This window comes from Sebastes umbrosus, chromosome 1, assembly GCF_015220745.1.
Source record: "Sebastes umbrosus isolate fSebUmb1 chromosome 1, fSebUmb1.pri, whole genome shotgun sequence".
Lineage (NCBI taxonomy): Eukaryota > Metazoa > Chordata > Actinopteri > Perciformes > Sebastidae > Sebastes > Sebastes umbrosus.
This window is the reverse complement of record NC_051269.1, coordinates 11,245,853-11,534,210: the sequence shown is the minus strand read 5'-3', so window position 1 is coordinate 11,534,210 and position 288,358 is coordinate 11,245,853. Positions and strand designations below refer to the sequence as shown.

Here is a 288,358-nt window from a genome sequence, read left to right as displayed (position 1 = left end):
CTCGAAGAGAAAAGTCAAATAGGGTCAGGTTTAATTAAGTCCACCATCCTAAGCCTGCTTACTAGGGTTAAATAGTGGCGTCTTGAGGACGTGGACTTACTCCCACATCACTCAAGTTCATCCCCTGCTGACAGTAAACTGGTGGGAGACTGATCATTTATCATGAAATCACAAGACAGGGCGCATTTCAACAGGCTTGTGTCGGTTGATCAGACCTGAAGGCTGTGTGTAGCTTCTCCATTTGTTTTGTGATTTCAGACAATGTTAATGTGGGCCGGTCCAGAAATAGCTTCATGTAGAAGTTGGAGACTGTGTGTGATGTGGTGTGTGTGTGAGGCTCATGATCTGTAGGGGCTAGTGCCAAGTTTTGCAGATGTGGTGTTGGTTGGGAAGGAGCTGCTGCGGTGGATCTGTTTTGACCCGATGATTTAACACTTATTCAAGTTCATACATCTTCCTTATGCCTCGTCGTCCTCTGCATGCTCAGCAGAATTGCACATCAAAACCTCTCTGTTGTCGTCATTTGTCGCTTTTTTTTCTGCACGAAACCTGATGGATTAGCCTTAGATGTAGTACTTGGAGTCTCCATCTGTGATTCAGAAAAACCCTAGCAGAAGCCAAGGATTCTCTCGGTGGAGTTGGAGGAAATGTTGATCTGCGTGGACCAGGAAACCCACACAAATGATGACTCGCTCTTGCCCCATCATTCCCACCCCGTCCCTCTTTCTTCCTTTCACACGTAGTCTTGATTATTGTTTGATTTTGTGTCCTCGCTTCTTTTTCTTCATGTCTCTCTGCGCCACACTATCCTGTGCTCTTCACTTAGCAAACAACACGTCTGTAGAGAATTCAGAAGAATGCATCTTGTTACTCAGATGAGTCATACTTCCTCTGGCCTGCATGCCTCTCCCTCGGGTGGATGAATGAGAGGGCGGAGAGGTTAGCTGGAGGAGGGGCTCAATGGCTGAGGCGACGTGGTTTGTGCCGGTTGCCCAATGTAATTAAGAAAGTATCGGTGTGTTGGTCACAGGGCCTGAGACGTGCTCATCACTGCCTGCTCGGATTGTGGCCGTCCCTAGGTGGCTGTGTGACTGACGGCTTTGACCAGGCTGAGTCACCGACTTCAAAAAGGAACTGTTTGGAAATCTCGTGCCCAGATCTGACCCCGCCAGCCAGCCGCTCTGCTAAGGTGCCCTGGCCCTGGGAGGAAAGCCCGGGGCCTCGGCTCTGGAGAGAAACAACGCTGCACCTGCAATCTAAGAAATCTACTTCATTGAAGTGAATTTATATGGTGGGATGTAAAGACTGTGGAGGAGTTTGCATGCAGTTACTACACTTAAATGTTCCTCAAGAGGCCTGACTACAATATAAATTTGTGTGTGTAAATTTATGATGACGCTAAGTGTGCAACATTCCAGTTTTCTGCTTTTAATTCCCTAAACCTCTGCATCCAATTTTGCGTGATATTACCTTGTACCACAAAATGCACCGAGTAGTAAGTAAACTTGATTATCTTTTTATAATCCTAATGAAATGGTATCAGTATACCATTAGGCCCCTCTCCGCTCTAGCTCCGTCTCTCCCATACCTGCTCTGCTTGGTCCCCTGCCAACATCTATGACTCACAGGAGACTGAGTGACCTACTTTTTAAGTCTTCTAGGAGTGCCAGAAGATCTTTTTTATTTGCAAGACAATACAGTGGGTAAATATAAGTCAATTAAAATGCACTTAATAGACCCATTTTTGGATTTAAGCACCTAAAGGCTGTGTCAGCATGGCAGCGACCTCAGAGGAATCCCTTCATTATCACAAGGAAAGAAGATATGTAGTAAACAGTTGATATCTCATTAGAAGCAAACTGAGTTTAAGGCCACACTGGCTCTCATCAAGCTAATTTAAAAATATAACTCATTTAAGTTCTCTCATAATCCTGCAATGTCTGCGCACTTTTTTTATTGCACATTCCCAGTTTATCCAGGTTGTCAGAGATTATGGTCTCTACATGTAGACAAAGCATTTATCTACATGAATCAGTGAAAGTCGCCTCAAGGCCTAGTCAGTTTGTTTTAGTAATGATAGAGGTTTGCCTGTACTGGGAAGGTAAAGTTTGAACAGTTGCTCTTAAATATTATATGGATTAAGATGGGAGATAAACATGTTTGGGTACAGATAGTCTCCCAGATGCATGGTTTATAGTTTGCGTACCTCTGAAAAGAAAACAAGGACGGGATCAGAGGCCATAGGATCACTCAGATGGTTGGATGGTTTGAGCTGGTTTTTGATTGGAAAAAGATGCAGCTTTGCAGCAGATGGAATTTCCACTTTAATCGCTAATTGCCGTTTTTTGGTCGTGTTGTCTCTCATTGAAGCAGAAACAAGCTGTGCAGCTGAATGCGGTGTCTTGGCTGCTCTTTTCCCTTCTACAAGGCTTGGCTGCTTTGATATGTCAGTTTTGTTTTAGTCTGCCGCCTTCGTCTTGACACGATTGGCCCCGCTCGCTCCGACCTCCTGGAAACCCCCCGGCATGCCCGCCCCAGGGTGTGTGTTCAGTCATTTATTCGGCTTCCTCTAAAAGACTGCCATGCCTTCACTTCCCTCTAGTTTCCCTCCTCTTATTAAGATGCAGAAGGCAGAGCAGCGTTTGGTCTGAAAGGCTTACTGCGGGGGAGGGGGGGTTGGGGGTACTGGTTGTGTACAGTGGGGGGTTAGGGAGGGACTGTGAGCACAGGGACTTTAATGACTTAATGTGCACTGTACAGCCCGGCCACACTCCAGCTAAGTTGTACAGGCAGCTCACAGTGCTCTGATATCTGCCTTTTTGTGTGAGTCCAGTCAAGGAAATTCAAAATGATGCTCTGACAAAAGTGACTATAATTGGAGACGAACAAATTATCAAGTCTTTGGTTAATGCTGATTGCTGCTTAGGTTTATGCCTGATAATCCCTATTTAGTCATCCGAAATGACTGCTTTTTTGAAACCTCTTTTTTTTTTTAAATCTCGTCTGTGCTCAAATGAATTTTGTCATGTTTTTGCCCAGTGGTGAACCACTTTGACCGCCACTCTTGCATTTCCCTTTTTTGTTTTATCAAACATTTTGCTTTCAGTGAAATCCTCCTGGTGGCTTTAGAAAGCCCAAGCATGAAATTTCTCACTCCAATATCATACCTACATTGTCGCCTATATACTATATGTACACTGTTACACAGGCATGTCCTTGTATTTGCTGGTTGTGTGTTTTTTTATAATATTTCTCCTGTAACCAGAAGCAGGGCTGCAGATCAACGCTGGTGAAACTGGTGCCAGTTTAGTTTTTCTGTTATTGGCTTCAGCTCAAAATCTGGTCACACCCAAAAATTTGCTACGGCACCACACATTATTCCCCACAGAACCACACATATGCTTTTCAGTCACAGGACATGCAAATCAATTTTAGAGCTGGAACGAGCTGCATCGATGAATTTTAAAAATGCATTTATAAATGCATCTCAAGTAGAGGTCACACACACACACACACAAACACACACACAGTGACATTAAGCGTCCTGTTGTATTTCACAAACAAAACCAGTAATTGAATGTGACTTATATATACAACTTGATATGATATAGTTGCAAATGGCAGTGGCTACGTTTGTGCCTCTTGACGAGAATCATCTCTGTTGCTAAAAGGGATGCACCGATACTGATACTGATACTGACTGAAATAGCTGGATTGGATATCGGTGACAATGGGGCCGAGCTATTAAATTCAGTTCTATGTTTATATACTATGTATTAATTAATTAATTAATTAATTAATAATTCCTGTTGAAGTTTTGACCAATTTGTTGCTGCATTAGAACAGTTTACACTGTAATTTCTGTTAATTTTGAAGATTTTTTTGCCAAGTTGTTGCTGTATGATTTATTATTGTAGTAATAAATAAACATTCACTAAATTTATGTTATGTTATCTATGTATTTATTTGTTACATTTTGTTTAACAAAGTTAGGAAAGCCATGTTTAAGTCAAGCCTGACGACCACACAGTGAGGCATAGAGCTTATTGATTAAACACTGGTTTTGGATCAGAACTCCGTATTGGCCGATACCCAAAGCCCAGGTATCAATATTGAGACTGAAAAAGTTGTATCAGTGCATCCCTTGTTGCTAACACATGGCAGCAGGTACACCTAGCTAGAACTAACACAGTTTAATGTTAAAGTCCTGCAATAAATCCTCCCTTCATGAAGGTGGTAATGTTCAGTTTTTGTTGAAACTGTTTAGGAGGTGTTAATTCAACTTAATGATCGTTTTGGAGAGTTTCGTTGGTGGTGCTGTTGAACTGTATTGCATTATACAGACAGAGTGGTGTATAAGTGAAAAGTTTGGTGGCACTGAGCCTATTGTCATATCAGCCTAAAGTAGAGATTAAAATGTTTTGATGTTTCTCACCTTTCCCCTCATCTATTGAGTTATAATAAACACTGTGGCCTTGGTTCATAAATCACAGAAGTTTCCAATTTGCCAGATTGCTTTAATGCATAATGTGTATTAATAAAGACAGTCTCAACAACAAATACAGCCCAAAACAGTCAACAGATTTGCACAGAAATGCCAACAAAAACACCGAAAATTGCTTCAAAAGAGTTCAATGGGTTAATCACCGTAGCAATTTACTGCAGCTATCAAATTGATTTAAGAAACTTCTAGGAAATACATCTGACAATAAAGAACTACAGTCCTATAGTCATACAGCAGACTATCTTGTGATATTCAATAGAAAAAATGGTCTAGGTAAATATTTGTTAATAAGAAAATTCAACTTTTTAATCTCCAACATTTCAGAAGTAAACAAAAAAGTATTAACACATAAAGTTTCATTTGTGTTTGGGGGATTTACCTGTTTGATTGTAGGCTTTGTGTTGCTGTGCAAACCTACGGCATTAGGTTTCTTATGACGTCGTCAACACGACCTCAAACCACCGCCGTCACCACCTTTACATATAGGGACAGTGCAACCCCTTCAGAAAAACTTTCAGGGAGAACCACCGAATTGTCATTTCTGAATGGACATTTTGAGGTCAACAGATCGTGGTTTCACAGTCGTCTCTCGCTGCAGTCAATGAGTTAGTTAATTTGTATTAAAATGAATTTGTGATACAGTGTGTTTCTAAAAAGAGACCCTACCTTTTGATGATATTCCTTTTTAGTCAGATTGCATTGAAAATAATTTGATATAAAGGAGCCAGCTTTGTGTTTAAATCTACCCTGCAGGGCCTTATTTTGCAAGAATCACTTATTCCTTATTTATTGTATCTTATATGTTCAAATAGAGTATGCTAGTAGTAATCAAGTTGTTTTCTATATATATAAATGTATGTCATCCTAATATTGCAACTTTCTGAGAATATAGATCTGAAAGTCTTGAATCATGTCCAAGTTCTCATTTTTAATTTCTCTTTATTTAATATATCTGCAGCTGAGTATGAGTCACAGTGAACTGAGTAGGATTTTCCTTGCTGATATGATGCAATAAGTGCACTGCAAAAATAGACTGTCCATAGCAGCAGAGTGTGTTTGTTGATTTATATTTCAATAAGATATGGACGGTATAAATAAGTTAAATGTTTCAAACTCCATTTTTTCCTGAATGACCTTTATAATTTGCAGGTCATTGAGGGCTTAGAGCTATTTTGCTAAAGTGAGGTCGGTGGTCAGTGGTCAGCGGGGAACAGTGCAGGTCAGGTCAGGAGCTTGTACGTTACCATCGGTCTGTCTGCCCTCCTCTCTCACTGTGACTCATGATCACCACTTTCACCAGGGGAGTCATCCTGAATAAAAGCACCTCATTTGAAAACGAAACATGCACTTTTTTCCCCTTTTTTGAGGTTTTGCTATTTTTTTTTAGTTAAGTACGTGACAATTAGTCATTACTGACCAAGAAGCGGGCATACTATTTCTGCTCATGCTCTGTCGCAGTTGTGACGGAGCATGCGGTAGTATCAGAATACCAAGTTATATAAAAATGAAGATAATGTGTCATTCCAACTGATCAAATAAAGGAAACAGAGTTCTTCAGAAATGTTGCAGTTTCCTGTTTTCACTTCACTTATAGTTCATGTGCTGGTCAACAATTTTCTACATTGTTGTAGTTCATAAAAGTTGACATATTGAGAAATAGAAATCTTTTGGACTGTAGAGCTGTTCTCAAGATCCAGGACAGCAACAGAGAGATGTATTGCTCATCGTCTATGCTCCTTTTAAGGTGATTATGGACAGAATTAATATCACAATATTTATTAGATTAGAGCATCATTCCTAATGATGCCACACTATTTATTAAATATTCAAAATATGAAGTTAAACAAATGTTTATCCCTTTTGGGTTAAACTATTTGTTTTATTGCTCTACTCAAACATTATCCTGCAGGGTGGCAAATAAATAGATTAGCTGTTTTAAAAGGTCCAAAAATAATGAAGCATGCCCATAGCATTTATCCTGTGGCCAAGGTAATGTCTTCAACCTGCATATTTTGGCCGACTGGCCAAAACCCAGAGATATTAAAAATCCTCAAATTTGAAAAGCTGGAACCAACAAAAAGAAAAATCTTGATAAGTAAGGGATAATGCACAGCAAGTCGGTTATTGTTGTGAAATAAACCCAACAAGGCAATGCCGTGGACCCCGACACGAAGCTCTGAAGGCGTTTATTTCAGAACAATGACCCGTTAGCTGTTCATTATCCTGCTTATTACACGGCTACTTACTTAAAAAATCAATAATTTGACACAAAAACGGTCCGCCAGAGTCCCGACTTCAGAGCTGCGCCCATAGCAACGGTCTGTTATACATAGCAACGGTCTGCTTTAAAGAAATTCAACAAAGTCATGTAATAAATTACTTCAATCATTAATTAAAATTTGTTGTCAATTAATTTTCCGTCAGTCGACTAAATCAGTTGGACAACAAATCATTACAGCACTAATGTACAAGAAACAATATCCTGGAACAAAAAAAGTTCTCAAGTATTTAAGATCTGGGACAGATTTGTTTAAAACTGAAGATATCTCTCCATCTATGAGAATGTAGTCATAATATGAAGAAAGATGGTAGTTGTTATTTCTGAATTATCACCCAGCTGTAGCTGTCTCACAAATCGACTGTAATAAAATCAAAAGGACCGGTTGAGAAACCATGACATGCACATAAAAAAAGATGGTCATCGGTCTAGGTGTGTGATATCGCAGTGGGAATGGGGACAGATGGCGCAGCAGCATATAACTCGTGGTCTCATCCTTCTCAGCTGAGCAGCCTTGATTGGTAATGTGCAGGGAGGGGAGCAATGTGCTGGAAGGTAGACTTCTGTTTTTCAATTTATTTCCTGAATATAGATATATTTAAACTGAATACGGTGCAGTATAAATTCTTTCTGGGGGAGTATCTTTGTGTTTGTTTGTGTATATGTGTGTGTGTGTGTGTGCGTGCGTATGGCCTGTTTAAGAAGCCTGCATTTGTTTGCTGGCTGTGTCTGGGGCCCAAGGTGGAGCTCTTTCTGTCAGATGAGTGAAGCTCTGCAGAGGCAGCCACTGGGAGTTCTGTTTCATCTCCTCTCATACTGCTCTGGAGCAGACATGCAAATCTGCTGTAATGAGCGCAGCCTGTGTGGTGGGGCTGGTGGTATCCGGGGGGGTGGGGCGAGGAGAGGAGGGGGGGATGAACTCTGGAATTTAAGGTGGGGGGGGGGAAGGTGAGACGCCGACAGCCGAGCCAGATAGCAGAGCAGGGAAATTTAAGGGGTTTAGGAGAGGGTTATGTCAGGAGCGCTGAAAGTGACAGGAAGTCTTCCCTCTCAAATCAAACATTCATTAGCCCGCTGTGGCTGCTCTCTTCCCTTCGCTGTTGAAACATCGAGGTAAAGATGCAAATGGTGCCACGTTAATTAGCCTTATCTTTTACACCAGCAAGACGTGGTGTGAAAAAAACACTGCGCAGCATCATCATCACTGTTAGCAAATGTAATGAGGCTTTTGTGTGAATTCTGCTGGAAGTTTAGCATCCTGAAATGCTTGTTGTTGATGTAATTCTCAGGTTTGTGAATGTTTCACAGCTTTCTACAAAGAGGTAACATATTAACTTACATGGTAATTAAACATTGTGAGTGACAGTATCTCTTAAGAAGAATCAAGATACAATCGCATGACTGAAAGAACAAGTTGATTCAGTTTTCCCGTCCATAAACGGGTACTACATCTAATGATTCATGCAGATAAATACATTTGCTGTGGGTGCTTTGACTGACGTGCAGCAGGAATATTTCACCTGCCATCCACGCTGCAGTCTGTGAAGTGTGTCATAAACCCCATTAGTCTGTGCTGGGCTGTCCAATAGCTGTGCCAATGTGATTTTATTCACTCATAAAGAATTAAATCCCCAGTCAATGTTGGGATGCTTTGGCCTCCGTCTCCATCCAATAATGTAAAGCACTCAAGACTTTTGATGAGCTCTGCAGATCGATCGGAGGTTAACAGCCACTTCACATAAGCTGAGACCTACAATATGTCATGGGGTCTTTAAATCTTGATAACTATTCAGGGGGCATAGCAGTTTTCTTTGCCCAAAAAGACACAATCTATACACTCCAGGATCTAAAAGTCAGGAAATAAAGCATTTTCCACCATAAGAACCATGAAGATTAAGCAAGTTCACTGATAATGGATTAACAATCAGAGTGGTTGTGTTTTTTTGTAATGCACGTTTTTGTGACATATATTGGAAGGAGATGCACAGAGGTGGAAAAAGAAAATACCAGAAAGGGAAGGCATCCATCTCCAAAATAGAGAGGATTTACTGAGTTCTGGGGATTTTTCCCACACAACTCCATTGAAACAATTACAGTTAAGTTTCAGTTTAATTTCTCTGACTTTCTGTCCATCTTTAATCCTAATATTGAGGACTTCCTCCCATTCATTTAAATGTGGGTGGTGCGTTTAGGCTGCGGTAGTGGGGACTGCAGGAAATGCTAGAAAAAAAAAAGCAGCAGCAAAAAGTTGAAACAGAATCAACTTTTGGAGAAACGCAACCCGACGTCACACTGTGGTGGCCAATCGTGTAACCGCCGATCAGACAGGAAATACGCCCACGGGAAGAAGAGCAGCATGAATGACCAAAACACAATGAAGTGTAATATTATGCTTCACGTGTAGTCACTCAATTTGGCCTGTGCACCAGTTTAAAACCCAACGTTTGGATAGGCCTCGCATCCTGGTTAGTTATCGGAAGTAAATGTGTTCTTTTTAATCTGTCGATGCAGACAGACAATCCCCGGCGGGCATACTAGCAGCATGGCGTCACATAAATGGGCCATTTAAGTGACACTCCCACACCGACACACAACCCTGCGCTAATTGCTGCAACGCCTGATTTGGTGTGAATGCAGTCTAAGTGACAACCAGTGCTTTAACGCTGTCTGAATGAATGCTGTACACAGTTGTATTCTGAGGCTTGTGCTAGACTGGAAAAGCATATCCAGAACTGCAAACTGACTCCATGCTTAACCACTAGAGAGTAGTACCTTGGGAGCAGAGACTTGGGGGAACTCAGGAAGAGAAGTTGGACCAGGAATTTGACATTAACTGACATGACCAGTGTTAAAAGCAAGCTATTTCACAAGTTGGGAGTGAGCTGTTGACCCATCAATATGATGCTAGAGAGCAGAATAAAATGTCAACAGCCCACACAGCTTCTTCACCTTCCTCCTTTGAAAGTTCCTCATCGGAAACACCACAGCCAATTTCACAACAGCACTACAGTATCTCCCTCTGCTCTGGCTGACAACACGCTCAGATTGCTGCATGACTGCTTCTTCACATTGAGGGAGTTCCTGTGTGTCTGACGTGCCAGGCTATCAGAGGGTGCACTGGGTGGGGACGTCATCGGGAGTTCCTCAGGGTGTCTGAGGCCTTTATTTGTCACTGACTGACTAACAGGTTAACTATTAATCACCCTCAGCGGAAATCAGTGCCAAGAGGTTATCTGACATTAAGGTTTAATCTTGTTGTTTAAAAATAAATTGACCAATAGTAATCGTATAATTTGGGCTGAACTTGCTGTGTGACATTTGTAGTTTCAAATGCTAGATTTAGTGCAGTTCAGTGTTAAGGGTGAGCCAGTTATTCATTTATTCATTTTCTTCACTATTTTTTTTTGTTTAGTGTTTAGCATGTTGTATCCCAATGCATGTCATTTGAGACGATGCGGTGCATTTATGTGCCGGTAGGAAAGTTGGCTGCTGAACAACCATCTTTTTTTTGTAACACAAGAAGCTACTAAATTCACATGATCTTTTTCATGATGTCCATGTTTTACAATGAATGCAATTTCATTTTATTTAAGCGTCATGCCATCTCATAGCGCATCCCTGATGGGATTATGATACACCTTTACAAAGCAACAATAATGCACCCCTTTCCTTTGTACAAAGATAAGTTGTATTTAATAAATGTCCGACTGTTTTGCTTTTTGACAAGTGCAAAATAAGTGTTAAAATCTGTTGGAGCTGCAATAATTAGTTGATTAATCAATTGGTTGACAGAAAAATTAATCAGGAACTACTTATATAATAATTTAGCAAAAATGTCAAACATCTCCTCTCTAGTACACTTCCCGAGCCTCCGGCTACGACTACTTCACTCAGAGTAGCTGTCAATCATGACGTCTCACCCCCTTTTTATAGCATCAAATAACTACTTAAAACCAAATTTAAAACCAACACTTGGACAAACATTAGCATGATAAGAACTACCTAAAATGACAGAAACCATCTTTGGGAAAAATGTATTTGGCGTGCACTTTGACTTTTTAGTTTGGTCCATGTCCCATCCGCTAACATGGAGGAGGCAGGCTTTATGACCTATACTGCAGCCAATCACCAGGGGGCGATCCAGATGTTTTGGCTTCACTTTTGGGGAGCTGTCGTGTCTTCTAGCTTTATAATACAGTTAATGGTTTGGACCATTGGTTAAATTGAACAAGATTTTGGATGACACTGCCTTTTGGCAGGAAATTATAAGAGGGGTTTATCACTTTTCTTATGTGATGTTCTTATTTCCCATCAAACCTCTATTCCATAGCATTGTTGTCATTGCCTGTGAACATAAAAATCTAATTTTTCTCAGTTTTCAAAGTTATTTTTGAAAATGTAACCAAACTTCAGAAAGGATGTTTATTTCAAGGCTATATATTGTTGTAATGGACATTAGTCATATTTTTGCCTTGTCTTGGCCTCTCCACTAAATCACACTGCCTGTTGTTAGCTAATTTGTGATTTGTGCCCAAATAATGCCAGTAGCAAATCCATAATTTGCCTAAAAGCCTGTCTTCAGAGGCTGAGTGCCACTATGTTTGAGTAACCATTAAACCTCGTCTTGTCAGTTAAGTAGTGGAAGCCAAAACCTCTCGACTCTAGGCCTAACTCACGTGTCTGCTGTTTATTACGCTAAATCCTCAGGTTTTGTGATGACCTGCAGTAGCCTCACAGTGATGAATCCATTTTTTTTGCCAGGAGGTATTTTGACTGCAGAGCTTAAACCAACAATGGCTGCTGCTACCTTCACCCTCCCACCCTCCATCCACACCCAGATAAATAGCAACATTGTCTCCAGGAGACCAAATTAATTGAAATTATCTGGAACGGAGCAGGGTGAAGAGAACAGGTATAGACACCGACAGATGTCAGTCTCACGTGGAAACAAATTCCTGGTCTGTCATATGGCGCTGCAGACGGCCTCAGTCTCATGTTTTACTCCACTGCTCTCTTCTAATCAGCAGTAGACGAAAACCAAGCTGCCCCCAAATTACCAAGGAAGTCATCTGGAGAATGCCCAAGGAATTTATTAGCTTGTATAAACACAGACAATTCCTGGTGTGACGTAAGACGGCGCTGGTTGAATTCAACAGCTGATTGGAGTGCGTTCATACTGTATTCTGCAACACTGCTGCTTACACTGTTTCTATAGTTACCTGCACGTCTCTTGATGTATTTTGATCAAGCAGATGATTGATCATTTCATTTGGGCTACATCCAACTTGGCTTTGTGTTAGTATCTACACATGGGCTGTAGATACAGTATGTGTGTGACCTGCGCATTGTGCTTTATAGAGTGTGTTTGGCTATAAGTGGTTATAATGTTGTAGTAAAGCAGACGATGGAGCACCAAGAAAATATGAAACTATTGACCTGTGACTTCTAATCCCTCTAATAGCACGTGGTGTTGTGCAACTTCCAATGCAGGCTACATTATCACTCAAGGGGAAAGGGCATGTATTTATGGCAGGTGGCCGCCCCTCAGCAATATGCCACCTTTATCATAAATTGCTATTTCCTGTGAAGCATTTGCATTCAGTAGACTTGTTGAAGCCTTACATTTCACGTACAGGTTCACTCATGTAGCTAAGTGTTTGTGTTACATGTTAAAAGCCATGTCTCGGTGAGAGTGGGAGAGTATACACGGCGCTGCATGTTATCAGCGGGCTGTATTATTATCTGCAGGTACAGTGCGACTCCAGGAGCATTTTAAAGAGCCTGTACGGCGGCGCAGTAAACCAGGGAAATGGGACACGAGGAGTCAAAGAGCAGCGCTTCAACAGCTTAATGATGTAGAGGCATCCAGCTCCGTCAGGCAGTAAACTCTTTAATATGCTGTTAATTATTTCTGAGAGATTGAATATTGATTAAAAAGCAAAATGGTTTTAATTATAACTCCAGTGCCATTCTCAACGAAGACGATTTTCGGCTTTACGTGAGACAAACATCTGACAAATCTACCGAACCTCAAGCTATTTCAACTCCGTTTGAATTTTGTTTTTTACTTTGTACTTCTCTGGGTTTGAAAGTGAGCGTTCTGTCTCGATGTAACCTGTGTTACAGCTCCGTCTCTCAACTCCAGCTTCAGAGCTTGCTGATGCTGATCCACTGTCTAAATTTGAAATTCATGACCTGATTCCTGCTCCGTGTAGCACTCAGAACACGCATTGCCCACCCAGGTAATTCCTTTAAATCACGCTCGGGTAATTCTGGCATGGTTTCTTTTGTAACACGTCTATGTTGCACTTGAAAATGAGGCTCATACACGGTTGTTTCTGAGAGGGATGACATGGACACATTTAACAATGCTACATTATGTCTGAGTCACGCTGTATTGTATTAAATATGAGCTATTCAATAGATCTAACAACCTTTTGTAATTCTCATCACATTAGAAATATTTGAACATGCCTGTCACTCAGGGTTCAGATCAAGGCTGTAACTATTATTTCCATTAACGATGAATCTGCCAATTCTCAATTAATCAGTTCATTGTTTACAATGGCATAAAATAATTTAGTTAAACAAGACTCGATCAAAACTGAGTATTTGGCTGGACTGTGTATGGTCAGTCTGTGTATTTGAGGCTAAATTGTTTACAAATAGTCAGTAGTCATGTCTATAATGTGAAATCCAGCGGTACATGTCCACCAGGTTCGACGAGGACACTGGGGGCCGCTGCTCCACCAAAGAACGTATATTGTTGTCAAAAAAACACCGGAGTTTCGTCTCTGTGCTCCTATACTCTTTGGCTCCACTCAACTAGCCGATCACGCGGTGGCATACGCTTTCGTGGAATGCACGTGATTGGTCCCTGGTTTTCTGATTGCCTTTTCAAACAGGAAACAACATGGCGGCCTGCTCGTTATCTTTCCGTCTAAACAGTCCACCAAAATACTACTTCTGAAAACTTTTTTAGCAAGATATAGGCTATGCCACTGCTGAATCACGTTTCATTTTATAACTAGATCGGCCAGCTTGACAGCTTGGTTTCATGAGCGGGACGCGTTGCGCTGGACATTTTGAAAGATCAACGGCCAATGAGGAAACTCTAACACTCGGCCAACACTCGGCCGACCAATCATGTAACTTCATCACTCACTCAGTGACTAACTTTTGCATTTTTGTTTGGTCCAGCCAAAGATGCCTGTCACAATTTCTTAAAAATCAAAGATATTCAGTTTGCTAAAGCAGCATGTCCTCATAAGCCAAAACCAATGAATGTTTGGTGTTTTTGCTAGAATTGATTATCAAAATAGTTGCCAATTAATCTTCTGTCGATTTACTAGATTCTGACTAAATATCTACTAAAGAGATAAATTGTACTCCCAGGTAGACCAATGCTTTCCTGGCTATGAGTTTTCTATGGACAATGGACAGTTTTCTTATCCCAGACAAACAAACCCAAGCTCCCATTACCTCACTGCTCGCCTCAGAGACTGGCTCAATATTTAACATTGACGTTGAAATGGATCTAGAGAATGCAGATGAGGATAGACCCTCAAGATTGACACCAAAACGCTCGGCCTGCCAGTGCCTTAAGTGGTCTATTTGTGATTCAGCAGCAGGATCTCGCTGGCTGCCAGGCTGGCATGGAGTCAACCTCCCAGGGGGAGAGTGTTAATGCGGGCCCCCAGGCCGTGGGACCGGGGTAATTGGGTTCGCATGGTCGGTGTCAGGGCGCCCCTGCCACCTCCAAAACAAAGGCCGCCTCCCAGGCAAGCTGTTAGGGACAGAGAGACCGACCCCTCCTGATCACTGCTCTGATTCACTGCAAGCTTATTCAATTACTGGGATGTTGTATGTGTTTTTTTTGTATTGACCTGCAGATTACACAATGAGGCTGAGGGCCTTTTGCTTGTGTGTGCTGCCTTCATCTGCCTAGATCTCTCCCTGTACCTTTTTATATATACATCCAGCCCACCAAACCAACATTAACATGGAAAGTGGCTGACTGCTGAGAGCATCTCTGTAATATCTAACGCCGCTGCATCTATTCACATTTCTCTCTTGGATCGACTGTGTCAGCATTCAAGGGTCACAAACCCTGTTGCTCGCTTAGTGGCCTCTCCAGACAGCCTGAAGCGGCTCAGTTGATCCACAGCCAACTCCCAGATCTTCCACTTCTCTGATGCTCCGTCCCTCTGCATGCATGGTCTACCTGCCTTTCTTTCTGTATGTCTGCTGCAGCTGGATGCTTTTTTTCTTTTTCTTTACCACATACTTAGAAGACCTCTGTTTGTTTGGCACCGACTAATAAGACAAAGGTGTCTCTATTGCCTTTTTAAGGTTCAGTGGGTTTAAAAGAACTCACGCTTTAGCTTTGCTTTGTTGACAACTCTCTCTCCTCAACGTTTAACTGCCCCACAGCCACAGTTGCGCTCCCGATTGATTGGCAGAATAATTATGGACTTGATTTGTTCAACCATAGGCGAAGTGGGATTGAGGGAGTAGGGGAGCAGAAAGAGCATTTTTCTTTTTTTTTTAGAGTGCAGCAGAGAGGTCTGCTTGCCTGCATCTTTAAAAGCCAACTTTAGCCCACTAATAACACTGGCACATAGATTGCACTGTAAAGCACAGACACTCTTGCATATTCTGTTAGCAGCGAGGAGGCCCCGGTTGGCACCCGGCTCTGCTGTAGGCTGCAATAAGCTGAACAATGTGCTCAGCCGCGTGAGCGGTGAAGCGATAATTGACACATCCTAAAAATGCAAGTAAGGACTGGGTTATTAATGCTTTCTTCCTGGGGGTGGTTTCAGCTGAACCATTAAGCCTTTAATTGAGAAGGAAGACTGACATTAAAAGCTGTTGCCTTGGTATTGCCGTTACCTACTTTTTGTTTTTTAATGAAGATGAGGCTTAGGATAGTTCGCTGCATGATTACAGAGCTCACGTGCACTCACAATACTCAGATGCACTGCTATTTTAGTTCGAGAGATATCAAAAATAACTCCTTAAGTCCTTTGCCTCCAGGGCTGGAAAAAGTGAGGAGTCTCCCTTTGACTGAAGGGCAGGTGAGCAGAGTTCCCACCCCTCCCTGTTTATCCCCCTTGCAATCGCTAGGAAAACAAGGGCTTCTCCCACGCTGGATATAAAGCCGTTGATATGGAAGGTATGACCCGGGTTTCGGTCGAGAGTGAAGATGCCAAAGGCTTGTTACCAGGTTACATCACTGTTGTTGTTGTGAGTGCATGTGCCAAATCTTCAGGCATAACAGAGGGAGCACGCTTAGCGATTCCCCTCCCATTTGCCAAGTTACCATCACACTACAGGAAGATTCTTGTCATAATAAGCTCTCTCTCTGTGTCTCTCTCTCTCCACACACACCAAAGTCTTGCCAGCATTTAACAATCAGTGGTGTAAATATTTATTGTGGTCTGTTTGAATTCTAGTGACATTGTTTTTAATGCAGCATTCATCACGTCTACTGTTCTGAGGTAGCATATACTATATGGCCGTACAGCCAGCCATAGCAGGCCTTAATGGTTGTGTCTGTGTAGCTGAGCAGGCACATGCTGTTGGAGTGTTACCCGTGATGGATGCATGACTGCTGTAAAAGGGGATTAATCGCGGAAATTGCAGATAAGTGCAGGAGAGCACTGGTCTGGTACCTATCAACAGTCTTGTGTCTGCAAGTGGGAGCGAGAATGTGAGCTGAATAGCCTACTCTTTTCTCAGAGAGGAAATGATGACAGTAATGCACAGGTATTTGAAGGGAAGTTGTTCTATGTAAGCGGCTAGGGGTTCTAGGTAGAGAATAAAATAGGCTAGCTGTGGTTGAGTGTTATATAATAGTTTAAATGCATTTTTGTCTATTTGTGTGTAAGTCTGGGAAATGGCAAATCACAACCTACATAGGAAATTAGGATAAAAAGTACTAATGCTTTTATTAAATGTTGAATCTTTGGAAGGAATAGAAATATACAATTTGGGTCATTGCACCAACCAACCACAGAGAAATTGCTACAGAACGTTACTCCCACTACAACCAACCACAAATTGTCTTTTTTACATTTCTGTTCGGATTAAACAGGCTTGAAGTGGTTAGTAGGCAGACTTTTTTTTTTTTTTTTACTTTTGAGAGAGCCAGGCTTGCTGTTTCTAATAGAGTGCTGTAGGAATGAGTCCTAAACCCCAGAAATGAGTTAACATTTTTGCATTTCCGGTTCCCTCATCTGGAACATCAATGGTTGTTTGAATGGGTTTTTAGTTAGTTGCCTGAAATAAGGGCCGTTGTTAACACAAGCTGAAGAGATGGTAGTGTTTTGTTCTATAATATAAAATACGTTAGAGTACCCCACTTGTGAATTTTGAAGCTGTTACATGTCATAAAAAGGCGATTGCTAACAAGTGGCTAAATAAGACTACGGAGGTTGTTGGGGACGTTAAACGTCATCACGCCGAACACATCAAGCTTAGTGCTTCATGTGTGAAGATTATCTTGCTGAACAAAACTTATCGATCTTCTCATTACTCGGAAAGAAAGCCAATTACTGTATTTCCCGAAATATTGAACTATACCTTTAATTTTACAGGATTTCTGTAATCTGTTTATCTCAAAGAGAGTTAAACTTGCAGTTTTAGTCATGTATTAGCATACTTCCACTGAAGAGGAGGGGGGAATTATGGTTGAGAGTACAGGTAACCACTAATATCTGTTGAGGAGAAAAGCTTTTGTGTTGTCCTCAGTGATTGCTGTAGTGATCACAGGCACAGCAACTAATGTCTCATTTCACAGGTCGAACAGGGTCAGACCTGCGTAAAACACTTGTCATGCGCAGGGTCATGGACTCAAATCATATAAGTCATGTTGAGTCATCCACACCAGTGAAAAACATAGATTTTTTTTCCCCCCAAATATCCATTTTCACACCTGAGTTTGTTCCTTCCTGTGTTTGCTAGCAGTTGGTTTCATCTCTCCATATTCTGATCCTAAACACACTCGTCTTACAGGTAAACTGATTTGTGTTTGGTTAGTCAAACACAGTACAAATTAATTTCGTCAGGTTTATTGACCTTACATTACTAAACAGAAATGGCTGATGGATGAAAACATTAAGTGTGCATGCTGTCTGTTTGGGTTAGGCTTCTTATCCTTGACTAACATTTCCTGTGGGGTGTCTTGTCATGTCTTTAAATACTGCTCCCTACTGGGAATGCATTGCAACCTGATTTTTTTTCTATTCTTCTTATTCACCTTTTAGTTTGACATACTTCCCTTTAGTGTGCCTCCTACTTCTGCTTCAGTCAGTAGTTCCCTCTGTTTTGTAGGATGTTGTGAACTAGAGAAAGGGTGTTAGTTAGTTTCATTCATTAGAGTGGAGATTGTGTGTGACAAGTGTCGTCTTACTATAGTATATTGTATATTTTGCGGGTAGTTTATCTCAAATCTTGAAACCAGTGGTTTGAAATTGTTGCTGGGTTTCTAATATTTCTAGTCATTTTAGCTCACCAGAGGTGTGAAGTGGTAACTGTTTCACATTGATTTTGACATCCTGGATCTCAGAGCTTCACAACAGAGAAATAATATGCACTATAACATAATTTTGATGAAAGCAAAATTATTTACGAAGATGGATTACCTACCTTAGCAGGTGTCAGGTATTTGCAAGGTGATTTTCATACCGTACTATAGAATGCAGAAAAAACACATTCAGCAATTTAGACCCACCGAGGTTACGCTTTGGAAAATGCTCCGCAGTATTATAAAAGGTAATGTTACATAATTCTGTTGGGACAGGCCTTATAAATTTGTTTAGGGCATAAATGCTGTGGTATCTTTGTGACATTGGTCAATGGTGTTTACACGTCTATTAGGGGTGTGAATCACCAGAGGCCCCACGATACAATATTATCACGATAGTTAAGTCACAATACGATTTTATTGCGCTTTTAAACATTTTGCGATATGCTGATCATGTATTGTGATAAGATATATTGTGATATATTACGATTTATTACCTTTTTTTCAACTGCGAAACTGTGTTTTATCTAATAAGATACAGTTTTCATTTTGTTAATCTCAGAGTTTTCATTCACATATCTTGACGTCAGCGGTCAAGGGACCCCTTTGAAAATGGTCATGCTAGCTTTTCCTCGCCAAAATTTAGCATAACTTTGGAGCATTATTTTGCGTTCATCCTGACAAGCTAACATGACATGGCTGGTACCAATCCTTAGGTTTTCTAATTTCATGTGATACCATTATCTTCACGACTGAGCTGAGCTAGCTACAAACTATGAAAGACGGATTATAAAAAAGTTAATAGTTTAAATAATAAAAGATTGTTACTCTGATTAAGACATCTGTGTATTGATATATATTGCCACACAAAATATTGCAATACTATGCTGTATACATTTTTTTCCCCCACCCCTAATGGCTATACAAATAAACACAAGAACAAACAAACACAGAGAGAGTATTTGCAGCACAAATACTGCTAATAGCGCATACATATCCTGAGTCCACTCAGAGAACACTTTTGCAGCAGGAAACAGAAAATTTCTGTAATATGGGAACATAAAATCCATTTAAACATAAATCAGTGGAAGTCAGTAAAAAGTGAAAACACTACACCGTAAATCTGTTGCAATAACCGTGTTGTATTTACCATAAAGCACCAGACTGTAATCATGCAGATGACACATTAGGTGCTCATCTTTGATTAAATTACCTTAATTAAACCAGCTCTTCAGACTGGTCCTAGAAGGATGAGAAGGCTTCAGATCACTCCTTTTTCCCACAGTCTGATTGAAGCAGCCTAATATAGTCAGTGGCCTACAAATAGCATGCCACACCTGCGTACTATGTTTAGCAAAACCACAGATCTATATTTGGTTGCTGCTGGACAATAATATACAATGAAATGATCATTAAAATGTGCAACAGTATAATTACCATCAGTTTCAGGTTGCAAGTTGTAAAACTGGTAACGTCCCATTCCTAGCTGTAGGGAAAGATACTGATATGTGATCCTTGAAAATAACGTAGCATTTACCTAGAAGTGGACACAGCTGACAACAACATCTAGTGTCACTGTTATTGCTAAGAAAAAGGGGCTCACCTCACAAAATAATACAACATCCCATGTGGGTTAAGGCTGTGTATTGGCAGGAATCTGGCGATATGATACGTATCATGATTCAGGAGTAATGATTCAATATACTGCGATACTGTAAGCAAGGCGATGTATTGCAATTTTTTCAAATCTAATTTAAGGAAAACTGTCATAGTATAAAGACACACCAGTATGTATAAAATCTGTGTAAAAAAAGTAACTATGTGAAATGGCTACTATGGGGACTAACATCCTTACACATAAATACAATTGGACTCATTGGATCCACAAGACTCTCAGCTTTCCAGTCGTACCCAATTTATGTAATTCCAAGACTGCTGAAGGACCCCAGTATGCAGAAATATTCAAATATGCCATTTTTAGAAAAGGTGTGGAACTGCATGCAAAAAAATCTGTATGGTTTTTGTCTAAAACTGCATGTGATTATCATAAAGTGGGCATGTCTGTAAAGGGGAGACTCGTGGGTACCCATAGAACCCATTTTCATTCACATATCTTGAGGTCAGAGGTCAAGGGACCCCTTTGAAAATGGCGATGCCAGTTTTTCCTCGCCAAAATTTAGTGTAACTTTGGAGCGTTATTTATCCTCCTTCTTGACAAGCTAGAATGACGCCTATGGATTCTTTAGCTTTAAAATGTGTATCAAGAGTATCGATATTTTCTTACACTCTTAATGTGGATGCTTCACGCTGCTGTATTTATTTACAATATTTATGTGTAAAAATATGTGTAAAAAATATAGATTAAGTTCAAGTAATTAAGATGTTACAATGGGATGATTTCAGTAAAACTACCCACATTCATGAAACATCTACACTTTATGCATTAGATTTAAATTAAAGTAGATGGTTATTGTCATGATATCAAATGTTGAAGACAGCTAAGTGCCATTCATTGTAGTAATATCACACTTGAAATATTAATTTCATCCTGGGCCATGCATTGTTAAGGGTACTAAAACTTTTAAGTGGTTGCTAAGTACAGACATGAATTTTGCAACAGTGGAGATGGGGAACAGTACTGATTTTTATGACGCAGATGCTGACTTATCATCTCAGTACGTACTTGCCATGATGAAGTTGACGTAATCTGCTGTGTTGTGTTGAGTAATCCCTGGTTGTTACTCAGCTTGTTGCCTCATTGGAGATCCTTGAATAAAAGAGGGCCTGGCACATGTATAATAACCATGCTGTCAGTTTGATTGAGCCACTCCAGACTTAGTAGCTGAGACACAAAACACAATCGCTGATTTGCTGTCAGTGCTCTGTTGGCAGCAGCAACGTTGATAAGTCCTGTCAAGAACTTGGTAAATTAAGATGTTTCAAAAACGCTTTCAGTTTCTCATTCAGAACTAAATCTGCCATTAATCCCTGGAGGATAAAGAAACTTTGAGTGTTGAATAGAGAATGAATTTGGCCATATATTTCTCTCTCTCTCTCAGCCCTCAAATACTCTCAGTGCTCCATTCTAAAAACAAATTAAAGTCGAGAGACAGAAAGAAGTGTTCTTTTTTTGGCGGTGACAGTGACGGAGCCCCATTTTCCTAGAGCCAGATCAAAGTGGCTCTGTGTGTGTGTGTGTGTGGGAGATCGCAGTCTGTTCCCTTGGGCTCGTAATCATAGCGCCTGAACTCTCGGACCTCGTCGATGCGGACTCTGTTGCCACTTTCTGCTCTCTGCCAGACCTGATGCCAGCATCGTCGTGCCCTTCACACCCTCCCCTACTGCTTCATCTCCCCTGGCTTTTCTTCTCATCCTTCCCGCCTCCCCAGTCAGTACTCCTCTGCTTACCCCCAGACCCGTGGGTGAACATACTCAGACAGTCATCCCTGACGTGGCAGCAGGCTGGGGCTTGTCCCTGCTCTGACTGTCCCGCTGCCTGGCAGGGTAATGAAGGCAGCAGGGGGGCCGCCTTACTGCCTGCCTGTGATGCGCTTCATCATCCCTGCCTCAGCCCAAGGTTCTCTAATTAAGACACCGACTTGGCCCTGCAGATTATGTAGCAGCTGGATCATTAGCGTAGAGGGTCAAATGGCATACGTCTCTGTGTAGCAGGCGGAGCGCCTTTCATCAACCCCTGTCTGTGTCAGCTCACCTCTTGTGGCCACCAGAAGGCCCTGCCTTCTCCTTCTCCTTCTCCTTCTCCTTCTCCTTCTCCTTCTCCTTCTTCTTCTTCTTCTTCTTCTTCTTCTTCTTCTTCTTCTCCTTCTTCTTCTTCTTCTTCTTCTTCTTCTTCTTCTTCTTCTTCTTCTTCTTCTTCTTCTTCTTCTTCTTCTTCTTCTTCTTCTTCTTCTTCTTCTTCTTCTTCTTCTTCTTCTTCTTCTTCTTCTTCTTCTTCTTCTTCTTCTTCTTCTTCTTCTTCTTCTTCTTCTCCTCCTCCTCCTCCTCCTCCTCCTCCTCCTCCTCCTCCTCCTCCTCCTCCTATACCCCCGTTCATACTGAGCGTTGAACGTTTACATCAAGAGCACCAAGAATTAACTTATACAGATCCTCATACTGAGCTGCCGGTTCATCAGGTACACCTAGCTAAATGTAATCGGATGAGTGATGATTTAAATCAAATTTGCAGTGCGGTTAAATTGAATTGTATTATAGGGCTACAACTAATTATCATTTTCAGTATTGATTAAACTGCCATTTTTTTCTGAACTAATTATCATTTAGTCTAAGTTTAGGTTATGTCTTCAAATGTCTTGTGTAGGACTGTCAACAAATATTTTTGCTTGAAGCAATTCTTCAAGTATCAAAGTGGTTATGAATTAATTTTGTCTTGGTCAATTAAAGGAGAAGTGTGTAGGATTTGGCGGCATCTAGTGGTGAGGTTGCAGATTGCAACCAACTGAAACTTCTCCCGTGTGTCAACTAGGTGTTGTGTTTTCGTGTGTCAACGAAAACACAACAATTCTTATTTTTAGGTTATTATATACTAAAGAAAACGTACTTATAAATATTATATTCTATTTCTGCCAATAGATCCCCCTAAATGCTGCACACTGTGCCTTTTAATCGTATTAAACGTATTGATTGTTTAGCATTATATTAAAGCTGTTGGGAGCTCAACAGGTTGTTGTTGTTGTGATGGTATGACATTGACTTAAGGTCTGTACTGGAGGCCCAATGAGATGGATGCAGCTTGATTTTATAGGTATACCCTCTCTAATAATGTAGGTCAGACCTTTGGGTGGTGCTGCAGATATTCAAATGGATGATAATATAAAAATACATTTGAAATTTGTGTAACATTTCAATAGGCCGGCATTCAAAGAGGAAAATTACAGCCTGTGAGTCACCTTTATTTCAGTTACAGGGTGGAGATATTTGGTGTATGATCTGTTTGTCTTTTCAGTGATGAGGAACTGTTCTAAACCATTAGGTTGACTCACCTGTCAGTAGTCAGTCAGTTAGTTTGCTCATCTATCAGTCTGCTCAGGACTGCAGAGGTTGGGGGAGTTACCTCAAAGCCTTTGGAGTTTTCATCCAGGCCTCCAACCTGTGAGCAAACATGATGCAACTGTTAATGAAGGAGCAATAAAAAAAGCACTGTAAATCACCAGCTCTTTTCAAAGTCAAACCCAAAATCTGTCTTTGAGTATCAAAAGGATTTGATAGGTGGCCATTAAACATTTGTTGTGTTCTTCTCATTGAATTAGATCAGTTGTGGGCAGCTTGATTTCAGTCAGTTACAACACATTTTAAAGGGGACAAGTTTTCATGGTGGAAATAGACAATAAAAACATCCATAAAAATGTGTCAAACTAAATATGGCTAAATACGCTGCTTTCATGTTGTGCTATCTCAAAGCTTTGAAGTAGGGCTGGGAGATATGAGCAAAATCTTCTATCCCGATAAAGATGATTTCATATTTTGATAACAATATATGTCGCGATAAAGCATGTTTTTTAGTAGCTCAATAAATAAATAGTCTATATGAAATAACCACATGGTAAAGCCTGTTTTTGTATATTCCTGTGTGCATTTAAAATTATTGACAAATGAAAAGTACTGAGTATTTTCAAATTTTCTCAAGAACTTTAGTGCAAAATGAACATTATCAATTGAAGTGAAATTACAGAGATTAAATAAATACATATTTCTAGCTATACACTGACTATGTTTACATGCATTCACCCAAATACAGAGTAATCAGATTAAGACAATAGTTTAATTAAACTGAGTTTAATCAGAATTTCAGTAAAATATTAGTTAGTATGTTCTTGTTATTATCAATTTAGACAACATAATTGTGTATCACAATATCTCCATGTATGATTTCACCACGATACGATTCCATTGAGAGACGATTTAATTATGATATTGAATCATCGCCCAGCCCTACTACGAAGCTCAGCCAGAAGTATCATGTTTGGCCATAGTTTGGTGAAAATAAGACCGTTTTAAACATGCTGATCACACAGATGGACAGCACAGGATTGGATTATGCTCGAGCATTGGTTTAAGAAGCTTATTCAGACCTTCGGTAATGCTTCTTTTTCAATAAAATCATAATTACTGACACGAGTTCAAGGTGACCACGGCTGCTTTTCTTCCATCACAGCCACCTTTCAATGTTGATTCTCAAAGGATACATTTCATGGAGGAGCATAACTTCAAAAAATAAAGACAGGAAATCAAATAAATAAAAACGTAAAAGAATTTTGCTCAGAAAAACTTACATTAGAAACTTTACAGTGCCTGATGAAACCCAACACTGATTATAAGGGAAGATTAAGACTTCACTTCAGTAATGATCTCCCCCAACTGGATTTGGCTTTTTACTTCTCCGAGTTCTGTTTGGATGTATGAAAACGCCTTCATCATCTGGCTCTGGCTGTATACACTGATAGCGGATATTGAATTGGCTGCTGAGCACCAGCTAACCCCCCGCTGTGATAGATCAATTGAAAGGGACAACCACAAACCGCTCGTGACCAACTACCGCCGAAGCAGTTTGCCCAATTTAGGAATTTCTTACTATTCCTGCTGCATTTCATATCGACGGCAGATGCCCATGAAATATATATATTTTTTTAATTCCTCACCACCTTTTCGACTCGCTAATGAAGTAAGATAGATATGAAACACATTTTAGGTGTAAATATATTAAAATATGTTCAAACCTTTTTGAAAAAGCAACTTATTTTGATTATAATCATGAAAAGAACAACACCATTTGGAGTCAATGTCTTTTTAAACAATTATATTTAGCAAAAATGTTTAAGTTCGCAAAGCATTTGAACAACAGTTTGAAAGATTGGATTGAATGGTAATAATTGGGTATGATTCCTTGTTGCGCACAAATACTATTTTTGAAAGATACGGTATTTGACCTATTGAGTGCCGTCAGGACTATTTATTCCCAGCCTGACAGCCTGAGTACACACTCAAACACACACACTTGTGCGAGCATGCTTAGTCAAGAGAAAAATCCCACAACTCGGTGAGGATTTCTCATTCTCCCGCCTGTTCTCTTTTTCCCCCCTCAGCCAGATTGCAGTGTCATCCTGGTTTTTTTTCTTTCCCACAGATCCCCGCGTTCACCTACGTTTGTAACTTTAGGCCTTTCTACTCTGACCCTCTATTTTAAGACAGGGAGGGCAGTGTGCCGAGAGGGACAGAGAGAGGCAGACTGTTGTGGGCTGCGCTCTGCACAGCACGGTCGCCCGGCACGCACAGGGCCGAGGACGGTTTGCAAGACGACACTGGCTGGCTTGTTTACGGCAGAGGCTCCGTTTGGGGGAGGAAGAGGAGGAGGCAGGCGAGCTGGCAGGCAGGGAAGAAAGGAGAGGGGGTTTACTACCCTCAAGAGAGTCGGAATTCCTCCTGAGCCATTCCCCCATTTGGCTGGCAGTTGTGAAAACAATTGCCTGGCATTTACTCTCTCTCTGTGCAGATGGAGTCCCAGCTATGAGTCAGCTTTGAGAGCAGCAAGTGGTGGAGAAAGTGGTGGGCTTGTGATCTGCTGCACAGCGAATATAAGCATACTTTACAGAAACGCTTGGTTTTTGATGTTGGCCAAACTGTTCAGAGTTGCTTCCTCGCTTGCATTTCTTTTTTGTTCTCGGCAGATAAGCATATCTTTATTTCCAATGTACTCCTTGTATCAAAGAATAGCTGACTAATAAAGGCTTCTCTGTTTCCCGTTTCTCCAGAGTCGACCTACAGAAGACGTCATGCTGATTTCTTGAGCTGAGGGAGACTTCATCCTCAACCTGCCACTCGTCTCCGTTTGTTATTCCACACCTGGTCCGCTCTCCATCAGTCACCGAGCACCAACAGCAACCACCTCCACCACCACCTTTTCCCCACCCCCCCTCCTGCCCAGCCTGCCGTCACCATGACGTCGGAGCTGGAGAGCAGCCTGACCTCCATGGATTGGCTCCCTCAGCTGACCATGCAGGCGGCCATCCGCAAGGCGGACGCCCAGAATGCCCACGGGCCAGGCATGGGCAAGAAGAGTGCCCTACTGGATCCTAACACCACGCTGGACCAGGAGGAGGTGCAGCAGCACAAGGACGGCAAGCCGCCCTACAGCTACGCCAGCCTCATCACGTTTGCCATCAACAGCTCGCCAAAGAAGAAGATGACACTGAGCGAGATCTACCAGTGGATCTGTGATAACTTTCCCTACTACAGGGAAGCGGGCAGCGGCTGGAAGGTGAGAAAAAGAGGCATCTGGCCTTTATTGTAAGCCCATATAGCAGACGTAAAAGTCTATTGCCATCATGATGATGATGATAGAGTTGCATTCTGGTTATAGTGGAGTTTATGTCTAGCCAAATATGACACATTATTTGTGTTTACAGTGGCAGATATACAGTAACACATATCCGTTTATTGACTCATGGAAATGTTTCTTTGACCTTACATTTTGTAGTAAGCTGTGGACAGCCATTGTAGAAGATTTGAGATTGATATTCCTCGACTTAAATCATTGTTTTGTGGTCGCCTGGGCGTCTTAAACAAAGTGAGATGCCATTGGTAATCACCATTGTCACTTCTGAGAAAGCCTAGAGAGAAACTACGAGTGCGCCAAATCACACTAAGTGCCTTACTCTCTCCGAATGAAAAATGGTGCAGCCCTGAGAGAACCGTATGAAGTGTAAAACCCTGGATTAATATTCAGAGAAGTGGCCCCTATCTGTGCGAACACAGACTAAATAGCCCATTCATGGGTGGTATTATTCATTGCAGATGCCTTGATAGGAGAAGGCCATTATGCAGAAGAGAGAGCCAGTGCTGTGTCATCATCTCAAGGAGCCCATGATATACCGAGATGAAGCTATGCTGATTGCCTTTTAAAGGGCCCAGATGGAAATTGATATTAGAATGAGTTTTCCAATCAGTCGACGTTTATTGGAAATAGAATCTTAGGCACTGCTTTATTGCAGTCAGACAAGATGTATGAAGCCCATTTCCTCGGGCGACAAGATCTGGCATGTGTACAGGCTGCATGGAGGTGTATTATGTGTGTTTGTGTGTGTGTGTGTGTGTGTGTGTGTGTAGGTGAGGGGGAGATGAGAAAGCATGTGTTATTATAAATGGATTGATTTTAGCTTTCGTGGCAAGGCCTTTTTGTAAGGAAATGAATTGTTTCACTTTGCAACCTTTGTTTCCTCTCTTTACCTTCATCATCCCTTATTTAGTTGTCAGTGGCGTAGCAGCGTACGCGGTGCCAGTCTGCATGTATTCCTGCATCGAATGAGTTACAGGCATTTTTACTCAACACTGACGGAGGTCAGCTCTGTATTTTGTAATACCGCCCACCTTCTTTAGCTTCAAATTTAACCATTCACTGCACACTAACAATTCTCTCTAGACATTGTACACAAGGTTGCAGCAGTATTTTTGTTGCTGCGTTAAGGTCGGTTGCTCAGTCTGCATCTATTAAGATACTTTACACTGTTAATATTTCTTCTATCCAGCAAGCAGCGATGAGTTAATCATCATTTACGTGGGTTGAAGTGGACTTGGTGAAGTCCTACGTACATCCACGGGTATTATAGCTCGGAAATATGAGGGTGTGACTGACTAGCCCAACTAAAATAGCTGTAGAAAAGAAGACGCAACATTTATTTGACACCCAAATGCATACACTTTTTATACATTTCAGAGTGGGTGTCCTCAGTGGGAATCAAACTGGTGCTGCTGGCAGGGCTAAAGATTTGCTCTACCTACCGAGTTACAGTCCCACTGTAGATGCAGCAGAAAGGACTACTGTACATGGTGTTAATTCATCAAAGCTTGGCTAATGTGTGCGGCTGTTGATGTGTTTTTTTTGTTGTCAAGTGTGGCTTTATCATGAAATTAGGTGCTGATTTCAGGAAACCCGTGGTCAGGAACACTATATTAAAGATTAAAGGTTAGGTTATTAAAACCTTGTTTTGAATGTCTAAAAATAATAAATAGCACTCAAGATTTGGAAATGTCATGCAATCCTATTTCAAAACAGGTTTTTAGAATATCACAGGAACTGTTTTGACATTTTAGATGTGGCTAAAATGCAGCTGCTCGGCTATACTAGATTTTTTTCTGTGCAAGTGTCTGTCGACAACCTATTTGGTAGCTAACCAGCGAATGGGTTCAATCCTCTTTGGGATTAACTGACCAGGGCAGATTTCCAATACTGGAAGAAAGCATGCAGTTTCAAGCAGTGTTAGTTCATGGAAGATGTTTGCTTTAAATTCACAACATTACTCCAAAGAGCAAAAGAGATTTTTATGCAGGGTTGTAAGTTTTAGTTTGCAGCATTTGTAACGGTTGCATCATATGTAATATTACAGTAGTACAGTTGTGAATATGAATTGGTTGCAGAATGGTTTGAGTGTGATGATTCAGAGTTACTGTTAAGTATTACTTGCATTAAATTCATTGCACTTTATTTCACTAGGAAAATCCACTCTGAATCAATATTGCTTTCCAGTGAGTCCTGAGTACATAATGCATAGTATTTATTAATAAGTTTAACCATTAATACTTCTGCCAAGGCTTTTATGTTTTTTTGGGGGGGGATTACATGAAAGTTAGTGGACCGACCGGCCACGAATCAAGCAATAATTGATTTTGATTTTAAGGGATTTCTACCTTGCATTGTTGTCTTTTTGTATCCATGGAGATGAAACTAACAGAAATATATGATGTAGAAATGGAAAGCGTTTCTTTTCAGTGTAGGGTGTAATGTAGATTTGACGTAACTGGAATAATACCTTGGGTATAAAGAGCAAGTTCTAGAATTAGTCAGCGTTGGTTGAGATTGACGCTGTGTGCTTTCTAGTTTAGTAAGGACTTGCATAGATCAACAGATTCTGGTTTTAATGTGGGCTGCAACTTTAGAAATACCTCTCATTTAAAAGTGTGAAAAACCACATCACTCTAACCAGGATGCTGTACAACACAGGAAACACTGAAAAAGCGGTTTGAAGATGTGCTCATACGCTAGAGCCTGCGTCACTATTTTCTCTCGATTCTTGTTAAGGGGGTGTTTTCCGTGCCGTAGTTTTTTTCTGAGAATCTAAACAACTGAAATAATGTGTATAGAGTAGTTATAAAACCTTTTCATTGCATAAGACGTTTGAATGAAATCCAATATGCTGTTTCCATGCCCGGGGCACTTGAGTGAGCTCCAGTAGCCTTAGGTTTGTTCCTAATGTTTTTTGTGCTTGGAGAATTTTCACAACCCATCACACAAATTATATTTTCATCTAAGCCTGCATGCGCAAAAGCCAAAGAAAAGTTTCTCTCCCGATCATCCGGAGGTCACTAGGAGCTTGTACAGTCATGAGTTGTTTTTGGCTTTAAAACCCTCAGAGATGCGTCTTTGGAAAAGCAGCACGTACGCCTGATTGAAATAGTATAATTCTGTAATATGCATACACGGTAGTAACATTTCCCTGCACTGTAACATTACTATGGTATGAATACGCCTATAGTGTGACTGAGTATGCATGTTTCTGTGTGTAAGTAGTTGGAAGCCAGCATGCCTGGGTGGGGTGAATGTAGGTCGGATGTAGTCATCGCTCCTCTGTTCCCCTGGAGATGTCATTCGCAGGAATTTGGGACTCGACGCACGCATGCGTCTGTTCTGTATGATAATGCAAGCTGTGCCGGCGAGATGAGACCGGGCTAATCCGGGCACCAGCAACTCATTTAATAATCTCAATAGAACTCCATTAGCCCGCGCTTTTAAGAAATATCAATAAGTGCTGTCAATAAAAACAGATAATTCATCAAGGTCAAAAAAAATGTGAACGCCGCCTTCGAGAGTGCCGAATATGTGCTCGGCATCTATGAGCAAGCAATTAGATGGTGCTTTTCTTAACACCCTCTCTCCAGCTCTCTGAGGTGCTTTTGATTCATATTTTGCAGGTCAGTCTAAGCAGTCTTTTGTGTGATTCAGCTTGTATACTGTAGCTTCCTCGTCCTTCTGTTCCTTGTATCGTCTAGTATGGCAAGCATGGTTTATTGAACGTCTGCCTTAAGGATTCTTCATATACTAAGATTCCTAAATACATTACCAGTAGAGTATAGGGTTTGGTTTCTATGTGTTCCTGATTATAATTTATATCTGTTGCTCAGTCCCTCCCTTCCATTACGGACGATGTAAGCTGGCCCAGATGACTCCTCTGAGATTAAAGGGTAAATGGGAACAGTCCTCTCCCACTTCAAGGTCAGAAGAACGTGTCTTTCTTCCCATCACTCACAAAGATGAGACTTTTAATACTTTGAAGACTTTTAACTTTGGCTCAGCTTCAGTATTTAAGAGTCCATTAGAGCATACATGCTTGAATTTGGTATTGAACATTTTTTTTAATATATATATTCAAAGAAAAGATTAAAAAATGTGGATTCTTTGTATGATTAGTAATTGAATGAATGGAATAAGTTACAGAATTTCTGTCGTCATAACTACCTCAAATCTGCTCGCTCTCCTCACGGATGCTTGCGTGTCATGAATGGCGAATCAGCGTTCTCTCACTTTCGCTACAACTGTTTGTGGGGCTTTTGTTGCATAAATGATTTGCAAACGTGTGGCTTCAAGACGCTTCAAGAAGAAGGCTGTAGGGGAGGGGGTATTCCCCTAGTTAACCTTTTAAGTGCTGCATCAGGATGGATAAACCATAGAGGTTAAGAGTGTATTGGAAGTTGCAAATGTTGCTTTATTAGTAATTAGTATCGACCATTTTTTTTAGATGCCTAAGTCTCTGGTGGATCCAAAAGTGAACCAGTATCAAGTAATGACCTGTGTCTGTATTAGGACCGGAGAAAAAAATTATATTATATCGATTTTGTGATATGAGACTAGATATTGTCTTAGATTTTGGATATTTAAAATATGGCACAAGTGTTGTCTTTTCCTGGTTTCACAGTAAAGTGATGTGATTTCTGAACTTACCAGACTGTTCCAGCTCTATTATTTGCCTTTACCGTCAGTCATTACATCCACATTACTGAATAGTATTTATCAAAAATACCATTATGACATTTTTTTGTAGAAGCACCAAAGGGCAGTCCTACAATATTGTTCCAATATCGATATCAAGGTATTTGGTCAAAAATATTGTGATATTTGATTTGCTCCATATTGCCTAGCCCTAGTCTGTATTATTTGTTGAAAAAACATTAAATTACATGATGTTTTTGCCAACCTTTAACTGACCAAATCAATAATGGCATCTTAAGATAACCGCTTAAAGATTAAAGTACTTCTTCTCATGAGAAGGTGGCATTTTTCACTTTTTACATAATGATTATGTGATTTAAACTCAAATTGTAAATTGCCAGAAAATGTGTGAAACCTGTGTGTGATATATTAAATAACTCTGAAGATAGAGCATGCAGTCACTGTTAACAGAGTATTTGTTGCCAAACCGTATATACTACAAGGAAAACACGTGAGCAAATATTTAATGACAAGTTGAACTTCTCTTTCATACATTTAATTATTGACTTTATTGGTATCTGCAGATTCACTGTATTCAAATTTACAACATTTAAGCTGTCAGGTGTTGCGACAATAATACCTTCATACTGGATGGGCTAATTTAAGCAAACAGACCCCCCTAATAGATCTGCATCAGTGTGTGCAGTCCTTCTCCCAGCTCCACCTCTGATCAGGCCGTCAGAAAATATGAGACTCTGCTCACCTCAGCCAGTGAAGGAGTGACAGTGTGTGCGGTTTCTTTTCTGGTATATTTTCTTTTAAAAAACTGGTCAGGAACAGTATTGAGTAGAGACTCCACATATACTCTCAAATGTTGACCTCCATGCTCATCTCAAACCTTCTCCCCGGCTCCTCGCAGGCTCACTTCAGGCAACGTGTGTAAATTCCCCTCTGCATTTCTTCCAGGTGAACAATGCCAAAGAAAATCTGGAGCAATTCTCAACCAGTTTAAAAATGCTTGAAATGTTTGCTCTTGAACTTTAACTGTTGAGGAGATTGTTGCTACTGGCATGATTTTATTTACTTTTTCTCTTCCACACCTGTGTACAGGAACGGAAATTAGCTGGAAGAGAATGTAGCTAAGGCTACTGTTGATTGCCTAACAAACATTGAGTCTCCCACTGCATTTTCACTGAGGCCCATAGCTCTTACATGATCTTGTTAACAGGGAAATATAGCTTTGGTCTGTAAATCGTCCAGTGTGCAGAGATGGGGCGCAGAGCTGCCTTCTGCAGGGGCCCTGGACCTTGCTTTGATCTCATTATAAAATGCAAATACACAGTACCCTAAACAGATCAAAGGTTCAACTTCCCATTGGATCTGAGGCTTAATAATAGCAGCCTGGAGCAGTTTTCTGTTTTTTAAGAAGCGATTTGGGTAGCTACTGGTCCTCCAGGACATTATTTACTCTGGAGATAATGTTCCTGCTTCTGACTAGTGACTAGCCACAGCTCAGAAAATCCCTGCTCCTGTTGCTTATTTAAATAAGATTGGTCAGGTAGGAGAATTTGTGCTCCCTGCCCCTATCTCCCACCTCAAGCTTAGGTTTTCAGGGCCTGAAATCTGAAAGTGTAAAATTGCTTCGGTGCTACACTCTCCGATACCTTCATCTACTTTCTTAGCCTGTATCATCATTACACCGTAAAGCAAGCATTTAAATTTTAAGCACTCTGTTGATACTGAATTTTTCAGCAGCGCTGATGCATATTTAAAGCCACTCTGTTCCTTTTGTAACACACACACCAACGCCAAGTCCAAAATGATCCTTTTCATGAAGTTCAGAAATTTCTATTTTTCAGTCCAGTGTCATATGAACCTTGGCTGAGTGAGATGCAGTCTGGTGAGGTGATACAGCAGTATTTTTTGTCTCAACCTGGATTCCTTGTTAATTGTAGAGACAGTAGAAGTGGCTGCGTATTGGCCCGGCGCTGACTTTGTCAGGTGGTGGGAGGGGTAGTGATTCACTCGGCAGCCAGTTTGATCCTGCTGTGAGGCGGGTTCCCGTGTCAGGAAGCTCCAGCCTGGCCACCCGCCCACCAGCCTCACCTTGCACCCGCCTACCGGCGCCCCACCGCTCACGCTCTGGCCCTTAGAGTGGGCGGGGAGAGCAGGCTGGCAGGCCTTGGCACGGATACATTTTGGCAGGAGCTGCTGTCCCCACACTCCGCTGAGTGAAGTGCTGACTGCAGTGCAGAACATAAAAGGCCTGAGGCTTCTATCGCTTCCTCTTGTGGCCTGCAGGCCTGCGTAAAGAAGTTGGCTTCAATTTTACTTGAAATTCTAGCTGTCTTTTTGACAGTCGTGAGTATGGCCTCTCAGTTCATCCCCCTATATATATGGCTTCTGTTATCATTTTAAATAACCATTAACCCATAACAGCTCCCTCCCATCTGCTCTTTCTGCTCAGTGAGATGAGATGCAGCAGCGGGTTGTAAACGCTGTTGACCATGGTCATCAATTGATTCAGTGAACTTCCTCCTCTGTGATAATGAGATCCGTTGAAGTCGATACCTGACTCACAGGCTGGGACACACCACACACAAGAATCAAGAATCATTTATAATGCAGATAATGCTGGACAATGATCGGCTGTTGATCCCTGCACACATTCTTAGCCACAGCGTCAGGCCTTTGAAAAATCACTTAAAGGTGCTAAATGTGAGATTAGGAGCATTTCTATTGCCTCCGAACGGCTCTCAACATGGCTACAGCTGAGCTGGCGGCTCCAAGCCATCAGGAAGTGTGCCGGGCTTTGATGCAAATTTTCGTAGTGGACAAACGGTGATACTACAACTTTCGTATCAGTTACGTGATGCCATTGGGCCCAAAAATACTTTTTCCCATAGATTTACATTGGAAAAACAGACGTCTGTAACTCTTAGTAGCCCGTATTTAAATCATTAGATCTTAAAAGTCGTAAAATGCACTAATAGCCAAATCCAGAGTTATTTTCCTTCCTCCGTTCATGTGAATGAGACCCAGACTGAGGCTGGACCGAGGGCTGGGAGGCGGAGTTAAAGGGAACGCTACTGCGCCTGCTCTATTGGCCCAATGCGGAAGACCGCCGGATGATCCGGGTAGTTTATCACTCGGCAGTCAAGCCATTTTGGCTTCATGCGCCACTGGGCAACTCTCATAGGAATGAACGGGACCCCGCCTCCAACACTGTATCCAGTTCTTTTTATACATCCATGGGCGGCTCACAACTAACAGTGCTAACAGCGGAAACAACGGCAAAACTGCTAACAGAGCTAACAGACTTAACCTGAGGGTGGGTGCTACACTTCCGTGACGACGCAGTCGTCGAGATGTCGTTATCAGCTGTAACCGACATATGAGAGCAGTGAAGTGAAGCGGCCGTGAGCTAGCCAGTGGGGCACGCTCACATGCACAAACATGCGCTAAACGGCATGCACGGCCGGCCCGGCTACAGTATGTCAACAAAGCACAGAGAAGCTCAGATTACAACACACACACACACACACACACACACACACACACACACAGAGGGAGAGCGACTTCATTCTCTGCTCAGGTAGACATTACTCCTCCATATCTTTACATAGACAATAGTTGTTTGCTGCTATATTAATGCTCTGGATATCGTATAGAGCACCAGTCAGTTTGTATTGTTGACAGTGGTGGAAGTACGGAGACTTTTTACGTAAGTAAAAGTACAAATACCACAGTCTAAAAATACTCCATTGCAAGTAAAAGTCATGAATTCAGGATGCTTCTTAAGTAAAAGGATGCAGTATTATCAGCAAAATGTACTGGAAGTATCAAAAGTAAAAGTATTCATTATGCAGAACGGCTCTTTTCAAAGTGTTATTATGTTAGAATATTATATTATTCTGTTTTTATTTCTAACATAAACATTTTAGTGTTGCAGTTCTTCATCAATTTAGATACTTTATATACTAGATTAGTAGTACAATACTGCGTCATATCATAAAAGCATATCATATGGTTTTTATGTAAAATGTACTCGTAGCTAAAGTCATTAAATAAATGTAGTGCAGTAAAATGTACAGTATTTCCCTCTGAGATTTAGTGGAGTAGAAATATTCAGTACAGTACTGGAGTAAATGTACTTCCACCACTGGTTGTTGAGGAATGCTCTTCAGTTGTTACTTATGGAGAAATACGAGAGTTCAAGGCAGTGTAGTCATATCTAGTTTTGCTCTTGTCCCCTAGTTAGTTCAGGCTTGGCATTTGTCTCAGTTGGAGAGGAGTTTGGATATCAGAACTATAGACTGAAGTATTTAGCTGACTGGCATTCAGGAGACCCATAAGACTCTTTAATAACTGGAGAAGGGGTCAGGATCTGTGTTTCTATGTCTTTTCCAGAGCTGTCCATTTATGTGGTGACTGAGATCATCACCTCCAGTAGGCCGTGCCCTTTCTTTGTCACAGATATGTAGCCTGAAGCAGCAGTTGGGCAAGAAAATCAACCCCGGTGTCACCGTTAAAGTTATGAACTGCAAGGAATTTGAAGCACATTTCAAAACAACTCCTAACTGGAAAAATCATTAGCTAGTTTTTCAGAGGGGAAGATGAAGGGCCATGGGGAGCAGCTCAGAAACTCTTTAGTCATCGTTCCGTGGCTAGAAAGATTTAGACAAAAATAGCTCTTTGCTTTCCCTGTATTTTAACTTAGTTTTCCCAGCGAGTGGCCTTTTACCCTCTTTCATTTTTCTACTTGGTTTGCTGTCGCCTTTGCGTAATGTACAGTTAGAGCTTAATATTGCTGAGACTGTCTGTGAATTCTACCACCCCCTCGAAAGAAATCAGGAAAGTTTTTGCCCCTTACAAAAAAAAAATTCTTTCCGTTTTACAATATGAGTTTGTCTGGATGGAGATTAAAAGACCAAACAGTATTTTTAACCAAATGACCACCTAAATCACAGCTACATTCACATGTAGAAATGAAGTTTGATTTTTAGATGGCATTTCTGTTTTTTTTGCATTTTTCTTCCTCAACTTATTTATAATTGTAAAGTAAAATCTGTCTTACTCATGTTCTTACATAGTTTAATATTAAAGTGCAAGTAACCACACAGTGGATACAAATGTTCCTAATCACAAGTTGGCTGACTTAGCTAACTAGTTTGCATCCTCAGGCTACTAAAAAGGTGCAGTACACACAAGCTAGGTTGAGCAGACACAGTCTTCAATAAATCTTAAGTTAATTGCCTCCACTATTTGACTTAAGATAATGAACACTTTGTTTATTTGATACAGGGGTGGAAAATAACTACATCTACAGTACATTTACTCAAGTACTGTGCTTATTACCTCTAACTTATCTGATTTTGGGTACTTGTACTTTAGTTGAGTATTTCCATTTTCTGCTACTTTATACATTACATGTTGTACTTTTTACTCCACTATATTTATGTGATACCTTTAGTTACTAGTTACATTGCAGATTTAGATTAATAATACTAAATATAATCAACAAATAAATGATGATATATTATTGGGGATAAAGATAGCCTATTTATTTATCCATCGGTGAAATTCACAAGCTACCCAGCAGTATATAGACTAAAAAATAACACCCTCCTTTACCAGCTGGAACACTAAAATGATGATTCTGTAAACAAAGTACTTTTACTTTTTGTACTTTAAGTATATTTTGATGCTAATTCTTTTTATACCTTATTTACTAGAGTAACATTTTGAATGAGGTCTTTTACTTGTAACAGAGTATTCATAAAATGTGGTATTGCTACTTTTACTTCAGTAAAATATCCGTGTACCTCTTTCACCACTGCTTTGATATCTGTCCATGTTATATCAGCAACAATAGCCCTTTGTTGTGCTAAAAGAAGAGAACGTTGGCAGTCAGTGAACTCTTATCTTGTGGAAATATTAAACTCTGTCTTGTCTGTAATTTTCCTGTACCTGGAAACATCACCATGTGTGATATTTTAGAAGAAAATTATCTTGTATCTCAATATCATCTGCTGTTCTCTGTAAATATAGATATTAAGTTGCACTAATCGTACACAGCCTAACGCAGTCAGAGCCTCCGGATGTATTAGTTCAGTGATTGGTTAGGGGTAAAATCAAATCCTCCCCTCCAGGAAACTGCTAATAAGAAGACTGAATAATGGAGTTGTACCATAATGACCATTCAGTCTGAATATCAGGCTACCTTTGTTGACATTGGGATCACAGATGGTGCCTTTTAACATAGCCTCTTGTGTGTGTGCACTGATTTTTTGCCCTGACAAGGAGGCAGAGAAAGGAGACGCTGATGAATTCTGCATGCTATAAATAGATCTCAGTCCTTGGAATCTGCCTTTAACACTGAATCTGCCCCGTTAGATTAATCTAAGCTGGGTTAGACTGGCTACCGCTGCCAGCTCCGTCTGTATATAAAATGTAATTTTAGAAGAGTAAACAAGGTGTGATTTAATTTTAACAAATATATTTTAGTCTGAGTCTGGCTGATTGATTTTTTTTTTTTTATTATTATTTCTCCTGGTCTTTTTAAAATGTAATTAATAATATTCATAATTAAGGTAGCCTGCTCTCCCTGAAGAACGGTTGCCTCCTGTGAAGCATGCAGCTAATTTATCTGCCAGCACTGTAGCGTGCACGCAGTGTTTCCTTTTTGGAAATGAAAGGAAAAGAGGCTGCAGGACTAATTAGCAGGAGGCTGGAGGAGGATCTTTTAAAAAGTATACAGCAACCTGAGGCTGCTGATGGGGTCAAAGGTCTGTGGCTTCACTGAGGTTAGCCCTCCACTGAATATCCACTTAAAGCGACTGGGAGCTCAGCCATGCTGCCGTACATCCACACTGTAGGTCACTCACATCTGATAGGAATTTTAAAAGGAGCACACTGGCCCTGACGGCTGCCATGTTGATCAAAATCTGCATGGCAAGTAATTATCTTGGAAATACGTCTGGCTGATGTTGTTCCATTTCATCTTTGTTTTAATCCACCTTCTCTCTTCTCTGGCAATTATTTAACCCGCGTCACCTCCTGTGTCAGCCTCCCGCAGCTAATGGCTTCACTCTGCTCTTCACAATCCCTGCTTTTTCTTTTTTTTTTTTTGGAGTGAAAGGCGAGCAGCCATGTGTCTACACGACTCTGCTGCTGCCTGCCATTAAATGCTGCTTATTGATAAAGATGTCACCATGGCAGAGGATATGTAGGGAAGGGTTTTTTTTGTCCTCTGCCTTGTCAGTGAAGCGGGATGGCTGTCTCTTATCCCAGCGAGATATTTGATCATCGTGCTGCTGCGTCCTCAGTGGGGTCAGCGGTCTGTGAGAGAGGGGGACAGTGACACAGCTGTGGCAGCCGAGTGGAACCAGTGATGGATGACATGCCAGAATGGGCCGCGCTGCCTTCCCAGGCGCCTGTGTTGACAGGCACAACTCTCGCATCTCACATTCAGCATCAGTAGGGCTAATCGCGGGTCATGCCGGCCACAGATGTGACGCGTGAATATCACTCCTGTAATTGCTCATTTGTCAACGTCACATTCTCAAAGAGCAGATTTCTGCAGCCACATTATTGGATAAAACTTGCTGTAATGGACAAACATCAAAAAAAAAGGAACTGATGAAATTAAATCGCAATGCAGGGCAGCGTAAGCATTTCACACTTTGTCGTCTCGTGCAGATTTGTCACAAGGAAGGTCCTTAAGGAGGATAAAGGAATTGCTGTTGTTTAAGGTGGCTATAATCAATATTTTTATATTAGCAATTGATCACATGACTACTTGTATGTGAAAGGGGTTTATCAGAAATGTAAAATTATTATTTTCATCTCATTGAATTGGTTTCATCTCGCAACTTTACTTCTTTGGTTCACTCTCACCACTCTCATTACGCCGTTTTCGGCCGCAGCAGGCAGCCGTTGTCAGCAAAAAAGCTCTAAAAACAGACTGTATATTACCTGCCCAGCACCAAGCGGCTGACAGACGCAGTTAGCAACCAGCTGGTGAACATAGCATTTAGCATTTAGCTGCTAAGGAGACTAAAGACACTTAAGGAGTTATTTTTCTCAGGAGTTGGTGGAAACCAAAATGGAGCTAAAAGAAGAGTGGATGTTGGACTTGCATTCATCGGATGGACACAAACACAACTCTACATGAATACTAATAGAGTGGTGCAGGAATGAGCCGGAGCCCAGCCAATAAGAAAGTTCTCTCTCTGAAATGACCTGTGATTGGCCAAAGTCTCCCGTCACGAGCTAGGTTTTTTAAAGCCTGAAAACAGAGCCATGATGAGGTGCAGAAGTCTAGTTTTCTCTCAGAACTCTTGAATTACAATATGCTGAAAGGTTATTTTGTAATTTTTGCCCAATGACGGCAAAAACATACTGCCTACTGAAGCTTTAAGGTTAGCTTTTTATTTCTGGCGATTGCATTCACACTTCAAAAATCATAATAGTGGTGTTCAGTTGTGAAGATTATCTTGCTGAACAAAACGTGTTAGTATCATAATCGTGTGATTGTCACAGAGTTTATTTTCTGCAATAATCCAATGGAAAAATCCCATTGGCTTTTTGTCGAGGGAACCAGTTCGTTGCTAACTTCCTGTTTGGCCTACAAAAATACGTCATCCCTGCAGCAGTCTTTGTTGTCAATGTGTTAACCGGTAACTGTTTGCCAACATGTTTGGCATATCAACTTCAAAGATAATGATACGTCTTGTTTGCAGCTTGTTTCCACTGCCTCCAAGTAGCCACAAAAAATCAGTTAATGCAGGTTTATTATGGTGGACAGTATTTTAGCAAAACATTGGCTGAAACAGATTATGTAGCCAAGGACCACTTATAAACAGTGTTTCTACAGATAAATATGATGATTTAGTGTAAATGCCATTCATTAATTTCCTTTTGCTTCTGGTATCCGATAGTTTTGTATTGGCTCCTTTCTTGTAGTATGTAAATTGTTTTGTGTGTGTGTTCATGTGTGTGCTCACAGTGATTATAATCCAAGCCCTGGCTGTAAGCCCTTCAGCCTCTGCTCCACCAGCCGCAAGGCCACAGCCTCTCCCCACCAGTTAATTGCATCTGAATTAGTCCATTAATGTGGCCGTGTAGAGGGATGAAGGGGTGCACGGAGGTGTCTGGCCTCTTTTGACCACTGCAATGTATTATTAATGGGTCAGCAAGTCTGGCAGCTCTGCATTAACTTGGCTAATGGACTGTTGGGTGGGTCTGTGATTTCCTTTCAGAAGGAAATCAAATCTAATACATATTACAAAAAAAACAGCTTCTCTTAGGCTTTTTTGTTGTGAGTTTGTTAGTGAGAGCAGAGCCGTGATTTTAAAATGAGACATTGCTTTTTGCCGTTTCCTTTGTGGATTTGCTCCCTGCTGACAGGTTACTGTGGAGAGTCCAAGGTTGCACTGAGTCATCTCCCTGTGTCTGTTATGGACATGTACCGTAATGTACTTGGCTAATGAAAAGCTAAGTATCAGATCAGATTAATACGGATGAAGGATGATGGTAAATGGCTTACTTTTCTGTCTGCCTGTGTCGTAGCCGAGTGAATTCAAGAGCCCGGGGATGACTGTAGTAAAAGTAAGAGTTGAATGACAAGAACACAACTGAATAAGAAAATAAAGCCCTTCCTCTAGCTGATTTTGCTTCTGACAGCCCAGACTTTTTGAGGGGCACATACCCTAATTTTTTTGGACACTACGGGTGGGGGGAAAAATCGATACAGCATAGTATTGCGATATTTTGCGTGTCAATATTGTATCGATACACGCATTATATAAACTATTAATCTCTTAACAATCCGCTGGCGGGCCTGGCTGCTATTCTGTGTTTCAGTTGTTGTTTCAGGTTGTAGCAGGCTCAATCTTAGAGCTATATATAAGCTGTATCTTATTAGATAAAACAGATGTTGACAAACTGCATAATTTGCAGTTGAAAAAAGGTAATAAATCTCAAAATATCTTATCGCAATGCTCCGCATATTGCAAAATGTTTAAAATTGCTAATGGATTTTTGGACGGGTCTGTGATTTCCTTTCAGAAGGAAATCAAATCTAATACATATTACAAAAAAATAATTTGTAGTTGAAAAAAGGTAATAAATCTCAAAATATCTTATCCTAATACTCAGCATATTGCAAAATGTTTAAAATTGCAATAAGATTGTATCGTGACTTAAGCATCGTGATAATATCGTATTAGATCCTGATGGACCAAACCCAATCAACAAGGTTGTTGTATGTGTAAGTCTATGGATGTGTGTGTTTGAGTGGTCGAAAGTGCTCATGCTGAACATTTCCCTCCGTATGATATTCAACTGTTATATTTGATTCTGATGCTAGAGTTTCTTTAACTATATCAACATTAATAGATTTTTTTTTTATCCATCTGCTCAGAAATAATAGTGGTATGTAGCTATGGTCACTATTTGCTTCTCAACAGTCAGCAGTCACAAGAATATGATTATTTAAAGATAGAAGGTTAAGGAATGCATGCGACTGTTTTATTTATTTGCAGTCTGTCGCTAACGTGCATATTGAGCAGCAGCGTAAGCTCTATAATGTTTGTGTAGACATGCAGGAAAAATAAAAGGTCAAAACGTCTCAGTTTCTCCTCCGCTTGATGTAATATGTTTTCAGTAGGACTTGTTCTGCTTTGCATTTTGTCTTCCAAACATCCCATTTTTACATTCTTGGTATAAAGATGTAAAATTTGCCTCCTTAAAGCCTACGGAGAAAAAGAATATACGTTGAAGAAGTGGCACACAAAAGGCTTTCTGTGCCGTTACTTAATTTGTCTAACTCTTAAGTGGACAGTTGGCACTACCCCGTCACCATTAGTAGCTGCAGTCAGTTCTTCATTGTTAGTGGGCACTGTAGTCAGCAGGCTGCTGTGAGCCATTGTCAGAGGATAGCATCAGAGGCTCTTCTTCTGGCTGATAATTAAGTGGCGTACTGACAAACGGCTTTCATCAGATCCCTCATGTGGAACTGAGAGCATGCGAAGGCTTTCAGGGAGGATAAACCGGAGGACGTCACTTTGCCTCCAATCTTTCATGGCCTTGTGCTGCCTCTGCAGTGGAGGAGGAAGGGAGAGAAAAAGCGCCCTGTGTACTGTAGCACAGGAGGAAAGTGTGAGCCTGCGTCGCTCAGAGAACCAGACTCAATTTGCAGCACTGTGTGCAAGCCGGCTCTCTGTGCTGATATTGTCAGTCTGTACTGTACCAGCTTCCCAGTTTGTCTCGAGTGACCAAGCACACAGTGTGTGCTACGTCTTTTTTCCCATTCGAGTATCTGTCAATTGCTTTTGTTTCCTCAAGGCTGATGTTACTTGTGATGACCTTAGGTGCTGAGTGCATGAGAATAGATAGACTGAGTTTGAACCAGAGTGCGTTATTGTGACTATAACCCCCTAAAATGTCCCATCACTACAACCCCCCTGTTCCCACTCGTCCCCATAAAATCAAGGGCAGGATCGGTGTGGAAGTTGTTTGTAGGCTCCTCGTTTTTAGATTTTTATAAGCTGTATCAACATCTATTGTGTGCGTTCGCCAAACTCTAACACAAAAATGCTGCCTGTTACCTAGAAATGTGCATTGCAAACTGCTGTCTGTCTGTATTGTCGGCCAGAGATGGTTTGTTCGTTACCGTTAGCTCATCAGCAGCTAAAGGGGAGGCTGAGGAGCTGTTAACTGGATCATTGAGATGATATCCGATGTCGTGACTTACCAGCAATTACCAGAAGTAGAGAACTACAAAGCAGTTACCATTAAATATAATTTCACATTTGAATGTATTTTATGATTAGAGTTGTGAAAAGGTCATTTTAAGATCTGCAGTAATGTAGCTGTTATCTCTAAGTGTGAGCTACAGTAAGTAGATACAGTTAATACCAAGCAAAATACTGATAAAATATTTGTTATTGGCAGAGTTAAAATTGGTGAAACAAAATTTGTGTTCTTCCTTGATCGGCCTATTTTTCATCCATAGATGAAATAAAAAAATTGCATTTGTTTAATTGAAAACAAAACAAATTTATCCGTCTAATATAATGTATCTATCAATTGTCATGTAATTTTCCAATCCAAATTAATTTGTAAAGCACATTTGAAAAATAACAACAGTTGACCAAAGTGCTGTATAATCATAATATAACAAAAACCATAAAATCAACACAGTGAAAACACAAAAAACATGTTTAAAGACAGAGGCTAATGATAAAGAAAGGCAACTCTCACAGTGAGTTAAAAGCCAGAGAATAAAATGTGTTGTTAAGAAGGGATTTTTGAAGGATTTTTAATATTAATTACCATCAGTGACCCCCTAGAAAGGTATTAATGGGCCCAATTAATCCCCTCCCAGACAATCCTGGCTCAAACTCTGTTGCACACTTTTATTTTGATCTCCCGACTTGATTTTAATCCTGCCGTGCCTCAACCTTTTTATCCCAGCCTAATCTACTGTGTGTTGTATTGACTGCTTTACTGTTATCTATCACTCAATCCTGCCAACCTCCATAGAGGTTTGTGCCCATCATCATTTCTCCTCAATTCTTCTCGGTTCATCACCAATGACAACCCTGTCGAAGGTCAGAGATGTTCTGAAATAATCCACTTAATGAAATAATGCTGCACTTCTGCACGCTGCGCCGTGCAATAGCGTAGCAACAAGCAGTTTGACTGTGCGGTTTGTCTCTGAGCGAGGGGAGTGAGACGGAGCGGGGAGAGGCACAAATATCAGCAAAAGAGAGCGAGAGACAAAGACGGATGGCTCTCTGAAGGACTGTGATCAAATAGGCCTCATGTGAGTGACTCAGGGCTTTTGTTGCAGTGTGACCTGCCATTCAGCGTTGCATTAAGTGAATTTTTCCCCCACAGCTTTTCAAATCTGCAGTGACCACCTCCCAATTTATGAGGGGAATGCTCGAATTTTCAACGTACCATTCAAGCCAGGGCTGTAACCTCAAGTGCACCTAGAAAATAATGCAGAAGTTGTTTTTTTCCTTGAATTTCTGCAGGTCCCTTCCAAGGTTGGCCTTACAGCAACAAAGCAGGTAGGGAGGGAAATGTGGGTGCATGTGCCTGAATGAGATTGAGTTCAGAACATTTATATTGGAGCGTTTGGTCTCTAACCCCCCCACGCTTCCGCTGAAAAGGGAACATCCTTGGTGCAGCACATAGACTTCTTTTATGCCACAGGAGAACGATGGGGTTTTTTGTTTTGGCTCGGTCTATTGTCTGAGTTCTATAGGAGTCAGTATCCCTGGATTACCCTCAGCAAAATTACTTGGCAGGTACAGTTGGATTGCTTTGCTTTCTTGGTATCAGAATTGGCAGGTAAGCTCTACTTTGACTTTATGTTTGCAGATTTCTTTGGTTAATGTGTATCTGACAGTGGTTAATGTGTAGACAGCTTGGTCTGCTACGACTGCTGTAGTTATCAGAGATAGTCTAGTGTTGCTGTAGACGTCTGTTAGCTTGTATTTATCTAGAATAAATATCTGAGGCGGCTTTTCTTTTTTTTCTCCACTTTTTGTACCTGCGGCCTCTCTGTCTATCCTCTTTGCCTTTCCTGCAGTTTGAATGTATGGAGCTGGTCTCTGGAAAACAATACACCTGTGGAGGCTGATGCAAACCAGTGACCTCAGCTGTCATCTCAATTGGCTCCCCTGCAGTGGCAGGCAAACCTTGGCAGCTTTTATTATTTTTTTGTCTTTGTTCCTGGTATTTATTTTCATTAATTACAGCTCTTTATAATAAAGTTCAAGCATTTCACTATTGTAAATGTTCTGAAAGGTCGGGGTTTTTTTGCTGCCGTCACTGTTCTCACTTCTCCTGATAACACGTTCTTTTTGAGTCCACACAACATGTAATCGCTTATCAAGCTAATTTCTTTGTATCGCCTTCATTATATGAGCCCGCCAGTGAAAAATGGGTTTAATTTAGCCAAATGCTCACTGTTGGGGTGGTGGGGTGGGGGGGAGAAAAATACAATTTCCCCATAGTGTCGTCTCCTTCTGCACAAGTGGCTGTTGAGTTCTAATTACTATAATACCTCAATGTGCTACACCAGATGACCTGGGTCTACATAGCAAAAGTTAGCGATCATTTAGATTCTTCTTGATTGCTCATTTTCTTTTGTCTTTGCGTTATGGACATAGACATAGAGCTCTCCTAGCGCGGGGTAGCAGGTTATTATATTGATGACAGATTTCACCTTGGCATGTATTTTTCTGCAGCAGGCAAGCAAAGTGTTTATGTTTTATTAAAACTACATACAAGTCAGTAAAGATCAGAGACTACGGGGTTTAAAACCTAGCATGCCAACACATAACTACCAGATGCCAAGGGAGGCAGATCAAATGCCTTTGAAGATGGTTGAAAAAAATCAAGTTGAAAATCGTTATAGTTGACTTCATTTGTATTTGAGTGTGGGCTCTGCGTCTCTCGGTAGCTCCGCTAGATGCGAGCGAGCTTGGCGGTGTGTGTTGGCAGACTTCTTGAGTCTGACAGTATGGTGTCGGTGGGGGAGGGGGTCACTGTAGTCAATAAGGCGTTAGTAGTGTTATAATATAATTATAAATGTCTTTAATAGATGCTTCATGTCATTATTGAAGCCCAAGAAAACCCACTTTACCTACTACTATCATGATTTTCATGCAGTAAAGCAGAAAGTGACAGTGGTTATAAGTGTTCATAAAGTGAAGCAAGCAGCATCCCGGCGCTCCTTTGTCATCACACAGCAGGTTTTCATCCAGTCAGTCAGAAGAGCCTCGTTCTAACGGCCTCAGGGTCGCAGCTCTTCTCACAGCTAACAGGATTAAATCATCTGGTGATTGCACCTGGACCAACTTACCTTTCTCTACCTGTGTGTATGTGTGTCCAATAAATCATTTTTTTTTTTCTTAAAGCGGTACCTTGCTGAGCGAATGCTGTGGCATCCCACATGTCTTCCCACACCCACTACAAATAGACAGCGAAGGTGCTACATTCCTTGGCCTCGGTGCAGATCCCCAAGGCTGAGAGGATGTTCTGTGTTGGTGGGCATGTCACAGGGGTCACATAAAATAACAAAGGCCTAAAAATACAGTAATCTACCTGTGAGTGTGTGTGAGAGAGAGAGAGAGAGAGAGAGAGAGAGAGAGAGTGTGGTACTGTATCTCTACTGATTCACTTCTTTAATGTGGGCTTGCTTGCTGCACTCACTTCTTACCGCTCCTCATTGTCACCCCTTTTTGATTTTCAGGTTTGACTTTTCATTGGGCTTGGCAGAAATGTAACTGTCAATGAAATTGTTAAGTGGAGAGATACGGAGATATTGTTGTTCTCAGTACTGAAATAAATGATAAACTTACTATTCTCAAAATCTGTTGCTGCAGATTAAATACTTGAGAATATTCTGTATTTGCTATTTTTTTTAAATCATACAATTTTGTCAAGGTTAAACACTAAAAGACCATTTGATTTGTTATTTTCAATGCTGAATGTGAAAATAGTGAAAAATGGCACTTATAGTTTCCTCCAACCTAATGTGACGTATTCAACTCGTTTTTCAGTCTTAATTAGGGCTGCACAATTAATGAAAATTCAATCAAAATCGCAATATGGCCTACTCCAATTTTCAAATCGCAGGAGGCGCAATACTTGTTAAAAGCAAAACGTGTGTCAAAATACCATTTTAAATTAAATATTGTGCTGCAGAGATGTCCTGACATACACATAATATTCTAAAGGCTTAAGAAAACATCTTTGTTTGCTACAGATCACCGCAAAAATCACACCATAATCATTTTAATGGTTTTCAATGAAAATGAGAATAATGATGTAAAGAGTATCATTCCCTCTAATATCGTTAATCATATCGCAATTGCAATATCAGTCAAAGTAATCACAATTAGATATTTTTTCAAAATCGTTCGGCCCTAGTCTGAGACCCAAAGATATACAGAGTACTATCGTACATATATACAAGTCTAGCAACAAATCCTCACATCTGAGAAGCTGAAACCAAAGAATGTTTGGAGTTTTTTGTTTGAAAGATTACTTCAATTATTAATAAAAATTAGCCTATCAGAATAGTTGACAATTTAAAAAAAAAAAAAACTAATTTTATTTAAAAAAAAAAGAAGAAGCAGCATTCTTCTATCATGCAGCAAGAAATGCTTCATCATTTTAGACGAACTTCCTGATGATGAAATTTCATTATTTCAGTACTGTCTACTCGCACCAGCCACTCTTTTCAGCGATACCTACACTCCATGTTCAGTAACTAGGGCTGTCAATATGCTGCTTTATGCAAATGTATGTATATATTTATTATTGGATATCAATTAACAAAACACAATGACAAATATTGTTTTAGCCTAAGTTTGGAATGTTATTCAACCTCCTTTGTGACAACCTATTATTTCTGGTTCCAGTATCTCCACTCTAGCTTTAAAACTGAGCCCGTTACAACCTCCGAAAGAACGATTGCGTTAATGCGTTAAGAAATTAGTGGCGTTAAAACGAATGTGCATTAACGCGTTATTATCGTGTTAACTTTGACAGCCCTATCAGTAACATGTACCCGGCACTCATGTCTTTCTCTTGGTCTGTCTTTCTTTCCATTAGTTTCATTCATTCATTCACTTGCTCAACTCACCCACTCAATGACCAGTTGTTCCTTCTCTCCGTCTCACCATTCATCCATCCAACAGATCTTATTTCTGTATTTTTCAAACCGATCTGAAGCATCTATCTCGGCAGTGGCTCAAGTCTTTTATATCCCTCCATCATTCAGACTTGCTGACAGGTCAATTAGAGGTTGAGGTCCTATCCTCCAAGCGATGGCTCCAGCAAGGTTTGTTTCTTCTGATTTGTCATTGTACAGACGCTCCACACACAATATTAGATGTGGCAACACAGACCTGTATAATATTTTTACATGGCTGTTTTTTCACTCTAAAAGCCCCGTGGTACATGCTGTCTTCTATTTCATTGTGATTGTGAAAAGACTGTTTGGGTACACACACTGTCACCTAAACTAACCTCGCCTCACCCTAAGCTTTGAAACTGTGCATCCTTTTGCTTTTCTCCCCAGACCTGCTCTTTATTGGAAATGTAAATTTAACTCGGGAATCATTTTTAGTTGGAGCATTTGCCTTTATGAGCCGCTCCTGCAGCGGAGGTCATTGTAATGTTTAACCGCTGGTCCCTGACACCGTCCGCCACTGCCTATTTTCCCACACACTGCAATGCTACAGCAGGGAGAACACTTTGATCACGAAGATGGCAAATCCAGCAGCATTTAAGTTCCCCTCCATTTGGAGTTTAATCTTAACACTTTAAGAGCACCTCTAGGTCATTGTACACTCACTCAGGAATGTTTCAAGTAAAACCACAACTGTTTTTTTGCAGTTGTGGGAAATACAAGAGTGGGCCGTGTGTTGGTTGGCTAGAGCCCCCACACACTTTATTTTTTTTAAAGCTTTGTCTAGAGGCATAAAGTTGCAGGAAGATGGTGTGAATGTGGGAAGGCCAGGAACCTACGGGGGCATTGATTTATTCACGTTGGACCACTCTTCCTCTCCCTCGGCTGCTGGTGTTCGTCCCTATGTCATAACCGGTATGTGTGCATACGTGTGTCTGTCCCAGCATGCCGAGTTCGCTCCCTTGGGTCCCTGGCCGTGTGCACAGGGTGCCTTCTCCTCCCCAGCTGTGAGGAGCAGGGCTCTGACACGGCCTGTCCCTTTAGCTCACTCTGAACGTTTGACACGCCGAGCGCAGAGGTCAGCCTGACCTACTTTCCCCTGGCGGCCCTTCTGCTGAGCTGCAGCGCTCCTCAGCAGGGGTGGGGGGCAGCGAGGGCGGAGCTGCTTACGCCTCCACTGCTGTCCTGGTGTGTTAAATCACCGCCATTTGTTAGGAGACACGTACCAGTGTGTGTGTGTGTGATTTTTTAGGTGTGTAGGAGGCATCCCACGTACACACACACACAGGCTTGTGCTGAGGTTGGGTATGAAGTGCTCTGTGGGGGTTGCAGGTAGATGCTGGGCAGCACTTGGGCAGGACCCCTGCAGTGAGCTCTGTCTGACTCACTTTGTGTATCGCTGTTCACACCCTCTGACCTCTTCCACCTACTTCACGTCTCTCTGTACTGTAGATCCACTCGTACCCTAATACACACCTTATAGCCCACTGTCGTAAAGCTTTGTACTCACACAGACTTAGATTGTAAATCTAAGGAGCTGCTGCTCAGATGCTGACATATTGTTTATATGCGCAGCGGTAATTGGCCTTAATTTTTCATCAGCCTATCGTTGTCTTGCTCTCCCCTTTCCTTCCTACTCAGCAAACACACTGCGATCTATCAAATGCAGCGACTGTCGCTGTCATCCTGTTTCTTCCCCCTGCTGCAGTTGTAATATCTTAAAGTCCCCTTTTGTTCTGGTTCATCTCTTCGCCTACAAATGACCCACAACCTGTTAGTTTCACACCACAAGCAGTGGAAAGAGTATGTCTGACACAATATGGGGACGTCGAGGCGGGCGCAGGGCCCTGTCAGGAGGAGAAGAGAGCAGGCAGAGTAAGAGTTCATTAAAAAGTAAACTTCTAATGTAGCGGCAGGCCTTGGCTGCTTGACTGTATCAATGATTTAGGCCCAGCAGAAGGTCCTTAATGGATAGAGCCACCTCGCTGCGCAAGTTCAGCTGCTCCTGTCCGCCTGGCATCAAGTGGCACACACACACACACACACACTCGAAGGCTGTGAGGGGAAAATGTTTTTTAAGTACTTAAGTGTGTATATGTCATTGTACAGCTTGCATCACACCGTCCCGCTCAGACACTCCCCTGTTGGACATGTTTTAAAGTAGCCTACAGTGGCTGGCTAACTTGAGAGCCTCATATCTGTTTGTCACCATCCACTATGCATGATCGCATTCTGCGTTCACTTTGTTTTATTCATCTGAGCTCAAGTCGAACTGTGACAAGGCAAGGGACAGAGCGAGGCTAAAAGGACAAGGCCTGTGTAATGGTGCCGTCACTGCAGTCGGTGTTAAGAAGTCGGGTTGGGACGAGGACGAGCATCTGTGAGCCTCAGAGTCACGTTTATGTGAACTCAACGTTGGGGTCAATCAGTCCCCTTACTCCTACACTAGAACAGCCAGATCACTTTGCCTGTCTTATTGCGTTTGGATTCATGTATCAAGTCTATGTGACTTTTCAGATCTGATTCTACAGATTAGCGTTTCCCTGCGTCAGGGAAGGTGGCTATCTTGTGGCTGGATTACGTTCAGACCACCACTTATCGCAGTGCAAGCTTGAGTGCTTCCGTATCTAGTTTTGAAGATCCGATAGCAGTGTGACCAAAATATATTGCGGTTTGAGACCTCTCCATGAATGTATTCTGGTGTGTAACGGAGGCTGTAATGGACCATAATGTTTGTGTGCTTGTGGTAATGCTTAAAATACGGTAAACTAGAGCCAATGCAATCAGTCAACAGAAAATTAATTCATTGATAGCTGATTAATCATTGCAGTTTCAAACAAATATGAAGATGAATGTGACGGTTTTCTACTTTTCTGTTTTATATTATTTAAAATAAATATGAATATCTTTGGGTTCAGATAACACAAGACATTTGAAGATGTGACTATGGGCTCTCACAACTTGTGATGGGGATTTCTTACTCTTTTTGACGTGCCGTAGACTAATTAATCAGTTAATCGAGAAAATACTTCACAGATTTATTGATATGAAAGTGTTTTAAATGTGGGCATCTTCTGTTTTGTGTCAACTTTATTTTGATTCCTGATAATCTCGTGTGTAGGCGTACTGTGCCTGCTTCTCACATGGCTTGTGAGAATCTGCGTCTCTTATTACCCTATTGTCTATTGTGCGCCGTGTTGATGTTGGTTTTAATTTCCTCAGTTCAGGTATTTGGGTGATACTCCGCCCAAAATCTTTTGAGTATCAAACACTCAGCCCTGCAGTCTTAACAGCCGGCTGTTAAAATTTAGTATTGAGCTCCTTTGGAAACAACAGGATGAGCTATGGTTATCTTGAATTTGTGTCAGTTATATTGGATTACAATGGTAGTGAGACAAAGAGTGTCAAAATGTCCTAAAGCATAATCCACTTCTCTTACGCTACTTCCAAGTAGAGTTTTGTAGTTTGAGGAAGGCGATATTGTAACACACGGAAGGAGCTTCTTCAGCCATTTTACTCGAGGTAGAGTAATGGATTATGATTCAAGTATGTTATGAGGTTCTATTGGATGTTTTTTTCTTCCACTCTGAAAACGTTTTTAACATCACATTCATTTTTTGCAGACATTTTTTTTCCAAAGCAACTTACAAAAAATGTCATACAATAAATTCAACCTTGATAAGAGAGCAAGAGTGAGATGTCATCAAACATTTTAAGTGCAAACCCTTATTAAACAACTGAAAGCATGTTCAGTGCTACAGTACAAGTGCTAAGGACAATAAGTAAGTGCTAAGCATGGTGTAGTCTGAAAAGTCTGGTTTCCAGCCTGCGGCAGAGTAAGGGCGGTGACTCTGCGGTCCTGACTTCGGGTATGCAGTTCATTCCACCACCGCAGGGAAGAGTAGAGCCTTGACCAGGAGGGCATTGTGCTCCTTTGTGCAACGGGCGTGTCAGAGTGCAGGTTTGGCCATGGTTCGGATGTTCGAAGGAGTAGTTCCCTTCGCTGCCCTGCAGGCTAGCACCACCAGAGTCCTGAACTCGATGCGAGCTGCAACAGAGAGCCAGTGTCGTCAACACGTTTTTTGGGGATCCATTGTAACATGGAATTCTTTGTGAAGGAGCAAACAGCAGACTTTTTACAACCCTCTTTCAAGCCTACGGGAATGATTGTTTGATACTCAAAAAGATAGATTTTGGGTTGAGTTTCACTTTCAGAAAATATTCCCTTCTGGCACAAGAACAGAATTGTTTTGACTGTGGCACCAGTTTCCCCCTCTCTCCTTTCTGTTGGAGAACAGTTTTGCATTGGCATTTCAGAGTGATTTAACCAGAAAGATTGACAGCATTACAACGAGGCTGTCATTATCATCCCTCCTGTGGTATAATTGCCTATAATACTGTTGAATAAGCAGCTCCCATCTTTTGCACTTGGGGGTCTCTCTGTCTCTCTCTCTCTCTCTCTCTCTCTCTCTCTCTCTCTCTCTCTCTCTCTCTCTCTCTCTCTCTCTCTCTCTCTCTCTCTCTCTCTGTCTCTCTGTGCCTCTCTCTACTTATCTTGTGCATCCGTTAAACTCATCAGAGAATCCTACAGCTTTTTAGTGTGGCCATCTGTCAATACCACTCCATAAAGTGGAGTGGAGAAACGTGTGCATCCATTGGCTCTTGTAAGCCCTCGGCTGGCCTGCCTCCAGCTGGTTCTGAGGGCCTTGCTGTGGCTGGTTAACCCAGGCCTGGAGCATCGCTCTCCAGCCCTTGTGGCTACTTCAGCCCACCTCGCCTCCCCAATCAGGCAGCTGGATGAACCTCCCTCTTCACCGCTGTGAAGGAGCTTGTAACACCGTAATGAGTTAACTTTCAGAATGATCTACATAATTTATTTCCTCCCCCCACAGGAGCTCGCTGAAGCATTAATTAATATCAGGCCCCGGTATCAGCAACCATCCCAGTGTGGGATTCCTTCTGGCTCCTATTTTTGGCACCCGAGGAATTCGATATGTTGTGCAACCAGAATGCAGTTTGTTGGACATTGATGAAAGATATTGCTTCCTGGTGGCGTTGTGCACAGATTGTATATGTGCGCAGAGTGAAATCTGGACACAGTCGCAGGCCAGATCTCACGCTACTGAAACGAGCTGACCTCGATGACAGGAGCTGTGACTAAACCTAAATGATACATGCCAACAAGTTGTACGCCCTTGTTGCTGCTGGCTGTGAATATCTCCAACCTCAAGTACTGCAGACTTGTTTGTGTAATCTGATTTTTGACATGTGTTCACTCACCTCGCCACCTTTCTCTCTCTCTGTTTTCCTTTCACAGAACTCAATACGGCACAATCTGTCATTGAACAAGTGTTTTCTCAAAGTGCCTCGCTCCAAAGATGACCCAGGAAAGGTGAGCCTGTTAAACACGAATTTGATTATAAACTGAAAAGAATGCATGCAATTTACAATATATAATATACAAATATGTTTAGTTTAGTTTCTCAGCTGTCAGAATTCACAACATCACGCTATCTCTCTTCTATCTCTGGTAGAAAAATGTTACCTTTGAATGGCTGCCAGGACTCTGAGTCTGGAAATGCATGGCATGCTCGTAATCTATTATGAACCTCCCACCCCCACAGAATTGCATTTCAAATGTAAGGAGAGACTAGTTTGTTGGACCAGCGCAGACAGCAGATGTGGGTGATGGAAAAAAAAGTGAAAGACTTGTAGAATGGGGCCATATCAGGGTAGAAGTCAGAGGTCTCATCTATAAAACAGTGTGTGGGATCCACACTAAAAGTGTACATGCACACTGGACATGGGACGATATGAAAATTTCACGTCACAAGTATCCTGGCCAAAATAATTGTGATTCATGATTAGGGCTGTCCGGAAATACACATTTTTTTTTTGGCTTCAAAGCTTCCGTGAGAAATATTTGAAGGTATTCGAAACTTCGCGGTGCAGCAGGATGACATGTTCTTCTGTCTGTCTCCATCTCCCCCGTTTCAGTGCCGCTGCCGCACTACTGTACACACACATACCTCTACACACAACAAACAGCAATATCCCTCTGAGAAAAACTAATAATAAGTAACGTTGAATATGAATAATGAATAATGTTTTGGGATTATTCCTCATCACATGGGCTACTTTGGAATTTCTAATTATTATTTCATACTTATATATATATATATATATATATATATTTAAAAAAAAAAAAATGATTAACGAAGCATTCGAATAGTGATTTGGATTACCGTGGCAATGGTTGAAGCTTCGAAGCATTTGGGTCAGCCCTATTCATGATATTAGCTGGATAATCGTCAAAATATGCTTAAAACTCTTAAAATGGCACTAAAATATACTGGAATCACTTTACTTTAAATTTTGTTAATAAACAAATAGTTCTATGGCATCACACATAGGACAAAACATCTTTTTTTTGTGTGAAAAACAAACAATCTTAAATGGTAATCATAACTCATAATGTCCCCCTGCATAAATATAGGATAATTTAATTTTAAAAAGTACTGTGTGGGTCTGTTCTTTTACATGATAATTTCTGTCTTTTTAAAATCAGGTCCTATTTATCACTTGCTAGTCCGCTTTTTCAAGTCATTCACGATTATCCCGATAATGGAAATTCACCACGATCAACTAATTGTGGATGTTTTTTATCGCGATCCACAATAAAATCCTATATCGTCCCATCCTTAGTGTGCACAAAAGCTGAAAATGGCATGCGCCAAAAAAAAAGAAAAAAGTATACAACCGTGCGTGCGCACACCTGCAGGCAATGTTCCCTTTATAAATCACAGTCCACCTGGAAATGTGCGCAGGTGAATCAGCCTCATATCACGCCCTCTACACGCCCACATTCAACCATAAATGGTCAATGCAAAACACCTCATGAATGTTTCTGCATATAAACGAGCCTGCTGATCAATAGTTCTTTACGGTGAATCACGCAGCATTATGCAAGAGTGTCAGTAATTTATATGTTTACAGCAATCAGACTGATCGCTTCACAACTTGCCAAAATGATTGGAACAATCAGTAATATCCCCCACCCTGGATATCGTTTGAAAATGGACGTTTGACAAGTGAACACAATTTTATTTATTTAAGTATTCTTATGATGAACTTGGCCTGCATTAGGACTGATAATGAGGATACGGAGTGTGAGGATTTTTTCGAGAGCTGTCACTTTATTTCCCAGACTTTGCTAATTTACACAATCCATATGTGCAGATGGTGATGGTGTGCTGGGTGAAGTGATGGAGAAAGCAGAGTGTGTGTGGTGCACTGCGGTGTCTCCAGTGCGCTCTGTGTGCCTGACAGCACAGTCGTGTTCACTTCACTTCAGCTGTTTTACACACAAAAACTATAGGAAAACTCAAATTGTACTTGGTGATGCATGCACAGTAGTAGAAAACTTTGATTTAAGATTTGAGTTGTCTTATATCTTTTCAAATTGCTTAAGGAATAGTTATAGTACAAACACAAATAACACTGCTGGTTTTAATGTTTAAGATAACATGTAATTAACGTTTGATATTAAGTGAAATTAAATTTGTGAGCGGCATCATTATACAATCTGGCTTCAATTCATCACCTCACCATCTGCATCGCCAATTTCCCCCCCGTCTCAAAAATGTTCAGATTTCCCGTACAGGTGCGCACATTCTCCTCTCAAGTTTGTTTTTACAGATCTCACAACTTTTGTGTTGGAAGTGGAGTACGCCTCGTTCAGGCCCCGTTTTGTTATAAATGAGATCCCAGAATCTTGCATCCCTGAAGTAGTTACTCAAGGTGAACCTGAACCTATTCAGGAAAAAAAGTCAGCCCTCATTTGCTCTCTACTCAGCTCCCATTTTTCTTCTCTGTAAAAGGATGTATAGTCCAACATGTTAATTTGACATTTGAATTTCAGTTGTACCACCTACAGTTCCTTTTTCAGCCCGATTTACTTCACAATCTGTAGCGACATCAACCCCGATAAGTAGCGTCCCCCTGGTCCACCGAGTACTTCATGAAGAAGGAGCCTATATTTACTCTAAAGGCATGCATAGGTCTAACCATATGTAGCCTAACCCAGATTTCATCCCGGCACTGTCGGAGCATACGCTACATATGCTTAGGGAACCGCACAAATAATTACACACACACACACACACGCGCACGCACGTACACACCGACACATGCATGAAGAGCTACGCCTAGCTGTGTAGAGGATGGGGACTGAATGCTAATTTCATGTTTTGCTGTAATCCTCTGATATTGACACTCCTGGGAGCTGCTCCACTAAATACAAAATAATCTATTGCTGTATGGATCCCATTCCAAATGCATGGCCAACATGCTCGCATCCTTAATGTTTAATTTGGAATTTTCCTCACTCCCTTCCCCCCCGAAGACAACTTCAAAGAGGCGCTAGCCGCTCTTGATATGTTGCATCAATATTGTAATGTGGCAGGAATATGAGAACTGCTGGTTGGATGAGATAGGAGAGTCATGTCGCTCTCCGTCTGACTCTCTCTCTCTCCGAGATGGTGTAAGAGATGACAGCCGGTATTGTACGTACACACACCCTGTCTACCTCGGAGGTAGAAATGCAAGCCTGTGAAGGTTACCGTTAATAATCTGTATTTTAATTGCTCTTATATCTCGGCCCGGAGTTGCCAGGATAACCGGTGTACTTGTTGTGTTTGTCCTTCCTATATTTACACACAAAAGGGGAACTAGATGACAAAATTCATGTTGATGTATGAAAATGAGCTGCGTCATTTACGGGAAGAGAGCAGGTAGAAGTACGCCTGTTATCAGGATTTGTTTAAAAAAAAAAAAAAAAAAAAAATCTTTACAGCAGCCTTTGTTTTATGGCTGCAGAGGATATTGTGGCTTTGCCCCAGACTCCACGGGCTCACTTCGCTTGGCATTGCTACAGTATGCTTCAGTATATTTGTGAATAATTTAATGACTCTTTATGTGTTTTTCTTTTTTCCTGCCAACTCTCTTGGGGTGGGTGTAGGGAAATGCAGAAACTCCCCTCCCATGAGGGTTAACTTAATGTTTTCTTCCCCCCCCTAATTAAAAGAAACACCACCAAGCGTGGCTTTGTCTCTCTGACCCCGTATTTTTAAAACATCTGGATCTGCACCCCTGCGTTTAACACCTGCATGCAACACAGGGATGAACAGACACCTTTTCTCACCTTTACATATATTCTTCGGTGAAGCTTCTTGTAAAAACACAGGGTGGGTAATGAGCTTTCTGCTGCATTTTTACTGTAGCCTACATCAATATAAGATGTTTCCTCATCTCTGGTTGATTGTGCTGTGAATTATTCTTCCCTCTGAGGAAAATGTTAATTGACCCCAAAGCCTCGCACATATTAAAACTTATAATTTTAACCCCCTGACAAATATAGGCCAACGCTGGCTTTTCATTTTAACAATCGCAGCAGTGGTGTATGTGAGCTGCGTGAAAATAACAGATTCGCTGGCTTTTACAAGAGCAGGGCCATTATGCAGCGGTTATTGTATAGATACTTGAGATACAGCCTGTTCTATGGCCTCTGCTGTTGTTCAGAGTATTTCTCGTGGAAATAACAATTATTCTCTCTGCTAAGGAAGTAATTTTAAAGGTCCTGATCTCACTTTCTCTGGACAATTGAGATTTTATCAGGGGTCATATGAAATATTAAAAATAAATTCAGAACTTGCAGGGCCGTAGGGTAAAAATCTGTGCTGTGAGCGCGGCGTTCCTGTCGGCTTCGAGGAAGAAAACCATTGAAAAATAAATTAAATGGGGCCGAATGCAAAGATAAATAATGCAGCCTGGTTGTGGAATTGCTAGCTGCAGCCCCAGAGCCAGCCCAACTGTTCTCTCCTTGATTAGCCTTGCTCAGACCTTAACAAGAAAGCAACACGGCAGGGCTAGCGCTGCCTCGCTTCCTGGCCTGAGACTGTGGAGCCTTCATCCTTGGCAACAGCGGCTCTGATTCAGTACCTGAGGCTGAGGAAGTACAGCTTCAGGAAAGGCTTAGCATTTCACCACCACCAGCTGCCCTCACCAGCCTCTCATTGAGAAGCAGCCGCAGAGGAGGAAAAGCCAAGCCTTTTTTCTTACTAACAAAGCCCACCCACACGCCGCACAAACACACAGCTATCAACTCAAATAAAGGGCTCGGGCTGATAGGGCAGACTTTTAGCAGAGCAGACGAAGCCTCTGATATCTAAATAATGTTGTAGCAAAAGAAAGATTTGATGCTTGTGTGCTGTCACGTGAGAGAGGAAATGTCTCAGTCCAGTAGGAAAGTCACGAGAAATAGCAATATGTAATGAGGTCTTTTTCTTGCAGGGCTCTTACTGGGCCATCGACACCAACCCAAAGGAGGACGCCTTGCCCACACGGCCAAAGAAGAGGCCGCGGTCTGGAGAGCGGGTGAGTCTGATGACAGAAAGAAAACACATTTCTCTACATATGCTAAAGCTTCTGCCTCCCTCTCGACTCGGTTCAGTATTCGTCTGTGCCTCTGTGTCTCTGCTTCTGCCTCCTTTCCTTTTGCCCTCCTTTCTCTCCCACTCTTTCTCTATACCACATGCATAAACACACACACACAGCGACTCAGTAGGAGTTCATATCCAGACTTTATGTAACTGCCTCTCCATGCTGCTTCGCTAGCCCGTCATGAAGTGGGGTCCTTATTAATAAACTATGCCCGAGGCAGCCATTACATACATTATATTCTGCACTCACTTTTTTTTTTTAACAAACATCAATTAATGCAGAGCTGTGCGCCCCGGCTATTCTGAGCGGGAGGCTTTTGTCTTTAATTATGGATGAGTTTCGTCCAGCGTTAACGTACAGCTGTACGGGTTTTAGTGAGCCGCTCAGATTGACCTGGCCCTGGGGCATCCCGACACAACGAGCTCTTGTCTCCTCATTCCCCACAATGTGGCTGAGCAGGGCCTTCGAGGAAAGGAGGACCCTGTTAGGCTGGCGAGGCAGACTCACACGCGCACAACGCACAACATTTTCTCTACCACGCACCCACAAGCACAGAGACTACATAAAACTTAACATGCTGTTCATGTAGTCGCCCTACAGCATCGAAATACTATCACACTCATTCAATTCAGTCACTTTGCTGGCGTGAGATTTTATGTACAACAAATGTAAAGGTGCAGAAAAGGGCACATTGTTTTTAATATGCAGCTCTGCCAACAGTCTCCTGATGCATTTGAGCACGACACAAAAGAACGCACCAAGTGTGTTTTCTGTAGGACACATGCGCCGTGCTCCCCACCCCCCCCCCCCTCTCTAGACACTGTCTGCCTACAAGGCTTTCCATTAAGGGTCTCAGACATTGAAATTGAGAGTTTGTGAAATCTCATTTATGTTTATCATGAATTAAAAATGGTATTGTTGGCAGCCAATCCTCTTACAGTAAGCAGTTTTGTGAGACAGGCATGGCAGTTATCTCTCACAACAGTGCGCCTATACAGCAAGACGGGGATGGTTGTGTGTGTGTGTGTGTGTACTGTACGTGTGTTTGGGTGGGAGGTGAGGGATGGGATGGGGGGGCTGCTGTCTCCATCGTCTCAGAAGGCACAGTTCAAATGTGACCTAAATAAAGGTGTTGCTCTGCCAAATGACAATAGATATCCTGTTTATTTTTTATTAGGGCTGTCACAATCAAGATGAAATATTTTAATCGCATGATTGTCCATGATTAATCGGAAATTAATCACATTTTTTATCTGTTCAAAATGTACCTTAAAGGGAGATTTGTCAAATATTTAATACTTTTATCAACATAGGAGTGGGAAAATATGCTGCTTTATGCAAATGTATGTATATATTTATTGTTGGAAATGAATTAACAACAAAAAACAATGACAAATATTTTTCAGAAACCCTCACAGGTACTGCATTTAGCATAAAAAAAATGCTCAAGTTATAACATGGAAAACGCTCAAGTCCAACAGGCAACAACAGCTGTATGTAAAGGGGAGACTCGTGGGTACCCATAGAACCCATTTTCCTTCACATATCTTAAGGGCAGAGGTCAGGGGACCCCTTTGAAAATGGCCATGCCAGTTTTTCCTCACCAAAATTTAGCACAAGTTTGGAGCGTTATTTAACCTCCTTCCTGACAAGGTAGTGTGACATGGTTTCGTGGATTCCTTAGGTTTTTCTAGTTTCATATGATACCAGTATCTTCACTCTAGCTTTAAAACTGAGCCCGCTACAACTTTCGGAAGATCGATTAGTGGCGTTGAAGTGAATTTGCGTTATTATCACGTTAACCTTGACAGCCCTATTTTTTATATATATATTGTGCAGATGGATGTGTATCTGGTCTGAGCAGAAGATTTGTCACAAACATAATACAGCTCTTTCCTTGCGAGCTGCAGTGAGATCTCATGTGTTTTGATAATTAGATAGTGTTGAATTTTTATTGTTATTATTTTTTTTGTGTCTGCCTCCACACCCCGCCCCCAACCCCCACAGGCTTCTACGCCGTACAGCCTGGAGTCGGAGTCTTTGGGGATGGAGTGTATGATCTCTGGAAGTGCCTCTCCAACACTGGCAATCAACACTGTGACTAACAAGGTACTAGAGCCAGCCATCCAGCCTCCAGCTCCAACACACACCTGGCTACACTGCTGCACCCTGACCCCACCCACTTCTCCAACCACCTACAGCACTATTCCCCACAGAGAGAGGAGCACTCTAGTGGAGGGGAGATACACACACACACACACACACACAAGCACACGCTCATATGCCTAAAGCTTCTCTGCAATGCAACCCACACCAAAATACACAACTATCTGCACTGCAGCACCTTTTTTTCCTCTACAACAACAGGCAGCAGGCTCTTGTTATCTTCAGTACGGAAATGTGATGCCCACACTGATACTTAGCACTTTGCAACCTGATAGACCTTACACAGTCCCGTGCAGACTTGCAATAGGATACGCCGCACGCTGCATGGGGCTTTCTGTATTCGCACCTTTAGCTGAGGTTGACGCCCAGAGTCGTGTTTCTCATTCGGTGACCACATTACGCTGCCACACTACAGGTGACCACCCCTGCTGCTGGCTCCTTCTGCTCGCTCTCTTTTTTTTGTTTTTTTAATATGTGTAAAAGCTTGGAACCACTTGTACATCACAGAGCAAAGCTACAGGGACCGCTAGCTGTTAGCTGTGAGTGTGCCGCTCACTCTGAAATTTAAATAGGCTTTTTAACCTTAAGCTCTCATCCTCTGGGCCCAGTGGGGGCAGCTCTCAAGTGTACTTTTAAAAAGCCTACAAGAGTCGCTTATTCATTCGCTGCGAGCATTACAAAAAAAAAAACGGTTTAATGTGAACAGGAGTGCTCATAGGAAAGAGGTGTGTGACGGGGGGCTCGAAAGTCTGAGCATATGTCGGCGTGAGTTGAAACTTGTGTGTACATGTATGTAGAGTATGTTACAGAGCGCTTCGGCTTGTCATGACGAGTGTGTCGGCGACGATTAGCTCGGGGCTGTTTCTATAGAGAACATGCAGAGAACATGCAGTTTTTCTTGTCTCTGTAGCAGACCGACTCACGGGTCTATGTGCGGGGAAAGATGACCCCCTTTTTTCCCTCTGTGATTGCTCCGAACAAGCACTTGCCACAGCAGCACCAGTCTCCACCAGCGATGACTGCGTAATGAGGCCCTAATGTAGAGAGCTGACAGCTTAGAGTTTGGACTCCTGCCATCAAATACCTCCAGTCAAATAACTCAGAGGAGCAACAAGCAGAAAACATTAAAACAAGCACAAAACACGACTACTGTGCGATTTCCAAGAGCTGATGAAAAAGAGGTTTGTCTCTTTTTGTTCGCTTGATTGTGACAAAAACGGTTAACGGTGGTGAAGTGAGCAGCAGACAAAGTGGAAGAGCAACAGATCTGAGGCCCTGACTCCTCGGAGAGAGCTTGTTTCTCACTGTCTTACACTGTAAACACACGACAGGCCACGCCTCTTTCGGTGCGGTGTGCCAAGCCACAGGAATTCCCTCTCTGGTTTTCTCTCTCTCTCCCTTTCTATTCCAGTCTCTCTCCCTCATTCCCGCCTTCTCAGATAGACCAATGGGAGACGCTGGCAGGACGAATACTGAACCAGCAGGAATCTCTTTTTCTCTTTTCTCTTCTGTCGGACATTCCTCACATTTGCCCCCCTTCTCTTTTTCGTTTCCTCCCCCCAGCCAAAGGTTGTGTACTGAGGCGGCCCTAAACATTGGCGTGAATGTGATGAAACTCTGGCACTGAAGTGTGATGATGAAGGGAAAAGAGGGGATTGTTGGAAGTGTGTTTGCTGATGAATAGTCTGGCTTTTTTTCCCCCTCTCTCGTCTCTCTCCTCTCTCTCTCATATCCCTTCCTTCTCTCTTCCTCTGCCTGTCTGTTCAATCCTGCATGCAGGGATTGTGCTGAACACTAGCTGGCATTGTTGGAGACACCTGGGCCAATCTTGCTTTGATTTCATAATCCATGTCTCATGCTCCAGATTAGGCCCCCATGTAAAAGACACCTCTGGCTTTTTACTTAATTCACTGCTAAGAATAGAACTCTGACTCGCTCGCCTGCTAACTAACACCGTACACAGTATTTACTGTGGAGCCGCTCCTGCCTGTATGAGCATGCCTGCCTCTGTCTGTGTGTTTTTGTATGTCTGTGTGTTTTTGTATGTGTGTGTGTGTGTGTGTGTACCTTTGTGCGCATCTGTGGCTGTAGAAATGGGTGTGTGTGTGTGTGTGTGTCATATGTTTGCGCATGCTTCTACGTACGTGGGCGAGATGCGACTGGGTGTTCGTCTGTGACAGTGCGTACTCGAGTGGGTGTCTTCACTCGGGGGACTCTGGGGTCTGCGTGAACCACAGAGCAGTGAGGTTTTGAAATCATCGCACTTTATGGGTGAGTAGAGTAAAAATAGATTGCGGTGAGAGACTTAAGGCTAAAAGCCTGTTTTATGACTTCATTACACATAACATTTATATTTCTTTGGCGCGCTGCTTTTGATTAGCATTGTAGGGTTGATTCTGTAGACGTGCTTAAGCCTTCAGTCTTAGCTGCTCATTGAGTTCCCCTTCACGCTAATGAACACTGGAGCCAAGCCCACACTGAGTGGAGGAAGGCTAGAGTTGCCTAATGAGCTTCTCTTACTACCCTCCTATTCTCCTCTACTTCAGCCTCACCCCTCTTTCTCGTACACTAGATTCAGCATTCCCGCTCTTGTTCTTTTTTTTTTTTTTTTTTAAATTGCAGTATCTCATTCTAGCAGCTCAGGAGCCAAGCTCCATATTAAAAGCTTAATATGATCGGACGCTCTCACTCTGCATGTGTGCGTCCTGGAGTCGTACCAGCATGTTAGTCAGCGGGCCAATCAGTCAGAGCAGAGAAGGCAGTCAGGGTTTCCTTGCCTCCTTGTGGCCTCTGTGGTAGCTCGCTGCGCCTCAGCAGAAAGACAAGAGGCTTCAGTCCACTGCTGCTGCTGAGAGGCAGGCTGCTGCTGGGCTGGGCCGGGCCAGTCTGCCTGCCTGCCCGAAGGCTGCTGCCACTGCTGTCTCATTGTGCTGAGCACAGAGCCCACTCTGTTCCACTCACAGTGATGAGCAGAAGCCACCATGCTGCACTCAGTCATGGACGGACACACACAAACACACACACACACACACCAATCCCTCGAATGCCAGGCCCTCTTCCGCTGCGACACCATCACTGCATTACTGCCATTCCTTTCTCACAATGCAAAACTCAACACATGGACTATTCTCTGTGGGTATCATTATATTCATTATCCAGATCGTTCTTCTTACTATTGTCTGACGGCGCACTTTATTTGGGAAGGGTGGGAGGGCTAAACCTTGTTAGACGATAATTAAGATTGTCGTCCTGAAGTGCTTCGGCTAGTTTTCGCTGCTACATTGAAAGGTCAGTGTCTCGGCTGCACTGAAATCCTTTGTTAGTCGTCCCAAACGGATTTGCGCTCGGTGAGCAGATGTGGCTGACATCGGCAGTAGTGTGACCTTTAGTGATGGGAATGTCTCAGCCGTCTCCAGACCCCTTCTCACGTTCAGCTTGAACCCCTTAGTGACTGCGGTGGGTGTTCAGCAGAGCACCCTGTGTATTCAACACACACACACACACACACACTCTCAATAAAGTGAAGAGCAATTACTCTGCTATTATGACATGTCATTGCATGCAGCACACACACACACATGCTCAGGCTTTACATTTCCATAGTAAATTACATTGTTTAACTATAGACAGACATTATCTCAGAGGAATGCCGACGTGTTCTACCATCAGCCAGAGTGGAGATGACATTAGTAAATCACAAGTTTCATACTATATTCTGTCGATTCTTTGGACAATGATACGATATCTGTTGATATCAGTCTGCCACGGTATGAATTTAATTTGATTCACTTCAGCGGGCTGCGATCAATATGCCTATTTAACACAATCAGTTACATTTATATAGGGCTGGGCATTATGGCCAAATTCTTCTATCCCGATATAGGTAATTTCATATCTCGATAACAATATATATCACGTTATAGCCTGTGTTCTGGTAGTTCAATAAATAAATATGAAATAACCACATGGTAAAGCCTATTTTTGTATACTCCTGTGTGAATTAAATACTTGGCAAATGAAAAGTACTGAGTATTTACTCATTTTATTAAGAACTTTAGTGCAAAATGAACATTTTCAAGTGAAATTATAGATAATTTAAAATAATTAAATACAGGCCTAGCAAAGGGGACAGCAAATGTAATATGAATCAGAAACAGCTGATAAATGCATTTTACAGGACAGGTGGCAGACATTGAGGCCCATCAAAATTTATACCCACACACACATCTTGGTCTAAATCAAAAGCATGTAAAGCCTACATAACCTCGCTGATTATTATATCATCATGATGGAAACAATATAGAAAAATATGAACAATAGACATTTTTTATATCGTTTTGACGATATATGTCGTCGTATCGCCCAGCCCTACATTTATATACACTCACTAAAATATGATTTGACAATGTTACTACTGCTCTTGGACAGAAATGGTGACACAGATGTGCCATGGGAATTTCAAAATAAAGGCGTATCTAGAAGATGATGATATGTATCAGTAGAGAGAGTCTGTAATCATAACGGTATATGTAAAATTGATTTCGGAGGCGCTGGATTATTTACACAATATTATTATGTGTATTATTAACATGATATCAATATTTCATTTTTGAATTATATCATGATCATCGTCAATACCGGCATATCGCGACACCCGTACCCCTATTAGTAACATAAGTGTGTGTGTGTAAGAGAGAATAAGCTAATGTACATATATGTGTTTCAGGTGGCGTTGTACAACACAGACCAGGAAGGGAGCGATAGTCCAAGAAGCAGCCTTAACAACAGCCTGTCTGATCAGAGTCTGGCCTCCGTCAATCTCAACAGTGTGGGCAGTGTGCACAGCTACACACCGGTAAGACCAGGGAGCGCTCTTCATCAATCTACATTTTGCACCGGTACAAAGACGGAGCAAATGAGGTCCTGCTGCAGCAGCATCTCGGTTGCCTTGCTGTTCCTTAAAGGATGCTGGTAGTTCTGGATGTCGATGCTGCAGCTCATGAATGTCTCTTAGCTGGATATTTGTAACTAGATATTTATATAAATGTGCTGTAGTTGATGATTTGTTTAGCACTAAGCGCCAAGGCCAAATGATAAATTCTTATTTTATCCACATTTTTCAAGCTGTGGGGGAGCCACAGTCACTAAATGAATGAAAATGAAACACCGCCAGACTTAGAAAGTGTACTGTATCCCATATTTCATCTGATCAGAAAGCCCCAGGAGGCTTTCTTCAGAGGAGCCAGCCGTAGACAGCAATAGACCGAGGTTCAGGGTGGACATGCGCTGGAGTACAACATCAGGAAGGGGGTTAAGGGAAACAGAGAAAAATGTGCACGCTCCTGGAAGCCAGACAAAGGAAAGCGCTGCCTCTGATGTCCTCCCACCAGAGATGCCCCCTCTTTGGTGTGGTCCTCCTGCATCCTAGAGTGCTCCCTGCTCCAGGCGTTAGGCATCGATCGGCTCAGCCTGATGGATGTGCTCTCTCTCTCTCTCACACAGCCAAAGCAGCAGCTCACAGTAAACACTCTGGCTTTATTATCACCTCTTCACTCTTAGCCAAGCCAGACTGTGTGAGCCGTGCACTTGAGCAGCCTGCCCACATCTTGGAAGAGGAAGATGTTATGATCAGAAATTGGACGTGACCTCTCTTGTAATGCTAGCCCCACAGTTGACACGGGTCAGGTCCTGCTTTGTGAAATAGCGATGGTTTTTCATCGTTGCCCTCGCTGCGATGAATCCCGTAGACTAAGCCATTGCTGGAGGGGGAACGCAGCTTGCCGTCTCACACCTCGGGGCGGTGCATAACATTGACTGCCCACACAAATACATGGATAAAATGGCTGCTTATTTGTACAAGGTATTGCTATTGATTTTGTTTTAAATACATTTTGCTTGGCCACCAGAGTATCGGGTTTGTGTCCATTCGAGTTGGTCTCTTAATGTTACGCAAGCCAAGGCGGTAACTAAGCACTGACCTAGATTATTGTGGTCCGTGTGATTGTTCTTTACCTGCTGTCTGACTGACACCATAACATTATTACAGTAGCTCCTCCGAACACTCAAACCATCCTCATAGACTGTATATAAGAAGTTGACGTAGTCACCGTGACGTCACCCATTGGTTTGCGGACTGCTGTTTTGAAGCCTTGAGTTCGGCATTTTGGCTGTCGTCATCTTGGTTTAAGTACTACTGAACGCTGAATAAGACATTTTAAGGCGCCCAAAAAGGTTATATGGTGCCTTCAAATGAAACTTGTGAGCTTGTGTTTACAACATGGGAAGTTGTGTACACAATATGCTTGGCATTCAAGTGGTTAAGTCGTGAGAACACCGCTGCTAAGCAACGGCAATATCAACCTTACTGTCGGCGTCTAGAAGACACGGAGGCTAACAATTTAGCAATAATAATAATGCAAGAAATGCAAAAGGCATAATGACAGAGGAAAAAGATGAGGCCGTTGGGAATATCAACATTTTCCTCAAACCTATTATAAAATTATGATTATGAAAATATACAACTACAATTAAAATATATTAACTTATTGTACACCAAAAAATTAACTTCCATGACCTCCGCCATTTCTGACAACGTCAACAAACATCTCAGAGGAAACTCAGAGCTTTCAGAAACTTTCCACTTACTATGTCGTGAATACCACAAGAGGGGGGTGTTCATATGGACTCTTCTCGTGAACACGATAAACACGACCCCACTTGAAGGCACCAATATTTAACATTTCTGAACTGAAAACACACTGTGAAAGGGTTAAAGTTGTAAGACGAAAGCACGGACAACACAGTGGTAGCGACCTGTCAATCACAAGGTAGCCACGCCCTAAAGCATACCCTGCTTTATGGTCTATTTGACTCTAAATGGGACCATAATTTACTAAATGAACATCATGCTGTATTGAAGAAGACTTGAAACTAGCGATTGAGACCATAAACTCATGTTACAATGTTTACTGAGGTAATAAATCAAGGCTCATTTTCTCATAGACTTCTATACAATCAGACTTCTTTTAGCAACCAGAGGAGTCGCCCCCTGCTGGCTATTAGAGAGAATGCAGGTTTAAGGCACTTCTACATTGGCTTCACTTCTCAGACCCGGAGGTAGCCCCCTGGATTTGACTTGTGTGTTTACTGCGTACATTCACATAAACCACCAGCATTGAATATTCTAGAGGTTTTCTGTTTTCTGTTTCTGCGGCTCCGTGACCAGATGAGCATGGCGGGTATCTTTGAAAAGTATGTATATTATTGATGTGTTTGAACATTATAGTGCGCTCCTCTTACTGTAGTAGTCCCTGTAGTCTGTGGTGCAGATGTAGCAGCAGAACTGTAGCCGGTGTGCTTCCACAAAAATCAATCACAAATTAAACATTAAACATCTTATTTTGCACTCGATATTGCTGTTTGCGGTTTTTTAAACCTTCTTTATCTCCTCGTCTCTCCAGGTGACCACTCACCCAGAGCCCGTGTCCCAGTCCATGAGCCTCCAGCAGCCCCCCCAGTCCCAGTACAACATGCCCGACAGGGACAAGCAGCTCCTGTTCTCTGAATTTGAAGATCTCAGTGCCTCCTTCCGCAGCCTTTACAAGTCTGTTTTTGAGCAGTCCTTCAGCCAACAAGGTGAGTGGCCTCGCGGGAGCGTCAAGTGGAAATCTAATAAAGAGCCTAAGCTTTATTTATCAAGGAACGGGATGATTCTCAGAACGATTTTCCCTAATGTTGGTTTGTTCTTAACAGCTGGGGCTACAGAGAGTCTTTAGGCACTAATTAGGTTTACCGTGAAGCGAGCAGGTATTCAACAGGCTGACTAGCCTATAGTGTAAATCTATACTGAGTATTTTCATGGTCTTTTGCCGGAGCAATGTGGAAAAGGCCTCATTTCATATTCAGAAGTAGAGTCTGAGAGTTCATGTCTTAAATATTTCATTAGAGGATGTAAAAAGAGATGTTACTGCATTCATTTAATGGTTAATTCAGATTTGATACGCCATCCTTCTTGCTTTTATAGTTCTTCAAATTACATGAAAGTTTTCTGCGTCTTGTTGTCACGTTTGAAATGTTTTCTCATGTTTCATCAGAGGGAGTGAAGGAGGTTGCAGGCAGCCCAAGTCCTCAGTAAATCTGCTGGATTTGAGGTTCATTTGTCATAATGATGGGGAATTTGTATGATATAATACATAGTAGCGGATAGAGCACAGCTTTCCGAAAGCCTGTGAGTCCCCGCAGAACAAAATGCATTTCTGCTTGTAATCTGATTGACTGATAAACAAAGAGCACTTGACAAGCGGGTTATGAGCAAAGTAGACTGAGCTTTCTGTGTATAACCTACTTTCACAAATCAAATGCATTTCATGCTAATGTTTTCAAAGAGTTCCTCTCCTTTAATCTATCATCTATGTTTCATTAGTTCAAAGTTGTTACCTTTTTTTATGCGCATAAAAGTGAAATCTCTTAGTCAGACAAGCTCTAGCAATTAAAAAGCGTAAATAATCGAGCTAGAGGATTTCACACTCTGCCGCTGTAGACAGTGAGCTAATTCACTGGCTTTGATAATAGGTAATGAGCTCGCATTATTATTCTGGTGCCGCGTTAATTGCTTTCTGTATTTCCCTGGTTGGACAATGGGCTTTCTGTGCCGATAAGAGATGCACCTTTGTCACCCCTGCAGTGAGTGTTACGTGCCGATTGTGGAGGTGCAGGGCGAGAGTCAGCTCTAAAAGCACTCCAGTGAAATAGGTTTACTGTGCCAAAGCTGTGAAGGACAGGGCCTCTTAAGACCACTCCCTGCCACTCAGATGATTGCAGTTGGGTGTGCAGATGTTCATGTTCCAGTCATGTCTGTTAAAGAGCCGCACAGCAGCAGCAGCACAATGAATTTGTCAAAGACAGTCCAGAGCTGTGTGGCGGAAGAGGGGAGGCGACGGCAGCTCGCGAACCTCAGAGACACAACTGATGCTGAGTCATTCCCTGATACAACAAGGAGGCAGCTGGTTTGTCTCAAGTGTAGAACTACTTAAAAGGAATACTTCAGCCCCCAAAATGACCATTTGTATATCAAGTACTCACCGCGTGTTCATGAAGAAAACTGTTTACTCGCATGCCTCCACGTTGAATGGAAAATCCGAGAACGGAGAAAAGTCTTGATGAATTGAAGTAAATGGGGGTCATGTTTAACAACAAAAAAGCTGCTACTACAAACAAGGTTGGGCTGTCAATCCAAAATAAATAAAATTAAATATTGAATCGCAAATTAATCACACATTTTTTATCTGTTCAAAATATACCTTAAAAAGAGATTTGTCAAGTATTTAATACTTTTATCAACATGGGAGTGGGCAAATATGTTGCTTTATGCAAATGTATGTATATATTTATTATTAGAAATCAATTAACAACACAAAACAATGTAAAATATTGTCCAGAAACCCTCACAGGTACTGCATTTAGCATAAAAAATATGCTCAAATCATAACATGGCAAACTGCAGCCCAACAGGCAACAACAGCTGTCAGTGTGCTGACTTGACTATGACTTGCCCTAAAACTGCATGTGATTATCATAAAGTGGGCATGTCTGTAAAGGAGAAACTCGTGGGTACCCATAGAACCCATTTTCAGTCACATATCTGGAGGTCAGAGGTCAAGGAACCCCTTTGAAAATGGCCATGACAGTTTTTCTTCACAAAAAAATAGCGCAAGTTTGGGGCGTTATTCTGCCTCCTTCGCGACAAGCTAGTATGACATGGTTGGTGTCAATGGATTCATATGAGTAGTTTCATATGATACCAATATCTTCATTCTAGCTTTAACACTGAGCTCGCTACAACCTAAAAAATCACAAGTTGTGATAATGTGTTAAAGAAATGAATGGCGTTAAAACTAATTACTATCATGTTAACTTTGACAGCCCTAGTTATTGGCTATCAAAACATCCGTTTACAAACTCTCACACAACTCATGCAGTATAATCAAAGTCTCATTTATCCAGTTGTATGCTCACTACTTCCCAAACACATCGTCTTCGCTAAAACCTTACTATTTAAAACACTTCTGCATAAACAGTCTCACAGTTGCGCAGGCGCGCTACTCGTCCATATGAGTACTGTTAAGTGTTTTAAATAGTAAGGTTTTAGCGAAGATGAGGTATTTGGGAAGTAGTTTGCATACGACTGGATAAATGAGACTTGGATTATACTGCACAAATTGTGTGAGAGTTTGTAAACGGATGTTTGGATATAGTTTTGCTGTTGTTAACGCGGCCCCCATTTACCTCAATTTATCAAGACTTTTCTCCGTTTTTTTAATATTTGTTCACTGCGGAGGCATGCAAGAAAAACCAACTTTTCTTAATGAATTCAAGGTAACAGGGTGGGTAATTGATATACAAATGATAATTTTGGAGGTGAAGTATTCCTTTAAACCCGGGAGGTCCAGATCCCATTATTGTAAGATGTTCAGATATATGAAAGTAGCTGTTTTTACATGTGAGGACCCCGGCTCTCTTTGTGTTTGTGCTGAAGTGCATTATGCTAATACACCTCAGTCTGAAAGCCATGTGACTGACATCTGTGTTGGAATTAGTAGTCTCATTTCACCAGTTAGGGCTTCAACTAAAAAAGATATTTTCATTATCAATTAATTTGTCAATTACTTTTAGATTCAGTGATTCAGTGAGGAGCCCAAGGTGACGTCTGCAAATTGCTTTTTCTGTAGCAACGAACAGTCCAAAATATGTTCCATCTACAATGAGAAGAAACGGAGAAAAACAGAAAATCTTCACAACTGAGACGTTGCAGCCAGCAAGTGCTGGCATTTTATCAACAATCTACCGAAAATTAATCTGTAACAATTTTATTATTTATTAATAGTTTGAGTCATTTTTCAAGCAGAAGTGGCCGTTAACTCGTCCCAGCTTCTTCAGTGTGAGAATTTGCTGATTTTTTTCTGTTTTATTTAGAGCTGCCAAGATAAATCGATTTGTTGTCAACTATTAAATTAATCACCAATTATTTTAATAATCGATTAATCGGTTTGAGTAATTATTTAAGAAAAGAAATGTCCAAATTCTCTGATTCCAGCTTCTTAAATGTGAATATTTTCTGGTTTCTTTACTCCTCTGTGACAGTAAACTGAATATCTTTGAGTTGTGGACAAAACAAGACATTTCAGGACGTCATCTTGGGCTTTGGGAAACACCGGTCGACATTTTTCACCATTTTCAGACATTTTATAGACCAAACAACTAATTGATTAATCGAGAAAATAATCGACAATGAAAATAATCGTTAGTTGCAGCCTTAGTTTTGTATTACTGAATTTAATATTTTGGTGGTTTTGGTTGGTACGATAAAAGAAGATGTTTAAAGACGTAAGCTTTGGCTCTGCGAAAATCTGATTATTTTCTGACATTTTATAGACGAAGCAACTTATCGATTAATTGGGAAATTAATTACCAATTAATGGATAATGTAAGGTTTGTTGCAGCGCCATCAATTATCAAAATTGTTGATAATGCACATAATTGTCTGTCGTTGACTCTTTGTTTCAGCACTGTTATAAGCTTTGTGTCGGTGTGTTTTGTTTCCCAGGTCTGATGGGCATACCGTCGGATTCCTCCCAGCAGACCCACACCTCCTGCTCCTATCAGCACTCCCCCAGTGGCACCATTAGCACTCAGAACAGCCTGTCAAACAACCAACCCAACAGCCACCCCAACAGCCACTCCGCCAACAGTGGCCAGGTGCCCCTGTCCCATCCGGCCCAGGCCCACCCCGGCCACGGATCGCCCCACGCACAGCACCTCCCGCAGCAGCACGGCGGCCCCCACAACCAACACAACCAACACAGCCAACACGCCCAGCACAGCCAACACAGTCAGCTCCCACAGCACCCCCAGCACGCTGCGCACTCCCAGCACGGGCAGCACCCATCGCAGCACCCGTCCCACGGCCAGCACCCACAGCAACACACGCCGCACCCCGCCCAACACGCGCAGCACAGCCAGCACCCTTCTCAACACGGACAGCAGCATCCGAGCCTCTCCCACCAGCCCCATCCTACCCAGCAACAGATGGCCTGCAACACAGGTAAGACCCTTCTGTCTGTCATCGTCTTTCGCCGCGTTTCGCAGTCCTCATCATGTTCATCACACAGACACACGTCAACAAACGACGACAGCTGGATACGGCTTTGCATCATCGTCATTTAGAAATTGTTATGTGCTCTGGAAATGTAAAGGTGCTAAACAGTAAATCATCATCTGATTTATTATCTGTGCTGTTTGTGAGAACAAAGCAATGCTGCATCCAGCGACTCCAGCAGCTCTTACAGAGTCGACTGGCTCCTCCTAGTGGCCGCTGCGCAGAGCTGAACTGTTAAAAAGCCTGATAATCTGTTTTATTTGGTGCTACAACTGCCTGCACAGCTATAAAAAATGTGACTACAATGAAAATGCATCATCTGGCCTTATTACCTAACCCAACAGTATATAACAATTACAGCAGCAATTATTGTGCAGTTGTCCGTAAAATGATGCAATTAGGACTAAATCTGTATTTATCCCAGGAGTGAACCAAAATCACATGTATCCTTCAAGTCTCTTATCGTGTAATGTTACAGGTAGTGTGATGTGTGTGTGTGTTTCAGGTTTACTGTCTGACTGGTACCCAAATCTGGATGCACTGAAAGAAAGCTGTCGTATTGCTAGCAGCTATAACTGGGCTGATGTCGACCTTTCACCTTTCCAAGGTGCGGTTTGGACACTACAAATAGACCTTACTGCATTTTAGAAATATTAAACAAATAATAGTTATGTATTTAATTCATTTGTTAGACTTTTTTCTGAAGAAAGAGAACATTTAAAGGCAGGAGCTGATGGTACAGTACTGCCCCAGCTTTTGATTGAGTGCTGAAGTGTTGACACTGTGGAGTTGATTACGAGTTTAATTAAACTGAGCTCTTCAATTAAATAACACTGCCTTCAAGTTTAATTACCAAAACACCGAGCTCAGCAGGTCAGTTTATCCAATTACAGTCTAGGATTGCAAGGTAGGATGTTTTTTAAATATCACCCACTGAAGGTTACTGACATAATGAATATATATTGCATCCAAAGTTTCTCTTTGTGTTTGTAAATTAGTTTCTCATTTATACTAAATTTATATTCTTTGGACAGTCGGCTGGTGCAGTTTCATGCATTTCATTGTCACAAAGGCATTTTAGTGCAGACAGACACAGTCACATGGCTCTGATGGTAACTCTAATGTGTGTGCTAATGTGTGTTTTATGTCCGTAAGGATTGAGAGACAGCATGAGACAAGCGGAGTTGAACAACTGGTCCCTGGAACCCACCCAGATCGCCGACCTCTGCTCGTCCATCAACCAGTTTTTTGCCCGCACCGGCGTAATCCAGCCACAAGGGGCAGTGCAGTCTCCTGTTTGTCACGGCTCCATGCACCCCAGCAAACCCAGCCAGCACCTCAACGCAGGTTAAACACCCGCTCCTTAACTCCTACCGTCTCTTTTATAGCACGGTTTGATTGAATTTGTGTCACTGTGCTGAGCAGGTTTTGTTTTAAACTCAAGTGATATTTAAATCATATAGAGACAGCAGCTGATGGAAGGGGAATAATCTACATCATGTATCTTGAAAGACGTAGGCATTTAATCTGGTTTAGTTTCCTGGAAAAGATCATGTAATTGTACAGTATATAGAACTTCAAATGTCAGTATAGCTGTGAGGTCTTTCTGACTGTTTATCTGTAAGAAAGAAGAACTCTGTGAAAATGAATATAGAAGCCCATTGTCTGGTGATTTTATCTCAGTTCTCTCTATCTGAAATTGCAACAAGTCTTCAGTCTTTTTGCACATGATGAGCTCTGCTTGGCCTTTATGCCAGTGATTCCCAACATTTTTGGGTTGTGTGACAACTTAAAAAGAAACAATGTCTGCTTGCAACCCCTCGATACCGGCTGCACATATCTACCAGTTGAGACCAGATCAGATTTATTTGCATCTTTTTTTAGAGGTCTGAAGATATCAGATGATTCAGTAATTCACAGGGAAAAATAAAAGATAAGAGGAATGTCGGAAGAATTAAACACAATTTTGCTTTTTTTTCTGCTCTCCAAACCTTGTGAGTTGACACACAAACTCCAAAATGTTGAAGTTACAAAGATTATAGGGCTGCACAATTAATCAAAATTTTATCAAAATTGCAATATGACCTACTGCAATGTTCAGACCGTAGAAGGCGCAATATTTGTTCATTTTAAAATAATTATTGTCGTGCTACAGAAATGTCCTGGCCTACACATCATATTCTACACACTAAATAAAACATCTTTGTTTGCTACAAATCCTCACAAAAATCACACCATAATCAGTTTAATATGTTTTTCAGTGAAAATAAGAATAATGATGTAGAAATGATCATTCCCTCTAATATCACAAATAACATCGCAATTACAATATCAGTCAAAATAATCCCAATTAGATATTTTTTTTTAAATCGTTCAGTCCTAAAAGATGACCTGCTGTTTTAGGAGAGCCACAGGTAATATACTGCTGAAAGCAGTTCAAACATTGATTTCAGCAGAGAGACGTGTAAATAATAGTAGTAATGGTAAATTCAGAATCCCCCTGTAAACTAGACTGCAAGGCCTCCCTCTAGAAACTAGTTTGGTTCAGATACTTGAATTCAAGAGGTGCATTGCCTGGTTTAAATGATTGCTGAAAATCAAGTGTGGTTTTGATCCTCTCTACAGGAAATCTCTACATGGACACCAGACAGAGCATGTCCATGATGGGGCCTCCAGGATATCCCCACATGTCCCCCATGAGCGGCGCAGGACCCACAATGACAGGTGACATGAAGCCGTAGAGAAAAACAGGATTCAGATCATTACTTTCAGCGCATTATGAAACCTTATATTAATGTTTAATTTAATAAAGGAATACTCCACCCACAAAATTACTATTTATATATCAATTATTCACCCAATGTTACCTTGAATTCTTGAAGAAAACTTTTTCAAGAATCATCAACACGGAAAATTCTTTATGAATTGAAGTAAATGAGAGCCGTGTTTAACGACAGCAAAACTGTATCAAAACATCCGTTTATAAACTCTCACACGACTCATGCAGTATAGTCCAAGTCTCATTTATCCAGCCGTATGCTCACTACTTCTCAAACACATGCATCTTCACTAAAACCTTACTATTTAAAAGTTCAGTGAGCTTTCATAGTTTGCTGTTGTTTAATGCCCCAATTTACTTAATTTCATCAAGACTTTTGTCTTTCAATCAAACATTAAGATATAAGTGGAAAAAAACTGTTCTTGTAACTTCATTTACAACATTTCTTGACCTTTTTTTTAATGCGTAGCTTTACAATGTCGTCATATGCTACTGCCAGTGGTGTAGTGGAGGGTATGCGCGGCTATACGCAGTATACCCACCTCTCTCTTTCTGGCGGTTTACAGTATACACACCTATAAGCCAAAAAGCCATTGTATACCCACTTCCTTCTCATCTCTACCTTGTAGTTCACCCACCTTATCGACGACCATTACACCACTGTTTACTGCAGTACATTAAGAAAGACTTACTGGATTTAACATAATAGACATGACCACTGGCTATTTGTGTAACAATTTAGCCACAAATTCCCAGACTGACCGTACACGGTCCGGCCGTTTTGACCGAGTCTTGTTTGATTCTTCGTATACGTGGGGGCATGCGAGAAAAACAAGAATTCAAGGTAACACGCGGTGAGTAATTGATATACAAATGGTAATTTTGTGGATGAAGTATTCATTTAAACCCACTAAATCCATCTTTTTTTGCCTAAAGAAAATGTAACCGCTGGGTGGCTCTGACTCTCCCTGTTCCCTTCTCCAGGACACCATGCACAGATGAACCAGCAGCACATGATACCTACCAGAAACTTCCAGATGCATCGCATGCCAGCTGATGACATCCAGGATGACTTTGATTGGGACTCCATTGTCTAGCCGCTAGACCTCCTTTTTGCAAAACAAAAGGGAGCGAGGAGAGGAGGTGGAAGCCGGAGGAAGCCAGGCTGAGCTGAAAGGCCGCAAGATGAGGAGGAGGAGGAGGAGGAGGAGGAGGAGGAGGAGGCCACTGTGGGTGGGATGCAGAAGAACATTTGACAAAGCTTTGGAGAGAGACAGACTTCAGAGTCCTGACATTTTTACAAAAAGCAAAACATAACTAGAAAATGTTACTTTGAAGACAATCATATTTAGTGGGACATGTTAAAGTGATTGCTTATGTACTTGTCTAGAGACGAGTAGAACACATTCACGTCTAAACCACATGCTCCTCAGCTCCTCAGCCAGCCCTCTCTCTCCCCGTCCCTAGCCAGCAGCCTTCCAAAGCCCCGACCCCTCTCCCCCCCCCCCCCCGAACCCCCTGCTCCGTAACTGTTATGTGATTTGAGCGACGTGTTCAGCTTGTAATTCTTCTCGTGTTGACATTGGCCTCAGCTGCCTCTTGGATGAGTTTATCTCTCTTTTTTATTTTGTTTTTTTTGTTGTTTTTAAGAAACAAAAGGCCGTCTCTGTGAGTAATGTGATGGTGCTCGTTGGTCACTTTTGGGAGAAAAAAGTGGGCCCCACTGTGGCTGAATTGGTGGTAAAGTGAGGTTTACAATAACTTTGAACAGGGTGTTAAATGTTTAAGCAGGCTTGATATTAAACAAACCAAGAGAGAAAGTGAGAGAGAGAGATCACAGAACGTATCGTGATGTGTTTTCATAGCCAACCAATGTGATCAGGCTCGCTGCAAACAGACTAGTAATGGGAGTACAGCAACTTTTTCTTTTCTTAGTTCTCTGTCTCAAGCACTTCAAGAACGAGTGGATATGACGATGAGTGTGAGAGGAAGGTGAAAGCAGGGGATCAGTCAAACATTTCTTGTCTTTTTGAATTCATTCAACCCAAAGTAACTCGAGGTTTTTAGGTTCTCTGTGTGCATCATGTCGGTCAATAATTGCTTTACAATCAGAAGCTGTTATAATGTGGAATGCTAAACAAATTCACATCTAATGGTAAAGTGCATCAGTTTTAGGTGAGCAGCCTATTGATCATTAAACAAGCCACCGTCATTCAGATACAATGACGGTTATGTTCTCGATTAATCGATTAGTTTGGTCTATAAAATGTCAGAAAATGGTGATAAATGTCGGTCAGTGTTTCCCAAAGCCCAAGATGACGTCCTCAAATGTCTTGTTTTGTCCAAAACTCAAAGATCTTCAGTTTACTGTCATACAGGAGTAAAGAAACCAGAAAATATTCACATTTAAGAAGCTGGAATCAGAGAATTTTTACCTTTTTTCTTATAACTCAAACCGATTAATCGATTATCAAAATAGTAGATAATTTAATAGTTGACAACTAATCGATTAATGGTTGCAGCTCTATTATAGAGTCTGATATATTGGTAGGGCCAGCATTATCAGCTTATCAGCAATATATCTGCATTTGTCCGTTAATAAGTATCAATAAATCTCTGTCCAGAAATGTCAAAGATGTGTTTGAGATAATTCAGAAACTGTCAGAGAGCACTGACAAGTTAATTTTCAAACTGCTAATCGTCCCACCCATCATGGTCATTTTAGAGAAACTTAAATGTTAAAAAACAGATATCGGCGGCCGATAATATCACAATCTAATCTTTTTAAACTTTCAGATATGGGTATTGTTATTTGCCTCAACAATCCAGTGTTGGTTGGGCTTCAAGTTTGCAAGCAAGTTTTTTGTTTAAATGGAAAGGTCAGCGTGGTTTGGTTTTATTAAAGGTGTAGTCCAACATTTTGGGAGTTGAAAAGATTGAATGGTAAATATTAAGCTATACTGTAAACATCTGGCCTGGCTCTGACCGAAGGCCACAAAATCCACCTACGAGCTCCTGATTAACATGTTATATCTTATTTGTTTAAATCCGTACAAAAACAGAAGCATAAAAACAACAAATTGTGGTTTTACAGGGGAGTTACATTCCGGACTATTTCTTGACAGGTTACTGGAGATATAACGTGTTAACCAGTGAGCTTTAGAGGTGCTGGTAGGCTGACCAAAGAATATAAAAGAAGAACATTTTGGACTGAAAACGCTAATTCAATTTATAATATCTTATTTTTCAACACGGACCATTTCGGTAGAATACGACAATAGAATAGAAATAATTTTTGTTTTACTTTTGTACGGCACTTTTTAGGCGTCCGTTTTGGTCCAAAACGGCGGTAGCGTAGCTTTGCTGCTGGGCACTGATGTTGGAACAATCAATTGACCTTCACTTCTTAGCAATATACGACCTTTGGGCTGATTTTGTTCCTGTTGGACAGAGCCAGGTTAGCTGTTTCTCTGTGTCTCTCATAGAGTGGTGTTGATCTTCTCTTCTAACTCTACGCAACAAAGCGTATAAGTATATTTCCCAACATACCAAACTATTCCTTTAAACAATTTCACTTCAAATCGTATGCAAACCACGTTATAATAATTTAAACCAGTGACAGTAACCAGTAAAACGAGAACCTGTATGCAACTTTGAGAGTAATGGTTTCAAGCCGCACTGAAACATCGCTAGTAGACTAATAAAATGTATTACTATAAAAAAAATAGAAGGCTGTTAAAATGTCCTAAAGCTTTGATTAATGATCAATAGGATATGCATCAGATGTTGTTTCCATTTGAAGAGAAAAAAAGCTGAGTTTAACTGTACGTTTCTTTGATTTGTAAAATCAGTTACATCCTAAAGTGAGTTTTGGATGCTACACTCAGTGTTTATTGACGTTTCAATTAGGGAGATATGATATCTTAACTGCCCAATGTTTTGTTGTGATAGTTGGATAGCGTCAGATTTTGCTATTATACAATCATAACAGAATGAGAAATGTGACTCATACAATGTGTGTGTGTGTTGGTTGAACATATGGTGTGTGTGTGTGTGTGTGTGTGTGTGTGAGTGTGTGTGTTTTGGTTTTACTGTAATTTTAGGGCTATGATTGATTGCTGCAATCATCTCTATGATATATATGAGCACAAAAGCAGATGCACACAGTGATTAAAGACTAGATTTGAGACATGCTTTTTATTTTTGTTTTGTGGTGAAGGGTTTCCGAAGCACAGAACAGGGAGACGAGCGGTTCTGGAAACCTGAAACAAGTGGCTCCTCAATCAGACCGGTGCTGAACTTTAGAGACACTATGTTGAGAAAAGAAAAAAAAAGCCCTTTGCACACTCGTGTTGATCTTAACCGTTTTTAAGAAGCTAGTCGCTCACATGCTCATTCTTTCATTTATTTATTCATCAGTCACAGTCAATCTATCTGACCCCTAGAGGCAGTTACGAGGCGTTGTCCACAGTTGACAATGAATTTCTTCCTCTCTTCAATACTGCCAAACTGTGTGTGGTGCTTTGCATCTAAATCACTGTGTCCTTGTTTAAAGGAATAGTTCCACATTTTTGGGAAATGCCCTTATTTGCTTTCTTGCCAAGAGTTGGATGAGAAGATTGATACCACACATGTCTGTACGGTAAATATGAAGCTACAGCCGGGAGAGAGTTAGCATAAAGACTGGAAATGTGGAAAACAGCTGGCATGGCTCTAACAAAAGGCGACAAAATCTTCCTACAAGCCTCTAATCAACACGCTGGATCTTATTTGTTTATCCGTACAAAAACCTTAGTGTCAGGGTAATGTGTCTGACTCTTTCTTGGCCTTGATGGAGTCACTTCCTGGAGTTATAACGTGTTAATTACTGAGCTTTATTACACGGCTTTGTTAAATACTCAATTCTGATTGGTCAATCACGGCGTTCTACTGTCTGTTATTTCTTTATAGCAGACCGTTGCTATGCATAGCAGACCGTTGCTATGTATAACAGACTGTTGCTATGGCCTGAATCGCCCTGTCGGGGTTTATTTCACAACAATGACCTGCTCGCTGTACATTATCTCTTACATATACTGTAGATGCTTGGAGGTGGATTTTGTTACCGTTGGACAGAACCAAGCTAGCCGTTTCCCCCCGTTTCCAGTCTTTGTGCTAAACTAAGCTAAACGTCTACTGGCTGCAGCTTAAGGCTGCAACTAATGATTATTTTCATTATTGATTAATCTGTCGATTATTTTCTCGGTTAGTTGTTTGGTCTATAAAATGACAGAAAATGGTAAAAAAAAATGTCGATCAGTGTTTCCCAAAGCCCGAGATGATGTCCTCAAATGTCTTGTTTTGTCCACAACTCAAAGCTATTCAGTTTACTGTCATAGGAGTAAAGAAACCAGAAAATATTCATATTGTTTTCTTAAATAATTACTCAAATCGATTATCAAAATAGTTGTCAACTATTAAACTAATCGATTAATCGTTGCAGCTACCACTCACATCTGTATGATAAATATGAGGCTACAACAAGAACTGTTTCTTGGCCGGGTGGAGTCACTTCCTTGAGGTACAACATGTTAATTACTGAGAGCTTTATAGGTGCTAGTCGGACAGAGTCCTGTTTCCAGTCTTTATGCTAAGCTAAGCTAACTGTCTACTGGCTGCAGCTTCATGTTTATTGTACCGACATATCAATCGTCATATCTGACTCCCTGTGAGACAGTGAGTAAGTGTATTATCCAGAAAGTCAAACTATTCCTTTCAGATAATTTGGCAACTATGGGCTCCAGTGGTCACCGTAGTTTTTATTTCATATTTGTACGACAATCATGGATTCTTTTTTTTTTTTTTATGATATTACATAAAGTCTTTGTTATTGTGAGAAACGGCACGTGCAAGTCTCACATGGTTGTTTTATTGGATATGATAGAACCAGATGTTCGAGTACATAGAAGGTTGTTTGAAACTAGAAGCAGCCCAGTTTTATACTGTTAAACTGTCCACAGCTGCACTGTGCAGATGAAGTCTGATACTGCCATTCATTTTTATATTTTCCTGCCAATCATACCTGTCCACTCCTGCTTTTCTTTCTGCTCTGTCTTTGTCTGTCTTTGTATATCAAACGTCCGCTTGTATGTGGAGGATTTCCTCACCTGTGGATCTCAATTATGAGTTTTTAAAAGTTTTGTTCGACTGCCAGAATTTCTTAATTAGTGCTCAGACCGAATAGTTAAGTGACCCAAAATCATGACTCTTTTTAGGTGAGTGTGGGCCAAAGGACTGCAACTGAAGACAGCAGTGAAAAAAAGAGCACCAGTGTGTGTTCCATTAGGACTCTAATGGACCTTCGATAGAGAGCGTCCCTGTGAGTCCTCGGTCTGTGTGAAGGTTAAGTGTGTTTCACTTCTTCCAGGTGAAGATGTTGAACTCACATGTTACTATTTGAGCACAGCAGCAGCCCACTAAAAGATTTGAGCAAACGGATGTGGCTAAAAGGGAAAAAAAAAGGTGAAGACAATGACTGGATCACAATCACAATTTTACATTACGTCTGTATGCGTGTGTGTGCGTGTGTGTGTGTGTATTTGTGTGTTTGCTTGTGTGAGTTTTTTCAAAAGACGAGTTAAGTTTTTAAAATACCGCTGGACATGTATCTGCCAGAGAGATTACTATTATTGGGGAAAAAAAGAATGAAAAGATAAAAAAAAAAAAAAAAAGCCTTGTTACGATATGGGAGAGAACTGCCAACAAGTACTGCTGATTGGGGCCTATTTTATTCAGTGCTGGTGTGTTGTTGTGCTTGTACATATATGTCTTTTCAATCATCCCTTTTTTCCTCTCGGGGGTGGGGTATCAAGGCCGGGGGTGGGTCTTATTCACGAAAGACAGGAGCGGAAAGAATAGAGTATTTTGTTATTGTCCAATCAGAGGGTGACAGTATGTATATATCTATATTGTATATATGTGATGAAAATGCGTTGGCTTTTTGTGTGACACTACCTTTTACCTGTACTATGGTTCTACATTCAGTGTTTCAGTGTTGATAATATATATTTGGTTTGTGTTTTATTTTTCTGTTTTGTTTTGATTTCGTCTTTGTCATTTCTTGTATTTTTTTTTTTTCTCCTATTTGTCCTTTTTTTGTTTATTGCACGGTTTATTACTTTTGTTGTCCAATGAGGTGACACAGCTACTCTTTGTATTCGTTTAGTGCTGTAAAATAACTCAAGTGTTATTAGAATTGTCGATACCACCGCCCACCCCGCCCCCTTCCCCCAATATGCATGAATGGCACTTAAAGAAATAAAATATGGTAACTTCACTGTGGAATAATGTGCTGTTTGAGCTTTGTTCCTGAAGATTTCACGGCAATGTTACGTCAGAAGGATGACGTTTCAGTCTCACAACATCAGCAGATGCGGCGGTTGTCCAAAACCAGAACGTGCAGGTGGCTTATCTTTCATTTCACTTCATTCTCTGAATATTGTCTGAATATTATCTTTTAAAAACAAACAAGGAAACCTCAAACAGTAACCCTCATTAAGGTGGATAAAAGATCGCTCCCCAGGTTAATAAGGGCTAGTACACTGCTCAACATATATGCTTATACAGCTTTATAAACATGCAGAAACTTATAAATATGTACATAAATAAATACATATTCAGGCATTTCTTAAGTAAGTAAAACCCCCCAAATTGTCTGGCTCCTTTTTCTTCTGATAAAACAATATCCAACCATGAAAGTAATCCAAGTTTTGGAGATAAAGTATGAGAGCTTTTCTAGCAAACAGAAAGCAGCTTTTGTTGTTATTGTTTTCAGACATGTAAGATACAGTCTTCATAGTAACAATGATAGTCATCATTTAGAGGTAGAACAGTTGGTAAGCAGCTAATATTATTATCTGTAATATTAGATGTAACCATGGCTACCACTTTCAAAAACATAGAAAAATCTTAACATCCCCAAAACAGATGTTATTAACCTCCCAACATTGAAGTTGTGGGAGATGCCAACAACTTCATTTCTGGAGTAAAGTTTAATATTATTTCAAGCTTTATTCCAGTTAATATGAGTGATAAAAGATAGTAAATCCTTTCTTTAAACTGTACCAAATGTAAACTGTACAATTTATAAATATTTTATTTGTTTGAGATTGGGTAAATACTTAAATATACAAAATAGTAAAGACCTTAATTGTAAACAGAGAAACAAAAATGAACATTAAAAATCAAAGCTATTTTTAAATCAGACAGTGGTAATACTTCTTTAAGCAATATGCATCCTTATGTAATGTTTAGAAACAGTCAGTATACAGTGTGTAACTTCATATATGTGTTTTTATAGGCAACTATTTTAGGTGATTTATTCAAACAGTTGGAGCTTTGATCGAGGAGGATCGGGAACAGCTGGTGCAGTCTGGTAGAATAAGTCCATGTGATCATATCTCACAGTGGGTTTCTCTTTCTACCCACCAGCCCTCAATGCACCCTCCCAATACGTCCATATGGTGTGTCACTTCACAACGTGTGTCCATGCTGTGACATTTTACACGTGTGCTTCGCCCCCGTAGGATATTCCTTCACAGTGGGGGCGACGGTCTGACGGCTGTGTTGGAGTTACTGACTCTAATGAAAGGACTCTGACAAGACGGACATCATGCTCAAAGCTTCCTCTCTGTTACTGCTGACCCTGCTGCTAAATGTCCAGCTATGCTCAGCACCACCGATACGTAAGCCATGCATTTCCTCTAAACTCTTTTGACATGATAGAAAACCTCAAGTGTTTTATGGAGCCAAACCCAAATGTGAAAGGCACAATTTTGTTAAATGTACAAAGAGTGCATTTTCCTAAATTCTGCCTTCCCCGGGACAGTTGGGACACCTCGTTTTGGGCTAAAAACATATAATTTGTCTACATTTTAACACCTTATATTTAAAATATAGAGATTTTTATATATTGTGTTCTTAAAATGATGTGATATCAGGCTTTAGAAATGCAAAATACTGTTCAATAATATCATAATGTTACATATTATTGCAGTCTGAGTAAAGCCAACTTATCAATTGAACTCATATATTTTCTCAGTTGTAACTATTACAACTACTTGAACAGATTGCTTGAGTTACATTTCATGAATATGTGTTGATTTATATATTACATGAATGTCAGAATACACTGAATGTACAAACTTGATTCAGAAATATGTTACAGAAGTACGTACATATGTTGTTTAATGAGGTAAACCTGTGTTTGGTGTTATATAATAGGTAGACTATGAGTCAACAAAATCAGGGAAAGGCAAATGTTGCTTTAGGTATTTTCTAGCTATGAGTAATAAAAAAAATATTCATTCAGGAAAATGACCTCTGTGACCCCAATAAATCAAGAATAAAACACCCGTGCCTGACTGCAAACTCAAAATACTTTCATTGCCTGTTCAATGACACACCTGCTACCCTGTGAGACATTTGACCTAAACTTGGATCACACCCTCGACGGCTATAGTGTTCTATAGGGTTCACTTACAGCTACGCTTGTGCTTAACCTCAGACCCTTTCAGATCACAATTACTTTTTAAATCCAAACTACTACTGCATGGTATCAAACTGAGCTCAGTGGATTGTCATGTTTGGGCCTTTTAAGCAAAACAAAAGCTTTAATGAGTAACTTTATTTCATATTACTGAAAGATTTTAGGAATGATAAAATAATATAAAAAGCTAAGTAAAAAAATATCTATAAATTAACCCTTTCAACTAAACTACATGACATCAAATTCCCAATTTTATTGTTGAAGTGTATTTTAGATAAATGAGGGGCCATCTTAAGTCAAGTTCACACTACACGACTCTCAAAGTTGTCAGATCGCAGTATTGTTTACACTTCACAACTTGCTATCTTGTAATCATAAGACTTTAAGTGGTTGTGGTTTTCACACTACATGACTGACCGGAGACAGGAGGTCACACACTACAACATCTCTCACCGGGAGGAATCCCCGATGAGGTCTAATAACTATGTTTTGTCACAAAAACATGCAAGAAATACACAGTAATGACGTGATACCATACGCAAGACACATGCTGATGTTGTTGTTGTTGGCACCTGTGTTCACAAATTAGCCTGTTTTCACAGGTTCCCACACTCTTTTTTTTGCTATTTATTCCTCAATGTGCAACAACAACTTTGCTCTGTGTTGACACATGCAACACACACAGGTTTCCCCTCAACCCGTGTCTTGGGCTCTCATTGGCTGTAGCTCGTGGCCAGAGTCCCCAGCAGGCCAGATATTTAGCATGCTAGATATCTGAAATGTGTCTGCGAGGCATCGGCGAGCCTCTTGGCTCTCGTCTTTGAACAGTTCACTCATGACGCTGGAGCGCCGATGTGCAAGCGGCGAGCCAACGCCAATTTGCCTCTGATCTGGGGCTGTTGTCGGAGAGCTGAAAATCAGGGCTAAAGTCATGTAGTGTGAACTAAGCATCAGAGAACATACCAAATGACAATACTGTTGACAGTACCAGCTCAAGTTGTTGCTGAGTCTCTAATTTCTCTTGCAGCTGCCAAAGGTGTTCAGTGTTCTGGACCAGGACCAGAGGAACTTGCACCAGTAACTGAAGACCACATAGAGGAAAAAGAACCAGTTCAGGAGAAACTCATTCCAGTTGTTGCAGATGAAGCAGCTCCATCTCCGAAGGAATCACCTGCTGAAGAAGACATTCCAGTTATTGCAAAAGAACCAGAACCAAGTTTCCTCGAAGATCAGGTCCATGATGAAGCTGATGAAGCACAGGATCCAGCCCCTCAGGAGCCTTTGGCTGCAGCTCCACAAGAATCTACAGAGGAGGAACCTGTCCCTGAGGAAGCTGCCTTTGCAGAGGTATCTCCAGATGAAACCACTGAAGAAGCTGCCCCAGCTGTTGCTATAGACAGTGAACAGCATGACTCGGACCTGGTCATTCCTTTAGATGCTTCAGAGGATGAAGCTTTAGAGGAAAATACAGAAGAAGAAACTGCTGCTGCTGTAGAGAGTGAACTGCCTGACCCGGTCCTGGTCATTGCTTTAGATGCTTCAGAGGATGAAGCTCCAGAGGCAAATGCAGAAGAAGAAACTGTTGTTGCTGTAGAGAGTGAACAGCATGACTCAATCCTGGTCATTCCTTTAGATGCTTCAGAGGATGAAGCTCCAGAGGCAAATGCAGAAGAAGAAACTGTTGTTGCTGTAGAGAGTGAACAGCATGACTCAATCCTGGTCATTCCTTTAGATGCCTCAGAGGATGAAGCTCCAGAGGCAAATGCAGAAGAAGAAACTGCTGTTGCTGTAGAGAGTGAACAGCATGACCCGATCCTGGTCATTGCTTTAGATGTTTCAGAGGGTGAAGCTCCAGAGGCAAATGCAGAAGAAGAAACTGTTGTTGCTGTAGAGAGTGAACAGCATGACCCGATCCTGGTCATTCCTTTAGATGCCTCAGAGGATGAAGCTCCAGAGGCAAATGCAGAAGAAGAAACTGCTGTTGCTGTAGAGAGTGAACAGCATGACCCGATCCTGGTCATTGCTTTAGATGTTTCAGAGGATGAAGCTCCAGAGGAAAATGCAGAAGAAGAAACTGCTGCTGCTGTAGAGAGTGAACAGCATGACCCGATCCTGGTCATTCCTTTAGATGCTTCAGAGGATGAAGCTCCAGAGGAAAATGCAGAAGAAGAAACTGCTGTTGCTGAGAGCGATGTAGAAAACACATCACCAGAACAGCAGGATCTGGAAGATCCAGTCCCAGCTGCATCAATCCCCATTATTCCTGTCGGGGCTTCAGAAAATGAAGCTTCAAAGGGAAATGCAGCAGAAGAAGCTGCTCCAAAAGAACTTTTACTTACATGTACTTGTAAAATCCCTGGTGGCAGTACTAAGGCAGGACTTGCTGCTCCTCCTCTGACACCAGAAGAAGAGAAATTTGTTGTACTCGTCCCTGCAGAACTTGAGACAGAGGAGGCAGGTCAAGGGGAATCTGCTGTTATTGTTCCTGTAGAACCTGCTGAACCGGAGTCGGATCAAGAGGAACAAGAGGAAACAATCTCTATCATTTTTGCAGAAACAAAAGAGGAAGCTCCAGAGGAAGATGCAAGAGAGGAAGAAGTTGCCCCGGTAGTCCTGGAAGAAAATGCTGAAGTGGAAGAAGAAGAATCTGTTGCCGTCTTTCCTGTAGAGCTTGAGAACGAAGAGGAAGGTCAAGTGGAACCAGCTGCAGAACAAACGGCACCACAAGAGTCAGCCCCAGACGATCCTGCTGTCATTGTTCCTTTGGATCATGCTGAAAAGGAAGAACAAGTTATAGAAGAATCAATCCCAATAGTTTCCCCAGAAGCACCAGAAGAAGAAGAAGCTCCAGAGGAAGCTGTTGGGGTGCCCGTCCTAATAGTCCCAGAAGAAAATGCAGAAGAGGACCCTGTTACAAATGAAGAGCCTCTTCCTGGTGCACCAGAAGATCAAGAATCAGTTGTCCTTGACACAGAAGAGGAAGGTCAAGTGGAACAGGCTGCAGGGGAAACCCTGGAAACACCTGCTGTCATTGTTCTTGTGGAACCCACTTGTGAGGAACCAGCTCCAGAAGACCCAATCCTCATCATCCCCATGGAAGATCTAGAAGAGGGTGCTCAAGAAGAAGAAGTTCAATCAGATCCTCTCCCAAAGGAAACAGCACTGGAAGAGGACACAGTAGGTGACAGCGATGCAGAGATACTTGTCACATCCGTCAGTGAGACCCCATCTGAGAATGACACTATAGAGGGAGCACAGGATCCAGGTCAGGAAGTCCCAGTTGCTGCAACAGAGATCTTAATTGAAGCCCCAGCTGAACATCCTGCCCCAGCTGTCCCTGAAGCACGAATCGTTCCTGCTCCTCATGGCACCAGCATGAAGACACGCGGTGGAGATTTGAAAGCTGCTGCTATATTGATAGAAGATGAACCTGTAGGTAAGAATCCAGCACTGAGCTATTTGCAAAACGATGATGTGAACATGTGGTTTTGTTAAAAAATTCCAGGATGTAATTATTAACAATTACAGTGAAATAAAAAATAAATATGTGTGAAAAGCCTCAACTAATCCCCTGGGGCACAACCAGTGTTGTGAGCACATGGACATTTCTGCTCACGGTGAGAAAAGTTTAATATCACACCCGATTTGACTGTTATCAGGCCATTAAATGGGTGTTATCAGTCGCTATAAGCACCATAGATATGGGTCATTAGGGGCCTACTACGTCTACTACGTTGTGAAAAGTGAAAGTGAAACTTAAAGCAACACGTTCTAACATGTAAAACTGAATGAAACATCAAGTTTTTAACACAAACAAAAAGGCTTCTTTAGGATTAGGCAACAAAACTACAACTTCTTTAAGTTTAGATAATAAAACTACACCTTCTTTAAGTTTAGATAATAAAACTACAACTTCTTTAGGTTTAGATAATAAAACTACACCTTCTTTAGGTTTAGATAATAAAACTACACCTTCTTTAGGTTTAGGCAACAAAACTACAACTTCTTTAGGATTAGCTAAGAAAACAGGTTAAGGCAAAAAAAAATACAACTTCTTTAGGTTTAGGCAACAAAACTACAACTTCTTTAGGTTTAGGCAACAAAACTACAACTTTTTTAGGTTTATGCAACAAAACTACAACTTCTTTAGGTTTAGGCAACAAAACTACAATTTCTATAGGTTTAGGCAAAAAAAAAAAGCACTTAGTTAAGTTTAGGGGAAAACATTGTGTTTTGAATTAAAATAAGTACGAAAACAAAGACAACTACACGTTGTTGGTTTCACACGGGATGCAAACTCCGGTCTCCTGGTTGAAATCCCTGTGTTTTGTGTTTTGTCCATCGTTCCCAATCTCCACCCCATATGGAGTTTCAAACTGTCTATACTACAGCGCCTGACTTCCGCTTCAGCTCCTGTCATAATTACTACAGTCGCTGGAGGTTGCTGTCATCTTCTTTTATATCTTCTTTCTGTGATCTACCATGTGAATAGATGATAAAACCTACTAGTAGGTGTGGTAGGCCCCTAATGACCCACATCTATGGGGCTTATAGTGACTGATAACTCCTATTTAATAGCCTGAAAACATTCTAATCGGCAGAATATTGAGTGTTGATATCAATAATGACAGTTTTGGTCTCCCAGCTCAGGTGAAAAGGGGGGCAGTGCTCGGTGCAGCATTCTTCACGCTGCTGTCTCTTTTCATTATCGGGATTGTTGGGATGTTTGTATTAAAGAAATTGCGCTGAATGCAAGTGAGTACAACAATGGCAACGAATTGAATTAGCTTGAATCCATAACTAATAACTATTAAACGGCTTTGTATTCACTTCTTACAGCAAAGTCAAAAACACTGCACTCACAATTATTCCTCTTGTTTTAGGACACTGGAGTAAAGGCTGAATTGACAAATGGAATCGCAGTTTGTTATGTGGAGCAACTGAAGCACTGAGCTGAACAAGTTTCTCTGCGTTGGATCTTTGCTTAAGAAAGTTTCCAGTTCCTCCAAGGTTTGGACAGCCAGAAAGACACTATAAGAAAGGAAACCAGTGGTCGAAAGAGGTATTAAGATTTTCTGTTTCAGTTAAAGAAGTAATACAAAAATACTCTACTAGTAAAAATCCTATTTATACTTTACTTAAGTAGAAATATGACAGTATCATCAGCATAAAATAGCCTACTTAAAGGTAATAGTATTCATTAGATAGCAGAATGGCCCCTGATGCATTAATGTGTAAGCATAATTTTCCTGTTGGGTGAGGGGGAGCTAATTTTACCTACTTTATATACTTTTAGGTAGATTAAAGGCATCCTGTGGAGTTTTCTTGTAAACAAAACTTTTGTTATCATTCAGTGTGTCTCACCAAAATGCATTGTGTGTTCCCTGGAGGTCTAATATTTTATGAATATTTTCAATCTTTCATTGTTTAAATGCTAGCAGTTATCTTCATTACTGCCTTGCTGGTACTTCTCTACTCTTCTCTGCATCTTATTACCACTTACTGTTGAATAGCCAGAAAATAGCGACAGGAATGTGCATCATGTTGTTTGTGTTCTCGTGCACAAACTCAATACAAACAAAGCAGGGACCCACTTGTAAAAACATTGCTCCATAGCGCTACCAGTGGCCAAAAGCTCCCCAGGTTAACATTAATCTATGTAAATGCATCATATTTTATAGGCTGATCAGAGGTTTTGTATATAAAACTGTGACTACAGTACTAATGTCAAATAAATGCAGGGGAGTAAAACAAACAGCACTATCCTCAAGTATTTGTAGCATAATAGAACAGCCCAGTCGCAAGGAAAAAAGGTTGGCATTGTACGTTTCTGCAAACCACGGATACACTGAATGTCAGCGTTTTTGCATTCGGTCAGGGCAAATGACTTAGTATATCAAGCGACCGTTATTGAAAGTTACGTGGAATAATAACGAGTATAACAAGCGAGAAAGTACACTACGGGCAGCTGGGAGGGGTGGTGGACGGGTAAAACAAACACAGGACTTGGAGACCGCCGTTCATGTCCAAAAGTAAATGCTGACTTTACGCTAGAAAGTCCGCTAAGGGCGTTGAAATGGTTGTTACATTATGTTGCTACGTTATTATTTTAACACAAACCATGATGTTTTTTTAACCGTAACCAAGTAGTTCCGTTGTCTAAACCTAACTAATCGTTTAACAATGTTAACCGCATGGCATTGTGTGTTTCTGCAAGCGTGTTACGAGGCTGATATGAAACGTATTTATGAAAAGTATTTTTGGTTCAGAAACATAGATGTAACGTATCCCGTAGTTTGCAGAAACGTACAATGCCAACATTTTTTTCTGGCGACTGGGTTGAATAGAAATACTCAAGTGAAGTATAAGTACCTTCTACATGATCTTAAAACTGTGTCTTCAGCTAATGTAAACTGTTGAATGGCTGTTATAAGTAGAGTAGTAGCTACTTGGGACATGATAACATGTAGTGTGTAAGCATTTGTGAATGTTCTGATTCATCTGAATGATCATGTTTTGATTTTGAAATTCATAGATGATGAAAACTTTGATGCACCTATAACTTTACTTGTTGAGCTTTTTTTTTTTTTTATAGTGGATCATTAAGGATAAGGTCAGTGTGGGTATAGTGATTATTTTATTTATTGTGGTTGTTCAATCACATACTGTCTAGCCTTTAATCACAAAGGTACAATATGTACATTTCGACTGGCCCCATGGGTCACAAATACAGTTCATCACATGCATGAAAAAGCACACGTCCTATATGTGTCAAGAGCCATGTAGGCCTATCACTTTCCGTGTTCTGTCCTGCAGCATGAGACGGAGAGCTCCCCTATCAATCACACTTTGGCATGCTGCAGTACCAGCTATATGTCCACGGCTCATCCTGCACTGTAAATATTTTTAGGATGGTGAGGGGAACATGGTGTTCCAAGTGAAAGCTGTGTCCTGTATTAAAACTGCACCCAAGTACAGTAAACATGTCCCACTGTAATTGTTGCACTTGTTGTAAAGAGCCTGTATGAAATAAATATAGATTTACAAAACCTGGGAGTAAAGACTCAAACAGAATAATGTTTATAATGTTTACTATGGCCTTTACTTATTTATTTATTCATATATACAACATCACAACCAGACAAAGCAGTCATAAACAATGACAAATATCATTTAAGATATCAGCAAGTAAAACATTATATAAGAAGGACATTTTATATTTCACATCCAGTATATTTAGGATGTGTGGTACTAGATATTGACATTTTGTAACCAAGAATAGCCCTGTATATTTTAGAAAGGCTGACAGCTTCTTAGATGTTTGCCTACATGCGTCATTCTCTGTTAAAATCTAGATTAAAGGCCTTTGTCGTGAATGCCAGATCATCTCTTTGATTCTGTAGCACCCAAAAACCTAATTTATGTAGTAGTTTTTAATATTTATGTGAAATTTGATGTGCCTGTGATGCTCATGGTCTCTTTTTCATCATGTCCATAAACTGATACATACATAAGAAATCAAGTGTATCCACATTAATTCAGTCAGTTCTTTTTGTAATGATTATATCTCTCAGTGGTGCTGAATAAATGAGGACTTTTTCAATATTTATTTGTATGTATTAAAAATGTATTAAAGGTTTATCTGAAGCTAATACGAGGCCTCTACCATCAGAGTTAGTCAAATCAAGTGGATATCTTCCAAAGTTACAGCCTTTTTATATCCCTCTACTGCAGACCAGCAAGGAAACACAGAGGGATGTGCTTTCAATGTGAAATCCACAGCCATTGTTTTGTGCAAAACTATATTCCAAAGTTTACCTGAAGCTAATATGAAGCATGAGCAATCTGAATTAGACAGATCAAATGGATATCTTCCCCAAAGTTACAGTCTTTTAAGGGAATAAAACTCCCTCTTTCTGTTTCATTGGACAGTGTTTCTAAGTGCTTAAACTAAGACTTTAATTTAAAGTTTAACGTCCTCAATGGGGCATTTGTGTTACAGCACAGTAAAAAATAAACATAAAAAAGACACACTCAAAACACAAAACAACAGAGACAACAACAAAAGTCCATAATCACGGTCTATTGATAGATAAAACATATTTTGCACATCCTTATGCATTGCACGCCCCCCAGTCTGTGAGTTAACCTCTTGACCCTATGTTGCACATCACCCTACCACAGCTTGTTAAAATGGGTTATTGCTTGTTATGTTAGGCTATTGCCATGGGAATGAATGTTTTTTTAATTCAGTTGGTTCTGATCTTTGGATATATATCTGCAACTAGAAGGGAGTGTCTGAAAGTGAAACTGCTGGTCTGCAGTAGAGGAATAGTAAAAAGAGGGAGGTGGAGAGGAGGTTGTGTTGCTCTGGCTCTATCTATTTGAGGTGGAGAGGAAGTTGTGTTGCTCTGGCTCTATCTGTTTGATGTGGAGAGGAGGTTGTGTTGCTCTGGCTCTATCTGTTTGGCGTGGAGAGGAGGTCGTGTTGCTCTGGCTCTATCTGTTTGATGTGGAGAGGAGGTTGTGTTGCTCTGGCTCTATCTGTTTGGCGTGGAGAGGAGGTCGTGTTGCTCTGGCTCTATCTATTTGATGTGGAGAGGAGGTTGTGTTGCTCTGGCTCTATCTGTTTGATGTGGAGAGGAGGTCGTGTTGCTCTGGCTCTATCTATTTGATGTGGAGAGGAGGTTGTGTTGCTCTGGCTCTATCTGTTTGATGTGGAGAGGAGGTTGTGTTGCTCTGGCTCTATCTGTTTGGCGTGGAGAGGAGGTCGTGTTGCTCTGGCTCTATCTATTTGATGTGGAGAGGAGGTTGTGTTGCTCTGGCTCTATCTGTTTGATGTGGAGAGGAGGTCGTGTTGCTCTGGCTCTATCTACTTGGCGACGCCCAGAAAGCTGCTTGACATCCACCTGGATCCGCATTCTCACATATGATCACATATGTATTATTTTTTGTCATATGGATTGTCTATGTTGTATTTTCATTATGTTGCTACTCTGTACACACGACATCTATTGCACGTCTGTCCATCCTGGAAGAGGAATCCCTCCTCTGTTGCTCTTCCTGAGCTTTCTTCCATTTTTTCCTTTTTCTCCCTGTTAAAAGGTTTTTTATTTTGGGGTTGTTTTTCCTTCTCCGATGAGAGGGTCGCACTGTAAAGGACAGAGGGTGTCGTATCCTGTACAAATTGTAAAGCCCCCTGAGGCAAATTTGTGATTTGTGATTTTGGGCTATATAAATAAAATTGACTTAGTTTCAGATTAACTTTTGAATATAGTTTTGCACAAAATGAGGGCTGCTGTCCCCTACCATTAAGAATGGATCTTCTAACCACCAGTATGAACAGGAGGAATGATTAGATCATATAGGTACCTGACTGTTTTGAACCAGTCATGATGTGTTAAAGAACACTAGTAGTTGATGGACATCCTCATATGGGAGAAGAGGAGTTACAGCTGTCATTAAAGTAGGAGGGCCCGGGGCAGCTGTGAGCCTGATGGACATGGGAAGGTCATCAGGGTGAAGCAGGGGTGGAGGAATGTGGTGTTGCTTGAGCGGTAAGGGGGAAACTTGTGAAAAGGGGGTCATCTATCAGCACATTTAGTTGAGAGATGCTTTCAGCACTGAGGTTACAGACACTAAAGAAGCCGATGCTTCTAAGAGGTACGTGACAGGTCCGCAATGTGATTGTGTCTGATAATTACTGGGATATTTTGGAAGGAGTATATACTCTCCGGTGTGGTGATTGCCAGGCTTGCAGGGTACGAACTGCGTCCTAATGTGGCCTAATGAGGTCACGCTTTTAGAAGTTGTGACTCTTTCGACCTAACCTTTCTGAATCATTAAAGTGGCAGTAGGCAGTATATTTTTGGCATCATTGGGCAAAAATTCAACCTTTCAGCATATTGTAATTCAAGTGTTCTGAGAGAAAACTAGACTTCTGCTCCTCGGGAGACTTTGACCAATCACAGGTCATTTCAGAGAGAGAGCGTTCCTATTGGCTGTGCTCCGGTCATGCGACCGGTACTTGGCGTTCCTTCAGGCCATCTCGACCTGATCTCAACATGGCTACCGGGTCACAAACTTTCTCATTTTACAGCTAAACAGTACACTACAAGATGTTTCTGAAAACATTTGAGGAGAGAAATAGGCATTACAGTAACAGAACATTGATTCATATTTGATCAGCGCTGTCTAGTTTGACCGTTTGGTCGGAGTTTGCGAGTGATTGACAGCCGGCTCTAATAGACAGCAGATGGACAGCAGACCTCAGATCAGCTCTTACTGCTTGTTTTCCTCGGGTCTGCGAAATCTTGCAGATGCCATCAGGAGCACCGAGGGACACCGGAGGACTTCGGAGGACACAGAGGCACATGTTTTTTTTTCAGCTTACCTGTCTCATGCACTACTGTCAGGATACAGCGACCATTTTATAAAAATAACTTTTTTTAATCATAATTGATTTGCTCCAATCTCGCCTACTGCAGCTTTAACAGGAGGAATTGTATTGCATTTTATTCATGTAAGGTTTATGTAAGAAACAGGGACACGTTGTTGCATGATCGGTCCTGGTTACCGTGCAAGCAAGGTTTTAAGTTTTGCCACAGAAAGATTAACAATCATGAAGCAAACCACACATCCGCTCACATTGTTACGACTCAAACAATGCTTTCTTGTCAGCCGTTGCTCTGACAGAAACATTATTTGTGCGTCAGTCCTGTTCTAACTCGCTCACACACCTCCAGGCACAGACTCTAATCTGAGGAGGACACAACCTGTTTATGGTAGCACAGCAGCCTCTAGTGGCCACAGACGTTACCTGTAGATAGTAATAACAGCCATGATTACCTAGCATGCCCTCTGACTACAAATGTGGGAACTGAAGTAACACATTATACAAACAGGAAGTGAATGCTACTGAAGCTCATTCAGGTAGATTAAGCAGGGTGGCGCTGCTCTGCGGCTGACACGCACGAGAGCTCTTCAGAGTATAATCATTGACCTTTTGTATTCAGCATTGTTTGTACAAAACAAGAACAGTGTGTTAAACTGGGTTGCAAGATAACAGGGCAATCAATGTGCAGTACATGACAGACCAGTTCACCATGAAGATCATAGCAGATCCAAGGCCCCCTCTAAGGCCTGGATATGTACTGTTATCTTCAGGACGCAGGTATAATAGGCCCAGGATGTGGACTAAAAAAGGAATCACATCCTTTGTCCCACACAGCATTCAGCTGCTTACCAAACCTTGATCATGTGCTCTGCACTCTACACCTATAATGTCCGTCATTGATTTCCCAAATGATGCTTTTTTATGATGTTTTATGGTGCTCATGCTTTATGTTATATTGTGTAATGTCATATATGGTTGTTGATGTTCTCTTTATATTATTTTATGCTCTTTGTGCAAAGCAAATTCCTCCAGAAACAATAAAGGTTTCATTAATTTGGTATCAACACCTGCACACTGTCAGCACAGCGGTTCCCAACCTTTTTCCTTGTGGGACCCTTTTTCTATCATTGAGTAAACTGACGACCTCTGTCGGGTACTGAACTCATAAACTGGACACCAGTACACTTCCATCAACAAACTGTACCAACTGTTTGATGTGTTTTAATTAGGGATGCACCGATCCAAGTTTTTCAGTCCCGATACCGATAGTGATACCTGCAGCTTTGAGTATCGGCCGATACAGAGTACCGATCGTAAGCTAAATAACTAGTTAAATGAACAGTTAAATAACCGTGGAAGTGACTGGGATCATTCTTTTATGTGTCATGCAACATCAGGCCTGACTTAAACATTGCTTTCCTAACTTTGTAAAACAAAATGTAACAAATAATAAATACATAGATTTAAATTTACTGAAATTGTTATTTTACTGTTAAAATAATAAATCGTACACCAGCAACTTGGCAAAAAAATCTTCAAAATTAACAGGAATTACAATTCAGGTGTAAACACTTTTAGTGCAGCCCATAAATTGGTAAACTTAAACAGGAATTAAAATTCCAGTATGCAATGTATACAGTATGTAAACATAGGATTGAATTGAATAGATCTTCCCTGATCGTCACCGATATCTGATCCAGCTATTTGAGTCAGTATCGGCCACGATATCCGATCCGGTATCTGTATCGGTGCATCCATATAGTTTTAATTGTCCTTGCCTGGAAAGAAAAACCTAGTAAGATACTAATTAATTGAATTTCATCATACCAAAACAGTGTTTAGGCAGCATTTTTCAGACAATCCACTCATTTCTTTTTTAACTCACTTTTAGTTATCTGCTGGCAGGTGTTTTAGATTAAGAAAAATAACATGAGGGGGGTAAATAAATAAAACAATTCACCAATAAATAAAAACACAGCCAACCTTTAATAGCCTATAAAAAAAATAAGTAAAACACCTTTCAGCCTACATTTGCCTGCTTTTATTGAGTTGTTGTCAGCTATTCATGTCTGCACAGATGGCAGCAGCCTACAGGCCCATTATGCTCACAGATGAATCTAAGCAAGGTACTTAATTGGCATGGTTTCATGTGAGGCTGCATTGTGGACAGGAGGACAGGAGGACAGGAGGACTGGAGACACTAGCTGCCTGCAGCACAGAGAGGAGGACACCAGGGAGAGCCTCTACAGCCTCTACAGAGAAAACCCTCCTTTAGCTGAACATTATATCAGCCCATCCTCGGTGCTCATGTTCAGGTTGCCTCCCTCTCCACAACTCCACCACAACCAGCAGCCGACTCACTGAGGAGGAGGCTCTGATTCAAGCCTCCATCCGCCATTTTCAGCAGATTGAAAGCAGGTAGAGCATAAAAATCACACATCCCCGGTCACATAAAGCAGGTAAGTGCAGCCTAAACCCCCCAAAACACCCTCCGACAGGAGACCATGAGGGAGAAAAGCAGCTTATAGTGCGGCCAGCATCGGGAGGAACCAGGGCAGTGGACGGTGTGTTCCTACCAGACAGGAGAACTAACAATAAATCCTCCAGACGGTGCTCGGTGCTCATCCCCAGGTCATTTCTTTCTTTCTTTTTTTGTTTTTGACAACTTTTTTTCAATGAACGGAGGCGTAACGCTTTAAATCCGCATTTACGCACACCCACGTTGTTGAAATAGCTCTCCATTTGTTGCTTGAATTTGAGCTCGGAGGGATTTAAAATGTGAGTCCAGTGTGAGAAATGAACCTTTTAAATGAACTGACCTGTTAAAAGTTCATGCATTTTTATTTTTTATTTAAAGAGGATGTTATTGTTTTAGCTGACAAATCTGGTCAAATTGGTCATTTTAGAATATTTTCAAATGTAACAGTGTTTGGACATAATAATATATAATTAGTTTATTTCTTGACAAAATGAATGCAAAAAAAAAATGCACACCCACGTTGTTGAAATATCTCTCCATTTGTTGCTTGAACTTTAAGCTCAGTGGGATTTAAAACATGTGTGAGTCCAGTGTGAGAAATGAACCTAAATGAACTGACCTATAACAAGTTCATGCATTTTATCCTTTATTTAAAGAGGATGTTATTGTTTTAGCTGACAAATCTCGGACAATGAGGTTTATTGTTTGAGCTTTGTCAGCCTTATTTGCCTTAAAGACAATATAAAATATCTTCAATGTGCTGTCTGTCTACCTGTGAGTTCAAATTGCATGTCACAACTTTCATGAAGTCCCTATGCACAGTGCTCTCTTGCCATGAATGTTGGTAGGTCAGGACCACTATAAAAATAAGTACTAGTAAATTTAGTTGTTATCTGGTACAAGTGTTTCAGTGTTATGCAGAAAACCTCAACACTCGCTTCTCATTCCCAGGTCCCAGGTCCCAGGTATTTATTTAAAGAGGATGCTATTGTTTTATCTGACAAATCTAAGACGATACAGTTTATTGTTTGAGCTTTGTCAGCCTTATTTGCCTTAAAGACAATATAACTTCATTAGGAAGAAAAGTAAGAGTGTGTAATGTGTAATATTGTTTTTATGAATGAATTCATGTGTGATGTGTGAGTCCAGCCCCAAAAAAACATGGGCCAACACATGCTTATAGTGCTCCTGAGCAATTAGCTTTCCTGCCAGTTGGGACAAAAAGCTAATTTCTAAAGCAAGTGACTGTGATGGAAACACAACAACAAATCTGTGTTTCCATTAATGCAAGAAAGTTGTTAGTTGAGTTTCTGATACTTGATTAGTCGTCTGAGCCAACATTCAGCGGCTTCAGCTTCCCAAATGTCAAGATTTTCTCTTTAAGGCCAGTGAATATCTCATCTGTCACATACATTTAAAAAACTTGAATAAATGACTTTTTGTGTGCTGTAGAGATCTTCTGGCATTCATGAGGAAGACATTTCATCCAGAATTTAATTTCTAAAGTAAATTACACAACATGAATTTAGGCAGAAATCTAAAAGATCTGCATGGCCGTCTGTTATTTTCACTATCTGTTATCTTAGTGAAGATTTTAGGATCTTTAGCGCTTTGATCCTGATCCTGTGCTCATGTCAGGGCTTATCTTTGAGGTTTTCTGACAACAAGAAATTTGAAGACATCACATTCTAGATCTACTGACATTATAGGTCAAACTTTTATCGTAAAAGTACTTATTAGTTGCAGCCTACATTAATTCGTAGACTATGCTTCTTATCCGTTGCATTTCTGAAAGGGGCTTCGGCTAAACGGAGAGGAAATATCTTCAGTCTGCTGTCTGTCTACCTGTGAGTTCAAATTGCATGTCACAACTTTCATGAAGTCCCTATGCACAGCACTCTCTTGCCATGAATGTTGGTAGGTCAGGACCACTATAAAATCCGTACTAGTAAATGTTGTTTTTATCTGGTACAAGTGTTTCAGTGTTATGCAGAAAACCCCAACACTTTAAAGAAAGTTGTATTTGACAGTTCAACGCGTTCTCATCACAACTCGTCACATACTGACGCTTTGTCAGACCCCTCGGTGTCACTTTTCGGTCGCAGTAAACACGTGCTTAATATTATGAAGTAAACAAAAACACTTGCTTAGGTTCAGGCAATAAAACCACTTAGTTAGGTTTAGGAAAAAGCAACATGGTTGGGCTTAAAACTACGACGTTTTTATAGTGAAAATGACACTGAACTTTTTAAACGGGACACGAACAAACAGCTGATTGTAACGTAATGCACGGGACATGAACAGCAGTCTCCTGGATGAAAGACTTGTGTTTGTTGGACCCATCAACCTCCACTCCCGCCCGCCCTGTGTGTCTCTCGCTCTTTAAACTACATCACCACACACCCGGAGCACTTTCCCTGAGCTTTTGATATTGACATGGATGTGTTTACAATGTAGTTAATGGAACGCCTGGTGCCATTCATTATCCAACGCTTCGTCACGGTCGTCGCACAAGGCACCCTTGAGCGTCGGTATTTGACGCCCTGGGAATGAGATCGGCCGGACAGTTGGTGTGTTGCCCTCACTGATGAATCTTTGTAATTAATTAAATTTGAGAGCATCCATTCAAGTGTGTTTTTAACCACTTCCTCTACTCTATATTTGCAGTCCATGTGATAACGCTCCATTAAGACTTGGTTTCCACTGTCTTGTGGAAACACACCTTAACAGGTAAAAATATCTACTTCTTTCAATCTGTAAAATTAGGATATTATCTACAGATGTTGTGCATAATTATATTTGATATTTTTGCAGGGCGTTGATGCTTTTTTTCTTGTGTCGTAGATGATGGCTATCACTGGAGGGATGGTGGAAACTCTGGATGAAGTTCCAGCTCATGTGTGGACGGGTTTGCCTGACGGTTTGAGTCTCGGACCTTCTGCTATAAATCAAAGCCGCGTTGGTGAGTACAAAAGTGTGTCTGTTCTGTTTCTCCAACTCAAACAAACATCATTTAACATGTTGATTTGCATTTCACTGATGTACAACTTTTAATCTACAATTTTACTGATAGCATTATTGTTTAGATATCGCGATAATATCACTATCATGAATTCTTTTGGCCACGATAATCGTGTGGTGAAAATTTGATATTGTGACATCCCCAACTCACACTACGCATTATATTCATACATCATTATTATTTTAACAAACTTAGCGAGGTCATATAACATTTGGTCATTTTAGTATATTTTCAAATGTAACAGTGTTTGGACCTAATAATATATAATTAGTTTGTTTCTTGACAAAATGAATGCAAACATTTTTTTGGGGGAAAAACAAAATCAGTTTTAAATAACTTAATTACTGTAAACCTCATCATGCCAATCCTGAAGATCCACTTCCTTCTGACTTTTAGTGCTTAGAAATATATAAGTCTCAAATGTAACAGGTATAAGATGTATTTCCTTGTTCTTATTTCAGGTGTCTGGGCCACTCAGGTCATCCCTAAAGGCAAGAGGTTCGGCCCGTTTGTTGGAGAGAAGAAGAAAAGGTCGCAGGTGTCCAGTAATGTGTACATGTGGGAGGTAAGCTACAGGCTGCTCTCTTGGCTTCGTTCCCTAAAATACTCTCCAACGTCACTGAATAGCTAAAACGAGCCCAACTACATTCTGTATCAAGTGCAGCACCTACAGTTTCAGAGGATTATGTAGGTAGCCTACATAATCTTTTGCCACCTGTAAGAGTTGTATGATACATTAACTCAAACATTTCAAGGCACAACTGCTGTTTTGGAGAACATTATAACCCCTATGTTCTTACTTTGCTATGACAAATGCTGCTGATTATGTTTTAGCTCCCACTTGGATAAAGGTGACCCCATTCAGTGCTCATGTCCAGGTCTTCTAGAGCTACTGTATATATTATAACATGATCTTTGTTGTACATGTGTCCTGTAGGTTTATTTCCCAGCGCGGGGCTGGATGTGTGTCGACGCCACAGACCCCATGAAGGGGAACTGGCTGCGATACGTGAACTGGGCCGGCTCCGGTGACGAGCAGAATCTGTTCCCCCTGGAGATCAACAGAGCCATTTACTACAAAGTTTTAAGGGTAGGTCAAACACACACTCATACAACCTGTAGGTTCTACAACCAGGAGCACATGGGCTGAAATATAGTGAAGACGTGGATGAATGGAAACACCTCTCAATATAATGCTGTCCAGTTCAAACTACAACCCCAATAATAAACATATAGTTAAATTAATACCTCTCTAAAGTGTCAATCAAAACTGAACATAATTTTTTTTGTAAAGGTAGAATTGTTTGTAATAGATTGCATTAGATTTTATATGTGTACCTAATAATAAAGTGGCCAGGGAGTGTCACTGCATAAATTACATGTTACATTAGCTGCTTTTTAACAAATACAAATATTTATCGATATTTGTGATTCTGGCCCTGATATTAGCCTACTTAAAGGAACAGTGTGTAACATCCCGGGGGATCTATTAGCAGAAATGGAATATAATATTCATAACTATGAAGTGAGGTGAACGTCGTTACCACGGTTTTGCACTCCGTGGCTAATGGAGAGGAGTGAATGGAGGGGTACCACACCGCTAGATGCCGCCAAAACTCTACACACTGTACTTCTTCAATTTTGTGGTGTTGCCTCCCCATACTTGCCAACCCTCCCGATTTTCCCGGGAGACTCACGTTTTTCATTGCCCTCTCCCGGTTTCCTCCCCGGGTCACAATTCTCCTGCCTGTCTCACGATTTCTGACAAAAGTTCACACCTTTTTTTTCGTTTTCGTCATCTCAACCTGTTTCTGGCACTGTATAAAGTGTATAAGCCCTACTGTTTCCTCCCGAACAATACAGCTGCACCCATGTACGCTCTCTTCCTGGGAGAAGAGAGCGTACATTGTTGTTGGGCCTTGCTCGATTCAGCAAAAAGCCGTCATGGCGTGGCGCAAGCCATTGGAAATAAGGGGTTTCAGAGCGGAATGGTGTCTTTGTGGCGTTGTGTCCTAAAGGACTTTGAGTGAGTAAGAGAAGGAGAGGGAAATGGAGAGCAGGAGAAAGAAATAGGCCTACTGAAGCAGGGGCAGACAAAATTAATAAATAATGAATAAAAACTGATGATGCCAAACAGTCCAACAGTCCAGAGGAGCCAATTACTTTGTATCCGCTCCTGAGAATTAAAAGTCAAATTAAAAGTATTTAACAAACCCCCCCCCCCCCCCCCCCCCCCCTTATTTTGAATGCAGGACTTTTACTTAACATTAACTTAAGAAAGTATTTTCATATTGTTGTATTGGTACTTGAGTAAGTGATCTGAATACTTCTTCATCACTGGTTAAAACTGTCTAAAAATGAGGATACATGCATCTGTTTGAAATCCCCTGTGACTTTCTTGCTGTGAGGCGACAGTGCTAAACCACTGCACCATCATGCAGCCCTAATTATGAAATAATGTTTATCATAAAGTAATTTATGAGGTAAATATAGGGGTAAATTTGGCAGTTATTCCAAAGAAATTTCAAATAGCTTCTTTGCTAATTATCACCTAATTACCATGAAATTTGTTGACCTGTAAAATGTACCATTTATGCAAATAAAAAAAGGGTTAAATGCAGTTTACTACATCCCTATTGCAATAAACGTGCCATTCAACAGTGTGCACCATTAGATTATATATGTATGTAAAGACAACCATCCACTCTTACATTCACACCACCGGGCAATTTAGAGTCAACAGTTAACCTGCATGTCTTTGGACTGTGGGAGGAAACCGGAGAACCCGGAGAAAACCCATGCTAATACGGGGAGAACATGTAAACTCAACACAGAAGGGTCCAAAGCCGGGTTTGAACATGTGACCCTCTAGCTGTGAGATGACAGTGCTAACCACTGCACTAATGTTTATAATAAAGTCATTTTTGAGGTAAATATTGGGGTAATTTGGCAATAATTCCAAAGAAATTTCAAATAGGTTCCTTGCTAATTATCACCTAATTACCATGAAATTTGTTGACCTGTAAAATGTACCATTTATGCAAATCAAAAAAAAGTTTAAATGCAGTTTACTACATCCCTATTATACAATAAACGTTGCCATTCAACAGTTTGCACCATTAGATTATATACTGCAGACTATTGTGAAAACACTGTCAAATTCCAACACTATGCACTATATTCACCTTTTTTTAATATCCCTGTATCACAGCTGTTACCCTGCACTATATTCAGTTTTAACCGTTTTTCTTCATCTCCTTGTATTTTTATATCTGGTATATTTTGTTTTTTATTTTGTACTTTGCACTACTAACTTTTTCACTAACATGTTTTTGCACTATAGAACTGTGAAAACTTGAATTTCCCTTGGGATCAATAAAGATCAATAAAGTTACTATCTATCTATCTATCTGCTAATTATCACCTAATTACCATGAAATGTGTGGACCTGTAAAATGAAGTGTTACCATTTATGCAAATCTAAAAAAAATGGTTAAAAGCAGTTTACTACATCCCTATTCATCCCTAGGTGACAGTGCTAACCACTGCACTAATGTTTATAATAAAACTAATAGAAGACACTCCTGATCAGGCACAAGTCTCACCATTGTGTGACTTACTGTCTACACAAATGTAACCTGGTAGCTAATGTCATGATTCAGGGAGTTTTTTAAAGAAATTTCAAAGAAGTTATTTGCTAATTATTATCTATTTACCAGCAGACATGGAAATAAAGCATATCAATTAACTTTGTATTCATTAATTAAATATAAAATAATAATACAAGTATTACATAAATTACCAGTTATTTATTACTGCTTATTGGAAAATAGCAGAGTATAATTATTAAATCATATTTATAATAGATATAAAATAATAATTAAAAAAGTCCAGAGTGAAGTCCCAAGTCCTGCCAGCCACACAGTCATTTTCGATAATTTTTGAGGTAAATATTGGGGTAATTTATCAGTTATTCTAAAGAAATTTCAAATAGGTTCCTTGCTAATTATCACCTAATTACCATGACATGTGTGGACCTGTAAAATGTACCATTTATGCAAATCTAAAAAAAATGGTTAAAAGCAGTTTACTACATCCCTATTATACAATAAAGGTGCCATTCAACAGTGTGCACCATTAGATTATACATACTGCAGACTATGGTTGAAAACACTGTCAAATTCCAACACTATGCACTATACTCATTTTAACAGTCTCTTCTGCACTATATTCACTTTTTTAATATCCCTGTATCACAGCTGTTACCCTGCACTATATTCAGTTTTAACAGTTTTTCTTCATCTACTTGTATTTTTATATCTGGTATATTTTTTTGTACTTTGCACTACTAACTTTTTTACTAACATGTTTTGCACTATAGAACTGTGATGCTGGAAACTTGAATTTCCCTCAGGATTAATAAAGTTACTATCTATCTATCTATCTATCTATCTATCTGCTAATTATCACCTATTTACCATGACGTGTGGACCTGTAAAATGAAGTGTTATAAAATGTAAAATGCCAGTTATGCAAATCTAAAAAAAAAAAAAAAAAGGTTAAGTGCAGTTTACTACATCCCTATAATACAATAAAGGCGCCATTCAACAGTGTGCACCATTTAGATTATATATACTGCAGACTATGGTAAAAAAAAAACACTGTCAAATTCCAACACTATGCACTATACTCATTTTAACAGTCTCTTCTGCACTATATTCACTTTTTTAATAATCTAAAAAAATGGTTTAATGCAGTTTACCACATACCTATTACAATAATTCACCAGTGTGCACCATTAGATTATATATACTGCAGACTATGGTAAAAAAAAACACTGTCAAATTCCAACACTATGCACTATACTCACCTTTAACAGTCTCTTATGCACTATATTTACTTCTTTAATAATCTAAAAAAACAAATGTTTAAATGCAGTTTACCACATACCTATTACAATAATTCACCAGTGTGCACCTTTAGATTATATATACTGCAGACTATGGTAAAAAAAAACAGTCAAATTCCAACACTATGCACTATACTCATTTTAACAGTCTCTTCTGCACTATATTCACTTTTTTAATAATCTAAAACAAATGGTTTAATGCAGTTTACTACATCCCTATTACAATAATTCACCAGTGTGCACCATTAGATTATATATACTGCAGACTATGGTGAAAAACACTGTCAAATTCCTACCCCCCCCTACTACATAGCCAGATAAGATGCACACACAGTGGCCCAAATGTCTCCCCTGTGCCTCGCAGCAAGCCGGCCTGTGATTGGTGCTGCAGCTCATCTCTCCTCGTTGCAGCCTATCGGACCCGGAGAGGAGCTGCTGGTCTGGTACACGGTGGAAGACAACCCGGAGATAACAGCTGCACTGGAGGAAGAAAGAGCAGCCAGCAGCAGCAGTCTGAGCAGGAACCACTCACCCAGGGCGAAGAAGCGAGGTGAGGCCTTACACTTAGTAACTCTAACCTCAGATGTGTGCTCGGGTTTTAATTAAACACACAACATGAAACACAAACTTCACCAGCGCGGGTTCTGCGGGTCGAAGTTAAAGCTAACGCTAAAGAAGGAAGGCTAACGATGTGTGTGTGAGGGCTTTTCTCCACTTTCACAGCCGAAACTCGAGCACATTTAGCTCCAAATACGGACCTATAAACCACCTCTTTTATATAAAACACAACATGTCTCTGTTAAAGCAGCGAGAGGGTAACTTTTCCTCATCTGTTCCTCCTCCTCTGGCGGCGGACGGAGTCGAGGATGTGACCTTCCTTGAGTTGCCTCTGAAGCATGAGAGCACATCATCTACTAACCGAGATGATGGCCTAGCAGGTTGGCTAAGCCAGCCAGCTGCCTTTATCACCACCACAGGGCGAGTTCAGGAGCTTAGCTGTTAGATAACAAGCTGTAATGTGTAGTATAGATGTTGTCGGGAGTGTTTGAAGTGATCCTCCTCGTCGTTTTGGGTCCAGAAGAACCAGTTCATCGAGTTGTCAGACTCTGTGTTTGCATGCTAGCATTGATGCTAAACGGCTAACGGATGCATCTCGAGACTACAGGAGCAGATGGTGAAGTATTACTAGTGAAAACTTGATCATATCGATGGATCGATACAGAGGAGAGACGGTGACACGCTGTGGGATAGGTGGGTGTAGTGTTATAGGCTGGTTTGATGACTTTATACATCCAAACTAAACCTGGAAATAGCGACACAGACGCGTCATGTCGTCCACCAACACATCATCAACTAGTTGTAAGACTCAGTCAACATGGCTGCTGTGTGTCACATCCATGTGTTTTCAGTCTGAACTTTGGACATAGTGTTGTTAAGATAACAAAATATATACATATTTAGTGCTTATGTTGTATGTTTTTGATACATCTTGTATCTATCTTATATCTTTGGCATGGGGGATAGGGGGCATTGTGGAGTGTGTTGTAATTCCTGCAGAAATCTCATCATGTAATACCACTATAATACTATAATACTATAATACTATAATACTATAGATTAAGTACCAGTTAAATGCTTGCAAATGTCATTTAGAGACTCTTCATGTAGATGTAATTAATTCAACACTTAAATAACAGGTGACATATACAAAGTAAAAATCTGTTCCTATTAGGGATGTCATGGTACCTGAAATCTAGTAGTCGATACCAGGGTAAAAAAAACAACAAATCACATGTAATATAACAGGCACTCCTTTTATTAAAACATTTGAACATTACAAAAAAACAGAGGCATGTAGCCTTTAAGTAATAAATATAAATAAATGTCTATTAACATAATAGATGGCTAACTATTATTATTAAAAACTGATCATATCGATGGATCGATATAGTGGAGAGACGGTGACACGCTGTGGGATAGGTGGGTGTAGTGTTATAGACTGGTTTGATGACTTTATACATCCAAACTAAACCTGGAAATAGCGACACAGACGCGTCATGTCGTCCACCAACACATCATCAACTAGTTGTAAGACTCAGTCAACATGGCTGCTGTGTGTCACATCCATGTGTTTTCAGTCTGAACTTTGGACATAGTGTTGTTAAGATAACAAAATATATACATATTTAGTGCTTATGTTGTATGTTTTTGATACATCTTGTATCTATCTTATATCTTTGGCATGGGGGATAGGGGGCATTGTGGAGTGTGTTGTAATTCCTGCAGAAATCTCATCATGTAATACCACTATAATACTATAATACTATAATACTATAATACTATAGATTAAGTACCAGTTAAATGCTTGCAAATGTCATTTAGAGACTCTTCATGTAGATGTAATTAATTCAACACTTAAATAACAGGTGACATATACAAAGTAAAAATCTGTTCCTATTAGGGATGTCATGGTACCTGAAATCTAGTAGTCGATACCAGGGTAAAAAAAACAACAAATCACATGTAATATAACAGGCACTCCTTTTATTAAAACATTTGAACATTACAAAAAAACAGAGGCATGTAGCCTTTAAGTAATAAATATAAATAAATGTCTATTAACATAATAGATGGCTAACTATTATTATTAAAAACTGATCATATCGATGGATCGATATAGTGGAGAGACGGTGACACGCTGTGGGATAGGTGGGTGTAGTGTTATAGACTGGTTTGATGACTTTATACATCCAAACTAAACCTGGAAATAGCGACACAGACGCGTCATGTCGTCCACCAACACATCATCAACTAGTTGTAAGACTCAGTCAACATGGCTGCTGTGTGTCACATCCATGTGTTTTCAGTCTGAACTTTGGACATAGTGTTGTTAAGATAACAAAATATATACATATTTAGTGCTTATGTTGTATGTTTTTGATACATCTTGTATCTATCTTATATCTTTGGCATGGGGGATAGGGGGCATTGTGGAGTGTGTTGTAATTCCTGCAGAAATCTCATCATGTAATACCACTATAATACTATAATACTATAATACTATAATACTATAGATTAAGTACCAGTTAAATGCTTGCAAATGTCATTTAGAGACTCTTCATGTAGATGTAATTAATTCAACACTTAAATAACAGGTGACATATACAAAGTAAAAATCTGTTCCTATTAGGGATGTCATGGTACCTGAAATCTAGTAGTCGATACCAGGGTAAAAAAAACAACAAATCACATGTAATATAACAGGCACTCCTTTTATTAAAACATTTGAACATTACAAAAAAACAGAGGCATGTAGCCTTTAAGTAATAAATATAAATAAATGTCTATTAACATAATAGATGGCTAACTATTATTATTAAAAACTGATCATATCGATGGATCGATATAGTGGAGAGACGGTGACACGCTGTGGGATAGGTGGGTGTAGTGTTATAGACTGGTTTGATGACTTTATACATCCAAACTAAACCTGGAAATAGCGACACAGACGCGTCATGTCGTCCACCAACACATCATCAACTAGTTGTAAGACTCAGTCAACATGGCTGCTGTGTGTCACATCCATGTGTTTTCAGTCTGAACTTTGGACATAGTGTTGTTAAGACAAAAACATATACATATTTAGATTGTGTTTTTGATACATCTTGTATCTATCTTATATCTTTGGCATGGGGGATAGTGTGTTGTAATTCCTGCAGAAATATCATAGTATAATACCACCTTATAATTATTATAAAACCTATAATACTATAATACAATAGATAAAACTAATAAACGTACAACACATCATCAAGTAGTTATAAGACTCACTCAACATGGCTTCTAGATGTCACATTTATGTGTGTTTTCAGTGTGAACTTTGGACATAGTGTTGTTAAGATTCAAAAATATACATATTTAGATTGTGCTTATCTGTTATATGTTTTTGATACATCTTGTTTTTATATATCTATCTCATATCTTTGGCATGGGGGATAGGGGGCATTGTGTAGTGTGTTGTAATTCCTGCAGAAATATCATAGTGTAATACCACTATAATACAATAGATAAAGTACCAGTTAAATGCTTGCAAATGTCATTTAGAGGCTCTGGCTCTTTATGTAGATGTAATTAATTCAACACTGTGGAGTAAATTATTGTTAAAAACTGATCATATCGATGGATCGATACAGTGAAAAGACGGTGACACTCTGTGTAATAGGTGGGTGTAGTGTTATAGTATGGTTTGATGACTTTATACATCCAAACTAAACCATGTGGGTAATTCAATGTGGGACCATGAGGAAGATTAAAAAAAAATACATATTTTGATTGTGCTTATCTGTTGTAGGGATGTCAAGGTACCAGAAATCTAGTAGTCGATACCAATACCAGTGAATTTACACGATTCTCGATACCAATTCGATGCCAGGGTAAAAAAAACAACAAATCACATGTAATATAACAGGCACTCCTTTTATTAAAACATTTGAACATTACAAAAAAACAGAGGCATGTAGCCTTTAAGTAATAGATACAAATAAATGTCTATTAACATAACAGATGGCTTACTATTATTAAAACTCATCATATCGATGTATCGATACAGTGGATGGACGGTGACACTCTGTATGATAGGTGGGTGTAGTGTTATAGCCTGGTTTGAGAGCATTTGGTGACTTTATCCATCCAAACTAAACCTGGAAATAGCGACACAGGCGCGCTATGTCGTCAACCTATTTAGTTCAACACATCATCAACTAGTTGTAAGACTCACTCAACATGGCTGCTTATGTCACATTTATATGTTTTTTCAGTATGAACTTTGGACATAGTGTTTCCATGTTTTGGATCGTGTGGGTAATTCAATGTGGGACCATGAGGAAGATAAAAAATGGGGGATAGGGGGCATTGTGTAGTGTGTTGTAATTCCTGCAGAAATATCATAGTATAATACCACTATAATACAATAATACAATAGATAAAGTACCAGTTAAATGCTTGCAAATGTCATTTAGAGACTCTAACTCTTTATGTAGATGTAATTTAAATCAGCACTTAAATAACAGGTAACATATACAAAGTAAACAATTCGTCCCTGTAACCCCTGAAGTGTTTTGTGAAATAAAGTAGAAAACAAAATATAGAGGTGAAGTCCCTCCCCTTTTGGTGGACCATCAGGTGACCTTGTTTAGTAAAAAAATATGAACGGTAGTCAATGAAGAGAGACAAATATTTTTTCGATCTCGTTTGAATTCCACCATGAAACATACATGTTTGTCCATTTAAAACTTAATTTCGCAAATCAAGAAAGTCGCAGTTTGTCATAGTATCATTTAGTTGTGTGTGTAGTACAGGCCCTCAGGTGTGTTTTATCCAGCGACTCCTGGTCTTTTTATCAGCTGGGAAGCGAAAGAACAAGCGAGATTCGCTGCTGGTGTGAGTTCATCCCAGTATGAAACACACAGGCATCGTGGCTTCGGAGAGAGAGACGTCACTTGCGCGACTTTTGGGTGTGTAGTCTTCATAACTGCGTATTTTCACAGTCTTATAATTCAACACTTTTACAACAAACTGAGACTTTCTTGACTTGCAAAATTATCTTTTAAATGGACAAACATCATATGTGTGATTCATGGAGCAATTCAAACAGGATCAACAACATATTTGTCCCTCGCCGTTGATTACCGTTCATATTTTTTCCGAAATAAGGTCCCATGGTGGTCCACAGGAAGGGGAGGGACTTTCCCTCTCTATAAGGGCTGTGAGCTTCATGTCCTGAGTTTTTTCTTTTAATTGTACAGTCTTAGTAACCATACAGGAAATGGCCTTCAGCACATCATCTCTTTATACTGCAGTGTAGTAGCTTTTGGCAGCCCTGTACTGTACTGCAGAGTCAACCTTGATGAAGTTAGCCGACCTATCCTGCTAGCTTCATCTGAATATCAAACACAATGCATGTTTGCTAACCGATTTATGCCAGAGTTGGTGTGCTTGCGCAGTGACTGCTGGATTAAAAAAAAAAAAAATGACAGCGAAGGGTAGGGCTCTTAAATGTTTGTGTAGTTGTGTTGCGGTTGTAGATTTAGCTGAAAGCCTGTGACCATGCTGGTCAGATGACTGACCTGCAGCATGTGTTTCTCTGGTATGAATTAGGCTTTGTAGCCCAAGCCAGGTCAGGTGACCTTGTTGACACACTTTAATGATGAGGAGGTGCCAGGGAAGCCTTCTGAGTCAGATGGGTTAGGCATTTAAACTACTGATGCCTGCGAGCCCATAACTATGAATGCAATGCGAGGCTGTTTTATGCTTTTTATGATTTTGGTTTAGTAATTTGAGCTCATGAGGTGAAAAAGTAAAATAGATTTTCAAGTCTTATTGACATAGGTTTCATGGCTCTAATAATCAGTCTTTTCTTGCTTTCTTTTATTCTTATTTGACAGGGATGATGCAATTTAACACAGTTCCAATACAGGCCATGAAACTGATGTGCTACACAGAGACTTTATAGCTATTGCTAATTTTCAACTCTTGTCCCCAGTTGGGCTTTTACACTACAAATATGGAAATACTATAAAATACACAATACACATACCACAATACACCAATACACCTTGGTAATCTACAGAACAATTTACAAAAAATGGATACAGCTCTGTTTTGCTTTTAGCCAGCACTTAACCTTTGTTGTAAAGGACTTTATATCTGGAATTTGATTTCAGTTCGTAATGTGTTCCAGAGTTGACAGCTCTTTATGGAGAAAGCTGATTGTCCAAATGTAGTTCTACGATGTGGTATTTTACAGTTGCCATTCACCATGCTCCTAGTTTCTACTCATATCTCTTTTTAGGGCACCTTTAAAGACTTAGCATCCCTCCTAGCACTAGAATTTTGTTTGCAATAAATAACCAAAGCTTGCTATTTAGCCAGAAATGTATGTCATTATATAGAAATAATATTGCTCTAATAAACATTTACCATATTCTTAACATGTTACAATAATAGATCTTATAAAATTATATGTAATTTGTATTGGTTCGTTGTCGAGGAAGATTCAACTCATGAAATATTTGTGGGAAAAACCTAACATGGGTTAAAAACGTCAGGATATGCTAATATTAGTTTTCTACACTTTTCCTTTTAAACCTGTGTTTGCTTTTGATCAAGCCTGATACAGGTATTTTTGTGTGTACTTGCAGCCAGAAGAAAGCTGCTGGAGGGAGCCAGACAGGCTGGTTTGGGTGGATTCAAGAAGACGAGTGAAACCAAACACCCCGTCATGGAGATGTGGGATGAGGAAGAAGGTAAGTTGACCTATTGTAAACGATATTTACATTTCACCTACTCATTCATGAACATATCTTAGGTAGTTACTTATTTGTTACTTATTTTTGTAAAGAATTTTAACTGTTAATCCTGAAATGGTTTGAAAATAAAAGCTTAACTTGACACTCCTGATGAATTGTTTACAGGTCTGAAGGAGGAGGATGAGAGGCCATCAACGTTGGGGCCCTCACGGGAACTCCAGCAAACCCATCCCATGAGAAGCACTGACCACAGAAACACGGAGGATATGTCGGCAGTGATGATGGACAGGGGAAATGGGGAGGAGGAGGAAGAGATGGAGGATGCTGATGATCTAGTGAAACCGAGTGAAGTACAGCAGCAAACTGCTCAGCGTTTACCTGTGGCTGATTCCATGCTGAATAAGCAGCCGGGCGCATCGCTGACCCATGGTGAAGCAAGCCATAAGGAGTCGCAGGGGAAGTCGAAGTCTTCCTCGCTTGCAGGACAAGAACCTGAGGCTGATCCTGATCTTGACCTTGACCCCGACCCCGATGGTGACCTTGAGGGTGATCCCCACGGAGAGTCCTATCCCTGTCAGCACTGTGAGCGCCACTTCTCCACCAGGCAGGGTCTGGAACGTCACATACACATTCATGCCATCACTAACCAGCAAACACAACAGTTCAAGTGCCGGTACTGCAGCAAATCCTTTGGCTCGCAGGTGGGGCGGCGGCGGCATGAGAGAAGGCACGAGAGCGGGCTAAAGAAAAGGCCTGGCTCTCTGGCAGGGACTGCCACGCTACTCAGTCCTGTGATGCAGACTGATGGTTCAAGTCCTGACTGCACCAGCCCAACCAGTCACTACATAGCCATAGGGTCCCAGTTTACTGGAGGACCTCTGCCCGACTCTGAGATTCAGAGGAAGGAGTTGGGGCCTTTTGCTGACCGTCCCATTATGCAGGAAGAAAATGGGGAGTCAAAGGAGCTCCATCCCTGCAAGTACTGTAATAAAGCATTTGGCACACACACCAACATGCGCCGACACCAACGCAGAATACATGAACGACACTTGTTACCAAAGGGAGTTCGCAGGAAAGGCATGCTACTGCAGGAGGCGTCAGTGCCTAAACAGCAGCAGCAGCCCGACGAGTCCCCCAGTACCAGCCCTCCACCCGTCTACGTGCCCAGTGCGGACACAGAAGATGAGGTAGACCGGGATGATTACGCAGTCGACATATCCAAAAACATCTCTGAGAATTTGAGCTTTTACATTGACGGCAAGATTGTGTCCACCAGTTCGGTGAGCACCTGTGAGGTGATAGAGGTGGACTCCAGATCTGCAGCTCTGTTCGGTCTGGACACGGTCATCATCAGCCCAAATCAGATCAGTCAGGCGCTGAAGATGGAGGGTAGAATGAGTACTGTAAAGCAAGTCTCCAACATTGGCCAGCCAGCAGCAAAAAGACGAACATCTACACCCCCATTTGTTCCCAGCCTTAAAGTCGAGACAGAATCAGCACCTTTCACAGCCTCTTCATCGTCTTCATCATCCTCTACATCTTCCTCGTCCAACTTGTTAGTGGGCGGACTGTTCCAGCAAGCTGCTGATTCGTCAGCATTTCAACGAGAGAAGACGGTTTATCTCTCACCTAAGCTCAAACAGCTCCTTCAGACACAAGACATTCAGAAATCAACCATCGCCCTGATAACAGAAAGCCATAGACTGGCCTCGCCGCTGTCAGTCACGCCGCTGCCGGGGGCTTCAGGCAGGTTTAAAAGAAGAACATCATCCCCTCCGTCATCTCCACAACTCAGTCCTGCATGTAAAACAGAAAGCTGTAGAGCCGAGGTGGCGAGCTCATTCGCCCTCAAGGTGCCAAAGCTGGAAAGCCGCAGTGCGTCACCTCCTGGGAGCCTACTGGACAAGGAAGACGGAGACAGTCTGAACCTTTCTGACAATAATATGCATGGCCAAACCTCATCTGGTAGCGGTGGAAATTCCTGTAATCAGCAGCCCTTGGATCTGTCAAACTCCCTCGGCAGGAGGAGGGACAGCGTGAACAAGGTTGTCGGGGACTCGGCTCTTGATTTAAGCTTCCATCGGAAGAGCAACGTCGAGCCGGAGTTAAAGGGAGCTCCAGCACCACAGCCACTGATAAAAAAGAGAAAGCCGAACACCAGCATGCTTGAAAAGGTGCTGATGAATGAGTATTTAGGTCTGCCTTTGCCAGGAGATGAGGGCCCCTCGGCCAACTTAAGTTGTTTCCATCCTCGCTCTCCAAACGTTGCAACAGAGTCCGCCCACCCCTCTCCACCCTCTTTGACCCCCGTCACCATGAACCCCTCTTCCCCCGGTGACTCCAGCGGGACATCCCCAACACCGCCTCCCCCTCTACTACCTACCATACCTTCTCCACCGCATATGCCCGGCTCTCCTCTTTCTCAGCCTTCAGACTCCTCTGCACCGAGACCCCTTCCTGTCCTCTCGCCAAAAATGTCTCCACGATCAGTTGAACGCAATCCCCTCTCAGAATCGGAGGAAAATGTGTCTGGTGAAGAAAACGAAGACGATGAAGCGGACCATATCTCTGAGCCACTGGACTCCCCTAACACTCCACTTAAAGATCCCCTTAATTGTTCAGCGATATCAAGCCCTCCTGAGCCGACACCAGTAGATCTGCCCACTACAGAAGAAGATGTTTCTCTGCTTGCAACTTGCAACAGTTTGCTAAATGGCAAAATGAACCAAAACTCTGACACCGTAAAGGAGAAATCTCTTGCTGCTCTCTCACCCCAGCCAGAATCCTCATCTTCCTCATCATCTCCTCCTCCTGCATCACATGATCCTTCCCCATCACTGGTTTCACAATCCTTCCCTCAGATTAAGATAAAAGAAGAGCCTCAGCACTGGGAAGACGAGCTGACAGTTATGAATCATGCACCTCCGGATGGTGTTGACTCCTCATCTCAACCTGCTGCTCCCGATAAACCGCGTGATAAAACCTCTGAGTCAGAGGAAGTCGACTCGACATACTGCAAAACTTTTGTGTGTAATGTCTGCGAAGAGCCGTTCAACTCAATCAAAGAGCTCAGTGGACATATCGCAGAGCACGCTGCGGATTGGCCTTTCAAGTGTGAATTCTGCGTGCAGCTGTTTGGTGACGCTCCGGCACTGCTGGCTCACCGGACAACACTACACGGAGTGGGCAGGATATTTGTTTGCTCCGTTTGTTCCAAGGAATTTGCATTTCTCTGCAACCTCCAGCAGCACCAAAAGGATCTGCATCCAAACGAGACTTGCTCACACAACACTGTAGAGAGTGGCAAGCTAAGGCCGCAAAATTACACGGATCCATCCAGAGCCAAAGAGGAGAGCAGTCCGTCAACACCAGCGCCGGAGACGACTGATGAAGCTGCTCCACACAGTGACGCTGTTATAGCAAAAGAAGAGCCTGATGTTAATGGTAATCACACAGAGGACGGGGCAGAGGACCCCAATGAGGAGCTGTACACTACAATAAAGATCATGGCCTCAGAGGGAGGGAAGCCTAAAGGCCCGGATGTTCGACTTGGCATTAACCAACACTACCCCAGTTATAAGCCACCGCCTTTTCCTTATCACAGCCGTTCCCATGCTGGCTCGGTGGCCTCGGCTACTAACTTCACCACCCACAACATACCACAGACTTTCAGCACTGCCATACGCTGCACCAAGTGTGGCAACAGCTTTGACAACATGCCCGAACTGCACAAGCACATTTTGGCCTGTGCCAATGCTAGTGATAAGAAGCGCTACACTCCCAAGAAAAACCCCATCCCCCTCAAGCAAATAGTGAAGAGTCCGAACGGAGTCGCGTCCCCTTCAGCAGCCATCGCAGGCCAGAGTCCTTTCCGTAGAATGGGTCAGCCAAAGAGACTTAACTTTAATCAAGAGACCGGTAAAACAAAAATGAGTGCCCTCAGTAAGAAGAGAAACCAGTTGCTTCAGAAGGCAATTTCACAGAAAAATAAGGCTGCTACTTCTGCAAAGAAGGCTACCGTTAAAGTTGAAGAAGAGCTGCCCTCTAACGTTTGCCCCCACTGCGGCCGGGAGTATACTTATCCTGCAAGTCTCAATAAACATATGGCAGTCAGCTGTCCCAAGAAGCCTGTTGTTAAAAGGGGCAAAAAAGGTCTAGCAGAGGTGAAAAAAGAGGTGCCGTCTGTGGTAGATAAAACCACAAAAAAGAAAGCTCCAGACTGTGAAATAGCGCAGACAGAGCCTGAGCCTAAACCCCTGGGAAAGACCAGAGCTCGTAGCTCTGGTGCAGCAGACCCTGAACCCTCCCAGGCCAGCAAAGGAAAAAACACTGCTCCGCTGCGCAGACTAAAGAGGCCTGCCTCGTTCCCAGCACCAGTTTCTGCTCGCAAAAGAGCCAAGAAGGGCCAAGCTCAGTCTCTACCTCCCACCCCGTCAGCCCCGGACACTCCCAGTGACACTGCACAACCACGGCCAGCCATGAGAATGCAGCGTATGGGCAAAGAGGCAGCACCCAAGAGATTAGCAGAGGCCAAATCATCACCACCACAACAGCCGAAAAAAGAGGAGCGGTTCTCCCTTCGAACGAGGGAGCGAGTAGGTGGTCCAGTCACTAGGAGCTTACAGATGGTCAACGCAGCTCCTCCTGCTGAGGAAAAAAAGGAGGAACCACCTATTCAAGAGCCAAACGAGACTCAGGTGAGACATTGCACTGTTTGTTCCTTTGACTCTGTTGTTTTGTCTTTTCTATCTTTATTAGTGCGAGACAGTTGGCCAGGCCAATTTTAGCTTATTGCAGATATATCGGTGTCACTGTACATGCCAGCTGATAGGTGATGATAAATTGCCTCAAACATATCTTTGGCAATTCTGTGCTGCAAATTTGTAATTGTCTCCATTACATAGTTTGTCCACCAAAACAGTGCTGACAACTTTATTTTTTAACAACAAAATGTCCAGCTCAGTTTATATCTTTATCAAAGATCAATCAATTCTTTAATAACAACTAGAGACCTTATAAAAACCTTGATTATCGTTGCTGTTTTCAGATAAACTGGTGGATAAAGTATTTCAGCTCTGTGTTGGTCATAGGGCTACAACTAACTATTATTTTCATTACTGATTTGTTCTGTTGATTATATTCTTGATTAATCAATTAGATGTTGGTCTATAAAAATGTCAGAAAATGGTGAAAAATTTCGATCAGTGTTTTGTAAAGCTGGGCACACACCAACCCGACATCAGAGAACTAGCGGCGACGAAGGCCGCCTGTTGTGTCGCCTTTGTTTTGGCCGACAAGTTGCACCCGAACACACTGCAAAGGCTACAGCCGACAGCCAGTTAGCACGTACGTTCTGAAATAAGTCTCCACACCAGCAGGTCGCGGTAGTCTGTATTCGTCATTCAAAAAAGGAAAGCGGAAAAAAACAGAGGACGGCAGATAGACAAGCCCTTGTTATGATACGTACATGAAACAAAGCAGCGTTTGCCGACAATTTTCACACCACTCTCACTCACAGCTTAGTTTCCTTCATCAGACGGTGCGGGACACAGAAAAAACTAGGCAGATGGACGCTCACATTCAGTTTACTGTCATAGAGGAGTAAAGAAACCAGAAAATAGAGATAGAATCAGAGAATTTTTACCTTTCTCTTAAAAAATTACTCAAACCGTTTAATGGATAATCAAAATAGTTGGCAATTTAAGTTAATAGTTGACAACTAATCGTTGCAGATCTGTGTTGGTCAACTTTTTTTTTGTCTTGTGTGTTCCAGGAGGTGCTGACGAAGTGAGCCATGCAGACACTGTTCAGCTCCTCTGGGTGTACGGTGCTCACCTCTCAGGCAACGCTCTGGACTAATCAAGGCACTGACATCACTGAGGTCCACCTCCGTAGTCCACCTCTGTGGTGGGCTCATTCACTCAAAACAAGTGAAGTCTCTCAACTGCCTTTGCTGGATTTAAGGAGGGAACTCTCTTTATCTTCCATCCATCTTATGAACTGAACTGAACTGAGCCTCGATTTTAGCCAGCCTTGCAAAAAAAAAAAGGAAAACTGTAAATGACAATGAGTTAATATATAAACAATGCGAGTCATTACTTGACCCAAAACAGTAACATTAGGGCTCCGTTATGTTGGACAGCTGATATATTGCAAATGGCAATCACGTATCAGTTAGGGTTAGGGAAACTTGTTTATTCTTTCGTTCCGTATTTTCCCCATTTGGTTGTTTAGATTTTTGGATGTTTCCAGAGTCTCTTAATGCATGTGCAGAATAGAGTATGAACTAGATTAAGCCAATTACCATGTCTTCTCCCAATGGGCACCTACTTCAGTTTATACATGATTTGCAAAGTACGTATGTTTGATTTAAATTTCTGTAGTCATTATATTGTAGAATATATCTTATTGGCATATTTTTGTTTGGGAAACAAAAATGAAAATGGCAGTAGTTTACTGCACCAATTGGTCCTCAGGAACACTGTATATGTGTGTGTTAAGTATGTGTATGGTTCTAGTTGGATGTGTGGCCCGACAGCTATTCCTTTGGATAAATCTCAAGTATGTCTCATGTTTTTACTTGCCTTCTCATACTCTTTTGTTTATCCGACGTTGGCAGTTAATTCCAGCTGTAAAAATGATGGGAAATATGTCGTAGTTTCCTTAAAATAATGTCCATCTTGAAAAGATTTTTTTAATATCCCTCACTCAGCCCAGTGTTTCTTACAGCACTTTAAAACGAACTGCCAAAATTTCGAGCTGGATCAGTAAGATTGGCTTAATTAAACGGTGAATAATGGAATGTATTCAGGTCTGTTGCACTTTACAGACGCTGGTAATTTGCGCCAAATTGGTGCAAATCAATCTAATCTCAAATACTACTTTTACAGTCCACAAATCTCTACATTGGTGGTCTTCGTTAAGCAATTTGCCACGTGAAAATGACACATGAAGCAACTTTTATATGCCAAAATGCATGATAATAACTCAAATCCTCAAATAAGTTGAATGCAGCACTGCTCTTTTTTTCCGTTGTGACGTGTGAAAAGTAGTTTCATGTGCCGTTTTCCTTTAAAGAGCCACGCCACAGTAACAACTGATTTTTCTCCGAAGGACAAAGTCATGTGTTTTCTGTGAGTTGATATATTTGGTAAGTCTGTACCAATGAAAAGCTTCTTATTCTTTAGTTTATATTCTCCAGTGCTCACCCCACGTTCCCAGTCTTGACCATGTTGTACCACAGAGACACACGGGCAGTGCTTAAAACGCTTGTAGCATGTTACGGGAAAGAAAATTGAACAACTTGATTTGAAGCTAATTTATATTTCCACGAGAAATCTTCATGTCACAGCATCAAGATTATGTATTTAAGGATGAACAAAGACAAAATTCCGAATGACCTCAAGTAAAACATTGCTGTAATTGACATAATAAAAAAAAAAAGTTTTTCAATTTGTGTAAAGCTTTTATTGTTTTTGCTTGCAAGGTTTCCAGTTATATCCCTGTGAGATGTGAAACAGAAATTGAATGGGTGGAAACGGTCGTTCTAACATTGATCCAAGCCCATTTCCTCCCATTAAATGTCTATCCTTTATAGAAAGGGAGTTTTCAAGTTCATGGTTTAATGTATTTTATGTTTAATGTAATGTATTTCTACATTATTATTATAGTTTACTGGTTGTGTAAAAATCAATTACTCTGTGGAGGTTGAGAGAGAACATGATTAATTGCACTCATAAGTGGCTGTGACTCCTTTAAGGCTATTTTAGTCCCCGAGACCTTTTTTTCCATTTTATTTCTTTATTTTAATATAATAGATGTTCCTGCCATTGCGGCTGTAATAAAGTTTTCAATATTACATTTACTGATTGCCCTCTCCACTTATAGCCTGTCAGGGACATGCAGGATTATTAGTTTCTGTTATATTTGAGTTTGATAGAAGGTAGTGCTTCACATAAATCAGATTTTAAGTTGCTGCCTTTATTCCGCAGGTCAGCGAGCTGCTACCGGAGGGCCATGGCCACCGCCGGCTCGCTAGTTGCTGCGAGATTTGAATCTATTTTGGGAGCAGTGCACTTGTCAGGGAGGTTGATATGTGAGTCCTGCGGTACCTTAAATTCTTACCTCTGCTGTGTAGCTTCTCTCTCTGTGTAAAGCGAAGGAGCAAATTGAGTAGTTCCTTACACTCAGATATTTGCTGTCAGATATTTTTAAGGATATCCCATTCAAAGGGGCAGTTTTTATTGAATTATTGTCAATTATACTTTAAACAACTTAATCATGTAAAATGTTTTCTGTAAATACGAGCCTGGCTGTCTCCCATCTTGGTATTTATTGCTTAAGCACCTTATTGTAGCTTAAAGCTGCACTAGACAGAATATTTTTGGCATCATTGGGCAAAAACTCCATAATAACCTTTCAGCATATTGTAATCCAAGTGTTCTGAGAGAAAACTAGACTTCTGTACCTCCTCATGGCTCCGTTTTCAGGCTTCACAAAATATAATACGTGACGGGAGACTGGCCAATCACAGGTCATTTCAGAGAGAGAGCGTTCCTATTGGCTGTTCATTCAACGAAGGCAGCTGTCAATCACTCGCAAACTCCGATCAAATGGTCAAACTAGGCAGCGCTGATCAAATATGAATCAATATTCTGTTACCGTAATGCCTATTTCTCACCTCAAATGTTTTCAGAATCATCTTGTAGTGCACTGTTTAGCTGTAAAATGAGAAAGTTTGCTCTGGCTGGTGGGCGGTGTTTGGTATTTCCTCAATTGATCTCAACATGGCTGCCGTGTCACAAACTTTCTCATTTCGCATTTTTTCAGATTACCTGTCTCATGCACTACTGTCAGGATATAGTGACCGTTTTATAAAAATAACTTTTTTCAATCATATTTGCTCCAATTCTACCCACTGCTGCTTTAAGTGTCTTATAGCTTTATCTTTAGTTTGTTATTGTCCCATAAATCACAGTAATGTGCTGTATTGTGCACACGATCATGAATTATTACTATTATATCAGTGAGCCCCTTTTTTGATGCTCTACGGCGGCAGCACATTTAATGTTTTTCATTAAGAGAAAAGGCACAACAAACCCGTAATAACCACATAAAATATAATTAAATAACAATAAAATCAAAACCTATAAAGCCTCATATCAAAAAGCATATCTCATTTAAGTTTAAGAAATAAACTGGACATAAAAAAGTATACTAAACCCTAATTATCTTCTACAGACTAATGACATGATTATGTGGAGGACCGGAAAATAAACAGTCTCTTAGGATGAGTATTGAAAGCAAATGTATTAATAATTAAATGCACACTTCTCACCAGCTCTCAGCTACAGTAAACTTCTTCCAACTTTCAGGATGTTTATCCAAATAAAGTCACGTATGAGAATCCTTCTGAATTGATTAATATTCATGAGATGCACCTTAGCAGCTTTAAAAATAACCCTTTCCCCCGTACAAAATAATAAAGTTAATAATATAACTGTTTGTTTCTGGAACATCGCCCGGTATGAAAAAGTGTTTTTACATGGATAGAAGACCAAAGCGTCTCCGAATCACTAACGGCGCATCCGTTGCCATGAATACCTTTCAAGGTCTCATCTGGCATATGTGCATCTGCTGAGATTATTTTTGTCCGGACCCCATCCATCACACTCGCGCACATTAATGAGCTATCAAGCCCAGCGGACAGACGGTGTGTAACAGGAATGTGCCTCTGGCATTGGGAACAAAACTGGGATGTCTTGTGGACTGGATCTTCACATCCAGCTGATGGATGGGGTTATGAATTAAATGCAATCTGTATGTTGGATTTGATCCACAGGCCTGATTCTTCTTTATTCAGAGGGATGGGGAGACGTGTTTATTTGCCCCAGTGCCATGATGGTATAGTTTATGGCCAGATGTAGTTTATGACTGTTGAGCTGTGTGTGTGTGTTTGGAGGGGTGGGCACTAGGAAGAGTGCTGCACCATACTCATGCTGTCAGGGTGAAATATCACTGCACTCTCTCTTGATTGCTGTGTACGGTGCTTCAGCTCTATTCATAAAAATGCAATTCCATGCAGCTCTGTGCCTGGCTTGATGGAATAAACTACGATCCACCAGAGAGGCAGATTTAAGATGTAGAAGAGCACCGGGGCTGCTTTAGGGGCTTGGTGCTCTCAATTACCACATGCAGAAGGTTCAGGAGGACAAGCATCTATTTGAGAAAATAGACTCAAGGTATAGGGCTGGTGTGCACTAACGAAATCACAAAATAGTTCACTACATAACTGGATATCAGTAATGTAAATGTATTTTGGGGATGCCTTTTTTAGTTTTGCAAGATATTGCTGTCCAGTGAAAGCCGTATTTATCTCCACATTTTCAGATAAACAGGAATATATAACTGGAAACGACAAGTTGAAAAAACTCGTCAGCTTCTCAAAGAGTAACTTGACACCAGGTTGAGGAGCGGTTGTTTTGTTGTCCTCTCTAGTCGGTTACACCTCTGACCACACCCAGCGTCGTGTCTATAGAAGGTAACCCAAAATTTGGGAGACTCTAACCACACCCAACAGTGATGTCACCAGGGCTTGAAGTGCACCTACATGTTACTTCACTGCAGCAAGGTGAAAAGCAAAGAGTTAAGTTGTTCTTTAAAGGGACTTTTTGTAACTTTCAGAAATGCTTCTTAACAGCGACACCTGTGGTCGTGAAATCAACGAAAGTCAGCGTCGGGCTCGCGCTTGCTCGCTCTCAATATACCTGAACGAGCATCACTCAAAACAGTGAGGCGACACACGTCAGCTAAAACCACAATATCACTCTATATTTCAGCTGCTTGGCAGTAATGTTAGCTGACCAGACGAAGGTCTCTCCATGAACATGATTTAGATCTGATCCTAGTGTTGGCTTTTCCTGCCTAAGTGCAGGCTGAGGCAGCGGGGCTCTCCAGCGTGTCTCCCTGCTCTCTCCGCCCGCAGCCGGAGAGAGCAGAGGAGACACCGGCACCCGGTCGGTAACGAGAAGACAACGTAAATCTCTGTAGAGCTCCGTCACTTCACAAGACACGGAAAACCTCTGTTGGTCTGGAGGAGCTGCAGCATTTATTTCTGCACAAATGTCCCCTGAACATTCACTAGATATTCTCAGAGCTAAACTAACTCTTCTGCAGTGAGGAGTGAGCGCGCGTTCACGTCTAGAGGTGGAGCGAGCTGAGCTGTCTGAGTGAAGGCGAGCAGGCAGAGGAGGAGGGTACAGCGGCTACACGCGAACGCGCATATGAAAGCGCGCATGTGTGACGACCCGCTACATTTATGCGCGTACAAAATTACAAATAGTCCCTTTAAAGGTGCTAAATTCGATATCCAGAGCATTAATATGGCAGCAAACAACTATTTACTATGTAAAGATATAGAGGAGTAATGTCCACCTGAGCAGAGGATTAAGTCACTCTCATTCTGTGTGTGTTGCAGAGCTTCTCCTTGTGTTGTTGACATAGCTGTGCCGTATCCTGCCAATCACTACATGAAGAAATTTAAAAAAGACATTAAAGGGGAACACCACTTAAATTAAGGAAATATTTTTTCCATGGCCTAAGAAAGTTCAATTGATATTTATGAACATGAGCTACTCTCTCTCAAAGCCAGAAACCAGAGAACTAAGTCTCAAACTTGTGATGTCATAGGGTATAAAGTATGGAGCTGCTCCATAGACGATGACTGAATGATTTTGTGGACCCACATGAGCTTTATTCTACTGTAGTGTTGTCAGTTGTGAAACAGAAAATGTTCCCATATACTCAGATTACTCCCCTGGGTGCTCTCATTGTCGCCTATAACATCTCTCCCCATTCATTGTCTGTGGAGCAGTTACACACTTTATGCCCTATATGACATCACCAGTTTGAGTTTTAGCACCCTAGTTTTTGGATTTGGGAGAGAGTTGTTCATGTTTACTAATATTTTTTGGACTGTCTTAGAGCTTTTGGACTGTCTCGTTCCCCTTTAACACAAACTGTTTTTTTCTGTGATGACTACTCAGAAACAGTTCTACACATATTTCGGCATTATTCTCACACCAAGAAACTCTGGCAAGACCTTTGTAAATTTATCATTGACCATATCTTAAAAGACTTTAGTTTATTATGAGAAAATGCTGTTTTTGGTTTCTTCAACAAAAAAGAGGAAAAAATATTTTTTTTATATTAAATTTGATGATAATCCTATCAAAATATTTAATTCATAAATATAAATTTAGCAACAATAAACCTTGTGTTGGTGTTTTCATGAAGGATGTTAAACTATATTTAAAACTAATTTCTAATTCAACTAACAAAAAGGCTATTAAGACAATTAATTTCTGTTTGTGTCATAATATCTGTGTCTAGTGTTTTGTACTCCTGGCTGTAGGCATGGATGTATTATGAGAATGGCTATAGGGAATGGCAGAGCATTCTGTGGCGCCGCCATTTTTGGAGGGTATGGATCTACAGTAGACTCAATCATTCATCTTTAGAAATGTATAAAGTTGGTGCGAAAGACAAATACCCATATAAAGAGAATCTGACAGAGGCAAAGGGGCCATATATTAAAATTTAGAAGTTAGATAATGATATTGATCCTTATGAATTAGGAGGACTTCACAGTTTGCCATCCATTACGGTCACTGATGTGTTTTGGTGTTAGTGAACACCTGTCAGCAGTTCAAAATATGTAGGTTAAAGCTTTGGAGGCTAATGTCCAGTTTACAAACAGATAGGTATATAACATTAAGATCTACAAGCCCGGACAAAGATAAGCTAGCTAATGGTATGTGTCAAGTCAAACTGAAGTTTTCAGGAAATTAAGATTTATAAATATTAATAAATAGAAATTAAGAAAATAATATAAATAGAAAAATAGAAAATAAATAAATCAGAAAGTAATTTGTAAATTAATAAGTCCATTAGCAAAACTGAGTGCTCAGTGAGTAAACCAGAGGGAGGGAAGTAATTAATCTAATTACGCCCGGAGTTTATAAAAGCAACACTCCTCAGCGTCACAGTGAAAAGGGTCCTGAAAAGATAGCAGAGCGCTAACTAGCAGGGCTTTCATTCAAACCAGCGCTGTAATCTGCAGTAAAACTATGTGCAAAAAGGACATCTACAAAGTGTGAGAGGCAGCCGGTTTTTTCAACTAACGGCTAATGGCTCATGGCTAATGACTAATCACCAAATGAATTCCAAAGTAAAATGAACCTTCAACTCGACCTACAAAATAAAGGAGAGAAAAAGGAAAAGCTGTTTGTCATTGAGTGGATTCCAGTTAAAATCTTACAGTGGATGTTTCAATTTCTTTCAAGTTTGGATACTGCACATATTTAAACAATAACTTGACAGTATGCTAACGGAATACTAACAAAACGTCAGCTAATAAAGCATATTTAATGTACCGGTATTGTTACCGATATACCGGACTGTATGTTACAATCCGGCTTTTGAATTATTATTCACTGTGTAGTGTTTTGTGTTATCTTTTGACACTTGCCAGTAAACAGTCAGCGGATGGCACTCTTAAAGGTCCCATATTGTAAAAAGTAAGATTTTCATGTCTTTTATATTATAAAGCACGTTTAAGTGCTTTATAAATACTGTGAAAGTATCGAAGCGCTCAATATACAGAGAAATACACACAGCCTGTATTCAGAAATTGTGCGTTTAAAACAAGCCGTTAGGATTTCTGTCCGTTTGTGATGTCACAAATATACAATATTTAGACCATTACACGGTTTTAAACGTAAACATTATAAATGTGTCCCAGTTTATTTCCTGTTACAGTGTATGTTAATGACATCATCTGACAGGAAGTACACATGGACCCAAGCTGTTGCCTAGCAACGCGATTCTGTTGCAATTCCGTTGCAATGCACTAAAACGGAGCGTTTCAGACAGAGGGTAAATACAGGTATATTCAAGCAGACAGCATGAGGAAAATAAAGTTGTTTTTTTAACATTACAGCATGTTCTAGTAGAAACACAAAATACAAGTATGAAACTGAAAATGAGCACGATATGGGACCTTTAACCCTTTATCCTCCAAAAGGGCGGATTTGCAATAGGTCATGTCACATTCCCATTCCCTTTCGTTACTGTTTAATTGTGTACTGTCCACTGTATACTTATTTTGTATTTTGTACTTAAAATATAGACATCGCTGGGCCGGCCGCCGTGCTTTTAGTGCATGTGAGCGAGCCCCACTGGCTCGCTCACGACCAGTGGCCTTGTTGAGAACCGTTGAGAGGTAATAGAAATGCTCCCAATCGCGTATTTTTTAGCACATTTTAGCTAAACAAAGCATTAAAAACCTAATTGGTTTATCTAGACAATCCAGTCTGCAGTCATGCGAGCAGCTACTGTGTTTTGAGCTAAATGCTATCATCAGTATGCTAACATGCTGATGATAAGCAGGTGTGATGTTTACAGTATTAATTTGTCTGTAATCTGATTAAATTGAGACTGTTCTCACACATGCTATTTAGCCTTGTCACATTATTATGATTATTTAAATTATCTTTTAATCTGCATGATGTCTTCAGTTTGCTTGTTTTGTCTGACCAAAACTCAAAGATTAAGTCCTCAAGTTAGAGAAGCTGGATCCACCATTTTTTGGAGGGCAATTTCGCCTGAAAAAGTATCTACATGATCAACTGATTTATCAGAATTTCTGCCATTTAATTTTCTGTCTCTCAACTAATCGATTAATCAACTACTTGTTCCAGCTCAAGTGTAAACAGCGTTGTTCTAGCTTTACAATGTGACCTAGTGTTTTCCTTTTTCTTCCAACAAAAGATGCGGTTGGATATAAGGATAATCTGGATCAGACCGGATCGCCGGTTTTTAAACTATACGTTTATTTGTCTTCCAGAGAAAGATAACCCGCCAGAGTGGTAGAGGGATGACAGCTGCTCATACATGACAATAAACAGCCTCCAAAAAGCCTCTCTCTGCCTCTACTTCCTGTTCAAAGAGAATGGCATTAAAGCTGATGAAGAGGAGATTTATTCTGCTGGGCATTAGTCTCACACTTGAAAGTGAAGTTGCAAGTCGCAAGTCTTCTACTTGTTTGTGAAATGCTGGCATTCAGTTTGACCTCAGCGTTCTGCAGATTTTAGTCGTGATTATATGCAACCACATGCTGTTTGTTACTGCTTCTGACTTTGGGATTGTGATTGAATCACTGCTTAACCTTGCTTTTTAAGCAAACACACTAATGTCACAGTTGTTTTTATGCTTTCAATGCATGGGGGTATATGGTTTTCATGTCTTGACATTATCTTTTCACCTGCAGAACCACCTGCTTAAGTCAGCCCCACTACCCGAGCCCATCCTCCCAGCTCCCACTGTGGCCCATTGAGTGTCCTGCCATTTCCTTTCAAAACAGGAGGATGTGATGCGAGGATGTGAGTGCTTCGGTCAGGTCCCCGGTGTGCTCGCCTTGCAGAGCAGCGTGTGAGAGATGGCTCCGTGACAATGGGCATCCTGGAAAAGTTTTTTCTTTTTGTTGCTGTGGAGGAAATCGGCTGTTTAACGCAGGTTTACATGCTGCAGAGAGGTTAGGGATGGCTTCAGCAGTGATAATATGTTGGAACGTCAGAGTCTTGCCTGTGGTTGAGATCTCCATGCCAACAGCTGCATAATGGGTCCAATATCTGAGCCTCCAAGGCCTGATAGGGTATTTTAAGATCTTCTAACATGTGCTCATTTGATCTCGTGACTGTTAATTTTTTTATTACAACACCGTCACATACTTTTTAGCTGCAGTGTGTGGAGGGTGATGTCACCAGGTCCTGAAGTGCACCTACATGTTACTTCATTGCAGCAGGGTGAAAAGCAAAGAGTTAAGTTGCTCTTTAAAGGTGCTAAATTCAATATCCAGAACATTAATATGGCAGCAAACAACTATTTACTATGTAAAGATATAGAGGAGTAATGTCTACCTGAGCAGAGGATGAAGCCACTCTCACTCTGTGTGTGTTGTAGAGCTTCTCCTTGTTTTGTTGACATAGCTGGGCCGTATCCTGCAAATCACTACATGAAGAAATTTTAAAAGACATTAAAGGGGAACACCACTTAAATTAAGAAAATATTTTTTCCATGGCCTAAGAAAGTGCAATTGATATTTATGAACATGAGCTCCTCTCTCTCAAAGCCGGAAACCAGAGAACTAAGTCTCAAACTTGTGATGTCATAGGGTATAAAGTCTGGAGCTATCTCATTTTTCACTGCTACACCGTGGCTGCTGCACTACATAGTGAGGTCTATAAGAGTTATTTTGCAGTTGAGTGTGAGCTAATTTTTATTTTATACTCAGCAGTTTTCTACAATTCCTTTTCAAGATGAAGCCTCTGGAAACCACCAGCTGCACCAGCCCTACTTTTCACTTTTTTATTCAACCCCTCCGCTTTCTCATCCTCTTTTTTTTCTCTCCTCAGCACCGGGGGAAGATGAAGCACTCGAGTTTGCTAGAATCTGTTTCACAGCAGCGGCCCGAGCTTTAAGATGGATCGAGGGGGATTTGCATGTGGAGAGAGAGAGAGAGGGAGAGCGAGAGAGAGAGATGTTACTGCTGAGGCACAGCAAATGAGGGCTGTAGAGAGAGGGGAGGAGGAGGGAGGGAGAGGGAGGAGGAGAAAAGGGGGCATAGTCACACACAGATCAGAAAACAACAGTCCCGTCCTGTGCCCAGAGGACACGCTGCTCTCTACTCGCACACTGGGAGTGACGGGGGGAGGATTGACTTTCACCTGCCGTAGACGCCGCCACGCTCGCACCTCGCCTCCCCTCTTCTTTGCTCTCCTCCCTTCAACCCAGCCTGTCTGGAGCCGCAGAGGACTGTCAAGCCTGTACAGACGAAGCACAAGATCAGAGTGCTGGCAGAGCAACTGTGCCTACAGCTCTGCTACCTGCTCTACCACCTTGTATTACTCTCTCCCTCACAGGCACACGTTCAGAGAACTTTCTCTCGCGTGCACACACTTACATGCTGACAAGCAGGCAGGCAGGCAGGCACACCCCCTCCCATTATCTGTGCGGCGAGCAATTGTGCTCATACTGGTGTGAACAGCGAGGAGCTGTGTTTCGCTCCTCAGCAGCAGCAGCCGTAGCAGCAGGACGGGTCCAGAGGAGAGCAGTCATCACCAGAGATCACACAGCAGCTTCTACAACTGAAGGCAAGCCCCCCTCCCTATTCTCTCCCTCTTCTTCTCTTCTCCTCTCTCCTCTTTTTCCGTCTTGATGTGACGCAGTGTTGCTGACCTTCCCTCATCCCCCTCCTCTCTCTTTCTCTCTCTCCTTCTCATCCTCAGCGTGTGCCAGTGGGACAGCCATGGAGGACACCCTCACCTGCAGCCATGCCACCTTCTCCCAGGTGTTTGGACGCCAGGGACAGCTCATGCAAGCCAGTGAGTAGCCGCAATTACACCCCCACCTCCCCACTGCCTCCTGACAAATCATTAGCCAGCTGCATGTCCCGCATGTCAGCCTAAACGATCTCCACCCTCAGCATTTTCTTCCCCATCCCTTCCTCTGTCTTATTGCTGTTTTAATTTAGCTGATGCCAAAGAGGCACAACTAATTTCTTTTTAATGTACAAAAAGATGACAGGGTCATAGTTTAATTCCTCCTGGGCTGCTGTGATGTGACTAAGCAGGAGTTTTTTTTGGGGGGGGACAAAGAAAAATTAGGTTATTTTGGGAAAGATGTCAGAGTGTGTGCTTATGTAAAGGGCAAGAAGAAACAATAATTTATTTAGACTGTGATTGGGGTTGATGTTTCTGTTTGCTCGGCAAGTTGCTGAGGAGCAGGTTGGATGAACATTAACTTGTGTACTGTTTTATTTTAAGGAGGGAGTGCTTGAGGGAGCTACAAAAGCACATCTTTTGGGGCTGTGGTTCAGCTTTGTTGAGGGTTGTATTTTAACAAAAGGGTACACTTTAAGGGCACTTGAAGCGAGATAAATGAGAAATAGGCTGTTTTGTGGATTAGTTGTTGTTTTGTTAACAGAGCAGGTTGTTAGCAAAGAACGTTCCTGCATGTTTTCGGTAATTTGATTGAATACTAAAGCAGCAGATGTAGATATTAATCACTGTCAGGTGTAGAACCAATAAGAGATTCTTGCTGGAATATATTCATAATGCAGGTGCACAGTATTAGCGTGGTTGAGCCTGACAGGCTGAGACACTATCAGAGATGCTCTCAGAGCTCAGACTGATTGCTGAATTATTGAAAACTGAATCTATCAGGATTTTCAGGGGCACGGGAACATTGAACACAACCTTGGAGCGCTGCGAATGAAGCGCACTTCAAGTGATATCTTATTATGTAATTCACATGGTCAGAATACATATTTCCCTCGGGAGGAAAGAACGAGGGGAGATTGACTTGCTTCCAGAATGAAAGTGTCCGCTGCATCCTCCCTCATCTGGACTGGTATCTCTCCTCGCGGAGTCGTGCTGCGAGAACTTAGTCGATGCCTTTGATGCCTCCGATCGGCCATAAATGCAAAGTGATTCTTCCACACAGTGTTATGATGGATAATGAGGGGAGCCCAGGGCAGACATCAAAATAAAACTGCCTTTAGAGTTGCATCCCCATACATTGACTTTGCCACATCGGCTTTAAATTCCTGTGTTTCCCTTCATTACCACCTGGAGAGAGAAGTGTCTGAGTGGAGTTTCAAAGCGAGTGCCATTTACAACAACCCAGCTAAGACAGCACTTTGTGTAGCTAATAATGGAAACACGGCAGTCAATTTCCTGAGCTGGAAAATTCATGCTCCTTTACACGTGTTTCTTAATAAGCGGTGTTGCAGGATTTCATCTGTTGGGATTTATTTTTTGCCTGTGTGATGCGTGGAGGTATTGCAGAAGATAAACATTAAAATCCAGCCCAGTGGATTGTTGTTGTCTTTGCTGATGTTCTGCGCCCCCTCTTCGCACAAGAGCCCCCGTTTGATAAATAATGCACTTTGTTTGGATGTATCTGTGGGCTTAATACTGTGTTGATAAGGGCACATTACTGTTAAAGGGTTTGCAAGATGGTCCTGATTAATATTCTGCTTCATACAGGCAGAATGCTGGAAAACATCTTTGCTAACTGAGGAGGTTTTGGAGTGCTGCTGATCTGCTGTGTGTTTCTCTGGTTTGATGTTTTTATGGCAAGCAGAGAGGGCGACCCTCTCAGGGTTTATGTGCAAATGATATGTACACAAACACTGGAGAAGTCAAACATATAATGCACGCTGTAAGGACTTAAATGTATGCATCATTTCTCACATATACTGGCCTTGTGTTAGTCTGTGTGCATGCCTTTTTCCACCATACTGTGCGGCTGTATGTGCGACTGGGTCAGTTTATCTGGAGGGCATCACCGTATAAAAGGGAGGTAAAACAAGGAGAGGGTGTGGCAGTGCTGAAGATTCGTATCACATTGCATCACGGCTGACAGCTGAGCCAGTCTAGCCTTCAGAGAGAGAACGTTTTAGAAATCTGAAAATGTGTCAAAGTACACAGGGTGATAATTAGATTATGAACAGCCCAAAGAGAAGCTACAACTGCAACATACAATATACACTATTACAGTTGCTTTTTTATTAGGTATACCTAGCGAAAACTAATGCAGTACAACAGTTCTGCAATAAATCCTCCCTTCATGGAGGTTATAATGTTCAGTTTTTGGTTAAACATTTTAGAGTGGTGGTGATTCAACGGTCTCATTTTGAAGGCTTCAGTTTGTGGTGCTGTTGAACTGTATTGTATAATACTGTATAGACAGGTCTTTCTATTATTTTGTCCTAGGCTACAAAAACACCTGTCTGTATAATGCAGTCAGGCTGTTCTCATACATTGTTCGATGCTATATCTACAAAAAGTAATGCACTGCAATTCGTGTACATCCCACGAAATGAATATGTGTGTAATTCACATAATCTTGAACCAGGAAGTATAGAGAGTGGTGAACGCCGTGTAGGGAGGAGGTCGGGGTGGATAGGTGGCTCAAAAGAATCTGACATTCGCCCAGGAGACCAGTGTTCATGTCCCGTGTGAAACCAGAATTCAACATTGATTTCTTGGTCACATAACTTACGTACGGCACTTCCAAGGTTATTTTAAGCCAAACCACGATCTTTTCCTAAGCCTAACTAAGTAGTGTTATATTTCCTAAACCTAAGGAAGTTGTTTCCTGTGAAGGCTTAAGTTTTATTTTGAAAAACTGTATGTATGTAACGAGCGAAAATTGACACGTGTTGCTGGATATTCGTTGGAAAATGTACGAAAAAGGAGGAATAACTTTTTCGTAAGATATCATACGAACCATTGTATGAGAATACGTTGATGCAGTACAGTTTAACAGCACCAGCAACTCCATCATCCACGATACTTACTAGTATTCAGTTTTTCACAATAAAAGCTGTGCTTATTAATCCTCTCATGACCCCCTCAGATCTATCTTGCAACCCCCCAGGTTGGGTACCACTTGTAGTATATACTGGTGTAGTAAAACTCATAAATCAATTCCATTAAGTTTCAATGAAGTGCTGCACAGCCTCCCAGATTCTGCTATTCCTCTTAACACACCATGTTAACACACAACTATGCTAAAAATGCCCTTTTCACTCAGCCCTCTTTGTCTGTTGGTTTTATCATAGAAGGCCACATGAAAGTGTGATGTGATGTGTATACACCATCTGCCTCATGTCAATTCTGTTTGATTGGGCCACAATGAGAGGGTTAGTTGTCAGAATGGATGCACAAGCAAGAGGGGCAAAGCTAACGGATATGCAAATCACAGTTCCAGTTAGGCTGCTTGTTACGTTTTGATGTTTTGAGCTGAAAATTGGGTTTTATTCTAAGTGACTGACATTGTTTTTGGCAGAAAAAAAGCAATCTTTGTGAGAAGACAAGAGATGTTAGTACACAAACGCAGCAGCATCTTGAAATTATAGATGTGTTCCAGATTTTGCAGAGATAAAAACGTCCTCCTCTCTCAGTGCTGTATAAGTGCTTCGACTAATACTTGCATGGACAACATGTATTAAGCAAAACCATAGCGAGAGTGTCCTCTTGTCCAAACAGCTTCTTTTTTTTTTTCATTTGTGTATCTTTGCTTCAACTATAATTTTGCCCCGGGCAAATGGCAAGTGAAACCGCTGTTTCTGAGAAGGACATGCATTATTCACCACATCTTGACTTTCTTTGTGTTTCCTCCTCATCGCTGGCTGAATTCCCTCCTCTTTATCTTTGCTTTTAGTTTTACCAACATTTTGTCCTACTTCTTGCCCTTGTTCTCGCGGCAACAAAATGTTCATAATAGTTAACATCTACATGAAGAAAAGCCTCATGTGCACGATCCCTGCGTTTGCACAAATCCCTGCGCTCACGCTCATGCTCAGCTTCTTATCCCTTTTTTTGCCCAAATGACCGTGCCCTGACAGTGCAGCGGTTTCAGTCACCTTTCTGCTCCACTGAATCAAAGTGAGGTGAGGATCGGCACAGTGTAAGTTTGCACCGCAGTGTAGTCCAGGAGGTCCACAGAGGCCTATAACTCTGGTGTCGAGCCATCCCCACGTCTCTGCTCAGGGGAGGTCAAAGTGCTGGCTTATGGCCAGCGTTCTCGTCCCTATTAGGCTCCCGGGCTGCTGGTCATCGAACCTAATAGTAATATAATTCAGAGAGAGGAAGGCTCTTTAAAGGGCTTCTTTAATTGAGTCATTTTCAGTGCAGGTGTGTACTGAATCTAATCCCATAAGAGCTAACAAGATTTTTGCCAGACATAATAAACTTTCCTTCTCTTGGGAAAAGCCCAATCAGTATATCAAATACGCAAAAATAATATCTGTGACCACTGCTGAATTGGACTAATACGTCCCTCACAATGGTTTGTATATTATATTATTGATCCTCGTCCCTGGGTATCCCCAGCAGCACTGAGAATCACTCCATCAGAGTAGATACGGGCCTAATTTAGATCTCTCTTCTAATCCCTGTATTGGATTTAAGTACCCCAGTAGAGCTGAGAGTGGCGCACCTCGCCTATCTGTCAGTCAGCAAATCCCGACTCACTGCGACAGCCTCGGCCAGTCGGACACATCCCGTAATTCTACCTAAGATGCTGTAAATATCTGTTTTCAGTTAAAGGTAGATTATGTGCTGCTGAAGTAAATCTACAGCCGTGTACTACATTTTATTGAGTTATAATTACATGCATTTAGTTGCATCTAGTTCATCATGGCAGCGGCTCACATGTATCTTCATTAGCACACTTTCCCTCAGGGTGATCAATAAACCAATGGGAGTTCACCGACTGCATTAGTTCTGTGTTCTCTCTCTGATTCGACGTACTTGCTCCTTGACAGGAGATCAACGTCTTCTACTTGACTGACACTAGTCTCCTCGCTGACTGTAGATAATGATGGTGAGATGTTGAGCTTTATGGACTCCTGAGCAGTTACTCAGAGCATGACAAGACAGGTACTCGGCAAGAGTAGTAGTATGATACAGCATGTGCTGCATGATGGAGCTCCTACTGTAAACCATCACTGTGGGTTTTATAGGATGAAAAATCCAACACAGTGTGGAGGGAAGCGACTGCTTCCACATCCTTCCTTTCTGATACATGTTTGATATTCTTGCATTTTATAATTAGTTTTCCAGTTGTGCAAGCCCACGGTACGGTTTGTATTGTGGTTTTGTTTTGCACATCAGGGAGAAGAAAAACATAACTATTTCTAATGTGGTTGAACTCCAACGTATATAAATCAATAGATTGATTGATAGTAATGAATATTTCTGTATTATATGAAGCCATAACACAGATTTTATAAATGAAATGAGGCAGATTACTTAATGGTCAAGAAGGCCTATGCTCATATAATTATCTCTTCTATGTCTCTGGCAACTCTGGTTCGGTTTGTATCGTCATTGAACGGTTTGTTTTTTTTAACCGTTCAGTTTTTCAGCCCTAAAACAGAGGGAGGGTGGTCACTAGCTGGAATCAAACCTGGGACGTTTTGATTTCATGGTACACGTCTTAGACCAATAGGTCATGGGGATGCCACTATTTTATTATTTTGCACTAATATACTCCCGGCATAAAAACAGATGTGAAACAGGTGTGATAAGAGAGGTCAAGAGGCCATTGTTCTACAGTCATGCTAGCAGCTCTGTGAGGCTGTACTTAGACACAGTTGAGCTTTAGTTAAATGCTAACGTCAGCATGCTGACTAGCTTCCAATGACAATCCTAACATGCTGATGTGTAGCAGGTATAATGTTCACCTATTTTCACCCTCTTAGTTTAATGTGTTAGCATGCTAACATTTGGTAATTAGCATTAAACACAAAGTAGATCTGAGGCTAATGGGAATGTTTGGCAGGTATTTTGTATGCACCTAATTTTATGACAATCTGTCTTGTAGTTGCTGAGATATTTCAGTCTGGACCAAATTGGTGGACCGACCGACAGACTGATATTGGCATCTGACAAAAATTCATTAGACATTATGAATTAAATGCAATGACAACTTATTCTCTTTCTCTAATTATAAAAAATATAGTATAGAAATGATGAATGACAAAACAATCTCACTAAGGTCCATTTATTATCTGTGTTGAAGCTTTGTCGCATGATGTTTTCTGTCAACCACTGCTCCCAAGACGAAGAAGAATTAACTTTCAATCTCACTGTACTTATTTATGTTTTATATTTCTGAATGGGGGACAACATAACGCCGCACTTTCTTTTGCAAAACTAATTTGGACCTGACGGTTGCCTCATCCCTCCGTGCTCCACAAAAGGCAATTTGTTTGCTGCAGCACACCACCAAACTCTTTTATTGTATCTCCTGGATTTATTGAAGACGAAGTGCTTTGGCTGCTTCTAAGGCATTTCATACGTTGCGGCATTGTTTCAAAGGATTGTAGTAATTCCTCGCACATTGAACTGTTGTGCCTCCTCTTTCTCTTAATCCCCCTCTCCTTCTCTCTCTCTGACGCACACACACACACTCACAGAAAAGTGAGGTTATTGCAAAATTTGAAGTGGATGCACATAAGCTGAATACTGTGCGCTCAGCGAACACATCCCACGGATTTAATAGTCACTCATCTCCACCACTTTAAAGCTGCTAAATTTGTCACTGCTCGATCTGCTGCTGTGTACACTACCGAGCTGCCGGGAGAGTTTTAAAGGTATGAACAACAGCAGCTTTCACAGGGGGGCTAATCCTGCTCATCTTGGCGTCTGTATGCTTACGAGTGTGTATCTGTGGGGTTTGTGTGATTGTGTGAATGTGTGGTGTAAATGAAGTGAGTGTGGTGTAAGTTTGAATGAATATTCAATTTCTCTACTAGTGTTAAAAACACACTTTATTATCTCAATCAGATGCAGGACAGAAAAACAAAACAAACTCGAGCTGCACCGATGAAAGTCGTTCTTAATGAATTCATACACCTTGAGAGCAGCTTCCAGTGTGCCGTTCACGTCCCCGCCGTGTTTTCTGCGTCATTGAGCCCTCTACCTGAGTGTCTGCTGACTCTGCAGATCTGCCTCACCGTGCCCAGTACTGCTGGCATCTTTTCCCCTCTAAACCCCTTAGTTACACTGTTCAGCCCTCTGCAGACACATGCTGAGCTGTTTCCCAAAACACCAGTGTTCATCTTCTACAATACGCAAACAGAGCAGACATAGACAGAAAGAGGAAGAGGAGGAGGAGGAGGAGGAGGAGGAGGAGGAGGCTGGGACTAGATAACAGTCAACACGCAAACTGAAAACTTACAAAGAACTTACATTCATAGAAAATAAATTTCGAATCTGCAAAACTGTCACCTTACTGCAGCTAAGGTAAGGTACCTGAGCTGAAAAAAAAGCAAAATCTTTCGTTATACAGCTCAGCATAACTACATACTATCCTATTCCATCAGACGACATCCCGCTTCTCATCCCTCACTGCACTACAGCGCTGTGATGCAGGAAGCAGAAAGAAAGAATCTGCCGTGCTCTGTATAAATTTGCATCAGTAGTTAGTGCGGGCGCTCCTGTGGTGATGAAATATAGCCTTTTCTCCCGGGTGCTTCTCCTTAACATGCAGGGCACGCCGTGCACGGATGGGAGTGACGGTGCACACTGTGTGTACGTCAACGTTACAATAGGAGAACGAGACTTTCGGTAAGATTGACTGCCTGCGTGTGACCAGAAAATATGAACAACTATGGAGGCATTTTTTTTTATTTGCAATGGGGCCATTTGTTTCCATTAAAAAAGAAATATAGAAAAAGGTTCTTCCAGGTTATTTCAATGAATTATAGCTAAGAAAGAGCAGCACACATTTTGCTAAAAGTGCGTTAAGTTCAGGGATGTTTTGACAGTGGAAGCTAATGAGCGGAGCTACGTTTGAACCTACGCACTATGAATCAGATAGGCTCGCGAGTTGAGGAGCCCGACTGTGCGTGCTATCAATTTATACCACAAAGGGAGGCATGTGCACTTAATGCCAAGAGTTTCTTAAGATGTGCATGTCAGAGAAGAGTTGAAATTAATTGAAGTCGCTAGATCACAAGGGCATTGAATCAAGCCGAGCTCGTGATTAACGACTCTTCATGAGATAAGGCTCGTTGGGAAACACACTGAAGAGACTCCATCATTCTGTAGGGATGAGCGTGTACGTCTGCAGACGAGTGTCTTTATGTCCATGTGTGTCTGTGAACCAACCAGCCAACCACCACAGTGTTAATCAGGCTCAACGCCTGCTTTGTACTCATGTCCCTTGGTAATACGTCTTAATGCGGGTATAGTCACTAGTTTGTCATGTTGCATTACATTAGCTGCTAGTTTTGTTTGAGGATTTGTTGCTGACACCAGAGCCAACACCTCACTGAGGTCCAATGTCAAACACTTAATGCTCTTATAAACAGTCTCTGGTGAATTCTACATAAGTGTGCAACGCTGTGAGGATTCCTCTTTAAGCTTGTTGAATACCTCTCAGACTGATGCACAGCCATATCTATGTGCACAGCATTCAGAGTCACTGGTGTGAGTGACAGGCCGTTCTCATTATAACCTCTTAATGCACAGCAGCACTGCTCCTCAGTCTTCACCTTTGCTCTTTTAACCACCAGAAGACACTCGCAGGATAAAAATATCCTCCACTTACCAACTTAAACACACACTTTAGTGCAAAAACAGATGCCTCCCTCATTACCGGGAATATGAAATAGAGTAATGTCTCAGGGCTGGCTAATTTGACTTTAGTTTTTAAATATTATGCTAACAAAACCAGTCTACACAAGCCACGCTGAAAAAATAATGCAAAATATTGCCAGTGGAGTAAGGCTTTACATGTTGGGGTAGAAATAAATTAGGTAAACATTTCATGGAAATTTAATGGTTACGTAATTATCATGGCAATCTTGATAAGTGAGTTTTAAAAGCTACAACTAACCAAGCTCATAGGTCAAAAAATTAAGTTTAGCATAAGTTCATGCTAACTCCTACGATTAATCTATATTTTTCCTTTCCCACTTCCAGCTCTGTTAGCTGACTGAGGGCGTTCACGCTTTTCACTTCAGCATCAAGCTTTGAAATCTGTCATTTCAGTCTACAATTGACAAGACCCACCTCCACCTGCAATTTTCTTTTTTTATTAATGCAAACGTCAGTCAACATGACAACATACAACAATATGAAACAAGACAATATAACAAGAAACAGAAAACAACATGCAGTACCATGAAATTGTAACTATAGGTAAAACGACAGCTGTACGTTTGATGACACCTCATACGTATCTCTTCAACTTTTCCTGCACTCTATATCGAATACATTTATTAGAGCTGCAACTAATTATTGTTTTTATTGTTTTAACCCGCTAATTATTTCCTCAATTAAGGCGAGACATGTCGAACAAGTCTTTGGATCATGGTCATTGGATCATTTTATAATATAGTATACTCTTGCTAGTTTCTCAAGATCAACAACCCTGCCTTTAAAGTGTTTACTCTATTCACCGGTAGTATCTCTCCTTAATCGTTCTGAGTCGGTCTATAAAATGCCAGAAAATAGTGAAAAATGGGCAACATAGTCTTCAAATGTATTTTTTTTGCCAGACCAACAGTCCAAAACCCAAAAATATTCAGGTACAGAAAGATGAAGGGAACCTAACACAACTGACCTTTATAGCACAGCTTGCTCCGCAGATTTATAGTGCAAAGCTAAAGGCCTTTGTCATGAATTTTTCATGTTATTTTGTCTGACCTCTCGTGTGTGAGTTGTACATGTAGACAGAGCTGAGATCAGAGACCTTGAACACAGGCTATATATCAGAGGTAGAGGCTCCGTCCCGGTTCACAACCGCATCCGACCAGCAATTATGTCAAGTGGTTTTAACATCACAACTCTGATGTCATCTCGGTCTGAGCTGTCCTCCACAGTCGTGTACTTGGAGAGACACGCTGGGCATCATTAAACAGCGCTCAGCGTTCCCCTCTGTGGAGCGTTTGATGTGAGAGGGAAAGTGGAAAAAGCTCACGAAATATGGCGGCAACAGTTTTCTTTCCCCACAGTAATGTCTAACTTGCTAATATGTGGAGTTGATGTGCCTTTGAACTCGCAGAGTTGTTTACCTGCACAGAAACCTGTTAATGAATGATAGTGGTAAATACCTGCAGCCTGAACTCAGATTGGCTCACTTACTATTAGAAACATGCTCTGAAATTGAATTTCGAGCATCAAAGTGGCTGATAATGATAATGGATTCACAACCGTCACCCCATATTAGAGCAAATTTGAAGTTCAGCTATTTAATCCCCATCTGTCTCATTTGAAGTTGTGTGAGTTGCACGCTACCTGCCGTCGTACAAAGATACGCCGCGGCTCTGACCCACTTTCATCAGCCCTGAACGACAGGTACAGACACTCGCTCACAAACAGTCCTAATTGGCTGCGGCCTTGTCACCGGTGCCGCCTGCAGACCCCGGCTCTCGAAAGGCACTCCAGCGTGCAGCCTCTGGATTTTGAAATGTCATGTTTGAGCTCACACAGGTCTGTTCTAACAAGCTGTGTTTACCCCGGCTCTGTGAGAGGATCCGTATTTCCCCTCCTTATCTCAGCTGATGCAGAGAGATTTCTTCTCTGCCGTCTGTCAGTTGCATCTTCAAAGTTTCTCCTGAAGCTCATTTTGCACGCTTTGTGGTTTGCTGCTTAAAACAGCTATTAGTGATGCACCTTTACTTTCCCGGGTCCGGTTTGTGCCGTATATTTCATATGCCTGTGGATAAATGTCGACATTGTGACATATCGTTGAGATATTTTGCAGCACGGCTACAACAGATTTGTTTTCTGCCGGCGGTTCAGACTGAGTTGTTTAAGAGGAAAAGGTTTCTCTCCAACAATAGTCTTGAAGAACACAATGCAAATGCAGGCGTTTGTCTTTCCCCGCTGCCGTCGCTGACGCTGTCACTATCGCTATACTTCTCCACCTACACATATTACCTAGAGCTCAATGCGACGTGTTCAAGCGCCCGTTCGTATCAAAGTGATTTTGGAAAACATTAAAGTTGCTAACTGATGAAGGAGTAGATGAGGCAGTTCGCAGCAAAGTGGGTGAACCATTGAAATAAATTAGAACGCAGTGACTCCTAGAGTGCACCGAACAACAACAAAGCATTACATAAGAAGACCCGAGGGTGGATTTTATTCCTTTATCTTATATGCGGCTGTTCAAGGATCTCGCTCCTTTCTGCGCTGCGTTTACCCGCTCCTGCTCTGAAATTTAATTAAGCTCTTATAAAAGACTTATCATGGATGCTCACACTAATTAACCTTTAACCCAGAGTCAATTTAAATCGTTCAAACCGTCCGTCTCCTGACCCCGTGACCCCTTTTTGTAAAAGCAGACAGTTACTTGCCGTTTTTTGCCATTACACACACCATTACGTCCCGATATAGAGGAGAGCTTCTCCTTATCTGTAAATTAATTACCTGTGTGTGTGAGCGGAGGAATTTTAGCGAGAGCCACAATCCTCTGCGAGTGGTTTCATTAGGTGTTGAAGAGGAGGCCTCAGGCACATTATCAAAGGGCCATCGGAGGCTTTTATGTTCAGCCGATGGTTCAGCGCCCCCTCCCCCTGAGATTTGTTTCTCTAAAGTCTTTGACTCAAAGGAAGAAAGAGAAACCTGGATCACTCTGCGCTGATCTCTTGTACTTCTCACTAGGTGGCACACTGATCAAAGTTATGTGAAATCAGAGGAGGGCACTTAAACCCCGGCCCTCTCTGGACTGTTAAAGACCGTGTTTTAATTATACATCACAAACAGGTTTTTGGAGGGATCAGAATTGACCTTCTTCTTGTGATACATCTTGTTATTCTGTGGAGATAATCACATTTTGATGGTTAAAAGTGCAATTTGTGGTGTTGTTCTATAGATGAAAATTGTATATATAAAAGAAACATTGGCTATAATCAATTATTTAACACAGTTTGCATTATACATGTGTGATGTTTTGGATGCACTTCGTTGAGATTGAAACTGAGTGACCTCACTTACAGGAGGCAGTGGCAGATGTTTTGAAGGGTCTACGTATTTGTCACCGCTTCACTTGCAGCTGTTCAGGCCACAGTCAGTTGAGACAGCAAGAAAGGTGCATTTTCATTTCATGCGGTTGCAGCATGAATCAAAGCTACCAGGTGGTGGCAATGTTGCTGTGGGCAAAATGAAATCCCTCCTGCAGTTTCTGCCTCCTCATTGGAGCTTCATGCTCTGATGCAGAGCTGGCTGCCAGAGTGAGATGCAGCTCTCTCCATCCCAGTGTGCCTTAAAGGGCTTTACATCAGCTCACACATGAAAGGGAAACGTGTGTATTTGTATGTTAGATATGTGCGCAAAGATACCTTGAAAGATAATGTGGTGGCAGACTGTTGAGTGAAACCTTCAGGATTTAATGTCCAGAGTTTGATCTGTTAGCCAGTAGCTGATATTTTCAGATATGCAAATCACAAATTGCATCATCACGCTTTGAGATTCATGTGAGGAATAGTGTGTGCTGATCTCCATGGCCAAAAGTATGTGGACATCCATGTCTGCATGTTTACATACATACCCCCGTCAGGAATAATACCGCTCAGTCTGTGAAAACTGTTGTATTATGATGTCTTCTGTGGCTCTGGAGAAGCTTTCTAAAGGTTGAGAAAATAACCTCAACTATGCCATCTCAGTTTTGGCTTTAACAAAAAGCCATACTAGGGACTAAAAATCCGGATATCTCTCTGCCTCGGCTGCTTTGATTATGAAACATTTCTTTAATGCCTAGTTCACACTCAAAGTCGTCAGATCACAGTATTGTTCACACTGCACAACTTGCTGTCTCGTAATCGGGAGTCTTTAAGTCGTCGTGGTTTTCACACTACATGACTGACCGGCGACAGGGGGTCACACACTACAAGATCTCTCACCAGGAGGAATCCCGTATAAGGTCTTTGTCACGAAAACACGTGAGAAATACAGGAAATTACGTGATACCATACGCGAGACACATTGCTGATGTTGTTGTTACCTCCTTCAAGGCCAAAGGTTTTTTTGGGTTGGTTTGTTTGTTTGTTTGTCTGTTAGCAGGATTACTCCAAAGTCCGCGATGGATTTGAATGAAATTTGTTGGAGGGGTGAAGTGTAGCACATTGAACAACCCATTAGATTTTGGTGGCGATCCAAGAATTCCGATCAGCCTGAGCATTAAGACCACGGGGTATAACACATGCGCAGTGTAACTGATGACGCGTTGATGACGCATGACCCCGCCTTCTTCCTTCTTCGAGCAGAGAGATACGTGTGTGGATGTGTGGCGAGACTCCGAGGTGCGGCGGGAGCTGCTGGCCGTCCGGGGTGAGAAAGAAAAAAGCGGCAGATGACGGGATGAGAGATAACATAGTGTAACATTATACAGACATAATGAGGCTGCTGAATGAGAGAGGCATCCGCCGATACGTTACACGGAAACAGACCGTGTTAATAATAAGCCGACCACCTCACGGTACCGCCAGCTGTGAGCTGTGATCTGTTTTTAAAGTCAGGCACCTTGGCGGAGATCTGCCACACTCCACACTCTTTTTTACTATTTATTCCTCAGGGTGCAACAACAACTTTGCTCCGTGTTGCAAATCGCTGATGTGCGAGTGGCGAGCCAACGCCGATTTGCCTCTGATCTGGGACTTTTTTGTCGTGGCGCTCAAAAAGCTGTCGGAGAGCAGAAAATTAGGGCTAAAGTTGTGTAGTGTGAACTAGCTATAATCTGATCTATAATAAAGTCCCACAACCTTATGGAAGTGGAGGTTTTCACAGAAGAGTGGCAGCTGTTTTAGCAGCAGATTAATGAAGTTTTGAGACAAGATATTGAACGATCACAAACAGGTGTGATTTGACGTGTCCAAATACTTTTGACCATATAGTTCACCTTAACATTTTTATAGAGATTTGTCATCTGTTTTTGTTAGTTGCTAACAAGCTAGTGCCAGCAGTCTTAAGAAGCTGCAGATTACACAGCGTCCAGTGGTGGTTTAAAAAAACATTTTGTACTCGTTCCCTTGAGTTGTTTTAATTCACATGTAGGACTGTGTCTTGGAGTTAATTAGTATGCTCTTGCATTGTAAGCTCGAAATAAATTACTGTGTGTTTATATGTTAACAGACTTGAGACAGGAAGGTTAATTGAATCCTTGATTTGGGCTACAAAAACAGTTTTGGGATATATGAAAAAGGAGGGTTTTACTGCTCTCGTTCTGTTTTGAATTTTGATTTGGTGTTTCCTGGAGACACTGCGGTGCAGAGGATCTGCAGGAGACGTTTCCTGCCCTGTAGGCCTCATTGTGAAGATATGTTCCTCTCGGCAGCCCTCAAGGTCTTTACTTTCTTACCTTTAACAGCTTTCACTTAAGTAAACTGCATAGAAGATAAGAAAATAAACAACCGGTCTGACCTGAATCAAACACGTTCAGTATATGCAAAACATTTTAATAGGATTGGGGGAACCATGATAAGATATTATGTATTTAATATTTAAAGAACAGTGATTACGTTTTATGAATTGTTGACATCTTTTCTTATCTTAAAAAAACTAAATGTTTCCAGTATTTTCACTTTGCAGTTGCAGATAAGACGATGTGCTCCTTAATACTATTAACTAAACAATCAACTGAATTTCCATGTCTTAACTTTACCTCTAGCATCACCATGAAGTTTACATTTGTGGTTTAGAGCAGGGGTTCTCAGCCTTTTGTAATTTAAGGCCCACTTCAGATTGTTAAAAAGTTTCTGCGGACGACTTTCCCAAATAGATGAGAAAAAAACACAACTTGACAAAAAAGGAGAAAAAATAAATTGGGCTGTAAATATGTGTTATGCCACTGTCAGCTGTAATGACCAAAATAATTATTCTGCTTACCCTCACCCATCACTGCCTGCCATTATGAATCCAAATTTAAGGTATTGGGTCATATTTCCTCGACACCAGTTTGGAGCTTTTACTGATGCAGGATTGTCAACCACATCATTTTGAGAATAGCTGGTTCAGAGTGAAATATATAACCATTGGACAGATTAACATTCAATTTGGTGCAGACATTCATGTCCTCCTCAGGATGAATTGTTGTCACTTTGTTGATCCATTAACTTTTCATCTAGCGCCATCAGCCAGGTCAAAATGTAGTTTGTCCGGTATTTTAGTTTGTGACTAAATAAAGAGCTACAGGAATGAGTCCTAAAACACAGAAGTTAGTTAGCACTTCAGGTTCCCTCATCTGGTGAATGGGTTTTTAGTTAGATGCCTGAAATAAGGTCTGTGTTTTTAACACAAGCTGGAGAGATTTTAATGTTTTGTTCTACAATATAAAATATATGAATAAATACACTACTCGTGATTTTGAAGCCATTATGTGTCTTATAAAAGACAGTTGCTAAGAAGTGGCTAAATGAGACTACTAAACGCCATCATGCCTTTATAGCCTTGTTGTGTATACTCCATGGTGTAGTTTGTCTATAGCCTAATGTTAGCTTTTTACTTCTGCAGATTGCATTCACACTTCAAAAATCGTAAAAGTAAATTGAATTTATATAGCGCTTTCCTAGTCTTCCGACCACTCAAAGCGCTTTACACTACATGTCAGCATTCACACACACGTTCACACACTGATGGCATGATCCTGCCCATCAGGATCTAATCTAAATGCTCATTCTCACACCGATGGCACAGCAATTTGGGATTAAGTATCTTGCTCAAGGACACTTCGACATGTGACAGGAGGAGCCGCCGAACTTCGAACTGCTGACCTTCAGATTGGTGGACGACCTTCTCCACCTCTGAGCCACGGCCACCCCTGAAATGTGGTGTGCATTTGTGAGGATTATCTTGCTGAACAAAACGTGTCAGCATCAGAAACATGTGTTTGCCACAGAGCTTATTCTCTGCAATGATTCAAAATCCAATGTAAAAATCCCATTAGCTTTTTGTCGAGGGAACCCGTGGCGATGCTAACTAAAAAAGTCATCCCTGCACCACTCTGTACCTGCAAAACTAATGACATTCACATCAGCCTCAGCTGTACTTTTCATTTAGTGCTAATTAGCAAATGTTAGCATGCTAAAATGTTAAAATAAGATGGTCAACATAGTAAACACTACAACTATCTGCGTCACAAAGCTGCTAGCATGGCTGTAGACTCTTAGTCCTGCTAGAAGATTAGATTCCAGTTTAACTTTTAACTTTCTAATTATTGTATCAGAGACAACTGTAAAGTGTACTAGAGTGTGACCACTTTACTTAGCAATTTAATCAACCAATTTGATGATACTCTTGGTACTAACACAAATGCTATCAAAAGCCTTTTGTACATAAATCTGTACTCTGCTTGCTTACATGCCGTAAAAGAGAACACAAAATATGCACAATAGGCGTGTGTGATATTCCTCTCTGGAGCTGGTTGAATTGAATTAAGTGTCTGGATGCAGATCTGATCCGATCGGATACAGTTTAGTATCTAAACACGCCAAAACATGCCTGTTGCGTCGTGTGGGAGCTGCGCGAATGCAAATGAAACGGGGACTCGAGGGATCCTCTCGCTCGCTGTGGACAGAGAAGAGACGCCTGGCAGTCTGCCTCAGCTCCTGCCTGCCCGATTGTTTTGGGCAGATTCTGTGATTTCTCAGAGCTTCAGTTCTGGTGGAAACACAATGACACAAAGAAACCCAGAACCCATGTTTGGTTTTCCACAGAGGTCAATCTCTCTAAATCCACTGTCACAATTATGCACTGCATGTTCACATATTCCCAGCTTTGCCCATGAAGACAGACAAAGCTCCGCACACACAAAAGCTTCCATCTGCTCAGCATCAGAAATTAGTGGACACTAGCCAGAGGGAAAGGATCAAATGCATTTTGAGGAAGTGTGGAAGCGTGACATTGGAGTAAAATGTGCTGTGTGTGTGTGTGTGTGTGCCAGACATAAAGATAAAAACGGATTTGTGGAACATGCTGTAACATGCTTGCAATGCACAGTAGAGTAGTATTCCTTTGGGGGACAGTGTCCAATTTCTCAGGGGAATTGCAGTGTGCAGAGCATCAGCGGGTGAATTGGACCCTGCTGCAGATAGTGATGCAGAACAATGAGGCAAACAGCAAAATGACAGGCTTGTGTTGATGCTGTCAGATACAGAGAGGGATTCAATTCTTTCCATGCAAGGCAAACTCTGCTAAGCTATAATTGATCTGTCGAAATCCCCGCGTATGAACAAACTTACGGTTAGCTTTACAGTGGCATGTTTTCAAAAGCCTCAAAAATGAACATTTGCTGTAGTGTTATACCCCTGGTTTAGGTTCAATACAAGCTTTTGTCCCTCAACAAGATTGTGTTGTGTATTTATCTGGCATCAGTGTAATTGAAATGTAGCCTCACTCTCTATGCGTCTTGGGATTGCCTCAGATGCTCACAGACTCCCCCGTCCTTACATCCGACTCTTTTGGGCTCGAAGTGTGAAGTTCTTGGAGCTTCCTCAAATTGCTTTGGCAGAGGCTGGTCGTCTACTGTGACTCCGTGGCTGCAACAGCTGGTCCCCAAAGCGAGCAGAAGCAAAAGAGTCATTTTAATATTTTTCTCATCACACTTCCTGGTGGGACAGCTGACTGAGCTCATTTGAATATATTTGACTGTATATCCACCACATCTGCATCAAAACAAATAAACCATCCCTTGTTCATATTTTGTGCGATTTCTCAAATTAACGACGATCATATACAGAAGCTGGAACGGTTATTTTTCCCAGAGGAGAGATTGTATTTTATGAGTGATTTGTTTTTTTGTCTTTCGTATGCACATTATATTCTCCTTTCACAAGGACCGTACAGCCTGACAAAACCCCAACATGCCTCATTAGAGTTCATTGTTGATGTTGTTTTGCTCCTGTGGGTGAAGATTGTAATGAGCTGTCCACATCTCACGTCACCAGCAGCGCTGGGCCACCTGCGTGTGGGAGGGTGCTTCACATAAAAACACAATATCCCTCTGATTTAAATGATTGTACATTTTACATCAAAAGTACAGCTGTGAAGAAATATGAACCTGGTGGGGGAGAGCTTGTATATGCACATCTTTAAAGAATGCTCCAGAATAAAGGATTTAATCATGAAATGTTATGGGAAATAAATGAAGGTCCCAGTGATGGAGACATTTCATACAATTATACATTAATCTATGTCTATTCATCTGTGAACACTGAGCATTTAAAAAAAAAATTATAGTAACTTTATTCATATATCATATAGAGACAAGCTGAAAAATGTTCACAGGATCTCATTTATGTCTGTAGACCATTAAAACGTTTTTTGAAAGACATTTAAAAAAAAAAAAAAACATTTAAAGGTCCAGTGTGTAGGATTTGGTGACATCTAGTGGTGTGATTGCAGATTGCAACCAACTGAGTACCCCTCCGCTCACTCCTCCCTTTCCGAGACTGCGGTAACGTGAGCCACCGAGTGCAAAACCGTTTACCTCGCTCAGAGGTCATCCTTACCATATACCACTACTTTAGGAGCAACAGTAGTCGGACGGCAGCTGGCGGTACCATGGTTTTACACTCTGTGGCTCACGTTACTGCAGTTTCACAAGCGTATCAGAGAACTACGGTGACAGGTAACATAAAAACGTGAAAGGCTCTCTCTAGAGCCAGTGTTTTGTTTGTCCGTTCTGGGCTACTGTAGAATCATGTGGAGCAACATGGTGGACTCCGTGATGAGGAATCGCTCCCTATGTAGAAATGAAGGGCTTATTCTAAGCTAACAAAAACACAATGATTCTTAGTTTCAGGTGATTATACACGATTGAAAACATAGTTATGAATCTTATATTCCGTCTCTGCTAATAGATCCCCCGAAATGCTACACACTGTTCCTATGATTATTAATATTTTCAGTGACTTACAGACATACATACTGTCAGTGAAAAAGTCACAAAAAATGAGTTAGGATAAAATCAATTTAAAGGGACTATTTGTAACTTTCAGAAATGCTTCTTAACAGCGACACCTGTGGCCGTGAAATCAACGAAAGTCAGCGTCGGGCTCGCGCTTGCTCGCTCTCAATATACCTGAACGAGCATCACTCAAAACAGTGAGGCGACACACGTCAGCTAAAACCACAATATCACTCTATATTTCAGCTGCTTGGCAGTAATGTTAGCTGACCAGACGAAGGTCTCTCCATGAACATGATTTAGATCTGATCCTAGTGTTGGCTTTTCCTGCCTAAGTGCAGGCTGAAGCAGCGGCGCTCTGCAGCGTGTCTCCCTGCTCTCTCCTCCCGCAGCCGGAGAGAGCAGAGGAGACACCGGCACCCGGTCGGTAACGAGAGGGTAACGTTACTAGCTAAGGAGCTCCGCCACTTCACAAGACACGGGAAACCTCTGTTGGTCTGGAGGAGCTGCAGCATTTTTTTTCTGCACAAACGTCCACTATACATTCACTAGATATTCTCAGAGCTAAACTAACTCTTCTGCAGTGAGGAGTGAGCGCGCGTTCACGTCTAGAGGTGGAGCGAGCTGAGAACGCGTGCGCTCTCTGAGCGAAGGCAGGCAGGCAGAGTTGGAGAGGCAGCGGCCACACGCGAACGCGCATATGTGAGCGCGCATGTGTGACGACCCGCTACATTTATGCGCGTACAAAGTTACAAATAGTCCCTTTAAATGTAAATATACTGTATTATAGTTTTATTTCTTACACGTGTCTACTGTATTTGTGTGTAGAAATAGAAAAACAATATTTGTTTGTCTGTTCTATAATAATATTTTTAGCAATTTTCACTTAAGATTTGTAAACTTTTGTGGGCGGCAGTGTCTTTTGTTCTTGTATTTAGGTTACTGGCAGCTTTATACTTTGTTATATTGATAAAATGATAAGTCAGACGAGTTTGTACTGGAAAAAAGGACATCATGCATGTGGGGTAAGGAGAGTTTAAAAGGTGCTAAACAGACAAAAACGTATGCACAGAACGGCAAATATAAACCAAAATTAACCTGGACTCCACAGGGTCAAAGGGGCTCTATGCAATATCCAGAGCATTAATATAGCAGCAAACATCTATTGTCTATGTAAAGATATAGAGGAGTAATTTCTACCTGAGCAGAGAATGAAGTCGCTCTCCCTCTGTGTGTGTTGTAATCTGAGCTTCTCGGTGCTTTGTTGACATCGCTGGGTAAGTCGCGTGTACTTTTAGTGCATGTTCATGCATGTGAGCGTGCCCCTACTGGCTCTGCACTGCTCTTATACAGAGGTTACAGCTGATAATGCAGTTGCGGAAGCGTAGCGCCCACCCTCCGTTTCCTCCGACAGATTAATTCTGTTATTTCTGTCTGCACTGTTAGTTGTGAGCCGTCGCCATGTTGAGAGCCATGCAGAGGCAATAGAAAGGCTCCAAATCTCACATTGAGCACCTTTTAATGGAAAAATCTCTTTCTCAATAATCTATGATTTTCTCTCATCAAGATTCCTCCCCTGCCATCTTCTCTGTATTATTAAAATGTTCCAGGTCACAAACGGTCAGCCTCACCCGGCCATTTTGAATATTTATGCTCATAGTTGTATCTGATCAGCGATGTGAAAACACAGTTTGACGTTTCCTCACTTATATATTCTCAGCAGAGGATCATCACCATGCTGCTGCCTCGTCTGCTTTGCCTCGACCATAAGAATATTAAACATGCAGGTGCGGATGTACCTTCATCGCTGAAGCGCTGTCAAACGTCGATCAGCCATGTCAGCGGCCTGGAGTTTCCGTATTTGTTGTAATTTCATGAGTGAGAAGCAATCAATTACAAATGGCTCAACAAATTGAGCGTCACATGGCGTTTCTGTCCCGTCTCTCTGGTGCTTTATGGCTTTGGCTGGGAGCTGTGGCGTTTTGATTGTGATACGGTATGTTGACATATTCAGGATAGTAAAAGTAACGGTGCTTTTATTGAAAGCCACCTGCCTCCTCCATCATATATCGCAGTGTGTGACAGAATGCATTCAATAAAAATTGAAAGTGGAGCAGAGAGGAGAAGAAGGTGTGTCTGTTCTCGGAGTTTGACAGCATGTCATTTTCAGCAGCAGAGTGCCATTACCTGACGCGTTTGGCTGTCTTTGGGGCAGAGGTACACCTTGTAAATGTTGAATGTGAAATTAGAATCCAATCGTCGACCTCTGTCGTAAACATTTTATTTCCTACCCTGCACTCATTTGATGTACGCCGCGCTGCCTGCAGGGCCACTGTGTGCTCGTAAACATGCCTCTTTGTGCATGCTCCTCCAGTGCAAGAGAAGTGCAGGAAGGTGTGCCCATAAATCTTTGATCATTCCGCTGAAAAGCCGACCTTGACTTTCGTCAGTGAGTCACACGTTGCCTCAGTCGCTCTGTCACTCTCGCCTTAAATTGACCTCTTAGCTTCTTATGCGTGTATGTGTGAGAGAAAGTGATGTGTGTGTCCTGACCTTCAAACATACGATCCCCAGGGTGACTAATGTTGACACAGTTGGTACGATGAATCAACAATTATTCAATTATTCATTTATCATACAAACATGCCAAACATTTAGTTTCTCAAATGGGAAGATTTGCTGCTTGTCTCGGCTTTATATCATCATAAATTGAATATTTAGTTTTTGACTAATGGTCCGAGAACAGAAACATTTTGAAGACGTTATCTGTCTAAATAATTAAAACCCCTCAACATACAGTTCCACCTTTTGTTTACTATTTAGTAGTTTTAAAGTCGAAAAAATCATTTTAGTCCACACTGTCTGACTGGCATTATATCAGATATATTCTGTATCTGCTTGTTCCAAATCTTCAGTGAAGCTATTCAATGTTTACACTGAGTGAAATAATCGAACCCATGTCTGCACCGTTCCATCAAATGGAAATATTCTAGATGTCTTGTGCATCATTTTCTACACATCTCTCTGACATTCAACCTGCCATATTTGGTATCTTTGGAAACTTGGCACACTAATAAGTGTGTCACAGTTTGCCATAATTATTGATACATTACCATCAGTTAAATGTGAATGTTTTAAAGCAGCAGTGGGTAGAAACGGAGCAAATATGATTAAAAAAAGTTATTTTTATAAAGCTTTCACTATATCCTGACAGTAGTGCATGAAACAAGTAACCTGAAAAAAAATCATGTGCCTGTGTCCTCCGGTGCTCCTAATGCAAGATTTCACAGACCAGAGGAAAACAACCAATCAGAGCCGAGCTGGAGCCTTGTCGTCTCTGAGCAGCTGCCAATCACTCGCAAACTCTGACCAAACGGTCAAACTAGGCAGCGCTGATTAAATATGAATCAATATTCTGTTAATGTAATGCCTATTTCTCTCCTCAAATGTTTTCAGAAACATCTTGTAGTGCACGGTTTAGCTGTAAAATGAGAAGGTTTGTGACCCCGGCAGCCATTTAAAAAAAAAATGTCAGTCTAAAAACAGAGCCATGAGGAGGTGCAGAAGTCTAGTTTCCTCTCAGAACACTTAAATTACAATATGCTGAAAGGTTATTATGGTTTTTTTGCCCAATGATGCCAAAAACTATTCTGCATACTGCCACTTTAATTAATATCTTTGTCTTTGTTTATCATTTATTTAACTCTTATTTTTAGGGGTGTAACAATACATCAACCTGAATCAATATATCGATTAAGTGATCAACAATCCAGTATCATCAATGCAAAGTGAAAATATTGATACATAGTATCATCTTTAAGATACACCTTTATTTTTAAATTCCGACTTTATATTTATTCTTTTTTTACTAGAATATTAGTTTTTCATTTAATTAACTGGAACAGCCCAGTACCATGGCAGACTTTGTGATATCAGCAAATATCATATCGTTGTCCAAAGAATCAATATAATATTGTATCGTGATGAAACTTGTGATTTACACCTCTACTTATTTTGGTGGCTGGTTGTGTTTCATGGCTTCATGTGTTGTGTTGACTAATTACTGTTGCAGGCCGCTGCTCGTTTTTAATTTAAAAAATTATCCAACGAATAATTGATCATGTACATAACTGTAAGCTGCAGCATGAGCTGTGATGCTCATGTTATGTATAGTTACTATGTATGTTTCCACGTCTGCTTAGCTGCTCTGACTAAATGCTCCTCTATCACCCTGCTGGCTTCTTTTGAGACTTAAGTACATTTTTTCAGTATCGATCAGACATTTCTATATTTCCACCCACAGGCTCTGACCATGAGAGACCTCTGAGCAAACTCTGGACTAGCTTTAAGAAACAAAGACACTTCTGAGCTCCACATTGTGTTAACATAGCCTCTGACTGAAGAAACCCAATGGAATAGACATTATTACTGGGACTCTAGCCATAAAAAATGGATTATATAATGGGTTGAGTGTGAGTTTCTGTGTCTTGGTAATGGATTTAGCCTAATGATGTCCAAAAGAGGGATTATTCTGAAGAGGAGAACAATGGAGGCCGCTCAACTGTGGCTGTGGATGAAGGAAGTATCTCAGATCACACAAGTCTGATCCAGATTATCCCACTATAGGAAACAAATGTGGAGCTCCTCGGCCTACATGGCAGTAGAGGAAAGATCGACTGCAGTGAATGCTTGTGTTTCTGTGTTTTCATGTCGTTTTACAACTCTCTCTCTCTCTTGCCTCTCTTGCAGCGGTCCAGTCCCTCAACAGTCTGAACGACCAGATTGTTCAGTTCATGGTGACCAGACCGTGTAGCCTGGCTCACGAGGACGAGGCCTTCATGCCAGGAGAGAGGGACACCTTGAGGAAGTCCATGACTCTGATGAGACGCCTGCTCGTGGATGCTCAGGTACAGTCTCTGCCCTCTCAAGGTCAAAGGTCACTCAGTGCATGCTTGTCCCTCTGATTAAATGAGAAAGTTTGTGACCCGGCAGCCATGTTGAGATAAGTTGAGGAAATACCAAGCACCGCCCACCGGCTGGGTCACAAACTTCCTCATTTTACAGCTAAACAGTACACTACAAGATGTCTCTGAAAACATTTGAGGAGAGAAATAGGCATTACAGTAACAGAATATTGATTCATATTTGATCAGCGCTGCCTAGTTTGACCGTTTAATCGGAGTTTGCGAGTGATTGACTGATAGCTCTCATAGACGGCATCTGGACGGCAGACTCATATTTGCTCCGTTTTTATCCACTGCAGCTTTAAGACGTTGATATATGTCATTATTTAAACCAGTCCCAACAGTTCACTGATTGGTCCATTGAGCATATTGCTGCCAACATGACAAAAGAAAAGAGAAATAAATAATAAAAGAATAAAATATATTTCTTAAAAGTTTAGTTTCTTGTTCAGTTATAACAAGATATTTGTCTTGTTGTAACAAATTTTTCCCCATCATTTCTATACAGCAAATTATTCTGATTTAACAAGAAATATTTCTTGTTAAATTTAACAAGAAATATTAAATCAGCCAAATAAATGTTTTAGTAGTTCTTTTCCAGAATATCATTGCTGGCAGTGTGTAGAAGGCTTTGAAACACGATTAAAGCTGTCATGTTGGGAAATAATATTTACAGAAAACACACTTGAACACTTGCCGTAATAAATAATGCATGGTAAATCCAAATAATTCAATATATAAACTTTACTTTTGTAGTCTGGTCAAAACTTTCTTGGGGGTTAAGGTGGTGGGCATCAGTATTCATAAAACGACTTCCAGCTTTTCATGCTTGACCCATGTTTGTTCATACTTTTGTATGCACATTCATATCTTTTATTTCAAACTTTCCAACTAAGTCAGAAAAAACACAGAGATGCACAGATGCGTCTCTTCTTCCCACGGCACGTCAGTGTGACTTCTGTTGAAGGTTGAATCCACAGTGTGTTCATCCCTGAACTGAAATGAAACATTTGCCCAAAGCACAGCGCAACCACTGTGAAAGCTTTGGCAACCTTTTTTTTCCTGTTAATCCTCAGGATCCACGGAAGGCGAACGCTTGTTTCTGTCCAATAATCTTGGCTGTAGTTTCTTTAGAGTTACTTCCAGAGGTTTAGAAAGCAAAAAAAAAAATTGTGTATTAGCATGTTCTGCTTTAAAAAAAATATATATATTTTATTACTTTGGTAAATATATATATTTATATTTATATTTACCATGGTAATAAAATCTTCTCCTCTCTCTTCTCTGCCTCAGATGAGATGATAATTCATCCGTATAGTGTTGCTTCTATTTGTCCTTTTATTTACATTCCTTCTACGTTTTGATGAATGTCAGGTGCATCTTGACACAGTGATGCATGTGGGTCATCCATTAGCAGCATCGCGGACGTGCATGATGGATACGGACTCCCCCCGCCATTCTCCTGGAGATATTTTCACCGACGCGCTGTCATTGATTAAAGGGAAGGTAATTCAGCAAAAGGCCATTGCTTTCGCCTCAGCTCAGTTGTATGCAAGCTGGAGTGAAAGATTGTTAGCCCGCAGTCAGTTTTTTCTGTTACTCAGGAACATAGCATCGGGAGGTGATGGATGAGTGGGAACCTCCGCCGCGGATGGAGTGGCGATTATCTCCCCAAGAAGTTGTACTTGGCGGAAAAAAAAAAAGTTTGCTGGTAGTTCAATGTTAAGTGAAGCGCTCAGACGCGTCAGCATGACAGATTTCTCTGCCTGTTGGCCTTGTTTGTGTCAGACGGTACATCCACAACCTTTATATGTTTGCAAGTTTTTTTCTTGGAAGGAGTGCAGAATGGAGGCCTGTGTCAGCTGGGGGCTTGTTGCTCTGAACTGTCAGAGGGTGAAACAGATCAGCGGGGGTGCTGACATGTGACTGACAGTCAGACTGATACGTTTGTTTACTCTGAGGGTACAGCCAAAATCCAATAGAGAGATTCTGTGTCCCAAACTGTGTCTCTGGGTTCTGATTGTTCCATTTTGGATCCAGTCTTGAGTTGAAGTCTGAAGAGTTCCCTCTTCTAATAGTGTTTCCCATATCATATCATACCTCTGGGGTTGGGATGAAGGCTTAGGTTATGTTATGTTATGGTTAGGTGTTGCAGAGATAACTGGTTGGGATTAGGACAGGTCATATCAGATGTAGCTAATTCACGTTAATTCCTCAACGGCTAAATGTAAACATTTGGCTGTTGAAAAGTCTTAAAGCAAACGATCCATTACTTATGAGCTCTGAAAAAGGACCGGAAAAGAGCCGTCATCTGTAGCTGCTGTAATCCTGTAAAAACGTCTACCAATCACTGCCTCGAGGTCCGCTTGGAAAGAACCAATCAGATGCCTCCCTGCCTCCCTGCACCCCTGCTCGTACTCTACCCTTGGCGTGCACCAGCCTGAACTCAAAGCGTGTTTACTGGAGAATGGAAGAGAAAACTCATCCAAAAGTAGCACTGCCGCGGTTACTTGTCATGACGTAGCGTTGTTGAGTTGAGGTCCTCTCTCTGCTCTGTGAAGTAGTTACGATTCGGCGGTGCTCGTACATTTAGACGACGCTCCTGAGGTGATGCTACTTTTAAATTATGCTAGCTTTCCAACCTCATCGACCCTATCTTTAAACAAGGAAAAGTTAACACAGTGGTTTGTCCATTCTGGGCTCCTGTAGAAACGCAGCAGCCGGCTCCGTGAGGAGGACCCGCTCTCTATGTAGATATAAACAGCTCATTCTAAGGTAACGAAAACACAACGATTCTTATTTTAAGGTGATTATACACTAAAGAAAACATACTTATTAATATTATATTCCATTTCTGCCAATAGATCTCCCTAAATGTTACACACTGTTCCTTTAACCATAGTGTTGTCACATAATAAAACAGTTTTTCAACAGTTTGTACTGGTTTTTGAAGGCACAGAGAAATGATGTCATCGTGCTGATGGGGGAATCAGATCAGAAATTTTCTCTGTTTCCGTGTCGTTCTAGACAAACAATGTATTTTGTCGTTTAATTTGGAGGACTTGTTGGTTGTACTTCACTCAAACTTAAACTGAAACTGAAACGTCCTTCAGCCCTTCCCACTCAACTCAACTTCTTTCAGTAATTGTATTTCAATTGCCACTTCAACTTTAACTTCTTTCAGTATTTCAACATTGTGTGAATTGTACATTTTCAGCACCAAGCACACATAAATGTTCAGAATAAGTGGCCTTTTCTAGTTGGTATAGACACGGGTCAAATAAACAAAACAAAAGCTGATTGGACAGCTTTCAGTTTTAGTTATTTAAAACTTAAGTTTCTTGTAAACATTTGAAAGTTAAACCTTATTTGACCCAGTAAGGTTTGAAAGGACTCGTATTCAATAATCGTATTTGATACTGGATTCAGATTCAATGCTACAACACTACTAGTCTCTGTACTTAATTCACCTCATCTGAACAGCAGGATTGATCTTTCAGGCTCCCCGTCATCACTCAGGCTGCAACAGACCGACTAAATAATTGTGGCCAGATTATGCATCAGATCTCTTTGTTCTCCGAGTCTCAGAGGTCAAAGTCTAGTGCGATCTCATCCCACATGGAGGAGCTCGGCTCATCCAGAGGCTTTTGCATTCACGGAGAGTAGTGTTTCTGCTGTCAGATGGAATATGAAATTAGTCCAGCCTTCCTTCTCTTCTACTCTTCTTTAACGTCTGGTCTCCCGTTTTAAAGTGCCTGCTATTCCCTGTGCAGTTCAGGCTCTGATGTCCAGTATTTAGTGCTGTCAGTGACTGCTGGTCTGAGAAAACTCTCCTATATTACTGCATGTGTATCTTTTGAACAAATTTTCTGACACCAAACGGTTTAGTTTGTGGAAATCAGGGTGAAAACATCATCTGATGAATTCAGCATTGAAATTTCAAGTCCGCGACCACTAAAAGGCAGAAAATTAATTTAGAGGGGATTTGAATAGTTTCTCTTTGAATGCTGTCCCAGAATTGATTGCCTCATTTGTCATTTGCACAGATGAATTATTTATGTCCCCGTTGCCGTGCTGGGGTGACTAATCAAATGCATTTCAGAGGGTGTGGAAGCTGTGAATTGATGTAGTGGAACGTTGCACTGCATTAGCTACTTTGGCTGAGGAGTCAGCGGGGCTACAATGGCGGCCTGATGATGGCGTGACAGAGGACACATTGCTCACCGTAATACTTTAAAAATGCTTTTTGCTCTGATCTGATCCACTCTCCCAGGGTGAGAAGAAGACTTTAAATAGATACTCAGCTGTGCAGGTCAGAAACCGCAAACGAAACAGAAAGTCGGTCTGCGCAAATCTGGTCAAACATTTTTTGAGTTTTAGTAAAACATCTCAACAAATATTGAATAGATTGACATGAAGTTTGGTGCAGATATCCACTCCACCCAGAGGATAAACAACTAATAACTTTGATGATTCCCTGACTTTTTATCTAGTGCCACCAGCAGGTCATCTACTAGATGGATGGCTGCAACATTTGGTACAGAAATTAATGTACTGCAACTCTGGTGATCCCTCACGGATGTATCGTAAGAAATGGATACTGGACTCAAACAAATAGCACCCATTCACTTCAATGAAAATTGTTCACAGAGTGCATAAACCAAGCCTCCAGGAAAAGCAAATTTTACAAAGTGGCCAAAATTACAACTTCCATGTCCGTCATGTGATGCCATAGAGTGCTACAGGGATAATGTATTTTTGTCGGCCAACCAGGAAGTTAGCATCACCCAGGGTTCCCTCGACAAAAAGCCAATGGGATTTTTCCATTGGGTTTTGGATTATTGCAAAAAATAAGCTCTGTGGCAAACACACGTTTATGATACTTACCCACGTTTTGTTCCATTGAATAATCTCCACGAATGAACTCCACTTTTATGATTTTTGAAGTGTGAATGCAATCGTCAGAAATAAAAAGTAAAAAGCAACGTTAGGCTATAAACTACACCACGGTCGCAACGAGGCTGTAAAGGCAGACAAGTCGGCGTGGTGACGTTTAGTAGTATCATTTAGCCACTTGTTAGCAGCCGCCTTTTTTTTCTTCAAAATTCACGACTGTGATATTTACTGACATATTTTATATGGTAGAACAAAACGTTATAATCCCATTCAAAAAAACAATTGACTTCCAGACGAGGTAACCAGATGGGCTAAAATGCTAACTCATTTCCGGGTTTTAGGACTCATTCCTGTAGTACTCTATAATACTATATATAATATATAAATACTTTTTCCCATAGACTTAAATTGGGGAAAGAGTCGTCAGACGTTACAGATGTAAATCAGCGGATAATTTTTTTTGCGGTAAATCAACGTCCAAGTACGAACACTTGAATAGCCCTTATTTAAATCGCTAGGTCCTAAAAGTTGTAAAAATGCACTAGTAGCTGAATCCAGAATTATTTTCCTCCCTCTGTTCATGTGAATGGGACCCAGACCGAGGGTGGGAGGTGGAGTTCAAGGAAACGCTACTGCGCCTGCTCTATGGGCCCAATGGATGCAAAAGATCGCCGGATGATCCGGGTACTTTCAGACTTGGAGGTCAAACTGTTTTTTGTTTCATAGGAACTCACATAGGAATGAACGAGGCCTCACCTCCAACGCTGTATCCAGTTCTCTTTATACATCCATGGCATAAACCAAAATGTTTTTCCCACTTCCCGAGTTGCTTCATGCATTGTGCGGCCCACTGCACATGCTTATTAGTGTTTCTCTCCCTGGCCCTGCTCGCTCAGCTTTTTCTCACTCTTCTAGGCTCTGGGAAAGTTTTACAAATACAAAACCTTCACGGTTTAAAAACTCATCATTTAAACTAATAATTGACGTCTCGTTATCATCGTTTACTGGAAGCTTCCGTTTCCAGAGTTTAAGTCAAGCGAAAGCCAACCTTGTTTATTTATATTAACATTTATAATTTATACAGCACACTTCATACTCAGCATTGCGACGTGCATTTCAACTGACAGTTTATCTCTTTCTTCTCCTTTGCAGCTTCACAGTCTCATAGAGGCGTACTAATCTTTACACAGAGTCATAGAGGGTTCAAAATAAAGCTCCGCGACGTACGAGGAGAAATGAAACAGAAAAGTTACATTTAAGCCAGAAATCATAGCTGATTGTGGCAGAGCAGCAAGCTGCCAGTTTAGTCATTTCAATTACAAAGTTGGCAGATCTACTTTAATTCATTATTGAACACAGAAGAATTAAAGGAGCAGTATGAGCCGGAGCACAAAGTAAAATAGATTTGGAGGCTAGATGAATGATCCAGAGAGATTTGGGTTGTCCTGCTGTTGTAAGTGAGAAAATGGATCAGTTCAGATCTGGTACATAATCAGCTAATAAACTATTATTTGACTGAGAAAGAACACATAGTCAGAGAAAAAGAGGACAAAGGTGGTCCAGGGATATATCCCTGAAATTGATCCACGATTTCTGTTATTTCTGTTCAGTCATTTTGTGTCTCTGTGCCTGCAGGTTATCATTTATGAGATCCTCTTTATGTGCAGCTCTCTTTGTTCTGTAAGTATCTCTGGGTGTTTGAAGAGAAAGAAACCTCAGCTTTCATCTCATGCCTCATTTTGAGATGTTTGAGATGATTTTAGCCTATTGTATGGAAATCAGTCCACCCATAATCCATAATACATCCTTTTGTTTTTACAGAGTGAGCCGGACTTCAAAGAGCTGGGGTTGCTTTTCTTTTTTCCTTTAACAACTGCAGTTTCATCTGCTAGTCGTCTATCACCAGTTTCCACATTTCTGCCCACTCAGAAACACCAGGGGAACAAAAAAGATTAATGAGTACGCATTAAAATGACCCTATTGGAGCTGACTGCAGAGACGGCTTTAAAGCACGCCTGTCACAGTTGATGATTTGGCAAACCTGAGCACGGGGATAAAATGACTGCAGATTTCCTGATATGGAGTGACAGATGAGATTGTTTTCCAAATGCCATGAGGCAGACGCGTTCATTCCTGTGCTGTTTCCCGGATGCCGCCACATTATTATACACCCACGGTAATCTCGAATCAAAACAAACGCAAACTTTGTAAATAAAGTCGGTGTTGAACTTTCACTGCGGATATATATTAAGATGACAATATGGCCTCCTTCAGATGAAGTGATGCATGCCAGATTGTGAGACTTCATCATCCTTCCTCCATCAGCCTCTCCAGAAACCATCTGTTGATGCGGTTCAGGATGTTTGAGTCTGGCGTGTTCGGGGGCACGCATGTTTCCATGGAAACCCCGAGCACTGTCACAAAGCTGATCCGCATCACTACACGCATCTCTCTGCTGATCAAAGGTGTTCACCTCAATTTCAGAGGGAGTTTTGGGTGATATAAAAAAGGCCTCTCTCTCCCTGTCAATCTCCTCTTGAGTGACAGACTGTTTGTGCTCTTTGCAGCCCTTTTGTTGTGGGGTTGTTTGTGTCTGGCTGATGTGGGTAAGTGTCTAGGATTGGCTTGCTCACGCAGGATGTGAGGGTCGGCTCAGAGTTGGCTTCTGGGACTTTCTCTGCCAGCCACACAAAATTTAAAGTTCCTGGAGAGATTTTCACAGCAGATATGTGAACCCACCTTCCACTTTATTCTGTTTTGAGTCATTCAAAGAAAAGGAAACGGATCTATTAGTCTGTTATTTAGCATTCAGCCTTAGGTGAGCTTCCTTGTGCCGCTGCTGCTGCTGGAGTCGCCTCCACAGGCCTGAAACCTGAATAATTAATGAGAAAACATCCGCTGCTGTGTACACAGCAGACACGAGTAGGGACGTTAATGTGACGTGGAGCAACATTGGTGTGCCTTTTTGTTTTCCTTATCTCAAACTTGTCAGCTCAGTTATTCGCCGTCGTCCAGCTCGTCTTGTTTACTCTAAAACCCTCTTGATCAACCGCTCATCAAAGGCTAAATTTCTGCAGAGACGGGAAGAGTGTGGAATCAAAGATGGGATACTTGTTATCAAAGCCATTGAGTTCCCTGTTGACCTCAGACGAGATTTAAATGCTCCCTGCCTCCACAGCTTGTGGGGTGGTACAGGAAATATAAATGACTCTCCCTTCTATCTGATTCTCTGCCAGAAGCAATCGCTCTGAGGAGAAGGGCCAGGCGGTCATCTGGCGCAGAGCTGCTTAACACATCTTTTTAAAAAAAGAAAATCGGCACACACTTCCAGGTTTTTTTATTTGACCGCTTGCACCTTCAGTTGGCCCCTGATCATTTCACTGTTTTGCTCTATTAGTTTTCATGTTTCTTTGAAAACGTGCTCTTACACTGCTGTGAAATGCTTTCATTCATAATATGATGCACCTTTGTGCAGGTGGCGTAGTTTGTAGTTGTGATTCAGTGTTTAAGTCTTTATTCTATGAGGTGATCACATTCTTTATCTTTAGAAAAAAATTGAAAACAGGAATTTGAAAAACATCTTCATTAATCTAGGAAGAATGTAAAAATATCACACCCTTTTGTATTCAAATTAAAGCTAGAGTTGGTAATGTTATATTTGTTATATTTGTTATAATTCTCATTACATCCCGACAGCAAAAACAAAAAAAGAAGATCTGTAATCTGTGGCTGTTGCAAGACTGTAATATGTTTATGTTCATAATGATCATTTTGGGGGAGTGGCTTTGGACGGAGGCCTGAAGGGACGGACTGTCAGTGTTGCTGACTTGGCGACTTTCTCGCTTGATTAAGTGACTTTTGGAGCTAGAGCTGCTAGCTACTTTCATTGGAAAAGAGTAACACTGGGCTGGGCTTTGTGGTTAGATCATTTTTAAAATCTAGTCTACTCTTGCTACTTTCTCAAGATTACCGACCTTAGCTTTAAGGTCATGTGATTGATCCGTTTTTAAGTCATAATGCTGTATTCAGCCCTCATCTTACCGACTGGGGTCCCCACTGACCAGCTAGGTCTGTTTCCCATTTATTTTTAAGAGAGTCCAAACTGGTCAGTTTATGTGTGTTAAGCAATGTATACATTTTGCTTTTAATTTGTCTTGTGTCAGCTTTACATTCAAAAATTGAGTCCAGCGGAGATACAGGAGGACGAAGCAGTCTGAATTACTACAAAACCTCTGAGCTGTAAATACCTGTAGAAATGTGACTTATGAATATTACATTTCTGTGATAGCCGTTCAAAAGAGGCAAACATGTTTTCAGTGTAGAGGTCGGATAGTGCGCCTATTCCATTTCTTGACCAAGTCTCAAAAGCTTTGTCCATTACTGATGGGGCAAACGTAGGATTTCTTGTCACTGGTGCAGCATGTGAAAGTTCAGTAAGATTAAAGGACCGTCTAAACTGGGTCCAAGTTTTACCTGAATGGATAACGGAGTCAGTTTTATTACAAACCTTTAGTGCTAAAATTGTTTTCTCATATTGTAGTTTGAGCGTAAACAAATTCAGTCAAAATAAAATATGTAATATAACATATAAGGAAAAATACATTTGGGGAAAAAGAGCTCTTAAAGGGTCAGTATCAAGCAGTAATGTACAACGATAACAAATAATAGAAAGAATTTGAGGCTCTTTTTTGTACAGTACTGTTTGTACATGATTCACAGTTTGAACCTAACATGTTTGACTTGAGATAAGAGTAAAATAACTACAGTTGCTATTATTTAACAACACTGGAAGACTTGTTCATTCAAACTTAAACAGTATAGGATTTTAAGACATAATTTGACGTGTTAAGATCTTTTTTGTCTTCACTGTTTAAGAGTTTACTAAATCTTTATTTTCTCTCTCTGGAAGTATTTCTCTGTGTTTTAATAATAATTACAAAAATATATAAATAATAATAATAATGAATTTAATTTATATAGCACACTTTAAAATACAGCGAAATCTCAAGGTGCTTCACACAAAGGGCAAAACAATCACAATACAACGTTAAGACAATTTATACAAGAAACATGCGATTAAAAGCGTCAAAATAAGACGAATAAAATTATAGACAAATTACTTCCTATCATAAGTTAAAAGCAATTAAAAATATACTATAAAATCATAGTAATAATAAAACCCTAGGGGAAACCTTAAAGGAACAGGTGAGTTTTTAAGTTTAGATTTAAAAACAGCAAGTGAGTCTGAGGCCCTTATTGTTTCTGGGAGCTGGTTCCACAGACGTGGCCCCAGCGACGAGAAACAACACAAGCATAGTAATTCACCACATAATACCCAGAAACAATACATGAAATCGCATCATATGGATCATGAAGCTTGCTCCCTCTGATAGTAATCGTCTGAACCGCACAGCGTTCGTGGTCTCCTGCCACACAATCTTGTAATCTGGTCATGTAATCTGGAGTAATGCAATTAAACAGAGAGGCTATCTGGTTGTAATCCCACCATGTAAATCAGGATCAGGAGGTGCAGGATGTTGTAGACCACCAGACCTGGTGCTCAGGATTAGCCCCTTTGCCCATTGTTACTCTTGTCTGCTGGGTCCAGACACAGTGATTCAGCGTTGCCCTGTGAAGAGTACGCCACCAGGTGGTCATTATAAAAACACACTCAGTTCTCCCTCAGCTTAGATCAAACTGCTAAAATCCAAAAATACATGAAGATTTATTTTGGTTTGTTAGAATTATTCAATGTATTTACTCATTGTTTTTCTTGACTGTACACTTTGAGGTTTTCAGAGTAGTCTGTACAGCAGACATTTTCACTTGTCATAGTATGAAAGCACAGGTGTTACTAACAACACAACAACAACAACAACGATGGCTCCGCTCTATTCAAATGTCACAGTGAGAGAGACAGTGAGCCAACATGCACGATACCTGGAACCAGAAATCATCCATTTCATTATTTACACCTGTGCTTTTCCTGCTGTGAGAAGTAGCTTCACCTCTAGCTTTTAGCAATTGAACTGCTAATTCTAGGCAGTTAAAGGTGCTATTTTCGAAATTCAGAGCATTAAAGCTGAAGTAGGCGAGATTGGAGCAAATATGTTATATGGTATATAAGTTATTTTTATAAAACGGTCGCTATATCCTGATAGTAGTACATGAAACAGGTAACCTGGAAAAAAGCATGTGCCTCAGTGTCCTCCAATGCTCCTAACGGTATCTGCAAGATTTCACAAACCGAAGGAAAACAAGCAGTAAGAGCTGATCTGAGGTCTGCTATCCATCTGCTGTCTATGAGAGCCGGCTGTCAATCACTCGCAAATTTCGGTCGAACGGTCAAACTAGGCAGCGTTGATCAAATATGAATCAATATTATGTTACGTTAATGTCTATTTCTCTCCTCAGATGTTTTCAGAATCATCTTCTAGTGCACGGTTTAGCTGTAAAATGAGAAAGTTTGTGATGCAACCGCCATCGTGAAACCTGGTGAAGGAATGCCAAGTTCCGGTCACATGACCCTAGCACAGCCAATAGGAACACTCTCTCTCTGAAATGACCTGTGATTGGTCAAAGTCTCCCGTCACCAGCTAGATTTTCTAATGCCTGAAAACAGAGCCATGAGGAGGTGCAGAAGTCTAGTTTTCTCTCAGAACACTTGAATTACAATATACTGAAAGGTTATTATGAAATTTTTGCCCAATGATGCCAAAAATATACTGCCCCTTTAATATAGCAGCAAACAACTATTTGCTGTGTAAAGATAAAGAGGAGTAATGACGTCCTGAGCGGAGAATAAAGTCCATCTCCAACCGTGTGTTGTAATCCGAGCTTCTCTGTGCTTTGTTTACGTAGCTGGGCCGGCTGCATATGCATGGTAGTGCATGTGAGTCCCTGTGTGTGTGCCCCACTGGCTAGCTAATGCCGCCGCTCTGCACTGCGCTCACATGGCGGTTACCGCTGATAACGCTGTCCTGACCAACAGCGTCATCATGGAAACGTAGCACCCAGCCTCCGTTTCCCCCCCAGCTAAACACTTTCAGCTCTGTCAACAGTGTTGCCGTTGTTTGCGCTGTTAGCACCCCTAGCTGCTAGCTGCCAGCTCAGCTGTCACCATGTTGAGAGCCTGGTGGAGACGATTCCTCAGTCATAGATATGTTCTGAATTTGGAATTTAGCACCTTTAAATCATTATATAAATGAATTTCTAAGCAGCATGATATATTTCTTGTTAAATGGGTTTACTGGAAAGTCGTATTAGTTATGGAGAGAAAGCCAGTTTGGATGGAAGAGGCTGAAGGGCAAGATTTTTCAGAAATGTGTTTAATAAATGTACTGTAGAATGAATGTATTGAATTGCTTTATTTACACCGATTACATAGCTGGTCAAGGTAAACCATTTCACTGGGTTTAAATGACATTTTTAATATAAAAATACAAGAAAACAAGTTTTGTGATTTTGTTATGACCTAGAAAATTAATTAACTTGGTGAAAAAAATCCTCTCACTGTGACAAGTTCACCGATCTCATGTATATCATTGATCAGAACACTCACCAGCATGTGTACTTAATGTTAAGGCCGAATTATTTAATATTTGCGTCAAAATGTCACGCTCCAAACTTCTTCAGGTGTCTGCGGTGTCTAAAGACGACTACAGCATGGCTTTTGTGCACCTTTACAAAATATATATTTTTTTAAATAGTCTAGTAAATTTTTGGTAATGAGTGAGGCAGATCGCTAACAACCAAAAACAGCAAATTCTCCCAAAAAATTGATTTGATTTGTGTTAGAAACTATTTTCTCCTTGATGACAGAATTTTAATTTATTTCAAGAAAATAAGACTGTGTGATGTAATAACAGACTAAATGACTGATAAGGTGCAGATGTTTTACATTGTTGAGTTAAAGTGGGTAATATTCTTCTCTCCAGTATTTGACAAATAAGCTGCAGTATTATCTTATTTTATATTCTTGTTGTAGCCTAGCTAGTGTTATTACTCAATCATAGTAAACGTAAGAGGGAGTGTACATAATTAAGTTTCTAGAGGTACACTATGAATTCAGTGCTACAACGGTCAGCAGGCAAAGCCTACACATCGTAGTATCTGATTCGCTGTGCTTCGACAGTAACAGCTTAAAGTATAAATGCAGACTTTAATGCTTAAATCTGAGGGGATTCTCCTGCGGCCTCTCACATGTAGTTCATTTGAATTTGTTTATTTTGTGCTCTGGATGCATGATACTGTATATATATCATGCTTCACTTACCGGAATCCACAGGGTCCCCACTCAATTTACCATATTGCTCATATATTAACCCTCCTCTGCTTCATCTCATCACTTATGGGACATGCTAAATGCATAAAGAGGCCACAAATATTAAAACGGAAAGCTTTACCGAGGAAGCATGGCGAAGTGTAAACGCAGGAAAATAGGATCAGAAATGTCAAACACAAATGCTCATAATGGAAAAACCTAATTTCAGTATGTTTCTATAAGCCTATTATTAAAAATGGAGGCAGCCGGTGTGATTGTGCTGTGTTCATCTTCTTGTGTAATGAATCATGTTCTTAATGTGCTATTCTGTTCCTCCCCAGCCTTGTTAGTATTCATGATTACGGTTGCTCTCCTCAACTCCTACTCTGAATCCTCTTACGCTCTCCTACGGTTTGTCATGTATGAATGTGTTAGTGTGTGACGCCGGCTGGCTGCAGCGCTTTGCTCTGCCTGGATGCTCCACTTATTGCAGTTAGACTGCTTCAGTGGGAACACGTTTCTATCAGCATGCATAATCATGCATCACTGTTGCCAGATTACTTTATCTTAACATATTTTTTTTTACATTTCCCTGGAGAGCAATTCTGCTCTGTCATGAATCCTTGTGATTTTTTTGGTGAGCAGATGGTATTTTAATGAACTCCACAGAAGATATTTTAATGCGATACTTGTCCTTTTGCTACCCTGACATAAACTGCCAGGCAGGTGCTTTTGAAAAGAGCTATAATTGTTATTCTTTGGAGAAAAGGTGAAACTCAACATTTCTATTATGCATTGTAAATCACCAAGGAGTCTAGTTTGAGGTCTCACTTCATTTTATCATTTAAAGATGAATGTAAATGAGACAAACGACATGAGGATCTATGCATGTTGAACTCCCTGGATGCTTCTCAATGTACTGTGTGAGTCACCAGAAGTTTAACATTTTCTATTCTTGGATTCAGTCATTTTTCAGTCCGGACATTTACATTTTTATTACAATATTTCTTTTCATGTTTCCAAACCCTTCCCAGGGTCTTGCAAAATGAGGCTCAGCAGGTTTCCAGTTTGTTAGGCAGAGACTAGTTCTACTCGTTTACCATGCGAGATGGCACCTAGTTTGATTTGGAGCAGAGCTGTTTTGAACATGCACCTCCAGTGGAATAATTTGAGAGCTGCTGCTCTAAATGGCTGAAAATCCTCCAACCCACTGCCTCTTTTAGTTCTCTAGTCTTTTAGTAGTTTCTTTTAGTTTTAGATATAACTGTGTCAAACATTCAAATCCTGCAATGACAATAGTGAAGTCAGTGATGTGAATAGACTTTACAAGTGAATACCCAGTTTATAGCATGGAGGCTTTATATACGAGAGTTTAATGTATTTAAGATTTTAGCTTGTGACTTTGGAAGTTGAGGGGTCATAGTAGGGCTGCAAGTAGTGATTATTTTCATTATATATTAATTCATTAATTATTTAATCAATTAATCATTACCTCCTTCAAGGCCAAAGAGGTTATGTTTTCCCCGGCGTTGGTTTGATTGTTTATTTGTTTGTTTGTTTGTCTGTTAGCAGGATTACTCCAAAGGTTTGTGATGGATTTGAATGACATTTTTCAGAGGGGTGTAGTGTAGCACAATGCACAATCTATCACATTTTGGTGGCGATCCGGATCATGAACCGGATGCAGCAATATTTTTGAGAATTCCGATCAGCCTGAGCATTAAAAGACCACAGGGTATAACACATGCACAGTGTGACTGATGACGCATTGATGACGCATGACCACGCCTTCTTCTTCGAACAGAGGGATACGTGTGTGGATGTGTGTGCGGGAGCTGCTGGCCGTCTGCAGTGAGAAAGAAAAAAGCGGTAGATGACGGGATGAGAGACAACATAGTGTAACGTTATACAGACATAACAAGGCTGCTGAATGAGAGAGGCATCCGCCGACACGTTACACGGAAACAGTGTGTTAATAATAAGCCAACCACCTCACATAACCGCCAGCTGTGAGCTGTGATCTGTTTTTAAAGTAGAGCATCTTGACGGAGGTATGCGCTCTCCGAGTGCCATTCTAGTTTTGTCTATAAAATGGCAGAACATAGTGAAAAATGTGACTTCTTCAAATGTTTTGTTTTGTCCGACCAGCAGTCCAAAACCCAGAAATATTCAGTTCACTATCATGTGCGTCAAAGAAAAGCATCAAATCCTCACATCTGAGAACCAGCATGCTTGGCATTATTGTTTAAAATCGGACTCAAATGATTATCAACTATTAAAATAGTTGCAGATTAATTTTTTGACGATTGATTCATTGTGGCAGCTCTAGATCATAGCATAGTTTCAACCCTGTCCCCATAACCTGCTAAACATCAGCATGTTAACATTGTCATTGTGAGCATGTTAGTATGCTTGACGTTAGCGTTTAGCTCAAAGCACCTCAGTGTGTCTCAGTACAGCCTCAGTACAGCCTCACAGAGCTGCCAGCGTGGCTGCAGTCTTGCTATCAACATAATGAGGAGACACTTTCTGTGCAATCCAATACCCATACTACCACACTATTTAGTATGCCAAAAAAGTATGTGGTATGTCCCAATACATAGTATGTCAAATGCAGTATGCCAAAAATACCAGCATGCTTTTCTGGCTGTTCTGACCCGCAATCCTCTGTGCAACAGATTTATGAGCAAGAGGGTCAAAGGTCAAGGCGCAATGTTATGACGAAGTAGTATGTCCCAATTTTATACATACTGCATGCAACAGTACATACTTTGTAATGGTAGTTGCAGTATGTACTAAAAGTAAAAAGAAAAAGTATGCAATTTGGAAAGTAGCCTCTGTAACCTCCCTGCAGTCTGTGCGCTACAAGAAAATAACACTGGTGCTGGAAAAAACATAATCCAGGCAGCAATTACATTACATTTCTTTCAAAACGTTTATTGCAAAACAATGTAGTAGTACAATATAGTTAGGGAAGTATAGGAGAAATATAGGTAGACATTGTAGTGGAGCAGAAAATGGATCTTTATGGAGATAATGGGGAACAAAAACCTCAACAACAACAACAACTCAACAACTCTATGAATATTATGCAGATTTTGGGACATTTTACAGTATAATATACTTTAATATATGTTCCATCACATTGTTTGGATTATAAGTGACATTAGATTGAGAGTTTATACATTTTAGCAGGGTACGGGGTGGAGAACATTTTGTATATTTATCCAAAGTTATGCAATGGAAAACAGAGAATGTACCAGCTATGCGGCTGTGTATTTAAGCGTAAGAGCACTTCACTGTACTCTGCAGCCTCTCTGCCTCATCTGTGGTTTATGTTTAGGCATGGCATTTCTCTTTAGGGAGTAGCAGGCAGGATGGCCATTACATTTTCAAAGGCTTGTGTAATGAAAGGTGGTTTTTAGGTCTTGAAGAATTGCAGTCCAACGCGATTGTTATTCTCGGTAAACAAACTGCCTTTTATTGTGGATCAACAAATGCTCTCTTTTTCTGTCCTCATTCCTTCCTGCTTTACTCCATCTGACTCCATTTTCTTCTCCTCTCCCTGGCAGAATCACACATACAAACAGCAAGACGGCATACATATTTACCCAAATGGGTGCACAGACAAAGCACTCAAAGCGTTATTAGATGCACAAACACCAAGTACAATAAACACACGGAGAGATGTCTGCAAGGAAACTGCTCTGGAGCATATTCATCTATTCAGCATGACTGTAAAATGACACTATGGTAATTAGTTTGCCCACATGCAAATTATTTGGAAACCGAAAGAAACATTTCATTGTTTTGCTTTCCATGGATCTTAGTATTAATGCCCTGTTATAATCCCCTACAAGAGCTCAACTCCCTGAGCCAGACAAGTTTTGGATTCAGACAAACTTAATTTAGCATGCAGATTAATGCAATTCCCATCTCCTGCAGGAGCCCGCTTATTAAACACATTTAAACCACATACATTTACAATTAGAATAAGTTGGAGCCATTAAATAAAAGACATAATACAAAAGTATCTCATCAGCACAGTTTGTCTTATCCAAACATATTTGCATAAGTACTTTGCCCTTTTGCACTAAAGCATATGTAAAGTAGTCGCACCCTCTAAGTGTAGTCTAAAACAGGTTTTCAGGCAGGAAAACGAGCCTCCTTTTCCTTCAATTATATTCATGGATGAGTCAGCCATATTGCTCTAATTAAAATAATCAAAGTCCTGCTGTCAGGTTGGCACTTCTTCTGCACTGTTGTGGCTTGCGTTTAATTGCTTTTGCATTTTAATGTTTGAGCTATCTCTGCTTGTGCATATGTATGCGAGTACAGGTGTGTGTGTGTGTTTCTGTGTGTGTGTGTGTGTGTGGTGCATATATGTGCATGAAGGGCCCTCCATGCAGAACAGTATGCTAAGGCTGGAATACTGAGAGAGTTTGCACCGGTCTGGTCTTCAGTGTTCCTCGTACTGACTCCTACTGCACGCTTGAATGTCTTTCAATTTAGTCCTTCTGATAACTCGGCTCTCTCTCTCTCGCAGAGATAAATGTTGAAATATAATAAATGACTTCGCAACTTCACATGTTTTGGCTCCAGCCTCGTCTCTCTCTCTCTCACTCTCTCTCACACTGTGCCCTTCCTTTTCTCTGCCTTATTTATCTTTCTCTCCGCTTCCCTTGTTGCTCATTTCTCAACATGTTCCAACAAGTTTCATATCTTGTAGTATTAGCTTTAACAAATAAAAGGAAGTAATTTCCAGTTTAAGGACTTGTAGTTCTGAGGAACAATTTTGAATTCTCTCGGTGCAACAGGACTGTTATTGTATCTTTAACAATGAAACGAGAATTTTGCTCAATTATGTCATTACTTTTTTAAACATTTTGATTCTTTTGTGTCATCTTGTGCAAAAATGTAGCACTTAAAGACATTACTAAGACAGTAATTGGACGGGCGTACTATTTTCCTGCTTGCAATATGCATTTTTGATAAGAAGGATGTCACTTGGACGAGAAGAAATTGGAAAAAGTGTGCAGTGTTTTGGCGTGCATACAAAGTAGCTGCATGAAGACAGCGATAAAGCGGTGATGGAGTGATTATTGTCTCTAGTGTTAATATTCATTGGAACTGTCCTCCAGAGTGGGAACACATGATAGTAAGATGAGTCTCTCAATCAATAGGCTCTGCAGACGTGCCTTTACACACACCGACAAGGGGATAAGCTCCTTATCAATATACATTGTACCGAAACAGCTCTCCGTCAGATATGGATTAATCTGTCCTCAGTACTGCACAGCTTTTCCCCCCCCTAAACCTGTCTGTCAGTTTTTTGCCTGCAGTGCTACATTAAACCTGGGAGTGGTCTTCTTTGGTGCAGAAAATCCCCGTTTGGTCTCTGCTAAAATGTTTTCACTGTAGACTGCAGTGGAGATGGACTGTGTGGCATCTGTTACTGTAAGCTGCTTTGGTCACTTAAAGCCATAGTTTGACATTTGGTAAATACGCTTTTGATCGATACCACTCTCATGTCTTTGCGGTTCATGAACAAACAAGATATATTGTGTTTATTTGTGAGCTTTAGAGTTGCTGTATTTTATTACTTTTGTACAGAGTCAGGCCAGCTGTTTCCCCATGTGTCCAGTCTTTGTGCTAAGCCGGAGCTAGGTTTTGAAGCTTTGAATTCGGCATTTTGGCCGTCGCCATCTTACTTTTTGTTTCTCGCCGTCTTGGTTTTTGCAACCAGCAGTGACACGAAAGGGTGGAGCTACAATAAGTACAACCGAACACTGAATAAGACATAAGACACATAAGACCAAAAATTTTATAATTAACTTTCATGAACTGAAACCATACTGTGAAAGGGTTAACGTTGGAAGATGAAAACATGGACAACTCCCAGACTGGGCAATGCCATAGTAGCGACCTGTCAATCAGAAGGTAGCCCCGCCCTAAAGCATCCCCTGCTTTATGGTCTATTTGACTCTAAATGGGACCGTTATTTACTAAATGAACATCATGCTGTATTGAAGAAGACTTGAAACTAGAGATTGAGACCACAAACTCATGCTACAATGTTTACTTAGGTAATATATCAAGTGAGAAGTAGGTGTCATTTTCTCATAGACTTCTATACAATCAGACTTCTTTTGGCAACAAGAGGAGTCGCCCCCTGCTGGCTATTAGAGAGAATACAAGTTTAAGTCACTTCCACATTGGCTTCACTTTTCAGAACAAGAAGTTGCCGCCTGTATTTACCAGGTAGACATCAGAGTGTTATCGGTCTTCTCATTTAATTCCCAGCAAGAAAGAAAATACGCTCATCTCCCAAAATTTTCTTCCATTAGTTGGAGATTAATTCTTCAACCTTGAAAACAAGCGTCTCCCGAACTCTCTGTTATTCACAGAATAAGTCCGACAGTAGTCCTGCCCCTTCATCTCTTTATCCAAGGCTTGCCCAGTTGTCTCGGGAGGTGTACTCTAACCTGCTCTCAGCAGCCTGCCATGATTAGCCAATAAATAACTAAACGTATATCATAAATCAACAGGGAGAGCTCTGTCAGGGTGATTTCCACTGCAGTTGCCCTCTGAAAATCACTCCACTGCTCTGAGAAAAGACAGAGAGAGAGATGGATGGAGGAGGCTTTGGCAGTGAATGAGGTTCTCTGTGTTGTAGAAAATGTTTTACCTTGAGAGATCTCCTCTCGTAGCATCACCCAGAGACAGCTCCTTTTGCTCTATTGAACAGTTGGTCAATAGTTATAACCTGTAGGTTTTTTCTTTCTTTCTCGGATCAGGACTTTGATAAAGCTGCCACTAGCTACTCCAACGATTCCGTGTTACTTGGATTCATTCAAATGACACTTTAATTATGTAGATGATTATAACACTCTCAGCTATCTTTCCCATCTCCCTCTGCGAGCTATAGGCGCATCTCTCCTTCTCTCAACATCGCCGTGTAATTGTGCCTCCTGCAAGAAGAAAGCGGAGAGTGATGACAGGGGTGAGGAACTCAATTAGACAGCAGCAAAGTAGCTGAGTGTTTCACGCAACGTGTAAAACATGCACCTTTTGTATCGACGCCGGCTCCGTTTGTGATCTCACCGCGATCTGAACGTCATCGGAGACGACTGCAACACTCAGCTCTGCATGTCTGCATGTTGAAGACAAAAGTGTGACTGAGGCAGAATTGAGCAGACATAATGGGCTGAGGCCTGGCAATGCATTATGAGGGACCACTGGGAGAAGAGGCAATGACAGAAAGCAGCCAGCAGGGAGCAGAAGTGAGATCGAGGGGAAAATGCGGCAAGAAGCAAAATGGATCTCAGTGGAGAGAAGGCATGTGAAACAGTGGAGGAATGCTATTTTCTGCAGTTTTATTCTCCATCATCAGACGTATATTTCCCAACCCTTGGGTCTTGAAGTCCATCACAGCCGAACCCTCCTCCCTTCCTCCTCTCTCTCTTCAATTCCCTCAGAGTCCTGCAGACAAGCCTTAATCTTGATCCTCATCAAGGCCTCTGGCACCGCGTTTCATCCCGAACCCTGTCGACCGTTATCTCTAAGTGGAGGAGCTGTCAAGCTGTTTATTATTACCAGACTATCAGAGATGGGAGAAGGACATGGCTGCAAGGCGTTGGAGTGGAACTTGGGGAGGACTTTGGACGACAGACATGCTGAGTTTGACAACAGATAATAGGTGCTTCTCTCCAGGTCTTATCTCGGCTTCCATAGGCCAGCGTAAAGGGAAGAAAGTTTAGCCCTCTGCCTGCAGAGTTCAAGTCACAGAGGAGGAGTGGAGCCGCTGCTTTCTACTATTCAACAACCAGTTGACAGCTGACCTGCTGCTGACGGTTTGAGTGAGCATTCAGTGAGTGAAGACCACAGTGCACACATGTATAGCGAGGTCGGAAGCTGACTGAACTGTAGACGGGTACGTTTGACAGCTCGGCTTAAAGGGATGAAGGATGAAAAGTACTCCTTATGATCAAGTGTCTTCTTTCAGATGCTATGACTTAATGAAAGTCAGTTTCTTTGACTGTCAAATTTTAGGGAAGCCTTCAAATGCAACTGAGCAAGAATAAATTAAATATAAAGACCAAAGATATTCGGATTATAAGTGATACTTTGCACCCTGAGCTTTTACCTTCAGGGAGGCGTTATAGACGAGAGATACCAAAAATGTGTACAGCAAATCGTTCCAGCCAAATGCATATAGAAACCTGAATACTGCAGTGTCAATAAAGTTGTTATCGTGAACTCAGTTTCGCATTAACACAACTAGCTTCTTGCCACCTGGCATATATAAGACCATTATTCACTCTCCTTTTAGCTCTGTTTTGGTCTTTTCAAACTCCTGAGGGAAATATCTGGCTTTTTAGCTGCTGAGAGTGAACCAAAACAGCAAAATAGTGAGTTAACAGACGTTCAGTAGAGCTGAGGGGACACATCACACACAATCATGTAATCCATTCTGAATACTAATTATAGCTGCTATGTGGTGAAACTGTAGACTGTATAAGAATAGTCACCGTGACGTCACCCATTGGTTTGTGGACTGCAGTTTTGAAGCCCTGCGTTTGGCATTTTGGCCGTTGCCATCTTGTTTTTTTGCAACCAGAAGTGGCACGAGAGGGTGGAGCTACAGTAAGTACAACCGAACTCTGAATAAGACATTTTTAGGTGACCAAAAATGTTACAATTAACCTTCCTGAACTGAAAACACACTGTGAAAGGATTAAAGTTGTAAGATGAAAACATGGACAACTCCCAGACCGGACAACACCGTGGTAGTGACCTGTCAATCACAAGTTAGCCCCGCCCTTTAAGCATCCCCTGCTTTATGGTCTATTTGACTCTAAATGGGACCATAATTTACTAAATGAACATCATGCTGTATTGAAGAAAACTTGAAACTAGCGATTGAGACCATAAACTCATGTTTATAATGTTTACTGAGGTAATAAATCAAGTGAGAAGTAGGGTCATTTTCTCATAGACTTCTATACAATCAGACTTCTTTTTGCAACCAGAGGAGTCGCCCCCTGCTGGCTGTTAGAAAGAATGCAAGTTTAAGGCACTTCAGCACTGGATTCACTTCTCAGACCCGGAGGTTGTCCACTGGGTGAAACCCAAGAACGTCCACATCGTCAAATTTTCCGCATTATGGCCATAATAAAACTCATAACTAGCTAACTAACTAGAAAACTAGAGGAGCAAGAGAGTTAGAAAGAGATATAAAGTGACAGAGAGAGAGAGAGAGAAAGCCAACACACAGACAAAGAGTCAGAGTTGAGTTTCCGCTCCCTGCCATTCACTGTTTACTTCATCAATGCCCCTCTGTCCCTGTGTGTCACCACTCGGGGCAAAAGGCTTTCTCCCCCCGTCACTTAAACAGACATAAATACCCATTTTTTTCGCTCCAACTGTGACATTTGCATTTGATAAATCTGCATTCTGTGTGAACGCTCAAAGCAGGGGACTGTAAACGACAGAAACTCAGCTTTCTATAGTTTACTTTGTGTCAAGTAATGCATGCTTGATGAGCTTTTTATGTTACATCAGCATGCATATTTTCTTTAGTAAACAAAAGAATCAACCACTATGTTTTCACAAACATGTCAGTGATGCCTTTTTGCTGTAGGAAAGCGGTGACACGTTCAATCCGACTAACAGAGGCCAATTGTGTCTCAAGTGTCTTGTTTGTCAAGAATGTTGGCAAAAGAAAGCAAGAGGTAGTGGCACAGAAAACACTTGTTTTAATTTATAACTTTCATAAGGACATTCTCACTCAAACTCTTCCTCTCATCTTTTTGATGTGGCACGTTCTTACTCTGTTTTACTCACACAAACACACACTTCACTGCTGGTGAACGGACAAAAGTAAGATCGAAACGCGGTGCCAATTAAACCTGCCTACAAGTAAAGATTCAAAACTCGTGTACTCTTTGATGTTGGCAGGCAGTGTGCTGTGTACACAGACTGCTTTTTACTTCCAGAATAAAATGTCCTAAAACCTGCTGTTTTGTTTCAGTCCCCAGCAGACTGAACGTTTTGACATGTAGAGATTTAGAAATTCAGAACTGCTGCCTGTGAAGGGTTGGATTCAGAGCAGCTCTACTGTACATGGAGGCTTTCTAAAGTCTCTATCTGGAATATATAAACAGACATAATGTTAGCTGTGTGCTGCAATAAAAAGCCCTCCAGAGATGCTTCTCGTCTGCTGAAGAAGCCTCATTTTCTAAAGGAGGATTTTTTTCAGTGCCAGTCAAGCAAAGAGGTCTGTTATTACTCGACCATGGAATGAACCCCAAATATTTCAATTTCAGATCTGCCCTAATCCTAAACGAGGAAATCAAATTAAAAGTATTTATTGTGCAAGAGCAATCACTGATCTTATTGCTACTGTTTGCGAACACATCAGCCATCTTTTATAATAGTACATTTAGTAATAGCAAATTGGGTTGCCCCTGAGTGGCCCAAAAAAATCTGATGGTTTGAAATACGTAGTGGTATTATCTCACCTTATGTTATAATTTATACCCTAATGAACCTTACTGTTCATGGTAAGGATTCACTTTAAGCCCTCCATTTAGCATTTAATTAATGGTTTATAACACACCATAATATGATTTTAAGCAAATATAATGGCATTTGAAGTGTTTATTAATGTACAGTATTTGTCAACAATTATTATTTATCCTATGAAGACATTTTATCTTTTTACAACTATGTTTTTACTATATTGTCATTCATTATCTGTTAATACACCAGCCTCCACTTATAGGTGACCACAGAAGGGGTCATAGTTAGGTATAGGTACATAAATCAACACTTGTATTTACTTACAATGACATTATAGTGTGTTATAAACCGTCTATTAAAGGTCCAATGTGTAACATTTCAGGGAATCTATTAGCAGAAATAGAATATAATATTCATAACTATGTTATCATTATTTCATAATCACCTGGAACTAAGAATTGTTGTGTTTTCGTTCGCTTAGAATGAGCCCTTCATATCTACATAGGGAGCGGGTCCTCTTCATGGAGTCCGCCATGTTTCTACCATAGTAAACCAAACACTGGTTCTAACGAGAGCCTTTCTCGTTTTTACATTCTTGGAAACGGAGGAGTGAGTGGAGGGGTACTCGGTTGCAATCTGCAACCACACCACTAGATGCCGCCAAATACTACACACCGTACCTTTACATTTTTATATACTGCCTTGGTCTGATGTGATACCGTGGAGTCCGGATGAAGTGGACATGCAGATGGCAAATGCAAAGGCACAATTTCCTGGTTTCCTTTCTTTTATCTTGGGGTAAATCTTAGAGCACGGTCGTGACATTGTGGCATCAGTAGCATGTGGCTAAGCTAGTTGTTCTGTCCTGTAACTCATGCGTCTCAGCTTCAGTCCCGAGGGACAGCCACACAACTTGAGATGTAACTGTGCATTTCAACCCTGCAGTATATACTCTCCCATGGGAGTTTCCCTTCAGTCCACCTGCTAACACCAGCCACATGTCTTGATTTCAGCAATTCACACTCTTTAAAAAAAAAAAAAAAGTCACTGTGCGCCACCTGCCAGCAATATTGTATGTGGGACGAGTTGTTGACCAACACATTGCTGAGGTCTGAGAGTCAAGTGTTCCCTGTGATGGAACTTCCTGCTCTCACAACATCACCCAGATGAAAGTTATTCTCTGAAACATGGTTTCTGATTTTTCTAGTTTTCAATTTTATGCCAGCTCCTCCTATTCACACATAAATCTATCTCATATCCACACACCCTGCAGCCACTTTAACTTTCTTTTTCTCATAGCATTTGCTGGACATTATTAAGTCTAGTAGAGTGAAGTGGATATTTTCCCCAGGCCCCTGATAAGACCCGTATAAATAGTTGAGCAGGGCATTATATCACTTTGCTATTGGGAAAAAATGGAAAGCAGTCCAGTGCGCGGAGGATTAGTCGATATTCAATTAACCCAGGCAGACAGTCATCGTGACTGTTTATCAATACCTCTTTTTAACGGCACACCCTCGGCACACTTAATTAAACTTCCCATTAATAGCATCAAATAAGTGAGCAAACTAACAACACAAACACTCTGCCAAGTTTGGAAAAGTGAATCAAATCCATAGAAGCACTGGTGGGAGAACTGGTTGTTTAAGGGAGTCAACCGAGTTCCTGCACTGGTCTAAGGCCTCTGCCATGGGCCGTGCATGCTTTCAGTCCAGTTGTGGAGACAGAGGAGGACTTTGTGTGTTTTGGACGCGCCACAATTATTCATCCTCAAAGTATTCATCTGGTTATTGATGTATATCTGGGACATGTCCCGACCCTTGACCTCAAAATCATTCATTTCCTCGCATTCCACAGTTGAGAGTATAAAAGCCCTCACATAGCTCAAAGCAGACTGTGGTTGATGTTTCATAATGAAGGAAGATTTAGCTGTCACGTTGTTTAACAAAACCAGTTGCGTTGGAATAAGGGGGGACCTTTCTGTGTAAAGACAGACGTGGAGACGACCCTCCTTCCTGCCCTCTGCTACAGATCGTGCCACATTTGTCCTTTTGCTAATCAGCTATGAATCGGGGCCATTGCACTAATCGGGGACAGCGATGTGACTGTCTAGACGCTGATAATGATCTGCTAACATGTGATGTGATCAAACATGCCAGCTCTGGTGTAAGTCTTCTAGTAGTTGTAATAATTTTCCTGTTCGTGCATCATTGGTTTATGAGCTGAACAGCAGAGATGTTGATAGACGTTACAGAGAGATTATCTGATAGAGAGGCTGGAGACAGAATGAGGACAGATGGAGAAACAAACTGACTGAAATATCTGGACTACTATTGGATGGATTGACATGAAATTTTGTCATTCATGGACTCCAGAGGATGAATCCTACACACTTTGGTGATCCCCTGACCTTCCGTGTAGCGCCACCAACGGGTCAAAATTTTAATTTGTCCAATACTTTGGTTTATGAACCGCAAAACTAATGACATTACCATCAACTTCAGCTGTACTTTGAGTGTTGTGCCAATTGTTAGCATACTAATACGCTGAAATATGATGATCACAATGAAACCATAGACTGCATATAAGAAGTGGACGTAGTCACCGTGACGTCACCCATTGGTTTGTGGACTGCTGTTTTGAAGCCTTGAGTTTGTCATTTTGACCATCGCCATCTTGTTTTCTGGCCGTCGCCATCTTGTTTTTTTTGCTACCAGAAGTGACACGAGAGGGTGGAGCTAAGAACAACTGAACTCTGAATAAGACGTTTTTAGGTGACCAAAATGTTACCATTAACTTTCATGAACTGAAAATACACTGTGAAAGGATTAACGTTGTAAGATGAAAACACAACTCCCAGACCGGTCAACGCCGTGTTAGCGACCTGTTAATCACAAGGTAGCCACGCCCTAAAGCATACCCTGCTTTATGGTCTATTTGACTCTAAATGGGACCATAATTTACTAAATGAACATCATGCTGTATTGAAGAAGACTTGAAACTAATGATTGAGACCATAAACTCATGTTTACAATGTTTACTGAGGTAATCAATCAAGTGAGAAGTAGGCTCATTTTCTCGTAGACTTCTATACAATCAGACTTCTTTTTGCAACCAGAGGAGTCGCCCCCTACTGGCTGTTAGAAAATAATGCACTTTCATTGACTTCACTTCTCAGACCCGGAGGAAGCCCAGTGTGATAAACATGGTAAACCTTATACCTGCTAAACATCAAGATGCATTAGCATTGTGATTGTTCACATGCTGTCAACTTTTTTTGAATAATCATTTTGTCTAAAAATGGTAAAAAAAAATACCTTCACAATTACCCAGACAACAAGGTGAAGTCTTCACATTGTTGATGAACTGTCCAAAACCCAAAGATATTTTATTTACAATGATATAAACCTGTTGGATTAGTCTGTTGACAGACTATTTAATTGACTGACAAATTATTTCAGCGCTACTTTTATCCCAGTGTACTGTTTGTAATTTTAGGAAATACAATGACGTAGTGCATACCTGGGCATACTGTTATATAGAGCTGCAACGATTAATCGATTAGTTGTCAATTATTGAATTAATCCCCAACTATTTTGATAATTGATTAATCGGTTTGAGTCATTTTTTTTAAGAAAAAAAAATCTCAAAAGTCATTCTAGCTTGTTAAATGTGAATATTTTCTGTTTTCTTTACTCCTCTATGACAGTAAACTGAATATCTTTTGGAAAAAACAAGACATTTGAGGACGTCATGTTGGGCTTTGGGAAAGACTGATCGTCATTTTTACCATTTTCTGACATTTTATAGACCCAACAACTAATCGATTAATCGAAGAAAATAATTGACAGATTAATCAACATTGAAAATAATCTTTAGTTGCCGCCCTACTGTTATTACACTAAAAGTTCAGTTCAGGTGTAATGAGGGAGCCAAATGTTGCCGCACAAACTCCTTTCTTATACTCTTAACTTGTCTGATTGATACATATTGGTCTTGTTTTAACCATGCAGCCACGATAATACTTTTATCTGAACATTTTTTGGGGGAATCAATTCCCTTTCTCGTGGACAGACTATGTTATTGTATATCCCTCTAGCAAAGACATTGCGATATAGTAAATATACTGGAAATTCAATAGGGAAATCATTCATAGATAATGTCTCACTGCAAACACTTCTATATCGCACAACCCCAATAAAATACGTACTGTAGAGAGTACAGAAGCTGATAAGTCGAGGCAGGCCGGTTGTAATGTTCTCCAAGAGGCCACACTAACGGGCCCCTGTCTGATCGTCATAGACATGATCTGATCTGTGCGGACTTCATCATAAAGCAGTGAACAAACCAGCAGTGAACAACCAACAAGTTGTGTGTCTCATTCTGTCGTTAGTCTCGCACGCTTGCGGTCCCATCTCTGTTTGTCTCTCTCTCTCTCTGCCATTGTGTGAATACCAAAGAGCATTGAGCCGTTATCGCCTGAGCCTCGGATGACAGCATCTGAGTGATGTATCACTCATCTGCCTCAGTCTCTTGCCAGCGACAGGATGTGTTTTTCTTACTTGGGAAATGAAATGTCAAATGCAGATTCAAAGTTGTGATGGCTCAGCAATATCCGGGATTGTTTTAAGTTAAGATGAACAGCCTGCCCCGCCGTCTCTAACCTTTTGTGTGTGATGGAATTTTACAGCTGTACAGATAAGAATTGATGGCGGTGGTGTTTGTTTGCCGGGCCCACGGATAAGCTGAAATATAATCCTTCCGACTGTTTTTGATCAAAGAAGTAAAGCTCCACTATGTTCTCGCCGCGGCTCAATTGTAATTCTCCGGGCCTCTCCTCTTTGTGTTTGGCCCATTAGAGGGCTATGCCTCGGCCCTCTGCTAAGTTTGCTCTCAGAGTTGAAATGTTTTCCCCTTGGGCGCCTTGAGCCAGCTCCCTTCCCCGTCCACCGATGTGGGGGTGAGCTTTCCCAGGACAAAGGGATGAATATATAATGGAATGAAAAAAGAGGGGGTGGGAGAGACAAAAAGACAGCGGGTGTGTTAGTGAGAGGGAGGAAGGGGAGAGTGGGAGCAGCACTGAAAAGATATAGGGGGCTTGACAAGTGCTTGTCAAAGGGTTCAATACTGTTGCCAAAAGCTCTGAGTGCAGGGACACGGAGAGAGGAAGAAGTAAAGAGAAACAATCTGTACTTTTCTCCCTATTACAGACCCGATTGCTTACTCATTACAGACTCCATAGGGTGTGTGATACACAACACACTCTGTAGTTAGAGGAGTTGGAGAGCAGCTCAGTCCAACTGCGTCGCCCCCCTCTCCTCTGGTCCTCTAGCACATGGTACAATCCATTTAAAAGGCTGCATGTCATCTCAGTGTGTGCTGGGTCCTCTCTAAGAGCAGCTGCTCACAGCACATTCTCCTCCGCGGGAGCACTCACTTTCCCCTCCGCCCGCTGAGCTAAATCTCTTTTTCTCTTCTGTCTTTTTTCTCTCTCTCTCTGCTCTCTTTACGTCCTCGCTTTCTCCCGCGCTCACTCTCCTTCTCCTTTTGCCCTGCGCACACACACACACACACACACACACCACACATGCTCTCTCGGACTGCGTGGCCACACAGACGTTATTCTCCGTGCAGTAACAGGTAGACACATCATCTCTGTGCTGCTCTGCGGAGGGAGGACAGAAGAGGGACCGGCGTTTTGGCTTTTTCTCCTTTATATGTGCGAAGTAAACTGTAGGAGAGGAAGAACAGGTGGAGGAGGAGAAGAAGAAGAGGGGGATAAGAGGAGGAGGAGGAGGAAGCTTCACCCCCTCTAATGCTCCACTTGACATCATGCTGCTCTGTGTGGATTTGGTCCTCAGGGGAAAATCCTTAAAATGATGGAGGACAACAAACAGCTGGCACAGAGGATTGATGGGGCCATCCAGTCCGCCAGCCAGGAAGTGACCAACCTCCGCTCCGAGCTCTCCTCCACCAGCCGCAGACTGGCTGAGCTGGGAGCCAGCAGCCCCCCTGCTTTGGAGAACCACCACCAGTACAACCACCACGATGACAGCCTCCACTACCGGGGTGAGTGTCACAGCATGTGCTTGTATGTGAATGTGTGTGTGTGCAGTCACACTTAATCCCCTGTGTGTGTGTGTGTGTGTCTGTGTGTGTGAGTGTGAGAGAGTGAGAACATGAACATGTGTGAGTGTTGTGAAATCAACAGTGGGAAGTATTCGAGGAATGTGCAGCAGGGAGACTAATATCTCTCCTCCACTGACTTATTTTTCCCCCCAAAGTCCACACCACAGTGACAGTGGAAAATGCAGTAGATTGGAAAAGGAAAGAGAACAAGAGGCAGACAGAGTTTTGTTATTAGACGGGAGGGGCTGGGGTTAGAGAGCGTGGGCCAGAGCCGGTCCGGGTTTGGTTTCCCAGGCAGCAGCTGGGCTCCTCTGGGGCTGCGCTCCCTCCAGCTCTGGCTCCTTCTCCCGCTCTCTCTCCTCGAGTCTGGCAAGGAGTCTCGGGCTGAGCTTTAGGCCCAGGAACCGTATGCCAACATGTCTGACGGGGGCTGCCGACAGACACCATGGCACCGTCACTTAGCTGGGAAAGAGATGTGATGAATGAGGAATGAGCTTTAAACTGAAGTTTTCATGGGAATGTTGAAGTTTTGGCTTCGAAGCATTAAATGACATGCTATAAGTAATAACCTGAAGGCTATGAATAATAAACACTGTTTTATATTTAGTTGTTGCATGCCTAATGACGCTTGCTCTTGACTCTATAGCTATTTTATGTCTGCTCCAGCTTGTGTGAGACGATGGCCTGTGTCTAATTAAACCTTCTTATGCCAGATTCAGTTAAGCTACTTTTATATAGCCGACATCTTGGATTCATTAATGATGAGTTTTATTTTGTAATGAGTGGAACAACCGTGTATGGGGAAGTCCCCGTTACCCTGATGTATGAACTGAGCAGAGAATACTACTGATCACATTTATTGAGCAACTAATCAACCATGACAAAGTTACATCAGAATGTAGGTCGACATAGATTCAGCGTTTCATCGCCTGCATGTGCAGAAAGTTTGGCTTTGCTGAAATAGTGAAAGAGCTGCTGAAAAAGAACATTGCAGGTCTGCTTTGGCCTCGGGACGTCTGTGTTCTGCATTTGCCTCGGAGACGTCTAGAAGCCTGGGGGTTATTGAGATCATACCATACCAGGCAGCTTGCTGTCAGTGTCCATTATGGCTCCCTGTGTGTTGGGCATATGTAGTTCAGCAGCAGGTGATTGCTCACATCTGCTGCTGGCCCTAAAGGCTAGAGGCTGATTCGTGTGAAATGTGGTTTTAGAACGCCGTTGTACTTGTTTTTAGCTACGCGTAGGCATGTGAATCATGCGTGTCTTGCGTTCCCTCACAGTCTTGTGTGTTCACGTTCTAGGGAATTACTGCATTAAAGCGTCCTCAATGAAAGGGGAACTGATTTCACACATGATGATCAGCTGCAAAAATAACACTGATTTCATAGTGTTGTCATCTTCGAGATACATTTTGCTATCAAGTTGCATTATGGGAAATGTAAAACACACTCGTTTTGGAGTTTAATCCACACGTGCCTTTACTGCTTTAGATTTGGACATTCTTTTTTTAATTGCGTCTTGCAAGTCCCCCAACTTTGTGGAGGTGAAATACTAAATTGATTTAAGCACATGGACAGTGGGGGCAGTTAATCAGGATGTGATGTGAGGTCAGCAGCACACAGTGAACAAATCACAACAACAACGATGGGTGAAAGTTATTAGAGGGAAATAGAGATTGTCGCTGCTACTGCTTTTACTCTTATGCCCTCATCAACAATAAAGTAACCTCCCTGAGTGTTTAGTTATATTTATATTGTGCCAACTGGCAGTTCTCAAGGAAGATATTCAAGTATCAAGTATCAGGGCTGATTCATCTGCTGCCAGTTGGATATACTTTTTAATCCACCTGGTACACACAAAGAATGCAGGCAAGCCAGCTTGCATCACAGTCACTTGTCTACGCTTGTTGTTAAAAGCAAGAACATCACAATACTTTAACTAGCTTTTCTTGGCCTGTGAGACTGGTGAAGAAACCGCAGCATCCGTTCCCAGGGTGTCAAATACCGACACTTTGTCTTAACTGTTGGCATGTGAGACCGACGCACAAGGCACCTCTTAGCGCCGTTATGAGACGCACCGGGCTTACCATTAAATACAATGTAAACCCATCCGCGGCAACAGTAAACGCTCAGCGAAAGTGCGCCGGGAGTGACTGTGGTGGCGTAGTTCAAAGAGCAAAAAGAGACACACCGGGCGGGCGGGAGAGGAGGTGGATGGGTCCAACAAACACAAGGCTTTTATTCAGGAGACCGCTGTTTGTGTCCCATGCGTTAAGTTTCACTTTCACTTTACAATCAACGGTTCATTCATGTCCTGTGTTCACAACGTTCAGTTTCATTTTCACTTCACAAGCGTAGAAGTTTTTAAGCCCAACCATGTATTTTTTTTTCTAAACGGAACTATAGCGGTTTTGTCGCCTGAACCTAAAGTGACGCCGAGGGGCGTGACAAAGCGGCAGTATGTGACGAGTTGGGATGAGAATGTGATTTCTGAACTGGTACGTTAAGGCAGAGGAGATATGTCAGGTTCTCCACTCTCAATGGGCGTTCGGAGTGAAAACAGCCATGTTTTAAAAAATGCAATGTTTGTTTGTGGTCTGTTGTTTTAGGTATTAATGAGACATTAAAATATGATTCATGAAATCCAGTTTGAGTGACAGATAAATTGGTTTGAAGGCTTATCGGACGCCCAAAGTTATCATGTCTGCAATCATTGAATCTTTTGTTGTGAGGGTCGCAAGGTATAGAGCAGAAATATAACGTTCACATTACAAAGTAATCTTCCAGGAATTTGCGCTCGCATGTATTTGATTGGCCAATACATGCTGCATTGTGCTGCAGCTAAAGTTGAGCCAGGTTCAACGTATTTGCTGGACGACCCTGTGTCAACAGAGCGGCCTCATTCAAATGAAGGGGAGCGTTTTTTCCCCCACAGGGCTGAAGTTGGTGTGTTTAGTCTTTAGGGTTGGAACAACTCAGCTGCAGTGAATTATCTGTTGTGTCCGTCCGGCCTGCTCTCTGCTTCGTTCCAGCAGTGTTAACAGGCGGCCTGACATTCCCACATTCCTGAATGTCAGTGATGTCATACTTCCTGTTCCCAGAGGCCGGGCCAGCAGTCAGGTGACTGATCAAACCAAACACACATCCACACAGTCCTCCACCAGCCTCTTTTCCTTCACAGCAGAGCCCTCCTCACCTCGCCTGCTTAAAGAGGGATGAGCCCGAGAACCGCTTAGCTTAAGGATGTTTTTTTAAGATTTTAAATTTAAGATGATTCGTCTGAGAGATCTCTCGGGTTAGGCAGTTTGGTGTGTGATGAGCCAGCGTCAGCGTCCAGTGGCTTAGGGAGATTAAATGTTCTTTAGGTGTGCATCCCTCTCAAGGCCAGGCTGTTTTTTAGTCCGTTTGTTGCCTCTGCCCGGTGAAGGATCAAAGCAGCCGCACAGACACAGTTTTTTAATATGCATGCACTGACTTGCTGTAAATATATTATATTGTGCCAAAATGTCAGGATTTTTGCAGTTTCCCTGTGGAGCTTCAATAACATCTGTGACAGATGTCCAATAAGGCTATAAACATAGCACTTCAGCCTGCTGTTCCCGTTGGCCTTGGAGTCTGTCCTTCTTATACCGAACTAATCGTGAGCGATAAGAGATTAAATCACCCGGAACTTTCCGTCTCTATAGCATCAGGATATACTTCATTTTGCTTTTGTACATTTTGTGTAATATTTCAAAGCATATCTCTGTTTACAAGAGATAGCTTGCGTATGTCTTATCTTTGTTTTAGAGTACAGTAGAGTCAATGGGAAGGTCTTTGGCTGGACGACCTGCCTCCTTTTATTCGAGCCATTGACAGTAATGCATTCGGTGTCGGCATGATGAAACCCCTTTATTATTGGCCCTTCCTTTTAATCCATCACATTGATGTCAAGGCCCGTTCCTAAACGACGACGATGTTTCAGCACCAATCGACTGCATTGCTGCCATATCTAATGTTCATCTGACTTGGGAGGGAAAATATTTAGCTGGCACTCAATTTGTCTCAGGGAACAGAGGCTGTGTGAAAATATTTGCCCTCTAAAATCAATGTGAGCTCACCTTATGGGATATTACATTATTTATACTTTTATACTCTTGGTAGATCGGTGCCCTGCAGTCGGTCGGTGAGGAAGTGCTCATCACAGACTCATGGGAATCTGCCAATAGTAATCTATAAACCTTTCTAAAACACAACCATGAGGCAGCTGGTAGTGACTCATGCAGCATGGGGAGTATGGAGGACACATTTTCACTTGTCATGGTCATGGTCAAGGTAAAATAAGGGTTAGGACCAAAGCTTTACAAAGTGAGCGGAGTTATTTCAGATGTTCGGGATTATGGATGTGAAAGTAATTTTCGGCGTAGACGGTGTGCAGTTGGAACACTTGCAGGACTTGGATGGGGATACAATTCTCCAGGCTGAACTAAAAAATGAGCACCTGCATGTGTTTTAAAATATCTGGTTCATTGATAGAAAGCTACAGGAGGTAAGAGGTCAACTCCCAAGGAGAATATTGGTGAGAAAATCCAGAGTTTAAAGCTTAAAAGTCTGTTATGTGTGCTGCCAGAACAGGAAGTGGAGGCTAAAGATTATGCTTTTTAGAAACCTGATGAAACATTCAGCAGTTTAAATCATTCATTTTAGGATTTGGGGGTAAATTTTGGATTTATTTGCCAACTACAGCTGTGTGTTCGGTTTCCAATTGCACTGATTCTTGCCTGTAGCTGGCTCCTTCTCCATGGTGACAGTGGCAGAGGCTCATTGTTATTCTAGTATTAACAGCCATCCACAATAATACAGAGCCATCCAGTCTTTCTATAGCATCAAGTGTTGGTGCCATTAAATATCAAAGGTTTTTATTAACCAGAGGCCCCACGGTACGATATTATCAAGATAGTTAAGTCACGATACGATCTTATTGCGATTTTAAACAGTTTACAATATGCTGAGTTTTGTGATAAGATATATTGCGATTAATTACCTATTTTCACCTGCAAATTAATGCAGTTTGTCAACATCTTTTTTATCTAATAAGATACAGCTTTCACTCTGTTCATCTCAGAGTTTTCATTCACATATCTTGAGGTCAGAGGTCAATGGACCCCTTTGAAAATGGCCATTTCAGTTTTTCCTCGCCAAAATTTGGCGTCAATTTTAAGCATTATTTAGCATTCTTCCCGACCAGCTAACATGACATGTGGGTACCAATTGATTCCTTAGGTTTTGTAGTTTCATATGATGCCAGTATCTTCACTCTAGCTTTAACACTGAGCCCGCTACAACCTCTGAAAGACAGAATAGCGTGGCTGCGGGCCATCGGATTCTTTAGAGGTTAATAGTTTATATAATAAAAGATTGATACTTGACTTCCAGAACAAGCCAATCTTCCAACTCTTCAACCCTATTATAGGTGCTATTGAGAATACTGGGATACTGTATTCAGTAGAGGAAGATAACACAGCTTTAAAGACCTCTTCCAATCTGTACAGAGCACTGAAAAACAGTGTTGATGAAGTATTCTCCTGAAAGAGCCAGTGATTATCTTTTCTCCGTAGAAGAGAATGCTGCACGCCTCTAATGCTCTCTGCTGCAGAGTAATTGTGGGGAAGAATCCTCTCCCCATCTGGCCTGAGTTTGTCAGAGGCCCCGGGTCTCTCATTACTTCATCGAGCACATGAGCAGGGCTGGGAACAGAGCGCCAAACTACAGGGGCAAAATCCCACCCACCCCAGCTCTTTCTCTTTTCTCTCACTGTAACGCTCGCCAGGGACCACCCGCCTTCCGGTCCGCTGTCCACATGCAGAGAAAGTATGCAATGCGCTCTAACCTTCCCCCTGTATCCATCACCACCCGAATACCTCACCCCCATCCCCTCCTCATATTCCCTGCCTGGCCTCCCTCAGCCACGCCCTGTCTGTGGTCAATGCAGCGTGAGAGGAACTGTGTCCAAACAATAGCAAGAGAGAGGCAGCCCCTCACTCCCCGTACATTTCTCCCTCTCTCTTCCTCTTCCTCACTAGACTTCCTCCAGTAAAAGAACTAATCATGGCACGGCGAGGACTCCTGGGGCTCCAACACCAGATGAAAATACCGGCGCTGGGGGGGTGGGAGGGTTTTTTAGGCTCTTACATTTGGAGAAGATTCAGACGACAGTGATGTTTGCAGAAGACAGCGATCTAACAGTTCCTCATTATCCTCTTAAACGATGGTGAACTAACGGCCCTACAGTGCTCTCTTTCAAATTAGGAATTAATGACATTTTTATTGCATTACTTTCTTGGAACCCAGCTGAGATTAAATGTAGATTAATGCAGAACATTTAATCGTTATATTGAGTGTATAACTAGATTAATAAGTCGAGGAGAGCTGACAAAAATATGACAACGATTCACAACAAAAAGAAAAAGCAAGTTGAAACCAACCAAACAAGATATGACAGATGCGTACAGTATAAGGAGTAAACAAATGCTGCTAATTGGCTTGCAACTTTAAGTAATATGACCTATCTTTATTGCAGTGTTTGCAATTTTCTTACTTCATAGCTAAGGTCCTTTTTTTCAGTGTTCATTTATTTTCTCCACATTTTTTTTTTCAATTTTCGTTGAGTGTTTCTGCACTTACTAGCTGAACAGGGCTTAGAAGTACTTACTGGCACATTGGCCGCCTTTGTTCTACAGTGGCTTGTAATGGCTTTAAATAAATAATGACTCTGGTTATTTGTTTTGCTTTGTAATGGAATGCAATCCCAGGTAATGAACTGACAGAGCCGCGCGGGTTGTCGGTGGGAGCAGAAGCCCCTTGGACTTTGACTCGTGAAAGAGTTTCCACTCCTGAATTTGGCTGCCTAGAGAGCGGGGAGGACAGCTGGGCGGCACGCATCCACTTTCATGTCCATACAGGGGCAGAGGAAGCTGGCCTGCATTGTTCCAATCGCTCTGAAATCTTTCCAAGTTTGTGGTTCACCAGGAGGGCATTGTGGCATGCTACTGATTTTCATGTTGCAACATTGGTGAAGGGTCAGATTTGACAGGTGACCCCTGTGTGTCTTAGGTCTATTAGCAGAGGTGACAGAAGTGTTGCCCTGGACGCCAGCTGGTGGTGGCGTTCCTTTCGGTTTGGGTGGCAGATGGCCACAGGTGACATCACCACGTGGCCCCTGATGTAAACTGCCACCTGAGGGAGGATGAGCCTGCAAAAAAGGGTAGGCAGGCAGGTAGACAGGCAGTGGAGCAGAACCAGCTGTAAGAAAGATGCCAACTCTAAGACAGGGTACATCTCCAACACACATTCCTCCGCACTGAAAATTTTCCTGGCGAGCTTTATCTGAATGAAACTTCACAGAGCAAGTCAGTGAAAGCCAATTCAAGGAGAACTGAGGAGTACTTTAACTGTGACACTAAGCATTGAATTGCTTTCCGGTGTGACACTCAGCCTCTGAGATGATATTATTCCTATCTGTGAGACTGATATGTCTACGTAAGCTAATTAGATTCATGAAAGCCAAAGTGCTCGATTAACTGTTTCCATCCCATCGGCTCTGAGCACACTTTGTTTCCCAGATGATTTTTGATGAAGACGCCGTTTAATATGGATTTCCTGTGTCTAGGTCATGGCTCAGGTTAAGAGCACATGATGAGACTGGCTTTTTACTGACTGGGGAGAAGAGAGACGAATTGACTAATGAGTATATTCCTCACCATTATCTCTCCCTCTTATAGTCCTTTTCTCCCCCATTTCCTTCCTATGGGCCCCTCATCATAACTCTGCATGCAGCAAAGCACTCTGAGAAAAGAAATGGACTGTAGGAAATAAGAACTGTGCATATCTTTGGTGGGTATCTTGTATTTATTACCACCATATGTCAGAGTGGAGAATTCATGTTGTGGATAGGGTGAAGTATTGCTTCCTGGTTGTGTTTTATGGACCTACTGAATGTTTCATATGCATCTGGAGAGGATCAGACGGTACGTCTAGGTTTGGGAAAATTGCAACACACACCTCACTTAAGAGGATTTCCTTGACTCTGGCTAAGGTAGTACAAGACCATAGACTGTATATAAGAAGTGGAAGCAGTCGCCGTGACATCACCCATTGGTTTGTGGACTGTCGTTTTGCATTTTGGCTGTCCCCATCTGGGTTTTTGGCTGTCGCCATTGTGGTATTTTGCAACCAGAAGTGACACGAGAGGGTGGACCTAATTACAACGGAACGCTGTAATAAAGCGTTTTTAGTCGACCCAAATGTTTTTCTTTCTTGGATAGAGTTGTGTTGAGGTCTGACACAGCAGGCTCTCATGTGATGGAGGATATGTCTCCATTAACGACACACGCTGGACTCGTGCAGCGAATCTTTCCCACTGATGTCTGCGCCGAGACAAAGAATGAGCTCTGTCAGAGTGTTTAGTGTAATTCTCCCAAGTGGGGTGTTTCAAGGCCACTGCCTGGGTGTTGTGGTGCCCGCTTCGCTACAGGAGGCCGCCGATAATTATCAGACTTTAAAAACCCAACTCCCCCGTCTCCCCCCACGTCTCCACTGTACACATCTAACCCCTTCGTTTTCACCTTAAATCATCCAAATCCCTGTTGAGTCCAAACATCAAACGGTTGCAACTCTAAGAAAGAGAGGAAGAGACAGACAGCGAGGGAGAGGAAGCCTTCACACCAGTCTCAGCGCATCCTATTAAAATGCCTCATTGCTTTAGCAGCGGAGACTTTTTATTGCTGCTGGTACATATTGTTGCCTTGGCTGCAGTTTAAATCCATTCCCAGAAGAGAATGGACTAGACGCGGAGGAAAATGAGTTTTGAGGAAGTGCAGAACACCCCCCTGTATCCAGAGGACGCAAAGCGTGACATTCCAGCAGAGCGGAGGATAAGCAGAGCACTTTGCCACTTCTCCGAATCATCTGGTTCACGCAGGCCTCTCCCAAGATAGATGGGTTGAAGACATCCTGAACAACAGGACAATACTGCGCACTTTTAAACACCCACACAATCCGTACATGGCAAATCATTCGTATTGCACTCTGATGTCATCTCCTCTTCTTAACTTTTGTATCTATCATTTAACTCAATGTAATGATTAAATCATTTTTCAGAATATACTGGAGGACTAAAGGTCAAAATTTCCTCCATAGTGGTGCGCTGTGACGGGCTCTAGGTCGGCTTGGAAAGGCCCGGGGTGAAGGTGGAAGTTTACAGCACCCCTCGCTCAGACAGACCTCACCGATAAGTGCTCGCTGTGCCCTCTCTCCCTGCGGAGAGGGGCGGGGCTTCCTACTCGACTGTCAACCGGGGTGGACTGCCCTCAGTGCAGCGATGTCAGAAAACTCATCCAACCTATCTTGAAACACGGACCCCGTCTCGTTTACCATGCTTTCTTAGTGCGACATTTTTTGGTGTGAACACCATTCATATCTCTACAACCATTGTGTTTATGGTTAAATTGTTTACGAGAGCACAAAGTTCTTCATAGAACTAGTTAATTTGACTCTCAAAGTGCACCAGATTGATGCATTTACAAAAGTTTCTTTCTAAATGCATGATGTTTCCAAAGTCGATGAGTTTTCGTGTTAAGTAATCGTGATCTCAATATTGACCAGAATAATCGAGATTATGATTTTTGCCGTAATCGAGCAGCCCTAATATTAAGTCAGATTATTTTATTATTTTGTCAAGTCAATTTTAATTATATAGTCCAATATCACAAATCACAAATTTGCCTCAAGGGGCGTTACAGTCTAATACAACATACGACACCCTCTGTCCTTAGAGAAATCTCCTCCTGCCTGCTAATTTGCTCTGCAGCTTTTGGGTCATCACACAAAGCTCTGTGAGAATTAGAGCTGAAGTGATTAAACGATTCATTGATTTGTGACAACAAACTGATCAGAAACAATTTGATAACTGATGTTTTAGTTATTTTTCTTAAGCAAAAATGCCTTTGTTTCTAGCTTCTCTAAATGTAAACATTTTCTGGTTTTCTTAGTCTTCCATGACAGTTAACTGAAGATCTTTTGAGTTTTTGATTGTTGGTTGGACAAAACAAGACATTTAAATATGTCAACTTGGGCTTTTAGGAAATTGTAATGGGCATTTTTCACAATTTAAAGACATTATGATTGACATACAAATTAATTAACAGCTATTTCAATAATCAAATACGTGATTCGTAAAGCAAAAATGCAAAACATTCACTAGTTGGCAGCCTCTTTCTCTCCGTCTTTTAAGTCGATTAGACTGTTGTCAGGCTATTAAATAGGCGTTATTGGTTGCTACAAGCACCATAGATTTAGGTCAGTATGGGCCTACTACACCCAATATTAGGTTTTATCATCTATTCACATGTTAGATCACCGAAAGACTGTAGTAATTATGACAGGAGCAGAAGCGGAAGTCAGGCGCTATAGTATAGACAGTGTGAAACTCCATATGGGGCGGAGGAGGCCTGGGGTTGCATCCCGTGTGCAACCAACAACGTGTAGTTGTCTTTGTGTTCACAAGCATTGAGTTTCACTTTCACTTTTGAAACAGTTATTTTAAGCCGAAACATGATGTTTTCCCCTAAACTTTAAGTGGTTTTGTTGCCTGAACTTAAACAAGCCTATTTGTTTGTGTTCAAAATATAACGTTTCATTCAGTTTTACAACATGTTAAAGTGGCAGTAGGCAGTATATTTTTGGCATCATTGGGCAAAAATTCCATAATAACCTTTCAGCATATTGTAATTCAAGTGTTCTGAGAGAAAACTAGACTTCTGCACCTCGGGAAACTTTGACCAATCACAGCTAATTTCAGAGAGAGAGCGTTCCTATTGGCTGTGCTCTGGTCATGTGACCGGTGCTTGGCGTTCCTTTGAGCCATCTCAACCTGATCTCAACGTGGCTGCCGGGTCACAAACTTTCTCATTTTACAGCTAAACCGTGCACTACAAGATGATTCTGAAAACATTTGAGGCGAGAAATAGGCAATAATGTAACATAATATTGATTAATATTTGATCAGTGCTGCCTAGTTTGACCGTTTGGTCAGAGTTCGTGAGTGATTGACAGACGGCTCTCATAGACAGCAGCTGGACAGCAGACCTAATGACCCCCATGTATGGTGCATATAGCGACCGATAACGCCTATTTAATGGCCTGAATCAGATGGTCTTTTGCTGTTTTGTATCCTTGTAAATTGAAATGGTCAAACAAAACAAGCAATTTAAAGATGTCATTATGGGCTTTTGGAAATTGTGATTTTGTTGAGTGAACGATTACAGGTTGCAACAAAAACCAAACTAAAAACAATGATTAGTTGTTACCCCAGTCAGAATATGTGTCTGTATGTTGTGGTTGACTTTTCACAATACATCTTCGGTATGTCTCCACACTGCTTCTCCCAGACGACGACAACAGATGGCTCTCACTGCTACACACCTCACTGTTTTACTTTCTGGTGGCACCGCGGCGCCGGTTGTTTCCAATTACTCTAAAATGAATCAATTCAGTATTTGAATTCATCATTAGGGAGAACATGGATTTCACAAATGAGATTACACACTCCTGACAAAGCATGCCATTAAAGTTTGAAAGGACGTGACTAAACTTTATCTGATTCTGTCAGGATTAAAGCTACTTGTTGGGAACCCATTATACCGAAGAGGACCAGAAACGGTATAACATTTTATTTTAATTCTTCTTTATTGTTTTCATTTCTTTTTTGTACAAAAGGTTATTTACTTTATCATTTTCCCTTTTAGGTAAAAACCCATAACCAGTTATTACAAAACAGCACATTACATTTTAACGTTTGTGTTGATGCATCATCATCATCATCTCCCCAGGCCCCCTGAAATGTTGACATGAAGCATGTAAGTGGGCTCCATCCCCGAATTATTTTTGGTCTGCAGCCTGAAGGCATTAGTGTTGAAAGCATGCCTCTCTGTTTTCTCCTGCTGAGGAGGTTCTACACAAATATTTATCAGGTCGCCAATTACTGTACCCTGTGTGCTCAGGCATATATACACACACAAACACACACAAACACACACAGGCTGTGGCTCTGTTGAGAAGGTTTTGTATATGCATTCCAGTAAATTTGTTTACTGTTTTGCAATAAGTGTCTGGCTAAATTTTACCTCGAACCAAATGTGCTCCACCAAGCAGGAGACAGGGCGGCGTTTGTCAAAGCTTATGTGTATTGTTAGAAGCACGTTTGTGCATTCCTGTTTTAGAGAAGACAATTCAAAAAGGCATCTTTATCACCAGGCCTCTTAAAAGTTGCTCACAGCTAGCGGGCAGTCGGATCAATCGCCAGAGAGATTGCTTTCTTTCTCTTAAAAGCGTCTATTTTCAACCTCAATTTTCCACCTAAAAGGATCTGATTACCTACCACACGTTAATCTCCAATATGCCACGGATTCATTACACTCAGTGTTCCCTTCATAAAATTAGGATACATCTGCATCCTCAATAAAAACAAACACACCAAAAATAAACCTGCTAATCTATTTCCGCTGATGGAACTACGTATAATTCCAAATTGACTCCCCGTCTATGCATAGCATACTCAATGAAATTGCCATGGACCATTTGATCCTGAATTATGCAAATTGCAATGAAAATAAGAATGAAACGATCAGCAGTTTCTATTCTATTCAGCATTTCTTTCTAGTTTTACAGTATCTGCTTCCCATTATGACTAATAGGGTAAACCAAGAATATAGAAAGCTGCGTTAATATTCCCAGCAGGCTACTGCTGAGTTAGACTCATCATTTGTATCAACATTATTTCAGTTTTCATGCATACCAATAAGACAAATTAATCTGTATGGCTCCACGCTGCAGCGGTTCACTTTATTGATTGAATGGTATGTCATTTTCTGATCCAGTGGGTCACTCTACAATTGGATGTTTTCATTAAAAAGTTCTATTCTATTTAATTTATAATTTAAAAATACTTGTATACTTGTTGTTTGAAAGTTCTAAATTCGATATCCAGAGCATAAATATAACGGCAAACAACTATTTGCTATGTAAAGATATAGAGGAGTAATGTCTACCTGAGCAGAGAATGAAGTCAACACTGTTAGCACTTTTGCCCGTTGTTCGTACTGTTAGCAGCGTTAGCTGTTGAGAGCCGTTCAGAGGCAATAGAAATGCTCCCAATCCCGTATTTAGCACCTTGAACATTTGTCATTGGCACATCATCGTTATACTGTATGTTTTGGACAACAAAGTTAAGTCATCAATGCCGGTCAGCCTTGCACATTGATTATCTTTTCTTCCCTCTTTCATCATTTTATGTCTCAGGTTGAGTTTTCACCACTCACAACATAATTTCTTTAGAATTTACATAATGTGTGACAGTCAACACTTCAATACATCCCTGATAAAACTTTTGTTAACTCTCCTATATTCACTGTTTTTGTCTTCCTCATGTTGTTTTGTCTTACATAAACAGATTTTTGGATGCTATTACTCATGTTTGGACACACCCAACATTTGAACTTTCAAAAGATGGTTTAGTATTGGATGATGCAGAAGAGGCTGAGAGGTCGAGCTCTGAAATGCTGGATCTTACACTACCCATAATGCAGCTTGATTGCCTGAATGGTGAATAACCGGGCAAAGCGGGCAACTGCCCTGGGGCCACAGACCTTCAGGAGCGTAAATACGATTAACTCAGTATTATTGTAATTATTTTGTTTGGTCTTATGAACCACTAGAACGCAGTAAATAAATAAATAAATAGGGCCTTTAGGCGATTCTGCTTTTATACCTAATGTCAAGGTCCTGTCTTGTTGAGGGGCGCTGTATCAAATCTAGTTTTAATGTAGTTTAATAAAACAGCCCTGTAATAAAATCATCCTTCAAGTAGGTTATGTAGAGAGGTATTGTTTCAACATAATGGACATTTTGGAGGTGTTCCTTAATATTTTGTCTCTCCTTTTTACCTCCGTCAAGGCCAAAGGCCCAGGAAGGAGGTTATGTTTTCACCGGCGTTTGTTTGTTGGTTTGTCCGTTTGGATGATAACTCCAAAAGTCCGCAATGGATTTGAATGAAATTTTTTGGAGGTTGGGGTGTGTCACAATGAACAATCCATTAGATTTTGGTGGCGAATATTTTTTTAATAACTCCGCTCAGCCTGTGCATTAACACCACAGGCCACCACAGGGGGGCAGCGAGGTACATGAAACCTGCCCTGGCGGAGGTCTGCGCTCTCCGAGTGCACTTCTAGTTTATATATATAAATGGGGGTGGACACAATATTTGAAACAACCACCCACCAATTTTTTGCCTTTAGGGCCCTTTAGCAGGTCAACGTATCCTCATAAAACGGTTCGTATTATATATTCGTATGATATGCTGGTTTCACATGGGACACAAACAGCGTCTCCTGGGTGAAAGTCTGGTGTTTTTTGACCCACCCATCCACCCCGATCTCCTCCGTAAACAGCATTTGTCGCTCGTTATACTATGACGTAGATTATATACAAATTGATTATGTGGGATATATATACAGAACAAATTAGCTACGAACGGTGTATGACTACAGCCTGAGCAGGTGGATCTGGTCTCCCAGTTTTTAACATAGGCCTTCTATAAAAACATTGTAGTCTCAAAAGCCCAAGCTGAGATAACCCTTGTGATGTCACTAAGGTCGTTTTTTCTCAGACGTGAAAAAGCCTCCAAAGCCAAAGGGAACATTGTACAACTGTTTTTACAGCTTGTGTAGTACTTCTTGTGACTACTTTGACAAGTAAAATTGGGGGATTGCCCCTTTAATCGCTCCATTTTTCTACTTTTCCCTCCTCTGTCGTCTGGTATTACTAGCGCAGCCACTCTCTGGTATTGGCCCTCTCATAGTTATAGACGACAACTCAGACGACTGGACGCGAGTGATGGAATCTTCCGTTCTGGCCGCCGAACAATGAGTTCCATTCAACATGGCCGCCATTGCTTGAAGTGGTGTGGTTTTTTTGGAGGGGGGTTTCAGATTCAGGGGTTTCCCACAGACTCCCCTAATTAACCACGGCAAGAGACTCAGCCCCTCTCTCTGTCCAGGAATGTGCTCCCAAACCTCCAAGTATGCCTCTGTTCCATCCCTGCAGCAAAACCTCCTCATTTCAGCATTATGTGCACCAGAGACACTAATGAGAACAAAACTAAAGCACTTTATTTCATGGTAGTATTGCACAGTTGGGCCATCACATTTATCAGCTGTGGAGGGATAGTATCCGCCTGCCATACCTGTGTGTTTTACTGAGTCCAGTTTACCTGTGGGTCTAGTCTCAGGGAGGCATCGGTGCTATGATGCATTTTTTCATGGCTATTGTGTGTCAGCTGAGACAGGCTCTATTACTTTCCCTTTATGAGGTTAATGTGTGCCACAGGGCTGCAGAACGTCCGCTGCTTTGTCAAAGAACTGGCCTGAACGAGAAGAGCTGGGTGTGTGTAATTTACTGTCCACGGAGAGGTCCTGAAGCAAACTGGAGAAGAAGAGGCGAGGAGAGCAGAGGGGATAAATATTGAAGGTTATGAGAAAGGAGGTTATGAGCAAAGAGAGGAGTTTCAGACCTAGCTCCATTAATAGACCCTGTGTGCTGCTGAATTGATTTTGAGGTCAGTCCATAAAGCACACTGTACTAACAGTGGCATCATTATGGTGTTATTAGTGAAGAGGGGGAGGATTGGCAGAAAGGAGAGGCCGGCCGGGCCGTGGGAGTAATTTACAGGTGTGTTAAACACGACTGCTGTTCTAGAAAGAGAGAAAAGAGCCGAGGTGATGGTCAGGCCACGTCTGTCGCACTGCTGTTGGCTAATTACCTTCAGAGGGTACCTGAACAGTGTGAGTCTGTTTTATTGTCTTACTTATGTGTTCCAGTCCTGCGACGGACTGGCGACCTGTCCAGGGTGTACCCTGCCTTCGCCCAATGTCGGCTGGGATCGGCTCCAGCCCCCCCGCGACCCCTAACGGGATAAGCGGTTGCAGATGGATGGATGGATGGACTTATGTGTTCCTTTTTCTGCATGCATATGCTCTCTTTGCTGCTTCATGAGCCCCAATCAGAGAATCACACATGTAGAACTATATATGTAACCGTACTGAAAAAATAATCATTCACTAAGTATTCAGATACTTTACTTAAAGGATGAATGTGTAACATTTCAGGGATCTATTAGCAGAAATGAAATATAATATTCATAGCTATGTTTTCATTAGTGTATAATCACCTGAAACTAAGAATCGTTGTGTTTTCGTTAGCTTAGAATGAGCCCTTCATATCTACATAGGGAGCGGGTCCTCTTCACAGAGTCCACCATGTTGCTCCGCCATGTTTCTATAGTAGCCCAGAACGGACAAACCAAACACTGGCTCTAGAGAGAGCCTTTTGCATTTTACGTCTGAAGGCCACCGTAGTTCTCCGACACGCAACATGAGCAGCAGAGTGCAAAACCGTGGTACCGCCAGCCGCCGTCTGACTTCCATTGCTGTTAAAGTAGTGTTATTATGGTAAAGACGGCCCCTGAGCAAGGCGAACGGTGAAACCGAGGTTTTGCACTCGACAGCTCAGGTTACCGCAGTCTTGGAAAGAGAGAAATAAACGGAGGGGTACTCAGTTGGTTGCAATCTGCAACCACACCACTAGATGTCGCCAAATCCTACACACTGTACCTTTGAATAAAGATAACAATATCACACTATAGAAAAACACCATTACAAGTATAAGTGATAATTAAAAAATGTATTAAGTAAAAATAAGAAAGAAATATTGGCAACAAAATGTACTCATTATGCATATGCATGGAGCCTGTCAGTGTCATATTGTTGGATATTTTTTAAGCATTAACATGAAAGCAGGATTTTAATTAGTTGGCTGAGGTAAAGCAACAGCTTTGTACACTTTGATGTATTTTAATCTGTAACAGGATCATATGTTTAGTACGTGATATCTCAAACTGAAGAGTAACAATAGCTGTGAAATAATTGCCATGCAGTAAAAAAGTACATTTCACTCTAAAATTTTGTCGAGTAGAGAAGAATAAAGTAGCAAATAATGGAAATACTTAATATACTTTCCTACTTTCCTCCACTGTTCACCAGGTGTGAAAGATTCACACAGTTGTCAAAAGCACAGTTTACCAGACCATGATGTGTCACCAGCTCACACCTCATGGTCACACTTTCACCGTGCTCAACACGGTTAGTTGAGCACGGTGAAAGAATAAATTCAATTCAATAAAAAATAATCCCCATAAACACAAAAAGTAAACCTCTAAAACATCTCTGGCAGCAGGACCAGTGGGGCCCTCTGCAGGCTCTCTGTTCTGCTGAATGGACTCACTGGCTGCTCCATCTGGACTCAATTAGAGGTCCTGGTATTCGCTGTTGAGCTCAAGTGACCGTTAATATCTGTTAATAGATGCAACTTTTCCTTATTAGCCGTGTTTTGACCTTTCAACAAGTTAACACGGGCCCGGTAGGGGTTTAAATGCTTTCTACTCATACTGTGCTGCTGCCTTTATGAATAAATGAAAAGGTGTGTGAGTACCTGGAGCAGGAGGGCTGTGCAGTAATTATTAAGGCTGGTTTCTCTTCATAGACCTGTATCAGTAATGCTGATTATGGAACAGAAATGATCATAAGGGTGCTCTTATGAAAGTGAAACAGTTTTTTTGTTGCGCTCTCTCCTATTCCCTTAAGCTGTTATAGTGGAATAATCTCTCTTTTTTGTGCTTTTCCCAGCACTGCTACAGTCATGGGGGGAATTCCACCCATCTCACTGCTGAGTCAAAATGTGCTTCGAAATTACAGCTCATTTCAGAGAAGTTTATGGTTACATGGTCTGTAGCGTGTTTTGCAAGAGGCAATGTGGGAATTTGAATCGTTCCAGATATGTCATCCATCTCACACGGATAAACTGTTTGGACAGCTTAAGCAACACCATACACACACACACACCCCGCCTGTGACAAGAGTTCAGCCCTTTGTACCCCGACATCTGAGCGTTTTGTTTTATTGTTCTGTGTGCCGACAGAGAGCGGAAATGTTGAGAGGCGATTGTCAGTGTCTGTGCATTTATGCATGTCTACTGCTGCATTGTTTTCATTACAGGCGCTGTAGGGTATTTCCATAGTCTGAGAGTTCACGAGCACGCTCCTCTTTAATTTCTCGTCTATAACTTAAACTGTAACATATGTCCAATCTGATTCGTAATCATTCACAGGCACAGATGCCATTCTCTGTAGGTGTGCTTATTGGAGAATAGTCTGCTGCTTCCTGTGTTTCCTAACACAGAGAGAGAAAGAGAGATAGTGAGAGAGGAAGGGACACAGAGGACAACTAGGAAAACTAGAAAAAGAGATGTTATGGAACGGACAGGGTGAAATGAAAGGGTAAAACTCTGAGACTTTCAACAGACCAATGAGCTGCGATGTGAAGAGCAGCAGAGCTCCTGTGAGAGGCAGGTAATGAGTGTGTGGTAATACACCTCCAGACCTTAATTGGTCCGAATGAGCAGGCTGGAGAGGCTCCTCCATCAGGCCGTGGTGGATGAGCAGACTGTCAGGTGACAAGCTGTGGAGGAGAGAAACTAATTGGTTCTCTCCTCCAGACACGGCTCCTGTCTTTCCACATGTAGCTGACAGAAACCTTGGCTACTTGGTTGACTGAGTGGGTTGCTGCAAACCTATAAAGCCTCATTGTTGAGATCTCTTATCTGCTTTACATGCATAAACCGGGCTTAACCGAGCTCTGTGTGTGCTCAAATGTCAAACCTGTGTCTATATTAACTGGAAAAGGCTACTTTTACTACTTTACTGAAGAACATTTATGTGTGCTCGCTGCTGAAAATGACATTTCACGCATTGTTGAGATACTGAAAGAAGTCAAAGTTGAAGTGGTAGATGAAATACAATTACTGAAAGAATTTGACATGGCAGTTAAGGTGGAAGGAGTGAAAGAAGTTTCAGTTTCAGGGTGAGTGCTGAGTGAAGTAGAAAGTACCAAGTCCACCAAATTAAACCACACGGTATGTTCTGTTTCTGTCTTAGAATGTGGCAACACACATGGTTAAGGTTTGGTTAGGGTTAGGGACGGATCATGATTTGGGTTAGGTCTGCAACTAACGGTTATTTTCATTGTCGATTAATCTGACGATTATTTTCTCGATTAATTGATTAGTTGTTTGGTCTATAAAATGGTGAAAAATGTCGTTCAGTGTTTCCCAAAGCCCAAGATGATGTCCTCAAATGTCTTGTTTTGTCCACAACTCAAAGATATTCAGTTTACTGTCACAGAGGAGGAAAGAAACCAGATAATTAGCTGAAATCAGAGAATTTTTACTTTTTTTTTCTTTAAAAGCTACTCAGACTGATTAATCAATTATCAAAACAGTTGGCGATTAATTTAATAGTTGACAACTAATCGATTAATTAACCTGGTTTGATTTAAAATGATTTCTGTAAGGTCAGGACTCCCCTCATTTTCAAGGTTACCATAAATAACAACTTTGTTAACTTTGTTATGTCAGTTGGAAACGGGGAAACTGACAATAAAAAGTTGGATGTTTTTTTGACCCTTCCTCGACCTCCTCCCTTCGTGGACTTTATTGCTCTATAACAACGTCACCTGACTTCCTCCTTTGTTCCCGTCATTATTACCGCGCCAGCTAACATGCTTTGACGCTTAAACATAAAGAGATGCAGTTTTGGGGCTCTTGCTGAAGCAACCGATGCTGTCGTTCTTTGGATCACTGGAAGTGAATGTCCTGAAATCAGTTGAAATGTGAGTCGAAGAGTGGGTGATAAACTGAGTTGGGAGTTTAAGGTGAAGTGGAAGTCATGACAGAAAGAAATGAGTGCCAGTCCGAGTGTATAAACTAAAAGAAGGTGTCAGTCAAAGTGTCAGCTGAAGTGTGAGCTCTGAAAGCAGTTGGAGTAAATTGTGCATGAAGGAGTTGAAATATCCAATCAAAAGAAAGAGATGAATGCAGCTAAGATGTCAGTAAAGAATTTTATTAAAAATTTGAAGAGCGTTTCCAGAAAAAAAAAGGATAATAAAGATATAAATACGAGAACAAGATTATTGTTATGATAACTGCAAAGTGTGCCTGTACTGTAAATACACAGTCATACAGTATCTCTCCCAGTGTTTACAGTATCCAGCACACACTGTTGATGTATCTGATCTCTGCACTGGTACAGTGCTGGTTAAGGACTCTCAGGGGAAACAGCACATTGACGTCATTTGATTTCTCCGACAGGGGTGTGATCATACTGAAGTGGCTGTTAAGATGCAGACTGTGGCTGCAAGAGCGTCTCATTTTCGTGTTCGAATGTGCTCTTGGTATTAGAGGAAGTGGAGACATGCTGCCGTACAGTACGGTATGCTCCAAGTGGATCCTATAATACTGCTGATATCACAGGATTACACCAAGATTGTTTCGGGCCTTACATATGTCTCTGTGTCACGATCACGTATTAGCTTTAATACAGTCTACTTCAGCTGTCTGATTACACAGCTGGAGGGTGAAGGTCTCGGTTTAGGGAATGACTGTAAGCCAGCAGTGAATCAGTGTCTTTGGTCTGTACAGGAAGTCCCATCTGCCATATTTGGATTGATGAAAGAGCGGGATCTTTGGGGTTGGTTAAACCAGCAGGGGGTGGGCAAGTCCATCGCAGGTTGGTACGGGGTAAGGTCTACCCTGGTTGATGGAGATGATGGAAGGGCGTGGACTGATCCCCTCATGGTAATCTGTGTCCCAATCCCTCATCTGGGATCCTCAGAGGAGCAAACTGATGCTGCAGCAACAACAGGAAGACTGAAGGAGGAAATGCAAACGGATAGATGTGGATTTGTCCTTCGTGTTGAGGGGCTGAGAAGATGTTGCGGCCCAGCTGTATACCATGGGAACTGCATGGACCTGAGACGAGCGGAGGTACAGCGGCATTACTCTTCATACCAGGGTCAGAAACGCAGCGATGCTCTACATGCACCAGCTGCTATCCAGCGTGGTGCAGCTGCAGTGCAGTAACTTCTGATTTATGAGGTTGTGTTCCTACAGCCTTGTAATGAGATATGCATGGATATCAACACGCCATGCTATCGTTTAACCTTGTGATCAGCAATACGTGGACATAGGATACCAAAGCCAAGGGACAATGCCTGTGTGTGTTTGTGCACGGGCGAATGCACACGATTGGGTGACACGTTTCAAATTAATTAAGATTGTGTCACCGGGGGGCAAAGCCTCATCATGAAACAGGAAGTGGATGAGTGTGAGTCATTATGCGGCGCTGTTCAGTGTACTGAAACAACAGTCTAACACAATAAACGAGGAGTTTTCTGAGGGCTTTCCTTTTTTTGTTCCTTTTGTTTCTGTGGATCCGACAGCTTCTCGATATCACAATCTGGCAATTAGCTAAACATACACTATCAATTATTTTGATTGTGTCAGCTCTATTGCTCCGTTATAATGAGCTTGCTAAATCTGTTTAAATATTATTTCTTTATGTGTTTGGTGGCTTTGCCGTTTTCCTGATATTCTTAAGCCAGTTTAGCTCGAGTCCTGCTGATCCAACAGCAGCCAGCTGCTCTGACATTTCTAGGCCAGCATCAGGTATGAAGATGAAGAATGGTTAATTTAAGAAAGGCCAGCAGCCACCCACCGCCTTCGTTATTTCAGAGCACTTAGGTGTTAGAGTGACTCGCTTGGGGAGCTTAAGCAGAGTTAGTTTTTATCTTTTTTAAATGACTTCTTCAAATGATCTGTAGATGTGGTTATATATGTATGTTCAGTATGATGTGTTTGGCCCATTTATCTTGTTATTCTATTGTACAACAAAAGCAGCTGGACTATACAGTTTAGAGGACTTGTCTCATCTCAGAGGCTGATGACGTTACAAAACACCTTTTTTTACTTTACATTTTTATTCCTCTGGGCCGGAGAAACACAATATCTCAGGAACACCTTCAGGGAATTTCTTCAAATTTGGCACAAACGCCCATTTGGACTCAAGGATGAACTGATGAGATTTTAGTGGTCAAAGTTCAAGGCCACTGTGACCTCACAAAACATGTTTTTGGCCATAACTCAAGAATTCATGCTAATTATGACAGTTTCACAGAAATGTCTAACAGGATTAAAACGATGAAGTGATGACAGCTCGGACAGACATGGATGTAAACTGCAAATTGACTTGTTGGCGGAGGCATACAACCGCGATAATTCGGTAATTCTAGTTGTGTCTGCTACCTGTCTGTCAAACCGTCTCTCAGACAGCTCACAGAATATGTTATTGTGTTGTTTCATGCTATCTTCAACTTAGAGTATGGGTGATATCTGCATCAGTTGCTGTAGCTGGAATTTTCTTAACGGCTCGGGGTTTCCCAGAGAAAGTCGTTTAGCCGAGATGGTAAGCCACTCTGATCCTGATCTTGTCTAGTGATCAATGAAGTCAGTATATTAAGGTCTAAACAATAGTCCATAGGGGTGTCAGAAAATATCGATAGGCTACACAGGAGTATCGCCATATCATGTTTTGTGATACTGTATCGATTCTCTAAAACACTATATTGATTTTTAATAAACCTTTTAAAAATCCAGCAGCTTTTTGCCAGAGTGAAGGTACTGAAACTATAAAACCTAAGGAATCCATCGGTACCAACTATGTCATACTAGCTTGTCGCAAATGAGGCTAAATAACGTTCCAAAGTTACGCTATATTTTGGAGATGAAAAACTGGCATGGCCATTTTCAAAGGGGTCCCTTGACCTCTGACCTCTAGATATGTGAATGAAAATGGGTTCTATGGGTACCGACGAGTCTCCCCTTTACAGACATGCCCACTTTATGATAATCAAATGCAGTTTGGGGTTATTTGCTTGCTTGTGTTATTTTTGCATATTCTGAAATGGTGTATATCTGGAGTGTCCTTTACACTATGACAGGGATCTTAAATTAAGATTTAGAAAAATCGCAATATATCGCCTTGCTTACAGTAACGCAATATATTGAACCCCTGTATCATGATACGTCTCACCAGTTTCTTGCCAATACACAGCCCTAGAATAGTCCCACACATTGAATATATGGCATGTACTGTGTGAAATAGCACCACATGTATTTGTTTGGTCTTGATTTGAGGCAATATGGCCTAGCTCCGCTATAAAAGCACTGCAGGAATCCCTGCTGCTATCCATTACATATAGCCTATGTATTGTATGTATAAAATATTCTGTACAGTAACATAAACCTGTTATCTCTTGGCCGACTTGTTGTGAAACCATTCCTTGTGAAAAGGAGAGGAGAGGAAAGCAAATTAATATTTCAAAACAACTGATGCAGAGGATGTTGGGAAACAGTATTTCAGCGAACATTAAACAGGAAGTGTCACTGCATACCATCAGATCATCTGTTAAAGATAGAAGAGTTAATGTGGGATCTCGGTGGCTCAGACTGCATGTGTAGTTTAATGAGAGTTGTGACCGTGAGTTTTCTGAACATGACTTATGCATGAAGACTTTTGACTTTTAATACCCCACATCAATCGTACGCTGTATTATTCAGAGGCTCTACTTTCTCTGACGCGCTCTAACATTTTCTTTAGAGAGAGGATTAAAGTTTAAGCCAAAGGTTGCCGGCTGTTACTGTTACTTAGCAACCCTGGCAGGACGGCATGCCAAGGAGCAACAATGGACGTTGAGGTTTCTCCCAGTTGCTTGTTGCTTTCAGTCGATCGAAGAGAAGCAACTCCAATGTCGTGTGGTTCTAGGATACTGTTTCACCAACGTGTGATCTGTTAGATGAGCATCAGTAAAACAGCATCTGATGAAATTAACTCTGACTTAAAAGCTTCAATCATCCATAGTTTGGGGTTATTCATGCTCGAGCTGAAACGATTAATCGATCGGCAGAAAATGGACAGCAATTTTTATAATCGATTACTCGCCTGAGTTGTTTAATCAAGTAAAAGTACCAAACACTCTCAAGTTTCTCAAATGTGAGGATTTACTGCTTTGCTCACTTGTTCTGTCTGTTGAATTGAACTGTTGGTTCGAACAAAACAAGACATTTAAACATCAACTTGTTTGACGATACCACTGCACTCTTTTCAAAATGTGCGCTGACCTTCTATCAGTGAAAGAAAACAATTACTGTCTCTTGTTCATCGATAAAGGTCTTCCAAACAAACACCATTTTATTTATCTTTATCTCTCAAAAGGCAATTTGGAGCTTATTTAAGTCGTTCTGCAGATCGGCTTCAGCTACAACAGTAAATACGCTGGAATTTACTTTCAGATCTGCTGCTCCATCCACCTGGAATAATTTGCAGTCTGGGCCGTAGCTATCGTCGAGGACACCGAGGGCATGTCCTCGGTATTGTCTCCCGCAAGGCAGGAGCTTTGATGACCTGAGGACAAGGTTATGCAATTACATATAAATTGGTGATTTTGTTTAGGCAGATTCTATTATTTTTTGAGCCAATGTTCTCTCTCTTCAATGTTACGATCTTTAATCCAAACAATATGTTAAAGTATTTTGGTATTTTTTCCACAAACTGAATTAAATCACAGGGTTACAGGGATCGTTGTGCGGAGAGATGAAATTTAGAGAAAATTGAATTTAACAGTTAAAAAAAATTAGAAGACACATTTGGTGGCCAGTCAATCATTTCTTCAGTATTTATTAAATCCTGGCTATGCAACAGATTTTGAAGCTCAATATTTTGTCTTCAGGTAGTTTCAGTGAACTCGTGTTCACCTTAAACGTTTTAGTGCTGACGGTTTTGATCCACTCTTTCCTCGCATCCTCGTGCTTTGATGCACTTGTTTATTTTTCATCTTTTTCTTTGAGGTTTCTTGTCGTGTGCGCTCGTGCATGATTGTGAGTGTTTGTGGTGGTTTTGTTTTTATAAATTCTAAACTTGGCAAACTTGTAAAAGAGGGCTCTTGTTTCTCAATGTGTCTTTCTGAGCGTAAATAAAGGCTGATTTAAATCTGGGAATAGTTATGAAACTGTGAATTAGAACCAACAGGATTATTGGCAGAAATATATAACCCACATTGTAACAAAATCTGAATTATCCTTAAACAGAGATACATCTGACTGGTGTTGAGACCGGAGCAGCGCTGACCCATAAAATCACATTTCATGTTTTTCAGTGTGATATAAGTTACGCTATTTCCTTTAGGCGGTTCAGACCCATTTTCCTGTCTGTGAATTCTAAAGTAATCTTCCGCTCCACACAAGAGTAAGCATATACGCTCCCCCAGACAAATCTCACACAGTAACTTTCATGGTAAATTGATCTCCGGTGTTGAAATAGAAGCTTTCTTTGGCTCTTCAAAGTGAAAAAGTGGTTATTGTATGAGGTTGGCCAGATGCTCAGGAGTGTCTTGGGAGGTGTGCCTACAGAGATATGGTGCAAATAGGAAACAAAATAGTGCCTCAAGACTCTGAGCTGACTGTTCGTTAATTAACACTGTGGAGGAAGAGGGAACCGATGAAGGTCTCCAGTTACTCCTGCTCCGTCCCTGGAGAGTGCGCTGCCTCAGGGACTCGCAGGAACTGAAAAACTTGTTGTTTCAATATTTCTGATTCGATAACGATGCCACGCTGATGCTCTGCAGTGGTCTCATTGAGGAAGTGGCTGGTGTCATAATGATTTGTTGAAAAAACAGAAATGTTTATTGAAATTTTCTTTCTGCTCTTCTTACTGTTTGACTGTGTTTAAAGGACGTCATGTCTCTATGAGGCTGGTGCTCTGCAGGGCGCTGGCAGTATGCGTCTCAGAGCCTCTCTGCTCTTATTACTGCAGTTACTCTCCTGGGAAGCGGCCCCAGCGGATCGAACGAATGGTGTTGGGGGTGGCGGAGGAGCATTAAAGACGCAGGAACAGAAACAGTGACGGACAGAGAGAGAGAGAATATCTATCACTGCAGGAGTTACAGTGCAGGAGCAGGAGAGGAATCTTAATAATCATGAGGAAAGAAATCCTAAGAGAGAAAGAAGTAGATGAGGTGAGGGATTTGGGGGTTTTAAAACTTCGAGAAGAGGTTGATTGATGAAGGAGGATGCGGGAAGAGAGGGCAGTGGGAGAGAGGACTCTCTGCACAATCGCAGTGTTGGCGGCAACGTAGGAAAAGTCAGGGCGGATAAAGAGCGTACTACACACATGCGGAGAAGAAGTGGCTGCGTCCCTCTCAGCAGTTTCAACTCCTATAGCTAATGAGATGACATTAATCACTCAGTGGAGCACTAAGCCAGTGGGCTATTGTCTGCACTTGTGATATACCGTATCACACAAAAGGTCAGCTTCCTGGACAGGTGGAGGAGCTTTTTTGGAGTGTTGCCTACCTGCTTCCTATCAGTAATTATCATCACGGCCTGCAGCAGAAGTGCAGGGAAACAAACAGAGTGAGGATGGGAAGTCTATAAACTAGCTTTCTACTGTGAAAGATAGGGTAGTGATAAAACATCACAATGACTCGTACAGACCATATTCTCTATATCTTATAAATGTTTAAAGATTATATTTTTAAAAATGGATTTAGCTGTTTTTTTCAACAGAAATTTTCCACACCAGCTTGCGTCAGACACGTTGTCCTGACAGCTGCCGGGGAAGTTACACCGTCTTCCACTGAGCCATAGTTTCATCAGACAAGAGCACTTTCAAGTTGGACATAAAAGTTTCACATTAGATTATTTCAGTTTTCTCCACGTTTTCATCTCTCATGAATGACCTATACTGGGTCTGTAAATTGCTTTCCTCCTCGCGTTGCACTGCTATCGGTTGAAAGTTAGCTTCATTTTCCAGGCTGGCCTTTTGTCCCTAATGAGATTTCTGTTTTCACAGTGTTATTGGCTGAATTATATTAGCTAATATGAAGCTGGTGTTTCTCTCCGTGTAGATGCAATTTAATGCCATTGATGATGTGGTAAATACTCTACAACTAGACACAACAAGACACACAAGATTTACTGAGAAATGTGGGAGGAAGTAATCAGGAGCTATCTACTATATAATGAATAGTTTACATGTATTTCTTAAATAACTCTGAATCAAGGACTTTAAAGTTGAATGATAAGATACTTGAGAATCAAACATCTTATGATTTTCCTGGATATTAATGAATCTGTGTACTGTACTGAACAGTTGAGAAAAATTGAAGGCCAACAGAGGCAGGATTTCTAAAAGTTTTTTATCAATATTGGTATTGTTTTAGCAAAGTTAAACCTATTCGGATATCAAACACACGGTTACATGGTGCCGGAATACAACAAACGTTGTACCATTCAGTTACAGTAAATAATAGGATGACATTTGAAGGCCTTGTGCACCCCCACAGGTCCTTTGACTTATTCTGGCTGATTAGACTTTTGTTCAGGTTGAAGGTAGCAGAGCTGCTGGGAGTCACATGAAGTCACCAGACTCCATGTACTAAAGAATGATAAAGGTGCAAGTTATCCACCATAATAGAGAAAAGAAAGATGTCAATCCAACACAGTTTGTACAGACCCTCACAGTCTGTAGGTTTACCATAGCAGGGCCTTTAAAGGATAAACTTTGGTATTTTTCAACCTGGACCCTATTTTTCCTTGTTTTTGTGTCTAAGTGACTAATGGGGACAATTTTTTGGGAAATTGGTCCAATATTGAGGGATAACGCTGTAACTAGCAGCAATGAAACGAGCTGCGTGGGCAAGTGAGCAGCGTCGATGTAATGTAACGTCCACTAAAAGTGCTTGTTATTGCCACTGAGAGGCTCAGATTGTTATTATAAGTGTCTGACAACGATTATGGAAGGGAAATAAAACATCTTTCTTGCCATTTACTTGAGCCGATCTGTTTGGTATTGTGTTATTGTGTTGCTCAAGGAGAAGTCTCATTGTGAAATCTGAATATACACAAACACAAATAAGACTTCATCCACATTGTCGAAATCATATAAATATTTAGTCACGACATTGAAAATCTTTTAGATAACACTAAGCTACTCTTCCTGTACTCCAACACAACACAAACTCTGCCCAGCTGGCACTCACGTTTCCACCGTGGATGTATTCCACTATACAGATTTCAGACGAGACTTCTCCCTGAGGAATACTCTTTCCATAATATCAGACACTTATAACAACAATCAGAGCCTTTCGTGGCAAAAATAGGCACTTTTAGTGGACGTTAATGACGGTGCCAGCTTGCCCCAATAGCGCCACATTGCAGCCTGTGATCAGCTGCCGTCTGCAGCGCTCTCCCTCAGTACTTGACCAATTTCAGAGATTGTTGTACCTATTAGTCAGTTAGACACAAAAACATGGGAAAGGTTGAAAAATACAGAAGTAACCCTTTAAGATCAGATTGAAAATAAACAATGCAAATATCTTATAGACACAGTACATGACCATCTCTTATCTATCTTCCTAAAATAAAGAATTGTATAGCGACACTGTTGCAATTATTGCTTAAAGGTGCTATTGATAACATTGATAACATTCAGCCACTAAATGTCTCTTTCTCCCTCCCTCGTTCCATTGCATTTACTTCACAACACGTCGTTGCCAAGCACTTGCCGTCAATCTCAGCCATTTCTCCCTTTTTTCCACACTAAGTGACGACCCAGAGATACTACGTAATACCAACGTTGTTTTACTGTTGGCTCACAAGCCTTGTTAGAAGTGGGAACCAAACGTTAGACATCTTCCACAAAGATAAACAAAACATTCATTTTGGACCCGCCAACATTTTTAAAATGATTCATTCCCAATCATAATCATGGAAAAGTTTTACTTTTATTTGGCACCTTTCTCACGGTTATTTAAAAAAAAAAGAAATATTTGTCTACATTAAAATGTTATCAATAAGATCTTTAATACTTATATCAACAGTGGAATAACGAACCCTGCAACATTCATTCACAGAGTACACTACAAATACTGTATTGCATGTATCAAGCGTACACACTAAATGCAAAACAGCCAACATTCAGTACATGTACTGTACGATATTCCAAACATATTGATGCCTATTACAGCTACTAATTATAGCAACAAACACTTCTAACAAGCCAACCATGCCAAGACAGGCTAAAAATCATGTTTCACAGGAACAGATGACTTGACTTCACAGGTGTTGCAGGTGTTTCTGTGACCTGCCTCTATCTGCCATATGGCAGCATCTTAACACCCAGTGAACTAGAGTAGATCAGAACAAGCCACAACAGTCTGTGTCATTCGTAAGTTAGGATAATTGCATAACAGCACGACATCTGCCATATTTAATAGATCTGAAATGAAGGGGGGGATGTTGGGAGAGGAAATGAGGGCATTGTTTCATTCAACAAACTCTACGACCCTGAATAGAGGTCACTGTTATATAAAAAAACTAATGTTAATACTGAAGCTGCAGGTATTGAGATCTTCAGTAATTGGTAGATGTGTGAAGTGCACTTATTGCCAAGAAGTGTGTGGTGTGTGTATGACACACTGTGGTTAAGTTAGTAAAACTTAGTTGAGATGCTAATTAGGACTTCCACTGCCATCCCACTAATTACAGTCTCCTGTAGGCTGACAGAGAAGAGAGGATGATTACATTTTAGATGTGGATGCTGTGCTTCATCTCTGTGCGGCTCTCTGATGCGGTAGGAGAGGAGTAAGTGGTCAACTCCCTTCTCCAGATTGTGCAGACCGCGCGGAGACATTAGTCATTGTGAACGGCGCATACTGCTGCTGAGCGAAAAGCTGATTCAGGTTCTTATAGAACTGTAAGGTATTGCAAGATGAAGACGATGACCTTAAAGACTTTAGCATCTATTGTAGCACTAGCCGTGAGTAGGGAGACATGGTGTGGATAGCTTACTGGGTCATTTTTCATTTACTGGATTTTTCACCATTACTGTAAAACTCGCCACCACAATGGGTAATTCATCACCTCACCAGAGGGATGTAATTCTCTGTGATGTATTTCTCCCTCCAAGGATAACAGAGTGACTTTACTATTTGTATTTCGCACACTCATACATCCCTCCTCTATCAAAGCTTTGACATACAATACTATGACTTTTTTTCAACGTACAATATGACTTTTTTATGACTATTTTTTCAACATACTATATTATGATTTTTTTATGTAATTCACGTGTAGTAATATGAGTAGTGACCGATGGGATGGATTGCACTGAAGGATTTCGGCATCAGTGTTTCTAAAACCTCCTCCTTCTCTGATCAGGTCCAGTTCACTGCGGTGCTAAAACGGCTGCTAACAACAGAGTGTTTTTAAAAAGCTGCCACAGTCACAATGACACAGTGACACAGTTTGCAGAAACAAGTAATGTATTTTTTTCATGCATTGATTATCGTGGCTATACGGTGTGTTCTCGTCATTTACCTTTATGTTTATTAGCCAATGAAGCCTGTAGTCTGGAGTTAGTCTTCACACTCTGGACACTGTTGTCAGACAACCCTGTCTCCCAGAAAATTACATTCCCGTACAACTTAACTGCGTTCTCAATTACGTTTTGGGGGAAACATATTTTCTCCCAGATTATAGTCGCAGTTTTAAACTGTTTTAAACATGTGGTTATTATTGTAAATTGATACAAAACAAAACATAAAACACTACTGGGTTAGGTTTAGTAAAAAAACATCATGGTTTGGCTTCAAATGACATTTCACACGGGATATGAACAGTGGTCTCCTCATCTCCTGGGGGAAAGCCAAGTGTTTGTTGGACCCATCCACCTCCCCTCCCGCCCGCCAGTAGTGGACTAACTCACTATCTCGCTATGTTATTATACCACATAACTTTCAATAACATTATTATTCCATGTAACTTTCATTAATAAAATGGTGAGACTGTGCTCCCAATTTTATGTTTTTACTTAAATTATTATTTATTCATTTATTTATATTGACCCCCGGCATTTTTTATGTTACTTTATTTATTTATTTATTTATTATTTATTTATTTTATTTTATGTTTTTTTATTTATTTTTATTTTTATCCCTTCATTTCCTTTATATGTATTTACCTTTACGTAACTTTCGTTAACGGTCGCTCGATGTTGTTGCACTACGTCACCAGCTGCGGCCGTCCGCAGACTTACACACATACAGTATATAGTACGTCAAAGACAAACTTTACCCGCGACAAAATACGTTTCCTTCCAAACGTAATTGAGAATGCAGTTTAGTTGTATCGGAACGTCATTTTTAGGAGACAGGACACTGCTGTCAGGCCACCTTCTCTCTTCTTACGCCATAGTATGGCACTCAGATATGTGAAGCAGTCAGGGGTTTAACCTTTCAGTTCAAACACACAAGAGTGAATAGTGTTGCGCAGAATGAAGCAGCATTAAGCTGCACAAAGCGACTAACTAGGATGCTACACATTAATGTTCATCTGAATGTAAGTAATAACAATAATATACATTTCCTAACCTGGTATTCTCGTCCTCTCTGATGCTTTCTGTCATGCTTGAGAGGTTTAACATACTGAAGGATCAGAGAGTTACATTACTGCAGAATCCATTAATACACAAATTCACTTTTCCTCTGTTCTTCCCTACAGTTCAATTTTAGCCGCCATAACTTTGGCCAGAATCTCATTGGACGCACTTTGTGGAGGTCAGCGTATTTAGGGTCAGCGTTCAGTTTAGCTGAACTTTGGCAACTATGTGGAGAGGACCGCTATGGCTCACGCAGCTGCCTGAAAAAGCACAGAGGAAATAGTTGACATTGCTCTGCACAATGCCGAATTTGCACTTCTGGTGTGAAAGCCCCGTTAAGCTCAGTTCCAGCCTTTACCTACTGGTTGAACATGTAGGGTTCCTCACTTAAACCGCTATAAACATTAATTTATTCCCATGGCAGTCACTTAACATGATGTTAACATGTTGGTGACTGCAGGTGTTGTGTAAGATTTCTTCACTGCCGCTTCAGAAACCACTTGGGTGTTGGTCTTTTTTGTAATTGGGGATAATCTACAGTGAAATAAAGCCAGAGACAAGTTCCCCCCTCAGGGAAAATTAAGTATAATGATCTGAATCAGACATTCATGTATTCATTACCCCTGCTGGTATAATAATAATAATAATAATATAAGATGGGGAGTTTTAATACCAAAATAGGATCATTTAATTCATTTTGTTTACTAAATTTAAAAGGGGTTTACTTGATAAATGTATTATTCAACAGGGAAATTGTGTCAGTTAAGTAAATTATAAATGTATTTTTCCCCAGATTCATTGTGTGTCTGCCAGTTTCAGCATCCTTACAGCAAGAGAACAAATCTTGACTAATAGCTCAGCACTTTGTTGTCGGGTCCAAGATAGCAGAGGAGCACTTATGGCCCTTTTTTTCATATTATGCTTGATGCCAGGAGCACAGCGTGGCTTTTGTGTACTCTCTTGTTTTTCTCCTGCAATTAGCAAATGTAACAGACAATAGTAGCAACTCTAGCTGGCAAGCGTTGTTTATAACGAGACATGTCACACCACAATAGCATCTTTTAAAATCAATAAAGCATGTGTTTTTATTTTTTGCTCCAGCAGAGTATGTATAGTTGTTGGGTTTGCTGTTATTGAGTTGTTGTACATCGATACAGATGTTGATGATGATATGCTGTTTGAAGACGGCGTTGTTAGCTGGTGGAGCTGACAGCGCGGGTTCCTGCGTGGGTGATTCCCGTCCTTCCATCAGTAGCTGGCTTGTCTAGTGAACAGTGAACATGGTAGCCTTTAGTTCTATTATTCACACCTTCACCCAGCTTCTCACTTGGTCAGCACTTCAAACTAGGCCTCACATACTGCAATGGCTAGCTATTATACTAAAGCAGCCCCAACATAAAGTCAGTGTGCTCTGTGTGTTACGCCCACCACTGACTCAGAGCGCCGCGTTGCTGTGTTGTTATTATTCGGCTTGATGAGAAGTGAAGGTTTCCCCTGGAGAAAGGGCTCTGCTCTCCCGCTGGAGCCCTTTAAGCTTTCATTATGGTGATGTTTTTTGAGCTGCTATTCCTCTTTCCTCGCAAACTCTCCTTTACCTCACAAACAAACTATTAATGCAGTTTTTGGTTGTGAAGGCTGGAGCGGAAAAAAATGGGGGTTCTTCTCTAGGGCTGACTCGGAATGCTTCAAAGCTTCGAAGCATTGACCATTGCCATGGTAATCGACCTCCAAATCACTATTCAAATGCTTCGGGTTTATTTTTTTTATTTTTTTATTCAAGTATTTAATAATAGAATATAAATCCTAAAATAGCCCATAAAATTATGAATAACCCCACAACATTATTCATATTCAACTTGAATTATTATTAGTTATTCTCAGATGGATATCGCCGTGCGTTGTGTGTAGAAGTGCGTGTGTGTACAGCAAAGGTTAGAATACCTTTGAATATTTTTCACCGAAGCTTTGAAGCCAAAAAATGGTATTCGGGACAGCCCTAGTCTTCTCAACCATTTGCAACCAAGACTCACCCTCTAACTGTCGTTGAGAGCAAGGCAGATGAAGCCCAGTCCGTCCTCTCTGTCCCAGTCCTGCTGTCCAGAGAGAAGAGGGTCCCTCTTGGATCCTGCAGAGGCAGCTGGGATGGGCGTGGCGGGACGGGCATGTGTGAAAGGAGCGTTAATCAATTCCCAGGCCCATAAGGGGATAGAGGTCAGCAGAACGTCTCACATTTTCCAAATGTCCCCACACACTCGGACAGGGACATCCTCGCAGCTTTTACCAAAGGCAGGAAAGGCCTTAGCACAAGGGGCTGGAGGAATTTTTGTAGTTTGTGTCAGCGCTGGATTTCTTCCCGGCAGATTTTGCTGCTTAATCTTCACTTTAAATCAGCCCTCATCTACTGTAGCTTTCCTGGTCCGGCAAAGCCTGTGGGTTATTATGGCGGGGCAGATGATGCCCTGCAATGACCAGCTGTGACCCACAGTATCAACCAGATGAGCCATACAGTCTGTCCGTGTGAGTATGTGAGGGATTCTGTGTGTATACTTGTATGTTGTGTTCTTGTGTACATGCATATATTAGCAAATTTGGGCATAACTTGTAATTGTGAGGATATTGCATTTATGATATTTTAGAGATGGCATAGAAATAACTTGATCTTCCCCTTTAGATTACTTACTTTCATTTATTTAAAGGACCAGTGTGTAACATTTCAGGGGATCTATTAGCAGAAATGGAATATAATATTCATAACTATGTTTTCTATTAGTGTATAATCACCTGAAACTAAGAATCATTGTGTTTTCATTAGCTTAGAATGAGCCTCTCATAGTATGGCTGTCAAAGTTAACACGATAATAATGCAATAATAACGCGTTAACGCAAATTCGTTTTAAGGACGCTAATTTCTTAAACGCATTGAAGCAATGAGAGGTTGTAGCAGACTCAGTTTTAAAACTGGAGTGAAGATTCTGGCATCATATGAAACTAGAAAACCTATCCTGTCATGGTCATTTTCAAAGGAGTCCCTTGACCTCTGACCTCAAGATGTGTGAATGTAAATGGGTTCTATGGATACCCACGAGTCTCCCCTTTACATACATGCCCACTTTATGACAATAACATGCAGTTTGGGGCAAGTCATAGTCAAGTCAGCATACTGACACACTGACAGCTGTTGTTGCCTGTTGGGCTGCAGTTTGCCATGTTATGATTTGAGCATATTTTTTATGCTAAATGCAGTACCTGTGAGGGTTTCTGCACAATATTTGTCATTGTTTTGTGTTGTTAATTAATTTCCAATAATAAATATATACATACATTTGCATAAAGCAAACATATTTGCCCACTCCCATGTTGATAAGAGTATTAAATACTTGACATATTTCTTTTTATGGTACATTTTGAACAGATGAAAATGTGCGATTAATCGTGATTAATCATGGACCATCATGCAATTAATCGCAATTAAATATTTTAATCGATTAATAGCCCTACTTCATATCTACATAGGGAGCGGGACCTCTTCACAGAGTCCACCATGTTTTTACAGTAGCCCAGAACGGACAAAACAAACACTGATTCTAGAGAGAGACATTCACGTTTTTACGTTACCTGAAGGCCGCTGTAGTTACTAGCACAGTAGTATTGTAAAAAATGTCTTGTATTCACTTTAACAGCTTTTCTGTCTGTTGAAGAAAACATTATTGCCTACAGTATGTAAAGGGAAAAAATCCAACCTGAAGTTATGAATTAGTTCTCCATCACTGTGTCAGAGGACAGGCCCATGACAGTCTAACTGAACCTTGAGCTCACTATACAGTATACAGTACACAGTATGCTACAGTATGGTGCTCTTTGAGGAGGCTGTGTTGGATTATCTAGTGTCCGACTGATGGTAGCTAATCCCTCGGGGTTACAGAAACATCTATTATCTAGGCCATAAGGGATTCCACATTTTTCCCTGGTTGAGCGCCACAGTGATGATGATTACAAATGCTTGATGTGCTGTCCTACATCTGTCCTATGTCTACATCTATAAGGTAGCCAGCATGAAGGATGTTGTACACAGATTGCTTCTGGTTGAGCTCTGGTCCCTTACTATCCCAGTTTGGCAGGTCAGCCCCGCTGTAGTTATTCATCAGCCAGCGTAGATCATCATACCAGTCATATGGGATGATGCATAATTACATCATCCAACAGTGACTCCAAGGTTAGGCATCATCATATAACCTTGTTTTCCTGATGGTATTGTTATGAATAATCAGCTGAGGTACTCTCTGCTCTCTTGAGCCCTTCAGCTGTTTTGGTTTCAGCATAACAACGTAGCTCAGATTAATCACAGGGTTGAGCTCTGCGACGCTGATATTGTTTGGAGCAGATGTGGCATGTGATACTGAATTAGTGATTCATAGGACAGTCATTCAAAAGTTCCCCTGTGTACTTCTGTAGAATACAAAAATGATTCATAGGAGCGCTCATAAATGTCTCTGTTCAGTTGACATGTCAGAGGGTAGTTTTATACTATTATAATCATTATTATATTTAATTAGCAATTTAATTGCATTGACCCGTTAGGACTATGTGATATCCGGATAAAAGCCTCTATCACTGTGATTTTATATCAATGTATATCATGATATTTTCTATAAAATCAATCGAAAAATAGGACTGTGTGAAAATGATTTGGCGGGAGAGGGGGGCATTCAAGCGGCAACCTCTAATGCTGAGAGATGAAGCCAACTCGGAAGTGCCAAAAACAGTTCATCAAATGAGTGAGTCAATCCCCAGAAACCTCAATGTTAAAATGCCCAACTTCACAGCAGAGATAAACATGTTTACAGCCTGGTACATAAAACGGTTTTGGTCTCTATAGCTAATTTCCTTGTTCATAACAACTGTGCGAGGGTGAATTGTTATATAACTCCATCAATCCATCCATTATCTGTATCCGCTTATCCTGTTCAGGGTCGCGGGGGGGGGGGAGGGGCTGGAGCCGATCACAGCTGACATTGGGCGAAGGCGGGGTACACCCTGGACAGGTTGCCAGACTATAACAAGGCTGACACATAGAGACAGGCAATCATTCACACTCACATTCACACCTACGGGACATTTAGAGTCAACAATTAACCACGGGGCCGCCTGTTATATAACTCACCCGTTTAAATTATATTTAGGCTTAAAATGTGTCATAATTGAGGCCTTGGGTGCTTTGAGTGACAGGTGGGTCACTAGCTGTTAGCTGTCTGCTCCTGCTTCGTCACCTGGCCCGCCTCAGCTCCACTGACGATCCACCTCTTTGCCCATTTTGGGATTAGACGCTGTGTCGTCACTGCCAAGATGGCGACGGCCAGAGTCACCCACTTTGAGCTTCACGGCTCTTCAGAAACCTCTGGGTGACGTCACGAAGACTACGTCCATATTTTATGCAGTCTATAGGGGCATTGTAATTTGTCTTTTGGCTGACGGTAGGGTAGTCTGGGAGAACAGATGAGGGTCTGTTATATCTGTTTTTTCTCAACCTATGTTATGTTTGTTTTGTTTCACATCAGTCATCTTTTATAATATCGTTAATAGTTATATAAATACATAAAAGTTACATAAAATACACAACACCAAAAGGGCAACTTTCACTTGTACCATGATTTCATAAAGGTGCACTTCTGCAGTTCTGTCTCTATATCAGGGTTTTATTAATGTGTACATGAGAAGTTCCATTAAGATATTAAGAGGAGGGTGTTCCAGTTTTTTAAAGTCAAGAAGGAAAGGAAGGTTAAAAGAAATCATTAATAACCCTGCCTTTGCCTCATTCGTACGACGCCTTGAACAAATGTATCTGCCAAATGGATAAATGTAAATAAGGTTCACCACTCCAATAATTGTCTTACAGTCCCGTATGGATAAAATAAGCAGATGGGAATGTGTGTGTTTTATTCTAATCCAGTGAATTGGATAAGTCACAAATCACTTAACTTTATCACATTGATTCAAAAATCCGACAATTGCCATAAAACTGTTCTACTCAGTGATTTGCAACATTAGCCACAATGGCCTGAGATATTAAAGGGATAACAACCCCTCATAAAAGGTATGGAAACATTTTATCATCACCGAATATATCCTCTTATCACCCGTCTCTCAGCCCTGTAATGAAAATTCTGCAGTTACAGTTGTTTAACAACACTGAACAGGACTTCCCGAGGTTTTGCGAGAGCCCCTCAGCACTCCTCCTCTCTACATGTTGCTTTTTAAAATCCTCCCTTAACTCTGTCCTTTGACACTGAAATCATTAGAGCGAGAGAAATGCAACACAACCGCAGAGCTGAGCAGCACTAGCCATAACACTGGTAACCCTGGACACTCATCTTCCTCAAGAAATTTTTCCTCATTGATGTAATGGATGTGTCCCTGAACAGGCTTTTTTTTTTTTTTTCCACGTTTCCTCGGGGCAGCAGGCTGATGTTGTGCTCTTAACGGCAGCAGCACACAGACAGCATCCAGAGGCTATGGATCACAGCAGCCTTGGAGCAGCCTTTCAGGCCTAATGTTCTGTGAGCACTGGGAGTATTGATGCACTGTGTCACGTATGATTATAAACACAGATTAATAGACAGTAAGTTTCCAGCTCCGGGCGAAGTAAAATATTAGAGGGATGACATTTTGCTGCAGTGTTCTGGCTGCATGTTCGGGTTGTATAATAGAGACGTGACAGCACGACCTTCGATATACAGCGTATAGTCTCACTTTCGATCGGTCCCAGAGGAGAAATCTATCTGTTGCTTTTTCTTATGGTGTAAACAGCGTGTTGAATACTAAGTTTTCCCCCCGAAGTGTTTCACTGCTGTTGTTAAAATCACTATTTGACACATTTACAGCCTGTGTTCATGGAGGCTTTACACAATATTTCTGATTTCATATCTAGCTCCATCACAAAGGAGCTTCGTTTTCCGATGCATCGTTACCATCTGTGTCAAAGGCTGCTAATGGTACCTACCGGTGGAGATGCATTGTGCTGTGGGAGTGCCCTGTCAGCATTATACGCTGCGATTTGGACGAGCTCCATGTGTCTGTGCCTGATAATACCAGAAGCGACCTGTGAGCGTCGGGGTCAGAGATGAGCAGCCTCCCCTTGTGAAATATTCAACACTAAACATCTCAAGCGAACTCAATCCCGTTGTCTTATGTAACCAGGCGAGGTTCCCTGGCTCCGTCTTGTGCCAAAGGTTAGAAACCCAAAAGGCGTCACGTCATTTAATGTATTCACTGTCGGCAATGCTGTGAAATTCCATTCTCACATTGTGTCGTGCCAATTTAAACACAAGAGAGGAAATAATAGACATTTTAACACTGTGGGTATTGTCATGCCAATGGGGAATAATTACTGAGTACCACAGAAATTGGTTAAATTCTTCAGGGCTTTTGCATTTTTAGGATTATGAGTATGTAATTTTCCCCGTAAAACATCTCTTTTTTTGTCCCAGTGTACTTAAGCTTTTCACCACTGCTTTTGTTCTAATACTTCCTCTTTTCATATCTCTCTTCTAAGTACATAAAATAAGCAATTAACAAAAACACACCCCTCATTATCCGTTGCGGAGGCTTTGAATTGCTGCATTTTAATGTGCACCACAACCCCCCAATCAACACTATAGCTTCTCTCCGCTAACAAAAACCTTTTAGTAGTCGAGAATATGTGGAAACAATAAACATCACAGTGACCTTTTGTTCTGCAATCACCTCTCAAAGCAAGCCTTACACACACAGACATGGCCTGGTAATTACAGCACGTTTCCAGCCATTGTAAATGACTGTAAGTGATCCGTGTTTGTCTCTCAGAATGATACAACACATGCAGCTGTGTTATTGCACTCAGCAGGACTGAGTTGTGCCTCCACAGTAACGTGGTGATGTTCCCTTCCTTTCCGGTGCGATGACTGATACAGGAATGAATGTGTCTGCTGCCTGCATGACGGACTGAATGCCAGTGTAATTAAAGGTTGGCTGAGGGTGGGCAGTGATGAGCTGTCTGCACACCAATGATAGTCGGCCTCCTATTTCTGCTTGAATACCCACTCAGACTCCCACCGAGTGTTTGTCTCCTCTTTCCATCATGTGTGTTAGCTAGGAGGGGATGTTGTGTCAGATGTTTGGATAGCCTCTCTGACTTCCTACCACACCCGGGGGTGTTTCTGCAGTCGCACACTCTCTGCGTATTCTCATTAATAACCAGTGGGTGTTTTCCCTTGTGACTCTGTCAGGGCTGTGTTTTTCCCTTGTCGTCTGTGAAGAAGTCGCTTTAATATTTAAAAAGATGGAAAGAACACTTTTAAGTCCAACATAAATGGAAATGCATGTTTTTTTTTTTGTTGCAGTAATATAGTTCTGCTTTGTAAATGAGATATCTTGTTTTCTCCTTGGAAGAAAATAACATAATAACCAAACAGGAGAAATTCACATTTAATGTTTTTTTGTATTTGTTCTGAGTTCTACTGTCTGTGAATCCACCAGTAGCTGTGTCATTGGGAATCCATCTACTTCTTTGCATACATCCATTATCTGTAACCGCTTATCCTGTTCAGGGTCGCAGGGGTGGGGGTGGCTGGAGCCGATCCCAGCTGACATTGGGTGAAGGCGGGGTACACCCTGGACAGGTCGCCAGACTATCACAGGGCTGACACATACCATTCACATTCAGACAACCATTCACGCTCACATTCAAACTATTTGCATACAGCCAATCAAAAGTTGTTGTTTATTTTAAATCATATTTGCATCACGTAGTGCTGTCGCTGTCTTTTCAGCAGCATGACTGTGACACTGACTGATTGCAGTCGCTCGCAAGCTACAGTTACAAAGAACAAGGTGGTTAACAGTGCATCTGTGCTCCAGTGAGACGGGGTAATAACATTAATTATGTCTTAATTATGGCTCCATTATATTTGAACTCAACTCCTAAACAAATACCCCCCTTCAGATTTACTGTCCCTCTATCTCCTACTGCCTTTCTCTTTATACACACTTGGCCTTTCCCCTGTCCTGTGCACAAGCACGAACGCCCCCTACTGAACGCCACTTTGTTTGTTTCCCGTTTACAGAGCCAGGGCTGTGTATGAACACCGGAACAAAAGAACAAAAAGTGTATTGGATCAGAATCGCTGACGGCACCTTTAAGTGTCCCATGAGCTTTTCCAGTGAGCCAGCATGCACAACACCAGGACCTCCACTAAGTAGAATGCATCATTACTTTTATAATGCCTCCGCGCGGGTAACAGCTGTGGCCGGAGGCATTATGTTTTCGGGTTGTCCTTCTGTCCGTCTGTCCGTCCGTCACATTCCCGTGAACGCATTATCTCAGGAACACGCGGGATGGAATTTCTTCAAATTTTGGCACAAACGTCCACTTGGACTCAATAATGAACTGATTAGATTTTGGTGGTCAAAGGTCACTGTGACCTTACAAAACATGTTTTGGGCCATTACCTGAATGCTAATTAGGACAATTTCACACACGTCTAACAGGATAAAATGAAGAAGTGATGACATTTTGGACAGACATGGACGTAAACTGCAACTTGACTGGTTGGCGGAGACACAAAATTCTAGTTTTTAAATACACCTGTGCTTTTCCTGCCATCACATGTCAAAATGTCTGCTGTGGAAAAGGTCTGTTACAGTAGGTTCTTATTTTTAGTTTGGAGTTTATCATCAGATAACACTATTTAGATATAGAAATACAAAGTGACCAACCTTACCTTATTTTATAAGGAAGTCCATTTTGATGGATATTCCCTTCTGACAGAATGGGACACATCAATTTAAAGCACATTTATTTTACTGGTAGCTCACAATATCAGACCACCGGCTCAACTGTCAAACACACCTAACAGCTCGCCCCTCCAGGGGCTTCTCTAAAGGGACATTTCAGGATAGATCAGCAAAAACATTTTTTTATTTCCTTCAAAAATTGATACAATAAACACACAATAAAAGTATCACTTTGACATTACTTTTTTTAGTGCAAAAATAATTTGTTTCTCATTTCAGCTGACGTTATTAGCAATTATCATTTAATGTGAACATTACAGACAACAGGCCTAATGGAAATTTGCTATCGTCCCAACAGATTCCATCAAGAGATGAAGATGAGATATGAAATAACTGTAAAAGATGTTTGCAATTGGCCTCATTAGCCTGTAGTTTATGCTCCTGTTCTGCCTGGTTTGGTCAGTTTGGCCTCCTCATTACCATAACCTTTAACCTCTCACAGCAGATGTTCAACCAGGCAGAAAAGAGGTGGCAGATATACGGCCCACACCGCAGGATATACCTCTCTAGAGCACATTCATGTACTTTACTGCACTGACACAGGCACAATGACACAGTGTTTTCCCCTTGAAATACAATGGATGCTGACTAATCAAACTCCCTTTGGGAACGGGAGGTCATTTAAACCAGTGAAAAGTTCAGATCACTGAAGTGTGTTGAAGTGCCAGTGTGAAGCGCGTTCATTACATGAAGCACACATATCCAAATACATTGTGATAATTATGATATTTTTCTCATTTGACAGGCTGCTCATTTAAGAGTCGTGGCATTTATAAACAATGGCTCCCCAACCCAGGCTGTATGTTACGTCTGTAAATTTATATATTGACGTCTTTATTTTTAAGTGCACAAAGCGTCAACACCTTCGACTGAGTGCTGGAATAGATTGTCTGTGAATTTGTCTGACTGCCAGCAGCTCTCTCTCTCTCTCTCTCATTATTGTTGGTGCTAAGTACAGCAGCCTTAGAGCGGCCGAGCATGAGCCTGCCCGCTGTCCAATCTCCATATTAAAGAACGAGGGAAAGGTCAGCTTAACAACACCTAAACAGCTATTGACAGGTCAGAAGGACGGAGGAGGGGAGAAGGGAGGGGAAGGTCAGTGATCCAGATAAATACCATACGGTCATGAAATTGAAACTGTCAAAATATGCAGATCAGGAGAGAAGCTGAGATCATTGTTGAGGAAGAGCGGCTGTGCAGATGGTTCTGCCCAGAAGGCACCCGAGGGTAGACGCCAGTTGTTTCAAAATGTTCCCGGTTAAACTAGAAAAACACATTTAAACACTGCATTAGCACGTATACAGGAGGTGCTGTCACGCCTTCATCTGGCGTGAAATCCAACATTTATAGCCTCAGTTTCAGTGTGAAGACTTCAGATCAATAGCGGCATCAGAAGCCCCTCTTCAAGAGGAAATCATTTCCGTGATTTGTAATGTTGTGGTATTTGCTCAACAAAACCATTCCCCGTAGCACAGCAGGGATAATGCTGCCTCCAATAATCATTGTCATTTTTTATAGCATTCCATGCTTCACACATGGAGGTGAAACATTAAGAAGAGGAGATGGAGGGAACGCAGTTGACAGGGGGACCTTGATGAGTTTAAATCAGATATATGTCCCTCTCACTCCATTTTCCTCTTGAACTCTGCAGAGAAATTACAAAGTGAGAGGAGAGATAATGTTGAACAGATGAGCCTCGGTTACTGGAGCTTTCTGAAGTCCTTGGTCAGTGTCGTTAGCTGGAGGTATAGAGTATTAAAAGGGTCTGTGGATTATTGTGGGATCACGTAGATGGATGGATAGAAGAGATAAAAGTAAGGGAAAAGGTATGAAAGATGAATCTAAAATAAGGCGCAAAAGGAGTGAAAAGTTAGTCAAGCATTGTAACATATTGAGACAAGCCCGGATCATCACCTAATACAGTGTTATTGCTTTGAAATGCCGATCACAGCTGCAGTGATTTGTAGGACAGATTCATATTTGCAACGTGTCTGAAAGCTCCGGAGTGCGTGCCGAAATTGACATCATGTCAGAATGAATCATCTGATTTAACAGGCCTGCTGTTGCAACACACACACGTACACACACACACACACACACACAGACAGTGTTAGTATGAGCCCAACATACTACAACAACCTGGCTGTTGGAATATGAATACAAAGTTTCGATATGAGAACAACATTTGAATCATCTGATGTTGTGAATTGACTAGGGCTGTCAAAGTTAAAGCGATGATAACGCGTTAACGCAAATTTGTTTTAACGCCACTACTAATTTATTTAACGCATTAATGCAACTTGCAATTCTTAGGTTGTAGTGGGCTGAAGATACTGGTATCATCTGAAACTAGAAAACCTAAGGAATCCATTTGTACCAACCATGTCATACTACCTTGTCCCAAAGGACGTTAAATAACGCTCCAAATTAAGCTACATTTTGGCACGGCCATTTTCAAAGGGGTCCCTTGACCTCTGACCTCAAGATATGTGAATGAAAATGGGTTCTATGGATACCCACGAGTCTACCCTTTACAGACATGCCCACTTTATGATAATCACATGCAGTTTGGGGCAAGTCATAGTCAAGTCAGCACACTGACACACTGACAGCTGTTGTTGCCTGTTGGGCTGCAGTTTGCCATGTTATAATTTGAGCATATTGTTTTATGCTAAATGCAGTACCTGTGAGGGTTTCTGGACAATTTGTCATTGTTTTGTGTTGTTAATTGATTTCCAATAATAAATATATACATACATTTGCATAAAGTAAGAATATTTGCCTACTCCCATGATGATAAGAGTATTAAATACTTGACAAATCTTCTTTTAAGGTACATTTTGAAGAGATAAAAAATGTGTGATTAATATATTGTATTTATATAATATTTTAAGTGATTGACAGCCCTAGAATTAACATGTATTATTAATTTCTTTCCCCTGCAGATCCATCAATGCATCACAGACAGAAGACGATGGTGACAGACATGTGCTACCCGACAGAGATATCCAGCCTGATGGACTTTGGCACCCCAGACTGCTCGCTAGGCAAAGGTACGGCGTTGCTGGAAAATACAAGGTGTTGCTTTGGTGACAGCAGGAAGTGTGCACGGAGATTTATCCTGGCAGTTAAAAGACACAGAGCTGTCAGCTTGACTGGGAGGTTAACGCTGGAGCAAAGGCCTGCGCGGGCTAAGAGTGTGAGAATAATCAGATAACAGCTCTCGGTACCTGGCCACGAGGGCCTTACAGTTCTCCTACAGGCTTTGATTTATCGCGGCTAAATAACATGTTTTGTCACCCAATGCGAGGCACAGAGGCATAAGACTGTGAGGCTGGATTGACTTCTTGCCAGAGAAAAGCCTTTTACGTTGCAAATTGCTCTAATTTGAATGGAGCTTTATTGAAGTTAATTGCACCAGAGTTGTATTGTAATGTGCAATTATTGCATCGCAGCAAGGCCACTTATTTTCACTGTCATCAGCTTGACAAATAAAATGTTTTATAGAGAGGCCTGTGAGGCTCAGGATAATAGGCTCTCTCAATCTGTCGTGTGCGGTAATCAAACTGACCAGCCCGGAATAATACGCACCACAAAAGGTATTGATCATAAAGTCTATTGATCGCATCTGTATTGTTGTCCATTTCTTTTTCTCATCATAATGACTGCTATTATTCCGTTTTGCTCTCACACTGATGCCTGAGTCTGCGGTGTAATTCCTGTAATAATTATGATTCCAATCCTTCATCTCATCAATCCCCTTAAAGCTGGCAGATCCTGCTCAGCGGCTATTAGACAAGCTTCATGTCATTTCTACCAACAATGGGCAGCAACAGCGGTGACCTCACTCGCTCATTCTCCCCCACTGCCCATCACTGCGTTCAGTCTTCCTCCTCCTCTATATTTTCACCTCTTCTTCCCCCTCAAGGCTAGCTAATATCTTAATGCCGCTCCGTCCTGGGCTCTCTATCAACACTCCCCAGCACTGATAACGCAGACTGACAGGTCAACCGTGTGCAGCTGAGAGAAGCGAGAGCAATGCTGTGGAGGGTATACAGAAAAAGAAGGCCTTTAAGGATTTCTTCTGGCTTTAATGTGAGCAAAGCAAATGAATGACATAGTGATACAGGGAGTTAAGCCGAAGAATAAGGACACTGAGGAGTGGAAAATTTCACACTGAAGAACTGTCAGGATAAAAGCAACGGCGTGAATATGATTCAGTGTAGCTGAGAGGCGAAGCTACAGCGTGACCTTGGAATTATGAAGTGCTACATTTGGTCAAAATTTTCTTATTCATAATAAAAATGCTGTAGCTCCTCAGACAAGTTAAAAGCAGCTCGAGTCAGACGGGTTCAAATTGTAATCTATATAAGAGTCCGCGGAAGTACCGGAAGTAAACAAGTCGCCATTCCTGCGGTGGCGTCCCCCTACATGTCCGAAGAAGTTTACAATTTTTATACTTTTACCTTTACTTTCTATTAGGGCTTAAAATGTTTAATCACGTTTAATCAGATAATTCTCCATAGTTAAATGCAAATTAATTGCACATTTTTTATCTTTTCAAAATGTACCTTAAAGGGAGATTTGTCAAGTATTTAATATTCTTATCATCATGCAAATATGCTGCTTTATGCAAATGTATGTATATATTTATTATTAGAAATCAATTCACAACACAAAACAATGACAAATATTGTCCAGAAACCCTCACAGGTACTGCATTTAGCATAAAAAATATGCACAAATCATAACATGGCAAACTGCAGCCCAACAGGCAACAACAGCTGTCAGTGTGTCAGTGTGCTGACTTGACTATGACTTGCCTCAAACTGCATGTGATTATTATAAAGTGGGCATGTCTGTAAAGGGGAGACTCGTGGGTACCCATAGAACCCATTTTCATTCACATATCTTGAGGTCAGAGGTCAAGGGACCCCTTTGAAAATGGCCATGACAGTTTTTCGACGCCTAAATTTAGCACTCATTTGAAGCGTTATTTATCCTCCTTCGTGACAAGCTAGTGTTACATGATACCAATGGATTCCTTAGGTTTCCTAGTTTCATATGATGTCAGTATCTTCACTCTAGCTTTAAAACTGAGCCCTCGTTAATGCGTTAAAGAAATCAGTGGCGTTAAAACAAATTTGCGTTAAAGCGTTATTATCGCGTTAACATTGACAGCCCTACTTTCTAATTAACGTTACTTTTCACAATGATGTCGAGGAGTTCGGGAAGAACCTGAGCTGCCCTTAGCTGCCTAACGTTAGCCTAACATGGTGAAACACGTAACGTCAGCAACGTTTAAACTGCTCAGCTAACGTTAGCTAACGATGGTAGCGGGCTGAGATACTGTCTCTGGGATGCGGTGGTCCCACAGGATAAATGAACTCAATCAACTAACTGTGGCTTTATTTTGAAATATAACATTAGTTGCTCTACACATGGCAACCTAATGACCACAATGTAAACATCATTCGATCGGCATCACAAACAACACTACTCCAATAAGTTACCACAAGCAACCATGGATGCATTTGACTGAAAGTCACCAGTTAATACTGTTAGAAGAGAATAGAGTCACTTGACTTGCCACCGCAGTAATGGCGGTGCCGCTAGATGGCCGAAGACACAAAGCGGTTACTGGATTCATCTAGATATAGTAAAGTGGGTTTAACTAGCGTATGCAAAAGTTCTAATAACTTGTTTCTGTGAGATATTATAGCTGTACAGTGATGACCAGCGCATCCATACAAAACATGTACTTGCAGTACGTGCGTTGCCTTCTAATGAGGCGTTAATTGTTTCCACTATATCTCTTCAATCTTTTGTCTCAGCTCGGATCAGTCAAAGAGAAACGAGCCTGGCAGTAATCCTTGAGGTGTCAGCGTGTGATTGACAGATCTATTGCCTCATGTGACAAGTGTCTGGTTAGAGCACATCTGATCTCTGGATGGAGCAGAGACACTGAGCGGCGCCCTCTGACAGGCAGGACAAATGGCACGCTCGCTCTGAACCGCTGTCAAGTGCAGGAGGTTTAACTCGTCTTTCTCTCGCACACAGATCCACACACTTTGTGCCTTACACTCGTGCTTTAGTGTGCTAGTTATGGCACTCAAGTGCTCATAAACCGAAAAAATCCCATTATGAGTTTATATCCAGCCGGGCTCTGCGGGCTGAATTAATTCAGTTGCAGCCGTATCTGTTTTCCTTCATACCACCTGTACCTGCCTCAGGGTTTCAGGGCCTAAATAGTCTTGTCAGGCAAACTGGACCAGCCTTTACCTTATTTACTCCGTCCACACACATCTGCCATCTAATATGACACAGACTGTCCTTACTCAGAGAGAAAGAGGAGAAGTCCCTGGAGGGTTAAAGATAACATGGGGGAGCTCTTATTAATAATCCAATCTAAGTGTGTAGAGCTAAGGCAGTTTGGTTCGAAGCATGAACTTCATATCTCTTCACCGCTGTCATGATCCATTTTCTGAGGCGTTTATATTGATGTTTACACTTGCAGCATTTTTATGCAGAGTTTACATTCCTACCTCCTCTGGCCAAAACACACATCAAGGGAGTGTGTAATGTAAACGTATGTAGGCTACAAAAGGCACTGTGGGTCTCAGAGGGAGTGCACAGCTCCCAAACAGAGGGGCGTATTGTTCTCTGTTCAGTCACCGAGTGTAATTGCACATGTTGTCCTCTGCTAGCTCGCGGCCATCAGGTGGGGTGAGAGCTCCACTGACTCACCTGGTTCATTACCTGAGGCCTGAGGTGCAGTTTGTGTATTCCCCTCCCCCCCAATCCTCATCTCGTTTGTACACTTAAAGGGGGGAAAAGATGAAAAGCGGGAGTGGGCGCGGGGTGAAAGTCGTCCACAGGGCGTGTCACTAAACAGGTAGAAAGAGAAGCACATAGAGAGGAAAGGAAGGAACAGGAAATGTAGCTGAGTGGCTGTCAGGGGACAACTTACTTCCTAGTAACCTGTCTGGGTGGAGCCTCACACAGGCAGGGCTGGGAGCGGCCGGCTGTGGTGCTGCATTGTGAGCTGTTGGTTTGAATGGTGTGCGCACTGGTCTGTACGTATACGTGTGTGTGTGTGTGTGTTTTCTTTTTTTTTTCCACCTGCTATGAGAGCTCACACCACAGTTGACAGTGGAGCCGAGTGGAGCCTGTGCCGAGGAGGACATGAGGTCCGAGAAGGAGGAGGGGAAGGCCGGTGAGTGGTAGATAGAAAAGGAGATAGAGGGGTTGAGGAAAGACGTTGTTTGTGTGAGTAGGCCATAAAAGTGCCTTCAGTGTGTGAGCGGACTCAAGTTCACATGTGTGTGTGTGTGTATGCGTGCAACAGCCTGCATTGATTGTATGAGAGGAATTTGAGTGGCACGATACATATGCAGTAGTGGAAAGTACATTCAAGTTCTGTACTCATGTATGATTTTAAGGTACATATACTTCACATTTTATGCTACAGTACACCTCTGCTGTACTACATTTCAGAGGGAAATATTTTTTTTATCATAGAACATATGATCAGTTCATGAATTTGTCATAGATTAAACTATCCAACAGTATGTAAAGGGCTGCAACTAACGATTACATTTATTATCTATTAATCTACCTGTTGTTTTCTCGATTAATCTCTGAATTGTTTGGTCTATAAAAAGTCAGCAAATACTGTCGGAAAAATGCCCAGTTCCCAGAGCCCATACTGATGTCTTAAACTGAAGTTATTCACATTTCAGATGCTAGAATCAGATAACGTTTGCCATTTTGCATAAAAAGTCACAAAAACATACTAATTTCCGGCATCAAAATAGCTTTCTGACGATCAACTAATCGATTAATTGATAAATGATTTCAGCTCTAATGAGAACTAGTCAAAATGATCCCACCCTCAACCAGCTGCAGCATTAAAATGCTGCTTACAGTACATGTTACTCAGGGTACTCAACCTGCTTTGCCTCGGGGCCACTTTTGCAAAGTGACAGGAGGCCAGGGGCCAGTCAATGAACAAACATAAATTATTAATATTAAATATTTATCAGATAGAATCAATAAACATTAAAAGCCTGTCAGGAGGTCCAGAGGATCCTCCACTGGCACTTTTAGTTTTATTATGGCACCTTATTTACAGTAAAAGTACCCAAAATATTCCCATGAATCCGTGGGTTTACACAATAATATGCATATAATAATATAACGTCCTGAAGACGGTCCATTCTACATAAGAAGTATTTGTACTTTTTTTACTCTATGTTTATAAAAATATTATTACTGCATTTTGATAAAAATTTAAGTACCGGATTTTTACATCCAATGTATTATTTTTGCACAATGTTATTTTTGCGTAAGTAAATAATGTGAGTACTTCTTCCACCATGGTACGTATGTTTACAATAATACCCTGAAGGTTATTTTACATGATTTAATTTTGTACTCTTTGGCTCAGCCCTTTACAGTAAGTGCTGATTTATTTAAATCTATTCCATAGGCAAGACTTATTTATGGTTTTACTTAAGATAAGAACTAAATGCTGACCTAGATTTGACATGTTCATATGAATAACATTGTAATCTGTTAATCTTCTATAATGATTGTACATGAATGGAGTGGTATTTGGTGAGATACTGTGCAGTATTACAGACTGTAGTAGCTCAGCAGACATAGTAAAGCTTGCATAATCTGAGAGAAAATGGCACTGAGGGACAATAATATCTACACTGGCTCATGTTTGGATTCATGTTGGAACCAGACATGTTATCCAGCATGTGAAGATGCATTATGGGTAATTGAGGATGTTAAGGGAAGCTATAGCTATTTGAGGTATTGAATCTCATGGGAAGGGCCTCTGTTAGAGTTTGTTATCTCTAGCTTGGGTGTCATGAACAGGTTTTTTGACATTTGAGTGTGTGTGTGTGTGTGTGTGTGTGTGTGTGTGTGTGTGTGTGTGTGTCTATCATGTGTGTCGTGGTGGTGTATGAATGAATAGAGATGAGTTTGATTCAACTTTGCGTGACTCCTGCTGCTGCCGATTACTACTCGGCACCCTGAGGTCACCACTCAAAACTGCAGAAGATAATGAGTTTGAACGATTGCGCTGCAACAGACAGATGGTAGCGTCACTATGAGCTTCACGCTCACAGCTTTGGTGTAAAGTCCTTCATCTAGATTCATATAGAGCGTCATTTTGTTGTTTTGTTTTTGAGAATCATCACTCTTCAGTCTCTGTGTGAGCTGTAGCTACCCCGAGCTAATCAAGAACCATTATTACTTTCATCATCCGCAGTGTTAGACTGAATATTAATGAGCGCAGAACAGGTATTTATCGCCATATTTTACATGAGTCAAACTCCTCAGTCAGGATTTTAAAGTTTCATACACGAGCTTCGGCAGCAGCTCCAGCGCCTCATGCGACTTGAGGAATTATTCTTGCCCCGGGACATGAGGGAGGTCGTGTATCAAATCATGTATATTTCCAGTTCTCCACACACCAGATCCAGCTGTTTCTGACAGATGTTGAGTCCCCACCAGGGACAATAGGGCCTGTGGCATTTTGGTCCTCGGTGGCTTATACAAGTTGGTTGACATCATGGACCCCGCCCCATTGATGATTACTCTGGTCAGACAGTGTTTTGTAGTTACTAAGACCGAATTCCAGTGTCCGCCCTTATGGACGTACATACTTTGACACATGCTAAGTCCTCAAGGGCTGACGACTGTCCCACTGTGAAATCAGCAAGAGTTTGAGAGCTAGAGACATTTATTCACACTTCACATGAAGGCATGATGGTGACTTACAAATATGTTGATTTGGTCAGACAGTACTTTAAAGGAGTAGTTCCACATTCTGGGAAAATATGCTTTCTGGTATGCACTTTCTTGCCAAGATTTAGATGAGAAGATCGTTACGACTCTCATGTCTGTACAGTAAATATGAAGCTACAGCCGGTTAGTTTAGTTTAACATAAAGACTGTAAATGGAAAAATAGCTAGCTTGGTTCTACTAAAAGGTTAAATGATGCCTATACCAGCACCTTTAAGGGCACTTTCACAAGTCATAGTCCGTTTGCCTCATCCAAATCAGAGAGACATTGATACTTTTGGTTTGTTTTTTATTTAGTCTGGTTCGGTTTCATAGTTCACAGTTTAAAGCAGACCAAATAGAAAAAATAATTTTCTGAAGGCTGGGTATGAAGGAGAACATTTATCTTTTTAGTCTCAAGAGCTTCTATAGAGGGAATCGTGGACTTTGAAATACTGCTGTCGAACTTCTTTCACTTTGACACAGCAATGATCTACTGTGTGCACACAAATCCCTCCTCCAGATTACCACGAATGACTTTATAAACGTCATTATTTTTGTGGACTTTATTTAGCGTATTCTGTGAGTTCTCTTCAGCCCAGATGTCAAGCAAACATTGGACTCCTGCAGAAGGTCAATCCTCTCCTGCTCATGTCGTTTACCTGTGTCCATCTCAACAAATGCCAGACATGCAGTCTGCATTTTTGTTCGCTTGGAAACGGTACGAGATCACCTCTCACAAGCGGTCTCGGATCGGATGTTTTGGTCCGCACCAGAGTATGATTACAGCTTTCACCACTGCTAAAACGAACCGCATCAGAGTTCGATAAAACAGACTAAATGTTGGCTTGTGAAAACGCCCTAAAGCTCACTAATTAACATGTAATATCTAATTTGTTTAATCAAAGTGTTAAGCAAAGACTTCAGGAAGTTATTGTACTTGACCGAGTAATTGTCCGGCACATAATCCCCTCTAAAACTACAACTTCACATTTCCACACTTTGTTGAGAGTCGTATCGATCTTCTCATCTCACTCTCTGCAAGAAAGCGAATAAGCGTATATCCCAAAATGTTGAACTATCTAAATACTGTATGAAATATCAGCCTCATATCTTACTGCCCACAATGTCTCTGTCCAGGTAGTGGCTTCATAAAGTACCTCATACATGAATTCATTAGTCCTTCCCGCACTCAGACACTCGGCACAGGTCACAGTAAAACGGTTGAAACGTGTGAGGGTTCATTGCTTAGTGCTTGGGGGGGGACACTTTGAGTCAAAACAGACATGCTCAGACATGTCACCTGCTGTATGAAAAGTGGAGGGAATGAGAGGGTGGAGTTTAAGAGGGACAGAAATACTACAATTACTGTACAAAGTCACCTCATTATCACGGCTTTGCAGACAGAAATCAAAGGACTCCCTGTTTCCTGCTGTGTCAGCCAGGTTTACCACTGGCTAATTCACGTTATGTACTGTAAACCAAAACCTACGCACGGTGAGTGATACCGGTGTCAAGTGACAGTGAGGGTATGTTTTTACAAAACGCAGCTCTTGACAGCAGTATCAGACATCTAAATAGCCCTGTCCAAGTTCTCAGTGCTCATCCAGTGGCACATCCTTGGCAGCATGCCTAATCTGCACATAATAAACGTGTGAATCAATTACAGCTATCTGCTCTTGGCATCCTTGCACTGACCCCAGTTGTAGTGTAAACCCACAGGCAATTAATTAATGGAAGCTGTTCCCGATGGATACTGTACACCCGCACAGATAGGATACTGTACGCGAGTACACACGCAAACATGCACAGAAGACAGACACGTCAACATACACACAAACAATATGCAGGGCACATACGCTTCAACCATATTAGCATTTTATCTGCTTTCAAGTACAATATGTGAAGTATCTTTTAGAGGAAAAACGATAAAAAGATCAACATATATATTAGAGTTTTATAGAGCGGCGAGCGATGTTTCGTCTGCAGACTGCGATGAATTACCATTAAGTGGTGAATACTCTGGTCAGGTAGGTTTGAGAGCCAGCAATATGCATTATTTATGCTCATATGTATTATAGAGAGGCAGTGTAATACCCTGAGTAGGGAAAGGACCTTACAGTACATGTTAGGCAGTACATGCAGGGATGCAGGATGCTTGGAGTCTCAGCATGTCGAGGCATCGGGAATAAGGTGTTTGCTTCAGGTTCTTTTTGATCTCCTGGTATACGTGAGATGGAGGCTTGTTACTGCTTTTGCCGCTGTGTGTAGCTTAAGCATGTCAAATCTGAAACTATACAACCCACACAGGTCTATACAACCTCTGTTCCATTACCGCACAAGTTCCTCCTGTGACTATAGCACAAATTAACAATGAAGATGCTAAAAAAAGCCCCCGATCGCTGCAGCCTACCTCTGCCACCCACCTACCCGGCCTCCCTGGGATTTGAGGCTCAGCAGGTAGCCGCTGACACAATGAATGGGTTTGTTTGTGAAGCCTCTCAGTCTCAGTCTTCTTTTCTCTCGCTTTCCCTCCCTCTCTGTCTTTCTGTCAGATTTGGGTATCGTGCTGATTTGATTCTTTTCTTTCATAAATCCTTAACAAGTATTTTGGCTGTCCTTTTCTCTCGAGATGTAAACAGACTGTTCAAGGATCATAGGATGTTTTCTTACATCTTGTAAGAAAGAAAATGATCAGTTTCACAAAATTTGGACTACTTATACAGGAGTTGTTTGTCATGCTAGCTAGCAGCTCTGTGAGGCTGTACCATAGACTGTCGTCCATCTGTATGTAAAGATGGACGACATGACAGCTCCCTAAAAGTGAAGCCAAAACATCTTGATCGCCCCCTGGTGGCTGGCTGCAGTATGGGTCATAAATCCCGCCTCCTCCATGTTAGCGGATTGAACATGAGCCAAACTAAAAAGTCCAAAAACACGTCAAATACATTTTTGGATGGTTTCGGTTATTTTAGGTAGTTTTTATCACACTGGTGTGTGATCAAGTGTTCATTTTTCCGATAAGTTTGGTTTTAATTAGTTATTTGATGCTATAAAAAGGGGATGAGACGTCATGATTGACAGCTGTGAGTCTCTCTAGCAAATTGCGGCCGTGCTCGACTCGTGATTGGATCGGGCGGGTCCAGCCCCCCGATTACTACTGCACAGACTCTGGCTCCAAATGACGTCAAAATCTCAAGATGGCAGCTCTGGTATCCGGGATATTTTGGTTTCACTTTTGTACAGTGGGAGGAAGTGGAGACGCGTCGTCCATCTTTATATACCGTCCATGCGCAGCGCTGTTTTGAGCTAAATGCTAATGCTTGTATTGCAAAAATGCTAACTATGACGATGCTAACATGCTAGTGTTTAGCAGGTATAATGTTTACCAAGTTCATTGTCTAAGTTTAGCGTGTTAGCATGCTAATATTTGCTTATTGGCACTAACCCAAAGTACAGCTGAAGCTGATGGGAATGTCATTTTTTGTGCAGATATTTTTTTTAAAGTATTCGACAAGCTGAAATTTTGAATTGCTGGTGGAGAAAGATTAATGATCAGGGGATCATCATAGTTATTAGAATTCATCCTGAGAGGAACACCGAACGTCCGTACCAAATTTCATGACAATCCATCTAATAGTTGTTGAGATATTAAAACCCCACGTGAACCTCATGGGGGTGCAAGAGGAAAAGATCTTCCAATGAGGATTCCCTCTCTGGGCACCATGACTGTCTACAAAACTGTATGCCAATCCTATTTTAGTCTGGACCCAAAGTAGTGGACTGACAGATTGACATCGCCATCCCTAGAGCCATGCCGCTAGCATGGCTAAAAACAAAAAGATGAGGTTTGAGACATCTACCTGGAAATAGATGGTTGGTGTTGACAAGTGCTATCCGCACTATATTAAATATATTCTCTTCTGTGCAGCTTTATTCTCTTGAGACAGACAGAGTGTCATATGAGGGAGAACTCTAAAGCAACTCAGATTATTAATAAGATGAGGCTTATCGCACGCTCGTCTTCGATGCACAACCTGCAGAGTTTATTTCAGTCCATCCACGCTCTATTTTTCCTGCCTGTCAAGGCTATAGTGCTACCTGCATGATGAGTTTAATCAAGAGCTGAAGCAGGCTGCTGTCTTCTCCCAGAGCAATCTCAACTGATCTTTATACTGTAATTAGTGGAGGCCAGAGCTCAGCAGACATATGCTCCACTCATAATATAGTGCAGAAATAGCCAGCTGTCAACACTCACAAACACGCACGTACACGCATGCACGTCGCCCACACAAACACAAATCAAGTAATCCAGCAGCAACAGGGGAAAACACCTCATTGCACGGACTAATATAATGATGAGTATATGCTCATAGCTAATTACATAATATTACATATATGATGCCAAAGCGTCTTGGTTTGCCTTCTGGTGTTCACTCTCCACACTGCACAGTAGTGTGTGTGTGACATGTGACTTTGGAGTGAAATGAGTGTGATTTTGGCTTTTCATCTCATTGCCTCATCCACTCAGTTTCATAAGTGCGTCTCCGTCATGAATTAGAAAATGTTTACTGCTAACCTCGATTAGTTTCATCACTTAATTAGCTGATAGACATTGAACCCATCAGGTAAACGCGTGATAGACCTGCAGATGTTAATGGCAGAGTAACCTAATATTCAATATACAATGTAGATTAACCATGCCGAAAGAAGATGTGCATTTCCTCGGTCTGTGGATCCTCTGTTGCCTGTGTGCATTCAACCAAGATGCTGTTAAAGTAAGAGATAATGCCTGACAAATGTCCATTATCAGGAATTAATGGACGATGTGGAGGCCAGAGTGCCTCTGCGAAGGCCATTTAATTCATGATAATGGACATCTCGAAGGGCATTATCCCGCTTACTCCATGGTCACTTGCCAAAGAAAAAAAGATTAAGACCATTTATTTATATTTAAATGTGTTTGGCAACCAAAATCTAAAGTTCTCCACAATGCATTCACTCTGTTTTCCTGATAAAACCTGAGGGTTTGCTAATACCTGGATAAATCCATCCTATAAGGTTTGTATGCAATGGAAACGTTGTTCAATGCTCCAGTAAATAGGACGGACCTTAGCTAGGACTTGCCAACGAGAGATATTTCTAGTCCGCTCAACTCATAGAACCCATTGGCTCAGCTACGAGCCAGAAAGCTAACGTTATGCTAGCGAGATTCCGGTTGAAACACAGTACATATAATTTGACGGTATGTTTTAACAACAAGACTAGCTAGCTATCCAGCCCTGTCATTGACCCCGAATCAATATCAAGAGTCTCACGAACAAATGAGAGATCATGTATACAGTCGACAGCGGTCTGAAGTGGCGAGATGAATACCGAATGGAATGTGAGACGATCGCTTATGTGGTACCAAGTATCACTAAGTTCAGAGGGGCACTGCAACTTACTTTTTGTAGCTTGTGTGTTACAGTCTGTGGTGCTCAGAGGATGAGGCACTGAAGGACTAACGTTACAGTGTTGTAAATAAGATATTCATATTTTTTTAATAGCCAGCGCATTAATTTAGAAAGGTGAACAGACATTTTCACTGGAACTACTTAGTAGGTGTCCATTATCATGAATTAATGGACTCCCTGCAGCCAATCAGAATCAAGTATTCACCCAGACCATGGTATAATTACCATTAGGCCTAAGTGAATTTTATTTGTAAAGCTTATAATGGAATTGGGAGAGTATGCTTTAGCTTGTTTTTCTTGTAGCTGGTGGTATATTTTTGCTAGAATTGTTCTGTCCAGCCATCATCTTTAATTTAGATGTTTACACAAAAAGCTTACATTAATGTAGTCTCCCAGTACGTATGGTTTTGATTAAAATACTAATGGTTACGACTTGATAATGCACGTTATTGTAGAGCAGGAATTTCATGAACATTGAGGTAAACACGAGCAGGAGCTAATCTGTTCAAGACGTTCCAGAGAGACGGCCGTGGCTCTCTTCCCCTCAGGGAGGCTGACAGTTTGAGTCAACACAATCACCTGCATTGCAGGTACTCACTTACGTAATGTTTCCCATTTCACAGGACGTCTCTGAGCTGTCCTGGGAAACAAGTTTTTGATGTTTTCATTGGTTCGTTCTCTATAAAGTTTATCAATAGGAAGAGCTTATGAGAGAATAGCTCATTGGGAGGCTTTGATGAAGCATTTTAAAGACTTTCCTAGTTGTTTGAAACAGCTCTGCTCATATCAGCGAGTTACAGAGAAGCTTTTGTTGTATTGCTGCTTTTTACATCCCCAGTGAACATTTTGTCATGTTGCTTCTAATTTTGTTTAAAGAAAACTTTGATATTGGTGTCCCTGTGTTTGCTGATTTAATTATGTGCTGCATAGTAATTTGTGTGAGAAATTGCGCCATTAAATGACGTCGCTTTGATGTCCCGCTGTATTAGCTGCTGCACCCCCTGCAACGCTACAAGCAGAAAATCTCTCAGCACTTTCTGTAGAAAGCCATTACTGTTTTCATCCTTTAGCTCCCCCTCACATACACACAACCCCTCTCCACCTTACAGATAGCATATTATAGCTGTGCACCAATACCACAGGAGCCAATAGGGAAGAGGAAAACAGTGAAAATTCTGCAGCAGGAAACAAAACTCCTTCAGGCTCTATTTCCATAGTAGTGTGGAAACAGACAGTTAAAGACAGATCTCAATACTGTACTATACTTAAACAGCAGTTTTCACAGACCTATCATGAACAGGGACGTGCTTACGTCTTTGTTCCATGGTAACTAAAGCTGTTAAACCAGCTCCTGTCTGTCAGACAGCAGCAGTGTATGCAAATGATATGTTATCAACACGTTTTCATCCCAACTCGTCACATACCGACGCATTGTCAGACCCCTCTGCGTCACTTTTCGGCCGCAGTAAACACGCGCTTAACGTTGATAACTAAACAAAAACACTTGCTTAGCTTTAGGCAACAAAACCACATAGTTAAGTGTAGGAAAATACAACATGGTTGGGTGGAAAAATTCCTGTTTGTATAGTGAAAATGTGACTTGACGTTGTGAACACGGGACACGAACCGACAGCTGATTGTAACGTGAAAGTGAAACTTAACACACAGGAGACTGACAGCGGTCTACTGGATGAAAGCTTTGTGTTTGTTGACCCATCCACCTCCTCTCCCGCCTGCCCCGGGTGGTGTCTCTTTCACTCTTTGAACTATGTCACCACAGCACTTTCTCTTGAGTGTTTAATATTGCCGCGAATGTATTTACATTGTAGTTACTTGACAGCCTGGAGCGTCTCACACCGCCGCTAAAAGGTGCCTTGTGCGTTGGTATCACAAGCTGATGGCTTTGACAAAGCGTCAGTAATTTACACTCTGGGAATGAGAACGCCTGGTTATATCGTTGTTTACAAGGACAGTATACTGCTGCAAGAAAAATGAGACCTTGTAGGAAACTACAGTGTGTAAGGAAAGAGTTAATGCACCTGCTTTCAAAAAGACAGTTTGATCATTTGTTAAAGCAATGAATGTTGAGGAGGTATTTCAAGGTGAATGAAACAAGTTGAAGATGTGTTTAATGCTCTTGAAACTCCTCCAGTGTCCAACTAGACAGTATTAATATGCTTTTGGTTGTTCACAGGAGTCTTCTATTAAAAATATCGCTTTAAGAGGACAGTTGTGACGGCGCTGTATGTCTACACATACCGTAGTAAAGTTGTAACATAGTGTATGACCTTGTTATCAAACTATCAGTTACAGTACCTGAGAGATTAGAGGAGCAGCATCGCCTCTGGCTTTGTGTCGGACAGAAATAGCTGAGTGGAAACACTGTACTAACTAAAATTACACAGATTTGAATTGTCAGGCAGACCGAGGTGGAAAGTGACAGCCGTGCACATCGTTACTCCTCAGGGCAGAACAGTTGGCTGCTGTCACTTCGGAGAGTTTTGACACTCCTCTCAATCGTCCAATTTTATTTTCATGGTTTTGCTTTCAAATAGTCTGCGGTCCATTGAAACTGTGTTTTTCATCATGTTTTATAGGAACCTGTAGTTAAGTTAAATGGGCAATTCACCCGAATTACAAAATATTGCTTTTTAAAGGTATCTAGCCAAGCAGTTTTAGTTTGGTTTGTCCAGGTTTTAAGAGATGCTTGTCTGAGATTTTGGGTGTTTGTTAGAAATATTCTGTTTATTTAAACAATTCAACAGCCCTTTTTCATCACAATGTCCCAGTTATTCTGGATAATCCACAGACCACCGTGTCAACAGTTTTCCACTGGAACTACTCCCTATACAAACCGTTGACAGTGAGCTCGGTGGACTATCCAGAGTAACGGGGATATTGTTTATTGATAAAGATTGTGCTGTTGAAGTTTTTTAATGAAACTTTTCAGAGCTTGGATAATTAATCAAATAATCAGTCTATTGTCAGAAAAATAGCCGACAAGTATTTTAATAATCAATTAATTGTTAAAGTAAGCAAATTTTTTAAGCAAATATAAAAGAAACAAAAATCCTAGTAATTGTGAATATTTCACTGCTTTTCTCTCTTCTGTAGTTCTGTTCAATTCTTTATTTGTGTATATAGAAAAATAAAGAGGCGCTGTACAATTATACACAGGTGGGTTGAAAAAAAAAACCTGAGGGTTTGTAAAAGGAACCCACCTAACACAGAAATTAAAGACAGCTGTATATGCTTGCCACCAATTTACAAACGGACATAAATATATATATTTTATAATATCTAAAAGAAATAAAAAAATACTAGTTCTAAAGACATGCTAGAGATAAAGAGACCAAGGAAGAAAAAAACAAACAAACAAACAGGATTACAATATTTGCACTGCTTTAATACTGTACAATCATACCTCATTTACATATTAATGTACTCCGTCGAGAGATGTTGTTTAAGATGCCTTAAATATCAAAAATGAGGAATGACTCTGAAGTGAAGCAGGAGAGTTGTTCAACTGTTCTACCTAATTGAAACTGGCCAAGTCTAGTTCTGTAGAGCCGACTATGTAGAAGATCAGCAGATCTGATGTTCTCTGGCATTGTAGACTGAAACCACTATTACATAGTTTCACTATTTTCCGACATTTTTTAGACTATCCATTAATCCATTAATCAAGATGATAATTGGCACATCAATCAATAAAGAAAATAATCAGCTGCAGCCCTAAAACTATTCTGAGCTTTGAGCGGCACAAACTAAATTCCATTCACCCCGATGTTATTGGGGCGGTGGAAGACATCTCGGACACAGATATCTCAAAAGTATATAACAAATATTTTTGTTATTTGGGTGAACTGACCCTTGAAAGGAGCAGTGTGTAACATTTTGGGTGATCTATTAGCACAAATGTAATATAATATTCACAACTATGTTTTCATTAGTGTATAATCACCTGAAACTAAGAATCGTTGTGTTTCCGTTAGCTTAGAATGAGTCCTTCATATCTACATAGGGAGCGGGTCCTCTTCACGGAGTCCGCCATGTTGCACTGACTCTATAGAGCCTTTCATGTTTTTACGTTACCTGAGGGCCACCGTAGTTCTCAGACACGCTTGTGAAACTGCGGTAACTTGAACCACAGAGTGCAAAACCGTGGTACCGCCAGTCGCTGTCTGACTTTCCTTGCTCCTAAAGTAGTGTTATTTTGGTAAGGATGACCTCTGATAGAGGCAAACGGCGTTACTACGGTTTTGCACTCTGCGGCTCACGTTACCACAGTCTTTGAAAGGGAGGAGTGAGCGGAGAGGTATTCAGTTGGTTGCGATCTGCAACCACACCACTAGATTCTGCCAAATCCTACACACTGCACCTTTAAGTCCTTTTAAATGCTGAATTAGAATAAGAGTGAATGCCTCAATGTCAAAAGAAGCTCACCATACTCTAAATGTAGGAAGACATAACCTTGGTTCAGATAAGGCAAACACTAATGAATGAAGCTTTCCAACAGTGCGTCACTACACTCGCTGTAAAGTTGCCTGATTGGAAAGTGATTGTTTATATGATGAGAGCCAATCAATTCGGATGCACTGAGATTAGTTAGTCTGATGCAGCTTTTAAAATAGAGTGGGTTTTCTGCAACAAGAGCAATAACTTTAAATGTAACTTCTCATCCAAACTCAATATTCCAGCAGAGCTCACATTAAGCATCTTTGATCATTCATGTATATAAATAGCTCCACTTTAATCCTGCGTACGCTTCATAGGAGACTAGTTCAGGTCTCTGACCGCCAATCCACACATTTCCAGCCCTCACTTCCCCTTTCCAAGCAGAGAGTGATGCCTCTGCTTTCTTTCAAGCCTATAATCAGGAGCCAACAGCCACTACACACCCCTTCCCAGCTCTGTGTGTGTGCGTGTCTCGAAGTGTGTGTGTGTGTGTGTGTGTGTGTGTGTGTGTGTGCGTGCTGGCTTGTGACAGCTCTGCTACTGTGCGGGGGTAAAAGGGACTGGGAGTGATGGCCTTGTCCTAACTGGCTTTGATGGACACTCTAATCAGGCTTGGATGAGAAATTAATAGAATGGGTCTCTGCTGAATACAAAGACGAAGAAGAAGAGTGGGCTGCTCTTCTTCTGTGGGAGGACTCTAATAGCTTGACCAAGCTTACTGCACAACCACTCATGGTCAGAGCTGAGAGAGCCCAGAAGACAATGGCGTATAGACTGCAGTGTGTACGGCTTATATGACTCCTGTCATTTTAAATAGAGCTTTTTTGGATTGCATGAAACAGTGTATGTGGAGGTACGTTATCTGCAGGTAGATGGGTGGTGTCTGTCAGTCTCGTTGGTGCAGATTTAACTCAAGTTAGTGTGCAGTGAAGCAGCTTTTTCTGTGTCCCTTCATACATTTCTTACATGTGAAATGGCCACAAATTCAGGGACGAGTAGAAGTTTTCTTTGCCTTCATTTCACACCCAATTTGAGGCAAGAAAGCTGATTTTCCTCATGACACACGTGTGTGTGTATATTTGTGGGTCTGTTTATATTATTGGGTGAAGAGATGATGCTGGGAATGAATGCAAAATTGGGATTTGGGGAAATGATGGAACTAATTTATCTCTAAATTAGACCCATTTCTTTCTGAATCCACTATAAATACTCCTCAAGACACAATTCTTTCTTGTTTTTAATCGACCTAAAGTAGACATGGCCACAAGCCAATGTTGTACGCGTGATGATACATAATACTAAGGTAATGAAATACTCATAGATTCTGAGTAAAAGGGGGAAAATGCTCATAATCAATTTAGAATCACTGTAATTAACAAATTCTCTGCTAAACACGACTGCTGTGCCCGCTAACGACGGGAGCGGACCACCCTTCACATCGCAGCAAGAGCAGCTGATCATTTAAACAGCCTGTTTAGAGTTGCAGATTTAAGCTGAACACAATAAAGCTGCTACAAAATGCAACACTTCTGTCCAGTGGCATGAAAAGCAGCAGCTGGGCTCCCCGCGACAAATATAGGAAAGCCTGTAGGTAAACAGATGAATAAGCGGATTTAGGCTGCAAGAAGGCCGTGAACGATTGCTCTCTCAGGGAAACAAACTCTTTTTGTCACATGCAGCACAGAGCTGCCCGGTGTGTTTCCATAGTCCTGAGTCGACAGAGACCGATGGGCTGTCCCTTCCTCTCTTATCGGAGCTGCTGCAGCCCCACGAGGTCTGGCTGCAGGCCTGCAGAGACCTTCTCTCTTTCTCTCTCTGAGTCACACAAACACACAGTCATACTTTGCTGCATGCACACTTGCTCTTGAATTTTACATCATTTTACATGGAGTCTTGTCGGGATCTGCATAAATTTAAGGGCACACTTGCATACTTTTTTTTTTTACTCGTTATATTTTTCAGCCAGGCAAGTAGCCTGCCTCTAGGGATGGAAATGTTTGTCCACCGCTTTGGTCCAGACTCAAATAACTCAATAACTGTTGGATGGATTGTCATGAAATCTTTTGCAGACATTTGTAGTCCCCAGAGGATGGAGCCTCCTGATTTTGGTGATCTGTTAAATTTTCCTCTAGCTCCACCAGCAGGTTGACATTTGTGTAAAAATTCATTGTCTTGGTGACTTTGGTGATCCCCAGATATTTTATCTAGCACCATCATTAGGTCAAATTTCAAATTAATTTCTAATTAAATGTTTCTCATGTAATAACTTGGAGTATATAAGTGTTCTCTATTAAAGCCATAGACTGTATAGGCTATAAGAAGTGGACAGTGAGTATCGTCACCCATTGGTTTTTGGTCTAACATTTTGAAGCCTCGAGTTTGGCATTTTGGCCGTCGCTATGTCGTTTTTTTTGCAACCAGAAGTGACATGAGAGGGTGGACCTAAGTACAAGTATCCTGGAGAGGATCAGACTGTACGTCCAGGTCTGGGAAACTTGCAACAAGCAGCTTACTTAAGGGGATTTCCTTGACTGTGGCTAAGGTAGTACAAGACCATAGACTGTATATAAGAAGTGGACTTAGTCACCGTGACGTCACACATTGGTTTGTGGTCTGCCGTTTTGAAGCCTCGAGTTCGTCATTTTGGCCGTTACCATCTTGGTTTTTGGCCTTTGCTATGTTGTTTTTTTTGCAACCAGAAGTGAGACGAGAGGGTGGAGCTAAGAACAACGGAACGCTGAATGAGACGACTTTTTGCAACCAGATAAATTATTTAAATTATTGTTAATCAAAATAGTCGAAATATAAGATTTTCTACAGATCCACTACTTGATTAATTAACTAGTCTTTCCTGCATTATTCCACCTTGTATGGTATTGAGGTATTTTGGTTTTTGCTGCTGAATTACAAGTGAATCATCAGGATTTTACAGCATATAGTTGAATGTTTTTGCTGCTTGTGTGTCATTTGTCTCTGTTCTTATGAAAAGTGTCCACTCTTCTGTAACAAACCTGCAACATGAATCATTATGTCATATTATTCCTCTGTTGCTGGTATGGACTCCCCTCACTGGACTCAGGTTCAACCCATGGACGACCTCTTTTTATCCATTTCATCTTTTCTGTCCTGTTGCTCGGCAAACGTGTCCACCAGCTCCTGTCCATTAGTTTCTGCTCAGTTCGCTGTGTCCTCTCCATACTGTAGTTTCCTGCTCCTGCTTGTTTCCCCCGAGGGTTGGAAGGCGTTTCACAGCAGATGGAAAACATGCCACTGAGGTGCACGGCTCAGTCGTGTGTCGCTGGTATTTTTTTTTGTCCTATCAGACTGCTGTCTCTCACTTAGCTTCTACCCGCGCAGGTTTCAGTCCTGAATCTGTCACTCAGCAGCATTAATCTGAATTTCTTAAACCCCGACGGCCACAGCTGAGGGGGAGCTGTGAGTCTTGAGGGGGTTTGCTGTGTTGATTTGAGCTCATATTTTATGATTTGCTGCATAATCACATCCTCTCTCTTTAATTCCAGGAGTTTAATACAACTTCCTTCATTTCTTGCTGCTTGTACATTTAGCTCTTTCTCATGTTTTGGTCTTTCTTGTTTTTTTTGCTCCATTTTACTCCTTTTTTTGTTTTCTACTCTCAGTCTTGGTTCTTCTTAGTTTCTCCTCTACTCATCCATCTCTCTTCTGATTTCATATTCTCAATCCTACTTTCTCAGGTTCCTCATTCCTCTTCTGCATACTCTAAATTCCCAAACTCTCTCTCTCTCTCTCTCTCCCTCAGTGTTGTTGCGTGAGGAGGTGGCCCAGCTTCAAGAGGAGGTCCACCTGCTGAGGCAAATGAAGGACATGTTGAGTAAGGACCTGGAGGAGACCCAGGGAGGTTGCTCTGCCAATCTGCTCTCAGCCACCGAGCTCCGTGTACAGCTGGGTGACAAGGAGCAGGAGCTGGACCGTGCCAAGGAGGCCTTACAAGGTCAGGAGCCGACACAGGCGTCTTGCCGTAGCACCTAATCCACCAGAGTCCCTTCTTTCCAACAGCTACCTCAAATACAAATACAGCTGTCACAGCTTTTAGTTGGAAGTTTCACCCTTTCAAGTTCCAACAAGTCAGAACATGTTGCAATGAAACCCACTTTATCTTACCAAAGAAAATAATGTATCATCCAATATCAGTTAATTAGTTTTTACTAAACAAACATCAAGATAAGACTTCTTGTGTAACACATATGCAGCACAAACCAAGATGAAACATATTCTAACAATAATAATTAAACAAATCATCATCATGATCATCAAATCACATACTGTGTATGTCAAAGAAATTATTTTTAATAGTAAAATAAAAGAAAAAATGCTTCAATCCTAACGTTTATCCTGATAAAATACTTTTTTCCTCATCTCCCATGTTTTCTCCGAGTAACAGGTTAACTTAAATGTTTCATGTAGAATTATATACCTGTACATTCTCCTAGTTGATATCAAGGATGGCAAACAATTAGATGCATATATGTCCATTAGAGGTGTAATATGCAACATTTGTCAGCTGCTGTTGTAAACTGTAAAATCCTCCTTGACTCAATGAGCGAGCGAGGGAGAGAGCAGCGAGCTATAGAGTGAATGAAGAGAGGGAGCGGCGTTAGTGAGAAGAAAGCAGTGAATCAGAGAAATAAAACGTTATCTTCTGATTGTTTCGCGGCGGTTACGTTTTAAAGCACAAATAAACACGACCACAACACTGCATAACCAGAGCTAAAGGGGGCCTTGTGCTCATTGATATATAACGCTGATTGCAGACGACCAGAAACATCCCGAAAAAAAGTAAAACAAGAAGAAAAGAGAAAATCCAGGCAGTGGGCAGGGTATCTGTAGATACAGACACCACCACACACTTTTACTGGATCAGACATGATGATTGAGAAATATTATTTTTATATCAGTCTATACATTTTTTTTATTGAAATTCCTGCATATTATACCTTTAAAATCGGCTTCCTTCAAATGAGTTGGCCCAAAAGCTCATTGTTTTCAATTATGTTGTTCTAACTGGGCCAACACATGTTCTTTGATTTACACAAACAAACCACAAACAACAATGAATCATTTAATGAACAACAGAACATTTTTCTATTTTGCAAATCAAATACATGCCCAAGTTGATTTTCTGAATGTATGTTAACAGCCAACTCTGTCTTTGTGCATCATCCATCATTATCTTACTCAAGACGGTATTTTCAAATCGGTTACACTCCATTACAAACCTGCTTTTCTTCTTCCAGATGCACATAGCTTTAACTTTGAGTAGTAAAATACCAGTAATAATAATTTTATTCAATGGCGCCTTACATGGCACTCAAGGTCACCTTACGTCACATAAGATCAGTAATAAACTATACAATAAGCAACAAAGCAGCAGTTATAAAACATCAATGAAATCAACAATAAAACATACGATAAGCAACAGAGCATAACTCAGCAATGAGTTATTGGTATTGTAGTATAAAATAAGATGCAGTGGCTTTTGTAGGCTCATAAAGATCTCTGTGTCTAAGATAAATTAAATAACACATCATTCTCTGTAACACATTCATATTTCATCGTCCTAGTTGTGGTTCAGCCGTGTTCTTCACTCTCAGCAAACAAAAAGAAACGTTGTGCCAATACAGAGATGAGGAAATGTCTTTAAAATCAATTTTCAGGGTTCATCTGTTTTGTCTTGTATGTGCCAAAGGTATAAAACGTGTGTCCTCAAATGGCAACAGTGAACAACTTTTTCAGAAGAGAAACCTGATCTTTTATGTTTAGACAAGAGATGCCGTATATTTGCATGTGTTTCGACATTGTTTGGCCTCAGAAATGGGTGTCGCCCCTGATGAGCAGCCAAGTAGACTCCAGGTTCACCTCATTTTAATTAACATCCATCAATCATGTGATAGAAGCTTTACTCTGAAATATTAATGCGATATTGATGTAGACTGGAATGTGTTGCTGATTGTGTTGCTGATTGTGTTGTTTTCATTTCTTGTATGAAAACAAATTCAACCATAATGTAACCCAATAGTTTCCATCTTTGGGAAGGAAAGTAAAGAAAGTCAGTCCTATATTAAGGATAATTGCTAACTTGCAACAAAAATAGGAGGGAAAACCAAAAAGGCAATTGTGGATTTAGTTTAATTTAACACTGTTGCTTTGCAAAGATCTCTCCCCGCTCAGGTGATAAACTACAAGCTCATAAACTGCGTTGTGTAACGGCTGCGAAACAGGTTTGAAATGTTGAGTGAAATATACGAACGCTGACAGGAGGAATGCCTCCTGAGTGACACATGTGTGCAGTTATGAAAAGTACAGGTTCCAGTTTCTCTGTTGAGCACAAACTGTCAGGAGAACATTGTTATTATGAGCATTGTTATTATTTTTGCTTGCCAAGAGCCCCGCCAGTTGCATCACGGCTGTTGAGCAAGAGAATGAAGTTGAAAGAAATCAGATCCAATTGGTCTTCTCAGGGATGAGCCAACAGAGTCTCCACATGCCAGCCCAAATAGTTAAATGTATGAATGAATAAGTGCTACTGTGCCACTTATCTTTTAGGATGATTACATCACTTTCTCTAAAAAACACACATCAGCTGCAGCCTCTCGTTAACAGTAGGCACAGTGTCACCTAGTGGCTCCCTGCTGCAACTGCAAAGCTTTGTTTCTGATTTAGAGGCAGCCAAATCTCACTGACATTATATTTGTTTTGTTCAATTTGACAGTAAAAAATTGGCTGTTAAAATGTTGTTTGATTTACACATGTGTGCCCTGTTTGATGTATGAATGTGTTTGTCTGTGTGTTGCAGCTATGAGAGCTGACCGTAAGCGTCTAAAAGTGGAGAAGGCAGACTTGGTGAGTCAGATGCAGCAGCTGTACACAACACTGGAGAGCAGAGAAGAACAGCTGCGAGAATTCATACGCAACTACGACCAACACAGAAAGGTAACAGCGGCCATTTATCAGTAGTAGCTTATTGTAGAGATACTGTATATACACCTTATTGGTGTACATGTCGGGTGATTAGAAATGTCACTGTAGAAAAGCCCATAGACAGTGTCTCCATAAGAGTTTTGCATCTGACAAATTTATTTTTCAACTGTAAAATGTCACCCAGTGTGGTAACACTTTACTTAAGGTCCCTCTCCACAGTATAAGCAGGATATAAATTTTAATAAATGGATTATATAACAGGTTGAGTAATTTAAAAAAAGAAGAAGTCATAATTCTCTGATTCCAGCTTCTTAAATGTGAATATTTTCTGGTTTCTTTACTCCTTTATGACAGTAAAATTAATATGTTTGAGTTGTGGACAAAACAGGACATTTGAGGACGTCAAAATAAAAACATAGTCGACAAATTAATCAACAATTAATGTAATTGTTAGTTGCAGCCCTATTTGAAAGCAGATATAAGTGTTTATTAATGTATCTGTCAACAACTATAACTCCTCCTGTGGTCACCCATGAGGTGAGGCTGCTGTTTAAACAGATAATATGGTAAAACACAGTTTTATGCCTGTGTTTTATGCCTGTGTTTTACCAAAAAACATTTTATGCCATGTTTTTATGCCAATAATATGTCTTCATAGGAGAAGTTATAATTGTTGACAAATTCCTTTACCCTTTATTTAATGTTTATATACTGCTCATAAATACTAAACGAGGGATTTTTATGACTTAAAGTTGATTGAATTTTGAATTTCATGTTTTCAACAACACAAAACAACATCATAGAAAACCCAACAACACAAGACAGGGAAAAAATAACAATAAGTAAATAAAACAAAATAGGTATAGGATTGGCCAATACTAGTAAATAAAAGCAAATAGACAATAACGAAATAACTAATAAACTAAGATAAATCAAGATAACAGCATCAACATGACATGTGGAGTCATTTTTTCCAGCGTTATATTTCTTCACAATGATAAATGTTTATTTATGTGATGTGGAAAAAAGGACCGTCGACCGATATATCATTATCAGGTTTGTTACTGCCATTACTAAAATCATTCGTCTCATAGTGTCATCATGTTTCCACCCTTTTAAAAATGGTGAGTTTTGAAATAGGTGACAACACAGAGTGCAGCTCTGATGCGCTTCTTGACTCAAACGTTGCGCTCCATTGATCGTTCAAAGTGAGCATGGCGAGGATTAGCCACGTCTCTGTGTGTGTGTGTGTTCCTCAGGAGAGCGAGGATGCAGTGAAAGCCCTGGCAAAGGAGAAAGACATGTTGGAAAGGGAGAAGTGGGACCTGAGGAGGCAGACCAAAGAGGCCACAGAGCAGGCCAACATCCTGCGCACTCAGATGGACATGAAGGAGAACAGGGTCAAAGAACTGGAGGCTGAGCTCACCATGGTGAGTCACCCTGCGCACCAACACGGTCACAACTTTGTTGAATTAGTCACTCGAGCACAAACGTGTCACCTTAGCATCATTATCTGCTGTTTATGGCATAAATGCAAACAAGGTGTGGGTTTGCAATCCCGTCGCCGTATTCATATCAGTTCAAACACACGCAGTAAGCTGCTCTGCCGTGTATCCTCATCCCTTCCCTCTCTCAAAGCATTAATTCTTTCTCCAGGCTGAGGAACAAAATCATGCCTTTTTTTTTGCGTTGCTGTGTCGGTGCCTCGGAGGTACAGTTGTCAGTCTGTGTGTCATTAATCTCTCTCCTCCCTCGGCGAGTCACAACCACCCACAGATCCTCACATCAAGCTGCATCACAGATCAGATTTGTTGGTACATCAGTGCCAGAGCTGCATCGCCGTCGAGCAAACCAAGCCACAAAATAGCTTTCTACCTTCTCTTTCTTCTCTTCTCTGTTTAAAATCATGTTGTTCCCAACTGTTTACAAGAAGTGGATGCCCACTAAACGCCTTTTCAGAGGCTTCCACTAATAAAATCCTGTAGAAAACATCAAATGTGTGTAGTTTTGGCACATAAATGGACAGTTTTTAATGTGCTGTATTAGAATATTGCTAGTTGCCAAACTTCAAAGGGTAGCGCTGCTGTTATTCAGTATTTTTTGTTGTTGTCAACGATCCCATGAAAAGACTAAAAACCAATAATGCGCTTCTCCATTTCTCAACACTTTCCAAATTTCCTACCCTGCTGAGGCACTCAGCCTCAAGCCAGTTTGTTCCTGCTGAAGACGTAAATCTTTATAAACATTTGAAATGTATAGCTTATTTTTTTAAAGGTCTAAATAATTTCCTAAAACAGCTGGGCATTGTAGTTTTTAGCAAACATTGCTCAACCCTCAGTAGAAGATGTTGGGAACTATCTTCAGCAGCGGATTAATACACATTTGGTGCTGTAGTGAGTATTTACAGCAGCAGGATGGTGAATTGGGGGACTGACTCAAAATACACTACATTGCAAATAATAGAGGAACACGTCGCCCAGTGTCAACCACATGTTTTTTGAATAGTTTTTGGACAACAGTAAATTATAGCTATATATATATATATATATATATACAGTATATCTATAGCACAGAGGAATAAGATATATCAAGATTTGGCTGCATAAACAGGACTTACAAGGATCAATTCATTGTTAGTTTTGGTCTTTTAATGAGATTTTTTGACAAAAAGAAAACTGAAAACTGCTAGTTTATCCCATATCTATCAAGATCCCATATTTAGTTGTGTAGTGTAACTGTTGTTGTGGACATGTTTGTGTAGGTGCACACATATTCATGCATGCATACAGTGCTTATGTGAGTTTATGTAAGACTTGTTTATTTACATAGCACATATTAAGTGTTTTACATAGTGCATAGCAGACATGAAGATAAACAGAAGCATAAAATTCATTTTAAATCAATTACAAAGATAAACTAGAAAAGTGCACTCAGTAGAGGGCAGATTTCCACCAGGTGTGTCTACAACAGCCACTGCTGTAATGTTTGATTGAACTAATACAAACCACAATTGCCCCCCATCTAGACCACAAGTAGCAGCATGCATTTTTCACTGGCCCGTCTCACACAACAGATTCGCTCTCATTTCTATCTATGCAGCTGTTTGCACTGGCTTAGCCAAATACAACTAACTAACAGCTAACTAGCTGTCCTCCTGCCAACATGAGAAGACGCGCTCCTGTGTAGTCAGCGCTCGGTTCAGTTTGTCATTTGCTAAGCGATAGTTATACATACATACATACATGCAATTGTCTAACCTAGGCAAATCAAGAGAAGAACAACTCCCAAACTGAAGCAGTTGTTGATCACTACCGGCCGGTTAAGAGTGGTGCGGAGTCAGCAATGACAATGACGGTGTAAAACAGTCAATAGAACAGGTTTTCAAAAAGTGTGAATCACCGCAACCATGAGATCATATAGTCATTAATGAGCACAACAAATATTAGGCTGATGGGTCCAGAAGTATCTGAGATTAGCCGTGGACAGACAGACACAGAAATGCACATGCATGCATACTCACACGGTCGTACATAATCTCCTGGCGGAGATGCAAACTGTATGTGTATCGATGTGAGTGTGTTTGTTTTACTTCCAACTTTGTGCTCAGTTTCTGTTTCTCGTGTGTTTCCCAGGCAAAGCAGTCTCTAGCCACCTTGACAAAAGACGTACCGAAACGCCACTCGTTGGCCATGCCTACAGAGCCCGTGATGAACGGCAGTCAGGAGTGGGTGATGCAGGCCGACCTGCCGCTCACTGCCGCCATTCGTCAGAGCCAACAGACCCTCTACCATGGACACACCACGGACAGACAGGGTAAGCTCTCTGATCTGCTCTGCCTCTCGGTGTCCGTGCTGCTTAATGTTGCTTTTTACGGACTAAACATACTAACTGAGGGTTTTCTTCCTGGAGGTTTCTCATACTAACTGGGTATTTTTCAACATGTGTGAACATCTGGTGTGTACGTATGGGTGTATGTGCACATCCAGCTGTGGTCAGGATCAGCCCCTGCCACTCTCGCCAGCCCTCCGTCATCTCCGACGCCTCGGCAGCCGATGGAGACCGCTCGTCCACGCCAAGCGACATCAACTCACCTCGTCACCGGACCCACTCCCTCTGCAATGTAAGAGCTGCCTGGCCCACTCGACCAAGTAATCACACCTCCACACTTTTCTATAAGTACCTCCCTCCTCTTTGTCCTCTCCTGTTTGTGTCTGTCTCTCTGTTCTGTCGGCCTGCCTGCTTGGTGGTGGTGGTGGTGGTGATATTAGTTTGCAGTTAAGTCACTTCAGAAGCAATAATTTGACATTTTGGGAAATAAGCTTATTCACTGTCTTGCTAAGAAGGAAGCTGCAGCAAGTTAGCTTAGCACAAAGACTGGAAACAGGGGGAAACTGCTCTGTCAAAAGGTAACAAAACCTCTGAAGCCCACTAACTAACATGTTGTATCTTATTTGTTTAATGAGTACACAAAGTACAAAAGTGTAAAAGCAAGTTTTGGTGTCCTGGAGTCTAGCTACCACCGTGAGGTTGCCAGGCAACCAGCCGAGACTACAAGAAGTTACTCTGCCAGACCAAGAAGTAGTCTGGCATATAACCCCCATGAAACCACATGTTGTTTCTTTTACACTGTTTTTTATACATATTAAATAAACAATATATAACGAGTAAATCATTGAGCTTAAGATCAGGGGCGAGGCCAGGCGGGTGGCGAGGGGTGGCACTGGCCCCCCTTGGTGCTCCCCTACCCAACTCAGAAGGTTAGTATCATGGACATAGACTATAAGAAGTGGACGTAGTCACCGTGACGTCACCCATTGGCTTGTGGACTATGGTTTTTAAGCCCCGAGTTTGGCGTTTTGGCCAGACGTGAGATTAGAGGGTAGAGCTAAATACAACCAAACACTGAATAAGACATTTTTTGGTTACCAAAATGTTAACTTTCATGAACTGAAAACATACTGTGAAAGGGTTAAAGTTGTAAGATGAAAACATGGACAACATTGTGGTAGTGACCTGTCAATCACAAGGTAGCCACGCCCTAAAGCATCCCCTGCTTTATGGTCTATCTGACTCTAAGTGGGACCATCATTTACTAAATGAACATCATGCTGTATTGAAGAAGACTTGAAACTAGTGATTGAGACCATAAACTCATGTTTACAATGTTTACTGAGGTAATAAATCAAGTTTCTTATAGACTTCTATACAATCAGACTTCTTTTTGCAACCAGAGAAGTCGCCTCCTGCTCGCTATTAGAAAGAATTTAAGTTAAAGGCACTTCTGCATTGGCTTTACTTCTCAGAACTGGAGTCGCCCACTGATCATGGATGGATTACTATGCGGGCCTACCAGGTATAGGACCCATCGGACCAGAACCTCTGTAAGAAGTGACTGTTAACGTTTCTCGTTGGAAAGTCAATGAAATGCATAGCAGCACAGTATTTATTAATATTATTTCACATTATAATAGTTGTTTATTTGGCATTCAGTTGTTACACTTATCAAACAATGTAATTAATGTATTAATGCCAGGCTTTAAATTTGAGTCTTAAAACATTTTTGCTCATTTTACAAATGTGTCCCCCTTGTTTAAAACTGTGCCCCAGTCTTGGCCCCCTCATTCATTCAAAAATGTCTAAACCCAACGTGCTTTGAGGTGCTGGTAGCGGGATTTTGTCACTTAGGACAGATCCAGGCTACCTGATTCCCCTGATCCCAGTCTTTATACTGCACAGACATGAGAATATCAATTTATCTCACTCTCAGTAAGAAAGTGAATAAGCATATTTCCCGAAATGTCTTTTAACTCAACTGCATGAGAGGACAAACCCAAGCTTCCTGTCTCCTCTGCCCCGTTCAGTCTATGGAGGATCTGGAGGACCAGAAGCGTAAGAAGAAGAAGGAGAAGATGACTCTGGGATCCCTGTCGAGGGTGTTCGCTCGAGGCAAGCAGCGCAAGTCACTGGACCCCGGCCTGTTTGATGGTACAGCCACCCCTGATTATTACATAGAGGAGGATGCCGACTGGTGATGCTGAGTGTGTGAGCCTGCGTGTGTGAGTGAGTGAGTGTGTGTTAAATTTGTGTGGATATCCACCTGGCTTTAACTGTGTGTAAAGAGTGTTGTGTGTGGGTTTGTCTGGATGGGGGTCGGGGGGGGTAAATTTTAAAAGAAAAGCCTAAAAGAGACTGCTATCCCCATAAATGTACAGTATATCACCCTTAAATTGTATGTTTGTAAATTAGATATATATTTATAGATGTACATGTATGCATATGTATATATGTTTACATGCATATAAATATATACATGGGGTTATTATTACAGTATGTGTAGACATGTTTATGCTGTATTATTATCTTCCAAATGTCTTAATGTTTTATGTTTTTTTTATAACTGGAGACTTGAAGGACTGCTGTTCATATGTAAATAGGAGTTATTGTGAATCTAGTGTTTTTACTGTAAATGTCATTTGGCTTTTGTTACTTTACAGTTGCTTTTATCATGCTTTGCAACATTGATTTCTAAGTTTCTTCTTATTCCCAATCTTACTTGGCCCCACTTCTTATTATGAGAGAGGAGATGTTACCTGATTGGCATAAAAAGGGAGTTTAATTGGCCAAATTCAGTTGTTTCAAAATGCTTGTTGGACTGGAAAATAGTGCTTTGTTTGGGAGGTATTGCTGGTACAGGATTTCCATCTTTTTATAAATGCTGGCTCACAGTATTTAAACATATCACAATGTGGGCAGCAGGGAGGTTTTTTCTTGAAGGCTTCCTCATCCATTCTATGCTAAACATCATATTATCAGTTAACGACTGGCCAACGAGGGTTTGAGAGTCAATCTTCCTTAAAAAAAAATGTTAATTGCACGGACCTGAATACACAAACAAAAGATTAACAGTGACGCACAGTCCGTCACACCTCTCGTCTGCTGTCGAAACCATGTGCAAGTGCCAAAGGTTAAACACTCATCGCCAGGAAATCTGCGTATCATTCTGTCACTGTTAGCACTAGCCTCGTAACATTGTTTATGTCTGACTCATTCCTTACTGAGGGCTGTCTAACGTGCCAATATTAGACGAAGGAATGTGCATTAAACACCTGCATGATCCCTCTGTGTTGCTTTGATTAGATGTCCATTCATCGCCAATCAAATTAATAATCTCCACAATCCTGTGTTGCTCCTGTGTTACCTTTCCCCCTTTTACCGAGTTATCTTTCCTTGCATTATGAATGCACGGTCCCTTTTATTTTATTTTGCTGTTTTTGTTCTGCTTTGTGTAGAATCCCTCCTCATTTCTTGCAAAATGTGGCTCTAATAATTCTGTTAAAATGCTTTGTAATTTAGGAGATGTTGCATAAAAGATTAAATCTATTGAAGTATTTTATTTAAAAAGACAAAGAAGAGGGAAACTTCAAATATTTATCTGCTGCAGCTGTTGCAGCAAGATGTTGAGGAGGTTTTAGCATTTTCAAAAATGAATTATAATTGAAATGAAAACTTATTTTAAAAATAAAACTAGTAACTGAATACATCCTATGTGGCAGTTTTCTGTTCCATGAGTAATCTTGTTCTTGTGTCCCAGTCTAACGTGTCTCTCCCTCTCCTCCTGCCATTTCTAATGGCAACTCTCTCCTGCCAGTGAGTAACTCCTCATCTGTGATTACCAGCTGTCTGTTTCTGCACTCTGGGGATTATTCATATCACTCAGGTCCATTGGAAAAAATCAAGTTTGTGTGTTTTTTTTGTGTGGAAACTCTTTAAGAAAAAGAGATGGTGGACTTTGCATGCAGCGTTTTTTGTCAGCATGTGGAGACGAATCAGGTAAACATGCGGAGTTCATGCTGGATTTGTTGGTTCAGTATGAATCAGTGTTTTCCTGCATGATGTTTTATGAATAATCCCTGTGTCTCTAATACATTATCCTAATGGTCTGAAGTCCCGTCATAATCATCAGATAGTTACTGAAGTGTTTTAACAACCTTACTAAACTCTGTACTGTAGTTTTAGAACTCACCGAACTACTACACTCTCGTGGGGGAAATAAATGGGTTGCATTTCTTCTGAATTTCAGGTTTAGATGGTAACCATGTAAAACAAACCTGGTGAGCTATTTCCATCTACAGTACAGTTCATTCAAAGACACAGGAAGTGTAGCTCCAATGAATCATTTTGGCTCCTTCTAGTGGTCATGTGGTGCAATTTCAAATGGCAACATTTCAGTAGTTGACATACAAAAGAGATTCAGATATTTTAGTGGAGCATCAATTGCGTTTTTCTGGATCATTACACACTGTGGAGGTGTATCTTTAATGCAAATACGCTCTGATTTTGATGTTAACCTTTCTCCAGATGAGTCACTTTTGTTGATTTCCATATCCCCTCTGACCCTGAACCCCTCCCGTATGCCACACCATAACTTCTCCTGACCAATCCAGACTCTGACAGCCTCACACAGCAGAGCCTGTCTGACGGAGAGGAGCAGCTGGACCGCCTCCAGCAGGCCGAGCTCACTCGAAACACATGCATGTCGCTGTGGAGGGCAGGTGCGGTCCAGGCCTGGCTGGAGGTTGTCATGGGGATGCCCATGTACATCCGAGCCTGCTCTGAAAACGTCAAAAGTGGCAAGGTACACCTTTGATAGACAAGTTTGCTTTGTGCTTGAGAGTGACGTATGATCCTGTTCTTGTTTGATAAAGAGCTGGATTTTCTGTTCTTTAGGTGCTGCTGGGCCTGACAGATGAGGATTTGGAGCTGGGTCTGGGTATCAGTAACCCCATTCATCGCAGGAAACTGAGACTGGCCATTGAGGATTACAGGAGAGCTGAAGGGGAACAAGGGTGAGCAGCAGCGAACTCGCCACTGAAGAAATTGTTAGTTGTTTGCTAAATTTACTTATTAGCAGCGGACGTGTAGACAAAGTACATTTACTCTACTGTAGTACAAATTTGACATATACTTGTACTTGAGTATTTCCCTTTCATGCTACTTTATACTTTATACTCCACCACATTCTAGAGGGTACTTTTTGTTCCACTACATTTATTTAAGAGCTTTATTTACGGGTTACTTTGCAGATTAAGATTTAAATAGAATTAAACTACCCAACAGTATATAAACGAGTTAGAATCATCTCCACTTGGACCAGCTGCAACAATAAATTCATCAGTAATAATAATCCAACAATATAATATAATAGTAGTATAACAGTCATAGTTGCAAGTTGCATACATTATAATATGCACTTCTTTTTGACACTGTAAGAACATTATGTTGTCAATACTTAAACACTTCTAAGTAATGTTTTTTATTCAGGACTTAAACTTGTAATGGGTTATTTTCACAATGTGGTATTACTACTTTTACTTAAAGGAACAGTGTGTAACATTTTGGTTGATCTATTAGCAGAAATGGAATATAATATTCATAACTATGTTCTCATTAGTTTATAATCACCTGAAACTAAGAATTAATGTGTTTTAGTTAGATTAGAATGAGCCATTCATTTCCTCCATGTTTCTACAGTAGCCCAGAACGGACAAACTAACCACTGGCTCTAGAGAGAGCCTTTCACGTTTTTACGTTACCTGAAGGCCACCGTAGTTCTCCGACACGCTTGTCAAACTGCGGTAACGTGAGCCGCTGAGTGCAAAACCATGGTACCGCCAGCCACCGCCTGACTTCCGTTGCTCCTAAAGTAGTGTTATTATGAGCGATGGGAACTGCATTACCATGTTTTTGCGCTCGGTGGCTCACGTTACCACAGTCTTGGAAAAGGAGGAATGAGCGGAGGGGTACTCAGTTGGTTGCAATTTGCTGCCAAATCCTACACGCTGTACCTTTAAGTAAGGGATCTGAAGCCTTCTCCCACTGCTGATCGGCGATGTCTAATCATCTTTTAGACTATCGAAGGCATCCGAGATGGACCATCACTGGGTTGCAACATCGTGGCTGAGTGACGTGGGGTTGCCTCAATACTCGCAGACCTTCCAGACTCATCTAGTGGACGGGCGAGTGCTGAACTCTCTGAGCCGCAGAGACCTGGAGAGATTCCTCAACATCGGCGACCAGTTCCACCAGACCAGTCTGCTCCTGGCAATCCAGCTCTTGCAGATACACAGTTTTGATAAAGAGGTCAGATTACAGATAAAAAAGATACTGATAGTTGTTCCTCACTCACTGCATCAAGTTTTACTCGACTACACTCACAAAACTTCTTGTGATTTCCATTATTACCCAGCATTGCTTGAGGCACGCAGGAGCCGTGGGTGGTGCATTATCCCAGCAGGCCTTCATCCTTCCCCGACCTCTCTGTGTTTTCATCGCCTCCCCGCCACATAAGTGCTTGCCCAGTTAGCTGTGTGTTGTGTTTTCGCAGGCCCTGCAGGCACAGCGGGCCAAATGTGAGCACCAAGACCGGGAACCCATTGTTTGGACATGTCACAGAGTAATGAAGTGGATCAGAGACATAGACCTCAAGGTGGGTGGGAGGTCAGTGATGGTATTCCCCTTTGCTCGGGAGAGTTCTAGGGCAGATTGCAACTAGATACCACCTAGTAGTTTCTAGGAATCCTGCAAAAATAATGATAGCTTTGTTGTTGTGGTGCCTCGCTGAAAGAATATATAAGAAAAGCTCTCAAGAAAATACCATACAAGTCTTATTTTGGATCCACAAACAACTTCTTATTTTGAAATGTTTATTTTTGGTCAACATGTAGCTCTAGAAACTAAAACACTATTTCTGCCCTCCAGTTATTTGTTTTAATTCTTTTAAAGGCTTGGCCATGACTGTGGTTTGCCTTTAATTGCTTTTAAATATGACTTTTGTACCACATTGACTTTTGGCAAGACTGTATATAAAGTCTGAAATCTGCATCCTCAGGAGTTTGCTGACAATCTTCAGGGTAAAGGGATTCATGGAGCTGTGATGGCTCTGGACCCGTCCTTTGACACAGACGCCATGGCCAAAGCCCTAGGGATCCCCAGCAACAAACACATGCTGCATCGGCACCTGTACGAAGAGATGAAGTCACTCGCCTTCCCTCACAGGTGGATTAAAAAAAAAAAAGTTAAATCTTGTTGCATGCTTTCCTATTCCATCTTACTCATAAAGCAACATGTGATTTTGTTCTATGTTATATAAAAAGAATACCCTTTCCAGTTATTTTTTGTGTTTAAAATATGACCCTGGCTGTTAGGGCTGTTGTTTAGGACCCAGAAGCAGACACAGACACAGCTGGGTGTTGGTTGAAAGTCAGGTGGATTTATTGTAATAAAAAGGCGATGAGGGGCGCTGGAGAAGGAAGGGTCAGGCAGGCTGCAGAGCAGGGTGGAATGGCTGGAGGAATGAGCTGAGGCGGCGTGTGAGGATGGCTTGATGGGAGGCTGGCACAGGAATCCAAGAGCACAGGAGAACACAATGTTAACACGGGAAGAACAAGCAAAAAACACAAGAATAACTCTCGTATCTAATGGTACAGAGCGGCCGAGAGTATACCACATAGTAGGCAGAACAATCTGGCGAGGACTGGCAGGAAAACTGGTGTTCTTGAACTATGGGTTGATTAGGTTGATTGTAGACAGGAGAAGAGTGAGACCAGTTGCCTTATGAGGAAGCTGCTCCCACGCCCACGGCACACACACACACACACACGCACACCCACACACCCACACACACACACACACACACACACTAACTGACAGGGAAGGTGGTGACATAGGGGAAAACAGAACACAGGAAAACCACTGGCCAGAGCCGTGACCCTGTCCTTGTAAATCCTGTGAAAATAATTGTGATTATCTAAGGATTAAACTGGATGCACATAAATGAATATGTCTTGTGATGCCTCGTATTCACAGCAGTGCAGAGCAGAGCAGTGAAGTTATGGGTTCCTCTTCGCCTTTGGCCGTTAACCGCTTTGCTGAGGAGAGGGTGTCGATGAGAAGATCAGCCAAGGTATCATTTCACACTCAAATCATATTATTGGAACATATATTTAGATTTAGCTGCACACAATGTATTTACACAGGATTTTATCCAGCATCACCAGACTTACACCAGTTCATTTGTAAAACGTTTTTGTTTACATATATTTATGCATATATCTTTCTGGTGGTTTCCTCGTGGTCTAGAGGTCTAAGACATGTACCGTGTTCATGCAACGTCCCTGGTTTTAGGTACACTGTTAAGAATTTCCCAGTAAAATAACAGTAAAGAACTGGCAGCAGGGTTGCCTTTATGTTACTGTAAAATTAACATTATTATACTGTCGCTGAAATTTACAGCTTTGTACTGTTAATGAAAAATACAGTTTTGTTTAATTTCACAGTATTTTACAGTTAATTTACTGTTTAAAGATACATTATATAGCTGTTTTTCACCTTTCTTTTACATTATCTTACTGATTTGTTTTAATGCACTATTTAGGTTGTATTTTTTACATACATTTTAATAAACATTATTTGTTGCCTAGATGAATAGACTTATCAGGTTACAGACATAGGAATAGTCACACTAAATACAATTAAAGGCACTTGTTAGGAAAAAGGCTATAATAGACTTGTTGACACTTTTCCCTAAATGTCTGTCTCTAGCTTCAAAAGTGTCAAACGGGACGTCGACTAATAGAGAAAGTTTAATTTGGTGGAAGGTTTAGAAAGGTGACATTGTTCAGAAATCTGTTTATTGGTTGTTTTTGCAGCATGATATTACAATTTGGATATAAAAATAAGTTGTCTTGTGAAAAAGGTATACATTGTACATCAGTCCTATTCAATTGGCAGCCCATGGGCCGAATCCAGTTCTCATTTATAAATATGAAAAAAGTATTTTAAAAAATAATAATTTCTTCCAATAAGAGAGTTTATTCCCATTCGTCAACATTACCACTCACGCTGTTACAGACTTTTAAAAGCAATATCACTGTGTTTTTATTTACACAACTGGCTAACATTCAAAGTTTCTGGGCGTTTACATTATTTGATTATTAGAAGATCATCATTTTAGTAGTAGGCTAATTAGCCCACTTCCCAAAGCCCAACTTCTTTTGTAAAACGTTTTAACCCAGGCTGTTTAAGCAGAGGGAGTTTAGGAGAATAAATAGAAAATATGTTGAATGCAAAATTGTGTTTATTAAAACAATAATCTACTAAGATTAAAAAGGTGTATTATTTTCACATTTAAATTCTTATCTTTCAGATCAGATCAAGTGTCTGGGCCCCTTGGCACTTCACTATTTTTCAAATCTGGCCCTTCTAAAAAAGTCATTGAATCGGCCTGTTGTATATTGAATGGTGTCACTCAAAAATATTTTTAATTTATGTAGAGGAAAATGCAACTGAAGTTGTATTTGTTCATCTACAGTAGTGAGTAGTCCTGCAATTGGTAGTTTTTATTGGACGGTGTCACTTCAATATCAACCAAAGTCATTTAAAAAAAAAAAAAGATCTTATTTTGAGAAAGAAACTCCACATTTCTTTTTTCTCTTCTACAGAGTCCGCTGAGGTTGCGTGCAAACAACCACTCTGTGGAGCGAAGTCTGGGCTTCCACGGCAGCTGTGGCTCTCTGCCCAGAGAGGCCCGAGTTCAGGCCGTTCCTCGGGCCAGAGGCAGTCCGATGCACACCTACAAGAGTGTTGAAATCACTAACGTGTGAACCAGCCTCAGCCATCCAGATCGCTCACGTTGTAGCTATTGTTTACATTGTTATTGTATTATAGTTCTTTACTACTGAGAGTGACCTACACTCAGCATCGCTGGACTTTTAGGAGGAAGTTGTCTTAAATGGGTGTACCACTTGATTCAATAATTCAAATGTGTCATTATTTGTGGCCGATATAAGAATAACACATCCTCTGAACAGAAACAAAGTTCACTTTTGACCTGATGGGGTTGCTGTAAATAAAATAGAAGAGGAAGATGATTTTATGGACAAAGTCAATTTTGTTTTTTTCCAACTAAATGTCCAAATGAGTTTTATATTATGAGTTTATAGAAGGCTGAAGAATAATCTACAAAACGAACTGAACACGGTGTTGTTCTCCTTTGATGCCTTATTTGAAATAGATCCCACAGCACTGTCGTTTACCACTTTTATTCTCTTTCAACTGCTTCTAACATGTCAGAAAATTAATAATTATGCTTGAGATGTAGGAAAAAAGTCATTATAACATATCACTGTTAATCTTCTGAGGAGACCTGAACTGTGTCAGGTCAGCAGCTCTACATACACAGTATGAGTGAGATGACAATTATTAATATTACTGTAATAGACCGTAGTTTAAAACAACATTAAAAGATATGACTTTTGGACATATGGGGGAGCTAGAAATAGCAAAAAGTACAACTTTTATGATTCTAGCACACAAGACAATCTCACTTTTGAAAACTGGTAAAAAAATCTTCTCATTGGTGTTACATAATATATTAATTTAAGTAAAGAACTGAAGTTTTGGTTTTTCATTTGAATGTTAATGTTGAGAGAAGTTCTTTAACAAAACTCATTGAATGTTGGGTTTGATGTGTAAAAATTCAAGCAAATTATCTCCACATGTTTATACTGTAAAAGCACTGAAGAAAAGGCAATTCTGTTACTTGTATTTTGAACTCAATGGAGAGAATGTAATAGTATATTTTGTACAGTTTAATCATGTTTTATAACACGCAGCTGTGTAAAGTTTGTTCCTGAGCATGAAAACACACGTATGAAATGTCACAGGGCCACACTGTGTGCAGCCGAACGCCTGAGGTAAACCCAAATAGCAGAAAACAGGTTTGTCTACCGCTATCTGGGCGTCTCCTTCAGCCACCAACAGTTAAGTTATTAAAGCGGGAAGATTAGACCAGTTCAAACCTGTATGGAAACACAAGGGAAGGACTGTTTGCTTTTAACACCAGTGTTAATATGACCTTTACTGTCTCTCTTCACACTGCAGCTGTTCTCTGAGCTTTTCATGTACGCCAACATTAAAGATGAAATTATTGTCAACTCATATACAGCACAGACCTGTTATTGTTATTTTTAACAATGCGTTAAAATCTCTGTTAAAATATTAACCAAGGAAGTTATTATCCTATGAAAATTTTGGAAACAAACATGTATTTGTAGTGCAGAGTGGTATGCAAATTTATGATGGTTCAAAAATATGTCAAGTGTCACATTAGCTAGTTGATTAGTTTGTTATAATAAGTTTTTGAATTGAATAATGCATCAAAATTCCTGTTTGCATTTTGTCCCCCTTGATTTTTCTGACCCACATTCACACCTTAAAGCTACCCAGCACAACCATATTAAGGATAACTTTAAACAAGATTAGAATTAAAATAGAAAAGGGAAGATAAGGGAAGATTTGCAATAAACTATTGCTATGTTGTATTACTCGAGATAATCAGGCCATAATTAAATGTTAAACAATCACAGTCTAATCCGCTGAGCAGGTGTGGGTTAAGGGCCTTGTATGTCTCCTCAGGACTGGTAATGTGTGCTGCTCTGGTCATTGAAACAGTAACCTTTAGGTCACCACTGCTCCTGCCTATGGTGATGCTGTTACCTGATATCAGAAACAAGATTAAGGGCCAACATTTTATCATGTCAAAGAATCCATCCTTCCATTATTTGTAACCGCTTATCCTGTTCAGGGTCGCGGGGGTCTAGAGCCGATCCCGGCTGACAATGGGCGAAGGCCGGGTACACCCTGGACAGGTCACCAGACTATCACAGGGCTGACACATAGAGACAGACAACCATTCACACTCACATTCACACCTACGGGACATTTAGAGTGAACAATTAACCTGCATGTCATTTGGCCGGAGAACCCGGAGAAAACCCAGGCTAACACGGGGAGAACATGAAAACTCCACACAGAAGGGCCCCAAACCGGATTTGATCCCTAAGCTCTCTTGCTGTGAGGCGACAGTATGTCAAAATGATGATCAAAGTTAATTATTGGAATGGAAACAGCAGTTGACAAAATCAATATCACCACAAAGTCCACCAGAGCAGAGTCTGTTCTGGAGCTTGACAACTGGGCAACTTCAGAAAAAGAAGAAGAAGAAGAAGAAAACATACTGTTATTGATCCCCGAGGGGAAATACACATGCATTAATGGAGAGATGTCAGAGCGAGGGGGCTGCCCATGGACAGGTGCCCTGCGCAGTTGGGGGTTTGGTGCCTTGCTCACGGACACCGCGGCAGTGCCCAGGAGGCAAACTAGCAGCTCTCCAGCGACCAGTCCACACTCCGTACTTGGTCCATTCGGGGACTTGAACCAGCGATCCTCCAGTTCCCAAGCTATGTCCCTAATTTCAAGATTTTTTAACAATAATTATTAGAGCTGAAGTGATTAATAGTTTAAGTTATTATTTCAAGGAAAAATGCTAAATATGACCTGGTTCCAGTTTCACAATCGTGATGATTTTCTGCATTTCTTTGTTTTATATGATAGAATATCTTTTTAAAAAGTTTCTTTTATTTGGGCTGTTGGTCAAACAAAACAAGCAATTTGAGGAGTTCCCCCTGGGCTGTGGAATATTTTTGATATTTCATTAACCAAACTGATTAATCGAGAAAATAATCGGCAGATTTTTTTTTCTTTTAGAGAGATTCTGAATAAATTCATTTAATTTCAAAATGTATTTCTAACATGTAAAATACAAAAAAAAAATAATTAAAAAGAAAGAAAAAGAATGACAATCATACCAACAAGTGGACAGTCAGAAACAAGTACTATTTACATAAAATGAAAAGCATAAGAAAAATAAATTGTCAAACACTTGATGCCTTGATTTACATATTCGAAAAGGAGTGAGAAGAAGTATAAACGTATTTAATCCCACCCACTTCTTCAGAAGTCAATTATTAATTATAAACCAGCTTCCTTATTGAGCCGTACATACTGTATACTCTAATTAAATTTTCCTAAATTTGTCCAACTATAATTATTATTTATAATATTCTAACTACAATTATTACCTTTAATCTGTGTCATACAGAAATATAAATTAATTACTGATATAATTATCCTTATCAAAAGTATATGAGTATGAATACCAATTAATCATATTGACCATGTGTTTTCTTTTCTTATATGCGCAAATTATTATCTATAATATACAATTTATAATATACAATATGCACATGATATACACCCTGCAATATATACATACACACATACACACACATACATATATATATATATATATATATATATATACACACATATATACACATACATACACCGCACATTGCACTACATGCGCACACTGCATACCACATATACATATATATAGACATATATACAGATATACAATACACAACATCCGACCATGCATACATTATTCTTATACCCAAAATCAGATATCCACAAATTTGCATTATTCTTTACAGAAAAAATAGGAAGATAGACTAAATTAAGATACAAATAAAAACTAAATAAATAAATAAAATACATAAATATATAAACACATATATACATAAATGAATAAATAAATAAATAAATAAAATTAAGTTAAATTGATTTAGGACTCGTCCCCTTCATGGCAACTTAAAACTATGTTAACCATATTTTACTGTAATATATTTTTCAAATTCAATCAATTTCATTAATCTGTTTCCGGGTGCCACTTCATTTCTTGTCCCACTAACTAGTTCCGGCAGTTACCTGAGCGGCGCTAGGACCCAGCGGAGCAGGTCACCTTTACAACCAGGAGAGGGCGGCTCCACCTCGGCTGGATGAGTTTGACCAAAGTTCCTCTTTAAAATACTGTTACCTGTTTACGGTAAAACATACCTAAACAACAGCTTTGACACTTTAAAACACGAGTTGAACCGGGCGTCAGTGTTGTTGCATCTAATGTCGTCTTCCTCTTCTTCCCTGTGGTCTTCCTGAAAACACACCTGCGTGGTTCAGGTGAACTCACCTGTGGAGAGGGAAGTTCCTGGTCACTGACTGAGCGGAGAAAAGGTAAGGCCTCCTTCAGATAACCTTCACCTCGTTAGATCACCATCACCACATTAATAACCAGTCCATGGGTTGTGTACTTATGTTAGTGAAGGAGAGTTAGTGGTGTAGCTCAGGTACTCCTACTGGACAAACAATACAAGAGCTGGCTGCTGCACACCTGCTGAAACACGCACACACCCTTAGTGACATGTCACTGGTTCAGCTGTTAATGTCACCCTTTACAGTATAGCCTGATAGAAGAAGAGATCAGGCATATGGATATTACTGTAGGGAGTTTATAGGGATATCTTTTTAATGCTGGGAATGTCCTGATGTTGAAGAGGACACACCCATGTCCAGTCTGCCACATGCACAGCAGCTCCATATGTTTGTGTGTTAAAGCTCAAGAAGAAAAGAAGCCATTAGAAATTATAGAGAAGGCCAGCATGCAAACAGACAGAGTCACAGACCAGGACACTGTGATAACATACTGTCACCATACTGTCACCATACTACCACATCAGGTCTGGAGTTCATCATATTAGGAGTAAGGCTACTTGGCCTTTTGCTGTTGTCAATTTTTTGAGGGCACAAAGGTCTATTATTATAATATTTAATCGCGATTAATCGCATGATTGTTCACGATTAACAGCATCCTTTTTATTTGTTCAAAATGTATCTTAAATGGAGATTTGTCAAGTATTTAATACTTTTATCAACATGGGATAGTCAAATATGCTGCTTTATGCAAATGTATGTTTATATTTATTATTGGAAATCAATTAACAACACAAAACAATGACAAATATTGTCCAGAAACCCTCACAGGTACTGCATTTAGCATAAAAAAATATGCTCCAATCATAACATGGCAAACTGCAGCCCAACAGGCAACAACAGCTGTCAGTGTGTCAGTGTGCTGACTTGACTATGACTTGCCCCAAACTGCATGTGATTATCATAAAGTGGGCATGTCTGTAAAGGGGAGACTCGTGGGTACCCATAGAACCCATTTTCATTCACATGACTTGAGGTCAGAGGTCAAGGGACCCCTTTGAAAATGGCCATGACAGTTTTTCCTCATCAAAATGTAGCGCAAGTTTGGAGCGTTATTTAACCTCCTTAGTGACAAGCTAGTATGACATGGTTGGTACCAATGTATTCTTTAGGTTTCGTAGTTTCATATGATGCCAGTATCTTTACTCTAGCTTTAAAACTACAACATAAAACTTGCAAGTTGCGTTAATGCGTTTAAGAAATTAGTGGTTACGCGTTACAGTGTGTGTATGTTGATATCTATGTAGCTGAGGAGGAAAACGGGTCCCAGAGTAATTTTGCAAAACATAGAAATAAAAAAATATGATAGTTTATTCAGTGACTTGAACAGAGGTCATGTGTACTAAAGGATGCGCTGATCCAACTGTTTTCTGTCCTCATACCAAACCCACTACTCATCTACTGTAGGGGGATGATACTGATACTGATCCGATAGCAGCGCTCCCTTTCCACACATTTACATCTGTATCATTGAAATCATGTTTACATACTGTAAGGTCACCTGCAAGGATACATGTGGCACTAAAACTGAGTCTGTGGACCTCCATGACTTAATGGAAGTGACTGATAGCAGAAATGTATAATGATATTGACAAAGAAACTGTGTTTAATGTGGATGAGTCATGTCAGAGCTCATCCATGTAATAAAGGTCCCACTGCTAATGTAGTGTATGGGATCGGTGCATCCCTGTATCAAAGTGCACATGGTCTCATACTCTCACCGAATGGGCTGAAATCATCATCACAATATTAAGACGAATGTTTTCCTAATATTAATAAATTATGATATGACACACGTACAAAATAACCCATAAAATCAACTTCAATTTGATGTTCAATACGGTGAACTGTATTTCACTTTTACACATTATGTAACCTTATTTTCTTGATGGGGCAGCATCCTCCAGTCACTCTTGGCTGTGGCTAATAAACAGGCTGCTTTCTGTTGGAATAAACTACTTTAATCAACACCAACACAAAACAAGACAGTAAAACACCCGACATCACTCTCTCAGGGTTCACATTAGACTTCATTGTTACACTCACAACTGTCCCCCTTAAAACAACAGCATGGAGGAACTAAAATGACTCTGAGACAAAGTGGACATAGCTATATAAATAAACTACTTATGTAAATGTTACTCCTGAACAATTATATTAGTTAAAGTGATGTAAATGATAATGAAATGATTAGGATTGGAGTTATAATAATAAACCTAATTTCTGAAATAGTCCAAAATAGAATTATTTCTACTGAAACTAAATCATTTATCACAGTGTATTGTAGCTTAATTTCACATGAAAAAAAAACCCTCAATAACCAGCCGTGACAACGACGCTGGTATTGTTGTCATCTTGTGAGTCTCTGTGTGTCATCATGGTGAAATGTGGTCCTGGAGACGCATGCCTACTGTAGCAGGAACTACCACAGAGGCATTTTTTGATAGCCAGGTGTTTATACAGTATGTCTGTTGACAGACTTTGCCACAACAATAGTGTCGCAAACGTGCAAGATGCAGACACAAAACTTTACAGGTGTGTAGTTGAGATCAAATTGAAGGCCCAGTTCGAAGATGGGTGTGGATAAGGGAACATTTGCCACCCACATTTTACGCCCCTGGTCCAATTATGCGTCGCGGCTGGTGTGATCCCATTGCAAGATGGTTTCTACCAGCCATGACAGCATGTGGTTATTGTTTTCACCTTGTGAGTCTGTGTGTGTGTCATCACGGCAAAATGTGTTCCTGGAGACACCTACTGTAGCGAGGAACTACCACAGAGGCGGTTTTGAGTACTTTGCCAGGTGTGTCAGTCAAGAACCTTTACAGGTGTGTAGTTCAGATGAAAATAAAAGCCGAGTTCGAAGATGGGTGTGGTCCGAGCAAGGGCGTGGGAAGTAGAGGGAAGTGGGAAAGGGGCCCCCCTCTTTACGCACCTGGCTCGATTTGGCGTCGCGGCTGGTGTGAGCCCATCGCAAAATTTAGTTTTTTGTAGTTTTCACTTACAGTTTGCTTGAAAAATTAATTAATTTAAACGACATAATATGAGCATTACACAATCAAATATAATAAAATTGTATTATCGCCGAGCACTTCTGTATTTATTCAGTGAATTTAAGTACTTTCAAGGAGCTTTCCACACAGCTGAGATTCAACAGTGTACACCAAATTGCTAAGTCTCATCCTTTTTAACACGCAGTGTGTGGGCCATGATTTCAATGTCAAATTGACATTTCATTAAATAGATGTCTGCAGGAAAGGAAGGAAACACTGGCTTTAGTATCACAAGGAAATGCACTGTGATGCCGGTGGTGCCGATAAGTTATTCCACAGACCACGTCACGATAAACAGGAGAATCATCGTACCGGTCATCAGCTCTCGTAGTCTCTCTGAACCATGCGTACAGAGCATTCAGGACCACTATCTTAGCATTGTTTGTTTGTCCCTGCCCATCCCATCACTTCTTTGTCAGAACAAGAGTACAGGAGCTTAATTGCAGGGTGTGCTTTGAGCGAAAGGTTGGAGTAATTCATTTGGCACACTGATGACATGAAATACTTCCTTTAAATCATAAATGAAAATGACGTCAGTTCATGTGTCAACGCTGTGTGTCCGGAGAAAAGAGCAGCAGGTTGTGGCTTAATAATGATGGATGCAGGAAGTCTTAACTGATTTTACTCACTTGAATTTATGATCTTCATACAGTAGATTTAATTTATTATTTATCTTGGACTTTGTTGGACTTTATTTTGGCTTTTCCACCGACCAATCGCCAGATTACAGAATTCGGTGCAGTATTACATACCTTATAACCCTCCAGCACAGTTCATGTCCTTATAGGCACACTCCAATGAATCTGGGAATAATAACACACTATAAGAAAGCCCTGTATTGTTTGTGCTAACCCTTAGGCAGTTAAAAGCTACAATGGTATGATAGACTTTTAAATGCTACGAGAGGTACAGAAAGACTCCTACATTGTTTGAATGGGATATTTCTTGTAGTTCCAGCTAACTCTCTGTGTCACATGCAAAAGGTCAAGACATTTGACATCCATGTCAAATATTTGCCCTTAAGAGTACATTCATGTTATTCTGTCCTGCCAACTTGTCAGACTCGTCTCAGATAAACCTGCAATAATGGGTTTGCTGTTTGGAAGCTTTTTATCTGTTTCTATGTATAGAACTTTACTTCATTCTTACTTTGTCTGCAATGTGAAACAAAATTAAAATAAATCTAACCATTGAACCATTAATTAGATATGGACATACTGTATTTTATTACAATAGATACTTAGGTTGGAGAGTCTAGTTAATGTCCAACACTTTGATAGTAATGAGGTGTCATTTATTGTCAGCTGGCATCGTTAAGTTGTTTAAATTCAGTGTTTTCTAATTCACACCTCGTAGACAAATGAAGTCATGCAAAAGGAAGTGTTGACTTCCCGCACACTATGAACACCAAGTTTATTCAAAATGCAGCGTTTGGTCAGACACATTTTGGGCATAATGCTACATTTTTGATAAACCTGGTGCATTCAACACTTCCAATTGTTGTATTAATATTAGGGCCGTCAAAGTTAACGCGATAATTACGTGTTAACGCAAATTTGTTTTAACGCCACAAATTCCTTTTAACGCAGTAACATAACTTGCTTTTGGTTGTAGCAGGCTCAGTATTGAAGCTAGAGTGAAGATACGGGTATCATATGAAACTACAAAAGCTGAGGACCCATTGGTACCAATGCTAGCTTCTTGTGAAGAAAGTTAAATAACTAAATTTTGGTGAGGAAAAACGGTCATGGCCATTTTCAAAGGGGTCCCTTGACCTCTGATCTCAAGATATGTGAATGAAAATGGGTTCTATGGGTACCCACGAGTCTCCCCTTTACAGACATGCCCACTTTATGATAATCACATGCAGTTTGGGTCATAGTCAAGTCAGCACACTGACACACTGACAGCTGTTGTTGCCTGTTGGGCTGCAGTTTGCCATGTTACGATTTGAGCATATTGTTTTATGCTAAATGCAGTACCTGTGAGGGTTTCTGGACAATATATGTCATTGTTTTGTGTTGTTAATTGATTTCCAATAATAAATATTGTATATGCATACATTTGCATAAAGCAGCATATTTGTCCACTCCCACGTTGATAAGAGTATTAAATACTTGACAAATCTCCATTTAAGATACATTTTGAACAAATAAAAAAGGTGCGATTAATTGCGGTTAAATATTATAATCGATTGACAGGCCTAATTATTATTCAAGGCATTCGAATCCCAAATATAATAACAGTGATAGACAATGTATGATGAATACTTTTTCTTCTACTTCCAGTTGTTTGTTTTCTAGCCCTTTGGGCTGCATTTTGTGTACAAAAAAAGGTGCTATATGAATAACATTTATTATAGTTTTATGTTGCCTAGTTCAAATGTAAACTATATAGGAATTTGGGATTGCAAATTTAATAGATTTTATAGTCTAAAATGCTTTCCCTGCCTTTCACTATAGAAAAACATGATATTTGCTTTAACAAGGTTTATGTTCATGTTTGATATCTTAGTCTTGTCTTTTGCTGCTTTGCAGTGCTAAAGGATTTTTAGGTTCAATACTTGTCATCACAGAAAGGATCAGACTTCTTTTGTCGTTGCTACATGGATTTTGACTCCAAATTATATATACGTTGACATTTTACATTCAAATTATCATATTGATATTATTGTGATTTGTACGGAATTCAATAGATAATATTGTTAAGAAAATAAAGTTTCACTTCACCTTTTGACTAAATATCATAATGAGCAATACACATTTATTAACATATTAATTTAAGCAACTTTGAACAAGCAGTGATCTGAACCAGATCCACCAGCCGCAGCATCTTAAACTGCAGCCCACAGTATAATAGTCTACAACAGCTCAGTAATGCAGTGATACTGATGCAGCGTCTCGGGGCACACAACTGTTCAAACATTAAAGCTCACAGGCTACAGAAATGTCTGACTGCTGTCTGGTGCATATGACTATAAAGTGGACAGTTAAAGAAGAAGTTAACTCTCTCTGTTGCGTGTTGCAGAGTTTAGTTTAATCAGTATGAATATGGATCCAGCCTGCCTTGCCAAAGGTAAAGTGAGTGTGTGTGGACTACAGTGTGCTGGTCTAAAGGCTTTTAAAGATTTACTTTGTGCACAGCAGCATCTTTTATGACCACTGCAGCACAACCTAAACATTGTTGCTGACCAGGTGTTGTACTGTTTTTTTTAATAGATACCTCCCGCAGGATATCATTATTTGAACATGTTTCCAAACACTTGACCACGGCTTTAGTTTATCTAACAGTCTTCACACAACTCCCTTCAGTAGAGACAGGAGGAGCAGTGAAAATCCTATTTCTGCTACTGCTACACTAAAGATGATGTGTATTTTCAGACACTCTCATTTTTAATTGTTTTATGGAGAAATACTTTGCTATAGTTTACTCTTCAGCTCTGTAAAAAGTATTCAAATTGAACAAAGTTTGTGTAGGAAAAATGACTCTTTGGTTGAAGTAATAGAGGGTGTAGACGTATGCAACCTGTATCGAGGGGTTCCAGGTAGATAATGCTTTGTTTTAAAGGGTGACAGGAGAAAAATGTTTAAGTCCATTGTTTTATTTCAAGATTTTCTGAAAAGGAAAAAGGGTCTCACCCTAGCTGGATGTACAGGAAGACTGTGTATACATTGCAGACAGAGAGACACAATAACATGAGCACTTAAAGTACAAGTACAGTTAAAAAAAAAAAGTTTGCACCACCTCCACAGGCGTAATTTGCTTTGGTTCAGAGGGCTCACTGAACCCCCGAGAAATGCATCTACAACAAAGAACTAATAATTTATTGTAATGATGAATAATATTGACCTTGTCTTATTGACAGAACCAACCAACAAGATAAGAAGATAGATTTGTGGTCTTTTTATTTACTTATAACCTAATAATATCAGACTGTCCATCGTTAAATATGCACTTTCACGACATGTGGGCCTAAACAAACCACGTACCTATCAGCTGTGCAGTCGAGGTTAGACTGGAGTGGATAAAAGATGGGTGAGCAGTACTTGCTATCTTCTGACGTTTGTACTTTTTAAACAGAAAAAACATGTTTAATATTGTGGTACTGGAAATGACTCACCGTATAGCCAACAGCGAGGAAACTTTCAGGCGATCTTCTGAGAGATCTCCCTCCAGACAGCTGTCACTTTATTTATTTATATTGTTGTAGTGAAATGAGGAGGCATCGTATAGACAACTCCTCATTTCAACTTCATAAATCAGCCGTTCCTTGTCCTTGTTGTGCTTTCAAAGCGAACTACAGGCATAAATAGAAACAGGGCATCCGACAAAGTTCAGCTCATAACGGCGCTCTGTGCTGCATTGCTCGCAGCCAGTTAGAACATCCCAATAGAAAACAATGCATTTTGTTGCTGACACTCGCTTGCGTCACATCCAGTTAGGACATGCTGTGTTGTACACATTACATCCCCTCTAGATTTTCTTTTTGTCAACCCCCAACCTTAAAGTTCAAACTGCGCTTATGACCACCTCTCTGACACAGTCTCAACCAATAAAAACCTAATAAGCTTCACAAAGTCCATTAAACAGGGTTGTTTTATTGAATTGCATTACATGCTATTGTGTCTACCCTCTGTATGTCTGGGTCTGATTTATTTAAGTTCATTGTGTTGTGCAGTATATTTCATAGTGAATGTTGAGTAGTATATTATTAGGCCATCATCCTATCCACGGGCATTTTTTGTGTCGCTCCATTCTTTGAGTGTGAGTCATTCCCCCTCAATGATACCGTCTCTCACGTTTGTCATGTTAAGACATGTGCGAAGCTACCACTGCACTTGTTGTTATATTTTTTAACCTGTTTTCTTGTTAACCTGCTCTCTTGCTCTCTCATTCCTGTTGCTCAAACATGTAGCATGTAATTTATTCACAACTGCAGCCAGATTTATTGCAGTGACAATCAAAACACAATAGATGCAGAATTCAGTTAGGACAGGTTTTAATGGTTTGGCAGCAATAAAAGGTCAACCAAATGTATACCGAATGTGAGCAGGCTTTATACCCACTGTCCCAGAGGTGTTTCAAAACATTTGAATGAACGTGAACACACACTGAAATTCACATGCTATAGATTAAATGCTGTAACACAGAAGGCAGGAAGGACGTCGCAGGGTGCACAGATTGAAAAGAACTTGGAGAGTGTTTGGGCTTTATTTGACATGTATACAGATATAATGATGAGCAAATGTTTATATAGGATGTGTAGTGTTGGAGAGATTGATTGATGGTGTATGAACCATGTGACTAGAATGATGAAATAATGAAAATGATGGTTAGTTGCAGCCCTACATGTGACTGTGAATTTACTTCTGTGCCTGCCTGAACTTCCAGAAGCCTTCATACAAGCATTAGCTGGTGACTGGCTATGACAGTAAATTATTTCCAAAACAGTGTTTTGCTGTCACAGTTGTAAACAAGTGTACTAAACGAAAACCTTTCATCAAAGAGGCGCAAATCCGGAGAAAAAATATCCCTTTTCACCACATGACTTTGCATAACAACCAGTAAAGTGAGGCGGGTGTGCTTCATGGGAGTACAGCATGGCTACAATACGTCTTTGTCCACACTCACATTACTTGAATCATTTTAGATTATTACAGTATGACAGCTTTATGGTTTATGCCTCCAGTCTCTTCTCACTGTGTTGGTGGTCCTCTGTGTTGCAGTTTGTCCTGCAGTTATGTGTTCCAGTCGGGGTTTATGTGGCGACAACAACCGTCCCAACAGATCCTCCAACTCAGAGGGCTCCGGTTCAGGCGCTCACTATGCCCTGTGCGCCCTGGGAGTGGGACTCGTAGCCCTGGGTATCATCATGATAGTGTGGACTGTGATACCGGGAAGAGAGGACTCCACCACCTCATCAAGTAACACCACTTTAGAGCAAAAAGAAGATGAGGACGGCAAAGACGACTCGAACTCTAAGAAAGTGGCTTACGTGCTGGTTGGAGTTGGGGCAGCATTGTTGCTTTTATCCATCGGCCTCGGTGTGACGAGCAAGAGGAGACAACGCAACGCAAGAGACCAGCCAGCGGCAACAGCAGTCCCCCTCGTGAACCAGACGGCATGGGGGCAGGAGCAAGCGTGAGTACTGGCTTTTTGTCTTTGTTTTATACTCATTCTTAGATGTTGTCAACTTCCAGTATTATTCCAATTTTAAAATATTTGGAAACATATGGTACACAAAGCGTTGAAGCATTTCCACCTGAAATAATTAAAGCCACTTTGTTTAGGATTTGATTTGGGCACTCCACCCGTAACGGACCCAGGAACGAATGAATCTGCTAAAAGCACTATGAAAGGCTTTATGAGGAGCAAAATAGTTAAAGTGGCTATAATGGATATTTGTATAATAACAATGGATCAAAGGAGCATGTGTAATCACAGGCACAGTTTGTGTTGGTTCAGGGGGCTCACTGAACCCCCCCTGGTGGCCGTAGCCAAAACATGCATGTAGGGATTAATATATTGTCTTTTATAATAACACAGAACTAATAATTAATGTAATAAGAAACCAACTAGATAACTTTTTGTGGTCTTTTTATTTACTTTGGCTATAATAACATTGGCGCTCTCTCTCCATACTGAATCCGTTAAATATGAACTTCTGTTACGTCATGTAAACAACGTACCAATCAGCTGTGCGCTCAAGATCAGACTGGAGCTGGAGACGAATCCATTTAAACGATGGGTGATACTTGCTACCTTCCTACGTTTGCTGACCACTTTTTAAACAGAAAACACAGGTTTATCATGTTATTTACTGGAAATGACTGGCTACAATATAGCCAACAGAAAGTAGGAAACTTCCAGGTGATCTGCTGGTGATCTCCCTCCAGCCAGCTGCCACCTTATTTAGGAGGAGGGATCGTATAGATAACTCCTCATTTCCACTTCACAAATCAACCATTCCTCGTCCATTGCGGCGCTTTCAACGCGAGCATCAGGGATAAATAGAAACAGCGTCCAACAAAAGTTCAGCTGAAAACACTCACGTCACTCACGGCCAGTTAGGACACCCAATAAAAAACAATGCAATCAAAGTGTTTTTGTCGCTGACGCTCGCTCACGCCGCATTCAGTCAGTAGTAATTTGTACACACAGCATCCCAATACACCAGACCTCTCTGTGTTTAACATAGATGCTGTTAGACACCGCCGGGTAGCCTGTTGTAGGTCTATCAACGAGCCTGCAAGGCTCCCCTCTGGTTTACTGGCGGGTTTTGCGGTTCGTGTCAGTTCAGTTTCTACGGCAATATTCCGTCACTCATTGGGTATATTAGTCGGGATATAAAACTCAGCTCTACTGAGCTTTTTAGCAGAATCGTCAGAAAACTTCTGCAGGTGGCAAGATCCGGAGTTGTACTCAAAGTCTGTGGTGTACAAGGTGAAAAGGAAGGGAGACAGCACAGTCCCCTGCAGAGCTCCAACCACCATTTCAGACAGAACACTGCCCAGTCGGACAAACTGCAGTCTGTCTGTCAGGTAGTCGGTAATCCAGGAGATGGTGGATGTGTCTACTCTCATCAGCTTGCAGCTTCTCCCTCAGTAGCAGTGGCTGGATGGTGTTAAATGCACTAGAGAAATCAATGAATGGGATTCTCACAGTGCAACCAGTTCTATCCAGATAAGAGTGAGAGCTCGCTGCAGCAGGTAGATGATGGCATCGCCCACTCCCAGATGAGGCTGGTAGGCTAACTGCCGAGGGTCCAGCGATGATTTCACCTGCAGCCTAAGGTGGGCCTAGACCAGCCTCTCCCGCACCTTCATCATATGAGATGTGAGGGCAACTGGTCGATAGTGGTTGAGGCCAAATGGAGTCGTCTTCTTGGGAACTGGAACCAGGCATGACGTCTTCCACAGCACCGGTATTTTCTCCAGGTTCAGGCTCAGGTTGAAAAGATGTTGCAGTACAGCAGACAGCTGGCTGGCACAGGTCCTCAGGACCCTGGGGCTGATACCGTCGGGGCCTGAAGCCTTGTCTTGGAGCAGTCTCTCCAGCTGTCTCCTAACCTGGCCAGAAGTCACAAACCCCTTTCACACTAAGGGTTCAACCAGGGTTGAACCAGCGTTGATTGTGTGTCTAAAAGGGTAAACCCGCGTTGACCGACTCGGCTTTGCAACCGAGGTCGAGGGGTTGGTCAGACCGGGGTAGGACCGGGGTTAATTCAATGTGAACGGCACACACCAGGGTCGCTAACAACCAAGGCGTGACAAATCTATTTGGTTGCAAATGGGGGCACACAGTTGTGACACAATTGTCACAGGTAGATCAAACAAATGGTGCGATGACAGCAGGAATGTTTTTAGATATGATAGGTGTGGGAGCTCTTGGCCGTCTGTGGTGAGGAAGAAATTAAGTGGTAGATGACGGGATGGTGAGGGACAACGTAGTGTATGCGGACATAACAAGGCTACTGAATGAGAGAGGCATCTGCTGTACAAAGAAACAGAAACACACCATGCCAGTCAGGCGAGGGACGGTGCTCATCTTCTCATTGGAGGAAAGGCACTTAAAAGGTGAGGGATTTGGGACCAAGGAGCTCACCAAGGGGGATCGAAGGGGAAGGACGAAGGCATTGCAGGCAGTTGGGGTGTGTGGTGGAATAGTGGTGTGAGGCGGAGGGCTGTTGAAGAAACATTTTAGCTCATTTGCCCTCTCCAGGGAGCCCACTGGCTGTCTGTCTCTCAACTTGAACCCAGTGATTTCCTTCATTCCAGTCCACACATCTCTCGTGTTGTTCTGCTGGAGTTTGGCCTCCAGCTTCCTCCTGTAGAAGTCCTTCTATCCCTCAGCTTCTCCCTCAGGTCATGTTGTATACTCCTCGGTTCTTCTATGTCCCCAGACCTGAAGGCGTTCTTCTTATTATTAAGAAGTACTTTCAGGCCACTGGCGATCCAGGGTTTATTGTTCGGGAAGATGCGTACAGTCCTGGCCGGCAAGGTGGTGTGTTCACAGAATTTGACATACTCTGTGATGCAGGCTGTCATGCCGATGATGTCCTCCCCTGTGGCACACAAAGCACATCCCAATCTGTGGACTCAAATCAGTCCTGTAGTGCCTCATTAGCCTCCCGAGTCCACCTCCTCACAGTCCTTGTGGATACAGGCTGCCGTTGGACAAGAGGGACATACTTTGGTGTCAGTAGAACAAGGTTGTGATCAGATCTGTTGAGGGGGTGAAGGCTAGTGGCTCTGTACGCATCCTTAATATTTGCATACAGGAGGTCCAGTATTTTATCGTCTCAAGTTGGGCAGTTAACATACTGATAAAATGTGGCTAACTTTTTGTCCAGAGTGATATGATTAAAGTCCCCAGTAATGGCTACAAAAGTATTCGATGTCTTGCAACAGTGGTAAATGGACTGGCATTTATAGCGTCTTTCTAGTCTTCCGACCACTCAAAGCGCTTTACACTATATGTCAGCATTCATCCATTCATACATGCAAAGTGCCAACCTGCCCATCAGGATCTTATCTAAATGCTCATTCTCACAACGATTGCACAGCCTTCGGGAGTCATTTGGGGTTCAGTATCTTAGACACTTCGATATGTGGACTGGAGGAGCCGGGATCGAACCGCCAACCTTCTGATTGGTGGATGACCCGCTCTACCTCCGAGCCGCAGCCGCCCCACTGTAGAGTGAATGATGTCACCAACTACCTCCGCAGCAGTTCAATGTCCGGGCCACAGAAACAATCCCTCACATTAACATGTCTGGGATTAAACCACCTTTCACTTACATACAGTGTAATCCCTACACCCTTCTTCTTTACGCTCCATACAACGTCCCTGTCTGACCGAGCAGTCATTGTGGTCCGAGAAATGCGCGTGCAGCCATCTCTGTGACACACATAATGCTGCACTCACAGTATTCCTTCTGTGTCTTGATCAGCGCGCCGAGCTCATCCATCTTATTGGCCAAGGACCTCACGTTCCCCCACGGTGATCGCTGGAATGAACGGTTTATACTTCCTCTTCTTCGTTCTCCGCTTAGCTCCAGCTCTGCATCCTCGACATCACCTCTGCATCGCTCTGTTGAAAAAAGACACACAAAAAACAAGAAAATAAAGTGACAAAAAGACGAAAAATCAAAACACCAAACAGGAGCTGCTGCAACAGGCTGCCACCTAGCACGGTGAAGAGAGTGAATAATTGAAAGGTTGTCACAAACACGACTCCAAATGAATGATAATGTTGCTCCATATCTACTGGATGTGAAAATATGAAACTGTTTGCTTTGTCATATCAACATAAAAAGTGATAATATGTCAGTGTTGGATTCACAGCTTGTTTCTGCTGCCCCTGAGTGGCAAAAGAATAGTTATTGCAGGTTTAAAGTTTGATTATATTCTCACATTTTGTTTTATCCTGCACTCTTACCTCTTGGATCTGCAGAGCTAGAGCAGAAGAACCTACATACAACGTGCCAACCTACGACGAGGTCGTCGGCAGTGACACCTACCCCGTCCGCCAGAGCAACCTTCTAGATGCCACTTCCCAGCTGCCGTCCTACGAGGACATCCTACTTGCTGTGGCAAACGAGGAAACAGAGCCCACTGAAAACCCCACCGAGGACACCCCTCTTAACGACTCCACACCAGCTCCAGGTGAACCTGCTGCTGAGCTCCCTGCTGACCCTCCTGGCATTTCATCACAGCCCAGCCTGCCCAGCCTGCCCACCCGAAGCGTCAGCCGGGCCGAACGTTTACTGCGGCCCCTCCTGGTGAGGAGGATTAAGTCAGACAAACTGCACCTGAAGGCCTTCCGGCTCCAAATCCGCAGCCCCACGCAGAATCCAGTGACCATTGAACCCATCACTCCGCCACCGCTGTATGACAATGACAATGAGATGCCTGAATTAGAGTAGTGTCTCTCACTGCCTGCTCCCGATGAATATAAATATGCCGTTATATGGACTAATGATAACATTTCTGAGAACCCATTTTTTTCAAGATTGGTATTACGTAGGTGAAAAGTGTCTGTGAGCAGCGTGATGGAGGCCGTGCAGACACACTCCTGAAACGAGAACATTGTCTTCATCACTGAAGCTTGTGATCAGCATATTTATTCTATAAATATAGCATAATTACGTCTGTGTGAATGGATCAGCTGTCAAAGTTGAGAACTCTTATGCAGTTTATGTTTTTTCACTTCATGAGGAACTCTTAAGGATGCTGTATATTGATGCTGATTAATTGTGGAAAAATGTAAACAATATTGTTGTGATTCAAAAGGGGAAGAGGGAACTAATAACCTGGGAGATTTTAAAGTGGTATTAAGGATCATAAGCATGAGATGTGCAACCTTTTTGTTATTTGTAACTCTGAAGAAATTGCACCGAGGCCAAAGATGTATGATATGTTGTAGATGTTTGTTTGTGAGTGCTTTTTGTATGTTGTTTTTAAATCTATTGTTTTAAAACAAACTGTTTTTTGAAAATGAAAATGACATCTGTATGACATCCAGTGTGAATTGTAAAATACTGGAAACGCCAGGAACAATTATAATCTACTGTAAAAGTAAAACCAGAGGAAAATTATTGGATATTCTGGGATGTGTCATTATCATTTAAACATACATCGCTTCATATGACTTTTATAAGTGTTTAGATGTTTAAACTATGCTGTAGGATGTTTGTAAAAAGTGGTGAATAAATGTTTTTCTATTTCATTTACCCAAGGATCATGTCAAGATTTTATATTTTTGTTGAAAAATGTCACTGAAAATGAATTGTTGTGTATGTTTAAATACTCAAACACTGTCTCACTTAAATGACAAGATCAGTAAAAGTAAGTAGATCTACTAGATATGCTAGTGCCACAAGTCATAGTATAATATGTCAAACTTTATTTGTATAGTACGTTTAAAAACAACCCAGTTGACCAAAGTGCTGAACATGTACATAATAAAAATGAATACAAAGCAAACAACAATAAGAACAGACTAAAAACAATGAACATAACGTGCACATAACAGCAGTGAAAGAGTAGCAGCACAACAGAAAATAAACTTAATCAAACGCCAGAGAGAACAGGTGGGTCTTCAGCAGCGACTTAAATGACTCTGTGGTCTGAGCAGGTATGAAAAGGTGAGCTGTTCCAGAGATTAGGGGCGGTCACTGCAAAGGCTCAGCCGCCTCTGTTTTTGAGTCTAGTTCAGGGGACATCCAGGAGCATCTGATTGGTCGACCTCAGTGCTCTAAATGGAGTAAGAAGGTGCAATACTACTGACAGATAAGGTGGTGCCAGCCCATTTAAAACCTTAAAAACAAGCAACAATATCTTAAAATCAATTTGGAAATGGACAGGAAGCCAGTGGAGGGAGGCCAGAGCTGGTGATATGTAATCATGTTTTCTTTTTCAAGTTAGAAGGCGGGGAGCTGCATTTTGTACTGTAGACGGCGAAGAGACGACTGTTCTAAACCCACAAACAAAGAATTACAGTAGTCTAAAAGCTGTTTTTACAACTGAGCTAATTTGTTTGTCAAATTTGAAGGTGCTGTCAAAAATTACACCAAGATTTTTAACACAAGGTTGTTTTTGAGAGGCCAAACGGCCAAGAATAACAACCAAGTCACCTCAAAGGTCAGGTTGTCAAAACAATGATCTCCATCTTATTTTTCGTTAAGATTGAGGAAGTTTGGATCCATCCAAGTTCTGACATCATGTAGACAGTTCAACTAAGGCTGCTATGAATCTTTACTAGTTTTAAAGTGTTATTTGTTATTACTCTAGCATTAATCAGAGCCATGCGAAGGGTGCGCTTCACTGTTGTCGATGGTGTAGCACGACAAAACCGGGTGAAGGTTCCTGGACCTGTAGTCCACAGCACTTCTGCGGACCCGCATCAGGGCGGCTTTGGAGCGGAGCTGTGTGCCATGAACCAAGTTCCCGTGCCGGCTTCCAGATCATCTGGCGGCATCGGAGTTTTAACATCCCGGCCCAGTGTAGCAGCGGTGGTGCCCGGTGCTTCCAGCACTCTTTCGGGGGAATGGCCGCTCAACCCAGCTGCTGCGCCTTCCATGTGATCCGGTCGGAGCCGGTGTCCATCGACGCCAGCCACGGAAGGGTGGTCGCAGTATCGGAGACCATCTGCGATTGGGACACCGTGACGGCAAAACCGGGGGACCACATACAAGAAATATGCTTTACTTGAGTAGCAGCTACGGACGCAAAGCTCTCAATCAGCTGATCCTTTTTCCGAAGCTCTGACTTCAGGTGGTGGACATCCGTTCACTAGTTCAAAAGATGTGGTTAAAACGTTGAATTATGACACAAAAAGTTGACACATGCGGACGAGGTGTCAGAGCCTCTGAGCAGCAGCCACTGCCACTTTTTAAAACACATGTCGAAAAAAGTTTCTTTTTAAAAAGTCATAGTATAGAATGTGGGCTGCACGATGGTGCAGTGGTTAGCACTGGCGCCTCACAGCTAGAGGGTTGCAGGTTCGAATCCGGCTTGGGACCCTTCTGTGTGGAGTTTGCATGTTCTCCCCGTGTTAGCGTGGGTTTTCTCCGGGTACTCCGGTTTCCTCCCACAGTCCAAAGACATGCAGGTTAGGTTAATTGTGGACTCTAAAATTGCCCGTAGGTGTGAATGTGAGTGTGAATGGTTGTCTGTCTCTATGTGTCAGCCCTGCGATGGACTGGCGACCTGTCCAGGGTGTACCCTGCCTTCGCCCAATGTCGGCTGGGATTGGCTCCAGCCCGCCCGCGACCCCTAACGGGATAAGCGGTTGCAGATGGATGGATGGATAGTATAGAATGTAAAAAAAAAGGCATAATATAGGCTACTGTCGAAAAAAGTTTTAACGAGTCATAGTATAGTATGTTGAAAAAAGTTTCATAATGTCATAGTATAGTATGGTCAAAAAAGTCATAGTATTGTATGTCGAAAAAAAGTCCTACTATGCCATGACTGTTTTTTCGACATGCTATATTATGATTTTTTTTCCTTTTTTCGACATACTATACTGACTGTTTTTACGACATAGTATACTATGACTTTTTTTAAAAGCGTTTTATGACTTTTTTTCGATATACTATACTATGACTTTTTTGTAAATTATTTCAACATACTATACAATGACTTTTGTTTTACTTTTTTCGAAAAATAATACTGACATTTTTTTGACTTTTTTCGACATGCTATACCATGACTTTTTTTAAAACTCTTTTCGACATACCATAATGACTTTTTTATTACTTTTTTTCGTCATACTATACTATGACTTTCTTTCATCATACTATAATATTACTTTTTTTTCCGATATACTATACTATGATTTTTATTTACTTTTTTTCTATATACTATACTATGACTTTTTAAGACTTTTTCCGACATACTATGCTCTGACTTTTTTTTCCGACATACTATTCTAGTACTATTCGACCTGCTATACCATGAATTTTTTATAACTTTTTTCGACATGCTATACTATGACTTTTTTTTTAAAAAAATGCTATACTGTGACTTTTTTGGACATAGTATACAATTACTTTTTTCTCGACATGCTATGCTATGACTATCTTTTTCGACATACTATACTATAACTTTTTTATCAACATACTATACTATAACTTTTTTTTTACATACTATACTATGACTTTTGTTTTACTTTTTTAAAATAGTACTAGGATGTCGAAAAAAAAGTTATAGTAGGTCATAAGAGTCATAGCATAGTATGTCGAAAAAAAAGTCATAATATAGTTTGTCGAAAAAAGTCATAAAAAAGTCGGCTACTTAG

The 288,358-nt window shown here is 41.1% G+C and overlaps 5 protein-coding genes across 11 annotated transcripts in view; all 5 read left to right on the top strand.

Moving 5' to 3' along the window:
* Window positions 1–77,976, top strand: part of foxj3 (forkhead box J3) — an 87,044-nt gene extending 9,068 nt beyond the window's left edge. The window contains exons 2-12 of one of the 2 annotated variants that reach the window (XM_037774724.1): window positions 26,076–26,581; window positions 53,341–53,415; window positions 58,374–58,457; window positions 60,531–60,632; window positions 65,416–65,544; window positions 68,150–68,324; window positions 72,292–72,789; window positions 73,349–73,450; window positions 73,999–74,190; window positions 75,469–75,567; window positions 76,607–77,976. In XM_037774724.1, the coding sequence (XP_037630652.1) occupies window positions 26,261–26,581; window positions 53,341–53,415; window positions 58,374–58,457; window positions 60,531–60,632; window positions 65,416–65,544; window positions 68,150–68,324; window positions 72,292–72,789; window positions 73,349–73,450; window positions 73,999–74,190; window positions 75,469–75,567; window positions 76,607–76,719 (1,890 nt within the window). In that variant the 5' untranslated portion in view covers window positions 26,076–26,260 and the 3' untranslated portion in view covers window positions 76,720–77,976. The remainder of the gene's footprint in view (window positions 1–26,075; window positions 26,582–53,340; window positions 53,416–58,373; window positions 58,458–60,530; window positions 60,633–65,415; window positions 65,545–68,149; window positions 68,325–72,291; window positions 72,790–73,348; window positions 73,451–73,998; window positions 74,191–75,468; window positions 75,568–76,606) is intronic. The other variant, XM_037774732.1, reaches the window with a different exon arrangement.
* An 8,024-nt stretch (window positions 77,977–86,000) lies between these two features.
* LOC119484849 (retinitis pigmentosa 1-like 1 protein) lies at window positions 86,001–92,204 on the top strand. The gene is made up of 4 exons (XM_037763987.1): window positions 86,001–86,049; window positions 86,176–88,584; window positions 89,794–89,903; window positions 90,032–92,204. Exons 1-3 carry the CDS (start codon window positions 86,001–86,003, stop codon window positions 89,895–89,897), a joined length of 2,562 nt encoding a protein of 853 aa, XP_037619915.1. The 3' UTR covers window positions 89,898–89,903; window positions 90,032–92,204.
* A 5,474-nt stretch (window positions 92,205–97,678) lies between these two features.
* prdm2b (PR domain containing 2, with ZNF domain b) lies at window positions 97,679–120,713 on the top strand. The gene is made up of 9 exons (XM_037772530.1): window positions 97,679–97,962; window positions 100,691–100,753; window positions 100,868–100,985; window positions 101,507–101,610; window positions 101,983–102,135; window positions 106,366–106,504; window positions 113,154–113,258; window positions 113,427–117,958; window positions 119,035–120,713. The coding sequence occupies exons 3-9, from the start codon at window positions 100,868–100,870 to the stop codon at window positions 119,050–119,052; spliced, it is 5,169 nt and encodes a 1,722-aa protein (XP_037628458.1). The 5' UTR covers window positions 97,679–97,962; window positions 100,691–100,753; the 3' UTR covers window positions 119,053–120,713.
* Window positions 120,714–129,791: 9,078 nt separating this feature from the next.
* On the top strand, window positions 129,792–267,497 carry kaznb (kazrin, periplakin interacting protein b). 6 transcript variants are annotated; one of them, XM_037774640.1, is made up of 18 exons: window positions 130,233–130,471; window positions 130,607–130,702; window positions 154,494–154,651; window positions 184,253–184,460; window positions 228,767–228,874; window positions 249,316–249,507; window positions 252,370–252,506; window positions 253,754–253,924; window positions 256,127–256,307; window positions 256,481–256,614; window positions 258,356–258,479; window positions 260,939–261,129; window positions 261,222–261,340; window positions 262,403–262,634; window positions 262,879–262,980; window positions 263,383–263,549; window positions 264,360–264,456; window positions 265,994–267,497. In XM_037774640.1, the coding sequence occupies exons 1-18, from the start codon at window positions 130,282–130,284 to the stop codon at window positions 266,153–266,155; spliced, it is 2,769 nt and encodes a 922-aa protein (XP_037630568.1). In that variant the 5' UTR covers window positions 130,233–130,281; the 3' UTR covers window positions 266,156–267,497. The 6 variants fall into 6 exon arrangements, 5 of the variants coding, with proteins under 5 accessions (XP_037630596.1, XP_037630586.1, XP_037630610.1 ...); XM_037774649.1 differs by lacking the exons at window positions 130,233–130,471; window positions 130,607–130,702; window positions 154,494–154,651; window positions 184,253–184,460; window positions 228,767–228,874 and adding an exon at window positions 232,664–233,037; XR_005207529.1 differs by lacking the exons at window positions 261,222–261,340; window positions 262,403–262,634; window positions 262,879–262,980; ... (1 more) ...; window positions 264,360–264,456; window positions 265,994–267,497 and having other exon boundaries at window positions 129,792–130,471; window positions 256,481–256,642; window positions 260,939–261,076.
* Window positions 267,498–270,123: 2,626 nt separating this feature from the next.
* Window positions 270,124–285,287, top strand: tmem51b (transmembrane protein 51b). Its single transcript, XM_037787630.1, has 4 exons — window positions 270,124–270,279; window positions 270,411–270,464; window positions 279,280–279,694; window positions 284,009–285,287. Exons 3-4 carry the CDS (start codon window positions 279,294–279,296, stop codon window positions 284,478–284,480), a joined length of 873 nt encoding a protein of 290 aa, XP_037643558.1. The 5' UTR covers window positions 270,124–270,279; window positions 270,411–270,464; window positions 279,280–279,293; the 3' UTR covers window positions 284,481–285,287.
* Window positions 285,288–288,358: the final 3,071 nt, after the last annotated feature.

Coding starts and splice junctions, on each gene's coding strand:
- LOC119484849 (XM_037763987.1), top strand. CDS start 86,001: ATGTGCAAGCGGCGAGCCAACGCCAATTTGCCTCTGATCTGGGGCTGT. Junction 86,050..86,175: donor GCCTCTGATCTGGGGCTGTT/GTCGGAGAGCTG, acceptor TTTCTCTTGCAG/CTGCCAAAGGTGTTCAGTGT. Junction 88,585..89,793: donor GATAGAAGATGAACCTGTAG/GTAAGAATCCAG, acceptor TTGGTCTCCCAG/CTCAGGTGAAAAGGGGGGCA.
- prdm2b (XM_037772530.1), top strand. CDS start 100,868: ATGATGGCTATCACTGGAGGGATGGTGGAAACTCTGGATGAAGTTCCA. Junction 102,136..106,365: donor TTTACTACAAAGTTTTAAGG/GTAGGTCAAACA, acceptor TCCTCGTTGCAG/CCTATCGGACCCGGAGAGGA. Junction 106,505..113,153: donor ACCCAGGGCGAAGAAGCGAG/GTGAGGCCTTAC, acceptor GTGTACTTGCAG/CCAGAAGAAAGCTGCTGGAG.
- kaznb (XM_037774640.1), top strand. CDS start 130,282: ATGCTGACAAGCAGGCAGGCAGGCAGGCACACCCCCTCCCATTATCTG. Junction 184,461..228,766: donor TGACAGCCTCCACTACCGGG/GTGAGTGTCACA, acceptor TTTCCCCTGCAG/ATCCATCAATGCATCACAGA. Junction 253,925..256,126: donor TGGAGGCTGAGCTCACCATG/GTGAGTCACCCT, acceptor TGTGTTTCCCAG/GCAAAGCAGTCTCTAGCCAC.
- tmem51b (XM_037787630.1), top strand. CDS start 279,294: ATGTGTTCCAGTCGGGGTTTATGTGGCGACAACAACCGTCCCAACAGA. Junction 279,695..284,008: donor GCATGGGGGCAGGAGCAAGC/GTGAGTACTGGC, acceptor TTGGATCTGCAG/AGCTAGAGCAGAAGAACCTA.